Source organism: Caretta caretta, chromosome 9 (assembly GCF_965140235.1).
Source record: "Caretta caretta isolate rCarCar2 chromosome 9, rCarCar1.hap1, whole genome shotgun sequence".
NCBI classification, from domain to species: Eukaryota; Metazoa; Chordata; order Testudines; family Cheloniidae; genus Caretta; species Caretta caretta.
This window is the reverse complement of record NC_134214.1, coordinates 42,539,260-42,827,617: the sequence shown is the minus strand read 5'-3', so window position 1 is coordinate 42,827,617 and position 288,358 is coordinate 42,539,260. Positions and strand designations below refer to the sequence as shown.

At 42.2% G+C, this 288,358-nt stretch overlaps 6 protein-coding genes and 1 long non-coding RNA gene across 10 annotated transcripts in view; 4 read left to right on the top strand and 3 right to left on the bottom strand.

Moving 5' to 3' along the window:
• Window positions 1-11,353: 11,353 nt before the first annotated feature.
• On the top strand, window positions 11,354-12,614 carry LOC125642452 (G-protein coupled receptor 55-like). The gene has a single exon (XM_048863861.2). It carries the CDS (start codon window positions 11,354-11,356, stop codon window positions 12,248-12,250), a length of 897 nt encoding a protein of 298 aa, XP_048719818.1. The 3' UTR covers window positions 12,251-12,614.
• Window positions 12,615-48,897: 36,283 nt separating this feature from the next.
• On the bottom strand, window positions 48,898-92,339 carry ITM2C (integral membrane protein 2C). The gene is made up of 6 exons (XM_048863865.2): window positions 91,989-92,339; window positions 62,695-62,832; window positions 58,902-59,090; window positions 57,479-57,589; window positions 53,714-53,864; window positions 48,898-51,892 (listed from the first exon to the last, which is right to left on the bottom strand). Exons 1-6 carry the CDS (start codon window positions 92,088-92,090, stop codon window positions 51,801-51,803), a joined length of 783 nt encoding a protein of 260 aa, XP_048719822.1. The 5' UTR covers window positions 92,091-92,339; the 3' UTR covers window positions 48,898-51,800.
• Window positions 92,340-92,509: 170 nt separating this feature from the next.
• Window positions 92,510-94,844, top strand: LOC142073187 (myb/SANT-like DNA-binding domain-containing protein 7). The gene is made up of 2 exons (XM_075132237.1): window positions 92,510-93,718; window positions 94,307-94,844. The coding sequence occupies exons 1-2, from the start codon at window positions 93,157-93,159 to the stop codon at window positions 94,390-94,392; spliced, it is 648 nt and encodes a 215-aa protein (XP_074988338.1). The 5' UTR covers window positions 92,510-93,156; the 3' UTR covers window positions 94,393-94,844.
• Window positions 94,845-118,404: 23,560 nt separating this feature from the next.
• LOC125642460 (uncharacterized) lies at window positions 118,405-139,122 on the bottom strand. Its single transcript, XR_007358409.2, has 4 exons — window positions 139,021-139,122; window positions 134,965-135,043; window positions 122,092-122,250; window positions 118,405-119,946 (listed from the first exon to the last, which is right to left on the bottom strand). It is a non-coding gene; the product is annotated as an uncharacterized LOC125642460 (long non-coding RNA).
• Window positions 139,123-141,102: 1,980 nt separating this feature from the next.
• Window positions 141,103-208,438, bottom strand: CAB39 (calcium binding protein 39). 4 transcript variants are annotated; one of them, XM_048863856.2, is made up of 10 exons: window positions 208,174-208,438; window positions 206,389-206,535; window positions 174,337-174,494; window positions 157,905-158,069; window positions 153,390-153,508; window positions 150,440-150,608; window positions 149,604-149,663; window positions 148,851-148,916; window positions 145,540-145,683; window positions 141,103-143,687 (listed from the first exon to the last, which is right to left on the bottom strand). In XM_048863856.2, the coding sequence occupies exons 3-10, from the start codon at window positions 174,448-174,450 to the stop codon at window positions 143,499-143,501; spliced, it is 1,026 nt and encodes a 341-aa protein (XP_048719813.1). In that variant the 5' UTR covers window positions 174,451-174,494; window positions 206,389-206,535; window positions 208,174-208,438; the 3' UTR covers window positions 141,103-143,498. The 4 variants fall into 4 exon arrangements, with proteins under 4 accessions (XP_048719813.1, XP_048719815.1, XP_048719812.1 ...); XM_048863858.2 differs by lacking the exon at window positions 206,389-206,535 and adding an exon at window positions 198,444-198,698; XM_048863855.2 differs by lacking the exon at window positions 206,389-206,535 and having other exon boundaries at window positions 208,174-208,437.
• A 39,934-nt stretch (window positions 208,439-248,372) lies between these two features.
• Window positions 248,373-251,458, top strand: LOC125642455 (transcription factor HES-4-like). The gene is made up of 4 exons (XM_048863866.2): window positions 248,373-248,717; window positions 249,289-249,384; window positions 249,499-249,577; window positions 250,313-251,458. The coding sequence occupies exons 1-4, from the start codon at window positions 248,655-248,657 to the stop codon at window positions 250,756-250,758; spliced, it is 684 nt and encodes a 227-aa protein (XP_048719823.1). The 5' UTR covers window positions 248,373-248,654; the 3' UTR covers window positions 250,759-251,458.
• A 34,246-nt stretch (window positions 251,459-285,704) lies between these two features.
• LOC125642453 (transcription cofactor HES-6) overlaps window positions 285,705-288,358 on the top strand; it is a 2,882-nt gene continuing 228 nt past the window's right edge. The window contains exons 1-4 of the mRNA XM_048863864.2: window positions 285,705-285,947; window positions 286,132-286,218; window positions 286,324-286,405; window positions 286,625-288,358. The exon at window positions 286,625-288,358 is cut by the window's right edge and continues 228 nt beyond it. Of these exons, the coding sequence (XP_048719821.2) occupies window positions 285,864-285,947; window positions 286,132-286,218; window positions 286,324-286,405; window positions 286,625-287,070 (699 nt within the window). The 5' untranslated portion in view covers window positions 285,705-285,863 and the 3' untranslated portion in view covers window positions 287,071-288,358. The remainder of the gene's footprint in view (window positions 285,948-286,131; window positions 286,219-286,323; window positions 286,406-286,624) is intronic.

The window sequence follows — 288,358 nt, the reverse complement described above, 5'->3', positions numbered from 1 at the left end:
ACTACTGTGACAAAGCTCTGTCCTTGCCTCTGTGGGTCCCGCGTTTCCTGGCGGATTTTGCTAGCCTCAAAGGCTCACTGTGACCCTGCACGTAACACTTGTCTCTCTAGAGACAAGGGTCACAGTCTACTGAGCCATTTTCATCATAAGCCAGCGAGGGAGGTGAGGAGAAGTTATCCTTCCTTGCACAGTCTCTGTTGTCTCCCAGTCTCAGTGATTAATCAGGGGGCAAAAGAAGGGGGAAGCCCAGGCCCACCCTCCACTCCGGGCTCCAGCCCAGGGACCCTAATAGTATCAGCTATGGTAGCTGACCTTTTAGAAACATGACATGTACAAGCTCCACTTCACCCTTACCTGAGGGCCTCCTTCCTTGTGCCTGATATGGTGTGTACTACTCAGCCTCTCCAACAGCACAACTTCCTTCCACAGCTCCTGACACACACACCCACTGGGCTGACTGGGAGGCTTTTAACTAGTTTCAGCCAGCCCCTGATTGGCTTCAGGTGTCCCAATCAACCTAGCCTTCTCCCTGCCTTCTGGAAAGTTCTTAATTGGCCCCAGGTGTCTTAATTGACCTGGAGCAGCTGCCATTTCTCTTATCCTGGTACCAGGGATTTGTTTAGCCTGGAGCTAATATATCTATCTCCCACTACTTTTCTATAGCCATCTGGCCTTGCCCCGTCACACTACTGTTTAATTTATCAATTTGGTCCAAACTTCCTTTATGGACACCTCAATCTGGAACAGTACCTCAGATTTGTCATCTAGAAAGAATGGCTCAGGTATTGGAATCTCTCTCACATCCTGTGCAGTGAAGACCAATACAAAGAATTCATTTAGCTTCTCTGCAACATCCTAGTCTTCCTTGAGTGCTCCTTTAGCACCTTGATCATCCACTGATTTTTTGGCAGAGTTCCTGCTTCTAATGTAATTTTTAAAAAATTGATTGTTTTTGTGTGTCTTTTGCTACTTGTTCTTTATGAATAGGTCAGCTCACAGTTGGTGTCTCCTCATGACCGGGGCGGCATGGCAACTTACTCTCCACTGGGGTTTGCTTCCATTGGCTGTTCCTCCTCCAGGGTGGCCTGCCTCTTCCTGCGACTTGGTCCTCCACTCAGGTCACTTCGAAGTCTTTCCCCTTCCAGGGTAGCCCATAAACAAAAAGCAAGGAAAATTAACACAAACCAACTGAGTTAGTGAGAGAGCGCAGGGAATGCATCCCTCTCAGGGTATATCAGGATCAGGCCCTCCCGTCCCTCAGGGAGGGACCTTCACACAGTTGTTGGGGCAGTTCCTGTCTTCTCTCAGCCCTTTTCTCAGGAACTGAGGGTTGCAGGTCTCGTCTCTTCACCACTCTGCCCCACAAGTGAGCTGCTCTGTTTCCCTTGTAATACCTCCTTCAACCTGTGCATGTCTTCCAGGTGTGGCGGGACAGAGTTGGCTGAGCCCAGAGCAGCTCTTAACCTCTTGTTGTTCAGTGTGGAGTTTGCACACCCCATCACACTCTTTACATTCTTATTTGGCCTGCGTAATTATACTTTTACACTTGACCTCCTAGAGTTTATGCTCCTTTCTGTTTTCCTCCATAGGATTTGACTTGCAGTTTTTAAAGTGTGTCTTTTTGTCTCTAACAGCCTCCTTTACTCTGTGGTTTAGCCATGGTGGTCTTTCTTTGTTTTTGGTGAGTTTTTTTGGTCCTCTTACTTTTTTTTTTTTTTTTTTTTTAATTTGGGGCATACATTTAATTTGGGATATATATTCTCAAGGTCTAGATAAGGACATCAAACAAATACACATTGTACTTCTATTTTTGATTATGCCTCCTGTTTTGTATATTACCACACATCTTAGCTCAGTATTGACAAGTGCACGAACTAACTGGAAGCAGTCAATTTTCTGTATCAAATGGCAGGCTTACTGATCAGTTTGTGAAGAATATAAGCCTTCAAGACTGTCAGAAAAGCCTCCAAGTGTGACCTGATACAGTGCTGTCTCCCTTATGCTGCAGATAGGGAACCTGAAACCAACAGAGATATGAACTCCTGTTTATCCCAAAGGATAAGAGGTGATCCAGTGATCAGGTGATACAGCAGGACTTTGGAGACCTGAGCTGAAGCCCCAGCTTTACCAGACATCCTGTATGACCTTTGACAAGTCATTTAACTTCTCTGTGCCTCAGTTCCCCGTCTGTAAAATGGGGATAATACTTCCCTACCTCACAGGTATGTAGGAAGGATAAATACTTTTAAGAGATTATGAGGTGCTCTGATACTACAATACTGGGGTCCAAATAAGAACCTTTACTCATGTCTCCACTGGACCTAGAAAGTGTTAATTCCAGCTTAACTAGACATAACTGTGCTAGTTCTGATTAAACGAACATGCTAAAAATAGAAGTGTGGCAACAGCAATGGGAAGGGCTAGCTACCTGACTACAGTCCCACTGGAGACCATAGTTGGTTCACTCCTCATGCCACTTCAGCTACATTTCTATTTTCAGTGTGCTAGCTCAATCAGAGGAAATGACATACCCTAAGATATATAGAAAGGGAGGTTAACTCTGATGGCTGGCTCTTTTGCCTTTTAATATTGCTAAAACGTAATATGGTTTAAGGGGAATTTTCCAGAGGCTTCAGCCATCCCCTTCACCACAAGCCTCTTTGCGTGCCTCAAACACTGAGGTAGGTGCTCTCAATTAGATTGATCAAAAGATTATTAGCTCTTCACCCTATTTCTTTTTTCCACAACTTCAACCAAGTGTGAAGTTTTAAAAAACATGAACTAGCTGACAAGAGCTGATAAATGATCTGATATGCTTCAATTTCTGTTATTTATGGAGACTGAAAGCCACAGTTGATTTGATATTTTATTTGCTTCCTATTGTTAAGTAATATTTAATAGATAAAGTACCACTGTGTTATAGTTTCTCATTCAAAGTAAGTCCCTATCTGAAAGTGAAACCTGATTATGTGTTATATGTGTTAATGTGAGTTTATTTTAAATTGGGCCCACAAAATACAAATGAAATAAAAATAATGAACATGAATGAAAAATCTTGATATTATCAATATTAAAATATTCTAAATCTCTCCCAGATAATCATATTCTTACTTTTGTAAGACATCAGTGGAAAATAGACCTCCCACTATTTACTTTAAAAAACACAAAAGTGACCTTTTATCTTATTTTCTGTTTCTATTATGTTCCCTTCTCATTCTCACAATGCAACAGTGTTTCAATCCTACCCTCAAGATTCTGGTAGATGTGTCAAAGAGCTAGATAAAATTCACCCTTTTTGTTTCATAGTGTTACATGAGAACATTTTCTTTGTTTTTGATCAGTATGGGTTTGCATCCCCCACACTAAGTTTCACTCTGAATTGCATGGGAATCCAAAATGTCCAATAGGAACATAGCTGAAACCAGTGGAAGATCTACACGCAATAGTGATGGTGACCTCCTCTCTCACCCCTCAACCCCAAAGGCAGGCATTTAGGTTCAGTAGAAATTCAGCTTTCATTTTAAAAAGAGAACAATTCTAGTCTACAGCTGGTTGAAATTTTTTGTTGAAACCAAAACTTTTCATGGAAATATATCAGTTTCATCAGAAAGGTTTCTCAGGTCCAGGATGGATTTTCTGGTCAGAGAAATCCATCCCAGAATAGCCAATAACCCACTAGCTAGGGCACTCACCTAGGTGGTTGGAGATCTAGGTTCAAGTCATCACTCTGTGTGCTTCAGTGGAGAGACTTGAACCTGAGTCTTCAATATTGCTGGTGGGTGCCCTGTCCATCAGGCTATAGAGTCAGTCTCCTGTTCTGGCCCATTGAACATTTCATTATTTATACAAAGTGGAACGGCTTCAACAGAAGGAAGAGAGGGACTCTCTCTATTGGTTCAAGGGCGTGTCTTATTGTCTGTCAATTTTGAAAGGCTTCATTTTCATTCTGATATGAAATTAACACAAACCTCACATCTCAAAACAGAATTCTTGTCCAGCCAGTCCTATTCTAGCCTTTCTGATTGGGAAGAAAATCCAAATGTATCTCTGTGCGCTGCCACCTGCCTGAGCCTGCTGACAGAATAAAAAACAAATTGCAACCATTCATCTACATGTGCATTAACCTTTCTACCAGGTATCAACAGCAGCAACAAGGGCCAGGTTAAAAATATAAAGTAACCCTTTTTGGAAAGTAACTAAGACAATGGCTCAAGCCCCAGCCTAGAGTTATACTCAGACTCCCTCAGGGAACTGATGGGCAGGATCCCCTGGGGGAATAACATGAGGGGGAAAGGAGTCCAGGAGAGCTGGCTGTATTTTAAAGAATCCTTATTGAGGTTACAGGGACAAACCATCCCGATGTGTAGAAAGAGTAGTAAATATGGCAGGTGACCAGCTTGGCTTAACAGCGAATCCTTGCTGATCTTAAACACAAAAAAGAAGCTTACAAGAAGTGGAAGATTGGACAAATGACCAGGGAAGAGTATAACAATATTGCTCGGGCATGCAGGAGTGAAATCAGGAAGGCCAAATCACACCTGGAGTTGCAGCTAGCAAGAGATGTTAAGAGTAACAAGAAGGGTTTCTTCAGGTATGTTAGCAACAAGAAGGAAGTCAAGGAAAGTGTGGGCCTCTTACTGAATGAGGGAGGCGACTAGTGACAGAGGATGTGGAAAAAGCTAATTACTCAATCCTTTTTTGCCTCTGCCTTCACGAACAAGGTCAGCTCCCAGACTACTGCATTGGGCAGCACAGCACGGGGAGGAGGTGACCAGCCCTCTGTGGAGAAAGAAGTGGTTCGGGACTATTTAGAAAAGCTGGACGAGCACAAGTCCAGGGGGCCAGATGCGCTGCATCCAAGGGTGCTAAAGGAGTTGGCGGATGTGATTGCAGAGCCATTGGCCATTATCTTTGAAAACTCATGGCTATCGGGGGAAGTCCCAGACGACTGGAAAAAGGCTAATGTAGTGCCCATCTTTAAAAAAGGGAAGAAGGAGGATCCTGGGAACTACGGGCCAGTCAGCCTCACCTCAGTCCCTGAAAAAATCATGGAGCAGGTCCTCAAGGAATTAATTCTGAAGCACTTAGAGGAGAGGAAAGTGATCGGGAACAGTCAGCATGGATTCACCAAGGGCAAGTCATGTCTGACTAATCTAATTGCCTTCTGTGATGAGATAACTGGCTCTGTGAATGAGGGGAAAGCAATGGACGTGTTATTCCTTGACTTTAGCAAAGCTTTTGACAGAAGTATGGGCTGGATGAATGGACTGTAAGGTGGATAGAAAGTTGGCTAGACTGTTGGGCTCAACGGGTAAGTGATCAATGGCTCCATGTCTAGTTGGCAGCTGGTATCAAGTGGAGTGCCCCAAGGGTCGGTCCTAGGGCCGGTTTTGTTCAATATCTTCATAAATGATCGGGAGGATGGCGTGGACTGCACCCTCAGCAAGTTTGCAGATGACACTAAACTGGGAGGAGAGGCAGATATGCAGGAGGGTAGGGATAGGATGCAGAGGGATCTAAACAAATTAGAGGATTGGGCCAAAAGAAATCTGATAAGGTTCAACAAGGACAAGTGCAGAGTCCTGCACTTAGGACTGAAGAATTCCATGCACCGCTACAAACTAGGGACCGAATGGCTAGGCAGCAGTTCTGCAGAAAAGGACCTAGGGGTTACAGTGGACGAGAAGCTGGATATGAGTCAACAGTGTGCCCTTGTTGCCAAGAAGGCCAGTGGCATTTTGGGCTGTATAAGTAGGGGTATTGCCAGCAGATCAAGGGACGTGATCTTTCCCCTCTATTCGACATTGGTGATGCCTCATCTGGAGTTCTGTGTCCAGTTTTGGGCCCCACACTACAAGGAGGATGTGAAAAAATTGGAAAACGTCCAGCGGAGGGCAACAAAAATGATTAGGGGACTGGAACACATGACTTATGAGGAGAGGCTGAGGGAACTGGGATTGTTTAGTCTGCAGAAGAGAAGAATGAGGGGGGATTTGATAGCTGCTTTCAACTACCTGAAAGGGGATTCCAAAGAGGATGGATCTAGACTGTTCTCAGTCGTAGCAGATGACAGAACAAGGAGTAAGGGTCTCAAGTTGCAGTGGGGGAGGTTTAGGTTGGATATTAGGAAAAACTTTTTCACTAGGAAGGTAGTGAAACACTGGAATGTGTTACCTAGGGAGGTGGTGGAATCTCCTTCCTTAGAAGTTTTTAAGGTCAGGCTTGAGAAAGCCCTGGCTGGGATGATTTAGTTGGGGATTGGTCCTGCTTTGAGCAGGGGGTTGGACTAGATGACCTCTTGAGTTCCCTTTCAACCCTGATATTCTATGATTCTATGAGTTCATCTCTGGGAAAAATAAACCATTCTCTCCCAAAGATATTTTACTGAGGGGAAACAAAACACAGACAAAAAACATGTGTGTGTGTGTGAAAAGCAAGAAGCCTAAATCAACATACGCAGCCTTTATTCAATCCCACCAGTCTCAATAAAGGTCCTGTGGTCCAACATCCTGAACACCACAAATCCACCCACCTGAAACCCCACTTGCACTGAGGCCAATAGGAGCTAGGGGGGTGGTGCCTGCAGGCGAGAGCAGCGCACAGAGCCTGCTGACCACCCCCCCGCCCCCTCCCCCAGGAGCCAGACCTGATGGCTGCTTCCAGGGCATGGCACGGTGCCAGTACAGGCAGGGAGGCTGCTTTAGCTCCGCTGCACCACCGAACAGAAGCTGCCTGAGGTAAGCCCGTGCCCCAACCCCCAGTCCCAACCCCCCAGCCCTGAGCCCCCCCAGACTCAGACCCCCCTCCTGCACCTCAAACCCCGCACCCCCAGCCCAGAGCCCTCACCCACTGCTTCAACCTGCAGGCCCCTCCCACTCTGAATCCCTCAGCTCCACCCTCCAGCCTGGAGCCCCTCCTGCACCCCAAACCCCTCATCCCCAGCCCCACCTCAGAGCACGCATCCCCTCCCACACCCCAACCCCCTGCCTCAACCCAGAGCCTCCTCCCGCACTCTAAATCCCTCATCCCCATCCCCCAGCCTGCAGCCCCTCCTGCACCCCAAACCCCTCATCCCCAGCCCCACCTCAGAGCACGCATCCCCTCCCACACCCCAACCCAGAGCCTCCTCCCGCACTCTAAATCCCTCATCCCCATCCCCCAGCCTGGAGCCCCTCCTGTACCCCAAACCCCTCATCCCCAGTCCCTCACCAGAGCCTGCACCCCCAGCCGGAGCCCTCACCCCCTCTCACACCCTTAACCCCTCAATTATGGCCCCACCCTCGAGCCCTCACCCTGACCCAGCCCAGTGAAAGTGAGTGCGGGTGGGGGAGAGCGAGCCACCAAGGGAGGGGAAATGTAGTGAGAGGGGGAAGGACCTCAGGGAAGGGGCGGGGTAGGAGCAGTGCCTCAGGGAAGGGGCAGGGCTAGGGTGTTCCGTTTTGTGTGATTAGAAAGTGGCTAATTCACACCCCTGGGTGACATAATTTATGTCGACTTAAGCTGTAGTGCAGCCATAGTCTACAGCTGTTGCAAACTCCTTCTCAGCCAGCTGTCTGCAGTAAATCCCATTCCTACAATATGTTAAGCACCCAGTGTGACCTCTTGCCACCTGGTGGAGCAGCTCAATACAAGAAAGGCAGCATAGTCAACAGACTAATGGTCTCACATCTTCATTCTGCCTCTTGAGTACCCTTAGCCATGGACCGTACACTTTCTAGCAGTAACAATTTGCCTGGAACTGTCCCAAACTTCTGCTCATTAGTTCTAGATCCTAATTCACTGGCAAAATCAAAGGCAAAGAGAGATTAGAGAAACCCTAAGTATGTGGGTGAGAGTGGAGGGGAAGGAGAAGGGGTAAGACCCCTGCTCAAAGATGCCAGAGAGGACATGCCCCTTCAAAAGACCAGAGGGGGAAGCAAGCCAACCACCAGTCCCTGAACACACCCAAGGGAATCCGCAGCTGGTTGGGGTTTACCACAAGACAACGAAATAAGGGGAAACACAGCTGCATGTGGGGTTGAGGGTTGCGAGTAACAGAGTTATGTTCTGCTGTGTTGGTATACAGAAACGGCATAATGCCGAGGCCTTGATAAATGCTATTCACATAAAGACAAAGTAAAATTCACTGGAATATGCGTGTATTCTCTGGCTGCTCAGGGCCTGGATTATCAGAAGAGCAGCCCCTTCAGAAATGTTTGTAATGTTAGCAGCTATGGAAAAGTGTTTGCTTACCTGAGCCTTTGAGGTGGGGTTAGTAGGCACTCAAGGTACGGGGGCGGCTTTGGAGTTTGCTGAGAGGCTAGAATAATGCCCCTTTATGGGCCAGATCATTACTGAAAGGGGGAATTTTTAAAAAACTTTTTTAAAATTAAGTTCTCTCAAAAAAAAGGTCTTTGGCAATAGTTGCATTTTTTTAATTACAATCTTGGTTGTTGAAAGCATAATTTCCCTGCTCTCATGATGATGTTCACACCAATAAGATCTGCACATTAAACCATGAAGCAAGCCAGACATCTGAGTCCCATGTCCCAAATCCTAGCACTGCTACTGGTGAAGACACCAAGTTTCACCTGCATTTTATGTTGAAGCTGCATATTTTGCCATATTCTGATGCAAAACCATCCAAACCTAGTTTTGCTCAAAGCTAGGCTCAGGTTCATGAACCTTTTGACACACGTCTTCATTGGGAGTGAAGCCAGCTGTGTTTCATGTGTCTTTTGGCTTTATCAAAACCATCCAGAGCTCTAGACATATGTGAATTTTAGGCAGTCCAAGAGAATTTAAAAGCTACCAGCGAAGGAGGAAAATATGGGAAGGAGGGGGCTGGGGCTTTTGGCTTTTGTTTTTATTATTAAAAATAAGATTTTTCCTGTTTTGTTTTTAAATTCAAATTTCAGATCTTAATATCTACCCATGAAGAATCTGTGACTATTGGAGAAGGAGTGAGATTAGCAGATACAACCAACATAAAAACTGACTGAGAGCTGAAACATTGCGCATTCAGAGCTTCTAATACTGTTTTCCTGTTTGTTTGGGATGTTTTGTCAACACCTATTTACCTAGGACATTTTAGAGAAGAGTTCTCTTTGGTATCAGCATCCTTGCCCCTACCATCAAGGGATGGGAAAGCTCCCTGTGCACATTTCCGTGTCATCCAAGAAGTTCTCCAACCAAAAAAGGGAAATAGAAATTAAAAAATGCAAAACTGTAAGGGGGGGAAATATGCAAAACCGCCCTTTTTTTTTCCCCTAGGAGAGAATCTTTTAAACTAGCAAAAAAGAAGGGCCCATTCCTCCCCTTTTCTTTTCCCATGAAGGTCACCTTTAAGTTCTATCTGCCCATATTTTTATACCAAGCTCAGCATCGTGCTATGTGAATGCATTCATTTTATGTGGCCACAGAGGTTTAATCTCTTCAGTTCCACTTTTGACATTTCCATTACCCTACACAGAGATAGACACACACACTTAAAAGGTGAGCGGATAGAAAATAAGCTATTCGTCTGTGGAACCAAAACCAACAAATGACTCTTCATTTACGAACAAACTTCCTGTAACTCATGAGTGTGCTTTATAAATGGCTTTAATAATAGTCATTCAGAAATGCCAAATTTTCCACTTAGAAATAAATGCATGTAATAGTTCAAGATTTCTGTGAATATCCTACTCGTTTAAAATGTCATTTTTATCATCATCTTCGTAGTCTGCTTTGGGAATCTCTGATCATTAACTTCAAGCACATTATGACATGCCACTCTATACAGACAGATTTCAAACATAATGTTGAAATCCAGGCCATATTAAAGAAAATGGGCATTTTGCTATCGATTTCAGTGGGGCCAGGATTTCCCCCAATAATAATGGAATCTCATTTACTGTTAGAGACTCACAGAGAAGCTAACCCAGCAAGCATAAAGGAGTTAACTTTTTCAGTTTATACGTGAGTGTGTGTGTGTGTTCATGTGTGTAGGTAAAAGGCTATTACTAAAAGCAGTATTAAAACGGAAATACATAGTTAGAAGTGGAAAAGCAGAACACAAGTTCCTCTGGTTTACAGACTGGAAGTTATTCTGTATGCAGTTAACACCCCCTGCTTAAACCAGAGAGAAATCTACAAGTTCAAAGGAGACAAGCTAATGACCTCTTTGAGAGGTAACTAAGAGGTAAGGTGATAGAATGCAGTATATTATACCCTAAGCTTATTGTAACAACTGTTTTTATGTCTAATAATGTTTCTGCTACTACATCTGTAAATTAAATAGACCGTAGCTATTTTTGCTTTGATCATAGTGTAAAGGGGTATCTTTTCAGAAATGAATGGAGTTGTTCTTTTGCCATTTATTTTAACATATTTTCTTTCTGTGGAAACATATAACAGATTTTGGTGTAAAATCCCTTCCTAAAATAGCAGGATTTTCTCTGGGTAGATCTAGGGTAGTAACAAGAATCTTGTTTAGGATGACATGGACATAGAATCCAGGATTTCCCAGACACTATATCTAATGAAAAATATTCATTAGTTGTAGAGTCAGCTGGGTAAATGGCTCCATCAATGTTCATTAGCTAATGCTTTTCATCTCTGAGAATCCCAGTGTAAAGTTTCTTGCAAGTACTAAATAGATTCAAGTGCCTGCCTTGAAGAAACTAAGTATTAATGACTATGGACATTTTTCACTTGGAAGCAGTATTGAATATTGCATAGGACTGGCTTGTGATACCCTTATTCACACAAACTACTAATTTACTTCTCAAGTATTCAATAGCACAGTAAAGGACTTCTCAGTGTGAGTGAGGGTTCCACAAGCTATCCCACGATGATCTTACATTTCAATTAAATCAACCTGCTAGCACAAAAGCCAATATGCAGTCAATAAAATACATAATGGGAGATCATCAAATTGTCACAAAATATTTCAAGGATGTAAAAATGAGACAAACCAACCGTTGAAGAATGTCATAAAAATTCTATCATCTATTTTACCCAGCTCCATTTTCCATAGAGTCTATGGACCGGTTTTTCAAAAGAGCTCACAACCTAATATTCCCTTATATACAGCGTTCTTTTGAAAAGCTAGCCCAACAGGTCTTCTGCAAAACAATGGTTAATAATGGATAGTGTCTTTAAATGGCTTGGGTGAAATTCCCCTCTGTGCAGGGAGACAGTATAAGGTCTATGCATGTTTAAGTGGGACCAGTGGGATCTAGTGGTCCCCATATTTAAAACAAAATGATGTTCATTAAGGGAGTCTTTCCACTGACCTCAAGTGGCTTTCGATCAGGCTCTAAAATTTATATTCTGACTTCTTCAATGTGAACATGAGTATGTTTCCTTATTTTTCAGTAAAACTGGAGATATGGCAAATAGCTCCATCGAAAGTTATGTGCAGCTGTTCCAGATAACCGTGTACATTCCCACCTTTGTCCTGGGATTGCTGTTCAATGTGATGGCTTTGTGGTTTGTCTTTTGTAAGATCAGGAAGCTGACAGAATCAACAATCTACCTGGTGTCACTTATTACTCTGGATACCTTACTGCTGTTTACCCTTCCTTTTAAAATCATTTCCTATGGCTCCCAGAACAAATGGAACTTGGGGTTTGCATTCTGCTCATTCCTGGAAAGCCTCTACTTTGTGAACATGTATGGGAGCATTCTCATCTCTGCATGTATATGTGTGGACAGATATATCGCCATCCGACATCCATTCTTAGCCATTTCCCTGAGATCCACCAAGAAAGCTGCTATGGTCTGTTCCATCATCTGTGTGGGTGTCTGGGCCGGAACTTCTTTTACTTACCAATTCCATGATAGCACACCCACTACGTGCTTCTATGGCTTCTCTAATAAAATATGGCAAAACCCAGCTGTGCTTGTCACCTTGGAGACTGCATTTTTTGGCAGCCTGATAGCAATGATCTTCTGCACAGTTCAGATCATCATATGCTTGAAACGGAGCAGAAGGCCAGACAATCCCCTTACTGACACAAGTAAATCAGTGAAGATAGTCATGGCAAACCTAGCCACATTTGTCATCTGTTTCACCCCTTTCCACGTGATGTTCTTCTTGTATTATTTGGTAAAAAAAGGGGTCATCACAAGCAATCTTCAGCAAATCATACGCTCTTTTGTTCAGATCAGCCTCTGCTGGGCTAACCTCAACTGCTGCCTGGATGCAATTTGCTATTATTTTGTCCTTAAGGAGTTTTTGAAATCCCCACCTCAGGAGACCAAGATAACAACCAACGTTAGTTAATCAAAGTGCTGTGCGTCTCAATCATTCTGGGAGCAGAAGGGGAAAGCTTTTGAAAACTGACCACGTCTAGCTAATTTTGAAGATTGTTTTCATCTGATGCTCACTGAATTCTCTCTCTTAAGCCACAATCCAAAGGACCAGCAAAAATCAATTTCCAAATAAAAGTAGTTCTAACTAACTGTCAAACAAAACTGTATTTGAAAACCAAATGGTTACCTGAAAGTGTTGCCTACTAGAGAGCTACTTCAATAGGAACTGTGGGGGCTCAATTAATATAGGTGGAATTTTTTATTTGAAAATATAATTACAGTGAAACCTGTACTAAGAACCACCTCCTTAATTGTTCCTTTTGCATCTTGTTTTGTCTTGGTGTTGTAAAAAATAAGAATTGAAACTATTTCCTATAAATGGTAACACAAATCCCAACCATGAGTGGTGTCTCCTGTTTTCTTGAAAAGCGTTTGTGTGGGTTTAGTGTCAGCAAAGGTTCCAGACTGACTGCCCTGGAGCCAGAGATCCTCTGCCTATCCACATCGCAGGCACAAATTTAGGACTGCCTGCTTTACTCACATTGACTTATTTTGCAAATAATCACATTGACTTAAGTGGAACTCCTCAATGTGTAAAGTACTTCTCAGCATGAATGAGGGTTGCATAATCTGACCCTATATTTGCATCCAGAACTCCATATGAACTTTGTGGGTTGAGGTTGCTCTGAACTAGCATGTCTCGGGCGTGCCCCTTCCTTGCTTTACAATCACTCACTGTGGAGCAGGATTGTGGGCACCTTTTCCCCACCAAAGAGCTACACTGCTGGGGTATGCTAATAGAAACCTGTATACCCCTGGGCTGAATCAAGCCCACGCTTTTTGGGGATGTGCACATGTGTCCATTTGGAAATGAGACCACCAATTCCATTTCACATGGGCTGATGTTTGGGTAGCAATTTTCACCATCTCCTAAAGGTCTGCCTTTCAAATCCAGCCTGTGTTTTGTAACAGCTTTCCGTCTCTACAGACCCTGCTTATATTGAAATGGAGACCTAGCATATATGGTGCAAGGCTGCTAAAAGAGAATTTCAAAGCCACGCAGGGGATTTAGACACATGATCACAATTCAGATGAATGGGAGCTGTGTATCTAAAGCCCCTAGATAGCTCTGAAAATCCCAGACCCAATCTCTCTCTCAGTCAGGGCCCTGACTCATCAATTCCCCCTTAGCATCTCCTTTTCATATAGATCTCCACTGTTGTTTAACAGTTGGCTATAACCCATGTTTATTAATAAAATCAGAAACAAAAACAAGGGAATGAAATTTGAAAGTCAAGTTTAAAGTGGTGCAGTCACCAGCGTCTGAAAGGAACTTCCATACCATTCAGAGATGCGGGGCCAGAATACCCCTGGACCCAATGCTGTCAACTAGTAACATACACAGCCCACTGGGGGAAAAAATTCTTTAGGCTCCTGAGGGAGGTATAGTATTACCAAAGCCTAAACAAACAAGGCAATAAAAAAATCTTCCGTTCGCTAAATCTACCTTATCTATTGATTATTTGTCACACAAACTCATTTAATTGCCCTTTACCAAATTATAATCATCTTGAGACGATCCAACTCAGCTGTACAAGGTGAGACATATTCTGATTTCAGTAAATTCAGAGTAATTGGGCTAGACCCTCCTCTCGCCTACTCTAGTGAGTATAACAGAATTCCTGATTTACAGAGGTGTAAGTCAAAACAGAATCATGCCTGTTCAGGATTTACAACAACGTTGCTGAGATCACAATCTGGTGCGACAGGTGCAAGATAGACTTTTCTCACATTGCACAGTGCATGTCCCTCCCTCCCCCTCCATGTGGATTACATTCTGTAGGATAAAGTACCTTAATTCAGTTTCAGTTTTTTCTGTGTGCACTGGGTTTCTATTTAGCCCTATTAAACTGATAGCAAAAATATAAGAGCTAAATAACACAGAAAGGAAGGACTAAGGTTCACCAATGCCTGTGTTCATAAGAAATAGATTATCTCACTTTAAAAAGTTCATTGACTGAAGTAATTGATATCCATAGTCCTGTTGGGCTAGAATCTTAAAAATGTCATACATTCATGCATTATTGGCTGTTGTGTAAGGAAAGAAACCCAACCTTTCAACAGTCCGTTCACTGTACATGTATAAGGGGTAACAATGAACAAACATTACATCAATTTCTTCTATGAGCTAGTGACCTGTGTTATGAAATCTCCAGCCTGAAGAAATGAAATTCATTTGTGGTCATCCATTCTATTTATCAGATTTCAACTGAAAATTTCCTTAAATACGTTTATTGAAAAGGTGACTAAAAAATTACAAAGATTTCAATCCATGCTGCTGTTTAGATCTCAAAGGTCAGTTAAAGGTCACCAGTCTTTTAAATAGTGTTTCAACTGATGTAATGTTGTTCTTAAGGATTTGAATCTGAGTATTTAGGTGTGTACCATAAAAGTATCCAGCAGCCATGTTGGTAAATGAAGCAAAACCCAATCTGTACTTCATCTATATTTCATGTTTTTTTCATTTCCTGTTGCCACTTAGTTCCAACAGATTCATACACAACTCCCTGTAATTTTAATCCTGTTTAAAGTACATTTAGGTAGCAAGAAGATTACTACTGCTTATAGTAACCCTTTGGCTTCTCAGATACCTTCCACAGCAACAATATAATTGTTAAAATTAGCATAGGATGACAACCAAAGGATTAATATTTTCTAATTAACTGTAGTTAACATTTAATGTAGGACAATTTGAACATGCCTAAGAGACTGTTTTTGCTGGTCAGAGATCCATCCAACATATTTCTCTACTTTTCATGACCATTCTTGTTATTTCCCAAACAATATGATCTCTATTATAAACTATGAAACAGTCTAGATAGTTCTGAAGAACTAGAAACTCTGCTTCCTCTCTTTATAGAACTGTTGCAGCCTGGAGTTAGGTCAGTCAGTGTGATGTGATGCAATATAAGTGTGATGTGTGAATTTGACGTTCAGATGTGACTTGGATGAGTTATGTGCAGTTTCTAACAAGGAAAATCTTGTTGACATGTAGCATAAATTAATCTTTCTTTCTCAGAAAAACCCTGTCATGGGAAAATTCTGCTCACAGCTATACTGGTGTTAAACCAGACTAGCACAGTTGATTTAAACTGAAAGCAGGAGTTGGTCTATTTATTTCACCTTAACTCGTCAGGATTTCTGATTTATCCTTTGGGATTGAAAAAAGGTTTCATTCTACTTTGACAGAGAGAAATGGCCATACTTCAACGGAATTTATGGTTAGAACAAATGTGATATTACATCTGACTAATCATACTTTCTGAACTCTCTCTTTATGTGCCAGGGTACTTTGAATGGAAAGCTGCTATGTTAGAATTCTGTAACCCAAGTCAATATTTAGCTGCAGAGCAAGATTCTTACTGTTTCTCCCAAGAATTGTAAAGGGGCCTTATTAAAATAAGAGATAGACGTAATTACTATCTACCTTCTACTTGGTCTCTCTCACACACACCATTTTTCAGATTAAATCTTGTATGCTTAAAAGGCTCCTGGGATCTGATCCTGCAGCCCTTACTCACACGAATAATCCCATTGGAGAACTGGACTCCTAGATGTGAGAGAGCTTATTCAACAATTGATACTTTATATCTGAATAAATCATGCCTTTTCATACCTGCTGAAAGAGGATATGGTGTTTTTTGTGTTTAACTAGAGAATGCCAGTGGTATATAATACTAGGAAATAGCTGTAATAAAGAATTCACAAATAGCCTGTAATCTGAAAGTTAGTCAAGGAAACTTTCTGGCAAATATTTACCAGTAACGAACACAGTTGAAGAAAATCAGGATTGGTTTGGAAATGATTCACTGCCCAGAATTGAGACTTAAGTTATAACAAGTACTGTTCCTAACTAAGATTCTGTCTACATTACAGAGCTAGGTTGTTATAAAGCAGCTTACGTCTACCTAATTATGTCCATATACACACTACATCCTTGCTCCCACCAATGTAAATGCCCTACTACACTGACATAACTCCACCTCCATGAGAGGTGTAGGGCTTATGTCAGTGTAGTTAGAGCAATGCATGTAGACACTGTTACTTATATGGCTGTCCCATCATTCTTGTCAATTTCACAGCATAAAGCTGTGAAATTGACAAAAAGGTGGGCTGTCACCCCAGGGTGTGCGGGGCGGCTCCAGCTAAAGCCCGACTGCCTCCCCAGCTCCTGGATGGGCTGTGCTTGCCACTCTCCCCTGCACCCAGAGCCAGGCTGTCCCCCAGTCCCAGCTACCCCAGCCTGGCTGCTGTCTGGGCTCCCCACTCCTGGCTCCCAGTTCTGAGCCAGGCTACGCCTGCCCAGCTCCCCATTCCTGGCTCCTGGTGGCTGCCCCAAAGTTCCTGGCTCCACAAGGAGCAGAGATCCAAGAGCCCGGGGGAGTAGCTGGGCTCCCAGTGGCAGGGAGTGGGGAATCAAGAGCCAGGGGGGAAGCTGGGCTCTGGGCAGGGAGCTGCATGCACTCTGAGCCCCCAGCACTGTCCCTCTTAAGTCGGTGGAAGCGCTCCTGGTGAGGACATGCACCACCAATAGAAGGAGGGTAGTGTGGACAAGAACCACCATAGTAATTATTGCAGTGGCAGTAAGTTGACCTAACATAGGTCAACTTAAGTTTCTAGTGTAGACATGCCCTAAAGCTTGGCCAGCTCTAGTCTGAAAGATTTGGTTAACATTTATTCTTTATTGTTCACATTCACTCACTTCTATTCTTCAGGATTCTAGATGGACCTAAACCAGTGGTGATGAAATACAGTATCACAAGAAAAAGTGCATCGTGCTCAGAGAGTCTGCAAAAGATTCTGTTTCCATGAGATTTCTGGCAAATTCTGCAAATTCAAATGAATTCAGATCAGCATTAGATAAGTAACCAAAATTTTGGGTGTTGAAAGTGGTACCCTAACTATGAAACTTGAACTTTGCCCATCATCATTTGATATGACCCAGAGCCTGAGCAATTTACACCAGCCAAGATGTGGCCCTTCACGTACGATCTAGTTTGTTCTGCCACCGCAACAGGAGACCTCCAACATATGTCACTCAGCTTGAAGTTCCCTGTGATCATACAGCTTATTTCCCTACACATTATAGATAGATCCTTAAAGATCCAGTCATCCTTGTGACAAATAGGGCAATCTCCTGGATAAAACTTACCGAATTAAATTAAGCCTTATTGTCTTAAATGTAATACCTTTGGGATATATAGTATTAAAACTGTAATTGTTGATGTGCTATTGTGGAATTGTATGTAACTTCTCTAAGAGACATGACTATGGTAAACTTTGGGAAAAGTTAGGAATTTCAAAGGACTTTTTGAAACAGTGTGAACTTTTAAAATTAAGTTGGTTTCCCATTAAATCTCGAATCTGATTATTCAAGAACTCCTCATCCTCTCATTCTCTGCACTATCAGTACTTATCCTTCCAAACAACAGACCTTTTCTTCCAACACAACCATCAACTTGCACTCATCCACTTGCAACCATCAACTTGCACTACTGGTTTCTAGCAGTAAAGAAAACATGGTACTTCCACTGCAGGACACAACCACTGTTCCACCGCTGGCCATCATAGTATTGATCACAGAACTGTATCTAAGAAGAATGCCTTTTATACTCTTCCAAAATTCCCATTTGATTTTCATATTCACCTGCTCAGGAGTTAACCTAGCAGCTAACTAATATACTAACCCTTGCTGCTTAGTTCCATCCTGTTGCTAAAAGTGAGGGATTAACCATTCAGAGGCTTCAAACATGAGCTGATCAAAGACCCAAAAGGTCCCAGCCACCCAGTTCTCATCAAGACATAAAACAGACCTATCTCACCAAGCCTGTTCTTTAATCTATCAGAGAAAGACATAACAAGAACCAATGATGGAAAGCTAAAACCAGACAAACTCAAATTAGAAATTAGGCACCAATTTTAACCCTTTTTTTTTTTTAGGATGACTAACCATCAGAACGCTGGAAGTGGTGGATTCTCCAACTCTTGATGTCTTCAGATCTAGACTAGACACATTTCTGGAAGAGATGGTTAACACAAGTTATCCTTTAGTTAAACATAAGTTATTGGGTTCAATACAGGGGTAACTCTGTGAAATGTAATGGCCTGTGATATACAGGAGGTGAGACTTAACAATCTAATGGTTCCTTCTGACCTCCAACCTCTATGAATACAAATAATAATTTGGATAACTATTAGATATTCAGCATATTCTCAAACCTGCAAAGTTTAATGTATTTTAGCAAGAATTATTATTTGTCTGATATACTGGATTTGCATTATTTGTCATTCAGTACTCTTATTTGAAAAAGATTCAAATACCATCAGAAAACAGAAACAATAATGTATAGCTTGGGTGACCTACCACACAACACAAATCATGATACCAGCTCTAGTTAGGTTCTTGAAGTCCTGATTTGTAATCACTGTCACTGGCAGATCTCAATTCTAAGCTTTAACCACAGCTCTCATAGTTGATTGCCTCTTCCACTACAGAAGAATCCTGGTAGTTTGTTTCATTGCCTCTTGTATAAACACATATCACCAGCAGGCTTAGGACAGGTTACCTGGCAACTTTCAGCAGCAAAGTTTCCATGTGCCTCAATTTTCATGCCTTTGCCATTCTCACCCTGTCACTGGAGAGAAAATGAATGATGTTTCATACCTTTTAAGAACCTTCAAAAGAGGCAGTATCCGATACGGACAGTCTCATAAACCAAATAGCCAAATGGAAAAAGACAAAGAACAGTGGAATTAAAATAAAAGCCCAAAAATATAGATTGGCTACAATAAACAAAACTTCAACTGCAGACGCTTTCACAAGTACCAGTTTCTTAGAATATGTTGATCTTCTCTGTTTCCACAGAGGCCATTAGTCCATCTAGTCTGACCTCCTATATAACACAAGCCTTACAAGATGAACTTGTATTGATCTCAGTAACTTGTGTTTGACTAATGCATATATTCCATAAAGGCAACCAGTCTTGATGTGAAGACTTCAAGAGATGGAGAATCCTCCTGTCATAAATATAAAGGGAAGGGTAAACCCCTTTGAAATCCCTCCTGGCCAGGGGAAAGCTCCTCTCACCTTTAAAGGGTTAAGAAGCTAAAGGTAACTTCACTGGCACCTGACCAAAATGACCAATGAGGAGACAAGATACTTTCAAAAGCTGGGAGGAGGGAGAGAAACAAAGGGTCTGTGTGTCTGCCTATAGTCTGCCTTTGTCGGGGATAGACCAGGAATGGAGTCTTAGAACTTTTAGTAAGTAATCTAGCTAGGTATGTGTTAGATTATGATTTCTTTAAATGGCTGAGAAAAGAATTGTGCTGAATAGAATAACTATTTCTGTCTGTGTATCTTTTTTGTAACTTAAGGTTTTGCCTAGAGGGGTTCTCTATGTTTTTGAATCTAATTACCCTGTAAGATATCTACCATCCTGATTTTACAGGGGGGATTTCTTTTTCTATTTACTCCTATTTTTATTAAAAGTCTTCTTGTAAGAAAACTGAATGCTTTTTCATTGTTCTCAGATCCAAGGGTTTGGGTCTGTGGTCACCTATGCAAATTGGTGAGGCTTTTTATCCAACATTTCCCAGGAAAGGGGGGGTGCAAGTGTTGGGAGGATTGTTCATTGTTCTTAAGATCCAAGGGTCTGGGTCTGTAGTCACCTAGGCAAATTGGTGAGGCTTTTTACCAAACCTTGTCCAGGAAGTGAGGTGCAAGGTTTTGGGAAGTATTTTGGGGGGAAGGACGCGTCCAAACAGCTCTTCCCCAGTAACCAGTATTAGTTTGGTGGTGGTAGCGGCCAGTCCAAGGACAACGGGTGGAATATTTTGTACCTTGGGGGAAGTTTTGACCTAAGCTGGTAAAGATAAGCTTAGGAGGTTTTTCCATGCAGGTCCCCACATCTGTACCCTAGAGTTCAGAGTGGGGGAGGAACCTTGACACCTCCACTTTCCTTTGTATTTTATTTCAGTGGTTACTCACCCCAATCTAGTTGAAAACTGAGACAGAACAGCTGAGGTAGATAGTCCTCCAGCAGTGACCCATTCGACATTCTTATGGCCGCCTTTGCACATGTGGGCCCACCAGCTAATTTAAGGTAAGAAGAGCTGGCTGGGAAACAGGTTTGCAATCCCAGGAAAAATGTTCAAAACATTTTCCAGTCCTGAATTGGGACAAAGTTAAAATCTTGAAATTTTTCACACAATGAACATCTTTATATAATTTTTTTTTTTAAAAGGGTTAGGTTCATTCAAAATAATTTTATTTCATTCATTTTGAAAAGTTTAATTCAATTTTGACCATCGAAAATAATTTTTTTACTATAAGTTAACTGTTTTGAAATATAAGTTCTTTCAAACCAAAAAATTGAAATTTGCAATGTCAAAATAGGATGGTTTGAAAATTCTGAATTTTTTTTTCCAAACAAATTTGAAATTTGTTGGACTCAACCCTTTCCCGTGAGAAGTTTTGGTTATGATGAATAGATATGTTTCAGTGGAAAAACATTTTGTCAAAAAATTCCCAGCCAGCTATAAAGGTAAGCTGGGAGTCCCAGTCAAAAGTCCTTCAGATGAGGAGCAGTCTTCAAAAGACAAAAAGAAAAGGAGTACTTGTGGCACCTTAGAGATTAACCAATTTATTTGAGCATGAGCTTTCTTGAGCTACAGCTCACTTCATTGGATACATACCGTGGAAACTGCAGCAGACTTTATATACACACAGAGCCTGGATTTGTGCTGGACATGGCCCACCTTGATTACCATGCACACTGTAGGGAGAGTGGTCACTTTGGATGAGCTATTACCAGCAGGAGAGTGAGTTTGTGTGTGTACGGGGATGGGGGGGTGAGAAAACCTGGATTTGTGCTGGAAATGGCCCACCTTGATTATCATGCACATTGTAGGGAGAGTGGTCACTTTGGATGAGCTATTACCAGCAGGATAGTGAGTTTGTGTGTGTGTTTTCTGGAGGGGGGTGAGGGGCTGAGAGAACCTGGATTTGTGCAGGAAATGGCCCACCTTGATTATCATGCACATTGTGTAGAGAGTTGTCACTTTGGATGGGCTATTACCAGCAGGAGAGTGAGTTTGTGTGTGGGGGGGGTGGAGGGTGAGAAAACCTGGATTTGTGCTGGAAATGGCCCAACTTGATGATCACTTTAGATAAGCTATTACCAGCAGGACAGTGGGGTGGGAGGAGGTAGTGTGTATAAAGTCTGCTGCAGTTTCGACGGTATGCATCCGATGAAGTGAGCTGTAGCTCACGAAAGCTCATGCTCAAATAAATTGGTTAGTCTCCAAGGTGCCACAAGTACTCCTTTTCTTTTTGCGAATACAGACTAGCACGGCTGTTACTCTGAAACCTTCAAAAGACAGTAAACCAAGGGAAGTTTGCTTACAAACATGATTGTTTATTTTGATTATGAATAAACAAAAGAATACCCTAAGTACAGTTATTACCACAGCATTCACTGGAAACTTCACTATTGTGATTGATTTGACATGGAAAGTGCTCATATATGATGATTAGCTGTTACACCAATAAAATAAAAACCAGCAGGATCTTATTAAAGGGAAAAAGGCAAAATACCACATTTATTGTGAATACAGAAAGAAACATAGTAAGCAGTTAGTTATAGTTATAACATTCCATTCAATCTCATATTTATTCACATATTCATTCATACACACACACACACACACACAGGTTCTGCAAGGTTGTTATCATAGTTACCGGCCTTAGAGTTGCTCATGCCAAGCCACTGGCCAGGTGGCCTGGACATGAGGAGGGAGCAGGGCCTTGTCAGATGCTCATCTGATGCTCTTGGAAGTTGGTTTGCAGAATCAGACCCCAAAGTTCTCATTTTTTAGAGTCTATTTTTATAGGAATTTCTTCCTATGCCAGTCTATGGGAATTGCTGCTTCATGCTGTTGCTGAATCAATCAGCAGATAGCACATTCCTGACGGCTCCAAGATGTTATCTTGTTCTTTGGTTCTCCCATTCTTGAGGCTGTTGGGTGGATTCCAGTCTGCCCTCCGGGGGGGGGGGGGTGCAGGTGGGGGGGTCCTCTGGTTATTTCCACTTGACGCCTTCTTCAGTCGATGGACACTGGATTCTTAGGCTGGCACCTCCCTGATCATTCAGTTATTATCCACACCAAGCTTCCATCCACATACATCCTCTATTTTAATCACAATTGTTAATACAACAAAAGGGTGGGGAGTCTCTGGGTGCTGTTTCTGTTGTTAGAGTATTGCTTCAAGTCTCTCTCTCTGTGAATTGCTTTGAGAACAGACTCTGTCTTAGAATGTACTAACACAATTAGCAGCTTGCAAGTTTCACACATAGAGGGAGAGAAACAGTACCAAAAACCAAGAGACCTCTTAATTAGTAATACCCTGGAATTTAAACTATGGGGAATCAAACTCATTTGTGATTTTAATACAGAACTTCTTTAATATGATCCAACATAATCCCCCTTTTGACACTAAGATTTATAATTGTCAGTGTCACTTTCTATGTAGCCTATTCAAGAGAAAGTACTGTGAGGCAATTTGAGTTTGTGATTCCAATTCATGCCACATACATGATCCTAGTGATGTATCTTTACTACAAGGTTCTGGGGCAACAGGCAAGGTGAGGCACACCCACTTTTGAGGAGTCCATTCAGTACAACCTCTAGTGTCCAATAGCTTCCCTCCCTCCCCAGCCCACTGGCTCAAGGTCCAGGGTAGCCAGAAGGATCCCATGTGTAATATGGGGAGTGGGTTAACCTTCAATACCTTTGCCTCCAGGGACTGTTGGTGTGCAATTTTGACAACAATTTCTCCCATTAACAAGTCTGGTTTTACAATACTGGAAACGTATTGCATCCATTCATATTGATAAGTGTCAAACAATGATCTCTTTCTTTTTTAACAAATGCATCAAACCCTTAATATTTCCCAATATGACCCAGAACATTTTGTGTTCCAAAGTAGCTAGTGCAAGTATCTGCATTTCAGTGCATCCCATAGCTATGGCTGTGTAGTTTCCTATTCCTAATATTTTTTTTTTCTTATGGATAAGCCATATGGTAGTATTAAGCCATTACTAAAGATTCCATTGGCCTTTTAGGTTACCCAGACCAATTTGGACCAAGTCTACATTGGCATGTACTTGTTTTTCTATCAGGCCGTCCTGTAGCTGGGACAGAAAGCTTAATTTATTTTTAAGTTCCTGCAGGTCTTCAGTATTTTTTTTTTTAAACACACAACAGTGCTAGCAACAAGACAAAACACAAGACAAAACATAGAACACAGAACACAATCTCTATTGTGACAGTAGATTCATGGTATTGGGTTGCTTTTCAGCTGGCATCAGCTTTTCCTGATTTTCTGAAAGACAAAAAGAACATGTTTCTACCCCTTTTGGGGTGGCAGATTATTGCTTAAAATATTTCTTTTACAAATACCCTTGCTGATTGCAGGCAAAACAGAGGAATTGCCCCCCACATTTTCCTGTTTTTGTTCTATAGGCAGGCCAGGTTTCAATGGCTTTTATCTTTTAAGGGTTATGGGGAAATTATCCCACTGTTTAGTCATTAAATCCCTGAGTTTTCCTTCTTATACAGCAGACCAAGTTTATAATGTTTTTTCCTGCTGTGTTAAGCTTTAAGTTTTATTTACAGGTAAAAACTGAGAAGCATCATTACCATACAACCTTAAAGGGTTTTTCCAAAAATCATATACACTATACGTTGTTACAGGGATACTTATTATCATTAAATTAAAATTATCTTGTTATACCATGCCTTTTATTTAGACAATTTGTTTGCTGACCAGGTGTGTCCTTTATCTGCAGCTCCTTTGTGCTGCTCGTTCTTTCCTTCCTTTATCATTTAGGTCATTTGCATTTTCACAGAAGCTTCCTGCTTTTGGATTTAAAGCCATCAGCAGCTCAGAGACTCTATCTTAAAAGGGACACAATCAACTTTCACCAGAGTTTTGATTACTTTTAACTTCTGCTTTCAAAACACACAGCAATCTGAAAAAGAAAACGCAACTTATTGTGGCTCCCTTTGGAGCCCTAATAGCATTTTAATTAAGTAGCATGGTATGTTTGCATTTCTTTTACCCCTTCTACAATATACCCTGCACATGTTCTGGGGCAAAAGCACATTCCTTCCATAGTTTAACTTCTATAACATTATCCAGATCCATTTTTACATAAGATGTCACTATTTCTTTTTTTGCTTACAGAGTTTTCATGTACCTTTATCAAAGTGACAGTCTGATTACTCAGAGCCATTTTAAGACTCAGTGTTTCTAACATTGCTTCTTTTTGTTTTGTGCACCTCACCCCTGCTGTTGCTTCAGAGAGGCACTGTCTTTTTTTTATTTTATTTTTTTTCTACAACTCTCATCTGCTATTTTGTTACAAAAACAAAAACAAAAAGAATCCAGAATTTTTTTTTTATATTCTCCTGATTTTGACTGCCCTGCTACAGCCATAGCTTAAAAACATTTTAAATTTTGTAAAGCATTGAGTTACCTTTTAAGGGTTAAATGCCAAATCCCAAAGCCAAACAACACTAATTACCTGTGTCTAGCAAAAAGGTCTGTCAGTTTTGCAACTTTGAATTAAAGAGTCAAATGGATTTTTAGTGGCATTATTTAAAACAAAAACAAAACTAACTGGTCCTTAGAACTTTACATATTTACACACACACAGACAGATACATACACGTTTTCTTTTCCTTAACATCCCTTCCACACTGCTCTGTTTTTTACATCTTACATTCCCTTTATACATTTGAGGCAGTTAATTTCCAATAGAACCCTCTTATGTTCTTTTAGCAAATTTGACTAAATTGTCCAGTCAAATGATTTTAATCAGATAGTTTATTTTTGCCTGGCTAATTTACAGACATTCCTTTGGAAAAGGGCCCATTTTTCTTTCAGAATGGCTGCAAAGAAACCAAGAATGCTCTTTCTCTAACACTTTTCCTTTTTAACATTTTCGGTTAAAAGTTGTTTGGGTGAAATACAAAGTTTAACTGCTTAATTCCCTCCAGCCTCTGCAGAGGGAACTTTTTTTTTTTTTACTCTCTTTTCTCTTTGTAATTATGCCTGGGGGTGCAGTACATAGGACCTTCTCCCCCTTTACCTGCCTCCCTCCAGCCTCTGCAGAGTTAACTTTTTCACTCTTTTTGTATTCCTGGAGTGCCTCTTTCACTATTTTCAGCTGGCTTTGGGTATTTGTAGCCAGCACCTTCCAATTGTCTGCTCCCTTTTCCGTTTGTGCCTTTTCCTCTTTACATGAGGACAAGCGGAGGGAAGAATCCTTACATGCCTCCCACAACAACCAAATTGCTGTTGCATCTCTTTTGGCAGCACTAGAAGGTTTGTATATGAGGATATACTGAGCCAATCTATCCTCTAGGTCCGAAATAGTGCAGACATCAGCTAGGGCTTGTTTAGTCCAAGGACTGTGCCCACATTTTTGAAGGATTTGTTTAAAAGGTGTAATTTCTTTAACAAAAGGTGAGGTTGGAGTTCCTTCTGACTCCATTCCTCCCTCTGGTACTGGCTTACCCTGTTTTCTTTTAAACATCTTAACATGGATATTTCAATCTCTTTGTCACTGCTGGTATTACTTAGCAAGTGACACAGTCTAGATTCTGAAATCATAGCTTAATCTATGCGTTTTTCTCCTGCTACCTTCCAGGAGGCCAGCAGGTCCCCTGCTACCTTCCCAGAGGCCAGCAGGTCCAGTTAACCTATTTCTCCCTGCTACCTTCTTGGAGGCCAGCAGGTCCGGTTAACCTGTTCTTCCCTGCTACCTTCTCGGAGGCCAGCAGGTCCCCTGCTACCTTCTCAGAGGCCAGTAGGTCTGGTTTAATCTGTTTTCCCTACTACCTTCTCGGAGGCCAGCAGGTCTGGTTTAATCTGTTTTCCCTACGACCTTCTCGGAGGCCAGCAGGTCCCCTGCTACCTTCTCGGAGGCCAGCAGGTCTGGTTAACCTAATAGAAATGCCTAGCTCACTAGAGCTGGCGGTGTGCACACCAATATTTACAATAACTGAGGTCTTTTGCCAATATTCCCCCTTTCGCAATTCTCCACCAAAATGTTATACCAATAAAATAAAAACCAGCAGGATCTTATTAAAGGGAAAAAGGCAAAATACCACATTTATTGTGAATACAGAAAGAATCATAGTAAGCAGTTAGTTATAGCTATAACATTCCATTCAATCTCATATTTATTCACACATTCATTCATTCATACAAACACACACACACAGGTTCTGCAAGGTTGTTATCATAGTTACCGGCCTTAGAGTTCCTCATGCCAAGCCACTGGCCAGGTGGCCTGGACATGAGGAGGGAGCAGGGCCTTGTCAGATGCTCATCTGATGCTCCTGGAAGTTGGTTTGCAGAATCAGACCCCAAAGTTCTCATTTTTTAGAGTCTATTTTTATAGGAATTTCTTCCTATGCCAGTCTATGGGAATTGCTGCTTCATGCTGTTGCTGAATCAATCAGCAGATAGCACATTCCTGACGGCTCCAAGATGTTATCTTGTTCTTTGGTTCTCCCATTCTTGAGGCTGTTGGGTGGATTCCAGTCTGCCCTCCGGGGGGTGGGGGTGTGGGGGTCCTCTGGTTATTTCCACTTGACGCCTTCTTCAGTCGATGGACACTGGATTCTTAGGCTGGCACCTCCCTGATCATTCAGTTATTATCCACACCAAGCTTCCATCCACATACATCCTCTATTTTAATCACAATTGTTAATACAACAAAAGGGTGGGGAGTCTCTGGGTGCTGTTTCTGTTGTTAGAGTATTGCTTCAAGTCTCTCTCTCTGTGAATTGCTTTGAGAACAGACTCTGTCTTAGAATGTACTAACACAATTAGCAGCTTGCAAGTTTCACACATAGAGGGAGAGAAACAGTACCAAAAACCAAGAGACCTCTTAATTAGTAATACCCTGGAATTTAAACTCTGGGGAATCAAACTCATTTGTGATTTTAATACAGAACTTCTTTAATATGATCCAACATAATAGGTAATATGTAGACAGACAGATTCTATATTTACGTCCACCTTTAATGAGGATCATCAAGCTCAGAAGGAATCAAACCTCCCTTGACATATACTATGGGAACCTCTTCTAGGAAGGTTTCAGAGGAACAGCCGTGTTAGTCTGTATTTGCAAAAAGAAAAGGAGTACTTGTGGCACCTTAGAGACTAACCAATTTATTTGAGCATGAGCTTTCGTGAGCTACAGCTCACTTCATCGGATTCATACCGTGGAAACTGCAGCAGACTTTATATACACACAGAGAATATGAAACAATACCTCCTCCCACCCCACTGTCCTGCTGGTAGTAGCTTATCTAAAGTGATCATCAGGTTGGGCCATTTCCAGCACAAATCCAGGTTTTCTCACCCTCCACCCCCCCACACAAATTCACTCATAACATCAGCCAAACTATCAGAGGCTCGTTCACCTGCACATCCACCAATGTGATATATGCCATCATGTGCCAGCAATGCCCCTCTGCCATTTACATTGGTCAAACTGGACAGTCTCTACGTAAAAGAATAAATGGACACAAATCAGATGTCAAGAATTATAACATTCATAAACCAGTCGGAGAACACTTCAATCTCTCTGGTCACGCAATCACAGACATGAAGGTCGCTATCTTAAAACAAAAAAACTTCAAATCCAGACTCCAGCGAGAAACTGCTGAATTGGAATTCATTTGCAAATTGGATACTATTAATTTAGGCTTAAATAGAGACTGGGAGTGGCTAAGTCATTATGCAAGGTAGCCTATTTCCCCTTGTTTTTTCCTACCCCCCCCCCCAATGTTCTGGTTTAACTTGGATTTAAACTTGGAGAGTGGTCAGTTTGGATGAGCTATTACCAGCAGGAGAGTGAGTGAGTTTGTGTGTGTATGGGGGTGGGGGGGGGGTGTGAGAAAACCTGGATTTGTGCTGGAAATGGCCCACCTTGATTATCATGCACATTGTAGGGAGAGTGGTCACTTTGGATGAGCTATTACCAGCAGGATAGTGAGTTTGTGTGTGTGGTTTTTGGGAGGGGAATGAGGGGGTGAGAGAACCTGGATTTGTGCAGGAAATGGCCCAACTTGATTATCATGCACATTGTGTAAAGAGTTGTCACTTTGGATGGGCTATCACCAGCAGGAGAGTGAATTTGTGTGGGGTGGTGGAGGGTGAGAAAACCTGGATTTGTGCTGGAAATGGCCCAACCTGATGATCACTTTAGATAAGCTATTACCAGCAGGACAGTGGGTTGGGAGGAGGTATTGTTTCATATTCTCTGTGTGTATATAAAGTCTGCTGCAGTTTCCACGGTATGCATCCGATGAAGTGAGCTGTAGCTCACGAAAGCTCATGCTCAAATAAATTGGTTAGTCTCTAAGGTGCCACAAATACTCCTTTTCTTTTTCTTATTATATCACAATTGGTTGCTGTAGATTTCAGAGTAGCAGCCGTGTTAGTCTGTATTCGCAAAAAGAAAAAGAGTACTTGTGGCACCTTAGAGACTAACCAATTTATTTGAGCATAAGCTTTCGTGAGCTACAGCTCACTTCATCGGATGCATTCAGTGGAAAATACAGTGAGGAGATTTATATATACACAGAACATGAAAAAATGGGTGTTATCATACACATTGTAAGGAGAGTGATCACTTAACATGAGCTATTACCAGCAGAAGAGCGGGGGGGGGGAGGAGAGAAAACCTTTTGTAGTGATAATCAAGGTGGGCCATTGCCAGCAGTTCACAGGAACATCTGAGGAGCGGGGGGGGGGGGGGGGAATAAACATGGGGAAATAGTTTTACTTTGTGTAATGACACATCCACTCCCAGTCTCGATTCAAGCCTAAGTTAATTGTATCCAGTTTGCAAATTAATTCCAATTCAGCAGTCTCTCGTTGGAGTCTGTTTTTGAAGTCTTTTTGTTGTAATATTGCGACCTTTAGGTCTGTAATCAAGTGACCAGAGAGACTGAAGTGTTCTCCAACTGGTTTATGAATGTTATAATTCTTGACATCTGATTTGTGTCCATTTATTCTTTTACGTAGAGACTGTCCAGTTTGACCAATGTACATGGCAGAGGGGCATTGCTGGCACATGATGGCATATATCACATTGGTAGATGTGCAGGTGAATGAGCCTCTGATAGTGTGACTGATGTTATTAGGCCCTATGATGGTGTCCCCTGAATAGATATGTGGACACAGTTGGCAACGGGCTTTGTTGCAAGGATAGGTTCCTGGGTTAGTGGTTCTGTTGTGTGGTGTGTGGTTGCTGGTGAGTATTTGCTTCAGGTTGGGGGGCAGTCTACATAGCCAGACAATCCTGCTGTCAGGGTGCCAATGCCTGAGATGATGGGGCGTCCCGGATTTCCAGGTTTATGGATCTTGGGTAGCAGATAGAATGCCCAAGGTCGGGGTTCCAGGGGTGTGTCTGTGCGGATTTGTTCTTGTGCTTTTTCAGGGAGTCTCTTGAGCAAATGTTGTAGTTTCTTTTGGTAACCCTCAGTGGGATCAGAGGGTAATGGCTTGTAGAAAGTGGTGTTGGAGAGCTGCCGAGCAGCCTCTTGTTCATATTCAACCTATTCATGATGACAGCACCTCCTTTGTCAACCTTTTTGATTATGATGTCAGAGTTGTTTCTGAGGCTGTGGATGACATTGTGTTCTGCACGGCTGAGGTTATGGGGCAAGTGATGCTGCTTTTCCACAATTTCAGCCTGTGCATGTCGGCAGAAGCAATCTATGTAGAAGTCCAGTCTGTTGTTTCGACCCTTAGGAGGGGTCCACCTAGAATCCTTCTTTTTGTACGGTTGGTAGGAAGGTCTCTGTGGATTAGTATGTTGTTCAGAGGTGTGTTGGAAATATTCCTTGAGTCGGCGACATCGAAAATAGGATTCTAGGTTACCACAGAACTGTATCATGTTCGTGGAGGGGCAGAAGGAGAGGCCCCGAGATCGCCCAGCAGAAGAATCTGTCCTAAGAGTATAGTTGCATAGATTGACAATATTGCTGGGTGGGTTAAGGGAACCATTGCTGTGGCCTCTTGTGGCATGTAGTAGTTTAGATAGTTTAGTGTCCTTTTTCTTTTGTAGAGAAGCAAAGTGTGTGTGTTGTAAATGGCTTGTCTAGTTTTTGTAAAGTCCAGCCATGAGGAAGTTTGTGTGGAAGGTTGGTTTTTTATGAGAGTATCCAGTTTTGAGAGCTCATTCTTAATCTTTCCCTGTTTGCTGTAGAGGATGTTGATCAGGTGGTTCCGCAGTTTCTTTGAGAGCGTGAGGCACAAGCTGTCAGCATAGTCTGTGGGGTACGTAGATTGTAATGGATTTTTTACCTTCAGTCCTTTTGGTACGATGTCCATCTGTTTGCATTTGGAAAGGAAGATGATGTCTGTCTGTATCTGTACGAGTTTTTTCATGAAGTTGATAGATTTCCACTCCATACGGCAAAATGCAGTGCCTTGCATAATGACAGGTTTCAGAGTAGCAGCTGTGTTAGTCTGTCTTCGCAAAAAGAAAAGGAGTACTAGTGGCACCTGAGAGACTAACCAAATTATTTGAGCATAAGCTTTCGTGAGCTACAGCTCACTTCATCAGATGCATTCAGTGGAAAATACAGTGAGGAGATTGATATACAGAGATTATTCTAGTGTCACAGAGGCTTAAAGCTTCAAGGACCTGATTTAAAGCCAACTGCAATCAATAAAACGTCTCTGATTTACACGAATGGACTTTGGATCAGGCTCCAAATGAGGAACAAGCTGCAGGGGTGGATTAACTCTTAAGAAACAAAAGATCAGTGTTCATGCAAATGTAGTCAGTTAGGAAGAACAAGAGAAGAGAGAAAAAGACTATCTAGGGACAAAGAAGCAGGATTGTTTCTGAGCAGAATGTTTTTCATAAGGCATCAGCTGCTCTTTTAACTGTAAACAAAAATTTCAGGTGTTTTTAGATTCACTTTTGTATCCTTAGGTGCACGTTGGCAGATTTTACCAAAAACAGGTATCAGATATGCTTTAATTATCTTTTTGTCACTTGTCTCCTTTTCACACTCTTTCGAAGGGAGCAATTTTTAACATCTTTTAAAGGAGAAATCTTCAAAACAACCTAGAAACCATTTGAAATCAATAGGAAGACTCCACAACTTCAGTGTGCTTTCAGATCAGGCCCTTAAAATGGCTCTAAATGGAAATCTTTGAAAAAAGTTTTGTAGTTCTGCAGATGACCCTCATATTTGCTGTATATGTCTTCCTGCATTCTTTAATGAATAAGAGGATCTTTGCATGTGGACTTGCTTGTTGCTCATTTGCAGGCCTCTTGCTGGCATTATAATTCTTTCCATGTTAACCCACAGTGACATCACAAACAGAAATTTTCATTTTATTTTCTGTTAGCTACATTACAATATCAGTGTCATCCCCTACTCACAAGTATGTAGGGGGAGAATGAGTCCTCATTTAAGGGGAAAACTGTCAGGCTGACAAACTCAGGCTAAGAGTTTGTGGTTTCTTCCAGGCCACAGCAACACTACAAACTTTGATTAACTGCCAACGTTTGAGTGGGCATACTTGGCTGCTGGCTTCGGCGCTGCACATACTCACAAGCAGGGCGGGGCTCTATAAGGAGGTATCCCTGTGTGCCTCACACCACTGTCTGGTGCAAAACCTTTTGGGAATTTCTCACAATGTGTTGTGGGGTACACATGAGTCACTCAGAGCTCTCTGGGAGCTAGGGGTCAAGTTGACAGCACGCTACTTTCTCCATCCCATAATACCATCTATGTCCCACAATTTTTGCATTTGGTGTTCACAGAGCAGCTGCAGCTGGTGAAGAGTCACTTCTGGGCCCAAGAAACTAGCCCAGATGGGTGGGATCACATTGTAATGCAGGTTCACGATAAGAAATATGGCTGCGTAACTTTTGGATGCAAAAGGCCACATTCCTAGATCTGTGTGCTGAGCTTGCCCCAGCCTTGCTGAGCAGGGACACCAGAATGAGGGCTGCATTGACAGTGGAGAAGCGAGTGGCAATCGCGCTATGGGAAGCTGCAATACCAGATTGCTACTGGTCAGTGGGAAATCATTTTGGAGTTGGAAAATCCACGGTGGGGGCCATTGTCATGCAAGTGTGCAGGGCCATTAATCATCTCCTGCTACACAGGACTGACACGCTTGGCAATGTGCAGGACACAATGGATGGATCTGCATAAATGGAAACTTTGGGTGCTGCTAGGAACTGTGCAGTGCTTGCTGTACGTTTATAAATAGGAGTGTTTTCATAGGCACCAACTTTTCCCGGCGCCGGTGGGTGCTCAACCCTCCCGCCTTCTGCCCCTGCCCCAACTCCACCTTTGCCCCTCCCCCATTCCAACCCCTTTCCCAAAGTCCCCACCCCAACTCCGCCCCCTCCTTGCCCCTATTGGACTCCTTCCGCAAACCCCCGCCCTGGCCCCGCCTCTTCCCCAAGCGCTCCACATTCCCCCTCCTCCCCCATCCCTCCCAGTGCTTGTGGCACGCTCAGGGGAGGAGGTGGAGCAGAGGTGAGCTGAGGTGGCGGGGCGGGGCGGGGCAGGGAGCTGCCAGTGAGTGCAGAGCACCCACCAACTTTTCCCCATAGGTGCTCCAGCTCTGGAGCACCCACAGAGTTGGCGCCTATGTGTGCTTTCTCAAACCTAGAAGTTCTGTGGTGCTTGCTGTAAATTTACAAGTACTGTGTGCTCTGAGTAGTGCTAGGCATTATGCAATAAGTGTTGTGAAGTGAGAGACACACATTTCTATTTCTGGAGAATAAAATTATTAAGTGGCAAAAAAGTGCAGAAAAACAACGTGCAAAAACTGCAGGCAACGCAATACAAACTTTTAACATAAATGACTGGAGTGGAACTTTAAAATTGGAAAGGCAGCAATGAACCATTTCAGTGAACTAATGTCATCCTTTGTGACTATACAGATACCAACCATTGTTCTTACAGCTCACTGGACGTCCTGGAATGGTAGGGGTAAGGATGTGGCCCATGACACCACGTGGTATGTTGGGAAGCATAGGAAGCTGCTACCATGGCATTCTCTAGGGACTGAGTCTTGGATTTGGGGACCTGTAGGTCAACCATTTCTGTTTGCTGCATCAGAAGACCCATTATGTCCTGGTGCATCTCCCACTCCTTTTCCTGATGGGACTCCTGGGCCTCTCTCCTGTCTGCCCTTTCCTTCTCTATGCTGTCTGTCATGCTGGCCTTCCAGGCCCTTTGTTCATGGTCCAACGAAGCACTGGCTTGCAGGATCGCACTGAACCAGTCCTCCTTAGTCCTCGTCTTTCTCCTCCTCCTCAGAGTCAAGCATTCGGTGAGTGTGGACGGGTCAACCCTGAAGGCAACAAAACCAGAAGTTACTGATGAAAATAGAAGTATTGTGGGATTTACAGTCACAAGGGAAAGGGAAAAAAGATGCTTCCCTTATTCCCATGAAACTTTTAATAAGACATGCTTTGGAATGTCTCTGCCCAGCACTCCTGTCCCTGCCAGGGTGAGTATGGCCTGCCAGGGCAGGGTGGAGAAATTTCAATTGCATGAAACAACATAATTTCAGCCCCTATTCCATCAGCACAAGTATAGGCCGATGGTGCTGAACACTGGCACAAATTTTCACAGGTAGTGGTGGTTTTAGCTGAAGTCTCACTCCTTTCAGATCACAGAAAGCATAGCTGCTACTGGTGTCCTGAAGCTGCCCAAGGCTGTATGCGACTAGACTGTTTGTTGCAATGGTGCCAGCTGAATTCATTGCAGAGTGGCATGGGAAAGTCAGTCTCCTACCACAGAGGAAGAAATAAGGCTGCAGGGATGGATTGCAGAGTATCAGTGTGAAAGTTGCACCAAGATCTCTCAGGAGATTACAATGATAAACAAACTGCTCTTCATGCCCCACCTAAACCAACTAGGGGAATGAAAAGCAGCTGCCAAATCTACCTCTTTGTTATACTGCTACCTCTTTTCATACAAATAAAACAAAGTCGATGAAAAGTCTACGCCTGTGTCTTGTTAACTCAGGCACCATCTTTAAATTTAAACATTGCATACACACACCCGAAGTCCCTTCCCTTCACTGGGTTCGTTCATGCTCAGCTGGCAGGACTGGCTAGACTGTGGTGGAAGCCCTAGCTTGTGGCATGACTGGGTCCCGCCGCTGAATCTCTTCCCTCTTCCTCCTCATTGTTCATGGCAGAGGTTTCTGTCTCAGACTCCTCCAAAGTACCCATGGTAGTCTGTGGGGTACTTGTGGGGTCTCTGTCAAGTGAGGCATGCAGTTGATTGTAATAGTGGCAGGTCTGTGGCTCAGCACCAGATCCATTATTTATTGGCCTCCCTGGCTTTGTGATATGCCTGGCACAGTTCCTTTGCTTTCACACAGCACTGCTGTTGATCCCTGTCACACCTCTTTGCCTGCATTCCCTGTGCAATCGTTTCATAGAAGTCCACATTTCTACGACTGGCCCATAGTTGTGCTTGCACAGTTGCTTCATCCCACAGGCCCAGGAGATGCAATACCCTGTCTAGTCCAGGCAGAAGCGCACCTAGTACCTCTGAGTGTGGAGCTGGTGTGGTTGGTTGGGCAGTTGCACATAAAAAGGGAGAGCTGCTGGGCATGTTCACCAAGGTGGGCAATCAGGAAAAGACAGTTCAAAAATATGCTAAGGGGTGTAGTTCCCAGTCTCCATAACCCCGGGGCAGTGGAGTTTATAACTGTGACCAGATTGGTCACTGTCACAGGGAACAGTGCATTGTGGGAAACCTCTGGAGGACACTTAGGGTCGACATAGGTCATGCGATATCTACTCTTGCACTGTGTTGACCTCCGCTGATTGACAATAGCTCCATGCCGTTCGGGGCTGCGGTGTCACTGCACCGCAGTAACAGGGTGCTTACATCGTCTGGAGACAAATTTTATACATGCACCAATAGGTTGATGCAAGGCGACTTACGTCAGCCTCACTTTGTAGTGCACACCAGGCCTCCGTGCAGCATTTGCTTATTTTACATTGTGAAAAATTTGGCTCACTGGTGAAAATAGCAAAATGACGCCCTTCACTAGATCTGCATATCCTTGGGAAAACATGTACAATTCTCAGGTTTGCTGTGCAGCAGATGCCATAACGGAAGGTGCTTCACTGCAGCTTCGGTTACTCTGTGCTACATGGTATTTGATTTGCATTAGAGACATCTCCTTTGAGTTCTTATACTGCCACTGTGTGATAGTAAACAGTAATGCATATACAGATGGCCACAGCTGAACCATCTTCTCTGTCAGGTGAGAACTCAACCAGATGATGGTTAACTTATCACCATTATTATTTGTATTACCATAGTAATTAGGAGCCCCAGTCATGGACCAGGACTCCCATTCCATTAGCCTCTGTACAAACATTGAGCAATTCAGCTTTCAGACCCTGGGTTAGGAGGAGATAAGGAGAAATGAGGACTCCAAGGGGAGAGAGAGTATGGGGGGGGGGGGGTCACCCAATAGGGCAGCAGGAGAGAGAAAAAGGGAAAGACCCACAGGGTAGACCTAGAGAAGCCAGGGGAGAACAAAAGAACACCAGGATAAGGAGTTCCTACACAGTGTCCTTCCCATTGTGCAAGGACTGGGGTGAAAAGACCCAATGCTGTCCTCTCACCCATTGCTAACAGCAGATGGGTAACTAGTCTTTCCTGGGTGTCTCGAGAACCAGGCCCTCAAAAAGCCCAAGGTCATAATTGCATAAGTGTGAATGGCAACTCCTACCCTCATTGCCACAATGGCAAATGAAGCATGTTTTTATCTCTGTGTCCTCAGGGGCAGATGACAAACGTACTCCCTCCCCCACACACAGCAACCACAGGGCAGCTCATCCACTGTCTGTGAGGCTATGCAACTCCCTCACTCATCCTCTGGGTTTCTCTTCTCTCTCCTTCCTGAGTTCCCTCATCTTATTGTTAGTATCATTATTCATCATGTATTGAATGGTAGCATCCAAAGGCCTCTGTCAGGATCAGGGCCCTGTTGTGCTGGGAGCTGAACAAACATGAAGAGAGAGTCCCTTCACTGGAGGGCTTCTTCCTCTATTTCTCTGTTTCCCCCCCTCCCTTAAGTCTAAATCCCTGTTAATTACATCCATCCAGTATTGTCTCCTGTCCTTTCCCTTCTAGCTCGCTGCCTTAATGTTTCTGTTCCCTATAGGTCTCTTGTCTCTGTGTCCCCTCTTTGAGGACTAGAAACTGAAGTGTGAGATGGGGACCAGTGCTGTTGATCTTGTGTCCTCCTCATATGCATCCATTGCAGGCTGAGTGGCTGGCCAGGGAAGAGAGAGGGAAATTTCCTCCTTCCTGCCCATCCAGCAGCTAGAAAATCCTCTAATGACAGCCAGTAGGCAAAGCACTTTCAAGAAAATCTACAAGAGAGCCAGAAAAGCTGGAGTAGGAAGGGCTGTGGGCAGCCAGAGTTAAGATCAGAGAGCTGGAGCCTCTAGCCAGATGCAGAAGTTAAATAGCTCTCCATTCCCCCTTCTAACCTCCATCCTGTTACTCAAGGGGAATGAGAATGAAGAAAACCTTCAGCTCCCCTCACAACTCCCTTCCGATGCCCAGTGGACAACATGTGAAGAGAAGTTCCCAATCTCAAAGGACCCTGACCTGGTACCTCTCCTCCCACAGATGGTGACACCTACCTGAACCTCCACAGGGTCCTTATCCCAAAACATTGGCAGTCTCTTGCTGGGCCTGGAAGCCATTACGTCTTTTCAGGTATTGCCAGCTCTCATGATTTTATCAGGAGTCTCACTTTACTTGATGTTTTTCTTACGGCACCCAGCTCTTGGAGTCAAGGATTAACTGTAAATCTCAGCTTTCACTGAAAAACAAGTAACTTTCTATACCTCATGGTTGCAGAGAAAAGCCTGAAAATGTGGCCTCCAATGGTTCAAATCAAAGGAAATAAAAAGAATCCAACATGTATTTTTTAAAAATCTCATGATTTTTAAACCAATCTCCTATTTCTGGGGCCTAACCAATTGAATGTTTGAGGTTAGCAATAGAATCACAGAAATTATGACTGGAAAGGACCTCCATAGGTCATCTAGTCCAGTCCCTGCACTGAGGCAGGACAAAGTATTAGCAAGACCATCCCCTGACAAGCGTTTGTCTAACCTGGTCTTAAAAATCTCTAATGATGGAGATTCCACAACCTCCGTAGATAATTTATTCCAGTGCTTAACCACCTTTACACTGTTAGAGGAGCTTTATCTAGGGTGAAGGATTTAATTTCCTGGAAGTAGTAAGTTTTCACCCTATGCCCTTTTGTATTTCTGTTGTTTGGTTAGCATTCTTTGGATCTCACTCCCACTTCCTGGACCATCCTTGGAGCAGACCTGCTGATAGAAGAGGCAAACATACTCAGTCTTATTTTTACACTCATTCTTGCTTATTGTATTCTTGCACATTATCACTACACTATAGGGACTATTCCTCCTGCTGTCTCCAACAGATGATTAAACAACCCACTAAACTACGAGCTAGGGAGCTATGAAATCTGCTGTAGCCCTGCACTTTGTTGCAATGGTCCTGTACATTGTGGGATTATCTGTTAGCGAGCCACCCTTAAAAAAAATTGTGACGTACAGGGAAAGGTAAGAATCATAGAGTATCAGGGTTGGAAGGGACCTCAGAAGGTCATCTAGTCCAACGCCCTGCTCAAAGCAGGGCCAATCCCCAACTAAATCATCCCGGCCAGGGCTTTCTCAAGCCTACCTTAAAAACTTCTAAGGAAGGAGATTCCATCACCTCCCTAGGTAACACATTCCAGTGTTTCACCACCCTCCTAGTGAAAAAGTTTTTCCTAATATCCAACCTAAATCTCCCCCCACTGCAACTTGAATCCATTACTCCTCATTCTGTCATCTGCTACCACTAAGAACAGTCTAGATCTGTCCTCTTTGGAACCCCCTTTCAGGTAGTTGAAAGCAGCTATCAAATCCCCCCTCATTCTTCTCTTCTGCAGACTAAATAATCCCAGTTCCCTCAGCCTTTCCTCATAAGTCATGTGTTCCAGTCCCCTAATCATTTTTGTTGCCCTCCGCTGGACTCTTTCCAGTTTTTCCACATCCTTCTTGTAGTGTGGGGCCCAAAACTGGACACAGAACTCCAGATGAGGCCTCACCAATGTCGAATAGAGGGGAACGATCACATCCCTCGATCTGCTGGCAATGCCTCTACTTATACAGCCCAAAATGCCACTGGCCTTAGTAAAAAGGGCACACTGTTGACTCATATCCAGCTTCTTGTCCACTGTAACCCCTAGGTCCTTTTCTGCAGAACTGCTGCTTAGCCATTCGATCCCTAGTCTGTAGAGGTGCATGGGATTCTTCTGTCCTAAGTGCAGGACTCTGCACTTGTCCTTGTTGAATCTCATCAGATTTCTTTTGGCCCAATCCTCTAATTTGTCTAGGTCCCTCTGTATCCTATCCCTACCCTCCTGTGTATCTACCTCTCCTCCCAGTTTAGTGTCATCTGCAAACTTGCTGAGGGTGCAATCCACACCATTCTCCAGATCATTAATGAAGATATTGAACAAAACCGGCCCGAGGACGAAACCTTGGGGCACTCCACTTGATACCTGCTGCCAGCTAGACACGGAGCCATTGATCACTACCCGTTGAGCCCGACAATCTAGCCAGCTTTCTATCCACCTTATAGTCCATTCATCCAGCCCATACTACTTTAACTTGCTGGAAAGAATACTGTAGGAGACCGTGTCAAAAACTTTGCTAAAGTCAAAGTGAACAACACGTCCACTGCTTTCCCCTCATCCACAGAGCCAGTTATCTCATCATAGAAGGCAATTAGATTAGTCAGACATGACTTGCCCTTGGTGAATCCATGCTGACTGTTCCTGATCACTTTCCTCTAAGTGCTTCAGAATGGACTCCTTGAGGACCTGCTCCATGATTTTTTCAGGGACTGAGGTGAGGCTGACTGGCCTGTAGTTCCCAGGATCCTCCTCCTTCCCTTTTTCAAAGATAGGCACTACATTAGCCTTTTTCCAGTTGTCCGGGACCTCCCCCAATCACCATGAGTTTTCAGAGATAATGGCCAGTGGCTCTGCAATCACATCCGCCAACTCCTTTAGCACTCTCGGATGCAGCGCATCCAGCCCCATGGACTTGTGCTTGTCCAGCTTTTCTAAATAGTCCCGAACCACTTCTTTCTTCACAGAGGGCTGGTCACCTCCTCCCCATGCTGTGCTGCCCAGTGCAGTAGTCTGGAAGCTCACCTTGTTCGTGAAGACAGAGGCAAATAAAGCATTGAGTACATTAGCTTTTTCCACATCCTCTGTCACTAGTTGCCTCCCTCATTCAGTAAGAGGCCCACACTTTCCTTGACTTTCTCCTTGTTGCTAACATAACTGAAGAAACCCTTCTTGTTACTCTTAACATCTCTTGCTAGCTGCAACTCCAGGTGTGATTTGGCCTTCCCGATTTCACTCCTGCATGCCCGAGCAATATTTTTATACTCTTCCCAGGTCATTTATCAGCGTATGTGCATATGTTTGGCCACAGGAGGGCAGTGTTACCTACACTTGACAGGTGTAGTGCATGAGTGTAGCAGTGTGAAACATGCACCTTTATAATGAGAACCCCTATGCCTAGGACGAGTGGCTGTGTGAAAGGATTTAACATACTCCCATAGGGCACAGGCAAGTGGTATTCATGGGGTTCCAGTAACTGCCTGAAGCCTCTGTCTCTGAGGAAATGACTCCAACCCATTGGAAATCAGAAGAGACTTTCCTTTTATATGGAAATAGCCTCCTAGAGAGCAACAATAAAAGGTCAGTGCCTCTTTACAGTGAATTTCTGCTCAGAATGAACACTTATTTCCCATGTGAACACTTATTTCAGACATCCAGGAGCTCCAGAGACACCCAAAGTGACTGAGAATTTCTTCTAAAAACACCATCACAGGCTTCCTGAGAATGGCATCAGAGTTAGTGCTTGGACAACTCAGTGGTTCTCAATCTGCAGCCCATGGGCCACTTACAGCCCAATCAGCACAGAGGCCCATGTGACATCCCCAGGGCCATACCGGTAGTATTAGATGCCGCCCACATAAGTTAACACACTGTGGTCTGCATATGCAGCCCACAATAGTGAATAGGTTGAGAACAACTGGCTTGGAGCAAGTCAGTCAGGCATTACCAGAAGGGGGTCTCATGTTGTCACCAAGACAGAGTTCTGCTCTGATGATCTCCTACCTTTAAAGTGTCCACAGCTCCAAAATGATACAGGCCAACAGACAACTCTTGCAGCAAAGTCTGATTTAGATCATTGTTAAACATTTACCTGCTTATCTTTCACAGGCAACAAGTGAGACCAAACTAGATTTCCAAGGTAGTGTCTAAGCCCTGAAGCAACAGAAGGGACACAGAGGCCAGGGCCTCAGGACCATGGGAGCGGTCAGAGATAATAATGGAGAGGCTCAATTAGCGCTCTCCCCTAACTGTATCCCTATTTTTGGGAATACTCTTTATTTAATTATAATATTTTCAGGGTCATTGTAGCAGAAGTTGCCTTTCTAGTCATTTTTTAAATAAAAATCAAGATATCATCAAATTTAGAGATGGGGAACACATATTAAGCCCATGCTCGTGCCACTAGAGGATTGTTCAATACAGTACATTCTCTAGTTCCTTGTTTAGTCTAGTTGCCTCTTAAGCAATGAGATTTCACCACTTCCTTTAGAAAAGTCTGTTAAAAAAGCATCTCCTAAACAGCAGCCTAATTTATGTGTTCCTTAAATTCATCATATCACACCTAATTATAACCCCCTGGAGCAACCCTAAACAATTCCTATGCACATTTTAAATACCTTGTAGTTAGGGATGTTGTCACCTGAGATGTCATTTGGCAAAGATACATATCATTAGTGGTATATGGGTCAAACAGTAAGTATTCATAGTCAGAATATGGGTTTCAGCCTCAAGTATGTGAAATATTTGGGGACATTGAAGATTCAGATCAGGATAACAACATAAATAATGCTTCCCAATTGGTCAAAGAAAATCTGTGCGGGAAAATACGAAGATGAACTCCACCCCATCCAACCGTGTTTAGATCCCTGGACAGGGAAAGAGTATTGCCGATTCCCTAGACGGGGAAGTGGGAAGCAGAACATTATTATTTGTATTTTGTGTCCAAGGACAAGTAAATTCAACTTCAGGGGGGAAAAGCTACACTACATGACTGCGGTTTAACCTTGTGAGGATGCCACAACTCAACTACACTAAAAATCCTCTGAGTCACACTAACTGGGGAGGTGAGCGCCAGCATCAGTGTCAACCAAAACATGTGACATACAGCTTTTATCACAAGTGTTACCCTTCAGCCCAATGTGTAATTGGGCCCAGTGAAATAGCTGAGAATTCAGTAAGTTATGTCTCAGTACCATCCATGGAAATGTTTGAGTGTCCATCCAGTTCTCTCCTGTTTCTGCTCAGCGGGGGGGGGGGGGGGGGGGGAGGGGAATGGGGGGTTGGGGGGGCGAGGGGGGCCAAACTTTCTTCTGCCTAGCAGTCCCCATTGTAAGTACTCATTTCAATGGGGCATCAAGGCCATCACCACAAACAGCACATAGATCGGTATCATTTGTAACAGGAGTCCAAAGGGAAAAAGATGGGTTTGCAAGCAGTGCTTGGGAGAATACCACTAACTCTGTATACTCATACCACTAAAATGAGATGCTTCTCACAGTACCGTGTATAGATCTTCAAAATATGATTGGCCTTCTTATATCTTGGGAGTTTTGATCAGCAGGGCAATAGTTAACAATACTGACATTTAAAATATCATAATTACGCGTCAGAACCATTGAGATGAATTGGAACAGTTCAGGCCCCTCAATGTGCAAAATGAACACTTAGTGTGGAGAACAGGATTTCACTAGTTTTGCCTTGATGTGGAATATCAGATGGTGATTTGTCTCTCATGTAGAGTGGATAATATTAGATCTGATGATGGGAATTGTCTTGCATTTCGTCACTACATAATCTCTTCAACTGAATAGATCCTTTATACTTCCAAAGAAGAATAATTTTCAATTTCATAACCTAAAACATCACGGACTATTCAATTTTTACATGTGTGTGTATTAGGACAGCAGTTTCACAGGTTCATTATTTGCCACACAATAAACGTACATTCTTCAAACTGCCTGAAGGACCCACATCTTTCACCCTGAAAACAGATGGCAAAACTGGGGGAAACAAACATGCCAATACATGGAGAAATGCTACATTGATATCATCGTACATCAGACTTCTGACAATTAATTAAGGCCTTTTTCATATGCTAATTCTTTAGGATTGAATAGCACTTCTATATGATGGTAATTGGGTGCTTTATAAATATCTAGACAATCAAGAGAGATATCGCAATGGAGACCACATATTAGATTTAATGAAATCTAAGTCAGTATTGAACTGGACATGATTGACAGAATAAACCGGTGAAGGACTTGAAAGAAACACTGTGAGCTCACATTTTAAGAGACATTGCTGAAATTTCTTTGTCTTAAAATTAACCTTGCTGAACAGTTATCTAATTTTGCAGCTCTATATAAAGGCTTACAAACCAAGTTAGAGTTTTTAAGCTGATACTAATCGCAGTGCAAAACTTAAACCAAAGCTTTAAACTCACTTTGCATTGCACTGCAGGGGGAAGTGACAATCTCCAATTCTTATTGCAACATCTGGTGGATCTATTAATCAAAGGGCAAAACAAATTGGTTTTTAGCTGTGACCCTATTAACCCTTATTTTTAGTGTTTAAATTGGCCTGTTGAGTGCTTCAAAAGCAATCATGGTAGATTTGCTTCCTATCCTTTTCCATATTCCTGCTGTTAGTTCAGATAAAGCAGTTTCCATCAGGCAGAGACACAAATTAAAAAGTAAAACTGAGTTAGAGTCTAAAAGTAGCCAGGGGCTATTTACCATAATAGGGAACCAAGCTTGAATGTTCTAAAAAAAATCACTCAATGAAGATACACTTACGTATATTCAAGAAACACCAAATTAAAGTTATGTTGCATCAGCACATTCATATTTAAATGGACAAGGGAAAACTACTTACCCATGTAACTGTTTCTTTGAGAACAATATCCTCACAGGACTTCCACTCTCAGGTCCCAAGCCTTCTGTCAGGAAAGCCCAAAGTGAGATGGCTGCACCAGGCCCACTACACACACACATACCCACTCCAGTGGTGAGTGGAACAGCCCAAGTGCCTCCACCAGGCAGTTCCCTTATGGAGTAAAAGGTTGAGGTGCTGATCAGGGTCAACCTGTGTTGTTAGCCACGCATAGCAGCATGTCCCCAATCAGGATAAATACAAGGCAATAGATGATATCTGTGACACATCGCACTCCCTCACAGGGCAGAGCCCCCAAATGGAAGAGAGGGGGGTCGTTTCCCTTATTTTAGAGATACCATTACCCCAGGATTCTCACTCTTGGAGAGTAAGGTCTGCGAGATCCCACAGGAACAGAGTAAGTACAAGCACAACCCTGGGTGGTATGAGGAAGGCTGAAGTCAACATAAAATACTTCGTTTTGTTGGTTAGCTAGTTTATGCTCATCTACTTCAGCAAGAAAGAGGCCAAAGGAGGATTCTTTGCTAGAGGCTGAATCCAAGAAAAAGAGTTTGGTCAATTTTGGAGCACAGCCTTCTTGGCAGCCTGCAACTGAAATGTCTCAGTTGGAAGGCTGCTTTTCCTTGGATCGGATGAAACTCAAGATGGCCCATGGAGTTTAAAGGCAACCAACTCACAGCACTGGGTAATAGACAAAGTCAGTCATCCAGACGTGCTCATCTCAGTGACAGCACTGCTCTTGGAACTGGTGCCAAATGAAAAGAACAAAAAAACCAGAGTGAACTTTCTAATGGCTTTAGTCCATCCCAAGGACCCTTAACATTGAGGGTGGGTTTGGAGGGCTATACCACCTCCTCTCCATATGCCCTCCAGCACCTGCACATTCCCGTGGTGAGGGGTACAGCCTAACTGCCTCCAACTGTCAGGTCCCTTAGCAGGTGAAAGGTTCAAATGCTGATCCAGGCCAATTTTTGTTGTTAGCTATGGAGATTGGAAGCATAGCAGCAAGCATCTCCAGTTGTATATTTGTCCTCAGTGAGGCAGGTGTGGGGATGACATTGACAGGTCGAAAAGGTTGCCTTGGAGACAAATCCCAGCTGAGTCCACAGCTTCAACCTATCCTTGTCAAGCTGGTATAGGCTTCAGTAGGGCCTGGCTCACCCTGTCAGATGGCATCACTGCCCCCAAGAAAATGCCCCTCTTTGCTAGACACCCAGGCTCAGAGGAAGAGAGGTTCAAAGAAGCTTTCCTTAGCTCTGCAAGGACCACACATTAATACCCCACAACACAGGTCGGGGGCTTAATGGGGGTGGGGGTCCAAAAGCATCAAGCCTGCACAGGGTGAGGCAGACACACCTCTCCAGCCAGTTCCTGCTAAGGTGAAGTTGCTGCCAAGTTTAGCTGGCTGAGGGTAGCGTGGAAGACAGCCCCAGGGGGGAAAGGGGGCTTTGCATGGGGAACTGACAAGCAACCCACAATCTGCTAGAAATGCCACGGGAACCCTCAGGAGGGAACAGCCAGAAGGGCGACTGGCTGCAGCTGCTCCCAGGGGCAGCCAGAGGGAGCTCCTAACCATCAGTAATAGCATGGGACAGTTGGGCCATACCACTTGCATGGCAGTATTGGAATGTTCCAAGAGCTGTGGGCAGGGAGCAGCCACAACCCTCCCTGCCTTTGAAGCCCCAACCTTTACCCCTCTCCCAAAAACTGGAGATGCTGCCCTTCAAGTAACAGTCCACAACCTCAGTGAGACCTATTATTCATTCCCTTGGGGTGAAAATGGAGCCTCCAAGCAACTACTTGACCATTCCAGCTGCTCAACAGATCAGTCTAGGACCTCATTTCCCACTCCAGACACAGAAGCTACTCAGACCACAACTGACTTTTCACTTTGGAAAAGCTTCTGGAATGTGCATTGATAGCTTCCCTGCATAACCCCAATCAAAATCCCTGTGTTACACCATTCATCTGCTCACATTCCCAGATAAGCAGCTATTCTAAACTGGAGTTAAGGTTGAACATATGTGAGTAACACATTATAGGGATACTAGTGATCCCCAGATCAACCATTACAAATGCAGGAAACTCACAAGTAAGGTAACATTTAAAACAAAACCAAACATGTTATGGTAGGGAAATGCTCAGTTAAGGTGCCCAAACTGTAACACTTCACATTTGCTTTGTAAATCTCTCTTTTATTTGCTCCCTTCCCAATTTTCTGTCCTGCTTCTTTCCCTCCCCTCTCTGACATTAGAGCCTGCATCACTCCCAGCTCTCACAACCCATGGACCCCAGTCCAGAGTATATTGTTTTCCCGGATTCCCCTTATCCCATCTGCCCCATTCTTTTCACTTCATGCCCTTCAATGCCCCATGGTCCATCATCTGTCCTGCTATCTATATTTTCTCTCCCTCTATCTTCCATAATCTCTTACCTTCTGTCCTTACTGCTCATCTCTCTCTTGCCTTCTCCATTTCCCCACCCCCTCCACCCCCACTAACCTACCCCCAACCCTATCAGGCCATCCAGGACCCCCAGCCCCAATCCATCCACCTCTTGTCCTCCATCTATTCTCTGTCCCTCCAACCTCAGCAGTCTTCTGCCCCCGACTAATTTTGTCCTCAAATCCATTGTTTTCCCCACAAGCCTCTCCACTCACTTCCCCCAGCCGCATGCACACAATCTAGCTTCTGTCCTCGACTCTCCAATGTATTTTCTTTTCCTGCAGGCTTCCCAATCCCAGCTCTATGCCCATCATCCAGTTCACTCCTCCCACCCACCTGAATAGTTCTCAGCCTCCCCAGATCCTCCAGTCAAGTTCTGCCCAAGGCAAACCCCTATACTGTCCTCCCCCTCAGCCTCCAATCCACCCTCTAGATTTGGCCCACATTCTTTGCCTGCCCCCCAGCTCCACCATTCAACTGATGCTCTACTCCATCTCAAACCATTGCCTCCAATCAATCCCACCACCACCACCCTCCTCTTAGCATTTCTCTGGCATTCGGCATATCCTCCACCCTACCAGTCCCATCAGTCCATAGTCTGGTCCCCACTCAACCCATCCTTTTCTACCTCCAAATGCTCACTCAATCCATCCTCTGGACTCCCTGCCCCCACTCTGTGTGCATCTTCTCAGTCTCCTGCAAATTGATTCTTTCCTTCCTAGCTGCCTCCTCATCAAATTGATTTTTCCTTCTCAGACTCTGCAGGACTCCCCGCAACTGGATTTATCCCACCTTTCCATTCACCACTTGTTGCGAAGAGGGGGTTTCCCATAAATACATTTGATGATTTCATGAGATGGGAGCAATCCTGTGCTGGACCCTACATGTCTTAGGCTCAAGCAATGGAGCACCTCTTCCCCTGCCATGTATGGAATTGCACAGACCATCTCCACAAAGTAAAGAGCCTGGGCTAACCTCTGCTCACAGACCAAAGGGACAAATCAATGCTGTTTAAAAAAAAAAAAAACTATGGATATTCATCTGAGCATTCCCTTTGGCCATGTTCACACCTCCCTTCTGTGTTTGTTTTCTGGTCCAGTTCACAGGCACAAACGTTTGGATAAGAGTGAATACTGAAGCTCATCCTGTGCAACCATGTGACTCATCTGACCAATCGCAACTAAGCAACACAATTCAAATTTACAACATTCCTAACTTGTATAGAGAATTAAATTCAAAAATGCATTTGTGGAATAAATTCAGACATCAGGATTTGCTTGCTGATATTCTTTGAGCAAAACGATTGGTTGAATTTGTTAAAGTAGTTGTCTTTTGAATTATTTACTCTCACATATTCTTGACAGACTCATTAAAAGTCCATTGTAATAGGATTTTCCACAATTTCTTCCTTTATCCTTCAAATGTTATTCTGCCAGGCATAAGATTTAAGGAAGTAATGGCCACAGTGGAGAGATTTCCAGATGCTATGAAAACAATTAAAACATACTGATTTCTTATTTTGATTAATATTGAGATTTATTGTCACAAGAGATAAATATTGACCTCAGCTTCTCCTCAGTCAATATTCACGTTAGGGCAATAAATTGATATTTGCCGTAAAATCTCTCATTACAATGCATAGCCCAGATCTTCAACTTCCACTAATAGTTCTGTTTTTCAGAACTGTAGGAATTTCCTGTCATTTGACTGCAAAGGAATGCAGTAGAAAGCTTCATCCAGAGAAATGCCAGAAAGCTAACTTTGTAAACTATGGTGACAGGTTTCAGAGTGGTAGCTGTGTTAGTCTGTAGCAGCAAAAATAACGAGGAGTTAGTCTCTAAGGTGCCACAAGGAATCCACGTTATTTTTGTAAACTATAACATTTTAGCCTTTGATGATGTCTGGTCATGGTCAGTCACGAAGAGCAGCCAGTTTTGGAGACTGCAGTTGTTATAAGATACATCTTTTCTACTGAACTCTCATAGTTGTGGTGAATAGCCTGGTGAGGAGCAGAGTAAAAGAATCTAAATGGAAGAGAATAAAAAAAATCAACTACAGTACTTCAAAAATTGACCAGAATGTGGATTTAGAAAGAGAAACAGTATAGTAAAGTACAATCCTGGACACCTCACTTGGGAGATAAATTGGATAGAATTCAGAGAAGACCAGTAAGAATGATTAGAGAGCAAGAGGAGCAATGTCCAAACTTGAGGCAAAATATTACAGAAAGGTCAGTTGGCCACAATCAACACTTGAGGCAGATTCTCTGCTCTGTTGTTGTCCCTCTGCACTATGCAAGCAGGAAGAAGGGAGCCGAAAATACCTGCAAGTTCCCCTGTTGAGGATTCCCTTGGTATGGAGAAGTCCCCAGCAGGAGTACAGAGAGCCAGCACAGCCAACTTCTATGCCACTCACCTTCCAGCTCCAGGAGCTGAAGATGGGAAAGTAAGCTAGAGTAATGTTCTCCCCAGCTGGCATAAGTTAGAGTAGCTCCTAAGGCTGGGGCAGACTATCAGGGAGACATAATTGGTTGCCACTCCACGATTCTCAGATTCTCTTCTCTCCCCCATCTTCTGGGCCACCCTGGGTGATGGTGAAAGAGGAGTCATCCTTTGTCAGGTGCTCCCTAAATGTCAGACAGAGCCAACTGAGCTCCTACCTTCGCTCCTACTCCACTGGTGACTGCATTTCTCAGTCATCCCTAGAGGTGATCCCTCCAAACTAAGGATGATGGCACATTGGTATAGCAGTTTCCAGTGCTGCTATCTGTGCTTGATCTGTTCTGGGACAAAATAGGTGATTTCAGTTTCCATAGCTAATAATCTGGTACCTCTCAACAACCGCATCACAGAAAAACCTGACCCTTTAAATAAAGAAGAAACAACTAAAAAATCAGAGGTAAAAGATTTTATTAACAGGTCAGATTTCTCTAACAAACAAAATATATAAAGCATTTTAAGTTTTGTTACTAGGCAACTGCTGTTTTGATCCTATGAATTGTGATTACTTTAGTTCACGCTAAAGAACTAAGGCCTTATTCTTAAAGTTCAGGGATTGCACATAGTTAGCATATTTAATGACCAGCTAAAACATGCAGAATCAGAAAGAAGAGAAAAAAAAGTCTGTATTTCTACCTGAGTGCAGGTTGGCTGACATTCCTAAAAGCAAAAATAAATGCAGGGCTTAAATTTACCAATTTGCTGTATTTCCATCAAGCAAACTGATAGGTGCTCATTTCCCTCCCCCGCTCCCAGTACACGTTAGTGATCCACTTTGCAAAGCAGGGTTAGGACTAAACAGATTAAATTTTCAAAACACAAAATTCTATTCTACATAAAGCACACACCCTACTGCTGTTGGGGGAAACATACCTTACTAAGCTGTGTGAATTGTCCAGGACTTTTCCTTTTCCATAAGCGTAAACATTTGAGTAAGTCTAAAAAGTCTGCATTCTGATGGGTTAAAATTTAACCATTCCTTTTTATAAGTTTCTATAAATAACCCTCCATATCTCAGGACAGACAAATTACCGTTGTGCTGCATGCTTGCCTAAAACTTTTGCTTTTGGTTTCGTATAATTAATTCACAGCATTACTACTTTAAAGTTGTCTGTCACAAAACATCTTTTTTTTTGGTTCTGTGGAGTTAATGATTGTACTTGCTTTTACTTTATCTTTCCTCTTTCTAAAACATCATCAAACTCATTTCAACAGATGGGGAACAAGTCCAGATTTGGAAACCAATTAAAAAGACTGTGCCAATTTGAAATCCACCCCATTCACACAAGCAAAAAAAAAATGGCCTGCATTTCAAGGACCTACTTAATTTAACTGGATTTATAGAGCAGAGAGAAAAATACATAACTACCCTACAATTTTTTTCTTTTTGCCGATCAAGAGACATGCAGTTCAGCTCACACTATTTCTATGCAGTATATCGATCAACCAAATCTTGGTCTTGTTCCGATGTCTATACTGGGATTCCATCACATCTGTAGATCAGCATTTTTAAAAAAACTATATGGGTGTTGAGTGGTCTCTCTTAACAGGCCAGGTAGTTCTGCAAGACTGCACATGGCTAGACAATACTTATTGGCATAAAAATAGCCCACACCAGTGTTTGTGACGCTACAAAAAGAGGACTGTTTCACACTATGCAAGAGAAGTCTCTCAAAAACACAGACTGTTCATGCTGATGCTGCTACCTCTACAAGCTCTGCAGCTGGGGTCACTGGCTGTGCTTGCAAGATGGGCTAGGGACACATTACAGATCCTGGCAGGTTAAAGGAAGGAAAACGAATGTCAAAAAACTGAAAAAGCTGCTTAACTATTACATTAAGATCTTCAAAGTCCCCAAACAAGCAGACCCCCTTAACATGCCACTTGCATAGAAGTGGAGGCAGAGAACTCTGCTGAATTCCAATGAAGAGCTGGGTTGTTCCTTGCCCCTAGCATACAACCAATTAGCTGTTCTGCCTCCATGCCCCATGGAGAAGGGGAATACCCCATAGCTCAGACTGTGAGACAGAGAGGGGACATGTGAAATGGGTTAGGACCACGAGCCTCTGATAGTGTGAAACCAGTGGAAATATTCAGACAGAAAATAAGCATGGAATTTTTTTTTAAAATATGGATTATAGTAGTTAGACCTGTATGGGGCAGATTCTCAGCCAGTGTAAAGTTTCATCGCTCCATTGACTTCAACAACCAGTTAAAGGGACTGCAATGGAGCAATGACAATTTATACCAGTTGAGGCTCTGTCCCTTTATTTACTTCAGGAAAATATATGGAAAGAGAAGGCCTGTCTGCCCAGTATAAAAAGATAAATGTCTGTGCTCAGTATGTTGGGCTAAATGCTGAAGAACAGTGTCCTCCTGGTGAAAATATCACAATGTGCTATCAAAAGTTACCCAAAGATGGGCCCATTATTTGTGCTGGGGCATATATACTTGTGTACCATTCACTGCTTTGTGGTCATGAAGCAATGAAGCTTGAATCACTCTCCATTCAATTTAGTCACTCTTTTTCCTTTGGCTCCTTCTAGAATCCACGCTCCCCTCTCCCCACCCCCCTGCCTGCAGATCAGCTGAGGGGCGCAGATTGGTCAATGGGTACCGAATCAGATAGTCCTTGCTCAGAAAAGTACACTGTGATAATTTCAGAGCAATGTGCACAAGCAGTGTGTAAAGGCTCCATTTGTTGTTTGTGAAATAGGCTCTTAGCAGACACACTCACTGGATGACTTGGAACAAGAATTTACACTTTAGGGTTACTACTTCGTTTGGCAGAACTTCCCTAGATGCAGCATTTGCAAACCTCATACCTGTTTTCTTACTGCATCTAACAGCCTTCTGCTAGTTATTACATCCAAATGGTAACCTGCCTTTAATGGCATTATTTTACTTTGGCTTTTCTGTGCCGACATTACATCTGCATGAAACCATCCACTAATTCCGGCAGAATGAAACATTTCTATGCGGCATGCTATTTCTTACCCTCCGTTTCCATCCCCGCACTTCCCAGAGCACGTATCCTCCAGGATGGAATTCCTGTCCTGCTGTGTCTATTCTGAGTCGCATTTTGGATTACTGTGTAAATTTAAGCCCAACGAAGAGTCCCAAGTAAGTAGTACATACAGTACAGAGACAATAGAGTCCAATGTATAATCACAAGGGATCTGAGAAGTTAGTGCTGCCCAAGCAGGGGAGAGAGTAAAAAAGTAAGACAGATTATCACTTCTAAGGAGAGGATCCGTGTGTGCAAGCAAAGCAGAGGGTTACATTTGAAGAGCTGCTTCATGACTTTTTGCAGATAACAGTTTCAACCACAAAAGTGTTTTCAAAGTGCCGAATGTGATTACAGTTTCCAGCCTCACGTCGATTGATACCTAAAAGAGACCAAAAACAAAAGCCAAGTTAGAATTGTTGCATTATGTAGGTGTGTCTGGGATGAGGTGGGGGAAAAAAAAAATCAGATGACATGCAAACAACTCCAGCATGCTGAAATACGGCAAAGCTGTGCAAATTCACTTCCCGCAGAAAACAGATGTCATATCTAGGCCACAGTCCTGCAGTGAGAACCAAGTGGGTGGATCCCTGCACCAGAGTGAAGCCCTTACTGACCCAGTGCATTTGCTAGAATAGCAGGGGAAAGGGATAGGGAGTAGTGTGGAAAAGTTGGTTTCAGTGCACAGCTTCTTAATATTAGTTCAAAAATCAAGAGATAGAATCATAGAATATCAGGGTTGGAAGGGACCTCAGGAGGTCATCTAGTCCAACCACCTGCTCAAAGCACGGCTGATCCCCAATTAAATCATCCCAGATAGTCTTACTCAAGAGACAGTCCGACAGGGCACCCAGTGAAGCTAATGAGTGCTTAAATCCTTGCCACCTCAGGTTAAGTTTCCGTTTATTCAACTGTCCTGGAGTAAGTTTGAACCTCTTCAGAAAACAAGTATTGCACATGCCAGCATCCCTAATATCTTAACAGTTTTCTGCACTGCAGAACCTATTTTCCATTATAGCTTTGCATGGCAGCTATTCCACACAGCTGCAACAAAGCCTGTGATTACCTATTTTTGTATCTACATCTATCAGCATTTCTAGAATCATAGTATCATCACAGTACCCATTTACCTTTGTTGGTGCAGTAGGTTAATAGAGAAAGGAAGCAGGAAATGATGAGTATGTTTTGTTCCAAAAGAAGATGTAGAATAAATATTTTAACTGGTAGGTGAGGCAAGAACCAGGCTGAGACTCCCTGGGATAAATGGAGCCTCAAGCTATGGAGATTCTAACCAACATACTAAAAGGCTTGCAACCCTCCTCTTTCCCTGCCTCTCAAAAATCTAATCTGATCCAATCAATCTAACATATATTACAATTGTAGGAGAATAAGGACTTTGGATAGTGAGTAAGTTAAAAATGCTGGGGTTAAAAAGCTTTTGTGACTACATTAGCTTTGAATATAAGGCACTCACAGATGAATTTCATTGCATCACCTTAGGGACTAAAATAGTCTAAGGGCTTGTCTATACCTGAAAATAAATCCAGAATAAGGTCAGGTGTGACTTTAAAGCAGATTATCTATTTCTGGTTAATTTGGTGTGCGGATGCTTTTATTCTGGGATCAGTATGCCTTATTCCAAATTAGCCTAATCCACTTCCAAAGTGGAATAGTTAATCAGGAATACCTGAATATTCTGAAATAAATCCCGACATAGACAATGTCTAGTGCTCCCTATTCACCAGTTCTTCAGTCTCACTATTTTATTGGCGGTATAAGCCCCACAGTAGGGCTCAGTTAAAGTCTATTTGCAGATTTTATCTGCTCTCAATAGCTACCACTGAAATAGGTGTGTATATTAGGGATATTTTTGAAAAATTTCCCTGCATTCCTAATACTAGTTCAGTTCCAGAAGCTCTCATGTAAATGGCTCTTATGGGCATTTTATCAACCTTTCTATTAGGCTAATACACACACTGCTAAAAATTCCTGCAGCAGCCAGTACACAATTACACAGAAGCTTCCAATGTCACTAATAGGGGTGGATCTGAACTGGTGTTTGCAACGGTGGGAAAGTTTTGAAAAGCTTGTGGCTATTCAAAAGAGTCTGTACCGCTCATCACCATGAGTCAATTGCTGCTGTCAGCAGCTGTGACACAGTGGAAAACAGGGTTAATACAATCAAGTACCACAAGGATCTTACGTCTCCTAGCAGTCCTCCGCTTCAGCCTGTAAGTCTCTTTGCCGCTGCACAGGCGGTAGATAAAGGAGCCAAGCTGCTCCATGTCATTGACATGCTCTGTAACAATCATCTCCTCTTGGATTATGTACGTCTGAGGCAGGTATGTCCCCTTCTGAAATTACATTTTTTTTTTCAAAAATTAAATAAAATCAGTTTGATGATCCAATGTGAGGTCCTGTTGCCGGATTTTTAGCGGATTAATATTATTGTTTATGTAATAAAGATTATGGGCTCGCCAAATGATCTGATCAGAAAAGAATATGATTCTTGTCCCATAACACAGTTTTGCAAGGACCCTCAGGATGTATGACAAGGACACTGAGAACAAAATGCAGCCTTAAAGACTTTTACTAACATAAATGGAATAGTAATCAAATGGAAAACAAATCAACCAGAATGAAAAAGGAAATAGTACTGTTCTAGAGGTATGTGGTAATATTTACCATATGAACTTCCAAGATTAACATAGTCACAGCCTTCCTTGATAACCTGGGGGTAAGAGATAAAAGGACCAACCTCATATCCAGCATGCCAAAAGAGTCTGATGCTCCAGGTTCCTCAATTCTCAAGTGGAAGACGAAAAACTCAGAAGAAGCGAAAGAGCTGGAAAGCTACAGAAAACCTAAGAAAACCTAACCTAAAACTAACAACTCAACGTGATGGCTTGCCCCTCTTATAGATCCTGAGCACTCTGTGCCCCCCCCCCCATGTCCAAACTTAATTTCCTCACCCACGTAATATTGGGGGGCACTTACTCCATAGGCTAGCATATTCAAATGTATTAATGACAATTAGCTCATTCTCACATCTGTTATTTCTCGCCTGAACCAGTTTGGTGGTGGTTATTTCCGCATTCTTTCTGGTGGACCTGTTAAGTGCAATTGGCAGGTCACTTATCTATGCTAAAGGTCACAAACATATGTATGCTAACCTGATTTAGCTCATACAGGATGTGGCCGGTATGTTCCTTGCATTACTGCCAAAAATACTCTAATGCAAAGCTATACATCTATTATAATAAAACAAAAACAAACAAACCCATACGAAAGGATATAATAAAGCTACACCCCCTTTCAGGAAAACAAACAGAACTGCCTCCTCATAGCTCATCAGAAAGAGCTCACTCTTTTTGAAATCGATGTATCAAAATATTTTAGGTCTGAAGCTCCATTTGCTGGGATTTTATACATCCCATCTACCCAATCGTTGTTCCCACTTCATTGTGGGAAATTGATCAAAAGCATCAGAAACCAGATGGTTTGGGGTATACACAAGGCATCAGGGTGCAAAATGAATGGAGGGCTATAAATAAATGAGTGTTTGGGTGGAGGTAGTTATGATAAATACTGATATCATTAAAACATTAGGATACAGAAACTTAAGCCATTATTCAAGCACAATTTGGGGCCTAATTGCCCCCAAGCCTCAATACAGATCAAGGCCCATATTTTAAATTCATTTTAAAGGTCAAAAACACTGCTCAGACACTGAACACACCTCAAAAGCTTGATTGGCCTTCCATGTTTCTTCCCACTTCTTGATTTCTTTAGAATATCCAGGATTACTGTATCTATTCCCTGGTCTGACGGCTTTAGATAGTGACCATTTCAAATAATTTCTGACAGCTCACCCCATACACACCATCTTTATAAATTGCACTTTGCAGAATAAAGGTAGGCCTTCCAACTCCTAGAAAGGAGAAGGATCCATCTAGCATCTATCAATTTTTCTTCAAAACAGTCAGAGAATAATCATACACGTGTTTATATATATTTTCAGAGACAGCCGTGATTTCACATTGAGGAACGATCAGGTATTTGTGCCAGAGCTGTACTGGCAATGAAAGGGATCTGGAGGAAAATGATCTGTATTATAAATGCAGTTTGCTTGGGAGCTTTAGAATACAGACTCAAAGTTAGCTGTGCCTTTATTTGAAGACTCATTTTTTATTCATGGTGACCTTTAATTTAAGTCCTTCATGCATGGTAACCTTTAACTTAAGTCCTTCATCAAGTCTACATTAACTCTTCTTAACAAATCCTCTGCTCACCATCAACCCTTACTTCTACAAACTTGATAGTTGCCAATTTCAATGTGGTCAGAAAAAAAAATCAAGCAATGAGAGCAAGTTTTCAGATCCTAGGCCTTTAATTACCACTGGCCAAAAAACTGGTTATCTCCTTAGCTAATGAATGGGAAACAGGCCATCTTAACACAGTGTCTGCTGCTGGACAGGCACAGTCTACTGGATCAATAAAACTCTCTTGCAATACTTCAGTATCAATCAATTAGTGGAAGTTCTTATATGCTAACACATCAGTTCTATAAAAGTTAGGTTATTGATCCACCTGCGTTAGAGGAAGGGAAAGAGACTAAATGACGAGTTCAGTTACCAGCACAACCTATCATGTTAGTATTCAAGGATGGAGATCAGAATTCCTCTTGTCCCCAACGTGTGGGAAAGAGAGTCAGTCAGTCAATCTAGCTTCTTCAGTCTTTAGATTCAGTTATTTGTGGGAGCTAAAATGATCGAGCACCATTGTTCCTCAATCCCAGGACTTAGTTAGGAGGTCATGACATTGTTACCCAATTCTTTTCAAAGGGCTGCTTGTACTGACTTTCATGAAGACATCAGTCTAGGAACCAGACTGGGACCCTCAAACTCGTTTCACAGAGATCACAAAACAGTCATCAGATTATAAATTTTGGGCAATGGTGACTTGGGCTGGACTCAAATCAGCAGACCAGAGGTAAAAGGTTGTCAGTCCCAGGACCAACCTGAGACATCCAGTTCCCTCAGTAAGGATTCTGAAAAAAAAAAATCACTAGCTTGAGAGGAGCTCAGGCATGCTTACGACAGGGGGACCCAAAACACAGTGAGCTTCCCAGAAGGGAGGGGGTGTGCTAACATTTATCAATCCAATAGGTCACCAAGACGGGAGCTCACCCAAAAGGGAAGGGTTTAAAGCTGGGCAAAACTAGGTCTACACTTAAAACACATGTAGGGCATAATTTTAAAGATACACATGTGCAAATGCACATAAAAGTCGAGCATTCACCCAGGCAAATGACTGATTATTCAGCTAAACAGACATTTACAAACAGATACCCGATCTGCATATAGTTTCACTCACATCTTGAATGTCAGACCTTTAATCCCATGTAAGAAAAAGCATGTTATTGCCTCTGTTATTTAGCTATCAGCAAGGACAAGCTGGCATTTTCATTGACTAGATTTAATATTAGCTCTTCTGTTTCTCTATTGTTTTGTTATGCAGTCAGCAATCCTGGGTCCCTCTTTTCCTTAGACTCTGCTGTCAGCATACATAAACTGGTCTCTTCTGGTTTTTTCTATCCTTGGGATTGGTTACATTTAGCGATAAGAGAATATAACAGGGAAACAAACTAAACTGTCCTTGAAACCTGCTACAATTATATAATCTATAAAAAGGTATCAGAGCATTTCCTCTCTGTTCTTAACTGATACAAACCTAAGCAGGAAGGATAAAAATCATCCTGTACAAATTTATATATGTCCAAGTTACCACGCTGTTTGCAAAAAAATAAGGTTTCAGTTAAACTCTGAAACCTTAACTGTACACAGAAATATAGCTGTATCCGATGCCTGTTTTCACAGAGACAGCAGTTGCTTTTCAAGGGAAAATTCTAACTGACACACAGGAGCTAACTCAACAGAAGTCTATTAAAAATAGCACCCAGACATACCTTCATGTTAACCAGCAACTCCCAGAGATTGCGAGGTGGCATCACAATGGTGGTGTTCAGTTCAATGACATAGCATTTATCCAGGGCTATGTCATGATAGGCAGTCAACCCCTAGATCCAAAACAGAGAGATCTTTCTAATTCGTCCAAAGGGAGAGTGAACTAAAAATTACAAAACCCTATAAAATGGGGTAGAGCAGTGGCATCATCCACCAGTAGGATCGACTGAAGACTACATTATGCTATTACACACACTAATGGAATGCAGGGGAGCGTGTGAGCAACCTGGGTTTACACCAAGTCATTACACTTCAGATAGGTGACATCACTGCTTGTACAGCAACTGTGCCACCTGAGCTATTTGAGCAGTACTTACATAGAAACATCAGAGGGGTTCATTGGTCCCAGAACATCCCTGAGCCTGACTTCTCCCATTACTCCACAGAACACCTGTTTGGTCTCTGCACTGTGGTTTGATCTGCACACTCAAGCAGGGCACGGCGGAACCAAACACTTTCAAAGATTTAGCCTTATATACTGTATGTGGGAGGTCAGTAAGCTGGATCATTACTGAATTTATGGGATTTAAAGGAGATCCCATCTGTACAGTCTAGTCATCTGACTCGTTTAACAGTGGTGGCTTTGCACGGCCTTCTGAGAGATACAGGTTCAAAGTCCAGTTATGTGCTATCCCTGCTGCTGGGGCTGGGTGTAAAGCAGAAGCAACTCACTTAAACCTCAAGAAAGAAGCTATGCAATCCAGCACTTGACAGAAACCTCTCGTCAATTATGAACTGATGCCAATGGACTTGAAGGATTCCTGCCCAGTAACACTCAGCTGAAAGGATGGTCGTTGTGACCGTACCTTCAGCAGGTAAAGCATTGGAAATAGTGGGGGTCCTTGGAACTCCAACAGGAACCTGGAGGCACTTAGACAGGAGTCCAGAGTGTGCAACTCTTAGGAATATGGTCTCGATGTCATACTTAAGTCTTAAAGGTGCATTCAGAAACCAAAGCTGAGTTATGCACTCAAACTCATAACATCAAAAGTAAAAATCTGAGAGATAAGAAGTTACTTTGAGTACCAAATTAGTCCGTGGAACTCAGTGCTCAGGGATACTGAGGCAAACAGCCTGGGACATTTCACATAAGGTTATACGTGGAAACAAGATCACTTCTCATACTTCAGGGCATAACACGATTACCAACAGATGATTAGGAACATCAATGATCAGGAACAAATTTCCTACATGGTTTAGTATTACACAATTAGGTGATCAATACTTTCTGTGCCTCCCTCTAAACTCCTGCCATTTTCCACAGTCGGAGGCAGGATTCTGGTGGATGATCAGTCAGCGCTGGCATGGCAGCTCTTATGTTTTAACTATACTAACGAAAAACCATTGCCTACAGAAATTCCTCACCAGCTGGAAATCGTGGATTATATCTGCAGGGTCACTGCCCCCAAACTGGGGCACTGGGATGTTGATCTGCTCATAGTTCTCCTCAATGTAAATCTTTACATCCTCATGCAACTCCAACTTCCCCTTAAATGGCGAGTAGAGAGAGTCTTCAAAGAGGACCCCACAGTGGAACACGCTCTCCCGGGGAAGCTGTGGAAACGAGAACAAAGTGGAGATGGCACACACACACACTCCATTACAAATCTCACAGAGAAACAACACTTCACATGGCACTGAAGGAGGGCACAAAGAAATGCCACTAAGCTCGTTTCACAGAACATGTCCCTGTGAACATTTAGGAACAAGTCTGTCAATGTGTTTTATTAGTCGGGTCACTGCAGTGCAAAAACATCCCTCATTAGTAGCTGTTTTCTAGTCCGATAGAAGCAGCAGAACCCTCCCATCCACCGTACAAACCCAAATGGAACAGAGTTTACAGCAGTGTTATCTTCCTCCATAGAACAGCTACGGTTGCCATAAGCAGAGAGGTTCATTCTAACTGGACTTGCAGTTTGCACACTTCAATGCACTGAAACCATTTGGAATTTTCTACTTTACTGTAGATATGGTTTCACTCTACCCAAATTCATTACAAGCAGGCACCACTGGACCCTGTTTGTTCATTAACCCATGGATTACAACAACAAAAGTAGGATAAAAGGATGGAGTCTGATCTCCATGACCAGATGGGCAAACTGTAACCACCAGAGACCTTGCACACACAGCCTTGATGCCAGTAAGCTCCACAGTCAATGTTGAGTGGGCTTCTCTCTGTTATTGGATATAAACTATCCTTTGCTTTTGCATGCAGCACACAATTAAGATGTCCAATGTAAAACACTGAATGGGTCATCTTACACTTAGTGCTATTCAGCAAGCAGATCACCTCCTTTTGTTCAGATAGCAGGGATACTGGATGTTGTCCACCTCCCAGTCAACAGTCAGCTTAAATGTTATGTGACATCAGGCTTTTTGTAAACCAATCCCAACATAAAAATAACCCCAGCAATTGTGTCTACGAGTAAGATGCGAAAAAAATGTCAGAAATCTATCACGGGATTTAAAGCTCATTTATAAAGACAGATGGAGATAACCTATTTGTATATCTGAAAATGAAGATTAGAAATTAATTTTGCAGCAAGGCAATATATTGAGCAAGGGAACATATAAAAGACAAAATTGCTGAGTGAATAAAAGCTGGACACACAGATCCTGCAGTCCTCAGAGAATTAATTTGGTAACAGTTGTTCAATAGACAGCAGTCCTCATCACAAAGCCCCTATACAGCTATGACTCGGGGTATTTTTGGCTAGAAATTCAGCTAGCAAGAAAGTTATGCACTCTGCCTCTTAAAATGAGGGCAAGGGATTTTCCTTTTTTAAACAAAGTATGTGAATTCAGCGCTTATGAAAATGATTGGGGGAGGGGAAGTCCTCCTTTCTGCTTCAGCACAAGCACAGAATGTACAGAATTCCCCACAAGAGCTCCATCAATGTCCTTCAGTCGAGTCTCTTTTGAGCAGAAACCATCAATCATACACAGATCTGGCTTCTTATTTTATGTGGACAACTTCGATTGTGACCCGAGTGGGCATCTGAATCTGGGGCACTAATTTACTGCAACTTCCCCTCACCCTCCCTTATTGAGCTTCTCACCCTTATCCAGCCATTTCTCAGTCTCCTGGGCAATCACCTAGCTGTCCTTTCTTCCATGCCATCTCCTATGTGTGGTTTGACCCCACCTAAATTAACCACAAGCCTCTGCCCCCTAGATTTTTAAGATCTCTCTCTCAAAATCCCACTTTGAATATGCTGCCTACAATGACTAGATGATTTGTATAGAAAATCCCTTTGTTGTTCCTCTTCCCTGTCTTCCATTTACTTGTCTGTCTCATTCATTGACTGTGAGCATCTCAGGGCAGGGGCCATCCCTTCTTGTATGTTTGGAAAGTAATAGGGCACTACCACAAGCAGCAGCAACTGGCCACCAATGGGGTAGAAATTTTCAAGTCAAGATTGAAATAGCTGGCAGGTTTTGCCCTAGAACCGTGTCTACAAATAAGCTACGTTCCCTCCTTCCCGAAATCAACTGAATTTTGGTTGGCCCACCCAGCACACAGATCCTAATAGTCACCAAAAGCTATATTTTACAAGTCACCTTTTCAACAAAGAAGATGATTAATTCATTGTCCTCAAATGTTTCTAGGGACTCATTAGATAAAACCATTCTATTCAATTAGTGTTGTTTAAATTACCTCTGCCACGATAGAGAAGAGCTGAACATTCAAGAGGTTTCAAAAAAAAAAATCCCAGCTTTCACATTAAATAGCATTATATTGGGAAGCAGTGTGGCCAAGTGGCTAGAGCACTCAACTGAGACTCCGGAGGTCTGAGTTCTAATCCAAGTTCGGTCACTACCCTGCTGAGAGACCCTGACCAAGTCATTTCACGTGTCTATGCCTGGTTCCCTTGACTATTTAGATTTACGCTCTTTGAGGCAGCCGCTGTCTCTCTCACTATGTATTTATATAGTGCATGGCACAATGGGGCTCCTAGGCACTACTGTAATATAAATAATACACCAATCTCTTTCTGGAGTTGAGGGCAATCTGACCTACATAACAGAAAACAATTTCCACCCCACCCATGCATATTTAAAGGGGCCCTTACATGTATATTCTTTGCAGTGTATTGAACAGCTGCTGTTTAACTGCTGTGTACTTAGACTAGGAAGGAGGCACCTAACAGAAGGCACCTAATCTCTGCAGGCTTCATGGAAAACCCACACTGATTTGCCAATAACATTTCCTATTGTGCTTTAGTACTAGTATTTGCTATGTGTACTGCAGTAGGGCCAGAAGCCTGAGTCCCATTGTGCTAGGTGCTGTACATACAGATCACAGAGAGAGAGAGTCTCTTAAGCTCCCTGTTCTTTCCAACCTCTTCTGCTCCCTCCTGGCAAAACACTCTTTAAAAATGGCTTATGACTAAGACTAGTAAAGTTACGTTTGTGACATAGGAGTGATGGGACATTTACATTTACCCTGGAATAACAAAAGGCTTCTGGACTGTGTATTCCTGCTATTCCATATACAGGTGAGATTGTATCGAACCATGCCCATTTTGTGTCCACCCAAGTCAGTGCATTTGTAGGCGTGGACACACACATAGCCCAACAGGAATCGGCAAAAGCCATGTGCATTTGCATATAAGCGCAAACTAGCTACATATATTTGCCTATGCAACTACTCTGCACATGCACAATCAAATGTAGACAAATGCATGTGAATCTACTTGCTGGAAATCAGTCTCATAATTTTGAAAATCATCTTAAAGCAACTTCGTGTATAAAAGTCACATACAGCTCCTGCTTTGTGTGTACTGAATGATGGAATGGACTATATCAAATGTAACTGCTAATCGCAAGACAGGGCTATAGATAGCTTAAGCAAAGCCAGTTATGTTGTGACACAGTACAGAAAAATCAAAAAGAAATTGTCCTACTGTTTTATGCTGCAAGAAAAAGTTCTGTTGGTTTTGGAAAGTTTTCATGTACTCTTCAGAGCAGGGACTGTCTCTTATTGTGTGTCTGTGCAGTGCCTAGTGCAATGGGGCCCTGATCTAGGCTGGGACAGGTAGGTGCTACCAAAATAAAGTTTCTTTTTTAAAAAAATAAACGAGGCATGTGTTGTGGCTGCTTAAATTTATTTGGGGCGGCGAGGCAAGAGAACTGGAATTTTCAGATTGTATAGTACCTGGGTAATGAAGAAATATCTGTAGACATACATGGATGCAAACACAAGGCCCATGAGCAAAACAACGAGACCCATAGTCAAGTAGCATAACCCACTGAGAGACGACCTCCTGGTTTGCACTGGGGGAGGCAGCTCCTCCTGTGAAAAGGAAGAACAAAAACATTAGTCAGATGAGGTAGGAGGAGATCAGAAGAGAACAACATGTTGTTTAAAGCCCACACACGGTATTATGAAGCACAGCTAATAAATGCAGATCAGGGTCTTTCAAGGTAATCTCACATGGGTATCCTGCTTATTTTATGTGACAATATCATTCCAGTAGGGATGACAAGGACACATTTCATACCTTTTCTTATATACATATTATTCTGAGCAAGCTGGTCAGATTCCAGAGATTCACCATTTTTTATTTATTTGTGATAAGGATCAACAACAAAGCAAACAGGAAAATTATATAACTAGAAGTTATGGAATAAAATGCCTGATAAATGTAAGTGCATTGCGCCCATATTTGTGCACAACTTTCTTTTAAGAAGTCTGAAAATCATCAGAAGAGCTGAATTTTTCAGGGACAGTCCTTGGAGTAAATAAAAGAGAGGACAGGGATACAGTTGTTTTAAAGAGCTGCCTAATGATAGGGGTGCAATGATTTTATCAACCATCTGTGTTCAAAACATTACCCCAGCTCCCACAAATCATATTCCAATACACCTTTAACACACACTCAAGGTACATGGGGCTTGGAACAGAAGAGAAAAGAGTTTGAAAGAGAAATAAACTCATGCTTCAGGGCATTAGTCAATCTCTGACAGAGGTAGGAAGAAACTTTCCCTAAGTATAGGCGATTCAATAATTTCCCACTTCAGGGACTTTAGCACTTTCCTGTGAAGCAGCTGGCTCTGGCCACTGTTCCCTTTGTTCTGCTCAGGCAGACTATCTTCCTAGCTGGAAATTCCCTTGGTATAGCATAGGCCAGATGAGATGTAGAGACAGTGTTGCCAGTTCCTACACCGTCCTCTCCACAACCTCCAGTGCAGACGGGCATGTCAGGAAGGCAAGAAGGACAGTTACCATCTGGTGCATGTTAGAGCAGCCTCTAGGCTGTATTAACTTGTCTCCAGGAAAATGACTGGCTCTGATAGTCCCACCTCTACCATCCCAGCCAGCAAATAATCTGATCCTACACTGTTAACCTCATTTTTACACAACTTCACTGCACGATTACTTCCCAGCTGAAACGGGACAGATATTTTAATTATTATTACTCAGACAGGTATATCTGCAAAGACAAGAATGTGAGTGGTGTCAGAAGAACTGCAATCCCCAAGCACCTCTAGGAGAAGCTAACCTAAATTTGTTTCCCCCCCCTGGCTTCCACAACACATACAACTTCGCAATACATTGCCAACTCCCAAGGCTGTGGGATCAGTGCATAATCAATTCTTCACTCCTTCTTCATCGAGAGAGTAAGGAAGTTGAAGAAAACTTAAGCTCTCTCCCATCACAGAGAGAGCAGTTCAAAGCAGTGACTATTCAAACCCAAACAATCACATTCATAAAGGAAGTTAAGGGATCTCTACCAGCAATGCTGAGATGGGGAAAACATGCCACATGGCAACGGCCGTGAAAAAATAGACTTGGCTGAATATTAGTGATCACAGACATGACGCAGAGAGAGTGAGTGAGGGTGGATTTTAAAAAAATGGTGGTCATGCTACTCAAGCAACTACAGCCAAAAAAAAATATTAACGCTTATGAGTGAATTACTGAAAACGAGTGCCAGGTTCCTGTAACACAAAGTGCAGCCACAGCTCTCTCAGCAAGTTGCCTCATGTGGATGCTAACACTGCATGGAGAGGATGAGCTGGGGTATGAGCATTTGGAGAGGATTCAGAAATGTCAAAGCTCATAAAACTCTTAACTTAAAGATTGTTTTCACCTGAAAAATCAATTGAACTGGGCAAATTCCCCTCTCATTTGCCTTTTCACAGTGCAGCGAGAGCAGACTTGCTCTCTCTAGTACAAGGACACAACAGAAAATGGAATTCAGATCTCTGCAAAGCATCCTTGTGGCAAGATAAAAATGCTTGGAATTTTGCAGAAGAAAAAAAAACTTGCTTGAGCCAGGAGAAGCAAAGAAACCATGGAAGAGTAAAGCCAGAGAGTAAATGAAGAAAGTAAGGGTACGTGAGGAAAGAAACTGCCTCACCAGCCATCATGTTCTAGTAGAGCAAGGTTCAGCATGCAAAAGTTAAAGATGCTGCCTTTCAGTTAAAGGAGAACTATTAACCATCACAAAATACATTGTAAAGATCACTTGCCCCACGGATCATCTCAGCCCAGCAGATTAAATACATGTAAGATGAGAAGCAGCATTTGTCACCATGAACAAACTGACACTTATTTGTTTTTAAATTACAATCTGCATTTGAGCCTCTGGGCCAGAGGCAGTCACTTATGAGACAGACAGAAAGGAAGCTCTTGGAAAAACTGGTGTACAACCTGCTTTAACCACATCTTTACGCTTTAGAAAAGCATCCACAACTGCTATTGAGCTGTCACACTACTAGAGTCACAAAGTATGTATGTTCTCAGCAACAGAGCCACTTCCTGTATTACAAATGGAAATTGCTCATTAGACTCTCTTTAAAAAAAATTCATCACAATTGATTCATTAATAGCTTCTTGCCCTGAGAATGTTTGACTCCCTAACATGGAAGCTGTTTTTCCTTTAACTAATCTTAATAAGAAAGTCAGTCCATCTCAGAATTAGACATAGCATATATCTCAAAGAGAACCAGTACACCACAGGGAAGCCCAGTAACATATCATATTCACCTATTCTTTACTGCAAGTTTTGCAGGGCTAGCATCCTCCCCACCTTTCATAGTTCTAGCATTGGGAAGCATTTAAAAATAATAAAATATAAAAAGGTCTTCCACAAAAAGAACCACTCTCTTGGGAGGTCAATATTATAACTTGACAAGGTTAAAAATGTGTCTCAATATTTCGTGTGCAAATTTCTGTTCACCAAGATCTACTTTGCTGACTCCTACACGTCAGACCAGATGCTGCTCATTAGCTCAAGCCCAAGAGCAGTCTGAGAGGAAAGAGTGACCGAGGGGCAACAAGAGAAGGGCCTTGAGGGAGAATCCTTCTGAACAAGCCAAGCTCAGGAGAAAGCTGAGACAGTGTCAGCTTAATGGAAAGGCAAACCACAGCAAGGGGATAAGAGTTCAACACTAACACAGAGTGTGTGCTATGAGGGCTCTAACCAGTGTAAATCACAGGAGAAGCATCTGGTGTGTGACATTACATAATTGTCCCCTATGTCCCTGGGATTTCACTACATGCTGATAATGCTAATTTAACATTGTAACACAAGGCACACAATCTAGTAGTACAATGAAGGTCACTGTAGTGAGCAAACCACACATTTAAGTACTGACAAAGAATATTTAAACACAGCAGAGCCCAGGGCAGCCTTAGTGAAAAAAGAACCAGCTAATCTGGGATATGTCTGCATTATGGATTTAACAGTAAACTCGCACTACTCACTGTCTGGAGCAGAGAGGAGCACAAGCACATTTTCCCATGTGGGGGTAGGGAATAGTCCATTACTAAACAAGGGAGCTTGTGTCTATTGGCTTTTACCCAAGTATTCTAGTGAACACTCTGCACAGCACAGGGATAGAGCAAGGCAATCTAAGCTAGTGGACCTGAATAATCAACCTCGCTGACTTTGGTTTGATCTGCAGGCATGCATGCGCTGAAAATATTTCTAAATCCCTGCCAGCAGACAGGGCATTGAAATATACAAGAATTCCTGTTTTCTGATAAAACAGGCTCTTTGGTATGGTTCAGTGCTTTGCCTGCTCACAAGAACAGAGCAGAGGAGCAGCATGCGTGTACAGAATGGCAGATATCCTGAACGTCTCTGATTTACTGTCAGGGCGGTTCCGTGAACATGAAGTCACCTTACAGGTTGATTGGGAGAGTGCTTAAAATTACGGCAGATACAAAAATCCTCTCTGTTTGGGGTTATTCTTTTAATTTTAAATAAGCAGGCAGCAGGTTTAAGGGAGAAAAGATCAAGATCAACAGTGTCCTGTTCAACTATTTATGAATACATATAGCAGTTGCACCTATGGGCCAAAAAAGGCAGGGCTCGGTTGGGCTAGGCATTGGACAGAATCTGTGAACACTGTGAGTGACAGATCCAAGGTCTAAAGAGTATCAAAATGGGGAAACAATCAAGTAGAGCTGGTGCTAGGTTTTGTAGAGCCTGATACAACATGCAGGGCCTCAGGTAGACTTCCATAAACCACAGCACACATCTGGGATGGGAGGGTTAGACAGCAGAATAGGCTGAGTTTGCAGCACTTGGAAGAGTGGGGTCAGGGTGCTTCCTATTACTGAAGGGAAGAGGGGGGAACAGAGAGAATCAGCTGGATAGGGAAGCTTCCTGCAACTGGGATGGGTTGGACCTTATGGAGTTCTTTAAGGTGAGGGGTGGTGCCAAGCTATTTGAGAGGGGGAAGTCCTGGGAACAAGCTAGGGTGGGGTGCTGACAAAGTAAGGCAAGTGCAGCATGTACCTGGCCCAAAAAATAAATATCTAGCTACAATTATTTTTAAAATAATAAGCTCTTTGGGGCAGAGATTGTCCTTTTGTTCTGTGTTTGTACAGCACCTAGCACAACGGGATCCTGCTCCATGACCGGGCCTGCTAGGCACTACCACAATACCAATAAATAGTCATAACAATACTAATACACACATGCCACATGCACAAACTCACAGTGTGCACCAATCTGCGTGCTTGAAATGGAAACTGAAAATGGGGATGAAGCTCCCCATCAACACAGGAATAGCTGGCAAGTTGCAGGATGGTAAATAATATCCATTTCCTTACAAGTGCATCAAGGAGTCATACATGCTTCCCCTCTGAGCTCTAAGAGGGGGCATGCAGCAAATCTGTATTACCCCTTCTCGTTAGGCATACTTTCAAGTGAGTGGCTGTTTGCATCACAGAACGGGGGGGGGGAGGGGTTTGCATGTTTCCTGTACATTTGCACCACACACAAGGCTGCGGAAGGAAAGGACATCTGCAATACAGAATAGGGAAGGATGCATAAAGGGAAAGGAGGAACAGAATACAAAGTCCAACACAGGTTCCTGCTAACAGGGGATCAGCAGAGCATTGTAGAGACAGAACATTCATCAACTCACATTACAAGGCAGCTATGCACTCTAGGTTTCTGATGCCTGATGGAGAAGGGCTCTAACATGACTCAATCCTCCTTGGGTGGGAGAATGATGGAGCTGAAATTGGGCTTTGTGAAGGCAAAATGTTGGGATTGAGGTTGAAGTGAGAAAAAGCAGAACCAGGAGAGGAAACTTGTCAAAGCTCGGAATCACAAAGGGTAGTGAGGAACCTAACCCCTACTAACTTTCCATGGGAATTGTACACCTAGGTGTCCTTTGTGCCTTTGAACATCACCCCCTCAATGTGTGTAGCATTCTTTGCAATCCTTGGCCTAGAGGACTAGAGTATCATTAACAAAGCACAGTAATGGCAACCATTTAGCCTGGTCTTTAGCTTTGCTTGTGAATACTGCATCAGGGTTATGAAAAAAAAGATATCAGGTTCGATCTCTCCTTCCTAATGACCATATGATGGGGATGATAAATGAAAGTGAAGGAACGGAAGTTGTGCCATGTCACACTTTACACCTCTCATAAATCATACCCTACCAGAGTCCTCTAGCTGAGATGGATTTAACTCCTGCCCTTTTCTTGTACCTGTCTCTTTGGCTTTTAAAATAGGTCTATCTGCCTTATTTTGTCAGCTGCTGCCAAGAGATCAAAACATGGGACTGTAACAACATCCCCAGAAAAAGCATTAAGGGCATTCAGCCTTTCAAAGCATATTGTTTTTTAGTACAGCACTCTGTTTCCACCAGAATGGCATCAAATTACATAGAAGAATGTCATTATTTATCACTTTCCCCTGAAATCTTCTGCAGGGGATTCAAGACATTCCCCTTTCATTTTGGTGTGATCTGCAATTACTTTAAAATAAACACATATTCCTGTTGATAATGCAATACTAAAATTAGCTGTTTAATTGTATTCAGCTGTTTAATGGATTTGTCTAGTTCTATACCAACTATTTCCTTTGCTTTTTTACATTTGCGTGCTATTCAGATTTGGCATCCTTTGTCCTAGATTTATCAGGGTTTAATGGGTAAGAGAGACTGCCTGACAAATGTTCTAAATATGCATCCCAAAAGTGGGGCACATTTGGGGGATTCGAAATAATATAAGATATTTTGATATTCTAAACTGAATTGAAGGTAGAAACTTAGGAGTAGAACCTTGAAGTGGGATGAAGCTTTAAGAGAAAACTCTACAGTCAACAGATAATCTGTAAGACAGAGCAGCATCTACAATAATGCTGGCTATCTTCAGACAAAAAGAAAAGGAGTACTTGTGGCACCTTAGAGACTAACCAATTTATTTGAGCATGAGCTTTCGTGAGCTACAGCTCACTTCATCAGATGCATACCGTGGAAACTGCAGCAGAAAAGTCTGCTGCAGTTTCCACGGTATGCATCTGATGAAGTGAGCTGTAGCTCACGAAAGCTCATGCTCAAATAAATTGGTTAGTCTCTAAGGTGCCACAAGTACTCCTTTTCTTTTTGCGAATACAGACTAACACGGCTGTTCCTCTGAAACCTATCTTCAGACAGTTGTTTATTGTTTTAAAAGAACAGTCTGTATTCTGGAAGTGTAAGGTATGGTAACAGAACTATAAACACCAGACAGACTGCAAACCATGGGAGCACACAGCAAAATATGAAATTCTGGAAACAAATACAGATTTACACAATGGTGCAATTTTCTAATTCTGGCAACCAAAGTGTCAATTATGGGAAGAGATAAAAGGGTCAAGCTACCCATATCCAGGATTTGCAATCATCATTATGTGTCCAATTTCTCCAACATTAGCAACCACTTAATGGAGTTTTAAAAGGTCTGTATGAAAAACACCTTTGACTACTTTGGGAAGAAATAAAATATACTTAACTCTTGTGAGTCTTCTAGCCACGGTGCAGTGCATATAGTAGCTATGGTCAGACCTCAGGAAAGGTACAGAAAAGCTCTAGCATACTTACTAAAATCTTTTAGACCATCTTCCTAAGGAAAAAAAAATGTCCCAAAGCTCCCCACCCCCCCACCCCGAATCCCCTTCTTCCAACACCAAAGCATACTTCCCTTCCACCAATCCTCCAGTCCATTACCTTCATACCATGAGACTCTGGCAATGTCAATGTGCATTCAGTATCAGTGCTTTCCATATTTAGAGGCATTACAAAGTTCAGTTAAGTACCAAGGAGTCATCTACACCATAGAAGCTCAAACCAAGTACTTCTGGGGGGGAAGTTAACAGCTAACAGTGGAGTAGTTGTCCAAGGTTTGATGACAGAGATGGGTAGCAAATTACATACAGGGATCTTAAGGAAGAAAATCCAGTGGGGTGCAGATAAGGAATGGGCTGATGAATTAATGGGTGAGGAGGGGTAAACATTTTTAAAAGGCAAATTTAAGAAGGCTAAGATCTATAGTAGGTGAAATTTCTTCTGAACCACTTCAACAATTTCCCACACTAAGAAAAGGTTTCCTGATACATTAGGATAAGTGCTCCTGCTTTCTATAATCAGAAATGGTTATAAGCAGGTAGGAGAGGCCAGTGAAATAAACAGAAATGGGAAGTGACATATAAGCAGGAGACAGTGTCTTGAATATCGCCAGGGGTGCGAATCAGAGGTGCCATAGTACAGCAATACTATGAAGGGTCCACAACATCATTTCCTGTAGCAAAACAAAGAATCCAGGACATCATATGGACCGGGAAGCATTTTTAATGCTCTGATTTAGAAACGAAAAATACTGCATCATAGTTTCCAAGGCAACCAGTTCTTCCTGCGCAAAGTACTTATACAAGATGTTTGTACAGGGCCCCAAACGCAGCATTTCCACTGAGAACACAAACAGTGGTTTTTTGACACAGAGGTGCAGGAGACAAAAAGAAACTGCTATAATTAACAGACTACCACATTTAAAGGCAAAAAGGTCACACAATTAATCTCATCACATCTTTAAACAATACAACCACATGTGACTAGAAATAAAATTTAACTGCCTGTTTCTAGCCTTTTTGCAGCAATGTGAATTAGAATACCAACATTAACGGCTAATGAATTAAAACACGGCTTTGCTGCTAGATGACAAAGATAGAAGGATGTTAAATATGGAACTTAATGTGACATTCAGAGTTGTGTGATCATGTTTTCATTCTCTCCAATCAGTAAAAAGGGGTTGGGTATTCAACCCTCTCTTTTCCCCAACTTGTCCTTCCGTCAAAGATTCGGGGAACCAAGGGGCTGTTCTATTTTCCCCCTTAGTGAAGAGTAGGGGATACTTGTTTCATTAATATAAATATATCTCTTTGGCAGATGCATAATGGCTTTCAGATGAACTTCTTCCAGCTTCCCTAATGGTTTCCCAGGAGGAAAACCATGTAAGGTATTAGCAGCACTAACAAAGCCTATTCTGGTAGGACTCTTAGCAAGATTTCCAATCCCCAAGTAAAACAGAAGTGAAGACAGAAGAGAATAAATGGTTGAGGTACTTACAATAAGGCTCCGAAGGCCATATTAAAGCATTCAAATAAAAGTGGCCTGATTTTCATAAATCAACAGGACTGCAGGCACACAACAACGCTGAAAAATCAGGCCAGTTTTATTTAGATCCTTAGGTATGGATTTCAGAGCATGACTTTGCGCACCAAAGTTTGAGAAATCTGTCCTTAAAAAAGGTGAAAAAAAACCTTATCTAGTACATGTAAACAAGGAAACAAATGATTCAATGCCACAAAAGCAAGATAAATACAGATCAGGCAGCTCCCCGTATTTGCGGAGACCTTCCACTGAGAAAGCCTGCTAATCTCCTTTCAAATACATATGCCACAATGGATCATGTACAACTCCAACAGAGGGCTTGTCCACATTTAAAATACTACAGCAGCACAGCTGTAGTAGTGCTTCAGTATAGACACGATCTACATCATTGGATTTTTCACACCCCTGAGCGATGTAGCTGGGTCGACCTAATTTCCCAGCGTAGACCAACCCAGAGAAGACCAGCCATTTTTGGTCTGGCTGTCCAAGCAATGCCAAAACAAAAGTCAAGTAGATTATTGACTTACTATGATGCGCTAATGAATTTTGCAAAAGAAGAAAAGGATCTGCAGTCTTGACATGTTTGGAAACAGACAACATGCCAAAAAACCTCCCATCATCAAAAGGGTTTTGCATTTATAGATAAGAAGGTTCATAGAAGGTTGGGTTAGAAGGGACCTCAGGAGGTCATCTAGTCCAACCCCCTGCTTGAAGCAGGACCAATCCCCAATTTTTGGCCCAGATCCCTAGGTAGCCTCTTCAAGGATTGAACTCACAACCTTGGGTTTAGCAGGCCAATGCTCAAACCACTGAGCTATCCCTCCCCCTTCTGAAGTTATTCATCTCTACTAGTGTTTTTGAATCTTGGGGGAATTTTTTATTTTGTACATGAGCAATAGGGCATTTCACTGCTTTGTTGTATCAGTGAAGTTAGCAATGCTTTCCCCTTAGACTTCAAGTCCCATTAGTACACACTTCAGGTCCAAATAAATGTACAATTTAAGAACAAATTTGAGCTTCTGTAAAGATATAGGCTGAGATTTGCAAAAATGATTAGTAATTTAGGATGCCTCTGTTTTTCAACACTCAACCTGACACACACTAAAAAGGAGCCCAGCTGAGGCCACTCCTACCCCCAACACTGTACAAGGGAGACCCTCTCCCTAATACAATATGGGGGCAGTAGGTCTCAGAGCATCTCCCCTCCTCCCCACCATGTGGATTTAGGAGAAAGCGGCAAAGTGGAGCCAGCCAGAGGCTTCAGCTGCTAAAGGCAGAAGCAGCCAAAAGAGGGGCCTCTGGTCCTTTGGGGTTAGGGCTGCCAAACGTTCAGTTTTCGACCGGAATGCCTGGTCAAAAAGTGACTCTAGCGGCTCCAGTCAGCACCGCTGACCAGACTGTTAAAAGTCTGGTCGGCAGCACAGCAGGGCTATATCAGGCTCTCTGCCTGCCCTGTCTCCGCACAACTGCCAGAAGTGGCCGGCATGTCCAACTCCTAGGCACGGGGAGGCACCATGTGCTGGCCCCGCAGCTCCCATGGGCTGGGAACCGTGGCCAACGGGAGCTGAAGGGACAGTGCCTGCAGGTGTGGGCAGCATGCAGAGCCCTCTGTCCCCTGCGCCTAGGAGTTGGACATGCCAGCCACTTCCGGGAGCTGCGTGGAGGCAGGGCAGGCAGGGAGCCTGCCTTAGCCCCACTGCCCCGCTAACCGGGAGCCACCTGAGATAACTGCTGCCTGGCCGAAGCCTGCACCCCAAACCCCCTCCCGCACCCTAGCCCCCTGCCCCAGGTTGGAACCCCCTCCTGCACCCAAATTCCCTCCCAGAGCCTGCACCCCAACCCCCTGCCCCAGCCCTGAGCACCTTCCTGCACCCCAAGTTCTTCATCCCTGGCCCCACTCCCAACCCCACACCCCCCAGTCGGAGTTCCCTCCCACACACCAACCCCAGCCCTGAGCCCCCTCCTGCACCCTCAACCCCTAATCCCTGGCCCCCCTTGAGCCCACACCCCCAGCCAAAGCCCGCACCCACTCCTGCACCCCAACCTGGAGCTCCCTCCCACACCCTGAGCCCCTCATTTCTGGCCCCAGCCCAGAGCCCACATCCCTAGCTGGAACCATCATCCTCTCCCGCACCCCAAACCCCTGCCCCAGCCCAGTGTAAGTGAGTGAGGGTGGGGGAGAGAGAGCAACAGAGGGAAGGGGGACGGAGCGAGCGGGGATAGGCCTCAGAGAAGGGGCGGGACGGGTCCTCGGGAAAGGGGGCAGGGCAAGGGTGTTCGGTTTTGTGCGATTAGGAAGTTGGCAACCCTATTTGAGGTATATCTACACTGAACACTCACTAGGTCAGGCTCTGACTCAGGTTTGGGCCCAAGCTCCATTTCTGACCACACACAAATCAGTCTGATTCTACTCCTGGGGGAATTCTGCACCACTGCGCAACGCAGAATTTTGCAGAAATGAATGGGTTTCGTGCAGATTTTCCTTTCCCCCACAGAAATGGGCTGCAGTGCTGCTGGCTGCTACTAGGAGTCTCTGAACCTGGAAGAGCCCAGCTCGAACACAGAAGACACTGTGGGAGCGGTGGGAGGACTGTGAGAGAGAGTAGAGGGTTCCTAGCAGCTGCAGTTCCCCTCATGCCCTGAAGGAAGGAGACAGCGACGCACAGGAAACTCCACACAAGCCTGGGACCAAGCATCCAGATGTTTTTCCCTCTAGATCCCTGGGCTCTAAGGAGAAGGAGGTGTGGGTGTTTTTGTGTGGCTCTGTATTGTTACAGACATACTTGCTGACAAGTATTTTGAAATCAATTACCAAAATATTTGAAACTGGTGTGATTATGTAGTGTTATTTTGACAAATAAAACATGCAGAATTTAAAAATATTGTGTGCAGAATTTTAATTTTTTTGGCACAGAATTTTAAATCTTTTGGCACAGAATTCCCCCAAGAGTATGATTCGGGTCAGCAAGAACCCAGGACCCAGTCCTAGGATCCTGTTAGGAGGGTAGGTCAGAGCCCAAGTCCCAGTCCCAACCCTGTCAGTTTGCAGTGTGGACACAGGTCAAGGCACAGACCCGAAACAAGTGATCTATGTAGTGCAGTATGGATGCATTAGCACGGCTGAGACACCTGGGTCCAGCAATTGTAAGCCCAGGTTTACAACACAGAATGGACAATCAAGTACAGCCTTGGAAACACCGAGTCCACAAGCAGGTTTACAATGTAGCAGAAACAGGGCCTTGGAGAATGTTCTACCGTTTTGACTGGATTTCTGTGCCCTGTGCTGATTGTCTGTTTGCTCCAACCATCCCTCTCCCCGCACAGTCTCTTCACCTCAGTGTTACTCCTCTTACCATCTTCTCCTCTTCCCTGTGCCCCTCCACCCCCTATCCTTCAATGCCCTATTTCCCTTCTCGTAACTGATCCCCTCTTAACTAATTCCATCCAAAAAAACCCCACAAAATTATGGAACACAACAATTGCTGCCGTCACACTGTTCACTTTGCTTGTGTGTTTCTCCGCCCCACCCCAGTCTGTCTTGTCTACTTAGAGTGAAGGGTTCTGCATTTGTACAGTGCCAGCAAATGGGGTCCTGGCCCATGACTAGAGCTCCTAGGAGATAGGGTTATACAAATAATAAACGGAACAAGATTTTCAGACTATAATGAGCTCAGTGCTTTGTGAAAATTGGAAATCTTTAATATGTCTTCAGTTGGACACAAAAAACCATTATTCACTTCCAGAAATCTTTCCCATGATCCTGTCATAGGGCCATGCCACTTGGATCATGCTCCTGCGGCAGGCCACAGCATGACCAGCGTGACTGCCTCAGGTTCCCTTTTCAGTGTTCCCTGAAACAGTCCAGTCTCTTAGAGCCATCAGCCCTGGCTGGGTTAATTTATTACCAAAGAAAGCCCCCCGTGCACAACACTCCTCCCAGCTCCATAGTCCCAACACATTAAATACAGCCCCAGTGTTCCCCTACCATGCCCTGGCATCTCCCACCTCACCCCAGCTCTCCAGTGCAACCCTGGTGCCCACCACCAGGCACATCCCAGCTCTCCAGCACAGTTCTTGTACGAGGACATGCACTCCAGCCCTTCTGACTGGAGCAAAACCCCACTCTTCCCAGCAATAATCCCTACAGTCTCTCTGCTGGAAGCATCCTTGCCAGGGAAGCATCCTTCACTCCCCCGACCCTCTCATGGTTCCTCTGGGTCCAGCATTCTGGCCCTGAACATGTCAGCAGGTAAGCTCCTCCGCTACTACTCTTCTGCCCTCACCAGCCCCTAGCTCCACCTCAGACCCAGCAGGCAAATCCCTCTGTTGCTGCTCCTGCCTTCAGTCCTCTCCAGCTCTCTGGCCCAGGCTCCCTGGCTTAGGGACGGCGGCCAGCAAACCCCTCTCACTGCTTTCCTGACTTCTCTCAAGTCCCAAACATATAGTCTCCTATCCAATTCCTCCCTCCCAGGGAGAGCCTGCAGAGAGCTTTCAGCAGGCCCTCCATGGGGAGCTCTCTGCTCCAACCTCCTAACTGAACCCTGGTCTACACGACACAGTTAGGTCAGGATAAGGCAACTTACATCAACCTAATTATGTCAGTGTACACACTACAGCCTTGTCCCACAGATGTAAGTGCCCTACTACACTGAGACCTGGTCTAGACTGGGGGTGGGGGAGCGTGAATAACTTAGCTGAAGTCGACATACTTAGATCTACTTACTATGGTGTCTTCACTGTGGTAAGTTGACAGCTGACACTCTCCCATCAACTCCGCCTCCACCTCTCACCCTGGTGGAGTACCGGAGTCAACAGGAGAGAGCTTGGAAGTCAATTTATCTGCTACTGGATGAGAGTGGGAAGCCTGGGGGGCAACTGGGCTCCTGGCAGGAATCTGTGTGGAGCAGAGAGCCCTGGCTTTCAGACCCCCACACTGCCACTCTTCATTCAGTGGAAGTGCTCCTGGTGAGGACACGGACACGCCCCACTGACAGAAGGAGGGTAGTGTGGACATCAGCCACACTATGGCAGGTCAACTTAGGGCTGCAGTGTAGACATGCCCTGACTTTCACCAGGACTCTCCAACTCACTGGGACTCTCCCTAACCTTTTACAGCCCCCAGGTGCTGCCCTGCCCTCTTCATTGGCCAAACTGGGAGCATTTGTTCTGTCACAGAGGAGTTGGATGTGCTTCAGTTACAAGGGCCAGCTACCCTGTGACAGACCCTTTTTGTAATTCTCTGTGTAAGTTACACTGACTGCAACAGTATCTAAAAAAGCTTGACAAAATAAGTCTTGCACTAGAAAGTTTACCACACACAGGAATTGTTTTCGGTTTTTAAAAACCCAGTGAGACAAACTCAGTCTTCTCAGGTTTGTTAGTAAGAGTCTTCAGAGTTAGGGGATTAGGTGATAGCTCACTAATGATCTAGACAGCAAAGGAAATAAAATCAGGGACGGGGTTTTTTTGTTGTTTTTTTTTTTGTTTGTTTGTTTTTTTAAAGCTAGAACAGTATTTGCCAAAACTGATGACTCTGTGAGCTAGCATGCGTAGCACTAGAAAAAAAACACCAGTCTCACAAAGGAAAATAAATCTTTCCTGTAACCTCATGCCTGTCCAAACAAACAGCAAGCACAAGAACAGATCACTTGCAAAAATGCATCTAAGGACAATGCATCCTCCTTAGAAAGGACCCAGTTAGATTTTTTTCTGATCTACAATTAGTATTTTCTTAACTAGAAGAACTGCCCTCACTTGAGCAGCAGTGTATTATAATAATCAAAACACCGGACTTCTGAACAAGTCATTGCCATATGGATAGACAGAAAGATAGGTATACACCGTATATTTTTATGACAGAGGAAAAAGACTTAAAAAACAAATTGGGGAGTGCGGGGGGGAGAGCAGCAATAGCAGTGTTGCTATTATATGGCTCCCAGACCTCATGGAGAGGTGGCGATCCAATTAACACCTTTATGGGATTGAAAAGAAAAGGCTTGAATTGACTTCGGAGTTTAAAATTGGGTTGAACACAATCTGATTCACCTCCTCCATCCTAATATTCTACATGTCCCTTTTAAGAGATGGCTTCCTCTTCAGTGGGCATGGCCAATCAAACAGCCGTGTTCTACTGGAACCAAAATAACGCTGATCACTAGTGAGTGGCTCAGGAGCGCAAGAGGCAGATATGTCATGGGAGCTGGTCCCAGCCAAAGGAGAGAATTCATGTCCAGATGAGATCACTGAATAACCATTAACCTCATTGTGTTCAGAAAATATACACAATCCATCTCTTTCAATTAGCTTTCCTGCAACAATTCCTTCTCAAACAAGTAGACAGACACATACCCCACTCTCACACAAACCACGACAAAAAAACCCAACTACTTGTCAAACTATTTTGCCTACAGGTAGGGAAAGGAGAGACTGCTGTTATTTCTAAATACTTGGGAAGTGCTCAAATACCCCAATGACAGGAGCCATAAGTAGCTGAGATAGAAATCTCTAATAAGCATTTCTAGCTCAGCTACTTACTCCAGCTGTAACAATGCACGGTCATGAAGGTAATGGTCAGAGAAAATAACGACAGAGAAAGCGAGAAAGAGGTTTCAACAAGATACAACATGATAAATGTATTTTGATTATAGTTTGTAACATAGGCTTAGAGAACCACAGGACTTGTAGACCAGCAGAGACTACTCTGTGATATAGTACTTAGAAATCTTTGTAGGGTGGAAAACACCAAAGAAACCCACCACAACAGCATTTAAGTTCAAAAAGAACTAGTTAAATGGAAATTAAAAGGAAGAGTCACAAGAGCGAAATGCCTGCAAGCTGCCTGGAAACCTTTTTTAAAACATAACAATAGAGACTCAAACTATATGTATACCCAAAATAAAATAATAAAAACAGTAAGAGTACCCAAAAAAACCCACCATGGCTAAGCAACAGAATAAAAGAGGCAGTTAGAGACAAAAAAGAATCCTTTAAACGTTGGAAGGCAAATCAAACTGAGGAAAATAGAACAGATAAATAGAGCATAAACTCTGGCAAGTCAAGTGTAATTAGACAGTCCAACAAATTTGAAGAGCAACTAGCAAAAGACTCAAAACTAAGAGCAAATCTTTTTACGTACACCAGAAGCAGGAAGCCTGCCAAACAACCAGCGAGGCCATTGGACGACTGAGGTACTAAAGGAGCACTCAAGGAAGACAAGGCCATTGCAGAAGCGCTAAATAAATTCTTTGCCTTGGTCTTCACGGCACAGTATGTGAGGGAGATCCCCACACCTGTGTGATTCTTTTTAGATGACAAATCTGAGGAATTGTCCTAGATTGAGGTGTCAATAGAGGAGGTTCTGGAGCAAACTGATAAATTAAACAGTAATAAGTCACTGTAACGGGGTCACACTCACCTCTCGTGAGCGCTCCCTGGTGGAGTGTGTGTGCCTGCACACTCTCTCTGTTTGTGGCGGGTCTTCAGTGACTCAGCCCTCCGGCCGAGTCATACACAGTCAGTCTCACAGATAAAAGCAACACAAACCCCTTTTCGGGTACAAGTCCAACAGGGGCCTCTCTCAGTGCCCTCTGTAATGTCTCTCTCAGTTTGTCCCTGCTCCGGAATAGAGCAGTGCCCCAGGGCTCCTTCCCTGGAGGCAGCGTCTTTGCCCTCTCAGGGCCTTTCCGGCCCAAGCTCTTCAGCTGGGCCACTACAGTTCAGTTCCCCTTCTGGGCTGCCTCAAAGTCCAGGCCACTTTCCCAGTCTCACCCTCTATTCCAGGTCCCAGCCCAGGGACCCTATAGATAGCAGCTGTCCGCAACATCCCTTTAAATAAACTGTGTTACTGCTATAATTCCCTGGGCCACTGCCCCATGGCTCCTGCACATTCTTCACCTTTATCTCAGGACCTTGTCCTTGTGGAGTCCCAGCAGCCAGCCTGGAGCATCATCCACCCTCCTAGACCTCTAGCAAGGAACTGAACTTGTTCTGGCCCTGCAGCTCTTCTTATACTGACCTGCTGGGCCCTGATTGGCTGCTTCACACACAGCCGCTTTAGACATCTTGGAGGATCTCTCTACTGCCCTTTTCTGGGGCAGGGTGTGGCAGAGCCTCAAGGCTTAATCCATCCCATCACGGTCATCAAGACTAGATGGTATTCACCCAAGAGTTCTGAAGGAACTCACATATGAAATTGCAGACTACTAACTGTGGTATCACTATCGCTAAAATCAGCCTCTGTGTCAGATGAGTGGAGGATAACTAATGCTACACCAATTTTTTTAAAACGCTCCAGAGGCAATCCTGGCAATTGCAGACTGGTAACCCTCACTTCAGTACCAGACAAACTGGCTGAAACTATAATAAAGAACAGAATTATCAGACACACAGATGAACACCATCTGTTGTGGAACACTTTCAACATGACTTTTGTAAAGGGAAATCATGCCTCTCCAATCTATTAGAATTCTCTGAGGGGGGTCAAACAAATATGGACAAGGGGGATCCAGTGGATATAGTATATTTAGACTTTCAGAAAGCTTTTGACAAGGTCCCTCGCCAAAGGCTCTTAAGCAAAATAAGCAGTCATGAGATAAAACGGAAGGTCCTTTAATGGACTGGTTAAAAGATGGGGGGAATCACTTTGAAAGAGATCACTTTGATCATTACCTGTTAGGATCATTCCCTTTGGGGCACCTGGCATTGGCCACTGTCGGCAGACAGGATCCTGGGCTGGATGAACCTTTGGTCTGATCCAATATGGCCATTCTTATGAAACAGTAGGATTAAACATTTTTTACAGTGGAGAGAGGTAAACAGCCATGTCCCCCAAGGATCTATACTGGTACCTGTGCTGTTCAACATATTCATAAATGATCTGGAAAAGGGGGTAAACAGTGACGTAGCAAAGTTGGCAGATGATACCAACTTACTTTGGACAGTTAAATCCAAATCAGATGGTGAAGAGTTACAAAGGGATCTCACAACACTGAGTGACTGGCAGATGAAAACAAACCAAAACGGCAGATGAAATTCAATGTTGACAAATGCAAAGTAATACACATTGGAAAACATCATCCCAACTATAAATACAAAGTGACGGGGTCTAAAGTAGCTCTTACCACTCAAGAAAGCTCTTGAAAGTCATTGTGGATAGTTCTTTGCAAAACATCCACTCAACGTGCAGCTGCAGTCAAAAATAACTAAAGACAATGTTAGGGACCATTAGGAAATGGATAGGTAATAAGACAGAAAATATCATAATGCCACTATATAAATCCATGATATGCTATTAGCCAAGATGGTCAGGGACGCAACCTAATGCACTGGGTGTCCCTAAACCTCTGACTGCTAGAATCTGGAACTGGATGACAGAGGATGGCACACCTGAAAATTGCCCTGTTCTGTTCATTTCCTCTGAAGCATCTCACGCCAGCCACAGTTGGAAAACAGGATACTGGGCTAAATGGACCATTGGTCTAACCCAGTATGAACATTCTTATGTTCTTATAATACTGTCTTCAGACAGACTGGCAGAGAGCTTACTGCATCTCAGAAGGAATGTCTCAAACTTTAAAAAGAAAAAAACAAATCACTCTTAAGTGCCCGGGGAGGCAGCTGGATCACTACGTTCTACATAGAGATAAGCTTACTGCCTCTCTCTCACAGTCATTCCACTCATGCTTATTAAAATGACTATCCCTTTTTGAGACACTTAACTATATCCCCATGCTTTGCCACAGTGCTTATTGTACTACCAACTTTTCAAGGGGAAAGGTACAGTAAGGAAGGGAGGTAAATGGAAGATCCATTTTCATGCTAGAAACACACGTATTTACAATTTTGTATTGACTTGGAATCCTGTTCAGTTTTTAAAAGAGTGTACTCGGATTGAGGGTTCACTTTTAAGAAACCAAGATTCACAGGCTCAGAAATCCTCCAACACCTCAACCTACATCTCATTTGCTGAAAAAGATTCCCACATTTCTAAACCTCGTATTATTTAGCACTTCTGCTAGAAATAGCTTTTTTAACAACTTTTTTCTCCTCCAGTTTTAGCAGCAGCCTATATTATCCTTGATTAGAATATCCAGCAACAATGTCTAAAATCCAGTTAATATCCTATCATTCCACAAGAGCGGATCCTGCAGGAAATTGTTGCCATTTCTCAAACAATGCCTTCCCAATCCTCCCACCTCTGCCTGCCCTCCCTCCCCTCTCCCCAATACACTGGAAAACTGATAACCAGAGACCATGATTCTTTTAAAATATCAGATTCTGGTCTCATGACCAATGCAGCAAAATAAAGAGGAAGTTCTTTCAGCCCTACTGGATATGTAAGACTTGGGGATAAAGAAAAACAAAACATCTTCAAAGCAACATCTAATTTACTTTAACATGGTGAAAGTACAAACAACTTCAGAAGCTTGAACTCGACTCTAATGCTTGTAAATAAAATTAGATGAGTATATTCAAAATAAACCTACTTAGATGTCACATACTTGTGTTCCTGTCTCTACTATATGATGTTATTTACATCCCCTTCTCTTTGCTCCCCAGGTTGGGACTAAGAGATGTGCACTCGGTACACTTGCACTGGGTTCAATCTCAGAGGACCCCCTGACCACTCAGTCTGAGCGGGCGGCATTGCAACCTGGCATACAGGCTCATAGCGCTGCTCAGGTTTGGCCTAGCCATCCCTCTGCTACGATGGTGTGGCAGACAGGCCAAATTTGAGTGAGGGTGATCATGACCCGGCATACGGGGTCAGAATGTTGTTAAGATTTGGCTTGGCTGCACCTGCATCATGACAGCTGGATGCCAGCCCAAACTGAGTGAAGGGGTGGAAGACTGGGGGGAGGGCAATTTCTGTAGTGCACAGGGCCCCCGAATTCTTTAACCCCCGGCACTATTGCTCCACAAGCCATCCTGCATGGAAGTCACACACCAGAGCCTGACTCTCAGTATATGAGGGCTGAACCATCCTGGCAGAATGACTTTGGCTAAACACTGTGTAACTGCTAATTTAGACCTGGTGTTGAGCAGCTTTTACAAGTAGGCAAAGCATACCCTGTAGCCATCTAGGTTTTTATCATGTGCCCATCACCACAGAAAATGTTGTATTAATTTAGATGGAAAATATGAGCTAAAGGCATTAACATAACCCATTACCGAACATTAAAACAGTATTAAACAAGGTCTAGGGCTTGGTACGCAGAGACCTCAGCCTGTGTAGTACCATGGCAAACACTCCATTAAAATTCCTGTTAACCTTTTATTAAAGATACAGAAAAGGACAAACAGTTAAAGCATTTGAAATGTAAAGCATTAAGTAAGGTATGCATTTTAACAACATTTCTTGTTCCCTTTCCCTTCAGCTGCAGAGCATTTCAGAAGGAAAACAAACCCTTGTTTGACAGTCTCTTAGATGGCGTTAAAGATGGTAATAACTAGGTAAGAGAAGAAATCAGTTGAGATGGACTATAGCTGTTGTAGCTCTGCTGTTAAAATCCAATCCCGTTTTATCTTGGGTAGTAATTGTGAGTCAGCTGGATCCAGTAAGGGTGGCAATGTCATCTGGATCCCTCTCTCTGGCCTCGTCTCATTAAGATACCTTTCAGGATCAGGCTGACAAAGGCTCAGGGTTGCAGGAGACATGGGGGGGATGGCAGGCATGATGGCAAAGCTTGCTCCAGTAGCCTCCATCTGTTCTTTCCTTCTGGGTTGTTGTTTTTCTCACAAAAGCTCTTCGTTTTAAGAACCCAAAAAGGGAGTGATGGGCGGAACAATCTATCCCCTCATTATTTTGTCCAGTAGTTAGGCCTAATTCCAACATACGAATTTTGGCTCATTAATTTACAGCTCCACATCTCCTGTTTTTACCAAGCATAATTTCAATAGTCCTTGAATCATATCAACTTGGCCTTTTTGTTTTGACTAATACAGTTATTTTATCTCCCTTTTGTACCTTTTCACATCAACATTTGTTATTTAAGTTATTGAAACATCTTAAGAATTTTTACATACTTTTTTCAATACAGCTCACAATTCAGGTAAACTCATAGTCCCAATTTGCACAACATACCCTAGCACCTAGTGTCACCTGCACCAGAATCACTTCAACAAGCACTTCTGCCAACGTAGCTTGGACAGTGCTCTTCTGAGTCTCCACTGAAGGCTTAAACCAAAAGAGAAACCTCTTCCTGACATAGAAATAACTTCTATAACAACTGGAGAGGCCAAGAGAAGTGCAGGCTGAGAAAAACTTATGTTTAAACATATATCTTTGCCACCTCTACTCTACACAGATCACCAAGGAAACAAGGGATGTTGGCTAACTGGTCCCATGGCAGGTTTCAGAGTAACAGCCGTGTTAGTCTGTATTCGCAAAAAGAAAAGGAGTACTTGTGGCACCTTAGAGACTAACCAATTTATTTGAGCATGAGCTTTAGTGAGCTACAGCTCACTTCATCGGATGCATAGGAATCACAGCTCCTTGGGAACACATCATGTCACATATGAAACTTAGCCACCCTCAGAGCAGCAACTCTATAAACCTCAGGTGAACCCCTCAGCTGAAAGAGACAGAGTTATTAGTAAGTTCAGGGGCAGAGCCACATCCAACCCTCCCTGTCTGGAGCATGAGGGAAAAAAAGAAAGGAGAAGAAACCAGAGTGGATGTGTTGGCTTGATGCTCAGTCCCCACAACAGGAGACAATGCTCACCTCACACTGTGGCACAGAGGAGCTAACCTTCCACATTTCAAAGTGACCTTTTGTTTTTTATTGGGATATTGGATTATGGCAGGTTTCAGAGTGGTAGCCATGTTAGTCTGTATCAGCAAAAACAACGAGGAGTCCTTGTGGCACCTTAGAGACTAACCAATTTATTTGGGCATAAGCTTTCGTGGGCTAGAACCCATGAAAGCTTATGCCCAAATAAATTGGTTAGTCTCTAAGGTGCCACAAGGACTCCTCATTGTTTTTATTGGTTATGGCAGTCACTGAAGTGGGGGAGGGTCATTATTGTGGGAGTGAAGAAGTATAGTCACCCAGGAAGAAAATCCCCAAGACCCCATAATTGCCAGAAAAGGAATTTAGGCCTTTTTTCACTGTTAACGCCTTAATAGCCAGGTAACTCATGCTCACAGTAAGTACACCCTGTTACTCCAACAGCCAGAGCTATTCTTCTTGTGCTAGTTGTAATCATCATCAGAGCTGTTACAAGTAGGTGCTAGCAACTCTTCAGGGAGAAAATCGGGATGCCACAAAAGGAGGGTCCATCTGACATAAGGGAAGCCCAGAGGAAAGGATTTAGGCTCCAGCAAGGGGTTCAGGATAATCACAGGGCAGCAGACATGGCCGCACAATAAGCACTTCCAGCATCACACAGTGATGGACCGAACAGCCATGACTCAAAGCCCACTGAAGAAAACAAAGATTCCCATGGACTTCAATGGACTTTGGACCAGGCTCAAGATGAAAAGCATGAATACCAATTAAAAATGTTAGGTCCCAATCCTGTTCCCATTAAATCAATGGCAAAATTCCCATTTGATGTCAATAGGAAAGGGATGAGGTTGCTAGCTCTTCCAATGCTAGATAATTCCCCACACCCACACCAAGTTAGCATATTGCCCATTTTGCGTCAGGAAGAATTGTTTTTTTGTTTTTTTTTTTACATTTAAAAATTTCCCCTTCCTTAATTTCATCCAGTTACTCCCAGCTGTATCCCCCTCCTACATCCCCAGCTCCCTCAGTCCATGCTAGGTATTTCTGCTCCCTCTCTGTGTTTACAAATATTTGAAAGGTGTTGGCGAATATCTCACAGATCTAATCATTATTTAACAATGCTCTTCAATCTTTCATCTTAAATCAATCCCTCAAGCCCCTGATGATTTTATGACTCCTTTCTGCATTCCCTTCAATTGACATCTATCTCCCTGGAAAATTAAAAGCCAATAGTTGAACACAAGTATCAGAAGGGTAACCGTGTTAGTCTGGATCTGTAAAAGCGGCAAAGAGTCTCTTGGCACGTTATAGACTAACAGACGTATTGGAGCATAAGCTTTCATGGGTGAATATCCACTTCGTCAGATGCATGTAGTGGCTACTATATGCACTACATGCATCCAACAAAGTGGGTATTCACCCACGAAAGCTTATGCTCCAATACGTCTGTTAGTCTATAAGGTGCCACAGGACTCTTTGTCGCTTTTACAGTTGAACACAGTATTCAAAGTCTAGTCTTACCAGAGCCATACTGAGCCCTATTGCCGTCCCGCTGACCGGGCTGTTAAAAGTCCGGTCGGCGGCACAGCAGGACTACAGCAGGCTCCCTGACTGCTGTGGCTCCGCACGACTCCTGGAAGTAGCAGCACGCCCCCCTCCGGCTCCTACATGTAGCCTCTGGCTCCTCTCAGCCAATGGGAGCTGCAGGGGCACGCCTGTGAACAGGGCAGCACACACAGCCACCAGGCCATGCCTCTGCATAGGAGCTGGAGGGGGGCCATGCCGCTGCTTCCAGGAGCTGCTCGAGGTAATGCCACCCAGAGCCTGCACCCCTCACCCCCTCCTGCGCCCCAACCCCCTGCCCAGCCCTGATCCCCTGCCCGCCAAACCCCTCAATCTGAGTCCGGAGCACCCTCCTGCACCCCCAACCCCTCATCCCCAGCCCCACCCTAGAGCCCACACCCCCAGCGCCCCAACCTCCTGCCCCAGCCCTGATCCCCCTTCCACCCTCCAAACTCCTCAATCCCAGCCTGGAGCACCCTCCTACATCCCAAACCACTCATCTCCAGCCCCACCCCAAAGCCTCAGCCCAGAGTCCCCACCCATATTCCAAACCCCTCAGCTCCACCCTCCAGCCTGGAGCCCTCTCCCACACTCCCAGCTGGAGCCCTCACCCAGCCCGGTGAAAATGAGCAATTGAGGGAGGGTGGGAGAGCGAGTGGGGGGGGGGGCGGGCTCTCAGAGGAGGGGCGGGGCAGGGCAAGGGTGTGCGGTTTTGTGCGAGTCAAAAGTTGGCAACACTATCTTCCAAATCCCCTTATCCCACTTTCCTATAAGAGATTTTTAAGAAACCCGTTACTCCAGATCTTACACCATCCTTGTAGGATAGTTACCCACTACTACTGGGGTGGAGAGCTGTGGCCATCACGGTTTAGGTCTGTTAATCTTGAGTGCCTTTTTTAAAGTCCGACTAGACAAATCTTTTGACTTTACATGTGTGTCTGATCATACACAAACAAAAGACAATAAGCTGTTTTGTCATCAGTGTATTTGAAAATACCTGCATATATAACTGTACTTTTCCACTTCAAAAATCAATCTTGTAGTCTGACTAAAACTCACACTGAAAGCAGTTAAGTATCTTGAAATATTTTTGAATAAAAGAGAATATAAGTCATTCAGCTGACTACATAACCTCAAAGACTATTGCAGCCACACTCAGCAAGGCTACGTTAATGACAAGTAAACTGTTTTCACTATAAAATCATCAAATATTGTGATTGCCTCAAAATTATGTGGATTTTCTGATTGAGTTTGAATTACGTCTCTCCAAATGAAATCAATCACCTCAACTGTGCAGCAGGGAAGTACAATGCTGCATCACTTGGGCTTGCTGTCAGACTCCTCATTTACTAACATTTTGTAATTAGGGGTCTCCGAAATTCATGGCCATGAAAATTGCATCACAAACTATGAAATCTGGTCTCCCCCGTGAAATCTAGTATCCAGCCGCCCAGATCTGAAGACAGAGCGGACAGTGGCGACTACTGGCCCAGCACCCAGCTCTGAAGGCAACACCGCCAACAGCAGCAGTGCAGAAGAAAGGGTAGCCATACTGTGGCCCCCTTACTCCTTCCCCTACAAACTGGTTGGGGGGCCCAGCTTGAGAAACACTGAAGAGAAATCACACATTTTTCATGGGTCAATCACAGGATAAATACCAAAATTTGCATTACATATCCACAAAATTTGCTATCTATGCCATGACCAACCCACAAAAAATGTGTTATTTCTCCATAATTTAAGTAGACCCCTATTTATAATGTATTAGAATCTCAAGCGTCTGCTTTTCTCCCCATCACATCTTTGCATCTACAGTGCATCTGCCCAAATTCACAGACTAGTGATGTCCAAATTCCATCACTTTCCAGCCCCATCTCCTACAGATGGGATTGAAGTTCTTGGGGTCAAAAGAAAAAGAGCACACAGAACCTTGTTTCTACATCACCAATGTCATTTTAACACAAAGCAGCTGGAGCACAGAGGGTGAAAGAGCAGGAACTGTTGGCAGCAACAAGCATTGTGCCAAGAAAACCCAGCATTGAATGATAAACCCCACTGAGTACGTAAAAGTTGTTCTGTTATACAACATACGCACACAAAGAAATATGCCGCCTTTTGGTCCAGTTAGCATGTGTTACACACACAAGATAATATCAATAAGTATCTAATCCTTTAAAGTATGGTTCTAGTCTGGAAAGTGACATCATAAAAATACCACTCTCTCACACGTTCCCTATGTCCATTCATTAGCATTTCTGCTTACTTCACTGACTTGGTGCACCTAACTTTCAATTTGATCACAAATCTTGCAATATTTGGTGTTTTTCTTAAAGCCCTAACTGCTGGACTCCAGAGACTGCTCAAGAGTCCCGGCTTTCATTTTAAAAAATAGTATATTTCTTCGGGGCTGGAGGAAAAAATAAAGCTTGAAAACATGACTCAAGTGCATCCTAAAGGCTCAGAAACCAAAAGACAAAGAAGAATGACCTAGCATTTGTTTTTGTTTTAAATCTTGTAATTTAAGACAACCTCATGATTTTTGAATGCTTGGTGTTGGTAACACTGCTGATTGAAGTACGCTTTTGCTACTTTTTAACTCCTGTTTTCAAAGACCAGAGGAAGGAAAGATGAATCCTATTCTGACTCATGCAACATCAGCAAAACTACTAAGTTCCAGTTGTAGAAATCTTTATTGCAGATGACATGCGAGCCAAAAGAGACCCGCTTGATTTTTCAATTCTAGATTGAGTTTTCAGGGTTGAAATTTGGAGGGAGGAGGAGGAGAAAGAGAAATAACCCTTTTATTTGTGAACTGAGCAAACTGGATCTGGAAACCAGGGAGAGACCATAAATGGTCATGCTTTATATTAAGGTTCCATTTATACATAGCTTATAAAGGGTTAATAATTAATAGATGTTATAAGCATGTTACACAGACACTAGCAATATGTTTTATGTATAGTTATAAGCACATCAGTAGGTGGTGTTAGAGAAGATCATAGTTCTGATCAACGTATTGACCTGCTAGACTCTAAAAATTAAACAATTTACTAAATCACCTCTTAATAATCCTTTATAAATGGAACTTTCATAGAGAATTCCACAATCTTGTTTTGACAGAGACACTTTCCAGAGCCAGAATGCACTTCAGAACACCCAGTTTCATATTAACAGCATGGATACATCACAATTTCTCTCAACACGGTGGGATATCAGGATGTAATAAATAATCAAACTTTGCACACACTTTCAGTGATTTGTGAAGAGGTGTAAAATGTTGCTTAAATGCCACCATCTGTTTCACAAGCATTTTAAACCAGATGGTGTTGTCATTTACGCTGGTCCTGATCCTGTGAGTTGTTCAGTTCAGGCAGACCCTCCACACACACAACTGCATGGACCTTTATTAACTTCAAGTGGGGGTCCACCCGCAAGGAACACCTTGCAGGATGAGCCCATAATAGTTCATGTGATTTGAGGAGCACTTAAAGATTCCTTCCATATGTGACAATATTGACTTCTTCATGTAGGAATAATTCTTCATTCCAACTGAGAGGTACCATATACACAGCCACTAGCATGCAATAAGCACTGCCGATTACCACATTACCGCATTCTCTGGTTGGGACACATCAGCCTCAGTTAGATCCCAGGATCCCAAGAACAACCTTGTACTCCCAGGAGGTAATAATACCCCCATACACCTCTGTGCCTGGCAGGAAACAAATCTCCACAGGCGCGGCACAGCGCCCCCCTCCCCCACTTCCCTTTAGCTGGTGCCTCACTTTGTGTCCGTCCCAATAGTCGCCTCTGTGCAAGACCTTTCCTTTCTCAATCATCCATCACCAAAAGTAAATCAAAGCCAGCAAAGTAAATTCAAGGCGGGAACATCAACTCCTATTTTGGAAAAACTGAACAATCTGAACACAACTGTGCCATACTCTTAGTTACACTTTATCACTACTTCCTCCCCCTTGCTCCTAATCTTGCCAAGACCCCAGAATTTCCCCAAGACCCCAGATTTTCATTTCTTCCACTCTCTTCTCCACGCTAATGATAAACCTCAATCAAAAGATGTTTTAATTTGATCATCATCCAGGAACAATTAGCCCCAGATCACCTCCACCCAAGTGTATGCCTAGGGCCAAAAGGCATTATTTGCTGCAATGTTTGTATTTATTGGTCTCATCTTGTATTTTTATTGCCCAAGCAGGACCACTCCCTACAATAGGATGCACAGCTGCCTCTCAATGTGCCCATTTCTCACCCTAGGACAAATCAATGTCCACAATGCCATACAGCTTTGGCTCTTTTAGAGTGTCTGCTCATGCAAGAAAATCACAAGCATTAGCTACACTGAGCCCTCCCCCCCAAAAAAGCTTACAGAGTATTCACATCAGGTCAAACTTGGTGTGGGCAGGGAGGTGAAAAATGGGTATAATTAATATTAAAAGCTGCCCAGTGCCTCTGTTTTTCCCTTGCTACCATCAAGCAAACACCCAATGTCTCCCCCTCTCACATCCCAGCTTCTCCCTGATTGAGCAGTACAATTATAATCTTGTACCTATGTCATCACAATCTGTTGCCATGGAACTGGCTGATGTCACAAATTCAGCATTATATGACTTCAGGAACAGGTAAAAAAGAATGGGCCCTTGTTTCAATGGGCAGCCCTTTAATAGCAAACGTAAGTGAGGCCAGCTATGGGGGTGGGTGGAACACATGTTACTGGGACATCCGGACTCATTTACCTGACAAGTCAACGGTGTGCCAAGATCTGCTGATGTTTTTTTCATTCCAAGTCCATCTAACATCCAGACAAAGGGGGCTGCAGTTCACAAGAGTCAAGGGCAGTTTCCTAACTAACAGGGACAAAGACAGTGCCCACCCCAAGGACTCAGCAGGATATCTGGAGATGGGATGGGATGGGATGGGTTGGGTTGTGGGGAGTTGAAGGAGGAAGAGATCTCCCCATACAGACTCAACTATCTAGAAACAAACTAACAACAACAACAAAAAGCCCAAATGGTAAAGGGGGCTGTTTTATTTATGTTCCAGGCAGGCTTTGGAGTCAGGGCTATTTAAATCTCCAAGGGAAATGACAGCCATTCCTTCTAGGTAGGAGGGAAAACGTGCAAAGGAAAGATCAAACACAACTGAAACGCAGCAGGACTGCAGCAGAGGAGTGGGGTGGTATCAAGGAAGCCTAAAACGAAGCAAAAGCAGGGACCCGAGCCATCGTGAACATCATTTCCGGGCTCCCCGACTCTACCAGGCCACTACCGCCCAGGGGGGTGGAAGAGGTAAACCGCCTTCGCAAGCAGGATTTCACTTTAAAAGCTCTGTAGCAAAATAAGAGACCCAAACCAGGGCGGGAGGCAATGCACATTTTTTACCGAGCCAGCACGCGCTCTCTGTGCTCCAAGCTCGCTGCTCCGGCTCTGGGGCCTAAGATGACCCCACAAGCCCCCCGGCCACCAAGACTAGCAAAGCACAAGGGGGACGGGGAGCTGAAGGGGGAGGAACTCGGGGCTCCCCAGATTCACAATACACAGAGGAAGCAAGCACAGATACATTCTGTAGCACCTTCCCCCCCAAACAAGCTGGACTAGGGATGGGTTAGGAACCGGGTAGGCGATGGGAAAACGCATCTGGACACCCACCCCAGCTCATGGCAGGGTGGCGCTGCCCTGCCTGGAGCCCCCAGCGCCAGGCTCACCGTGCAGGGGGGGCGGGGGGGCGCTGCCCTGCCTGGAGCCCCCAGCGCCAGGCTCACCCTGCAGGGGGGGCGGGGGGGCGCTGCCCTGCCTGGAGCCCCCAGCGCCAGGCTCACCGTGCAGGGGGGGCGGGGGGGCGCTGCCCTGCCTGGAGCCCCCAGCGCCAGGCTCACCGTGCAGGGGGGGCGGGGGGGCGCTGCCCTGCCTGGAGCCCCCAGCGCCAGGCTCACCGTGCAGGGGGGGCGGGGGGGCGCTGCCCTGCCTGGAGCCCCCAGCGCCAGGCTCACCGTGCAGGGGGGGCGGGGGGGCGCTGCCCTGCCTGGAGCCCCCAGCGCCAGGCTCACCGTGCAGGGGGGTGGGGGGGCGCTGCCCTGCCTGGAGCCCCCAGCGCCAGGCTCACCATGCAGGGGGGAAGCCCCATAGCCCAAGGCACGGGCCGCCCACAGAGCGGCCAGCCCGGCTCCCCGGGCACCGCGGCGGCTGGCGGCGCACTGCGCCCTGCTGCTCCCCGGGCCCGGGGCAGAGAGCGCCCCGACTCACCGCGCACGGAGGCAGGAGAATTTCCGAATGGGCCCCATCGCCCTCCGCCACCTTCTCCGGCTTGAGCCCGGCCGCCGGCTGCGGGAAGCTGATCTTCACCATGGCTCGGCGCTGCGCCCCGGGACAGCCCGCTCGCGCCGCCGCCGCCGCTCACACCCGGCAGCACCGGCGCAGGCGCCGCAAGTCAGTCCCTGCAAGAGTTAAGGGCCGCTCCGTGCTTCCCCTCCGGGCACCCGCTCCGCGTTGTGAAACTGGCCTCTCTGGGTGGAAACGGCGCCCCTGGGTTTGTGGCTCCAGGGGATGGGGGGAGAAGAGGAGCTCCGTGCAACACACCAGTTACACACCCCTGCAGCCTTTCCCAGCGCGCTGCGTTTGCAGGGCGTCTTTTGCGCTGCAGGAGCTGATCAGACGCATGAAAAAGTTACAGCGTCTGCAACCGCTTAGCCAAGGAACGCTTTATCCCATTCCTCTTTGTGCCCTTTTCTTCCCTCCTACTTACACCCCCCTCCCCTCTGCGTACAAATGACAAATATTTGGATCAGTTACATGGATAAAGTCTTTCCCCTATCATGGCTAGAGTCACACTTGCCCTGAATTAGTCCTAATACAACACACAACAGTGGAAGCTGGGCTTTGTTTTCTCACTTCAGTATTCCAGTTTAAAAACAAAAATTGTCATGCATTTCTTAAACGTATCGGGAAAGCATCCATCACTAACCAGATCCTGGTACCTTTCCTGGCATTTACTAATGATTTGCCCCAAGAGTAGTTTAACAACTCCAATGAGACCACTCATGGAGTAGGATACTAGTCAATGTGAGCCCTGGTCTACACTAGGACTTTAGGTCGAATTTAGCAGCGTTAAATCGATGTAAACCTGCACCCGTCCACACAATGAAGCCCTTCATTTCGACTTAAAGGGCTCTTAAAATCGATTTCCTTACTCCACCCCTGACAAGTGGATTAGCGCTTAAATCGACGTTGCCGGCTCGAATTTGTGGACACAATTCGATGGTATTGGCCTCCGGGAGCTATCCCAGAGTGCTCCATTGTGACCGCTCTGGACAGCACTGTCAACTCAGATGCACTGGCCAGGTAGACAGGAAAAGAACCGCGAACTTTTGAATCTCATTTCCTGTTTGGCCAGCGTGGCAAGCTGCAGGTGACCATGCAGAGCTCATCAGCAGAGGTGACCATGATGGAGTCCCAGAATCACAAAAGAGCTCCAGCATGGACCGAACGGGAGGTACGGGATCTGATCGCTGTTTGGGGAGAGGAATCCGTGCTATCAGAACTCCGTTCCAGTTTTCGAAATGCCAAAACCTTTGTGAAAATCTCCCAGGGCATGAAGGACAGAGGCCATAACAGGGACCCGAAGCAGTGCCGCGTGAAACTGAAGGAGCTGAGGCAAGCCTACCAGAAAACCAGAGAGGCGAACAGCCGCTCTGGGTCAGAGCCCCAAACATGCCGCTTCTATGATGAGCTGCATGCCATTTTAGGGGGTTCAGCCACCACTACCCCAGCCGTGTTGTTTGACTCCTTCAATGGAGATGGAGGCAATACGGAAGCAGGTTTTGGGGACGAAGAAGATGATAGCTCACAGCAAGCAAGCGGAGAAACCGGTTTTCCCGACAGCCAGGAGCTGTTTCTCACCCTAGACCTGGAGCCAGTACCCCCCGAACCCATCCAAGGCTGCCTCCTGGACCCAGCAGGCGGAGAAGGGACCTCTGGTGAGTGTACCTTTTAAAATACTATACATGGTTTAAAAGCAAGCATGTGAAAGGATTACTTTGCCCTGGCATTTGCGGTTCTCCTAGATGTAGTCCTAAAGCCTTTGCAAAAGGTTTCTGGGGAGGGCAGCCTTATTGCGTCCTTCATGGTAGGACACTTTACCACTCCAGGCCAGTAACACGAACTCGGGAATCATTGTAGAACAAAGTATTGCAGTGTATGTTTGCTGGCATTCAAACAACATCCGTTCTTTATCTCTCTATGTTATCCTCAGGAGAGTGAGATATAATTCATGGTCACCTGGTTGAAATAGAGTGCTTTTCTTCAGGGGACACTCAGAGGAGCCCATTCCTGCTGGGCTGTTTGCCTGTGGCTAAACAGAAATGTTCCCCACTGTTAGCCACAGGGAGGGGGGAAGGTTGAGGGGGTAGTCACGCGGTGGGAGGAGGCAAAATGCGACCTTGTAACGAAAGCACATGTGCTATGTATGTAATGTTAACAGCAAGGTTTACCCTGAAAGAGTGTAGCCACTGTTTTATAAAATGTGTCTTTTTAAATACCGCTGTCCCTTTTTTTTTCTCCACCAGCTGCATGTGTTTCAATGATCACAGGATCTTCTCCTTCCCAGAGGCTAGTGAAGCTTAGAAAGAAAGAAAAAACGCACTCGCGATGAAATGTTCTCCGAGCTCATGCTGTCCTCCCACACTGACAGAGCACAGACGAATGCGTGGAGGCAAATAATGTCAGAGTGCAGGAAAGCACAAAATGACCGGGAGGAGAGGTGGCGGGCTGAAGAGAGTAAGTGGCGGGCTGAAGACAGGGCTGAAGCTCAAATGTGGCGGCAGCGTGATGAGAGGAGGCAGGATTCAATGCTGAGGCTGCTGCAGGACCAAACCAGTATGCTCCAGTGTATGGTTGAGCTGCAGCAAAGGCAGCTGGAGCACAGACTGCCACTGCTGCCCCTCTGTAACCAACCGCCCTCCTCCCCAAGTTCCATAGCCTCCACACCCAGACGCCCAAGAACGCGGTGGGGGGGCCTCCGGCCAACCAGCCACTCCACCACAGAGGATTGCCCAAAAAAAGAAGGCTGTCATTCAATAAATTTTAAAGTTGTAAACTTTTAAAGTGCTGTGTGGCATTTTCCTTCCCTCCTCCACCACCCCTCCTGGGGTACCTTAGTAGTCATCCCCCTATTTGTGTGATGAATGAATAAAGAATGCATGAATGTGAGGTAACAATGACTTTATTGCCTCTGCAAGCGGTGATTGAAGGGAGGAGGGGCGGGTGGTTAGCTTACAGGGAAGTAGAGTGAACCAAGGGGCGGGGGGTTTCATCAAGGAGAAACAAACAGAACTTTCACACCGTAGCCTGGCCAGTCATGAAACTGGTTTTCAAAGCTTCTCTGATGCGTACCGCGCCCTCCTGTGCTCTTCTAACCGCCCTGGTGTCTGGCTGCGCGTAACCAGCAGCCAGGCGATTTGCCTCAACCTCCCACCCCGCCATAAACGTCTCCCCCTTACTCTCACAGATATTGTGGAGCACACAGCAAGCAGTAATAACAGTGGGAATATTGGTTTCGCTGAGGTCTAAGCGAGTCAGTAAACTGCGCCAGCGCGCCTTTAAACGTCCAAATGCACATTCTACCACCATTCTGCACTTGCTCAGCCTGTAGTTGAACAGCTCCTGACTACTGTCCAGGCTGCCTGTATACGGCTTCATGAGCCATGGCATTAAGGGGTAGGCTGGGTCCCCAAGGATACATATAGGCATTTCAACATCCCCAACAGTTATTTTCTGGTCTGGGAATAAAGTCCCTTCCTGCAGCTTTTGAAACAGACCAGAGTTCCTGAAGATGCGAGCATCATGCACCTTTCCCGGCCATCCCACGTTGATGTTGGTGAAACGTCCCTTGTGATCCACCAGAGCTTGCAGCACTATCGAAAAGTACCCCTTGCGGTTTATGTACTCGGCGGCTTGGTGCTCCGGTGCCAAGATAGGGATATGGGTTCCGTCTATAGCCCCACCACAGTTAGGGAATCCCATTGCAGCAAAGCCATCCACTATGACCTGCACATTTCCCAGGGTCACTACCCTTGATATCAGCAGATCTTTGATTGCGTGGGCTACTTGCATCACAGCAGCCCCCACAGTAGATTTGCCCACTCCAAATTGATTCCCAACTGACCGGTAGCTGTCTGGCGTTGCAAGCTTCCACAGGGCTATCGCCACTCGCTTCTCAACTGTGAGGGCTGCTCTCATCTTGGTATTCATGCGCCTCAGGGCAGGGGAAAGCAAGTCACAAAGTTCCATGAAAGTGCCCTTACGCATGCGAAAATTTCGCAGCCACTGGGAATCGTCCCAGACCTGCAACACTATGCGGTCCCACCAGTCTGTGCTTGTTTCCCGAGCCCAGAATCGGCGTTCCACAGCATGAACCTGCCCCATTAGCACCATGATGCAGGCATTGGCAGGGCCCATGCTTTCAGAGAAATCTGTGTCCATGTCCTGATCACTCACGGGACCGCGCTGACGTCGCCTCCTCACCCGGTATCGCTTTGCCAGGTTCTGGTGCTGCATATACTGCTGGATAATGCGTGTGGTGTTTAAAGTGCTCCTAACTGCCAAAGTGAGCTGAGCGGCCTCCATGCTTGCCTTGGTATGGCGTCCGCACAGAAAAAAGGCGCGGAACGATTGTCTGCCGTTGCTCTGATGGAGGGAGGGGCGACTGACGACACGGCTTACAGGGTTGGCTTCAGGGAGCTAAAATCAACAAAGGGGGTGCCTGTACATCAAGGAGTATTTCAGGCAGGACTGCACGGAGGGTTCCAATAAGAAATGGTGCACCTAAGTTATCGTTGTTATTGGAACAAGGAGGTTAGCCTGGCCTCTGATTGATACATGGCTAGATTTACCTTGCTGCACCTTCTCTGTGAGTGACTGCAGTGTGATCTAGAGGAATGAGTCCCCTAGACAGGGGAGGAGGCAAATGAGTACAAAACAAATCTGGTCTATTTCTTGTTCTGAGCCACTCCATCTATCTTTTACATCTTTGGCTGGCAGCAGACGGTGCAGAAGGACTGCATGCCATCCACATCTCATGGCTGCTCGGCAGAAGATGGTACAGTACGACTGCTAGCCATCTTCATCTCTTGCCTGCCTGGCAGAAGATGGTACAATACGACTGGAAAAAGGCTAATGTAGTGCCAATCTTTAAAAAAGGGAAGAAGGAGGATCCTGGGAACTACAGGCCAGTCAGCCTCACTTCAGTCCCTGGAAAAATCATGGAGCAGGTCCTCAAAGAATCAATCCTGAAGCACTTGCATGAGAGGAAAGTGATCAGGAACAGCCAGCATGGATTCACCAAGGGAAGGTCATGCCTGACTAATCTAATCGCCTTTTATGATGAGATTACTGGTTCTGTGGATGAAGGGAAAGCAGTGGATGTATTGTTTCTTGACTTTAGCAAAGCTTTTGACACGGTCTCCCACAGTATTCTTGTCAGCAAGTTAAGGAAGTATGGGCTGGATGAATGCACTACAAGGTGGGTAGAAAGCTGGCTAGATTGTCGGGCTCAACGGGTAGTTATCAATGGCTCCATGTCTAGTTGGCAGCCGGTATCAAGTGGAGTGCCCCAAGGGTCGGTCCTGGGGCCGGTTTTGTTCAATATCTTCATAAATGATCTGGAGGATGGTGTGGATTGCACTCTCAGCAAATTTGCGGATGATACTAAACTGGGAGGAGTGGTAGATACGCTGGAGGGGAGGGATAGGATACAGAAGGACCTAGACAAATTGGAGGATTGGGCCAAAAGAAATCTGATGAGGTTCAATAAGGATAAGTGCAGGGTCCTGCACTTAGGACGGAAGAACCCAATGCACAGCTACAGACTAGGGACCGAATGGCTAGGCAGCAGTTCTGCGGAAAAGGACCTAGGGGTGACAGTGGACGAGAAGCTGGATATGAGTCAGCAGTGTGCCCTTGTTGCCAAGAAGGCCAGTGGCATTTTGGGATGTATAAGTAGGGGCATAGCGAGCAGATCGAGGGACGTGATCGTTCCCCTCTATTCGACATTGGTGAGGCCTCATCTGGAGTACTGTGTCCAGTTTTGGGCCCCACACTTCAAGAAGGATGTGGATAAATTGGAGAGAGTCCAGCGAAGGGCAACAAAAATGATTAGGGGTCTGGAACACATGAGTTATGAGGAGAGGCTGAGGGAGCTGGGATTGTTTAGCCTGCAGAAGAGAAGAATGAGGGGGGATTTGATAGCTGCTTTCAACTACCTGAAAGGGGGTTCCAAAGAGGATGGCTCTAGACTGTTCTCAATGGTATCAGATGACAGAACGAGGAGTAATGGTCTCAAGCTGCAGTGGGGGAGGTTTAGATTGGATATTAGGAAAAACTTTTTCACTAAGAGGGTGGTGAAACACTGGAATGCGTTACCTAGGGAGGTGGTAGAATCTCCTTCCTTAGAGGTTTTTAAGGTCAGGCTTGACAAAGCCCTGGCTGGGATGATTTAACTGGGAATTGGTCCTGCTTTGAGCAGGGGGTTGGACTAGATGACCTTCTGGGGTCCCTTCCAACCCTTATATTCTATGATTCTATGACTGCTAGCAATCCTCATCTCTTGCCTGCCTGGCAGAAGATGGTACAGTACGACTGCTAGCAGTCCGTATCGCCTGCCCGCTCACCATAAGACGGTTCAATAGGACTGACTGCAGGACTAAAGAGAATGACCTGGTCAAGTCACTCCAAATTTAGTCCCTGCGCCCATGTCTGCCCAGGCGCTCCCAGCCGACGTGGCCAGGAGCACCTCGGACACGACGAGGACGACTACCAGTCGTATTGCACCGTCTGCTGCCAGAACGCAATGGGTTGCTGCTACTGTGCAGCAAAGCCGTACCGCGTCTGCCAGCACCCAGGAGACATAGGGTGACGGTTACCTGAGCGGGCTCCATGCTTGCCGTGGTATGGCGTCTGCACAGGTAACTCAGGAAAAAAGGCGCGAAATGATTGTCTGCCCTTGCTTTCACGGAGGGAGGGAGGGAATGGGGGCCTGACGATATGTACCCAGAACCACCCGCGACAATGTTTTAGCCCCATCAGGCATTGGGATCTCAACCCAGAATTCCAATGGGCATCGGAGACTGCGGGAACTGTGGGATAGCTACCCACAGTGCAACGCTCCGGAAGTAGACTCTAGCCTCAGTACTGTGGAAGCGCTCCGCCGAGTTAATGCACTTAATGCACTTAGAGCATTTTCTGTGGGGACACACACACTCGAATATATAAAACCGATTTCTAAAAAAACGACTTCTATAAATTCGACCTTATTCCGTAGTGTAGACATACCCTAAGAATATCTAATCTAGCCCTAAATGTTAAAATAGTGTAGCAGCTGGCTTAAATTGGCAAACCCAACAGCTGAAAGTTAAGGCTGGAATTCATACTTGATCACCTCCATTGTTTAGGGATTGCAGAGACTTTTGCATACCAGATGTGCTACATTAATAATAAATAATAAAACTTAGCACTTCTATAACAAAACATCCTAGATTCAAGAGAGACAATGGGGGAGGACACAAAGTCTGCCTAACCTTGCTTTTCTCCATGTAAGAGAGAATGCTAGTTGTTCATGGTTTTATGCATTTATTTTACTCTCTTTTCAGGCTTGTAAGTTTAAGAAAAATATTTCTCATGGAGGCATTGTGATCTATGGTATAAATATGCATTAGATAACTCAAAGGTATATACAGACCAGATTCTTCAGATACAGGGTGCACCCCTATATGTGATGCCCCTGATCCCTGTTCCACATAACATCCTCTCCTCATGCGAATCCCCCCTAAAACCAAAAATCAATCCTGTATTGCCTTTGGCCTACAAGAAGTGAGTTAATTTACCATTAATAAATAAGTCTAATGGAACAAACATGATGTGCCCTTAGCATAAATGAGCAAACACTTGATTTTATCAGGGTAAACCTTATCTTTTCGTATTCCTTCCCCTCCATTACACTCACTACTTGTGTCATGTCTAAAATTAGGCCCTCATCCTGCAGTCACTTCACTTGGACCTTAGGTTGCATGGTCTTCAGGGCAGGGACCTCTGCCTTTGTGTGCCTAGGATGCCTTCAGGTGCTGTATAAAAAATACTAACAATGTGCAGCACATATCTTCCTATATTTTGGGGAAAGGGCTTGATTTGACAAGATGTTTAGTAATGTGCACCACTGAAGAGCATACTCAAGCTCTGAATGTTACAAGTTAAAAATCCATTCTTATACATATACAGATGATTACTGCACCAGCCAGTAGTCACATTTCAAACGTCAACTATCTATGAGATTTGTTTTCTAGAACACAACCGCTATTGGACCAGCTTTACTCGATATGTAGCACTTGAACCATATTCATACAGGTCTCTGCTCAGGTTTGATAAGATTAGACATCCTCAGAAGGATGATGTGGTATTGGCCTCAGGAAAAAATATGGCAATGTATGGCCCCAATCCTGCAAAGACTTATGCACTGCAAGTAACCACATAAAGTCAAGCCAGTAAAGTTAAACATGTGCATATGTCTTTAAAGGATCACAACTATTCATCTTTTCCTAAGGCAACCACTCAATCGGTTTCATCAGGATGTCTCTAAGAACAGCCATACTAGGTCAGACCAATGGTCCATCTAGCCCAGTATCCTGTTTTTCGAGAGTGGCCAATGCCAGGTGCTTCAGAGGGAATGAACAGAACAGGTAATCATTGAGTGAACCATCCCCTGTTGTCCATTCCCAGCTTCTGGCAAACAGAGGCTAGAGACACCCAGTATACAGGGTTACATCCCTGGCGATCTTGGCTTATAGCCATTGACGGACTTTTTCTCCATGAACTTCTGTAGTTCTTTTTTTAACCCAGTTATAGTTTTGGCCTTCAGAACATCCCCTGGCAATGAGTTTCATAGGTTGACTGTGTGTTGTGTAAAGTAGCACTTCCTTTTGTTTGTTTTAAATCTGCTGCCTATTAATTTCATTGGGTGACTTGGTTCTTGTGTTGTGTAAAGGAATAAACAACACTTCCTTTTTCACTTTCCCCGCACCACTCATGATTTTATAGACCTCTGTCATATCCCCCTTTAGTCGTCTCTTTTCCACGCTGAAACATCCCATTTTTAATCTCGCCTCATACAGAAGCTGTTCCATACCCCGAATCATTTTTGTTTCCCTTCTCTGTACCTTTTCCAATTTTAATATCTCTTTTTTGAGATGGGGTGACCAGAACTGCCATTATAGTGAAGGTACCCTTTGTTTTCTGTCTTTTAACCAGTTATTGTTCTCTGAGAGAACCTTCCCTCTTATCCCATTACTGCTTACTTTGCTTAAGAGCCTTTGGTGAGGGACCTTGTCAAAGGCCTTCTGAAAATCTAAGTACACTATATCCACTGGATCCCTCTTGTCAACATGCTTGCTGACCCCCTCAAAGAATTCTAATAGATTGGTGAGGCATGATTTCCCTTTACAAAAGCCATGTTGACTCTTCCCCCCAAAAATGGTGTTCATCTGTGTGTCTGATCATTCTGTTCTTTACTATAGTTTCAACCAATTTGCCTAGCACTGAAGTTAGGCTAATAAGGATCTTTGCAGGATCAACTCCTAAAACAACAGGTGCAGAGGGACAGGTGAATGCAATCATTATTTCTGCCAGTATCAAACTAACAAGTGAAAATGTCAAATACTTCAACCTTCATTTCGTCCATTTTATAAATGTCTTAAAGAGACACTCAACTTGAAACTAATCAATTTCACCAAACTTAAGACTTTCAGGGAAGTTAACTTGCCTGTATCTACCCCCCACCTCCCAATTTTTTTTTAAATAAAATTGTTGTTTCCTCCCATGTTGTGTCAGAGTTTCTCATTGGTATGCTGGTCCTCAGGAGCCAGTGGGGAAAGTCTCAGAAGGCCAGGCTACCCTGTTACAAGAACTCTGCAGTAGATGTAGACCTAGAGCATGGCAGAAGCAGACACAGAAAGAGAAAGTGGTTCTGGGGAAACAGGTGGTTTCTGGGAAAAACCCAGGTTACTGTTTGGACCCAGGGGGTTCGGCAGACTTGGACTCAGATTGCTAGCCTCAGCGGGTGCCGTACCACATTGCTATTTTTACCAGGAGTCTATCTATGCTGGGAATCACACCTCCCAGGTGCAGTGTAGACATATCTGGAATCAGGAGCCTCGTAATGTAGGGTAGAGCAGGGCTCCCCTCTCTGGAAGAAATGTATCTTATCATCCGCCTCTACCTTTAGAGTAGGAGAGATTCTGGTAGGAAGAGGAGGCACTGCTAGCCTTTCCTTGTGGTAGGGAAAAAGAGAGCAGCCTGCACTCCAGGCTGCAGAGGAGGGTTGGGAGAAAAACCCTCACCAGTTTTATTTCAGTTTTGTTTAACTGTCAGACTTTGTCACAAGGCAGGACCGGAGCTCATTTAAAGCCAGCTCTGGGCTGCAGCATGCTACAGGCCTACACAAACAACAGGGGGAAACTGATTCATTTCCTAGTGGCTATACTGAAACCATTTGTATACAAAGTTCTGAGTAAAGAACTGCAGATGCTGGCCAGTGTGCTAAATAAAGAAATCAGAAAAAATATACTTTCTAATCTCTTCAGTGGTAGTAACATTTGTTAGTTCAGGGGGGAGGGATAGCTCAGTGGTTTGAGCATTGGCCTGCTAAACCCAGGGTTGTGAGCTCAATCCTTGAGAGGGTCACTTTGGGATCTGGGGCAAAAAAAACATAATTGGGGATTGGTCCCGCTTTAAGCAGGGGGTTGGACTAGATGACCTCCTGAGGTCCCTTCCAACCCTGATATTCTAATGATTCTAACAATAGGCTCCCAGCATTTTCAGGTGGAAGTGAGCTTACCCTGCTGTCCCTTATGGGCTATGTCTACACTCTGAGCTAGGGTGTGAGTCCCCTGCTCATGTACACAATTGCACTAGCTCTCACTGAGCAAGGACGAGTCTAAATAATACAGTGGAGCTGGGGTAGCATGAGTAGGGGCAGCAGCAGCATGGCTTAGCCGGGCTGAGTACGTACCCACTGCTACTTATACTCATGTTAGCTCAATGAGAGTATGTGTACACGAGCAGGGGAATCACACTCCTAGCTTGTAGTGTAGACATAGCCTAAGTGTTACATTTATTTTATAATAAATGTGTTATGCACATTTAAAAAAATCTAATGTGATTAATTCTGTGGCTCTCTGGGGCTCCAGCTGATGACAGAGTGACTTTCTGGCTGTGAATAGCTGAATGCTGCTGCTTTAGATAATATTTTGGACTAACCCAGTGCTGAACTTCATTTGCAGAAGGAATTGTTGGCAGTGATTAAAACTTGAATCGTAACAATCATAATACTTAGCACTTAGCTACCATTTTACAATTCTGAAACATTATACAGACATTAACTAATGAAACCTCACAACACTCCGGGAGGCAGGTAAATGTATCAGGATCCCTGTTTTAATACACAAAAAGTTTAAGGCCACAGTTTTCCAAAGTAGCCTCCCATTTGGGAGCTCAATTTGAGATATCATGGACCTGGATTTTCAGAGATGCTGTGCACTTAAAGGCCCCAGGCATCTCAAGCTGGACACTCAAAAAAGTCGGCACTTGGGGGAGGGGGGGGCGGGAAAGGTGAAAATTTTGCCCTAAGTGACCTTGCTGATTCACCCGGGCTTAGAGTTCAGGAATTCCTCTCCCCAGCCCTATGTTCATTCCATTAGGCTGCGCAGTTTGAATAAAATTTCTGACCTTGCCAATAATTTAGCCTTTTGCAATTATTTTGGCCCTGCTGCCATACTAATAAATGCTCTTGTTGATAAAAGAACCCCCTGTAGTGGTAACAATGCTGTTTTACTTATCCCCACTCAAGTGATAAAGAAACTATCCAACATGTCTCCTTCTGCCACACAAGAAGTCAGAGATCAAACTCAAAACTCAGGGATCAAAACAAGAATAAAGCTAAATCTCACAAGAAATGCTGATAAATAACAGTGATCGTTCACACAATGCCCTCTGATTTATTTAAGGCCAGGCACTAAGAGAACAACCTTCTTATTCATATATTGTTATTAAATATGAATACCACCATTGCACCCAAAGACCCAAATCCAGATCAGGGCTCCACAGCCTAAGGCTCCATACAAACATATATGAAATTATGATTCTTGCCCCATAACACTTACAATCTAAAGCACCAGTCCTCCAATTTTATCCATACGGGGAGAATCTGCCGACATGGATCTGATTGCAGAACTGGGGAGAGAAGTAATGGAGGTTTTATAACATTCACATTTGAGAAGGATGGTGAAAGAATTAAGCATGAGGCTTCTGAAGCTAATTAATGAAGTCCTGATAGAATTAGTTTGTTGATTTGCTAGGGAGAAATGTAATGAAAAGTAGCATAATACAGTGTTTTGTTAGCACAAAAACTCCCTATAGTGATAACGTTTCTTTACTTCTTATGCAACCCAAATGCTATCGATAAAGAACAGAGCTACCCTGGCTGCCTCCTGTGTACAATAGTTCATGCTTTTTTTAAACTGACAGGAATGCTGAGCCAATGCATCAGATTGACCGCACTGAAGGGTCGAGTCCCCAGTTCACAGAACAGATACTGTGGCTGAAGCCAATGTTCCCAAACAATCTATCCATTCTCTCTTATGAATAGGGCCCTACCAAATGCACGGCCATGAAAAACACGTCACAGACCATGAAATCTGGTCTCCCCCCCGTGAAATCTGGTCTTTTGTGTGCTTTTACCCTACACTATACAGATTTCATGGGGGGAGACCATTGTTTCTCAAATTGGGGGTCCTGACCCAAAAGGGAGTTGCGGGGGGGGTCACAAGGTTATCTTAGGGGAGGGGTCACAGTATTGCCACCCTTACTTCTGCGCTGCCTTCAGAGCTGGGCGACTGGAGAGTGGCGGCTGTGGGCCAGGCACCCATCTCTCAAGGCAGTGCCCCCCGCCAGCAGCAGCGCAGAAGTTGGGGTGGCAATACCTTACCATACCATGCCACCCTGACTTCTGCGCTACTGCTGTCAGATCTGGGCGGCTGGAGAGTGGTGGCTGGTGACTGAGGGCTCAGCTCTGAAGGCAGCAGGGCAGAAGTAAGGGTAGCAGTACCACACCAGGCATCCTTACTTCTGCATTGCGGCTGCTGGCAGATCCGGGCTCCTGGCCAGCAGCCACCGCTTTCCAGCTGCCCAGCTCTGAAGACAGCATCGCTGCCAGCAGCAGCGCAGAAGTCAGGGTAGCAGTACTGCAACCCCCCTACAATAACCTTGTGACTCCCCTCCCACAACTCCTTTTGGGGTCAGGACCCCTGCAATTACAACACCGTGACATTTCAGATTTAAATAGCCAAAATCATGAAATTTATTATTTTTAAAATGCTATGACCGTGAATTTGGTAGGGCCCTAGTTATGAAGGACTCATGTCTAGGGCTGAGTGGGCAGTTCAGGCTCCTTGCCTCCCCTGCTGGCTCTGTGATAATGTCTGCAATTTGGAAAGACTGAAACCAACAAACTGTGTAAAAGTCCCAAGTTTCCAACACGACATGGGGGGGGAACCACTATGTTGGAAGTTATGGAGTCTGTATCCAGGTCTTAATTTGAGCCGGGGCTGAACCCCAGCACCTCTAGGTGTGGCAGTTCATAGCCCTGGGTTTGCTGCATCCGTTATGAATGTAAAAACATTGCTTAAGCCCCGGCAGCTAATTGCTTGAGCCCTCACACCTCTTTCATTACACATTATGCACTGTCTGCATTATCAGCCTTCTTTCCCCCTGGTTCCTGAATGGAGCCAAAGTCAGTCAGCACGGCTCCACTAGGTTTATTTCATCATTTGTGCGGGTGAGTCAATGGGAATACGCACAGACCCCAAACCAGTTTGCCAGTCAGAAGCTCTTGTGAAGACAGCAGGAACACATATATCATTTCCATCCCACACAGAAATGGTGGTCGAGCTGGAGGTGCTTTCTTCTCAGTTACAGTACAGTGAATTAAAAATAAAACAAAAAACAATCTTCATAGGTCACTGGATGTTTCCCTAGAACAGATTAGGTTCTAAAATCCTTAACTGCTTCAGTTATTTTAAATCAAAGCTTTTTCATTCAATACAATTGACACATGTCCTTCTGATAAACCTCCTCTTTTTTTGTTTATATACCTATATACCTAGCCAAGTAATTTATTTTAAATGTGTTAAGAAAAATCACTCTGGCCATCATATGCCAAGTTTCAGGGTACAGCAATTTTTCATTAAGAAACACACTCCAGCTACAAGCCCACTCGTCTGAGTTTTTTTAAATATAAATGCTGACACAAACTTAACCTAAAGTTGATCAGTAGCATAGTTAAAAAAAATGTTCCTTTTCTTGCATGGGAGACCTAGAGGTGTTTCATATAAAAGATCTAACTGAAACCTACCATCATTTCTATTATTCAGTGGCAGGTTTCAGTTTAAAATTGCCACCCCCTTCACTTTATTAAACACCCCCGATACTTTATTAGGCCACAAAACAAAGTTTCTAATCTCCTGTATGCAATTAAGTTGAATCCCAGGAACAATTAACTTGACCGATCTTTCATTAAATACACCAGCATGCTAGCACTTCTGAAGTAATGGATCAGTGGGGACTTTATAAACTTTTATCGAAGAAGCAACCCATTCTTTGGCACTTTTTTAAAATGCACTACCTAATGGAGAAACCAAGGAATCCATCTAAAGGATTAAAGCAGTACAGACAGCATCGGAAAGCAATCTTTAATATATCTTGAACCAGCTTGGGTTTTTTGTTTGGGTGGTTGGTTTTTATGGCGTTGTTTTCATAGAGCAACCATACGTATCACAAGGATGGAAGGAAGTGTGAATTTTAGAGCCATTAAATAATTCAGTTTTCCCATTGTATCTCCTACAGTGGCTTCTGCTAAATGCTGCACTGTAAAAATGTGCAGTGCTCAGTAATCAGCTGATTGTATTTATTCATTTTACCTTGCTGTGATATATTGATTACACATTAGCTGGGATAGAAAACCTCTGGGTTCCTGGTAAAGATCCATAATGCACTTTTTAAAGGAGTACACACAGAGATAGAAAGTGCACCCATATCTTTGCTTTGTTCTTTGCAACATACATACCTGTAATTAACTTGTTTAATTGGAAGAGACAGGGAAATTACCTGTAATTTAAGTATATCATCAAATATAGAATATAATTTCACTCCTAAATGACACCCTATTAGATTTCATAACCAATGAGCATACTCATAGTTTAATCGCCCTAGATTCATTAATTTGCCTCACCAGTGGGTGGCACAAGCCTGACCGTGCTGAGATAGTACGGTGACCCCAATAACTCCATTCTTTTGTGCTTCCTACCTTTGGTTCAGAAATGGAACTGATGGTTAGACACAGTAGAAGGCACAGAGTGGGGATCTATTAGCATTACATACTTAGGAGAAAATTACATACCTGTTATTCTTAAAGGGTAAGAATAAATAAAGTCTAACTCCTGGAGACTGAAAAGCTGGAGCCTGGTAGCATTGATCTTCTACACTGCTAGATACTGGTCTCCAAATGAATGTGCCCTTAATCATCATGGACTTTTGAATGCTAGGAACATCAAGGTTTGGAATATGACCACTTCAGCTGCCCATAAAAAGGGCTGGATAATTTTATGAGAATATGGAAGTTTGTACTGATATTTTATACACAAACATACATGTGCACTTGTAGTTAGTGAAGACAATGGCAATCATATCTCATACTACAGGTCGTAAGATTATCACCTGTATGGGATCAGAAAGAACTTTCTCCACTATGTACAACATTGTAGAGTTGACCAGATGCATTATATTGAGGCCAGGCCGTGAACTCAATTTTTTTGGAGCAGCATATACAAGACTTGCTACACAATGGTGTGATCCAATATAGCATTTCCTGATTTCCTTTTCTTTTTTGTTGTATTTGTTCTTTTATCAAGCTGGCTACTGGTGAGGGACAGCAGCATTGCAATTCTGCTTTAGGGCTGCTATGAGTGAAAGTGACTAAGCTCAGCATGGGTAAAATGCTTCCTTACAGAACACCTACCCTGAAGAGAGCAGGTGCACGAAACAGAATATCAACACCAACTCTCCAGCAATTTTTAGTTGGGGAGGAAAGATCAATCCCATCGAGCCTGCAGCAGGTGATGTGCTGATTTCCACAACCCTGGGATAGGTACTGTAGTGTTTTTACAACAGGGATGAACCCAAAAATGAGTTTGCTCCCCTTCACCGAATGGCAGATCTTGAGGAATGTCTCCAGATTTTGTACTGCACTCAGGAGGGCTCATTCTGACATGGCAGGAAGTGGACATTTAAGTCCTCATTACAGCTGTTAGTGGAAGTGAAGGACTATTATAGGACACCACACCAGTAGTTACTAACATACTGTAAGGGTGGAGCAGGAATCCCTAAAACCCCTCTAGCTACCTACAGCTGTAACTAGTGTCAATTCATTGATCAAACATTTATAGGATTTAGGACTGTTATTTCCCCACTCACCACAACTGGGGGTTTAAACACACAGGCCTTTTTGCCTTCCTTCAAGTGTTTCCCTATACTGCAACCTAATGCTGAAAACACACCCTACATGCGATTGTGATCATTGACATCCTGGCCAGCCTTTCGGAGATGTGATGTCTGTTTTACTAACAATGAGAGCTGAACAATCGTCTGAGCATCCTCTCACGCTGTCACCGTCCTGTGGGGTAAATGACTCAGTGAGCAATCTTTTCATTCAGACACTTGGAAAATTGCCTTTATCTTGTTTAAAGTACCGAAAGCTACTGAAAATTGGATCACTCAGGAATAATCATCAGTCCCTAAGTGCATTCTCCTAGCAATGTGCAGCATTCTCTCCATACTCCTCAGGCACCTAATTAATAGTCAATAAGATCTCTGTATTTCATGGTTGACACAAAGCTTCCAGGGCAAAGGAGAGTCACATTTATTTATATTGTGAGCACATATCACAAAAATTCAAAGAAGCTACAACCAGCAGTTAGCAGAAATCAATCTAGCCCCTATCCTTTAAGTGTCTCTTCACTGGCAGCCCAAATTGAATAAAATCCAGAGCACACAAATTCAACTGCATCCTAAAAATCACCAAATACTCATTTGGGTGGGCCACATGGAATAAATGCCAGAACCAAGGGACCTTCACCAAGAATACCTGTCACTCACCCTCTTAAGTAGTTCACTCCTGAAGACAGCCAGCAAGAGCATTCTCCAGGACGCAACTGCATCTACGAGCTGAAGAGGGAACAAGGGGCTCTGAAATTGTTGGTTCCCAAGTCACGGTAGATTATAACTACTTCCTCCACCAATAATGATGCTGTGCCATCTTTGAATGACCAGACATTCCCTTCGCTCTGCACTCTCTTTCATGCCACCATTAAGCATGGAACAGTCTTCCCCAAACAGGACTGCAAAAATCTCTGTGCTTCCCTCCTTCAAATCCCTTCTAGAGACCCAGTGATCCCCCTATGGGGAACTGGCCAACTGATAGGGTTCATAGGTGTAATTGCCAGGGGAGTCGGGGTGGGGGACGTGATAAAATGTATTGTGATAACTCACCATGCAGTTTTCCTATGTAGCTTCTTTCTTCAAAAAAAGGAAACTTACAAGACATGTACCTATCACAATGCTAACTATTTTTATGTAGGTTGTATCGTGATCCTTTTGTTTGTTTTTCTCCTTAGGTCTTTTTAGATTTCAGGCTCTTTGGGGCAGAAGCTGCCCTGTGGCATGTTCATAGAACACCTAATATAATGCATAGCGGGATTTGGGGTGAGGTCTGGAAAGAAACCATGGGTGGAGTGTAGATCATATGTGAAAAAAGCTTGAGAGCCACTGCACTAGAGTATGGTAGCTACAGGGAAAGTAGCTATGGCGGTATCTACTCCCACCAATACCACGTATGCAAGCTAATTGAACTGAATGAAGATTTAGACATTTGAGTCTATTGAAAGTTGTGGCACAGTGCAAGGCACATTAGAGACCTGCCAGCATACATTAATATTCAGATATACAGTGGTGTTTACAAACACTTTCACCTGGCACACCGATTAAAGCCAAATTGTCATCCAAAAACTCAAAGGGGCATTCCTCCAGGAGAGCTTTGTTGGGGGGAAAAAAGGTTTCAAGATTTTTTTTTTGTCTATAATGGTAATTACTTATCACTCTCCTTGTTCTCAAGCAGCTGAACTATTTGTTATACAAACTTTAAAAAAAAATCCTTGTAGGCAAATGCCAAATCTAGGAAACTTCTCCCTGATAAGTGAACATTTCGGAAAACTGAGAGAAACTCAAAAAGGGATTAAGAATAATGGAAACACTCATGCAACCTTAACTATGAGAGTCATTAACACTCCCCTTATTTCTGTTATTTAATATCAAAGATTGTATACAAATGAGAGGAGTGTTCTGAAACTAGGATCTGTAATTGCAAGATGGACTTATTTTCCAGAGGGAGAGAGGACAAATCTTGCAGACAGCCTCTTCAGGTCCTGATGCTCTGCAGAATTCAGTCTTCAGGGATAATCTTCTAGGGCTCCATCAGCAGCCAGAAGATCTTGTATACTAATAAAGACTCCTTTCAATGCAGCACAGTCTCCATCATAAATAGGCTTGGCAGAATCCAATGTTTATGTTTTTATCATTTTGACGGGTAATATCAATGTTTATTTTTAAGCTATTTTATTTTTATCTATTTAAATGGCCAGTTGTAGAAAATCATGCGAGGGATCAGACAATAATTATGTAATGACAGTAGCCTTTGAGATTCAAAAAGTTAAAGCTTGATAACCATTAAAATACAAATTGTCAGCATCACATATCAAAATATACAAAGTAAATATCCTTCAGTGAAACTCTACTAAGTTCTCAAGCAGCATTTTTCTTACTTTGTCTCCCTGAAATTTTTGATTATCATAGATGGAAATATTTTTTTGTTGGGGGTGGTGTGTATTTGGTGAAATTGACATTTACTGACAAAAATCTAATCTTTCCAAGCCTAATAATAAAGACAAGTTGTGGGAGGATGGGAGAGAACACTGGAATCCTTCTCGGCACAATCTGTTGCCAACCTGTGTTTTAAGCTGGCTGGCCCAAGCTCTATGACATATTGGTAATCCCCTATTGAACGGAAGGGATAGTTTCATAGTTAAATCATCAGGTCAAGTGGAATAATACCACAGTAATTAGTAGCCAGAAGTGCCAATATACAAGCACTGAAAAAGCAATTCAATATGCTCTGTTTCAGCTAATTGCATGAGTTCTAAGTGTCAGTGGATGAAACAAACAGCAATAGGCATCTGTGTTGCATTTCTGTGCAAAAGAAATGTATTTTACAGTTATTTTATTTAGCGTGTGCATCATCATCTAGCCAAGCAATGGCATCTTCAGTGGCGTGATGCAGTTCTTCTAGGCCACCGGTGAACATAGTCAGCAGCTGCACAAAGGGAGGTCACAAAGGCCTCAGAGATACCGGTTGGCTGCACAGAGACCGTATCCGGTCCGGAACCTGTTCAACAGGGACCATTGGCGACGGGGCAGGTCAAAACCAGGTGGGCAGATTGTGGGGTCGGCGACGAGGGACTGGTTGGGGATTATAATGGATTCCATTCCTCTCGCCAGAGGGTTTCCACCCTAACATCCTCGCGTGGTGGATGAGACCATAATGGGTGACAGCAAACGTGCAGCTGGTGGTTTTAAAAGGTCATTGTGCAGCGGCAGGCTTGAGTTGGCGCGTACTTTCTCCAGTAACTCGCCAGTGACAACCTCTCATCTGATATGAGGAGGAGCAATATTGGTCAGACCTGGGAGCCATGGGAGTAGAGTCGGATGCAGGGTGCCAGAGATGATGTGCATGGCAGCATGTAACTGCGTATGCACCAGTTTGCTGTGTGACGATTGGCTCCATGTTTTACAGTGCACAGTTTGAAATCAAATTGTCTGGAATAAAACCTTTCATTATGGGCTTATTTGACCTTTCCTGTAAATATTTTAAAAGTACGGTAGGTGGTTTAATTTGATTATACAGAGGAGATTTAAACACCTTTCTTGTAACTTCAATGCTTTCTGTTTCTTAAAATTCATATTTAATGAGTAATGCCATTTTCAGGTTACTATAGCAGCAAGTTCCATTGCCTAGGTGACAGAGCACTTATGATGTCAACTCTATCCCATCCCCGACAGTATGCACATTATTTAATTTAAATTTCATAATTGATTGTCTTCAGAAGCAGATGTGTAGTTACAGATCATGGACAATCTCAATCAAAAGTGAACTTTCCTGATATCACGCAGTTTAATATGTTTAGAAAGGATATTTTTAGTACAGTACCTATTAAAAGTCTGGACATTTTGGATATCTTTAGCCAATTTGGTACTAATCACAGCAGCAATTAGTAGTAAATTCAAATAGCAATGAGGCAAAGATCCCAATGACTAAAGAGAATGCTTTAAAGGGTGGAGATGTGTCTCAAGATATCTTATCTGGTTGTGGCACCTTCGGCTTCTTGTTATGCATCCCAAATCTGTTCCAAACACTGCAGACCTTCCTTTGGGAAAAGGCTTGGTTAGAGACTGAAGTCCCATGATCTCTCTCGAAACGGTACAATTTACAAAAGCTGCAGACTTTTCAGCATGCAGCTCCCACGGTCAACATGATAAACTTTTAAGTTACTATAGTGTGTCCCTGTGATATGGATTGTTGTACGGCGTGAACTAGTCCTAACTAAACCTTTGACTTTTACTAGCAGTATTTTCAGGGTTCTCAGTGACACATACTGTGCAGTTTATTATATAAGCTGTACCACTACTTTCACGTTTGTGTATCAGAATAAAGATGCCCATGCTGACCTATAAATCCTTTTACAATCTTGATCCAGGCAGCTCACCCTCTGATTTGGTTGTTTTTAATTCTCACCTACAAGAGCCAGTCAAGATCTGGTGCAGCTTGTTTAACATTTGCCAAAGGGAGCATCTTTTTGGTAATCTTCTCCTCCAACAATCTCACAGGAGTTGCCACTTACATGCTTTTAAAGTGCCCTGTAAATTAAAATTTAAAAATGTATTTGTACTCTTTCCTTTATTAAACGTGTTTACGGAAAGTTTTGGTTTTCTGAAGTTTTATTAAAATTAGAAATTCAGGCCTATTCTGCTTTCCCTGGAAGATTCTGTGGATGATCAAAGAACCTATAGTCTGATAACTGACAGGCCATCTAAATGAAACCTAAGTGATTTTAATAATGGTTTTAGCCAGACTCAGTATTTTAGTCAGACTAATATTTTTTGGACAGACTGTTTACAAATGTTTGTAATTTTTGCTAATGCCTATATAACTCAAATGTCTGAAAAGCACTTGGGAGAAAAGGTGTCTTTGTAAAAAAATATAACGTCCCACCTCTTAGATTAAAGGCTTATGTCTGAGATTCCCAACGAAGTCCTTCACCAAAAGCAAGGAAAACAGTAATGACTTTCCTGATATTTTCCATTGATTTGGGGTTGGGAGGCTTTTTGTTGTTTTTAAGGGCAGAAAAAAACATTTTGGTTAATGAAAAATATTCCAGCTGCTCTTTTATGCCATAAAGAAGCTAAAAAGAGCACAAATCCATTCCTCCTCATTAAAATAAAAAGCAATGGCTCATTTATTTTCCATTTTGCTTTAAACACCTAGCCAGCATTGCAGTTTTCACTCTTATTCTACCTCTTCTGTGCAGCACCTGATGAGGAGACATAGGAGCTGAAATTTCTCTGTTAAATGTTTCCTTTACCCTTTCAATACAGCCCTCTTATTCAGACTCAGGAGAGCACTCTGACCTTTAAACACCACTTCTTCCTCTTGCCATGCATGCATACTTGAAGTCCTAGTCTCTCCTTGATTATTCTCTTCTAAATGGTAAGGGATTTTTGACTTATATTATCTAGGCAGAAATGCAAAAATGCCTAGGTTCTCTTTGAGCAAACTCTCTACTCTTTGACTGTACACCCAGGTTACAGACTGGTCAAGATCCAGAGCCAGTGTAAATTGTCTTAGCTTCATTGACATCAATGGCTGTCTCTCCCATTTGCAAACGAAAGTGGTGTTTATTGCCAAGTCTTTGTTCTGAGATTTCCCACAAAGAGAAATAAATATATATATGACAGGTTTCAGAGTAGCAGCCGTGTTAGTCTGTATCCGTAAAAAGAAAAGGAGGACTTGTGGCACCTTGGAGACAAACAAATTTATTAGAGCATAAGCTTTCGTGAGTTACAGCTCACTTCATCGGATGCATACAGTGGCTGTATACTGTAGCTCACGAAAGCTTATGCTCTAATAAATTTGTTAGTCTCTAAGGTGCCATAAGTCCTCCTTTTCTTTTTACAAATATATATATATATTTCCCTTTGTGGGAAATATACACACACACAGCATAGCTTTGTCTATATACAGATCAATATATGGCAAATGGTCATTTTGAATTTTTCCAGTGGATTGAACCAAAGAGAACAGGATGTGTGTGTCTCTGTAATTAATAGGCCAAGGAACCCTCTGCATTTTGCGTGAAAGAATGTCTGTATCAGTAACTGTAACATTCCTCTTAAACCAGAAGATTTCATACCCAAGATCAGCATGTTCTTCTAGGGAACAGACTGACTTTAATAAACTTACCTGAATTTTAAACCACAAGTGTAATTAAAATGTGTAACTTTGTTAGGTGAAACATTCAGAACTTGTGAGGCTAAGCAATGCTGCACTCAGTGCAAAGATAAACAAGATAACACTTTGCACTTGGATCGCCCCCTGGATTAAAATTATTTTAATTCTCTGCTAGTTTTATTAAATATTTAGAAGTCAATCGAAACCTTGATTTACAGTTCATCTTAACCAGAAATTCAAGAATCTGTAAAAGCTGTAGCAATACAAATCTAGACATTTTGTTTTATTGGTATCATGTCTGGGGCCTTAACCCTTAGGTGCTACTGAAATATGATAGGAATATTCAACAGCAACAAAAATACTGCCAGCCAAGTTCTCAGCAAGTATTCCCGGAGGAACACTGCTGGACAAAACAGGCTCCCTGTATCCTATATCTAAGCTCTGTGGAAGCTTTAAAATTGAATTTGCAACAGAGGGCAGCATTTCAGAAACAAAATTGCATTAATTCCATTTGGTTTGTCTTCGATATGGCCCCTGCCTAACGACTCAATCTGCAAGGTACTGAGTGCTTTCAACGCCTGAACTATGGGAGTTGAGACTACTCAGCCCTTCACAGGATTGCACCCTAATCAAGTACATGTTGTTTCAACTTTCATTCTTATCATCCTCCACAGTAAGATTGGACAGCAGCTCATCTACTGAAAACTAAATGAATTGGAAGTATACCTTTAAGACAGAGTAAGCCAAGAAGAATCTATTTGTAGTCTGAAAGGTCAAGGTCCAGTCATGATAAAGTCCAATAGACAGGGATAGAACCTTCATATTTCATGGAATGACAAACAAGAGGAGGAATTTTATTCAGCTGCTATTTTGGTGCTGAAGAGTTGTAGCACAAAAAACTCCACAGAACATAACATAATTCCTCAAATACAGCATCAAAGGTGACCCATAAAGGAAGAGAAACAAAAACTTGGACTTGTGCCATTTTTGCTTCTTTGTGATTTATACAGCGGGCACAAAAGGTTTTTCTTTCCAAAAAGTCTCTTTCCCCCCATCTTCTTGTCTTTCATCTTCGAAATGCAAACAATGTCTACAACGGAAAACTCTAGCTAAGGCAAGAGTGTCAAACACACAGCAAAAGCTGAGATTGAGAATGTGTGCCACCACTCTGTATAGATCAAGGCTGCTGCATGTCGTTGTAGCAAATTGTATATTGTACTCGCAGGGCTGTCAATTTAAAATATTAGTACATTGGGACATTTTAATCCACAAAACACTGGGGAGCGGGTTATTGAAGACAAATGTGGCAAAAATGTAACATCTTTAGAGTAACGTGCTCTAATAAAAGAAATGATGCCCTCCAGAAATTCATATTCATCCTTTGGCAAAGGCTTGCAACCCTCTGGGTTTGGGATAAAGCTACAAATAAATAAAAATCTCCTTTCCATTGCCTCTTACAATGGCATTACACTAATTTACACTGGCTGATAGTCTGATCCATAGTCGGACATTCATTGTGGTCTGGCTTGTGAATAATACTTCCAGGCCTGCCTAGTGGAAATGGTCCGTCTCTCTCTCTCTCTCTCTCTCTCAAGGAAATAAAGAATTATTTTCTTATCCATTAGTAGCTCACAAATTGGAAAAAATTGAGGAAACAAAAAATTGAGGAAACAAAAAAATTGAGGAAACAAATTGGCCAGAGTGGGAGGACTGTTTACAGACAATCCAAAGTTAACATCATGGAAAAAATATCAAATATGTATGAAGCAAAATAAAGTAGAAACAGCGATAAGGTTTTCATGTGTATATTTATCTGCTGAAAACACTGCACTTGTAAAGTTTCTTTGAATACTAATAGGTATGACAGGTTTTTTAATGCGCTAATGTGGGTTAAGTCAGACTTGTCTGAGTTTTCAGTGGAAGATCTAGAAGCATGGAGCTCTAGGTTGCATAGGGAATTGCATCCTGTAATTATTGTTAGCCTGAAATATACCTGTAACTGGAGACTGTGCGCTGAATTATATGTTTCCCTAAATGAAAATGACAAGTTTATGTTTGTAGGGCCAGATCCTCAGCTGCAAAACTGCTGTAAAAGTCAATGAAACAACACTGATATACCCCATCTTCCACAGCAGCTGAGGGGATTGGGTCACAAGGGCCCAGCATGGGGCCCTGGGAAGAGCATTGTGTTAAAAACAGCTGTTGTACATGAAAGACTGATGTTTACATCATGGGCCTCTCTGCTCTTTCTGCACCTGCCTGCACTCTGAAATGGTGTCAGGACTGGCTGGTTCCCATTTGCAGAGAGTGGAGAGGGAAGGAAGAGAGAGAAAGGAAACTCCTTGTCCCTGAGAGAGGGCTTGTTTCCTCATTCCAAATGCTGGAGCAGGCCACAGGATAGTCTGGCCTGAGAGGGTATGTCTACACTGCAATTAGACACCCATGACTGGCCTATGCCAGCTGACTCGGGCTCACAGAGTGCAGGCTAAGGGGCTGTTTAATTGCGGCATAGACAGCTAAATTTCTGAATTGTTTTTACTTTTTCACTGCAAAAAAATAGCTATGTTAAAGGACTGTTAAAGTTGCACAAGCGAAACACTCAAAAGTTAGGAAATGCCAGAATCAAGGTTCCCTGTGCAACTTTAGCACCCACCCACACATCTATGCATGATGATGACAGATTTCACCCAACATAGGAAGCCTGTGGCAGAGCCAGGAATAGAACTGTGCTTCCCTGGGAGCCCAGGCAGTGCCTTAACATACGAGAACATCCTTTCTCTTCATGTATTGCTCTCCCTCACTGGCTGTCTGCGCTAGCCAGTCTGCGGAATGATGCAATGGAGGAAAAGCTAGGGGGACAGAAGGGAGGAACAGACTAAAAGAATAGTGGCTCAATGGAAGACTAATTGGGATGGGGAAAGAAGGGTGGACACTTATCTGTTGCCTTTTTATCCCCATTCTTTTCCCCCTAGATATCCTTTTCCTCCACGGAGATTGACAGGTCACAGGCCAGTTTCAATGTGATCAGACCGGTGGGAAAACTTAACACAGACTACACCCCCAAACATACTGCCATGGCTCTTGCCTCCAAGTGTTTTCCTCAGATTGTTAGGTGAGTCTCCCTGAGTAGATTTTTCTTTCTTAGTTTAATGAGATATTCAGTCTCAATTAATAATTACTTTTAGGCACTTTGGGCAAACCTTAGCTAGGAAGATACAAACAAGAAATTCACAGACATAACTGAAGGACATACTTTTTGAGTATTTAAATTAATATAACCTAGTTGTCACTGTGACAGGATGGAAATACACATATAAGAGAGCTCTTGTTACTTTACAATGAAAGCTGATGTCGAGGTGGATGCTTTCAATTCTTTTTAACAATTTGCAATGACTTCCCTACCCTAGTCTAGATAGAAAAAAAAAAGGTGTTTTTTAAAATCAAGTTAATTAGCAGGACATGAAACATTGCTTTGCATCTAATCCATCTTAATACACTTTAAAATGAAATTAAGCAAAATCACAAAACAGATGAGAAGTGGGGCAGTCCTCAGAGCTTCAGTTATTATTCGTGGCTGCTTGTTGGGTCTCCCACCCCACCCCCCACACTGTTGGGTAAAGCCCAATCCTTACTCACCCAAGCCACACTCACAAATTGTTTGACCTGGTAGTGGTCAAGTGGGTGCAGATGAGGCCTCTCAGCTCGACTGCTGTTGACAGTTCTGATGTGTTTCTGCCAAATCTGTTCTGGCCTGCCAATTACTGTTGCGGACTGCTCTGTCCACTGATGTTAGCTGTATCTGATCTGTTACTATCTGACTAGGTCTTCCCTGGCCCACAGCGGAAGCTTATACAGGGTAAACTCAAATTCTTCACCCTCTATAACACTGATAGAGAGATATGCACAGCTGTGTGCCCACCCTGCCCCCCGGTATTAATACATACTCTGGGTATAAGTAAAAAGTGATTTTATTAAACACAGAAATTAGGATTTAAGTGGTTCCAAGTAGTAACAGAACAAAGCGAATTACCAAGCAAAATAAAATGAAACACACAAGTTTAAGTCTTGTACAGTAAGAAAACTGAATACAGATAAAATCTCACCCTCAGATGTTTCAATAAGCTTCCTTTTAGAGACTAGTCTCCTTCTAGTCTGGGTCCAGCAATCACTCACACCCCATGTAATTATTGTCCTTTGTTCCAGTTTCTTTCAGGTATACATGGGGGTGAAGAGGCTCTCTCTTGAGCCAGCTGATGACAAAATGGAGGGGTCTCCCAGGGGTTTAAATAGACTTTCTCTTGTGGGTGGAGAACCCCTCCTCTCTCCTATGCAAAGTCCAGCTCCAAGATGGAGTTTTGGAGTCACATGGGCAAGTCACATGTTCATGCATGACTCAGTTTTTATAGGCAGCAGCCATTGTCCACATGCTACCTTGAATGTCCTCATGTAGACTTCTTATGTGGATTGGAGCTTTCCAATATCCATTGTGCATTAATTGCTTCTTGATTGGGCACTTAACTTGCAAATTCCATTCTAAAGAAGCTGATCAAATGCCTTACTAAGGTTATTTAAAAGCAAGCAACTATACAGCCAATATTCATAACTTTGACTACAACAATGACACATGCATACAAATAGGATGAATATATTCAGTAGATCATAACCTTTACATAGATGTGTTACATGGCATATGTAGCATCAAACATATTCCAGTTATGTCACATATACATTCATAAGCATATTTCCATAAAGCCTTATGGGGTGCACCGTCACAACCCCATTCTCCCCAACCTAAATGTGAGCCCTGTACTCCCCCTGCCTCAACACTTCCCACCTTATTGAGTCATACCCCCCACCTGCAGAAAACACTGAAGTGGAGGCTGTTGGGTTGGCTTCAAGGGGCTCTTGACCCTCTTCTGCTCCTTCCCAGGCACAGGAAGAGTGGAAAGGAGCGAAACTGCTCCCTCTCCACTTATGAGCAGCTAGGCTCATTAGCGCCCTCTGAGTCCCACCCTCTAATTGACAGAAGGGGGTCAGAGAGCTGGAGGAGCATGACCTGGGGCAGGGAACTCCATCCATCCCTTCGGGGGATGAGGCAGGGGCTCCATGCCTGGGCCTGGGGCCAGGATAGCCCTGTGCAGAGGTGTGAGGGCGGAGCTGACCCTGGCCACCACATCTCTTCCTGCACGGAACCAGGCCATCCCCTGCTGTCCCAGCATAGCCACCCACCCCACCTCTTCCTTCAGGACTAGGCCATCCCATGCTAGCCCAGCCCGCCTCTACTTTCAAGGGCCGGGCCATCACCCATTGTGCCCCAACACTGAGCCCATCCTGCATCTTCCTTCAGGGCCATGCCATCCCCTGCTGTGCCCCACTGCTTCCTTAATTGCAGTCCTTGATTCGTCTGGACAATGATGATCATGATGGATTCTGGAGATTGTCCTTTGCTGGCTGTCCTTGGGGGTCAAGCGTTACAGCTGTTGTAACTGTGCCCTGAAAAATCAAAAAGCTAAGTGCTGTAGCCAAGGATAAAAGGTATCAAGTGTAGTTAGGGTATAGAGATAAAATATAAGAATTAATGTTTTAACACAGGGCCTACAGGGCTCAGGCTTGTAAAATATTTACCATAGCCAAATTAGCATTTCCAATAAATTAGCTTTATTGCAAAGATAAATTAACATAAGTAGTTAATAATTAAACCTGCTGAGCTGGTGTCTATGTCCGTGATATGCTGATGTTTTGAAAATATCAGCTAAGTTTGGATAATAATGTCTATTAGAGATCAGTAGACACCACAACATGACTAGCTGCGGTGAACTGTCAGAGACTTCCTTATCTGTTACTGTGGTGATAAGGTGACATAATCGTTAATGAGTAGAAGAGAAATAACAAGTTAGCCTATGAAAAATGGGGCACCCAAAAAGGAGTGAGGTGTGGAGGTTCAAATAAGGAAAAGAAGTTAAAACTTCATAAATATGGATGAGCCCCAGCTAGTGTCAGTGTAACACATTATAAAAGCTGTATCCTGGCCCGCATGCCTTGGTGGGGGAGACACCATGATGATGACCACTGGCGGTGCTGACCATGGTGAGGATAATGATGAACACATCAGGTTTTTCCACAAGGCATGCAGTAAATAATGCAAACACAGGGGAACTCGGTTTATCTCATGCAACTGGGACCGGGGCCAGATTGGATAATCAAAAATTCAGATAATCAGCAGAATGGGCAGAGAGGTTATTTTAAGTTGCGGAGTTGCTTTGAAACTAGCTGACCCTCCCAGGCAGCAGGGCTCGGGCTGCAGCTTGTAACTTCGCTTCACGGCTCCCTGTGGCTTGGGGTCCTGGGCAATTGCAACAAAAAGGATGAGAAACACTGTTCCTGTTTGTGCACTGGTGGTTCGGTTACTACAGAGAGCGGAATAACGGAGGCTCGGATAAGCGGGGTTCTACTGTACTAAAATAAAAGGGATAACTGGTGCAAACACACAGGTGGGGCTACAATTACACATCACAGATGAAATCATAATTACACTTTCACCACAAATTTCAAGTAAGGGCATGGAAAAGGGGTCTTTTCCCTTCTCCTCTCCAAATATACATTATGGGCTAAATTTTGTCTTGGCCTCCATCAATAAAGAGAAGAAAGTTGCTCCAGAATTAGCACATCTCCAGAAACACGGGCCAGTGGAAACTCGTTTCTATTTACAATAGTATAGGACACAGCTGAAGCCCATCTGCACCTGTTCTTTACCAGTGCTGAGCAGCAGAGAGAGAAAGGGAAAGCCCTGGCAAAAATATATATATTACCCCTACCAGGCTCCTTCAGCACAAACCCTGCACAACTTAATCCATCTAGAAGGTCGAATATGTCAGTCCAGAAAACCAAAGCTGCTTCTTTTCCTCTCCATCCTCCCTGCCAACTTGTAAGATCCTGGCTAATTTGGAGCAGTTTATTGAACTAAGCATCCCATCATGCCGATAGGGGCTGATCCAGCTCTTCTTGAAGTCAATGGAAAGACCTGGATCTTACCTTCAAATTGTGTTACAAGAATGTGAAGCACTTCCAGGAATTAACATTATACCTTAAAACTTAATGGTATTTCTGCTGTATTTGTATGAGAGAGGATTTTCAAATGTTCACTGGTTTGTCACCGCAGTACTATTTTTCTTAAAATGTACCAGAACAGATACTGCACGTTAAGTACTAGTCACATGCCAAATTCCATGTTTCAAGATTCAGTTGTTTTGAGAAAAGGAGGACTTGTGGCACCTTAGAGACTAACCCATTTATCTGAGCATGAGCTTTCATGAGCTACAGCTCACTTCATCGGATGCATTCAGTTGTTTGGAGTTATTCCAAACATATACAAGTCACAATAATGAACAGGAAATGTATTTTCTCCTTTTCATAACTAAAAGGTCAAAATGTCTTTTTGCTCAAACTTTCCAAAATATTCACCTCTGTACAAAGATCAAATATCGAAAATGTATGCCCCAAAGGTAAATATTTTAGTAAGTTATGGCCTTTGAAAATGCTGTGTTAGCAAGGAAATGGTTTGCAACCTTAACTATGACATTTACTTGCTTTTGTGTTTTAAAAAGAAATATGCACCCCAGTTCTTAGGAACACTCATACCTGTATCTGTTTAGGGATGGGCCTGGGCCACAAAGTTTAGATCTGGATCTGAACTTGTTTGGGTTGTTCCAATTCAGGATTTTGGGTCAGTATCCATCTCTAATTTCAGTATGCGAATGAGTCTGTTCTCTTTCAGGAAGTGATGCCATTTTGATGATACTGCAAAGAAAGGATTCTATGTAACTGAAAGTAAAGTAGGATTGAGATACCACAGCGCCATTAGAAAGCAATTTAAATCAATTCTAAATCATTTGTTTCAGTTAGCATTTGATTTAATCATTATCAAATCATCCATTTTCCCTTCCATTATAGATCTTCACTTATAACTCTGAAGCTTCCTAATGTCCAGTGTCTTCACAGTTTTCTTTACATTTGTATATTTATACTGTTTGCAAGGTAGCATGACAAGCATCAGACAGGACATAACATTTTCAAAAGTTGAAGCCAATTCTTTCAATTCAACTGTGTAGGAAACAGACACCTTCCAAACTGATTGGTAATGATTCATTTTTATTTTATTTGGACACCTTTAAAAGCATTTTTAATGATTTACTCTTCTCTGTAGTTAGACACAGAAATTAGGAACCTGTTTCTGCTGCTATTGCCTTCAATGGGAGCAGGATGTGGATCCTAGAATATTTTTGATATTACACTAGAGATTTCATTTATTCTGAAATTGTTAGTTATCATGGAAGTAACTTCCTTTCTTTCTGCTTTACTATTACTACTTAGGTATTTTAACGTTCTTACAAAAGGACTCATCCCTTGCAAACTGGTGGAAACAGTAAGACTCGGGTAACCTGAGAAAGCTCTTAATGGGAAATCTGAGAAGGTGCATAGCCACAGTTCATCAGGAAGTAGCCACCACACTGAGTGGTCCATCTCACCTTTATGATCCTAAAAACAAATCAAAGCAACATGCAATTATAAGGAATGCTTACCAAATACAATGCAGTCTCTAGTGGACAGCTAATTCCTGTCCATGCCAAACAGTAAAATAAATAAATCAGATTCAGGTAAGAACATTTTTTTTTGTTTGTTTCACTGGCAGGCAAATTGAGAAGAGACTTTAATGCAAGGGGACAGTCTATTTCTCCTCTTCTATTTCTAATATGAGAAATCAGAATCAGGTATTTCTTAATTTTAACCACCTAGATTTTGGGTTAGTTAGCCACAAGATCTGGGGCTTAGCCTGCTGGTCAGAAGGAATGATGATCTAGCATTCTGATCAGCCACACCCTTACTAGTCGGCCTCACTTTATCCAGTCCAACTCTCAGAACAATAACAATAACAATAATTCCAGATCTGAAATATTTTGATTCTACTGAGCTCTCCAAGATGGAAGCACAGCCCTGAACACACTGAAGCCACTTTTGGGACACATGAAGAAAGTGACCAACTACCCCTAATTTTTTTAAGTGCTTCCTATGGTTTGCAGACATAAGACTAGATTGTCCTCTACACTGGAAAAGTACAGGAGACAGGAAAACTCAGAGAATGAAATCTTATGACATTTGCACAGCTTTGCCCTGTATGGGAAGAAATTTGGCTCCACACACCTACAAATCCCCTGCACAACAATGCTTTCTGGTATCACAGCTTTATGAATGACACAGTGCCCGAAGAACAAGTTTTTCCCTTAGAAATGTGCTAGACTTCACTGTGTTACTTATATTTTATAAAGCTTCCTCAGAGTTGTCATTCAAGATATCCATAGATAGGCCTCATTCCCTGTTTCTTCTACAAATTTCTGTCTAAAGACTAATAAGAATAAGTTCTTTTGTGTGCATAATAGAGTGTTTTTTCATTACCTATCAACTTAATTTTTAAAATAATCTCATAAGAGCTCTCTGTGACGTTGCACTTCATATGATTTATGAAAATATGCTAATAAGTGTGAATATAATGTAACTGGAATATGCTTCATGCAAAAGGTCTCTTGTAAGGTATCATTACAAAGCTTATAATCTACTGAGTGTGTTCATCCTATTTGTATGAATGTATCATTCTTGTATCTGAAACTAGAAATATGAAATATAACTCTGAGGTCCTATTGTAATTATGCAAAGTGTGGGCCATTAATGGTGGTTTGGAATCTTGATGGCTCCGATTAACCAGGACAATTAACTGTAGATGGCTCTGTTTACTTGCAAGCCTTCCTGTGCGTCAGGCCAGGAAGAATGGAGGCTTGGGATCTCACAAGACATGTCACCTGGTACTGAAATCCATTTTAAACCTGGTGCTTTTCCATTTAGAAGGAGGGGTGGGGATCCAGAGAGACAAAAGATTCCTGCCTTGTGCCAAAGCTATACAATGGGGTGGAACAGAACAAAGGGGCTGCAGCCATAAGACTATCCTAGTTACCACCTGAGTTGGAACAAGGACTTTAACAGGGGAAAGGACTGGGCCCAGACTAGGAAGGAGTCTAGTCTGTGAAAGAAGCTTAGTGGAACATCTCTGAGGGTGAGATTTTATCTGTATTCAGTTTCTTAATGTATTAGGCTTACACTTATGTGTTTTTGTTTTATTTTGCTTGGTGACTTACTTTGTTCTGTCTGTTATTACTTGGAACCACTTAAATCCTACTTTTTATATTTAATAAAATCACTTTTGCTTATTATTGAACCCAGAGTTAGTGACTAATACCTGGGGGAGCAAACAGCTGTGCATCTCTCTCTACCAGTGTTATAGAGGGCGGACAATTTATGAGTTCGCCCTGTATAAGCTTTATACAGAGTAAAACGGATTTATATGGGGTTTAGATCCCACTGGGAACTGGGTATCTGGGTGCTGGAGACAGGAATACCTGCTAAGTGGTTTTCAGTTAAAGCCTGAAGTTTTGGGGGAAGTGGTTCAGACCTGAATCTGTGTTGGTAGCAGGCTAGCGTGTCTGGCTCAACAAGGCAGGGTTCTGGAGTCACAAGCTGGCAGGGAAAACAGGCTCAGAGGTAGTCTCAGCATATCAGGTGACAGTCCCAAGGGGGTTTCTGTGACCCAACCCATCACACTCCCCAGGTCTCTCTCTTCATAGAAATTTTTCATAAAAATATAGATATGAAAGTATCGTTTTGCTATTCATATGGCAGATACATCAATAGAAAATGTTTTCAAATTAGAAAATAGAGATTCAAATGACCAGATTGAAGTACTACAAACTTTACTAAAAAAGTAAATAAACACATAGAGCAATTATTGCCTTGATGAATTTGATTAAATATTTTGCGCTGACAAGATCCTTTATTTATAAAGACTGGATCTGTGGTCAGTATAAAAAGAGATTTCAAATTTCTGCAACACCAGCATATTTAATATGCAGCTAAGTAGCTGATGCAGTCACTTACCCAATTTACTGTTTCCTCAAAACCTTATGTTGTTGGAGTCAAACTCTGAGTGAGAGAGAGATTATTCTGGAATGCCAGAGCTACATAAAAGTCTGTTTGTTTGGTAGTAGAGAGAAATATATGAGGAAAAAAATGAAGCAACATTTCCATTTGGCCAAACTATTAATAATCAGAATTACAGAAATTAGAGACGACAAAGAGCTGTTAATGTGTTTAGTTTACCTCTGGCCAGGGCAGGATTCTTCCCAATTGCCTTTAATGTAAAACACACACACACAAGCAGCAGTAGCATACAGAAAAATGTATTTGGGGGTTCTAGGTATCAGTATCTTGTGATAGTGCCAGATTTGCAAAAGCTGGTCTCCCTTTTTTATGATGGCAAATATGGGGGCACTGGGTTGCAGACCTAATTTGTACCATAATTGTGTGTGTGTGCGTGCGTGTAATTATTTGGGCACAATCATTGTCCCATGGATGGCTGGCTACCTGACCTGCAGGAGCAATTAGATATTTACACCTGCATTTACATTAGTTGGATGTCTAAATAACTATGCCGACAATTTTACAGGTTAAAAAAAAAAAAAAGAGAGAGGCTGGTAAAAGCCAGGAAGAAAATGCTGGTGCTTACTCTTTAAAACTAATTTAAATGCAGCACTAGAAAATAATAGCCCCGTATTAGTAGGAGGATAGATTACATGGCTTTAACAGGTCTTTTCCATCTCTAATATATCAGACACTCCAGCTGAACAGCATCATTGTGGCAAATACTCATTCAAATTGTATTCTGTCTTGGTCAGGGGTGCAATTATTAGTTGAATTATATTCCTTTTTTTCTGTCACTACAGCTGCTAACAGACCAACTGAATTATACTTACTGTACATTTAAAAAAAAATAATCAAACATTTGTCAGTCCAAGGGCCACACACGAGAAAGCCTTTAAAACTCTGAAATGTCAGACACCATCCTAAATACATTGTCAGTTCTTTTGGAAAATGAAAAATGCCAACTTTCTAATGCCACTGCTGGAACAGACACACATTTACCTTTGTACATGGAAGACAATATCGTCAGATAGAGATTCAGATGGACCATAATTTCAAGTACTCATTACAGGAGAATATTAAGAGTGCAAGTGTCCACTATATTTCCATTATAGACACAAATTATGTAAGCAGTTATGTAATCAACCAACATATAAATAGCAGTGTGTCCTAGCTCCTAGGGAGCACCTTAATTCCAGGCACTGATGCTCAATCGTGAGTTGCAAGACAGAGCTGTATCGATCACATCTACACTAATTGAGCATGCACATGACACTGAATACATTCCCAAACTCTTGTCCCATCATTCACTGGGCTCAATGTAACTCCTGGAATAGATTTTTCTGAGGGCAGACTCTTCTTTGGCTGGTCAGGAACTGGAAGGAGCTACCCCCAAGGCATTATGAGTAGACAAAACAGATTTGATTTATTCAGATGTTCTCATCTGGCTGAAAATCAAACTAAAATACTTCACTAAAACCAGTCCTTATAATCATCTGCACCAATTATTGCTGTTTGGAGAATAATGCTCATAGCAGAAAGAACAGTCACCAAAACATGCCATTTTCTCTGCTACTTTGGATGAGCACAGGAAACTCTTACTTTCAAATTTTTCAATCAGAATCTGTGGAACCAGAAATATCCCCAGCATATTTCTGTTAAGTTTGCATGTAACTTACCCTTGTATAGTTTTATGGATCTCTTGACTGACCTATTTACATTTCACTGGCCTTCAATTGAGGTCCACAGAAAAACATTTTAATATTTATTCTAATGTTTTTTTTAAAAAAACATTTTAAAAGATGTTTATTAAAGCCACTGTCTTGGAATAGGTCTCTGAAGAGTGACCACTTATTTTTAAAGAAAGGTGACCTGTTTCTCCACAGCAAGACATTGATTTCTACCTTGAATTTCAAAAATTGTTTTGTTCATTTAGGATTGATCTTGTTAGATCTTACATGGTAGAGTCAGGGCTGTCAATATTTATTGGAGGCCTCCAAGGAAAGCCAAAGTTGTTCCAGGACATGGTAATGGCAATTTAGAAAGTGTCATTCCCCTTCTAAATCAGGACTGTCCCAATGTCCAAGCACACTATAAAGAAGCATTGTGATGCTAGAAGTGATGTCTTGCAGATGAGATGCAAACCCACAGTCCTGACTATTTCTGGTCTTTAAAGAGTTTAGCATTTTCATGAGAGGGCCTACAATGAGAATCAAGGGCTCCCAGCACCTCTCTAAAGTTGTTTGGTACCTTCCAGAATCAGTCCTCACACTAGATTTTATCAGAGAAAATACCCATATTCCATAAGACAAACGAAAACTGAGGAAGTAATGGGCTTAGAAATAACATTTGGTTTTATTTTTAAGTTTGTTTTTATCTTTCTGTTCTTCCCTACTGTTGTCTGAATTTATATTATCTTCAGATTCTCTAATCTGTATTGTTATAGTTTATTGATACTTCAGGCTACTGTTTCTTTTTAACTCTCAGGTCAGCATCTGTTGATTATCACTCAATTTTAGTTCCCAGGACAGAGAAAGCACATGGAAAATGCAAAAAAGAAGGTAGGTAAATGGGAAGGAAGCTCAAGTGATTAATAGGAACATACTGAGTAAGTAAAAATAAAAATACACAAAAAACGTGTACATGATTCCTATTGCATATCCTAATAAAAACGCTATGGACTATTAATATGCTTAACACATGTGCGCACAGATTTTTACATACAAGCATTAGTGGTTTTCACAAAAGTTACTGATGTGGCTTGATAATTAGGTGGCTTCTGCTGAGCTTTTGCAGATGTGGTAGGTTTGGGGTGAGGATGTGCTTTCATCTGTCTGGAATTGACACAGCCGACAGAGAGAAGGAAGTTTTGATAATATTATGGAAGTTAGAGGTATAAATTAACTATTAGATCATCAAATCCACCATCTTACAGCTGATGCTACAGCTACAGGGCAAAATTCTCTGGTGGAACTCCCTGCGATAGATATGGCAATTTCCTGCAATATCCTTGAAAAACCTTATTGAATTAAGTTTAAGTATCTTTGGAGTCTATTGTATTAAATGCAAAGGTTATGTGTTAGTGTGGTACTGGATCAAAGGACTATACTGTACAATGTGGTATAAAAGATCTTTTGGGACAATACATGTAAAGTGGATTTCCCGGGAAAAATCTAGGAGGTGGTGAATGCAAATTCTCCACCCCAGGTTATGCAAAAACCCAGCCTTTTAAAGCTATGCTCTGAGGAGTGGGCCTTTGTCTGCTGATGACCTGTCACATGAGGTCAAGATCAAAGGCTCAAACTGCATAAAGAAAAGACTGATCTATTAATGTGTGTGTGTGTGCTTGTTCTCAGCTAAGACTGTATGAATGGGTAACCACAGAAAAAACCCCTATATGAGGTTTGAAGGACTGACTCCCACCAGAGCCTTTGTGATCTCTGGTAAGTTGTAGGTTCTTTATTGTTTCAACGTTTTTGCTGTAATGCTTTCACCTTAAGAATAAATGTGCTTGCTTTTAACAAGCCGTGTGGTAACTCATAACCATTGGCAACTACATTGTTTGTAGCCTTCTGAAGAGAAAGCAAAGTGAAGACCTGGCCTGTTTAGGCAGTCTGACTTGCTGAGAATATCACAGTACAGGCAGGGATCTGTGCAGAAGGGAAAGAGACATGGGTCTCTGCCCCAGAGAGATGACAGCTGAGGAGCTGGGAACCTTGGGGGGAAAACAGTTGCAGTTGTCCTGAACTGTGACACTCCCTACCACCAGAAATGAGGATGAGCCCATGTCTCAATTCCCTTAGACCAGGGGTTCTGATACTTCATTGCACCGTGATCCCCTTCTGACAAAAATTACTACACAACCCCAGGAGTGAGGACCAAAGCCCGAGTCTGCCCGAGCCCCGCTGCCCTAGGTGGGGGGACCAAAACCCAAGCCGAAGAGCTTCGGCCCCGGGTGGGGGGCCTGTAACCTGAGCCCCATCAGTCACAGCTGAAGCCCTTGGGCTTTGGCCCTGGATAGTTGGACTTAGGTTCTGGATTTGGCTTCAGCCCCAGGCCTCAGCAAGTCTAATGCCAGCCCTGGCCACCCCATTAAAACAGGGTTGCAACCCACTTTGCGACCCACAGTTTGAGAACCACTATGTTGGACCTTAATTAAGCAAGGTACTTAAACACATGCCTAATTTTAAGGAAACAAGTAGTCCTACTGAATTGAACCACACTGACTAAAGACCTTACATCACAATGCAAAGCGCACCTCTTTACACAGACCATCCCCCATTAAAATAGCCTCAACGTGGCCAGAGAACTTTCTTCACCCAAAGATCCCTTCCCCTAAAGCATTCAAAAAGATGCAAACTAATGGAAGGAGCGGAGACAAATAATCAGCTATGCTTTCTCTCCCCAACTAGGTTCTCAGTTGTACCCATCCTCATAGTGTCTGAGTGCCTGACTAGAGAGTAACTGTCTCTAGTCTTTGCTCACATACTTCAGCAGGTTAAAAATATCTAGGTGATAGGCACAGTAGAAATACATAGCTAGACAGCTACTAAAAATAGGATGTGGGGAAATGGCAAACAAATATGAGACCTTTGGATCCCAAACTTGTCAACTTACTCGTCTTTCACCTTAACTAAATGAGAGAGTTATTAATACATTGTACATTTTAGGATTAGGATTTGCTAGGAAAGGAAGAAGCCAAATTTAAAGATCAGCCGCAAGAAATATATGTTAAGAATAGCACCACATGAAACCATATACTACAGCCAAAAACAACATCGAGGAACTAGGAGAAATACAGTGAAATGTTAGGTCTCAGAAAATCTGTAAGTTCCTTACAGAAAGGAACACTGCTGTAGTTCTTTATGAAACTGCTATTACTGAATCACTCTATGATGAGCTAAATAAGGCAAGATTGCAACTGATTGCATTTCTTGAGCATTCATCCTGTAATGACCCTGCAACATTTCTACTAGGGACATATTCAGAGTAAACACAGAGGTCTATTGAGAAATGGGCTGGGTGAGCAATTTTAGCATATCGCTAGCATATTTGCATTGTTAACGTGGGATGGATTTCTGGCACCATACCAGGTTATGTACTTATCTAAAGTGAAAGTCTAATTTGTGCGCTCATCATTAGGCTATGCACTCTGTGTCCAAAAGCAAACTTTATGCAGGTGTCTACTGATAGGAACATGTCTATCATAATCAGCTTTCTTGCAGACCAAAAGCCAAGCAAGCAGAACAACAGGAAAGAAGTTTAACATGTAAATCCGGACATTATTATCTTAGTGAAGTCTTTCACTGAGTTATTGAGAAAACAAGAATTGATAGAAGGCTCGTGACTGGAGGAATGCTAATGTGCCAATATTTAAAAAGGGAAAATGAGCTGACCTGGGTTATAGGCCTGTCATTCTGACATCAATCTGGGCAAGATAATAGAACAGCTGATACAGGACTCGATAATTGATTAATGCCAATCAACATGGGTTGATGGAAACCAGATCCTGTCAAACTAATGATATCTTTTTTTTGATGGCAGTACAAGTTTGTGCGATAAAGGGAATTTTGTTGATGTAATATATTTAGACTTCTGTAAAGCATTTGACTTGGTACTGCATTACACTTTGATTAAAAAAAACTAGAAAGATATAAAATTAACATTGCACATTAACTGGATTAAAAGCTGGCTAACTGATAGGCCACAAACTGTAATTGTAAACAAGGACTCCTCATCTATCAGATTTGTTTCCAATGGGGTCCTGCAAGGATCAGTTCTTGACCCTAACATTTTTATTAATGATCTGGAAGAAACCATAAAAAAAATTATGGCTAAAGGTTGCAGATGACTCAATAACTGGGGAAGTGATAAATCATGAAAGGGACAGGTCACCTATAAAAGTGATCTGGAACGCTTGGTACGCTGAGTGCAAACAAACAATATGCATTTTAATAGGGCTAAATGTAAACGTATACATCTAGGAAGAAAGAACATAGGCCATACTTACAGGATGGGGGACTCTATTCTGGGAAGCAAGATCTCTGAAAAAGATTTGGAGGTGTGGTAGATAATCAGCTGAGCATGAGCTCCCAGTACGATTCTGTGGCCAAAAGGGCTAATGTGACCTTTGGATGCATTAGCAGGCGAACCTTGAATAGGAGAGAGGTTATTTTACCTCTGTACTTGGCACTGGTGCAACAACCGCTGGAATACTATGTCTAGTTCTGGTGTCCACAATTCAAGAAGGATATTGATAAATTGGAAAGGATTCAGAGAACACCACCACAAAGACTAAATGATTAGAAAACATGCCTTATAGTGACAAACTCAGGGAGCTCAATCTATTTAGCTTAATAAAGAGAAGGTTAGGGAGTTAACTTCATTACAGTTTATAAGTACCTACACGGGGAACAAACGTTTAATAACGGGCTATTCAATCTAGCAGAGAAACATGTAACAGTCAAATGGCTGGCCATTGAAGCTAGACAAATTCAGATTGGAAATAAGGTGTACACTTTTAAGAGAGAGAGTAATTAACTATTAGAACAATTTACCAGGGGTAGTGATGGATTCTCCATCACTGACCATTTTTAGATAAAGATCGGATATTTTTTGAAAAGATCTGCTTTAGGAATTATCGTGGGTAAGTTCTATCGCCTATATTGTACAGGCGATCAGACTAGATGATCACAATAGTCCCTCTTCTGGCCTTGCGATATATGAACCTAAGAAAGAGCAGGAAGCAGCTGGAAGAAGTTGGGGGAGAGGAGCACTGTCTTGCTGACCAGAAGAGTGTGTGTGGGGGGGTATTAATACCCCATCCAGCCCCAAAAAACCCTCTCTTACCTTGACTGGGCTTGCACCTGTCAAATATAAAGGGAAGGGTAACAACCTTCCTGTATACAGTACTATAAAATCCCTCCTGGCCAGAGGCACAATATCCTTTTACCTGTAAAGGGTTAAGAAGCTCAGGTAACCTGGCTGGCACCTGACCAAAAGGACCAATAAGGGGACAAGATACTTTCAAATCTAGTGGGGGGGGGGGGGCGGAGAAAGGGTTTTGTCTGTCTGTTCTGTGTTCTTGCCGGAGAGAGATCAAGAAAGCAAGCAATCCAACTCCATTAGAATTATTAAGTACTAGCAAGGAAATGCATTAGTTTACTTTTGTTTCGGCTTGTGATTTTCTCTGTGCTGAGAGGAAGGTGTATTCCAGGTTTTCTTTTTGTAACTTTAAAGTTTTTGCCCAGAGGGAAATCCTCTGTGTTTTAAATCTGATTGCCCTGTGAGATTAGCTTCCCTTTCTTTTACCATTTTTCTTTCTAAAAAAGTTCTGTTTCTTTTAAGAGCCTGACTGATTTCTCTATTGTCCTAAGACCCAGGGGTTTGGGACTGTGATTGCTTTGTAACCAATTGGTTAGGATATTATTCTCAAGCCTCCCCAGGAAAGGGGGTGTAAGGGCTTGGGGGGATATTTTGGGGGAATAGGAACTCCAAGCAGTCCTTTCCCTAATTCTTTGTTAAATCACTTGGTGATGGCAGCGTACCCTCCAAGGGCAAAGAGTTTGTGCCTTGGGGAAGTTTTACCCTAGGCTGGCAGAAATAAGCTTAGGGGGTCTTTCATGCAGGTCCCCACATCTGTACCCTAGAGTTCAGAATGGGGAGGGAACTCTGTCAGCACTCATGAAATTTTCAAAAGGACCAGTTTTCCTCATGACCCACTGTGGGCATTACCCTAGTCACCCTTTTTTCCTGAGGGTCCAGTAAGGATATTTTCCCCTTACAGATTGGTGGAGGCCAGTGTGGATAGGAAGGTTCACTTTCCCCACAGAACATCTGGGACTCAGGAGTTAGGTTCTAACATTGTAACTTAGTATTTAAAACCCATGGCAGATGTCCAGTACAGGTACTCCTTACGGAAGGGATACAGTTATCAGAGAAAATGGATCAAAAGAGGATTTGAATGAAAGCATCTTTTACGGGAGCTGAGGGAGTTTCAGGGCCCTACATCTGGTACAGTGGAAAGCTGACTGCCTCCTTTTAGAGCCCCCTTTTAGCTCAGACAAAGGAAGGGCAGCGGAGCACCAGCATTGGGATGGCTGGGACCAGGTTGCAGATTATGTAGAAATGATTAAGGAATGATGATGCCCTGCACTGTTAAATTCATTGCCAGGTTCTTCCAGATATTTTAAGAGAATAAACTTGCAGCCTAATTAAACCACATCCTACTCTCTTTCTTCCAGAGTGGTCAGACAAGGCTCTAGTTTTTCTTCTTTGTTCATTTGTGCTCGTCTCAGTGATGCACAGGGATAAAATCCTTGCGCTGAGTGATCTCGCTGAAATAGGGATAAGAATAATAATTTTGTTATGTGAAATCTACAAACCAAAAAGCATAAACAAATCATAGCTCATTCATGATAGGGCCTTTAGCAAGATAATATGGTATATACCAATGCAGGTGTCTCCAAGAAGATGGACGAGGTGCGGAAGGGGGGAGAATGAATGCATAGATGACACACAAGGTAGTAAATAAGTTATCCATATTTTTAATTGCCTCCAAAATTTTCTTCTAAGGTAAAACTCCCCACACCTAGTGTGGGGCCATGGAAAGCCCTGTGTGAGTGATCCCAAAAGAAAAAATAAGCAGTTGGGTTCTACATATGGTCATGGATATATCAAAACTGCTCAAAATATCCAGAATCTGCAAGCCCCCTGCATACCATGGAGCCAAGCTCCGTGGTAGCTCACCCTATAGACATGTAGAGGGTAAATTATTGTAGGGCAATTGGGTAAGTGGTAGGGGTCAGTGGATCCATTAACTCTGCAGACCCACTGACCACAAATCCTGCACAGTGCGTGTGTAGAAAGCTATGTCTGCTACTAGACCACAGGATATAGTAATGGACACAGGCTGGCTAGGCAAGTGCTTCAAGTCCAGCCTCTGGGTGGGAGAAAGGAGGATTCCATCTTTCTCAGTCCCAATATTTGTCCTCCCTGTGCAAAGCCTGTTTACCTGGGCTTTGGGGAGAGTCGTGATGGGTACCAGAATTTCAGCCCTATTGACTATTATCCATCTAACACATCACTTTTCTCACAAGGAAGAGGAGAAGATGACAAAGAAAAAGGAAATGGCAGGGGAGCTCATTAAATCCCCATAATAGCAGCCCATTTCTCCTTTTATTAAAGTCACACTTTTCATCTCTGTTTTTAATTAAAATATACAAAATTCGAAATAGATTTGATCCCTTAGAATAGTTACATAGGCTATTTCAGAAGAAAGTTCAGATTCTGGAGTCTAGCTAAACTTCGCCTCCCATTCCACTATCAAAAGTTACATGCTATACATGCATCAAACTGATAGTACATATTTTCATGATATTTAAAATATTTATTTACTTGGCATATCGTAGATCTATCTTCCCTGTAGAATCTGCAGTACATTTAGTCTGAGAGATACAGTCATTTTCTTTATTGGTTATTGATTCATACCTGAAGCTGAATACTTTGAGATATCTAGACCATCTTCTTGCCCACATCAGCTGAGATTGGTCTTTGTACACAGTGTGATCTAGATCAGGCAAACAAAAATTGTTGGAATAGTATATTTCTTTATTTCCACTTACCCATACTCAGAGGCTAATAATATGTGTTTTAATACTATGGACTGACAAATGTAGTGCACAGGTTTGTCGTTACAGCACCCGGTAAATGGAAGACAAACATGTAACCGAAATCATACCAATGATGTTTTATTAAACTTTTTAGACATTTATTTAAATATATAATGTACTATATATTTGGAGACAATAGACATTCGATGAGCTGCAGAGCCATATCAAAGAACATTGAACCATGGTGATAGCCCTGTGATAAATGTTATGAACCAATTAAAAAGTTTGCAAAGCCTATTACATATATACAAGGAAGATTCTAAAACATTCTTTCAGTTAGCTTCTCTGGGTTTAGAAATTTTGTAGTGGCTTTTAAAAAGAACTGTACACAGATTCCTCCCACTAAAGTATTATTAGGAGAATATCTGAATTGTGTCATGTGTGGAATCATCCCTTTCATTATCAGACATTTACATTGCAAATTATTAGTCAGATCACTTCCAACAACAACACTTTCCTTTGGGTAATTTGGCAAATGAAGGCAGACAGCTTGATTCCGATGTTCACACCTCCTGTGTGTGCATGTAAACTCAGATAACAGCCTTATTTCAAGAGGAGACTATTATTTCTCATTACATTACTGTAGAGCAAATTAACACATATACATGGAATTATACTACAAGTGTTTATTGAATCTTTATTCCTTCAATGTTAGTATAAATTATTACTGCTTGTCCCTGTTAATGAACTGGGGAAAAATACAGAGAGCCACACTATATAAATAGATTTGTTTTAAAGCATCAATATTCATTTAGAAGTCAATTAGGAAATTGAAACACACATATTAAAATGCAGATTTTAATAAAGCATTTGATATACTCTCTCATGAGAGGTTATACACAAAGTTCATTCAAATTTGGGATTAGAGAACAGTTACATGGAATGAAAAGAGACTGAAGGAACAAAAACAAAGGGTAAAGATAAACACCAAACTATTGAATGGAGGAATGCATCAAGTGGGATACAGCAGGGATGCAGTACTTTGTCCTGTCATATTTAAAATGTTCTCTAATGATCCAGAAAGGGGAGTAAACTGACATTAGTAAAATTCGTAGGTAAGATTACATTTGGAGACATTGGCAACATCAGTTAGGACAGAGGAATAATACCTAGTTCTCATGAAGGTTTAAAATGTGCCAAAAAATAATAATAAATAAATACAAAAAGATTCAACTTAGAAGGATTCGTATCATTTTACCCAGTATATTAATTTGTAACATATGTTGAATGGGAGAGAGCAATATCAAAGAAAGTAATGCGCAGTAATATAGGATTTCGAATTTTTTTGTTTTAAGTCTTGTGACAAGATGGCCTATGTACATATGGTGGGTGCTGAGCTTTTCTTGGGGGTGGGGGGGAGGGAGGGGAGAGGGAGGTAAGACATCACCCCTTACCCCTGCTCTTGAGCGCCAAGAGCCCCGCTAGTGGCCCGGGAAGGTGGTGGAGGGAAATGGGGAGGGGTCTAGGTTTGCTCCTTGCTCTGAATCCCAGTCCCTCTCAACCCTTGTGGGTTTCTTACCCTCAGTCCTTAAACGCTGGGGGAGGGAGTCTCCATGCCCTGCCGGGGCAGGATCTCTGTTACTTCGGTTCTCTGGTCTTTCAAATCTCACAACACACCTCCAAGCTCCAGTCCTCTCTCCCTCCTCCTACCCTGACTGCCTGAAGCAGGGGGATTTATTAGGTTCCTGACAGGGCCTTAATTGACTACAGATGCTCCAATTAACCTGTAGCAACCCTCCCTAGTCTACAGGGAACCACGCCTTAATTATGCTAGGGCTTATATATTTCCCCTCTATCGCTGCTCCCTCACCCTCCTGTATCACAGTCTGCAATATGACATGGCAGCACAAAAAGATCAAGGCAATTTTGAGCTGCCTACACAGAGGCAGAGTATGAAAACAGAACCAACTCTCTCTCAGTATTATTCTGGCAAGACCACACCTGGAGCTCACACTTGGTATCACGATACCAGAAAGATATAGAATTCAAAGACTGCATGGTAGGAAATTCAGAAAAGATTAACCAGAATTAATGGGGCCAGGAGGTGCTGATTTATAAGTAAGGCTGGATTTTAAAAGTCACTATCAACCAAACAATCCTTTATAAGGTACTAGACATATTTTCATTGCACACTTGAAGAGACAAAGAACTTCTACTCACAATATTAGCTTGTAGGAACTTTACTTTGAACTATTTCAAAAGGCTACGTATAATTTGTGAATAACTTGCTTTTATTAAAATTGGTTGTATTTTGGAACCAGTTAAATGTTCTGGAATGGCTTCTTCAGGGAAGTTTTTGTTCACTTGGAAGTTCATTCAGTTCTAGCAATCTTCATAGACACAAATTGCCTGGTTTTACATTCCTGCAGTTATCATTTAGCAATGCAGAACAACATGAGAAGAATATTCTTGCACTATGGACTACCTATGCATAGACACACTTATATGCAATACATTTCCAATCTGGACAATATTGAGCAAGAACCTGAGAAAATAATGTTTCTCTTTTCACTGAGTCCAGCTGAGCCATTTCTTGAATTTCTTGCATATAGATTCTAAGGTATGCTTTCCACTGGCATTGTCCTGAAAGGTTGACATACTAGAAAAGATCTGATCCTCCAACTTTAAGTATATGCAGCCTGGGCAGGGTTAAAATCTCACTGCTTCAAAGAACTTTGCAGTTGGCAGATAAAAACAACCATTCTGCTCCTGACCAAAGCTTCTGGGCACAAATTACGAGGGTATTTTCTGGCTCTCTACTTAGAAGCCTTCCCTGCAATGGTTAGTAAAGCAGCAAAACTCAGTATCCTGTCATTCACAAGCTGAGCTTTACCTTGGTTTTCCTCATACTTCAGATGTACACTGTGCTAACTTATTAATGATGTTTGATGTTTTATGAAAGGAACAATGTCACGTTGTTAGATGCAGGTCTCTTGGCAAGAGATGTAGTCAACATTGGGGGTACGGAGAAACGTTCAGAGGGGTGCAGTGGGGCCCAAGCCAGCCCCCACTAAGGCAGGAAGCACCGGCCAGCCTGACTCTTCCCCCAGCCACAGTGCCGGCCCCGGATCCCAGCCCCAGCTGTGCTCCCTCTTCCCGCTGCAGCTCTGCTCTCAGCCCAGGCTCCGGCCCCGGCTCCTGACCACGTCTCCGCTCCCAGCTGCCGACCCTGGCTCCTAGGGGGGCATGAACAGATTCCATTAAGGGAAAGGAGAGACCAGACTGCAGCTGGAAGCTGAGCCATGGCTGGGAGCAGAGCCGGGCCCGGAAGCAGAGCCGGGGCAGAGCTGGGAGCATAGCAGGACTGGGTGATGCTCCTTCTCCGCCACCTGTGGGGGCTGCCCTGGGCCCTGTCACGCCCTCCCCCCACCCCCCGGATGTTCCTCTGCACTCCCTGTGGGGGGCGCACCCCCAGTTTGGGTTCCACTCATCTACAATAAAGGACAACCCAGAGAAAACAGAATGTGGCCTTGGCTGTGAGTCAGAATAGCAGCAGGAGAAAGTCCAGATGAATCTCCATGCTGGAGCTCTTTCACAGGCTGCGATTCAGAACAAATGTACATAATGAAAAGGCTTTGGTCACTGAGGCAGTGGGAGTCGGTGGCACATACTGACCACTGAGGGAGAGAAGACTTGCCATTTGGCTACCACTACTACTGCTATAGAACTTTAATAAAAATAATGAACAGCTAAGGACCGGAAAGCAGGAGACTAGAACAAAAATCCTGAGTCTAACTAGGCCTTCGTTGAAAGGGCCTTTGTTCCCCAATGAAGTAGTAAATACTGAAGTTTGGCTGAGGCTATGTATGACAAATGCACAAAACCATAATGTATCCAAAAGCTTGGGTGACATCCATAATAGAAAGTTTCTTACCTATGAAAGAATCAGAAACAAGCTTCACATTTGTGATGTGTTCCATGCAACTTTTATTCTGATTCTTAGCAATTCCAATCCATAAGGCAATTCATTCAGTAAAAATCTGTGGAGAACACACATTTTAAAGTTAATACAAAAACCTCAATCTCCCGTCCTCTCCCACCCCCCCTTAGCTATCTCATCCAAATACTTACATGGAAATTTTCATCCAGGCACCTAAGAGGACACCTGTCCATTTTTAAATGTCATTCCTTTAATTTGTGATCTTAGTCTATAAAGTATTATAATATACTGCATTTTAAGGGAAAAGATCTATCCTAAAATTGAACCAATATAACCTAAAAGGATCAAGTGTGTGTAGATTATTGATCGAGAGTTATAACATGTTGAATAATTCTTTTAATGTGATATGAATATGCTGCACATGGAAAAAAACAAACAATGTAAAAATAGATTTTCCAATAATTAAAGAGAATAGCTATATATATCTGCATCAAAAACCCTGCAGTTTTTATTTGTATTGCATTGATTTAGTAGACTGGCAAGTCAGCCTCCTCTAGCTGGTAGTGGTAGGCATGAAAAATGGACATAATCAAAGGCAAAAAATGTTTAAGTATAGAGACTACAAAAACCAAAGAACCAACTAGGAATAAGAAGTGATGAGGTCAGTGGAAATAAACCCTAAATTGTCACAAGGCAATCCCCAAATATGTCGTATAATTGTTAACTCAATGCTGAAAGAAACACTAAAGGCCTGGTTCAAAGCCTGAGACCCCCATTGACTTCAGTGGGCTTTAGATCAGGCCCTAAAATTGAAACAAACAAACAATCAAAGTATCAGAGAAACCAGGCCACCATTTGCTAATGCGAAGCAGTTATTGTGTTTTTTGTGCAGCACTCCTTTGCACCTTTCTCAAGAGTGGCTTTGAAAGTGCCATTTAGGATCATTCTTTTATAAGAACGGATCATAAAAACGGCCATATTGGGTCAGACCAATGGTCTAACTAGCCCAGTATCTTGTCTTTAGACAGTGCAAACTGCCAGATGCTTCAAAGGGATTGCGCAAAACAGGGCAATTTTCAAGTGATCCATCCTCTCTCTCTCTGTCCAGCCCCAGCATCTGGCAATCAGAGGCTCAGGGGCACCCAGATCATGGGGTTACCTCCCTGACCATCTTAGGTAACAGCCTTTGATGGACCTATCCTCCATGAACTTAACTTGGATTCAAAAGGATTAGAGACAGTTTTAGCCTTCACAACATCCCCTGGTAACGAGTTCAACTCGTTGTCTGTGCATTTTGTGAAGTATACTTCCTTCTGTTTGTTTTAAGTTTATTAATTTCATTGGGTGATGCCTGGTTCTTGTGCTATGAGAAGGATTAAATAACACTTCCTTATTCACTTTTTCCACACCAGTCATGATTTTGTAGACCTCTGTCATATCCTCCCTTAGTTGTCTCTTTTCCAAGCTGAATTGTACCAGTCTTTTTAATCTCTCCTCATACGGAAGCTGTTCCATACCCCCTTCTCTGTACCTTTTACATTTCTTATATATATATATATATATATATATTTTGAGATGGGGTAACCAACATGGCAGACAGTAATCAAGGTGTGGGCGTACCATAGCTTTATATTGTGACATTAGATATCTTCTGTCTTATTATCTCTTTCCTAATGGTTCATAACATTTTGTTAGCTTTTTTGACTGACACTGCACAGAGAGAGCACATTTTCAGAGAACTATCCACGACTCCAAAATCTTTCTTGAGTGGTAATAGCTAATTTAGACCCCCTCATTTTGTATGTATAGTTGAGATGATGTTTTTCAATGTGCATTACTTTGCATGTATCAACACTGAATTTCATCTGCCATTTTGTTGCCCAGTCATCTAGTTTTTTGAGATCTGTTTGCAACTCTTCACAGTCTGCTTTGGATTTAACTACCTTCAGTAATTCTATTTCATTTGCAAACTTATGATTCAGAAGTGATGCAGCATGTACTCCTTTAAGGCACTACAGAGGTGAGTATTCAGATCCACATGAAACTTGACATTTTCAAACACAATAAAGCACATAATGGATTTTCTTCAAAATTTTATTTCAATTTAAATTATGGGGCCAGCCAGATTTTCTGGTAAGAAATGCATTTTTTCCTCAGGAGAAATGAAATACTTTCATGGAAGTAGAATTACAACTGTATACATCAATATTTAAAAAAAACAACAACCTCACATTAAATAACTTTTAGTAATATCTTTAAGCCTTCACGCAGATGAGAAGAAATTACTTCCAGTACAGTAGAATTTAATATGAATAGCATGTCAAAATGATCTTAAATTTAAATACAACTTTTTCTTGAACGCCAACATTCAAATGCTTTCATATGTTAAAAAACTTATCATATCCACTGTTCCCCAGTCAGAGAGAGAAAAATCAATACCCCAATCCAAATTTCTTCACTTCTTTACATATATAAATTTTAGCATTTCTATATTTTTCTAAAGTGGAAGCCTTGTGTGTTATGGAGAATAATTTGGCAAATAATGTTTTCTTCCACTCAACTACGATAAACCAAAATATAAGACTGTTAGTGCTGAACTATACCACCATCTAATGGCCAATTTTGCCTGCCTACAGAAATGATTTTAAAAATAGAGATCTCTCATTTTCAGTAAGATTAATTTGCTATTTTCCAAGAGACAATATGAATCAGTTTTCTATGGACAGATTAAGAACCTTAAATAGATCAATGACAATGTTAAGAGCCATTTTATATTACGAGAGTGAAAACACCCAATTTTCTGGAGCTATTATCTGATTTCCCTCACAATGGCTTCAAAATTAGCTAAAATGTCAATCAGGGTTTTCATCTTGCTAATTGAAAATAATTGTAATTAGTAAGAGGAAAGGAAGCAATGAGAAGTTTTATGGCATTCTCAATCAGGTTCAGCCATGCAGAATTTGAACATTCAAACTCCAACTCATACGTTGGTTGTGATTTTAGCATAATTATAAGATGAATAGATATAATTTTAATAACATTGTTTAGATATATTTAGTAGATGTTTTTTGTTATGGTCACAGTAACAAAAGACAACATGGTGCAAAATCAGTTTGTTTGTTTTTTTTATAAATACTGACAGTTTGCAGCATTAAAGAACAGGATTTGACAAAATTAAATCATTTTGTTACAAGTAGGCCACCTATGAAATTATTTTTCTTGAAGTCAAGGGGAAATTATTCACTTTCACAACTATTGTACTGAGATATCTACTCCAAGAAAGGAAAGGTGGTCTCTATAGACTCCCCAGAAGAAAAAGGAATCAATATTAGTTTATCATAATCTTGACCATTTGCAGAACACAGCGCTAATTTAAGTGAATAAGGCCAATATTAACCAGTAAGAATACAGATTAAAGGATTCCAGTTCTATATTTTAGCCTAACCTAATTGATGGCACCCCATTAGATAAGTGAATACAAATAAATTGTTTTTTTCCTTTTGATGCTGCAGTATTTAAGAAATGTTAAATCAGCATTCTCAGATGATCTGAAGTATTCAGCTACATATGAGCATTCATTTTGCAGAACTCAATATTAAGTAATAGTTACAGACTAATACAATAACATTCCTCTGCTGTACAAATTAAATCATATTTTTAAAGAAATGAGCAGCCTAGGAGTTATATACAAAAGAAACCAGCAAGCATTGTTGAAATGAAATGCGAAGTGTCACTGCTAGCTCTACTGTTTGAAATATCTTCAAAGTAAAATTAACAAAACCCTTAGAACATATTTCCAAGTTTACAACTCAATTCTCAGAAAATCATGTCAAAAAAAAAAAATCTATAAAGCAGTGAAAGGCATATTATATACATTTTCCTTATGAACCTTAAGATTTCACTCTTTTAAAAGTTGCTAAGTTGAGTTTATTTGCAAGACAACTGTTTATCCCAATAAGCTCACATCTTAGATACATTTCCCCTTTGATTACAAGTAAAGCACTGCACTTTTTTTTTTTTTTTAATCAAGGCATACAATTTTATACTATGGTGCCATGTATGCACAGGTCACATTGTGCTCATATCTCAAACAAGGTAAGTGCAAACATACGATTTAATCAGATTTGCAAGCATGCAACCTGTTGCTTAACTACATTAATACCTTCTTTCCTAAACCAAACTATCATCTATGTTTGCTTTCATGAATCTAGTATCTCTTTCTCTAGGACTCCTAAACCAAGCAGTGTCTTTGAATTCTGAAATGACACAAATATCAAGAAAGTCCACATTGTGCAAGAAAGCAGCAGCTATGTTTTTCAACTTGGACTAAAAAAGGAGAGAAAAAACAAAAACCGTTCACTGAACAGCAGATTAGCAGTAATGTTCCTCATGAATTGATAAGAGTGCCTGATGCTGAATATCTAACCGCAAATGCTGAATTTGGGTTTAATATTTTAGGGGTTTGTTGGAGATTAAGCTTCTTGCTGTGCTGGTCTCTTCAAATCCCTGATCTGTTTAACTAAATAGGTCTTCTCATCATTAAATTGTTCATCCTCGGTCCTGTCATTCTGAAACTTGCTGAGGAACTCAATAAGTTTGGTCTGGTTCTTTAAGAGGATATCTAATATAGGCTGTGTCTTGTTAGGATTGGCTACAAACACCTGCAACAAAAGAAGAGGGATTTTAGCATAGGTACAGGAAACAGAAGGCTCAGTTAAAATTACACTTAGCTAATAAAAAGTGAGATGATAATGGTTTAAAATAGGGCTGTCAAACGACTAAAAAACTAATTGCAATTAGTCACGAGATTAAAAAAATAGTCACAATTAATCACAGTTTTAATCTCACTGTTAAACAATAATAGAATACCAATTTAAATTTATTATAAATATTTTTGAATATTTTTCTACATTTTCAAATATATTGATTTCAATTACAACACAAAATACAAAGTGTACAGCACTCACTTTATATTATTTTTATTACAAATATTTGTACTGTAAAAAGATAGTTATTTTTGAATTTACCTCAGACAAGTACTGTAGTACAATCTTTATTGTGAAGGTGCAACTTACAAATGTAAAATTATTATTGTTTACATAACAATACATAATATAATTATATAATAATTAATATAATATTATTGTTTACATAACTGCACTCAAAAACAAAACTTTAGAGCCTACAAGTCAAAGCATGAAGGAGCGTGTGAATGTTTAGCATATCTGGAACATAAATGCCTTGCAATGCCAGCTACAACAATGCCATGCAAACGGCTGTTTTCACTTTCAGGTGACATTGTAAATAAGTAGGCAGCAGTATCTCCCATAAACAAACAAACTTGTTTGTCTTAGCGATTGGCTGAACAAGAAGTAGGACTGAGTGGACTTGTAGGCTGTAAAGCTTTATATAGTTTTACTTTTTAATGCAATTATGTAAAAAAAAGTCTACATTTTTAAGTTGCACCTTCATGATAAAACGATTGTACTACAGTACTTATACGAGTTGAACTGAAAAATACTAGACTTTGTTCACCTTTTTTACAGTGCAAATGTAATAAAAACAAAGGGAGCACAGTTCACTTTGTATTTGTGTTGTAATTGAAATCAATATGTTTAAAATGTAGAACATCCAAAAATATTTATAATAAATTTAAATTGTTATTCTATTATTGTTTAACAGTGCGATTAAAACTGATTGTGACTTTTTAAAATCTAGTTAATTTGTTTTGCACTAATCACTTGAGTTAACTGCGATTGACAGCCCAAGTTTAAAATTATGAATGTTTTCTCTCCTAAATATCTGCACATGAAAAAACAAATGGAATATTTGAGAAGATTAATCTGAAATGAAAACCAGTTTTATATGTTATTGAGGTAGACTCTGAGGGCCCAATTCTGATGTCAATGGGAGCTGCCTGGACATCCTGCTGCAGGCACTCAGTACCTCATAGGATTGAGTTCTGTAGCAAGTGCATGATTTTATATATCTAGCATCATAGTTAGAGAGACTAGAGATGGTTTAAAACCTTTCTGCAGGGTTACTCCTGAATGGAGCTAACTCCTCAACCCATTACTAATCATTAGTTTATGTCTACTATTAATCAAAAAGGCAACTTGTTTTAACAGACAACCCGTGATTTAGATTTTTCAAAACTGATTAGTTGATTAGAAATACTACATGTACCCTCCATAGTATCATGTAGCAGGACACAGACCTGTTTAAAATCCTCAGAATGATGCTGAGTTATGCTCACAAATCATAGCACGCATTCATCCCCTTCATCATGCTCAATTCATACAGAATTTAAGAGGAAGGTTATGCTAACAATAACCATACAAAACCATTTAGCATTTCCTGAATAAGTACTTTTCAGCAAAAGAAACAATCGAGTAATTTTTCAGAGCAGACAGATCTGAGGTTTGCCATCATTATTGACTAACCTTACTACCTGTGTAAATGAGGCATACTACAGAAGCTATTCAATGAGTTTTATGATTTTTGATACCATACCTTAAAGACATGAAAGGCCTCAAACTGAATGTTGCGACTCTTGTCTCGTAGAAGATTCATCATTAGTTTCAGATTTTCAGGTTTACTGATGTATTTTGTCATAATTGTAAAGTTGTGTCTGTCCAATAGCAATTCACCAAGCAACTAAGGGTGGAAAAATGTGACAGAACAATGAAGTATTACTGAAATCTTATGAGTTCAAATACAATTTTTTCATAGGGGTTGTGAAGAACATTGAGTAATTGACGTCTGTCAAAAAAAGAGGTGTAACCAACTCTTGGGTCTCCTGATTCCCAGTCCAGGGTATTTTGATGTGGTGTTTTTTCCATTCTCTCTCTCTCAGCATGGCTGAAAAACTGCCTACTTTTCTGTCTCCCCTTAGCCTGTGACTACACTACCACTTTTGTCGGTAAAACCTTTGTAGGTCAGAGGAATGAAAAAACACACCCTCTGGCCGGCATAAATTTCACTGACAATTGCTGATGTGGACAGTGCTATGTCAGCAGAAGGGGCTCTCAGTACCCCTGTAACAAATGTCATTGCTAGGTGATAACTAGCTACTGTACCATATCTATGCTCAGCAGTCTGGTATCTGAAATGGATAATTCGATGTCATAAGTCAGCTATCCACAGTCAAGGTGGCATCCTTCCTCCCAATTTTATAGATGAGGTAAAAGAGGATCTGAGAGGTTGCACAAGATCATTTCTACCAGAGCTGGTAATAAAAGCTCGGTCTCTACTATAACTATAGTTATAGTAACTATCTCTACTATAACAGCTATAAAGAAGAGTCATCCATGTAGCCATGCTGCTTTGCATAAATATCAGGCCAAATCTGTGTTCCTGGCTCTGGCATCTGTAAAACAGGATTATCCTTACATGGCCATCTCTACAAAGCACTGACACAGACATAACAGTCTTTAATTATAAAATCTGATACAGTACAACACGGTTTTGTGGTTAAGGTACTGAGACTGGTATATAGGAGGAACCAGGCTCTATCCATGGCTCTACCATTCCTGCATGATGTTGGGTAGGTACTTTTCAGGTGGTGGTCACTAATGATTACAGTCTTTGCTTATTTTTGCATCATCTTAATTTAAAAAGTTACATTTTCTTTTTAAAAAAGCAAACTTTAACCTGAAATAAAAAGAAAATTAAACAATATAAACAGTAATTAGCACTATGACAATTATATTAGTTTGTGGTTAAATGGACCAACTCCGCTTTTTAGTCCTTTGTTGCACTTTTGAGGTTCCCAATGAATACTTAATCTTCGGAAATTGATCTTTTCTACTACATCTGTTTTTTTTACCACTCTGAAAAATGTTAAAAATTGTCTAGTAAATGATTACAAAATGAAAACACTGACTTGACCTTCTATACATGTTCCAAGTCTGAAATTACCACCCAACCATGCAAACATACATAACATTATTGTGGGGGAAAAGGAACCTGTCTCTTATAATCTACTAACACCATACACAGTTAAAAAATAACAAAAGAAAAGAAAATTCCAAAAGAGAAAAAATAAACAGTTATGGTTGCTTAACAGGAAACCACCCTAATCACAATGGTACTGGAACACATAATAGTTGGGGTGCTGAAAGAAGTTTTTACTTTTTACCTCATGCCCCCACTTATCCCTGTCCATGACGCCCCACCCTCCAGAATTGAGGCTGGGAGCAGGGACGTGTCTCCAGGAACAGGGGACCTGGGCAGGACTAAGGGGCCAAGGCTGGGGCCACCAGGGAGCAGCCGGGACCCTGCGTCTAGGACCAGAAGCGGAGCCCTGGGCGCGGGCTGGCAGCTGGGGCCCCAAGACCAGAGCCCAAGCCACAGGGCCGGGAGCAGGAGCCTGGGAGTGGAGCCACCAGATGGGGCCCCAGGAACAGAGACAGGGATTCAAGCCCCGGGCGCAGGGCCCCAGGAGGGTGGCCAGGGAGTAAAGTCCCGGGTGCAGGGCCAGCAGCTGGGGCCCCACATAAAACTTGCAGCACACCCGGCACTCCTAGTTCCTGCGCCTATGCTGACTCAAACACTTAGAAGCAAGCATGTGTGTCCAGTTAATGTGTCCTTCTTTAACATATCAATGCCCACACACTGCACTCGCCCATCTATAAATAAGTCCCATACACCTTCAACATGCACTGTAACTGATTCCTGACAACTGTGTAATACCTTCACTCCAACCTCATACTTCCCTATGGAAGATTAACATATCACACAGCTGACCAGCACGGATGTTCAATAGATATCTATGCTGATGTTGCTGTGGTTAGTGATTATATCTATTTAAGTGTATTTTTGCAGAAATAAGTCTAAAACTAATCAGTGCTTATGCTGGTAAAGCTATTCTCTCACAGAAAAGGGGATAAACTGTACCAGTATAAGGAACGTTCACATCAGTGTAATGGCATCACATTGCTTTACTTGTACTACTTTATCTATATCTTATAAAATCACATCCCTGATGATATATATTATACCAGTGTAAAAACTGTGTGCAGACCAGTCTAAATCATTCCTTGGACAGTTCCACCCAAAAGCCTGACCGTAAGCTCTTTGGTGAATGTGCTGTCTTCATGTGTGTTTGTACAGTGTTTTATCACAATGGGCCCTCATCTCATTTAGGCCTGTGGGAGTTTCTACAATATAAGAAGATTGAATAATAGCCAGGCTTCATAAAAAACAATGAAAGATCTCTCTTGCATCCTCAAACTGGAGAACTGTGGTTGAAGACACCTGGCTGACAGTCAACATCAAGTAGTCTCTAGCTACAAAATTTTCAGTCAAGAAATATCACTCACACAGATACATTCATCCCTATTTGTGGGGTAAGTACTGGGGGAGCCCTGCTGCTATCAAATCTGTGCCTCTGGGATAGGTAAGGGAGCCCCAACTGACACATCTGTGGGGAAATGGGGGCCCCTACCGCTGCTCCAGAGTCTTTGGTTCTGCCTGCTGTCCATGCTTCCCTTGGGCTCCACCCCTGCAGCCCTAACCCTGCCGCCATCACTCCAAGTGGAAGATAGGGCTATGCTGCAAGGATGTGGCCACAGGGGCCCCTGTGTTGTTGTGCACCTCAGATTGCTTTGATTCAACCATGCTAACAAGTGATGAAAATAAACTCTTTGGCAAGTCCACAAATAAAATCTTATTAAAACAGCTATTTAAATCAACTATTTTTACTCTTTTAAATTGGGATTCAAACCAGTTATTTAAGCCATTGTGATTTAAATCGATTCACCATGAAACTGAAGTAACTGTCCTGGGGAAAAAAAAGGGCACTCAAAGTAAAACTACCTTACCTTAAGTGACTGCCTTTTTGTCACATAATTTTCTGAATGAAGTAACTTCTCATACTCACTGAAGAACTAAATGGAGAGAAAAATCAGGAACTTTACAAGTGGCACAAGCCCTGCTTCTGAATGAATTTATTAAACTGGGGGGAACCCTAATAGGTATGTAAATAAAAACTTAGAATTCTACTGAAACCAGGTTTGCAATATTACATTACAGGTGTTTAAAATTCTAACAAGCTTTTTTGAAGCTTAATTTCTTTGCTCTTTTGGGAACTTTAAACATTCGGACTACCATATAATGAAGGTATAATAAATTGCTTCTTTAAGCAATACAATTTTGTAGACTATGAAACGATTTAAGCTTTTATTAATATCAGAATTGGCCAGCAGATGGAGCAAAACTATCACATACCTTTGTGAAAAAAGCTTTCATACAGACAACAGAGAAAATGGGAAAGGGCTCCCTCTAGTGGAAAACACAGTTTCACAAAGCGAGATCTATTCAAAATCTGAGTTTAAGTTTTTGATGTTGAAATGCTGAGAATTTTAAAACAAATTTCTATTTTAAAAACACTATGGCACAAAAAAATGCAAACCGAATTTGATGAATGCAATATGTAAACTGTCATTGGTAATTCTTAACTAAGAACCCAAGCAATACGACACAAAAAATGAAAAAGTATCAACTTTTTCAGTCAAATGAAAATTATTCTGTATCAAACATCAAAAAGTTATGAGGAATTAAATATATGTACTCACCCTATCATAATGCTGTTCCAAAAATTCTGCACTCAGCAACTTGTGTCTCGTAAGTAAATCCTGAAAAAGTATGTTATGTTTAAGCAATATTTTCGGATTTTAAAAAAAATATTTATTCAAATAATAAATATTCATTCTGGATGCCTCTGAAGAGTTTGTCTTAATTAATCCAATGAAGGATTTTGATATACTATGGAAATAAAGAAAAAAAGTTGGAATATAGGTGTAGATCCTTGGTTGGGTTGTGAAAACTCATAGCACAACTTAGGAAGGGGTCGGCTATATGCTGTTCTGGTTCTCATAGAGAAATCAGAGCAACTTGAAGGCTCTTAACTTGTGCTGGCTTCCAACAGCTCCAAGGGCTGATACAGCTGCTTGGATCACTGGGGCACAGGGAAACCCAGGCCTACTCCTGCAACAGGGATGACACATAAGCCACTATACTACCAGAGGAGCTCTACAACACCAAAGGGTCCACTTATGCTATTCATTATTTGTATAGTGTTAGCACCTAGAGGTCCCAAATCATGCAAGGACCCTATACAATAAGACAGTCCCTCCCCGCCCTGAAGAGTTTACAATCTAAGTAAAATGATTAAATTTTAATTCTGGAATAAATGTTACCCTGAACATTGCACATGTATCTGAAGCAATATCTTATCGCCATGTGCTTAGAAGGAAGAAATGTTCAATTGATCCAGCCCCTTTACAGAGAATGTCACAAACTTTGTTCTCTCTCTCCATATGTGACTTATACCTGACATTTGGGATTATATATTTGAGATGCTGGAGAAATGTATGCTATTGTAACTATTTAGATATGGTATGCAAGTTACCTTGAACGTGGCGAACGCATCTGAAGCAATGTCAAATGTTGACATTTCCACATATCTGAAGAAATCATAGAATTGTTCTGACCACAAGATTATTTTAGCAAGTGGTTCATGTCTAATGCATTCTCTTAACATTATTCCACAATTTAGAGCAATTTCTGGAGATTCGTACCTGCAGAATGAGAAGTCTATATAAATACCTTTAAAATGTGGTACTGTAGTACTGCAACTTTATATATAATTAACAATATGCTATATGATGTTATCAAGTCAACTTAAACATTTCAATATTAAATTCCACTTTCAGATGTTCTACAAAACACTACCAAAATCAGATGATCAATCCATTGCTCGTATGAATCACTTGTATAAAATGGGACAGCATAACAAACATAACTTTATGTTCAGACTCAAAATCAACACCCTCGTCTCATAACTGCAGGTGGAACTTGACTCATAGCAGGCTTTTCTAAGTGTGCAGTAGGTGCTCTGCAGGTTGGGACAGCAGAAGTTTGCCCTCTAGTGGTATGGACAATTCACAACTCCCAGTATACTGCCAAACTTCATTTTATATGGAATACCAAGTATGACTTTTTAAGAGGTGAACTTCATAAGTGAACAAACAGACCGTTCCACGTGGTCAAAAGAATAAGCATTTGCACTGCAAGTACAATCTGTCAAAATTTGAAAGTAAAGTCACCTGAAATCTATGGGTCTCTTGTACCTCCACATATTTAAATCAACAGGATTCTGGCAGATCATATACCTTTCACACTTTTCAAAGCCTAGTTCCTTCTGCTAATGGTTGGTTCACATTCATCATAATATCTTAAAATTATGTAAATTTGGCTATACCAGATGCATCATATGCAAGACTTACAAGAGATCAGTAAGTACCTCTATAAATCATAAACAAACACCTGTTTCAAACATTTTTACTCATGCACACATAAAAATGTTTCATGGTTGCTGTTCTAGGTTATGCTGTCCTAAAAATCAGCAGTGTGGTCCACTGAACACAATTCTGGACTTGAAGTTAGGAGAAGATTCTGCAACTGAACAGTCTGACAGTTTGGGCAAGTCATTTCACCTCTCCGTGCCTCAGTTTCTATGCCTTCCTTTGTAAAGCGCTTTGAGAAAGCATGTATAAGAATTTAATATAATTAATTTGTTCTTACTATTATACTACAGTTAACAATACTAATCTTGCCCTTTGATTCTTTAAGATATCTTGGGTTCTGTCAAAAGGAGACTGAAGCATAGGAAAAGTTAAAAGTTCACTGTGGAACACTGGATTTCTTTACAATTGCAAAGATACAAAAGCACACATTTTGTTGCTCCTCTAAACTGTTAGGGGGTTCTTAGTGTTCATAAGGAAGACAGGGATTAAAATGTGCAAAGTTCCTGCTCTCGTTGTAAAACAATTATTTTGTACGTATCGATACTCTGCTGGCTCAGACAAGTAGCACAGATAAAGAGAATGAAGAGACAATGTGACAAACATGACATCACACATTTCGTAGGTTTCAGACTTGGCAGCATCTCTAATTACTATGTAATGCAAAAACTTTAAGGAAAAACTAAAGAGCAGATTTTTTGTTTAAGCATCCAGAAAACAAAACCTGTTATTTTAACATCTCATTGCTGTCAACATGATGTGGCAAACTACTATTCCAAGGGATTAACTATTTAATCTAATTCTTTATCTTTTCTATAGATTCTTATACCATGCCAATCACTGTAGTATTTGAGTACAGCTACAGTATACCCCCATTTACCCAAACCTCCATGTTATCCAAATCCCTTTCTTGTCCCCCGAGCATGCTAGGGGACAAGGAAGGGATCCAGATAACGTGGAGGTTTGTAAAATAGAGCAGTACTGTGAAGAGCAAGACAAGCCCCCAGTTGTGGAGGAGCTCCCAGTTGTAGGGGAGGGCACCCCACTGCTCAATGGCTGAATGGGTCCTGCTCTCCTGATTATCCGAACTCCCAATTATCCAAATAAAATCAGTGTCCCTCAGTCTATCTGGATAATCAGGAGTATACTGTACATCATGATGTACGAGAGCTTACTTGAACAATATCCATCAGTGTACATGCTACAGCTACCAATACAAAATTAGTGTTTGAAATGTTAACATTTTAAAAATGGTTTTATTTAAGTCATTAGTGAACTTTCCTACCCCAAAATGATAAAATGGGATTGCAACCTCTAATATTTTCTGTTATTCATGCCACAGAATAATAGAAATGTAAATAGTCCATTTTGAGGTGGGGGGGATGTTTGTTCCCTAATTTAAGAAACAAGCCTTTCACTTAAATTTCTGTTTTCAAGAGCACCTCTATTTTGGTATGCAGCTGCAGACTTGCTAGAGCATAGCTGATGTGGCACGATTCTATGATGTAACAATGCAGGTAATACAAGAATAGAGGTGGAAACAGCAATCTGGCATATAGTAATCTAGACAAGTTGGAGCTGGTTGATATCTCTGTAGTTGTTTTACCCACTAGCTATGAAGCAGGAGCCACACAGTAACTCAGAGGATGGGACAGCAAGTTCATTTAGCCAGAGGTTAGAACAATCATTCAAACAATTGGTAAATAACTAAGATCAGGAATAACAGCTTAAACTTTGGACAATGAAGTAATTTCAGTGAAGAGGAACAGATTTTATTGTTACATTACCCCAACAAGAATGTTTTTAGCGCAGTTTTAGTTCTCAATTCTCACCCTGCCACCCTTCACATTAAAGGATTCATATTTTGATATTCTATTGCTTAAATTAGCCATTTAACTTAAGTTACTTCAAGGGAAGTTACAGGCCCTGTGGCAAAATTATTTAAATAAATTGCAAAGGAAGAAGGGACATTTCACCACTCACTATCCTACTTTTACCTGAAAAAAACACTCCAATACTTCGTATAAAACTATTTACACCGAATACTGTACATACCCTTTTAATAACATGAACAATATATTTTGCTGAGTGCAGATGTATTCCACTGTGGGAGTTCTTGTACCAATTTGCCTTCTGAGAATGTTGTTGAAAATTTGAGCAACATCTTTTTTGCCCTGTCAAAAAAGTAACCAATTAAGCATATAACATTTAGTACAAGAATGTATCGCAAGAGTTAATACATACATTAATATACATAAACATAAACATGACCATTTAACAAAAAAGTTCCCCAAATTCTTCGTTTTTCTACACCTATTTCAAATGTGTCACAGCATTCAATACATCATTGTATCAACTTACATTCGGATAGCTTGAATAACCTACTGATAATATTTAAAACAATAAAAACCCTTTTATATTTCATCTGATATTCCTTGAGTTTTTCTGGATTCATTTTGTACCAAAATTTTGTGAATACTATGGCCATTTTTAACAATGCCATAGCCCTGAGTAAGATGGAATTCTTCCATGTTCCACTCTGTCACCTCTGATTTTCAATGTGCATGTGTGCAGGTCCTTCTACTAGGGAAGACTGAGACACATCTTGGGCTGCAATACCAACAACATGCAGACTGCACTATAATGTACAATTTTTTTATTGTGTGTTTTCATTTTATGATGGAAAACAATAACAATCATTATTAAAGTCAAAGGTAAGCATAACATAAAGGCATATTCCTCATATCGTACGATCTAGGATACCACAGGGTTCCCCCACCCCCCACAGTTTTCTCAATACTTGATAAACGTTTGGATATGGGTAAGAGCAAAATGCTCAAATTCAACCTAGATTAGATTAAATGAAGCTGGTTGGTAGCAGCAAGCACTGGAAAGAATGACAGGAGCTCTGCATGCAACCTATATTGGATCCACATATCACCCATTTGCCAGTATTGTTTGTATCTTTGGAATCATATTCAGTTCATCGTTACTTTGGGCCAGTTAGCAGGAGTGCCTAACAGTGTGTGTAAACACTACTTCGAATTACCCTTGAAGAGGACTTGGAGTTATTTGTTTCTATATGCCGCTCAAGGAGCTGGTTACCATCTTGGGCAGAACAGGATCTAGCTACAGGTCCTGACCGGGCAGTAAAGATCTGTTAAGTAACTCTTAATCATGGTTACTTGAATTTTATAATCTGAGACCAGAAGCAAACCATTATTGATGATCTTTGTTTGCAGAATGAACTTATCCTGGCAACATCTGAATCAGTGTGTAGCAAGCTTTAAGCTAAAGAAACACACCTTACACTTTATGGAGGCTTCCGACAGATATGACAGAACTATAGCTTATTATTTTAGATTTGTTTTAATTATAGTATTGGACTCCTGATAGCTGTGGCCATGGATGCTCCATGAGTAGAAAATAAATCCATTTTTTAGAAAAACCCAGAAAGATCACAGTCTTTAAAAGATGACATTTTTGTTTGTTAATTAGCCTGGAGAGTTTGCTGCAGTATTGTTGTCAGGATATAAGTGTTAGTTTGTTTTGTAAATGCTTGTTTTCTGATTTATAATTCTATTGAAAGCCTGCCCAAAGCAGCATCAGAACCCTTTGTTCTGGTAATGAGTAGAGCAGTGTTTTGAGAAATATAGCCATCAAGTCTCATCCACTAACACTGACAATTTTGCCCAGAATCTCATTATTCCCCCTATTTACCGCCAGCAACAGCTCCCCCTCTTTATTCATATAATTGAGCTGGTGACGGTACACAGTAAATCCAAATTGAGTTATTGTTAGAAGCATCTATTACGTCCAAGTGATGTAAGGGTCTATTTAACAAGGACACATACGAATTCTCATGCCAACAGTCATGATTCCTAGAGGTGAAGAGTAAAAGTGTGCCAGGACTGTTGGATTCTATCCCCCTGATGCCAAAAGGTTTTGTTTTGTTTTTCTGTCTTTTTAAAAAAACTTTTCAAAGGATGCAATTACTCCCACCGACAGATACTTTAATACAAGTCAGCAGGAAACTGACTGACATATTATTGCTCTTTGAACAGTTTTGTTGATTGCCTTACGTGAAAAAACATTTCTACATATAGACATAATTCCAAACAAATGTTAATATTAGAATAAGGATTGGATGTTTCAGGGGAATTTCTTAATGAGGACCTAAAATAATTTTATTTACGTTAGGGGTCCCACCACCGTGGTATTTAGAGTCAAATACAGTGTAGACAGAGCGCAACAGTCAAAAAAAAAATCCCTCTCTATCATCCCAATTTATAAAGATAACTCTCCCAGGAACAAGCCACAGTCAAACAAATACTTAGTCAAAAATGTGCACTAATCCATGCACAAACGACTTCAGGTTCTGTCATACCACCAGAAGGAGCAAAGAAACATCAGCAAAAAATTTCTCATCTGTTTTCAGCTCTGGATATAGTTGTCTCAAAAAATAGTAAGGTCCAAGCCGCGCACAGCTTAAGAGACTAAAACCAAGACCTTGAATTGTGCTCAGTAATTGATGGAAAGTTAGTGCAGGTGGTGAAGCACAGGTGTGCTGACATCAGCCCACAACATTAGGTAAGCATATTGCCACATTCTGCATTAAAGAGCATTGCTATAGTCCAGGGATTCTCAAACTGGGGGTCGGGACCTCTCAGGGGGTCGCAAGGTTATTACATGGGGGGTTGTGAGCTGTCAGCCTCCACCCCAAACTCCACTTTGCCTCCTGCATTTATAATGGTGTTAAATATATTTTAAAGTGTTTTAATTGAAAGGGAGGTCACACTCAGGGGTTTGCTATGTGGAAGGGGTCACCAATACAAAAGTTTGAGAACCACAGCTGTAGACCAACATGAGTGGCTCTTAACATGACCTGAAAAAGAGCTCTGGAAAGCTTGTGTCTCTCTCACCAACAAAAGTTGGTCCAATAAAAAAATATCATTTCACCCACCTTGTCTCTCTAATATTTATCTCAGCAAGGAAAAGCTGCATCCTTCTCAAGTAACAGAACAGTTGGGAGTCCAAAAATAGGAGGCTATTACCAACAATCAGCAGCCCCCGCAGACTGAAACATATAGCTACCTCTAATACAGAACAATCCTACGCAATCCCATGCCATTACAGATCTAATAAAAACAATTTGTACACAACCATTGTCCATCACCAGAAGACTGCTTTCCGAATAACCAGAAAGACTAAAAACTGGACTGGTAAAGATCTTAAAAGTCAGCAGAATCTAGATGGGATTTCTCAAGATCTTTCCCTCAATAACCAGGGACCACCTCAATTGCTTTCACTCTGAATTTCCTTGGGTTTTTGTTATCTAGAGACATGTATGGATGAATCTACTCTGGAATGTACTTTATAGGAAATTCAGCGTATGTCAGATTTAAAGGACCAAACGGTAACAGAATCAAACAATATTCTGGGGTTTGGGGAAGAAAGTTAACTTAATTCTGGAATGTAACACAACAACATCGCTTTAGACTGTTGTGTTTGCTTCCTGGCCAACTTTTTTTCTGAACAGTACAATTTTATAGCAACTTTAATGAGCAGGATAGCATAGTCAAGACACTAGAGTTCTGGGCTCTGTTGCTAGCTCTGCCATAGACGTCTTATGCAACTTGAAGGAAAGTTACTATGAGCTTGTCTACATAGTAGAGGGGTGTCGGTGTGTCGCCAGAATGCTCTACACGGAGCAGTCAGAGCACAACAAATTAGTGCACTCTACAATTCAGATCCCATAGTCCACACTGCGCTACCACATAGACAAGCCCTAAATTGGACTGTGCCTCAGTTCCCCAGCCATAAAATGAGGATGATGATACTACTTCCACACCTCAGAGTGGTGTTGTGAAGGGACATTAATTATTGTGTATGAAGTGCTCAAATATATAGTGCTGAGCAACAAATAAAAACTTACAAAAAGATAAAATTAATGTTTATATTTTGGAGTGATCAATAAAATCTGACTTTCCTGTCTGAACAGAAAAATGATTAGGGAGAATGTAAAAAAAATATGCTTTTGTTTCCTATAGGGAGAGGAGTATTAAAGATTTTAAAAATGGCTAATTAGTGACAGCATTAATGGAAACTTTTTAATGAAAGGATAAAGAAGAATAGTCATGTGACTCGGTATTATACTGTAATAACTCAAAAGAGATTTAAATAAGACTATGGGCATTATGGCATTAATACTATCTAGGATTTTAATCTCTCTCTCACACAGCAATTAAATTACATTAAAGATTAAGAAACACCTCTATTAGAGTTTTGAGATAAAGATTTGAGCTATTCATCTACTTTTCATTTTTATGTGATCTATCCTTCCAAACTCATAGAAAGTTAATCTCATGCATCTGGTTAATTTACCAAGTAGTTCATAGCAATGTTTCCTAATTAAATCTTAAAATACAATTGCGATCATTAGCAGCATTGAAAAAATAAAATTGCGTAGATAGGAAGTGAACCTCTTACTCAAATTAAATAGGAATTCCGATGGTCAGAATGCAGCTTACCATGTGTGTGGCTCATGAAGTTTTGTAACTAATTTCTTACCTCAAAATCAATGAGTTGTAAGTCAGCTACTAGGGTGCTAAGAAGACCACTGTTGTACAGTTCTTGAGCAAGCTGTGCCACAGCTTCTGTTTGTGGCTCTTTTTCATTTGTGCCATATAATATTTCCTTCATGGCAACCAGATTTTTCGAAACCTCTTCAGTGGCCTGAAGAAACAAAATAAAGAGTAGATACAGTGACTTTCAAAGCTAAAAGAATTCTGCTTGTCTTTGTAAACCTCACAGTGTTTTGTTCTGATCAACTGCAAACTTTCATTTAAAAGAAAAAAATCACAACATCACCTGTAAAAAATCCTGAGACTCTGGGGATTAAAACTATTATTTGGTACATATATAACTAATCTGACCTAGAGGCAAGATGCAAGAGACTCAGTTGACAATACAGTAAATTATGAAAACATCTTCCCTTTTCTCATCCTCTCAATCTTGCACTTACAGAAACCATTTCAGTAATAATAAAGAGAAGATAAAGAGCCGCCAAATTGTTCCCAATCTGTAAAATGGATTCGTGCATGTGATCAACCCAGAAAACATTACCTGGAAACACTCCCATCACTAACAAATTGCTCAGGTAAATATATTTCTACAAACTGTGTGCCTATCGAGTCTCTTTTATGCTGTTAGGCTTCCATATCAGTCAATATGAAAAGAACTTTTCCATTTCAGTTGATACAAGTCTGAAGAAGCAGAGTGTGCTTTCCTTCCAGTAGATTTCTTGCACTAGCAAATCTCATCACTAATATTCAGGTAACAGAGATGTCTTCAATTGCCGGGACATATGTCAGCTTGTGTCTTTGTAGTGCAACATGCCAGATTACATCTCCAAGGTCTACAGGGATGGTTTTGAATGGTTTACAAACCAAGCAAAAGTAGGATAGGCAGGTTACTGTCTGTTCTACAGTGGGTTATACAGTCACTCAAGTGGTGGACGGACCTGACCAAAATGCATCAGGTATTGTTCAAGAAGGGTTCTCGACCCCAATCCCTAGAAGTTGCTTTTCTCATCTCCTGGATGAAGGGTCTTTTGTATGTGTATCCACTGACACCATTACTGTTAAAGGTTCTCAACAAGATCAAGAGTTGGACAGAGTACTATTGATTGCACCAACATGGCCGAGACGAGTTTGGTATCCCTATCTAATCAGATTCTCTTCTTGCCCTCTGTGGTGTCTTCTGATCAGTCCTCTTTTACTGATTCAAGATGCCAGTCGAACAGGTCACCCCAACCTACATATTCTAAGGCTCCAAGCGTGGTTCCTCAACAGTTGTCAGGACTATAGATATCTTGTTTGTCAGAGGTACAACACATTTTATGAAATAATAGAAAAGAATCTACAAGAAATATCTCCAGAAATGGAAACAATATTATCTTTGGTGTAGCAGTCATCAGATTTCGCTGACTCACTCTCCTCTTCCTATGGTACTGGATTACTTGTTGGAATTGAAAACATTGGGTCTTTCTACGAATTTCATTAGGGTTCACTTAGTGGCCATAACAGCTCTTCACACACCCATACGAGGTTTTTCCACTCTTCCTTCACACAACTATGGCAAGATTCCGAAGAGGTTTGTCAAATCGCTTCCCACAGATCAGAGATCCTACTCCTAGCTGGGACATGAACCTAGTCCTTAATTGCCTTATGATACTTCCTTTTGAGCCACTAGCTACATGGCCTTTAATAGATTTATCAGTGCAGACAGCCTTCTGGATAGGTATCACTTCTACCCAAAGGGTTTGAGAATTGGAGGCTAGAAGTGGAGAACTGGGGACTTTAATGTCAGACCCCTGCATTTGTAGTATTCACCACAGAGTAAGTGTGGCTGTGGGCCTATCCAAGGTTTTTAGCTAAGGTGTCCTGAGAATTTCATGTAAATCAAACCATTCATCTCTTCTTTGCCACCCTCTCCAAAAAAACCACAATGTACTAGTCAAGAAGCCATATTCCATTTCCTAGGTGTCAAGAGGGCATTAGCCTTTTGCCTAGATCGGAACAACCAATTTAGAAGCTCTCCTACACTATTTGTATCCATTGCAGACAGAAACAAGGGTTCAGTAATTTTGAAACAAAAATTAGAGGACATCTCCAGTTGTATTTAGATCTGTTACAACGGAACTCGGGTTTTGAGAGTAACAGCATTCTACAATAGCACTGTCTGCATCTATAACCTTACTTAAGGGTATATCAATAGCACACATCTGTAGAGTGCCAATTTGGTTCTCTGTTCATGCTTTTGCTAGTTATGTATTGGTAGCTGTGGCAAGATCAGATGCTGCTGCAAGAAATGCAGTTCTCTCTTCCATATTGAACGCTGCTCCGAATCTTCCGCCTTCTGAGGTGGGTACTGTTCAGGAGTCACCTAATGTGAAGCACCCACAGTGACACTACTCAAAGGAGTGGTTACTCACCTCTGCAGTAACTTGACTTCTTTGATATTCATGTCTTTGTGGGTGCTCCACTGCCTGCCCTCCTGCTGTGCTTCAATGTGTCCCTTATGGGACTTTGCAGTGGAGAAGGAGCTAAGGCCAGTTCACCTGCGCAGCCCTATATAGCCTTGGTGCAGTGCATAAAGATGTGTGGAGCACATGTGTGGGCCGAACAGACGCTGCTACCAAAAATCTCTGATCAAAGGTGCAGGCGCATCTGAAGTGGAGCATGCACAGGGGGACACATCTTGAACTCCAGTTACTGCACAAGGTAAGTTACCTCTTCATCAATGTACTACAGTCAATTGTAGTTCTCAGTGTTCTAAGGAGAGCCTTCTCTAGGTTACAGCATATTTAATGATGATCTTGAGTCAAACAGTCAGACCAACAAATTCCAGACCTTGCTGCTCACCAGTCAGAGGGAAAACACGATTGCATTTGCTTGCAGACTGGAGCTGTTTTAGGGAGTGAGGGAAAATTCGGGACAGTCTTACACACAGCTCTTGTATCACCAGAATTATATCTATAGAGAAATAGACATATTTAAAGCAGTACAACTCTCTAGTAAACTGATCTTTTCAGACATAGGAAATGCAGTAGATATAATCTACCTGGATTTCAATAAGGCATCTGATACAGATCCACATGGGAAATTATTAGTTAAATTGGAGAAGATGGGGATTAATATAAGAACTGAAAGGTGCATAAAAAAGTGGTTAGAAGGGTGTCATAAATATAAAGGGAAGGGTAAACCCCTTTAAAATCCCTCCTGGCCAGAGGAAAAATCCTCTCACCTGTAAAGGGTTAAGAAGCTAAAGGTAACCTCACTGGCACCTGACCAAAACGACCAATGAGGAGACAAGATACTTTCAAAAGCTGGGAGGAGGGAGAGAAACAAAGGGTCTGTGTCTGTCGGTATGCTGCTTTTGCCGGGGATAGACCAGGAATGGAGTCTTAGAACTTTTAGTAAGTAATCTAGCTAGGTATGTGTTAGATTATGATTTCTTTAAATGGCTGAGAAAGGAACTGTGCTGAATAGAATGACTATTCCTGTCTGTGTGTCTTTTTTGTAACTTAAGGTTCTGCCTAGAGGGATTCTCTACGTTTTGAATCTAATTACCCTGTAAGGTATCTTCCATCCTGATTTTACAGAGGGGATTTCTTTACTTCTATTAAAAAAGTCTTCTTGTAAGAAAACTGAACGCTTTTTCATTGTTCTCAGATCCAAGGGTTTGGGTCTGTGGTCACCTATGCAAATTGGTGAGGATTTTTACCAAACCTTTCCCAGGAAGTGAGGTGCAAGAGTTGGGAGGATTTTGGGGGGAAAGACGTGTACAAACTACATTTCCCAGTAAACCCAGTTAGAGTTTGGTGGTGGCAGTGGAGATCCAGGGACAAAGGATAAAATTAATTTGTACCTTGGGGAAGTTTTAACCTAAGCTGGTGAAAGTAAGCTTAGGAGGTTTTCATGCATGTCCCCACATCTGTACCCTAGAGTTCAGAGTGGGGGAGGAACCTTGACAAGGGGAGACTACAACAGGTCATACTGAGAGGTGAACTGTAGGCTGCAGGGCAGTTACTAGTGGAGTTACTCAGGGATCAGTCTTGAGACCAATCTTATTTAACGTTTTTATTACTGAACTTGGCACAAAATTTGGGAGCATGCTAATAAAATTTGTGGATGACACAAAGTTGGGAAGTATTGCCAATATGGAGGAGGACTAGAATATCATACAAGATGATCTGCAAGACCTTCTAAACTGGAGTAATAGAAATGGGATGAAATTTAATAGTCTCTACCCTGCATGACCTTTCTATTTTCACTAATAAGAATTTCTGCTATAAGCTTGGGACTCGTCCGCTAGAAGTGACAGTGCACGTGAAAGACCTGGGTATATTGGTGTTCATCACAGGATGACTGAATTGCCATATGATGTGGCTATGAAAAAAGCTAATGCAGTCCGAGGATGCATTAGGGGAGGTATTTCCAGTAGAGACAGAAAAGTGTTAGTACCATTATACAAGGCACTGGTGAGACCCCATCTAGAATATAGTGAGCAGTTCTGGTCTCCCACGTTTAAGAAAGATGAACTCAAACTGGAACAGGTGCAGAGAAGGGCTACTTGGAAAAACCTACCTTATGGGAGACGACTTCGAGCTTGTCTTGTTCTAACTAACTAAAGTTCTAACTAAAAGAAGGCTGAGGGAGATATGATTGCTCTCTATAAATACATCAGAGGGATAAATACCAGGGAGGGACAGGAGTTATTTAAGTTAAGTGCCAATTTGGACACAAGAACAAATGATGGCCAGTTTATATCCAACAAGTTTTGGCTTGAAATTAGGTGAAAGTTTCTAACCATCAGATGAGTGAAGTTCTGGAACAGCTTTCCAAAGGGAACAGTGAGGGCAAAAAACCTAACTGGCTTCAAGACTGAGCTTGATAAATTTATGAAGGGGATGGTATGATGAGACTGCCTACAATGGCATGTAGTCAATCTGTGACTGCTAGCAGTGTGTATCTCGAATGGCTGGTGATGGGACACTAGATGGGGAAGTCTCTAAGTTACTACAGAGAATTTTTGCATAGGTGTGTGGCTGGTGGGACTTGACCACATGCTCAGGGTCACTCTAACTGATCTCTATATTTGCGGTCAAGAAGGAATTTCCCCCGGATCAGATTGGCAGAGATCCTGGGTGTTTTTCACCTTCCTCTGCTGCATGGGGCACAAGTCACTTGTAGGTTTAAACTAGTGTAAATGGTGGATTCTCTGTAACTTGAAGCATTTAAACCGTGATTTGAGGACTTCAGTAACTCAGCCAGAGGTTAGGGGTCTATTACAGGAGTGGATAGGTGAAGTTCTGTGGCCTGCAATTTGCAGGTGGTCCGACTAGATCAGCGGTTCCCAAACTGTGGGTCAGGACCCCAGAGTGGGTCACGACTCTGTTGTAATAAGGTCGCCAGGGCTGGCATTAGACTTGCTGGGACCCGGGGCTAAAGCTGAAGCCCAAGCCCCACCACCTGGGGCTGAAGCCTAAGGACTTCAGCTCTGGGTTGTGTAGCTCAGGTTACAGGACCGCCCCACCCACCCGCTGCCTGGGGCTGAAGCCCTTGGGCTTCAGCTTTGGCCTCCTCGCCTAGGGCAGCAGGGCTTGGGCAAGCTCAGGCTTCGGTCCCCCCTCCTGGGGTTGTGTAGTAATTTTTATTGTCAGAAGGGGGTCACACAGTGCAATGATGTTTGAGAGCCCCTAGACTAGATGATCATGATGGTCCCTTCTGACCTTAAAGTCTATTTAGACTAATGTGGATGCAGTTATGCTGGTATAAAGGTGATTATATTGATATACCTTATTTTGCTAAGGGTAATTAACGTTTCTAAACTAGAGCTGCTAGTATGGTTGTACCAAAACTGTGCAGTGTAGACAAGCCCTTAAAAGTTGATGTCTTTACTCTGTCTATGGGATGTCTAAAAGTTGTAGTGGAGTCAAATAGACTTTTCAAGATTGATATGAAGGCCCAGGTTGTGAAACAGACCACACACCACCATTACTGACATCAACACTTCCTGATACGATCTACCCCAATCAACCAATTATACAGATATGGGCAACTGATTATATCCAAAAGACCTAGGAGGGCAGCAACTACCGCCAGAATCGATGAGAATACCCTCGGGCAGAATGATAGTGTTCATCGTTCATTAGAAAACTAAGAAACCTCTTGAGTGAAGGGTGAATAGTGACATAAAAATATGCATCTTGTAGCTTGAGGGTCGTACACCAACCTCCTAATTCTAAAGAGGAAATTATCGCTGCATGGGTCACCATCCTGAATTTCCTCTATTTTACATACCTGTTTAGAGACTTGAGGTCCAAAATTGTCCTCCACCCTCTATTCTTTCTGAGGGAGAATGGGCAGAAGGGACAGATTTGAAATAGACAGCATAACCAGATGTTATGCCTTCCCAAACCTATTTGTCCAATGTTATGTTCTTCCATGCAGCCTAAAAATAGGAGAGGTGGCATCCAAAAGGTGGAAGGGAGGTAAGGTAAGGTGTTGCAGCTGTAAAATCTTATTGACTGGATGATTGAGACTCTTTACCAAGCCATCAAAACTGTGGCTTGGAGGACACAGATGGCTGAGAAGATGTAGATGTAGCTGAAGGGTTTTTTTGTTTTGAGTATTTTGTGCCATTTGTGTTAGGGCTCCTATGTTAATCTATCTGCCTGCTGCAGACACAAACCTTTAGCATAGTCTATCACAAGCCCAAGACATAGCAACTCAAGTTTGATACAGCTTGCTCAGGATCATATCAGTATGCACTATTGGTGTTTGTGACAAATTAGCAAAACAGAAACTGAACACTGGGACTGACTAAAGTCTGGATAAAGGATACTAAAGGATCCCTGAATAGAAGCTGTCACGCTGTCTGGAGTGGCTCACTACTATGAGTGCCTATCTCAGGGCTGACTGTCAGAAGAAAAAAAAGAGTAGACACCATAAACTGATGGGTTTCAGAGGAACAGCCGTGTTAGTCTGTATTCGCAAAAAGAAAAGGAGTACTTGTGGCACCTTAGAGACTAACCAATTTATTTGAGCATGAGCTTTCGTGAGCTACAGCTCACTTCATCAGATGTTACTGATGGTATGTTCTGTAATTAAATTTCACCAAGCCAGTAACCAATGTGAACTCCTAAATCACTATACCACTCTTACCACAAAGTCACAGACAGTCCTCCAGTCCCTTTTGCCACCCAGACAAACTGAACTTTGTGATAAAAGGTTATTAAAACAAAAAAAGCACACCACATCAGATTTCTCCCAGTCCCAAGGGATTAGTCATTTATCCCAGATTTTACACCAAAGACAATGCTGGCAACCAAATCTATAATAGACTAATTTAAAATTTATTAGCAAAGAAAAGAGAGTTAACGAGAGGTTAAAGCAGCTAAAATATAACAGATAAATCACAGTTTGTAACTCCATATGATGGCGCAGATGTAAAACTGCCACCCAGAATAATTCTGGGAATCTCCATCTTCTCGTTCCGTTATTCGGCCCTGTTAGAATCCAAACAGTCCAGATACAAAGGATCTTTCTTTGAATCCATATTTACAGTATCTTCACACAGAAAGCAAACTGACAGTGTCTCTACCCACATGGGCTTTTCTTTGATGAGTGTGGAATGCACTTTGAGTCTTTGACCTCAGGTCCCCACCACAATGCCCACTTATTCTGAAATTTGCACCTTTTCTGATAAAGTCCTTCATTAGCGTTCCCCAATGCTTCTTTGATGTCTATTGATGACTTATTTAGTTACAGGGGTATTTACAATATAAATGTTTGCTATTACATTATGAGAAGAACAGATAAGTGAAAACAATGCAAAGAATGTTCCAATAGTTTTCATTAAGTTTAAACACCCAAACTTTTTGCACTGGCGACCCACTTCACACAGCAAGCCTCTGAGTTCAATCACCCTCCCGACCCTCAGTTTGAAAACCCCTGCCCAATACACTCTTATAATCTAACCATTACTTTGATCTACACAAGTGAATTGACCTGAATATACTTTAGCATGAGCTGGTCAGCCAGCGTCACAGAAGCTACAACCAACAACACTGTGTCAATCAGAATCATTAGATAGCTCCTTTGCTGACTGTGAACAGAAAATAATTAGCTGGAATGTTCTAGTACCCGAGGCTGGCACATGCTTAATAAGACAGTCTTTGAATCAAGGTACAAATGCCACAAAAATCACTACACTCAGAGACACAATGGACACTCCTGCTTTCCAGGCGACCTCTGAAGATGGCAGTTGCAGAGTGGATTTGTTTTCATTCATCATTATCTTTTCAGGATATGCTTGCTCTCCAGAGTATTATGCTGGTAATAGCTCATCTTAAGTGATCACTCTCCTTACAATGTATATTTTTTCATGGTCTGTGTGTATATATAAAATCTCCTCACTGTACTTTCCACTTCATGCATCCGATGAAGTGAGCTGTAGCTCACGAAAGTGTATGCTCAAATAAATTGGTTAGTCTCTAAGGTGCCACAAGTACTCCTTTTCTTTTTGCGAATACAGACTAACATGGCTGCTACTCTGAAACTTGACTACTAAGAGACTCTTACCTCTCCATAAGTTCCTCTTGATCTAACTCTATAGACAATAGAACCAGAAGGCAAGCTCATTCTAGAATCCAGCTCTGTCCCCCTACATATCATATGCTAGAGGAATTGATCATTCACGATTATCAGTGCCACTTTTAGATGGATTATGGTCAGAGTGAAACCTAGGCAAAACACTATCTGGAGAAAAAAAAAAAAGACATAAGCAACTTTCAGCCTAAAGCGACTACGTTCCCACACATAGTAAGTACAATTTTGCTTCACCTTTACTAGAAAGCAGTAAGATCGTCTTAACCTTAACTATACTCGCGCTACTATCTAACTAATTTTTGCAGGTAATTTGTGTGGTCATTGAAGATCAGTTTCATTGTATTTAAAGCCAATACTAAGGAAGACTGATTCAACTACAGGGATCAAGGAAGAGCTCTATTATAGTATTGTCGAATTTCTCTTAATAGACATTAAGACAGGTTTATAGTGTAAGCTAAATATCTACACTAGGGTGCTAAGTGAAAATAAAATTAACTAAGATATTAGTACAAAGAAAAGGAATTGCCACCTACAAAAGTACTGACAAGATTTTCCTATGTAACAGAAAGGGCTATACAAATGTTCAACATTCATGGCTCCCTCCTTTGGGTAAGGAGTCCCTAGTGTAAATTGAAAGATACAAAGCAACTGATCTGAAAATTGAAGAAAGTCAAGTGAAAGGTAAGGTTAACATTCAGCCATCAGAAAATCTGTCATTTTTCTCAGAATAAGCCAGGTAAACTTTTCTAACTAAATGCTGGCAAAGAGTGAGCACAGAGCATTGTTTGACAAAAAAAAAGTTGGGAAAAACTGACCAAATTTGGGAATCAGTGGAGTAAATGTCCGAAACTAAAATATAAATAAAGGAAAAGAGGTTTAAGAAACAAATAACATGTTCACTTCAGTAAACTAAGGCATCAATTAAAATACAAGGTATGAAATCATTTATTATACCAGAACAGGTTGTATGTCTTTCAATATCCACAAACATCCCTATGGTTTACTCTCAAAATAGCAGTGGAGACACATGAGCCTATTTTACATAGACACATGCAGCCCTTCAGGTTTCCCCCACAGTTAAGCCATGCAAATCCCAAATATTTTGTTTAGAGGGTTCATATAGCTACAGTTCTTGAACTGCAAAATCTTTCATGAAGAAAGAGGGCTTAGAAGCACCATCTTAATAGAAATGATAGAAAAAAGTTAAGGGTGAAAATTCATATGTTAAATATCTAAGCTAAGGACAGAATACATTGTCTTTGCACTTTTATGCTATAAAATCATCACAAATGCTAACGAGCTATAGCTCTGCATCTGCATTTACTATATGTTATCTCAAAAGAATGAATTCTACAGAGCAGCAACTGGTGGAAAATACTGAGGTTACAGAATATTTTATTTTAGGTTCTTATTATAGTATTATAAACGTGTGTTTTGGAAATACCACTAAAATGTATGCATTTCTGCACAATCTCTCATTACGACCACCAATTTGGATCAGCATTATTAATCTATACTTTAAGGTAAAAATTACACCAATTTTTCAGTAGAGACCCATTTGTAAAAGCAACATTAAAGAACCGGATTCCTTAGTGTAGGTGCATACTCTCTAACTTATTACTTCTGACAACTTGTATAACTGACTTCTCCCTCTGATCAACAGCTCCATGAAACATACAAGGCAGAGAACCAGTTAAGATGTTAATCTTTAACTTTTCCTTCAGCTGTGAACAGACTTTATATATCTGCATTTCACAGTGACTCAGTGTAAAGTAAGACGTTAGCTCACTGAATGAAACTAGGATAAAAGCTTTATTTATGACTTGTAGTCAATATGACATTATATTTCACTTTGAAAATTAGGATCCCATACAACAGCATCCTGTATTGTACATATATACAGTACTGGCCATTTTAAGGAGTCATTACCTAAAGAAGAAGGGAAGGTTTTGATTTCAAGGTCTTAGATAGGAAGTTACAGAAGAGGGAGGGGGAATGTGATATGGACTACATATGCAGTGTTGTAGCGGTGTTGGTTCCAGGATATTGGAGACAGAAGGTGGGTGAGGTAATACCTTTTATTGGACCAACTTCGGTTGGTGGGGGAAACAAGCTTTCGAACTCTGAATCAAAAGAGCTCTGTGTAAGACGGAAAGCTTGTCTCTCTCACCAACAGAAGTTGGTAAAATAAAATATATTACCTCACCTATCTTGATCAACAATCTAGACAAACAGTTCCCAAATGACGAGTCAAGGCAAGGGGGAGGGCCAAGACTGGAGCCATAGAGTAGATTGATACAAAGTCAGAAAGTAGGGAAGAGCAACTCTAACAAGTTTATTACATGAATAAATATTTACCTTCACAACAGCAATCACGTCTGTCACAAACCAAATAAATTGGCAGTATAAAAATAAATGCTGAGGCAAACCAAAGAGGGGGAAAAGATGAAAATAAAATACATATTAATGTTCTAGTTCAGAGCTAAGTCCAATTTATATTAAAGGAAATGTTTGAACACGGAACCAAGCATATGGAAAAAGTTCTCTCCTCATCCAAACGGTAACAAAAGTAAAATCCTCTGTCACTGTTCTGAACATACATGGTCAAGGGGAAACTATTAATAGCACATTGTGATGTACAAGGATTAGTCTAAAGTTTATAGTCATGAGTTAACAATTTTCTATCTTCTGAAGAGACTCTTCCTCCCCGCTCTTCTCACCCCCTCCAATAACTATCTACGTCAGCAGGCTGCTCCCTCTGACTGAAAGAAGTGAATGGATTGCATTTCAGCAAAGTGGCACAAGCATATGTAATCAGAGTAGACGAAAACCAAAGAAAGTGTCAAGAGAGGTAGTGTCAGCTTCCTTTTCAAAAGATTTAGTGTCTAACTAGCCAATTTTGAGTCTTCTAGTATGTACTGCAAATCTATAAAACATTCAGAAATAAATTGTGGAGAATAAATTGTTACCCTAAAAAAAAATCCTTGAACTCTGAGCTATAATGAAACACATTTTGTTCAGATACTAGGAAGACTACTCTTGTATTGAAAAAGATGTGACACTATCTCTAATGTCTCATGTATTTGTATCTCTCACAATTTCTTCCATGCTGATCATGTAGCACATGCTTTGTGTGAACGTGTGCATACACTGTCCAGCATCTTATAATCGGCCTCTTTCCATCTTCTGAGAATGAAAGAAAGGCAAAATGTGTAATAAAGATAAATCATCCTCCTAATGGAATGTCAGGGTTATCATTTAAAGTTGAAAAAACTTCTATTCAAATTTTCTCTTTACAATCCTACATTCCAAGAGCATCAATTTATAAAATGGTGTATCAGAATAGTAACAGGACTATATGATGTCATAGTAACAGTAATATTTCCTGCTACTGCTCCATGGGAAATATTATAAGCTACATATTAAATACAAAAACTATGCTAATGCAGTGCAATAGCAGAAATATTCAAACTTTGTGTTTGGAGTCTCAGCCATAAGAGCTGAAGAGAATAAGTACATTTACAGTGGAATTCTTTTGTACTGCAAAAACTTTTCTTCCACAGAATTTCCCTATAAACATAGGTTCGTTTTAACCAGAACTGAAATTTTCATATTGCAATCCATTAAAAAGGCAGGGCTTCCCTTTGTCTTCACTATAAACCAGTTCTATTGCACTGCATTGTGTAATCTTTAGATCACATATTTTAAATTTCACATGGCCAAGTGTAGGGAAAATATGAAATTGCATGTATTTGTTTACCTGTCTTAAAATTAAGTGAAGAAAAAGTAAGTATTAAAAAAAAACAAAAATTCACTTATCCTAGAGGGATAAGGATATCCTTTACACCACAGGTAATCAACACTAATACAATGGACATACACCTGTGTTCATTATGGCTATTTGGCAGGTCCCTGAAAGGAGCAAGAAGAGTGAAAAGTGGAGCAGAAGAAGAGATAAAGACAGAGAAAGAGGGTAAAAGTAGTACTAGCTTGGAAATCTGGGAGAGAGATGTGATTTTGCTACCCCTTTGGTAGCACAGAATTATGAGCTATGATATGGTGAACTACCTTCCAGAAATAACTAAGGGGGGAAAAATAAGCCTTTTTTTCCTCCTGATAGGCCAATCTTCCATGATACGTGTTGAGATAACCAGCTTCCATTCATCTTGAGGTAAGGGTGTTGATCTTTTAAAAGAGTAACTGGAAGATTATATTGCAGAGAGGATGAAAACTGCAGTCTAGGCCTTAAAAATGAAGATGAATAAGTATTAAGATGTAGATGTGCACAAACATTTTTTTCAATATGGGCTGACTTAGGCCAACACAAAAAATAAGCATATTGTCCATATGTAGGGCTGGGTCAAAAGTTTTCCACCAAACGATTTTTTTTCTACAAAAAGTAACTGCTTTCTCAAAAAAATTCAATTTTTCATTGAAAACCAAAATATTTCCATTTGGAAATGCTGCTGTGGTGCCTCATGTCCCCAGTTCTCAATAAGCACGATTCCCTAGCCAGATTACATCTCTTATGATGCATCATTGGAGTCCTTGGCCATGGTACACTCCAGGAGGACAGAGGAAACAGCTCTACAACTGTTTCCTATTTGGGGATACAATTATTTGGGTAGTATAATCTAACAAAACACAAATCCACAGGGATCTGACTCTTTAGATTTTCAAATGTCCTGTTTTCAAACCAAGCATGATTAGTCTCAGATTCAGAGGCAAGAGAGTGGGCTTTCAAGATCATCAGCCTGTATGTTTGTCCCAGGTGGGCCCACAGGATAAAGCTAGCCTATTCTGAGAAGTCTCTTGGTGAATGCTCTTGTCCCAGACATTTCAGATAGTAAATGTACATTCATCAACTTTTTTCCACTGGGCAGGAGGCATAATGCTTGATTACATAGGCATCTACAAGAAATCAACCGAACAGTGATGTTTGGGTTGTGCAACAAAATACCGATATGTTTATATGACAGGAAAAAAAATCTGATCATTTGGAACTATCAGCTTGTGCAACAACTCACCTATGTAACTTTAAAATATGCCCTCTGCAGTTTCCTCCTATGTTTGTTACCTGCCTTGTCTTACCTTACTTTCAAATTAGATTGGAAGGTCTTTGAGTTTCAGTTGTGATCCACAATGTTTCAGATCCATAAGCTAAACCATGATGATACTCAGGTAAACTACACAGTTACACTAAGCAGATTGCCAATAAAATATTTTTGTTAAAAATAGTAAAACTAAATCATTAAAAAATTAAGCTAAAACTACCAACAGGGAAAAGGAATAGTGATGAGAGAATAAGGAAAGGAATTAAGTGTGCTTGTGGCCTTGAGCCCTTTTATATCCTCACTTTGAGTATTTAGATGTGAGTGACCTCAAGAACTATAGCAATATGTTGCAGGAGATAAGTGTCTCTTGGTGTCACTGAGTCCAGAGAAGGAGTTTTGCAGAGGAAGGACAATTATCATTTTAGTATAGCGTGGATTTGAAAGTCAGTATTTTATATCCTGAAACACATACCAAGTTTAAAATAATCTGAGTGATGAATACCCCTTTGGTTTGTATCCGCAGATAACATGTACAGCTTATTTTTCAAACAATTTTTTCCCCTCCAAATTCAGTGCACTACACATTCTATGTTCAGGATACAGTATGTACGCATCAAGGCTTTGATTCTGTGAGCACTTAATGCAGCATATACATAATTTCAAACATAAATATCTTTACATAGTCTTATTGAAGAGGCCTCAAATTTAGAGTTTCACATCCAAACAATTTGTTGTTTCTACCTGAAAACGTTTACACTCTGGCTACAGAAAATTTAAATAAGCCCAGAGTACTAATCACTGAAGTAAATTGTAATCACTTTCTTTTCTTTAGGTTACCGTTGATCTATTTTCAGAAATTACCCTACATCCATTATACAAGTTTAAAGGCTCTCTATGAATCATTCTAATGAAAGATCAGTCACCATTTATCTCTACTATGTGCTTGAGGGACTTCCCCTACCCGGAATACTATTTGTACAGAGAACAAATTTACTTTTTTTTTTATTATTATTATTTATTAAAAGATCTGGAGTTTGAAAGTATATTCTGAGATCTCTTAATCAAAAAAGAATATCCAATCACTACATCCTCTGTGTAAAAATTTCCAGATTTACTTCACACTTCCCATCAATAATGGGCAACAATATCCCATATTAGCCAAGATATCAGATGTTTATTTTGATGTACAGAGCAATAAAAATTGCATGCTGATTTACAACTTTGCTTGCAAGCTGGCTTGCAGAACATTTTAAATTTCATCTTTAGTTATGGCTTTGGGATTTGTGAGTTTTATTGTTTTTAAATACTGGTTCCCTTTGTAGAATATTACCCACTCACTTACTGCCTCTTTCAAGTTAAGGTCTTTCCAGATGAACTTCTTGCACCAGCATTGTACAGGGAAGGCCAAATGGTTCTTGTACCTTACTTGAGAGTACTTCCTTAAGCAGTTATTTAGGTGGCTGATGGCTTGTTCATATTTTCCTAGATAGCCTTGTCCTTTGGCAGTTGTTTTGGAAAAAAGAAAATTATCTAACAATGCAGGTTGAACACTAATTAGGAAAACACACTAATCCTTCTCTTACACGATAATGAAATTTTTAATTAACACTTAAGTCCATCCACTATTGATCTGTATGTGCCTCCCATGCTATTCATCTCACCAGGAGACCTTCAGATACTTTTTACCGTTGTTTATTAACAACTTATTGGCACTGAAGTAGCACCCCAAAGGCTCCAAAAATAAGGGTTAGAAACCCACTGTGTTTGGTGTTGTACAAACACATGATTCCTGTACCAAAATGTTCACAATATAATCTGAAACAAGATGTAATAGGTAATAAGAGAAACAGGGAAAGAGGACAAGAGTAATGATTAAGATCAGGTTGCTACATGGGTCAGAGTTAGTCCGTAACTTCCTCAGTCATGACAGTTCCAAATCATAACAAACTTTATTTGAAACAAATAAAATACACTACTTCAGACACTGATACACAACATAACCATTACTTATTAGCTGATTTCTTGTAGGAGACAGGGGTCTTAGGGAGGACCTTCCACAGGTGTCATTTAATAAAGAAGATGCAGTGTGACTTGTCTTATGTCATCAGCTCAAACAACTGACAACAACTGGTTGCTTAACAAAGGCGATCTTCTTATACAATTGTAGAATTGTATTGCATATGTTGGGGGCTATTTTGGAACAGTTTCTTAACACAGAAGGTTGCCTAACAAAGATTCTCATGTAGAGGTATTGGTGTACTTTTAGACTAAACATTCACAACTTCAACTGAAGTTTTCTTTAATATCCAGGCCATTATTATTTGTATTCTGGTACCATATGTGTATTCCTTGCGTGGCTTCAGGGTAATGGTCGTTGCTCAATGTCAGCGGGCGTGAGGTCACTAATATGGAATTTTCCCCTTATGTGCAAGGGTTGCTATTGATAGTCAACAACTGTATATCTTTTTTCCATTAAAATTAGATCCATAGAGAATTAACTCCTTCTAAGTTGGTTGCTTAGAGAGAAGTTAATTCTAAACGTATCAGTGGCCAAAGACAGAAGGATCCAAGGTCAACAAAGATCGAAGTACCAGTTTAACAAAATACACAACTTTTCTTCATCTTTAGTGTGTGAAGGGAAATCAAAATATTTCTATTTAGTTCACATACGTTAATTTATAAATCTTGTAAATTCTGTTTTCCCTCCCCCAATTAAAGTTTAATATTTCACTAGCAAAAGATTAAACCCCATAAAAAGTACCATAAATATACCTTTTCTGCCTTTTTGTCAGAGATATCTTGCTTTTCTAGAACTGCCATACTCTCCTTCAGATTCTTCACTATGTCTGCAGGAGACTTGTGGGACTTGCCAAAGGGGAATGGCATTATTGCAAACTGTACAGGTCTTCCTTCTGCAGCTCCTACTTCACCTGGAAACAGAAAACAAAAGGACTATCAAAAGGTGGAAACAGTGGGTCAACAGTGATAGCATATATGAAGAGCTAGAAAGCATTATAAAGGCATCAGTATAGTCTGCAGTGTAATTCGGTTAAACTAGAACACAAAACCATCACTAAATTGTACACTATTTGAGTTTCTAATTTTTTAGAAAATGGAACGAAGAATCCAAGAGATCAAACCAAAATGACTATCCAGTGTTTCAGACAGATATTAAGAATTATATTCAGGACCACGGGACTGTACAAATAGCACAGTTCAAAGTCACATGCTAGCAAGATAAAAATATACAGGTTATTCCAAATTATGCTGGCAAGAAAAATCAAATCACTAACAATAGGATTTGTCCTAGCTTATTATTGCTGCGTACTGAAACTTATTTTCAAGTGAATGCATAGGTGGCTGCTGGCAACAGAATTTTATTACCAGTACCAAGGATTAAACAAAAGCATTTAGGGTCATACTCTGTCATACTGAAGATCACATTAACAGAGACAGTTCTTTCAAAGATGAGGAATGCCCTCTGCCCTAAGTTACCAGACTTTTCCAAGGGATAGTTAGCACTTGCATTAAATATATTCATACCTTTGTATAAATTAAATAGGAAGCAGAAAGATTTTCTAGTGCAAAAGTAAACAACTTTTCAGAGAATAAATGCTCCAATACCAGAGCTTTAGTTCCTAAACTTGTTTATCTTCATTCACACCACAATAGCTTCCCCTGAAATGATTTCACAAATTGTACTTCCAGAACTCTAGACCAGCTACAAGTGAACAGAAAATCCCACACTGAAAAATGCTGATGGGTTACTTCTATAGAAGACAAAAGACATTTGAAGCTGACAAAGCAGAGGTTACAATGTCATTACAAAAAAAGGATGTCACCCTGAACATCAGTTATTTTCTATCTCCACCTGCCAATGAGAACGATAACCAGCCAGCATGGATCAGTATAAAAAAACAACTAGCATCTAATTTACAACAAAGCTTCTCATCTAATATAATACAAACACTTGTTACATGTCACTTAAATAAAAGTTCCTCCCATAGGCCATAGAGCTAGAATACTGAAATTTGGTACATTCACTCATTACGGACTCCATATGTTTTAGTTTAATCTTTCCATCACAGGTCACTAAAAGCTTTTCAGTTGTAAGATTTCAACCATTCAAGTACCTTTACTTGTAAATTAGAAGTATAAATTTGCAAAAGTTTAGTTTTTTACATGAGCCAGTTATGTCAGGTATGAGGCCAACCATTTGAAGAACTGAATGTCACAGGATACCAGATCTATTTAAGATTTTAGCCAAGAAAATTCCCATAAATATGTAAACTAGGTATGTGATTATAAAACTTACTATAACAGTTGCATGCTGCTGGGTAAGAAATAATACAGCTGCTCATGAGGAGATGCATTCCTGCAGTAAGTAGTATTTAAATCAGTCTACTCTTGAAGAGAAAGTAGCAAAACATCAGTATAATGGAAGTGATCAGACCTCACACACTTCCAAATACAGTATTTTCACTTTTTTAACTTATGCAAGCAATATGGCCAATATTTAGATGTGGTGAAATTACTCTTTTTCCACCATATCTCAAAACATCTTAATCAGCACCGATAAAAGGCTGAAAAATTGAGTATCTATGAATAGAGAATTGATAACTTAAGAGATAATAGCATCCCCGTTATTGATGAAAAATTACTTTAAGACAATAAAATTAAATAATGTCTCAATATTTTGCCAAATGTGAGTGCAATACAGTACCATCTTCAGTGAAAACATGACTATCAACTATTATTTAATAAAAATGATGCTATTTTCAAACATTAGGGATTTACAGGTTTTCCAGGATTTTTATTTGGCAAGAGAGGGGGCAGGATGACACTCCTTTTATAAACTGCATGCAGCATTTAAAGTATGCCCTTAAAGTATGATTTCACTCTGAAAACTGCTTCTGTACAAGTGGCATCATAGCTTTCCATATCTGTCTCAATCACTTCCAGACAGATTCTGCTCAGTTTACCAGTTTAAAAGATTCCTCCCCCAATCACTAGCTCGGTCAACACAAACTGGGATCTAAAAGTCAAGCTGAATTTTTTATGGGTTGTGTATCACTATTGGTAATAAATACAAAAAAAGCCAAATTATCCACCAGTTACACCTGTATAACCCCTTTATCTTCAATTAAGGTTGGACAGGTGTAAATGAAGGTAGAATTTGGTCCAAACTGTTTTGCTGAAGATGTGAGAGAAAGAGTTGAAATCAAGCTCCAGAACCAAGACAGCTATGGGAAATAAGTGTTACTAAATGTAGAATTAAAAAAAAAAATTATCATGAAATAAGCAGTTATGACAGAACACAATGTAGGAAGAAGCTCTATTGAATCAAAAGATAATATTGTTATATACTTATTTTTCTGCCCACAATTACACTGCTTTCAGAATAAAAACTCTCACAAAGAATTACACTAACTCATTTAACTATAGGCAAACAGTCAGATAAATCCAATTTCTAGGTTTACAGAATGAGTGGGTTTTATAAACTTCCCTCTAGAGGATAGTGCCTTCACCTTTTTATTTAAAATGGTCTAGCCCCTACATTTGCAGGAAGGCCTGCAATTTGACTTACCTGTCATTGTTTTACGAGCTCCATATCAGTAATACGGTACATGGACATATACATGAGTTTGGGGTATATTTGCAAGAATTTCAATTTGAAAATTTGAGGATAAAAAATTAGGACAACTCAATAAATTCCCCAAATGTAGCTTATTTGTATTTGAATATACTCTATCCATAAATAGAGAAGTTTCATTATGAGTTTTTGATAAGCAATTTATAAAAATAAGCCAACTGGCAATAGCAAGCAAATCCAAGCCCTCCGTCACAGCAGGTGCTGGGAGAGATCATTGCTGCAAGGTGTTTTATGTATTATATAAAACTAAATAAATGAGTTATTTGTGCTATTTCTGTTGCAGGAATAGAGTGACACTAGTGGGAACCTCACTTGTGTCTCCTGAGAGTGGAAAAAGCCAGTGCTGCATCTTGCTAAAGAAGCCGGGGTATCCCTCTATATTCTAGAAACATAACAGATACAGTTGTGAAGTTGTGAAAAACATATGAACTGTGACAGACTGACAATATCCTAAAATACCCTGAACAAACCTTATGGAATTAAGATAAACTTCACTGAATAAGGTTAGTACCTTTGTGATAAACTGTATTAAAAATGAAATTGTGTATGTGTTGCTGTGGAATTATATGTACCTCCTCTAGCAGGGAGGGGATGCTCATGTATTCCTCTGTTATCAGCCTTTGAAGCCACACCTTTGGGGAGATATGCATATACTAGTTCAAACTTCATTCTCCAGAGACCAACAGACAAAGAAAAGACTTTTGGATAAAAGCTTGGGGTTTAAACTGACTCAGGGCCTTTTTCCTGATCCAGCAAATGGACAGGACCTCTGGTTCACGGAGGGCCCCAATCCTTAGAGAATTGGAAGTATTTGGCCTACTAAGGCTTCATAAGACTGTGTACCTGTTCTGAGCTGAAGCTCTCATGAACTTGTAACCACAAAGAACCCTTACGGTGGGCTGATGCCTAGTAAGCTTATTAGCATGCATGCAGGTTCTTTTATTGTTTTTAATGTTTTCTCTGTAATGTTTTTTACCTTAAAAATAAAATAAGCTTGCTTAGAAAGAACAGTGTGGTAGCTTCCAATTATAGTAATCACTGTGTTATCAGTCTCTGAAGATTCAAATATTAAGGCCAGAAGGGACCATTACAATCATCTAGTCTGACCTTCTGAAAATTGCAGGCCACAAAACCTCACCTCAAGCTGGTATGTTTAGGCACTGTCTTCACTGGGAAATTGTCTCCACCCAAGAGAGGCAACAGCCAGGAAGCTGGAAGCCTGAAAGTGGGTGTCCTTGCTGGACCACGGAGGAGAAATACAAGTCCAGGTGCCTTCAACTGTAACATGAAGCACTTAGGATCTCTCTCTCTTGCTAACCTGGTGAAAGTTCTCTAAAAGGCAAGCTACAATATTCGACAACAGTGTGCATGTGAGGCTGGGAAAAATTGCAACATACCACATCTGCCTAATAAAAAAAGGAAAAGTCCAAAGGAACTGCCATGTGATATTCATCCACAATCAGCCACTTGAACCATATCAAATTATAACAATTTTCCCAGTATCAGCATCTGGGTTGTGGTTTTTTTGTTTGTTTTTGCAGACTACTTAAACAGATTTGTTTGCCACTTTAAAAACTACCTTCAGACCTTTTCCAAAAAGTTAGTCTCCTAATAAGCACCTGGACAGCTTTATCTTTTGAATTAGCATGTTGCTTTGCTTCATCCCCCATTCTCAGTAATCCGGACATATTTATTCATTTGTGAATTGAGGCCACGAGTAACCTTCCACTGAGCACTTACCACAATATCATAAGCACACTTTACTGTCTGCACTCACCTAACAGGATCTGGTAGAAAGAGAAAAGTTTGACCCAGCCAAATGAAAAACAAGATGTTTAAAAGTATCGATATTGGGTTCAAATTTAGAAAATATAGAATGTAACCTTTTTTTGTGTAGTACAAGCAGATATCAAAAACAGGGCATAGTCAATTCTCCAAAAGCTAAACATCGCACTAAGAATGTGATATAGTATCTTTTCCCTCTAAGTCAGTGTTTCCCAAACTTGGGATGCCGCTTGTTCAGGGAAAGCCGCTGGCGGGCCGGGCCGGTTTGTTTACCTGCCGCGTCTGCAGGTTCGGCCAATTGCAGCTCCCACTGGCCACGGTTCGCCGCTCCAGGCCAATGGGGGCTGCGGGAAGCGGCAGCCAGTACATCCCTCGGCCCACACCGCTTTCCGCAGCCCCCATTGGCCTGGAGCGGCAAACTGCGGCCAGTGGGAGGCACAATCGGCCGAACCTGCGAACGCAGTAGGTAAACAAACCAGCCCGGCCCACCAGGGGCTTTCCCTGAACAAGTGGCGTCCCAAGTTTGGGAAACACTGCTCTAAGTCATTGGTTTGAAATTAACACACAAGTAATGTCTATAAACGGTTGCCACAGAATGGCTACATATGAAATGCATTGGTGTTTTTGGCCCAGTTCCTACTGGACATGATAAAGCTGGATCCCCACCACCACCCGGGCTCGAATTCCCCCTCCCCTCCACTGGGAGACAACCCAGGCTCCCTTCCCCTTTCCTTCTCCTCCTACCCCTGCAGTCCCTCACCTGGAGGTTGCAGAGCTCTGGCTGTCAGTCCCCAGGATGACAGCAGCAGTGCCAAAGTAAAGGCTGCAATGGGGCACTAAGTCTGCTTTGAAAAGTGATATTGATGAACATCAGTTTTCACATTGCCACCCTTACTTCTGTGCTGCTGCTCTACACTCTGTCTTTAGAGCTGAGTAGCAGGGTGCATAAACAACTACAGACACAAAGGGGGGGGGGGGCCTGATCAAATAAGTTTGAGAACCACTGCTTTAAATCATAAATAGTTTGTAACAGCTTTATGGAATACACGTTAAATAGTAGCCAATTTTAAACTACTATGGTTAACAAATTATATTCTGAAAGGTTTAAGATTGCCTTGCTGCTTTAAAAAAAAAAAAAATAGATGCTTGAAAAAGTCCATCTACAGGGACACTTGTCTCTCTTTCTGAAGAAAAACTAGAACAAATGCAAGAACACTGACATGCAGTTCTTTTCCTTGTTCTTTGGTATATTAAATTGATCACAAGACTTCTACTTTGGACTATATTCCCTAATTTTAAACATTTTTTCTTCTCATTTGAAATATGCATTTTCCTACAGGCTAATTCAAATACGGGTTAGAAAGAGCTACACTGAAACAGTGTAATCACCCAATAAGGGAAGTTATTTAAGCAAGGAGTGACTAAATTAAAAATAAGTTGATTACATGACGATTACTAAGAAAAACATTCTGAGAACAAAGTACAAATAGTAGTACAGTACATCTTCACTTACTGGCATCTCTATTAAATTACTCCTTAGAAAGCTGGATTACAGACACTCAAACTTTTCTAGTGTGGACCTCAACAACTCTCTTGACACTAGAATGAAGTTCAAGGAACACTGGAGAACAGAGGAAGGCAGAAAAAAATCGTCTTGCTGTGACAGACTGTACCCTTATGTTCACCATTGTTACAAAACTATGAAAAAATCTGTACAAAGTATCCATTTGTGAGGTATTTCAAAACTCATAATTCACTGATCATTATTGTCCTTACAATGTTGCCATGCATACTTTACATGTAAAGTTACGAGATTCTACCGTACGATGTTACTAAAGCATATTCTAAATCTGGGGAAGTAGCCCAAACCAGTTCCTCAGAGACAAAAGGCTAGTCAGCACCTCAGCCAGGTTTCAGCATAATCAAATAGTCTATCACCTGATTAAGGGGACATTTTTGGCAGGAAGAAAGGTATAAATGAGAAATGTACATATTGGCAAATTGTACAAAATATTGGCATTTTGGGTTCCCACTCAAAACAGACTTGCTGCGACCTGAACTCAAGCTGGAGGGGATTCTCAAAGAAGAGAAATGGTATAAGACCCCTCATTTTTATTCACTGCATCACCAATGTTTGAAAGATAAACTGAGTGAATGGTCCTGATTGAAGGAGTTCAGCCAGTAAAAGCATGTGATGAGAAAAACCTTTGCTTTGAATTCAATTAGCTTGTTCAGTTAGGTATTAGTTTACATTTTACCTTTTATTTCTTTGTAGCCAATTCAGACTTTTATACCTCATTACTGGTAATCACTTAAAATCTATCTTTCTGTGGTCAATAAATTTGTTTTATTATTTTATCTAAACCAATGCATGTTTGGATTGAAGTATCTCTAGCCTCCATTTGAGATAACAGGGTTTGTGCATATCATTTTCTATTTATGAAATGACAGAGCTTGTACTTCACAGAAGGAAAGAATTGGGCAGTACAAGATGCACATTTCTGGAGACAAGACTGGAACTGGGAATTTGCTGGAAATTATATCTGCAATCCAATTTAGAAGTGGCTGGCTAGAAACACTCATATCATTTAGCTGTGAGTGATTTTGCATGTGATAGGCTGTGTGTGACTAGGCCATGTGTGAACAGGACAGGAGCGGCTGCTCTCACTGCTAAGCAGTGTGAAAGTTGGAGAATTGAAGGGACATAGCTGTTCAACTGTCCAGATTGTACTCTGGGGAATGTCACACTTGCATTTTTGGTTATGTGTCAGATCAGAAATCCCGGACTGCCATGCTCTAGGGGAAAAAAAGCTCTCTCAAACTTGTCAAGTTTCCCCATGACTTCTACAAGTCAATTACATTAAGTAAGATATAGTTGTACAAAATTCCTACTTTCACAAATTTGGAAAGTAATCAGCTACAGTAGTCTAAAATTCTAATGCCACCTACAACTTTATTCTTTCAATCGTAGGGCTTCTAATTTAACAATGTCTTTTGTCTGTCACTTTTTAAAAACGTACCATAGACCAAAACAGTGTCAAATACTCAAATAGATTTATGTTGACTCATTTAGAGGTGAAGAGGTTGAAGTGAAATGGTAATATTCCATTTAATATGTAATTACTGAGGGAAGCAGGCCAAGAAAAATAAGTTATCTCTTGGTAGCCATAATGAAAAAGCACCTTTTGATAACAATTGCACAGATACGTTAAGACCTAACGCCCAATGAGTAAGCACAGAAAATGTTCTGCTATTGTGTGAGCGGATAAGAGGTAGCAACTTGTTAAAAATTAAACAAAATCAGCATAATTTAAATAAGGCAGAACTACAAATATCAAGTCAATTATTTAGAAACAATGTTAAAAATATATAGATTACTTAAACACAAGAAAAGATGACAATAATGAGTCTAAAAGGATAAAATACACGTGCACAACAATTTTTGGACTTTTCAATAAGACGCTGTATCTGCTGCCAGTGATAGGCTGATAAATTCTCATACTAAAATCTGTACTATGTGATATTAATTAAGAGAAGGGATATTAATTTATTACCAACATGGGATTGTAATGTAAATTAGTTTCTATCCTCTATAAAATTGATTTACCTAAAGTACCTATTACTTTATATATGTATATATTAATTTTGATTTATGGTTAAGCCAATATTAAAAACAGAAAAACGATTTACAATCTTGCATCAGGCGCCAGTGTCAAGTATCACTTTTTTATCTGTGTATCCACAGCCAACAAGAAGGTCAGAAATATTGGTCAGAACAGAATAGCATATGCACTATGAAATACAGTCAGCATGTTACAGCTACTACTACCCATACACATTTTTGCAGAAATACAGAAGGTTGGGGGGCCTTTTCTTTTATCCCCAGAATCAATCTTTTATACAACAGGTTTTTTATTTTTTTTTCACGAAATAAGAATTCATGTCCACAGCCTACTCCTGGGAGAATTCTGCACCAAAAAATTAAAAATTCTGTGCATTTTATTTGCCGAAATAACACTATCTAATCACACCAGTTTCAATTATTTTGGGAATTTATTTCAAAATACCTGTCAGCAAGTATGTCTGTAGCAATACAGACACACACAAAAACTTCCCTAGAAGAAGAGAGTTGAAGAAATCCCTACAATAAACCAGTTCCTATTTCTCTACCCCCTCTCCCCCAAAGCTCAGCTGCAGGGGCACCCCCCCAGTCCAGACACTCACTCCCCCAAGAGCCCAGTTATGGTCCCCTGCCAGCCCAGACACTCTCATCCTCTTCCCCACAGAGCCAAGGAATCCAGAGGGAGAAACAGCCTGATGTTTGTGAGGAGTTTCCTGCACACCATCTTCTTTCTTCAAGGTATGCTGGGAAATGGAACCCATCCATCTCCCTCCCCCCAGCAGTGTCTTCTGTTTGCAATCTGGGCTCTGCTGGGTCCAGCATCCCCTAGTGGCAACCAGCAGCCCATTTCTGGACGGGAAAAAGGAAATTCTGCATACAACACTAATTTCTGAACAAATTCTGCATTGTGCAGTGGCACAGAATTCCCCCAGGAGTAACAGATCTTATGGCCAGAAGGGACCATTAGATCATCTAGTCTGACCTGTGTAAGACGAGATGTGCATTTCACCCAATTACTCCTGTATGGAGCCCAATAACTTATGTTTGACTAAACCATATCTACCAGAAAGGCATCCAGCCTTGATATGAAGATATCAAGAGATGGAGGATCAACCACATCGTTTGGTACGTGATCTCAATAATTAACCACCTACACTATTAAAAATTTGTGCTGGATGTTTAATTTGACTTTGGCTTTAACTTGTAGCCAGTGGTTCTTGTTACATCTTTCTCCACTAGAGTAAAGAGCCCTTTGGTACGCAGTATTTTCTCCCCTGGAACATCTTATAAACAATATTCAAGTCACCTCTCAATCTTTAGACACGTCAAATTCATTTAACTCTTTTAAAGCTCTCACTGTAATACAACACGAGGATTTTGTCAGTACAGTTATATTTGTAAACTCCTATAGTGTGGAGTATAAGTACAGTTATATTGGTATAACTGCATCCACATTAGGGTTTTTATCAGCATTGCTATGTCAGTAACAAGAAAGTCACACACACACCCCCCAAATAGATATTATCTACGCCAGTGTAACTTGTGTGTTTAGACCAGGGGTGGGCAAATTTTGGCCTGAGGGCCACATTGGGTTTCCAAAATTGTATGGAGGGCCGGTGAGGGGAGGCTGTGTCTCCCCATACAGCCAGGCGTGACCCAGTCCCCGCCTCCTATCCACCCCCCCGCTTCTTGCCCCGACGGCTCCCCCGGGACTCCTACCCCATCCACCACCCCCTGCTCCCTGTCTCCTGAACTCCCCCGAACCCCCCACCCCTAACTGCTCCATGCCGCCCCATCCAAACCCCCCTGACACCCTCTATCCAACTCCTCTGCCCTCTATCCAACCACCCCGCTCCCTGCCCCCTTACCGCACTGCCTAGAGCACTAGTGGCTGGCGGTGCTACAGCCGCGTTGCCCAGAGCACTGAGTCAGGCTGCAGCTCTGCAACTGCACTGCCAGGCTGCCCACAGTGTTGTGCAGTCTCAGCACACTGCTAGCGAGGGAGGGGGGACAGAGGTGAGCCTCCCGGGCCAGGAGCTCAGGGGCTGGGCAGGAGGGGCCCGCAGGCCATATAGTTTACCCACCTCTAGTCTAGACCATGCCAAGGGCATTTTTTCTAAACCTCAAATAATTTTTGTGGCTTTTCTCTGTACCCTCTCCAGTCTTTCAAGTCTTTAAATATTGTCACCAGACTATACACAGTATTTCAGAATGTGTCTTGCCAATGTCTTATGGAGATAAAATCACCTCCTTCCCCAGCCTTTATTGTCCCCGTCTATACTTCCAAATACTGTATTGACCCTTTTTGCCACAGCATCACACTGGGCGTTCATGTTAAGTTACTATGACCCCATAAATCTTTTTCAGAATTACTGACCTGAAGAGCTCTGTGTAAGCTCAACAGCTTGTCTCTCACAAACAGAAGTTAACCAATAATACTACCTCACTCACCTTTTCTCTCTGCTATCCAGGATATAGTCTCCAATTCTGTAATTAAGGACTACGTTCTTTTTTCCCAGATGTACAACCTTGCATTTAGCTACATTAAAATGCATTTTTGAACGAGCCCAGTTAAGAAGCAATCCAGATCACTGTGTATGAAACTGCCCTATCCTTATCATTTGTATTATGCCAATCTTTGGCATCCAAAAATTTTATCAGCAGTGATTTTATATTTACTTCCAGATCACAGATAAAAATATTGAACAGCATCAGACATAGAGCCAATCCATGCAGAATAACACCAGAAACACTAGCATGTAAAAGTAAACAACATTAAAATCAGAAAATACTCAACTATAATGCTCGGCATGAATTAACTGCATACAGCTTATAAATGATACTTCTTATAAGTCACTAAAAATCTTTTAATCTATATCAGTCAAGAAAGGCATGTACAGTGGCTGTTAGGGCTGGAAGTGCCTACTTTCCTCATCAAGATTATTGTACTCCATCCAATGCATAATATTAGCATCCTGCTTGTAAAGTAGAAACACTAATATCAATTATTATTGTGCAGTAGAACCCAAACGCCTCAATCAGGACTTTTTTTTTAAAACTGTTCCAAATACTATTGTTTACCACTTTGCTTCATGCAGCAATGAATTATTTGCAGTGTTACCAATTAAAAGGTGGTAAATTTAAAAAAAAATCCTCTTTTAATCAAAGAACAGAATTTTAAATGAAAAATGGTAAGTGACAGCTATTAAGGGTTTTTCTACACAACAAAATTAGGTTGACTTAATTTAGGTCGACCTACAGACACTACAGTAATTCCATCGGCTGTTGGTGTCCACACTATCCTCCTTCTGACAGTGCAGTGTGTCCTCACCAGGAGCGCTTGCAACAACTGAAGTGGGGCATTGACAGCTCAGTGTGGGGCACTGATAGCCACGCAGGGCTCACAACTGGAGCTCCCCACCCGCCCCAGGGTGGCAGCCCCAGCTGTGAGCCCCACGAAAGCTCAATTTCACAGCACAGAGCCTACCAGCAGAGAAATTGACATTCTTTTCATTTTCACACTGCTATTGTCTCTGTTCAGGGGAGGTCAGTGGGGAGCTGGGGCTCTCAATGCCAGCAGCCAGGCTTGGAGAGGGGAGCCCAGGCAGCAGCCTGCTGGGAGCTGGGAGCCTGTGGGGCAGCAGGGTTCCCAGCAAGGAGAGGGCAGCCGCAGCCTTCTGGGAGCAGGTAGCCAAGAGCCTGAGGGCAGCTGGGCTCTTGCAGGAGCCTCCCACTCACCCCAGGGGTGACAGCGCTAGCTCTGAGCCAGACACAGGGTTCACAGTAGGAAACCTACCAGCCTTTCTTGTCAATTTCATGGCTCCACCAGGGAGTCGTGAAATTGACAAGAATTTTAGCCAATAGCCAATGTAAGTAAGGCAATGTCTATAGGGATACTGCATCACCCTAACTACACCAACATAAGCCCTATGCCCCTCATGGAGATGGAGTTATGATGTCAGTGTAGTACGGCACTTACATCAGCAGGAGCAAGATTGTAGTGTAGACAGCTGCCCTACTTTGACCTAACTCTGTAGTGTAGACCAAGCCTAAGAAAGCCATTGTACTGGTCAGAACTTGAAGTGGAGCTGAAGAGATGGGTTCAAAGCGATCGTAATGTTTTAATAACTAAGTAGAGTGTCCAGGGTAACAGAAGACTTACAGGGAGGTAGGGGATACAAAGGCAAGTGATGGCTTTCAGGAATCTGCTACTATTAGATTGCAAACATAAACCCTGTTTGCGAACAGAATGTCAAATTAGTAACTGAGTTTTGATTTGACTGCTCAGACTTGTTTTATTATTTGCTGTTAACATATTATGACCTAAGTTTTGTTTGTAACAATGTTCACATCCAGCCAGTTTCTGGTCCACAGCAGAAATTTAATTAAGAGCCGGTGAAAGCTGATGTAGTTTATAAAGGTTAGCTCATCAACAAGGAAGCAGAAAGACTATTATGTAACTCAGGTGATAGTCAGTGTTAGTTCCACATATTGACTATTGCAATACTGAACAACCAACCAAATAATCCATACGAATAATCTGTTAACCTTCCATAGCTCAAATATGTTCTGAAAAATTATTGATTCCAACACAATCTTTCATGATTTTCTTCAATTAGAAAGCATACTTTTTAGTTAAAAAAACAACGAAAGTTTTAGATTTTTAAATGAAACAATATATACAATATAATTCAGTTAATAAGTATATTAATTCCTCAAACACAAATGTGCATTGTCAAAATAATTAGCTTGCTGCGCTATATGTAAATCCCAAATACTTCAGTCACTCCAGTCTACTAATTACTTAGACCTATCTTTTTTCATATTCTCTCAAATACCAATACACTTATCAACATTTATACTTTTATTTATTTATTTATAAACACCTACACTAGAAAGATGTTTCAAACAAAACAATAAGAATGGGCTAAAACACTGATTCTGAGCTGGATGGACCAGAGTTCAGGTCTTTTAAAAATTAATTAAATTCTCAATTCAATTTTGCACCTTCCATGATTATTACTTGCACAATATTCTAGCAGTGAACCATTTTCTTAAAGTGCTCATCTTGTGCTACATTTAAGATAATGTAATTTTGTCAAATTTCAGTCTTTGCTATTCAGCTGATTGAACAACAATCACAACTTATTTTTGCCAGTTTTGGGATAACAGGGATTGCTCCTGCATGAAATTCATGTTGAAGAGTATAATCACAAGTACATTTTGGTGCTAATCACAGGAAACGTCTCACAGGATCAAATTCACCAATGTTCTTCTATTCTACTTTTACAGTAAAAGTTTTGTTCAGTGGCATATTTGATCTCTCAGAACCAAATTAAATGTTTTCTGCACTTATTGAGATGGACACAAATCCTTTTTCTCATACCAACTTGCTTGATAATTTTTACATTTCATTTTAGAACAATCTGTTTTCATTACTTTAATCTAGTCTATAGTTTCCTACCTCTTCCATCTGTTTTAGACATGTTGAGCAAGATGAATTCATACTCAGATGTTTGACAACCACTAATCACGTACTTGCATTATTTACAAACATATTTCACATTTACTACAGTGAGTCTGAAAAAAAACTTAGTAAATTCAACACAAGACTGAAAAATCAGATTAGCAATGCAGCTCACAACCATACCTACACTTCCCACTAGCCACACTCCTCTCTCCAGTCACCAAAGACTAAGATTCTACTTGTTTGACAGATGAGGAACAAGATCACCTATACCATGACGCAGAAAATTCACAGATTTTTTATTAGGCTTCATTAGCTCAGTGTCAGAGGTTCCCCTACCTAACAAATATAACCCACATTTTGCCCATGGCAACTGAATACACACACGAGCACATTTTCATAGACACTTAGATCAGTAAAAAGATAGATCACAACTTTTGAGGGATTTTATGGATGAATTTCACACTCGAATGCCACTATTATTCTTAATATTTAAAACCCAAATCCCAAATCTTTGTAAATATTCAAGGAAAATATCACAGATTTATGACTTAGCTTCTCTTCCTGATATGCAGTTTAAAGTCACTCCACCCATTCATTTGCCCAAAAACCTTTATGCTGTATTACATATGGTACACAGACAGGCACATAAAGTCCTCACCCATTCCCTTGTAAATATGAAAAGCAAACAGGCAATTCAAAAATCTTAACATGAAAGATGACCAACACCTACAATACATCGTGCAATTTGAAAAGTTTACTTCAAACCTTTAATACTGTAATGCAAGTCACAGTAAAAGAAACTGGAAATTAGCCTTTGCAGGCAATTTATAACTTTGAAGATCGTTTATTTAGAAAATGTATCTGATTGTATCAGGAGAAAGCTTTGAGAATCAAAGGTCCCAATCTAAGAAAAAGTATTAAGGCTAAAACCTTCCTCAAATGTGTTCTGTTTTTTATGATGTTTGGGAGCTTATAAACCAGGTAAGAGCAGCTTCTTTTGGCTACAGTAACCAAAGGCTAGTCCTAGAAGCCTTCACAATTCCCTTAAGATGGGAGTCATAAAATCAGTGACATTAGAAATGGAAAAAATGTATTAGACCACTTAGCCCATCCCATTGCCGCATACAGGTATCTACCTACAGTTAGGGGTTCCATTTTTTGCTATTCTTTTTCTGGAATTGTGTGTTTATTTTATGCACATTTTCAAGATGCGTATTATTGGTTAATTTTCTTTTTAAGAATTCCACAGCATTTCAATCAACATTTTCCTTTCAGATATAATTTTAATTTCAAAGACTGCTCTTTCACCAATACAGGAAAAGCTACACGCAACAGAACATTTTCAGTTCCTGTCTTTAAGTGTATTTAATTTTACAACAAATATGGAGACATAATACCATAGCCAAAGTTGAAAAAAGGAAATTTCAAAATAGCTAAAATACTTATTTTAAAAAAATGTAACTGTGAAAACTGACTTTGTGGTTGTTTATTGATTAAATCCTAAACCCAGAAACTCTATACATAGTATTTTCTAGTGCTTTGTCCATTCTAGTTGTCCACCACTTCCTTCAAGACAGGGGTTCTCAACGCACAGCCATATCAGCACACAGCTGCAGCCCATGTGACATCCTCATGGCCATACAGGTAGTATATATTGTGGGGATGCAACCCACAAAACATACAGAGCTGCATATGCAGCCAACAATGGTAAATAGGTTGAGAACCAGCGCTTCAGGGAGACTATTTGACAGCCTGTAGCTCTCACAGTAAAGGAATTTTTCCCAATATTCAACCTAAATTTCCTTAAGTTCATTGCAATATAGTTCTCCGCACAGCTCATCTGAAAAATGACAGGATCATTACTAGTATTTGAGAGAACGTAGGGTCACTTCAAGGGACAAACCAGATTAAGGCATGAGGCTGCATGAAGCCTGAAAACCAACACTCTGGAGTGCTTAGTCTTTGCAAGTTCGCAACTATAAAAACAGTCTAAAAGAAAAAATATTGCATAATAAGAGTGTCAAGGTTCCTTCCCCCCTCTGAACTCTAGGGTACAGATGTGGGGACCTGCATGAAAACCTCCTAAGCTTACTTTTACCAGCTTAGGTTAAAACTTCCCCAAGGTACAAACTATTTTACCTTTTGCCCTTGGACTTTATCGCTGCCACCACCAAACGTCTAACAAGTATATAATTGGGAAAGAGCCTGTTTGGAAACGTCTTTCTGCCCAAAATCCTCCCAACCCTTACATCCCCTTTCCTGGGGAAGGTTTGATAAAAATCCTCACCAGTTTGCGTAGGTGAACAAGACCCAAAACCCTTGGATCTTAAGAACAATGGAAAAGCATTCAGATTCTTAAAAGAAGAGTTTTAATAGAAGAAAAAGTAAAAAGAATCACCTCTGTAAAATCAGGATGGTAAATACCTTACAGGGTAATCAGATTCAAAACATAGAGAATCCCTCTAGGCAAAACCTTAAGTTACAAAGAGACACAAAAACAGGAATCTACATTCCATTCAGCACAGCTTATTTTCTCAGCCATTTAAAGAAATCAGAATCTAATGCATATCTAGCTAGATTACCTACTAAGTTCTAAGACTCCATTGCTGTTCTGTCCCCAGCAAAAGCATCACACAGACAGAGAGAGAGGCTTTGTTTCTCCCTCCCCCCAGCTTTTGAAAGTATCTTGTCTCCTCATTGGTCATTTTGGTCAGGTGCCAGCGAGGTTATCCTAGCTTCTTAACCCTTTACAGGTGAAAGGGTTTTTCCTCTGGCCAGGAGGGATTTTAAAGGTGTTTACCCTTCCCTACCCTTCCCTTTATATTTATGACAGGGCTTTTCTACACTTACAACAGTGCAACTATGTCGCTGTAGCACTTAGTGAAGACGCTACCTACGCCAACAGGAGACCTTCTCCTGTCGGCTTAGGTACTCCACCTCCCTGAGAGGTAGTAGCTATGTCGATAGGAGAAGCCCTCCCATCAACACAGTGCTGTCTACACTGATGCTCAGAGCTGTGGGTTTTCCACACCCCTGAGCGACACAGTTATACCAACATAAGTTTGTAGTATAGACCAGGGCTTAGTGTCAACAATGTAAGTGAGACAACTCTGTGGCAAACCAGTCATGAAAAAACTTAACACTAGAGAGCTGAAGATGCTGCTACTACATGACTAACACTGAACTAAGACCAGCTGAGACAGCAGATATGTTACAGTTGATATGTTAAAGCATAGTTTAATGCCTCCTGTTCTGACTACTTTTCTGCTTTTGCAAGAAAACCTCGTCCCAAGGTATGTCTATGCTACAGTGGCATAGACAGACATGTGAAAACAATGTAAAAATTAAAATAGCCATTCTGAAATTAACTTGTTCTCATCAACCCAAGATGTAGTTGACACTTGTAAAATGAAACTCACAAACTGATTGAACGAGGTACATAATTTAAGGAGGACATATTTCCACATATTTCCTCTAAAAGAAACGTCTCATTGGAAGTTATATACTGATTAATGTAGGAAGCAAGAGACAGCAGTTAACGTACAAGTTTCTATTTTCAGACTTGGAGTCATGGCCCTGTTAATATCATGAAATCCTTCTATCTACTTTGTCGTGGCCCTTGCTCAGTGAAGAGAACAGAAATGGCAAATTGGTCAATTAAATTTTAGGTTGTTTTTAAGCAGAGTTCCTTATCCAAAATTAGGAGCAGCTGTACAAGCATTACTTGTTGAATCTACCGTTGGCAACATCTCTCAGGTAGCAGCTTTGCTTTTCTGCAAATCTTGTATTTTTGCCTCACGCCCTAGATCCAAAAACACAGTATTCCGCATATTCCATAAACTAGTTACTAGCGGATCCATTTTTATATTAAAAAATGGAGTTATCCATCTCGCTTGCCCTCCTCAAATAGAAATACCAATTCCTCAGCCAATCCTAGAGAAAGGATGCAAGAACGATGAAGGAGGCTGGAGGAAAATTTCCAACAGGTGAGAAGACATGATAAGATCAACTTTCTGCTCAGATCAGCAGAGCTCAGACACTGGTAAGGGGTAACTGTTCCTCTGCCCTGAGACTTCTTACAGATAAGGTCCTAAAAGATACAACTTTATGTCTCCCTATTCATCAGCATCTACACAAGCCCACTTAATGAGAGAGTATGTACTCACAAGAGCCACTGCCAACAATATGCCTATGACACTTGGTTCTGTATCTCATTTTCCAAAGATGTAACTAATGCCATTAAAGAGTTAATATACTTACAAGAAATCAGCTCCTGGATGAAAAGCAGCTGCTTCAAGTTGAATCCAAACAAGACTGAAGTGATACTGGTCAGATGGAAGAACACACACCAAACAACCAGCCAGGAGGCTACCCCACTTCTTCCATTAAAGCTCTGTGCCTGGCTTGCCTCATCACTGAGCCTAGACCCCAAGACAATTAGCAGGGTAAGAATTCAATTTTTTTTTTCTAATTCAGATTATTTTAATCTATTTTTATTTTTAAGATTTTATTTTTTTAACAATTTTGGTGGGTAGGGTTTGGGTTAGGATGGATGCAGTGTTGACTGCGGGAGGCTCCCTGTACAGCTGAGGGACCCAAGACAACACGGAGGATGAACCCCTGATTGGGGGCATGAGGGGGGGCATCCCACTGCTGAACAGTTCCTGCCCAGGGATGGCTCCCACACTTCTGGCTAATGATTGAGAGAGAGAGAGAGAGAGAGAGGGGCCATGACAGCAAAGCTCCAGAGAGCTACTTACATAGCTGCAGGGCCAATGATGCCCAATCCCTGCAGATGAAACATGTGAGAAGGTTGCAGACATCATGGGACAAAGCAGAGATCTCTGGCACCCCTCACTGGTGAGTGACAGAGTGGGGTCTGCGACAGTGGGGCTGGAAAGGGCTCTCTACAGATCCAGTGACACCTCATCCCTGCAGGAAGGACAACTATTACCAAATGATTTTTTTTCCTGGAGATTTCAGTGTGTCAGCTGAAATCTATGTTTACAGGCAGTTACTGATTAAACTCAAATCCTGCCAAGCCTACTTATCAGTTAGAGTGCCAATGACCAAAAACAATGCCTTCTTTCACCTCCATTTTGCTAAGAAACTTTGCTCTTTTTTTCCCTATTCGGACCTGGACCCCGTGATCCATATATTTGTCACCTGCAGACTAGATTACTGCAATTCTCTGTATCTAAAAGTGATATGAAAACAAAACAATGCAAAAACACCAACTTGTACAGAATGTACTCTATATTCTAGTCCCTCAGCTGGCCCCCAGTCTGCTTCCACTGTCAAATCCTTCTCTTGAAAGTCATTGCAACATGTTCCAATTGCCTCGGTCCGGGTACCCTGCCTCGGTCCGGGTACCCTGCCTTGGTTTCCTCTCTTCAATTCAAACACTCACAAAAGGCTTTCAAGAGTTCAAAATAATTCAAGCAGCTGCTCCTAGGCCTCTCCTAGCTGGAATACTTCCACAGGCATCTTGTCCAACTCTCTCTCTGACTGAGAGGTCAGTAAGAAAATCTCCTCTGCTGTTCCCCTGCTTTCTCAGGGTCCCTTGCAGGAGCTTTATACTAGTTTCCAACTGGTCTCAACACCCTTTTTCCCCACAAGGTCTTGTCTTTGCTCCAGCTCTCTGCCTGTCTCTCACTGGCCTTTTAAAGAAATCACCTAGCTTATCAGGATGGGGGGAGGAGGTCAAAAGCTAATTCATCAAATGTGTGGCTGAATCCCATTACCCTTAAAAGGCCAGCCAAACTCTGACAGTCATAAATGGATTAAGTACCAGGTACATAAGAAACTACATTGCCAGCTCTAAACTGCCAAGACAATTGTGCTCCTCTGGGGCAATACAGGTCATATAGGCCAGATGAGACATGTTGGGGCAAGGGGATCCAGCTGTGGAACAAGCTTTCAGAAGATAATAGACTAATCTAGAATTAGACCACCTTTAAAGGTCATTCTGCAAGATCTACCTTTTGTAGTAAATGTTCTGATCATGGTAAAAAAAAAAAAAAAAAAAGCTTAATCAATCACCATCTGCCCCCCCCCCAAAAAATATCCCTCTCAAAGCAGAGCTTCCTGTAACCGGGGACAGGAAAAAAACTGAAGACTTCACAAAGCAAAGTCCACTATGGACCTTGTCATGCCAATCAATCTGGAAGTCACTCAGATTATTCACTGATGGGACCACTACAAAGACTTGAAATGGACTGATAGCTAACTTTTAGTGTAAATTTTCTGGAATGCCAGATATTCTACTAAAACCACAAAAGAAAAATTTCCTTTTCTTCTGACAAAATCTGCAGGAGACTGAATCTCTTCCTCAAAGAGTCTTTTACTGGAGAAAGCTCCCTCTCATATTCCTCTGAGCACTATAGCTCCAGTCCAGTTGAGAAATGGTTGTATTACAATTTAGTAGGCAGAGTTTGTTAAATTGCCATATTGGATGAAGTGTGGATCCACACCAACCACCTAGTCACCAACATGTCACTGCTCAGGAAAGATTACAGTTCCTCCACTGGGATTCAGAAGAGAGAGTTTCACAAGTTACATTATCTGACCTTCTAGAATAGTGAATAGCATCAAAGTCAGAACTGAAATGAATCTCACAAGTCTATGGTGGAAGGGGAGAGAAAATATTATTTGATTCTATTGTAAATTCTCAGGGTAAGTGAAATGGAAGCAGGAAGGGCATAGCAGAGGTAGAGATCACTATGGTGGGCTGTATACGCATCAGTAATCTTAACTCTGTTCTACCCTTACACCACTCTTTTCTCTTCTGAGACCAACAGACTTTCTTGCTATGAACCACCATCACTGTAACAGATGCTGCTTTGTCTCTGATGAAGACAGAAACAATCAGGAAAGACCAAAAGAGTGGATCTTAGAAGAAGTGTCACAAACCAAAAGTTGAGAACTCCAACTTCATGTCAGATCACCCGAGAGTTCCCAAAAAGTTCACCGTACCCAAGTATTTACTGCAAAATAACTGCACACCTTGTATCTTAAAGAACATTCCACTCTATGTAGAATGGTAGTTTGAAGGAAAGACTGACATCAACAGATAATGTAAAAAAATTGCCTTTCAACTGATTACTTATATATACACACATCAGGCATCATAAAGGACTTCAGCAACTCTGTCTTGCCAATCCCTTAGTTTTCTTAGGGCCACATTTCTTTCTTCAAATCCTTTAAGCAGAATTACCTGAGACACCAGCTTTTAAAACAATAATAATAATAATAAATTGTAAAGTTGTGGCATTTTAAAGTATTTACTTTTTTATATGCTGTACTACACTATTCTACAGCAATGCAATAGTAACATTTTCTACAACACCAGGAGGCAGATTGACTGGTACTAAAAGTCAGATTTATACACATACTGTACTCTCAAAAAACCTGCCTTTGGTAAACTTTAAAATTGCTTATGAAGTCCAATTTATTTTTCTGTTGAACTGTATATTGTTTCCAATGCTGAAAAAAGTACTTCTATATATGGAGGCAAGTCAGCAAAAAATCATAACTCTCTGCCAAGCATTTATTTAATTTTAGTTTGTATTTCCAACAATAATTATATGGCAGAAATTTTAAATTTAGAAGGACTTATAATAATTATATTTGGAGACAGTGGTAGAAGCCTACAGCCAAGGTCATAAAGTCGAAGTGTGCTTTTGGACATAATTAGTGTAAAAGAAACTATAAGATGTTCTATGTTTTCAACACTTCTGATATTGCCAAAATAGGTAGAGATGGTGATGGTTGTTTTTGCAAATTGAATACCTTTCTGCTAGATACCGAACTGAAACAATCCATTTCACACAATCCAGCTAGCTATTACATGTCAAAAACTTTTGTTAATGAATTACTACAGGATTAATTAAATTAATTAAAGGTGAAAGTCACTGTATTTTTATCAGCTCTCTCTTCACCCATCTATAACTTCCTAGCTAACCCCTGAATGTAACTTATTCCTTTTATTTTCAGGCTTCATATTAAGTAAAAAGTTCCTTCAAAGTTGTCTTCAGCTGAATTACATAGTATCTATTTCTACAGTTTGGATAAAAAGGCAGAATTTCTCAGCTTTATTAGGGCTTGTCTATATGGGAACATCGATGAAAATTAAAGTGAATTAAGTAAAGGTGTGAATTTGAAATAAGTTAGTTAAGCTGCATTAAACTCCTATGTGAACACCATCACTCAGAATTCAAGTATCCTTAATTCGACTTAGCGTAATTCAGTTCCAAAGTGAAACTACCAGAGTAAACAGACATGTCAAATAGTAGAAGCATTTTTTGTACATACTAACATTATTTAATCCTTGTAAATATTCTTGAAAGTAACAAATAACCCATATGACAATTAAAGATGCAACATTTCTCACCAAAAATCTTTCCCCATTTTCATTAAAGAGCTGGAGAATGAACTAATTCTGAAATGTAGACTTATATCTGAACTTGCAATCTTCTCCCAACCTCTTGCTCCATAAAAATAGGCTACATCAGGGGTGGCCAAACTCTCTGGCCCTCCGAGCCACATACAATGATCTTCAGAAGTTTGAGAGCCGAGCTGAAGCCCCTAGACCTCCCTCCTCACTGGGAAGAAGCCCCTACCCCACCACCCTACTGCAAGGCAGAGGTCCTGAGTTCCCCCCTCCAGTCTGGTGAAATGGGGGCAGCATAGGAGACTTGTGAGCTGCACTTTAATGGTAAAAGAGCCACATGTGGCTCATGAGCCACAGTTTGGCCACCCCTGGGCTAGATGATCCTTCCAATACCAAGCTACAGAGTTGGACTAGAATCATTCTAGAGAGGCTATGCCAACCAATTGACTGCAATAGCCTCCATTGTTTATTCAACTCACATCCCTTCCCGAACAGCAAGAGAAGACCAAACACACAAGACTCAGAAAAAATAATCCTCCTTTTGTTGGTTGACATACTATAAAATCCATGCTCGGAAGCCCACTATTAGATATTTTTATATCTTCCCAAATAAAGACTGAAATCTCACTAAACAGACAATTCATTTTTCTAACGGACATGATAAACACGTCTCTTATACAAGCAAGAGGTAAGTATTACTGAAGAATATATAATTACAACCAGAGAATTTGACATGTGCTGCCAAAATACTGATTTAGAAACAGAAACTTTAAGGCCAAATCCTGCCATCCAATACAAGTGTACATGTATGTTGACTTAACTGAAAAGAGAGGGGGGCTAAACATGTATATCTAAAGGTAGAATTTAGCTTTTGAAAAGTAATTTTCTCAGTTATGATTCTTTAATTATCACCTTTTTGATGACAATGTATGCCTCAAAATATGATAAATGTAAATACTGCAGAATTGAATACAGAAATACAAATACAATATGAATGATGCTTGGTCACAGGTGGGAAAGAAGTGCCTATGTTTGTCTAACAATGAAGTCAAATTAATTTTTTTTAAAGGAACTGTATTCCTAACTAGGTGTAATACACACATCTGAGCTCCCATCTTGCACATTATATCAATAAGGGAAGCACACAAAGGATGATCACAAAAGCAAGAGACACTGAATGAATTACATCCTACTTTAGGAATTAGAAATTATTCAGAATCCTGCCTACTAAATGTCCCCCCCCCCCAAACATTTAAATTGAGTTTCACCCACAGGCTTCTCTGGGTAGGTATACTAAACATAATGGGGTGGAGGGGGGGAATCTTTTACCTTTGTGTTGAAGCTCTTAGGAAAATAGAATTTTTTCAATGTTACAACATTAAAAGAGAGTTAGCAGTTTTTACAAATAGCACTTGTAAAAGCACTACTAGAAGTAAAAGATTTAGAGAAAGCTTCTATTTTTTCAGTTTGTTACTTATGCATTTGATCAGTGTAGTGGGGTCGTTTGGTTGGTCAGTAGGCCTACAGGTCTGGGCCTTCAACTTCAGTCTTTCTATCAGTTCAGGGTGTCCCAGTCTTCTAGATGAGGTCCTGCTGGAATGTTCTCTTTGCCGATAACCCCTAGATCTACTCTTCTGGGCGCCAGGAGTCATAGTTCTGGGCCAGGTAAGGGGACCCTGATGATCTCTCTTTACCAGGTTCCAGCCCAGGGCCCTGAAAATGCAGCAGCTTGCTTGCTCTCCTTCCCCAGGCCACTTCCTACCAGACACTGCATCTCAGTTTGGGATGTGGTTGTAGCTGACAAAGTATTTACTTCAAAACTCCAAGTCTAGGGCAAATGCCTGCAGCCCTCTTGTGCCCCTTGCCTGTGGTTCTCCCTGCCTCTTGGGGAGCATCTTGGGATATGGGGAGGGGAATGGGACTCATAGCTGGATCCCCTTGGTAGAAGCTTCTTCACCTGTTGCTGCAGAATGGTGCTCCTCCAGGGAATGCCCTCTCTCCTTCTTCCATTGTCTGGAGCTGTTGAAGCACGCTTTACACGGATCTTCTCCACCGGTGCATAGTTGGCATTATCCAACAGGCAGTCTTTCCAAGCCCAGTACTGCTCCAGCCCTTCCCCTGCCTCAGCCTCAGCATGGGGGTTTGTAAATCCCATCAGTCAGTACTGTGTATTAAGAAAGTTTTCCCCATTTTGTATGGAGCTTTTACTCAGCTACACAGAAGAGAAAAATATTAAAGCAGGAAAATGATGTGAAACAACAAAAGTTGGGGGACTGGGACAGATATAGAAAAACTATTAACTCATTTTTTAAAGCCTAATGGTCTCCCTCTAACGAGATGATTTATTTAACATCAACATTCAAAAAGGAAAAGAAGTAGAGAGTATTACATATGTGCAATGTAATTAGTTAACTTTTTTTGCATTAGCATTGGCTTTGTTTGGGGGAGTAAGGAGATTATATTGCTTTTACTGATATGAGAACTATCACCAGTGCCTTTTTAGAAAGCTTGTCAGTCCCCCGGAGCAAGGACCTTTCTTGGAGCCACAGCCATGGATGCTTCAACAATACCACAATCTACAGTATGGTAAGAGGTGTTCAGCTTCCCCCTCTATGGCCAAGTCAGTACTATGCCACTAGTGGAGCGCTCTGCTGGTATAGCTACACCAGTAACTGCACTTTACCAGTATAATGGCAACTACTAAGAGCTTTTGCCAGCACAGCTATCTCAGTAACAAATCACATCTATCATATGCCTGACTGACATAGGCATGCTGGCAAGTTCGCAGTGTAGATATGACCTGCATCAGAGACAAGAAGTTAGCAGTGGCAGATTCACAGACAGGGACCGCGGCCAATTTGGGGGCCCTTGCAGGAGTGCTGGAACTCTGTCCCCGAGGCCTGCCACCCTGGCTGCTCCTCTTCCCCCAGGGTCCTCCCACTCTGCTCCTGCGCTGCATGGGGCAGGGCTGGCCCAAGCCCCACCACTTGCCCTTCCAAGCCCCTTTTTGGCAAAACTGGCCTTTAGTCCTGTTAGCTCTTGCAAACTTGGCAAGAGCAAATCGTATAAATTCCCAGTTTGCCAAAAAAGTTGGGACATCCAGGGAAGGGCTTAAAAACGGGACATATGGTCATCCTAGGCTGTTACAAGAGCTGCCCAGCGAGCCCAGGCCGCTGTCCGGAGCCCTGGACCCTCCAACTGCCCTGGGCAGGGGGCGTGGTGCTGGACAGCAGCCCTCAGTCCATGTTCCTGCCACTCCCAGGGCACCCTGCACTGGGCAGGTGGAGGCTCCAGGACTCCTCACAGCAGCCCGGGCTCCCTGGGCAGCTCTTACCACAACTCCACAATAGTGGATATTGATGTTTCAATGTAGTGCTTTTCTAAGAGATTATAAATCTGAATAATTTTTAGAGCAACAGCTGTTTACAAAGTTCTATCATATTTTTAAGAAGGTACTTCAAGTTTTAGGTCAGTAGGAGCGATAGATCAGTCCTGTGTTTGAAAGGTACAAATTTAGGATCTTGAGTCCAACAATCGCTATCATTCTTCACTCGCCACCATCTCTGTCCCTGAAGGCTTACCTCAGTTCTCTCAAGTCACTAAAAGAGCTTTCATCTGACAATTTGCACAGTATGCCTCAAAATACATTCTAGAAATCTCTTCTCAAAACCCATTTTTAAAGAATTTCACAAGCCTTATTCTATTCTTCTTACAGATTTCATGATGGAATTGTATCTATGCAAATACTTACGTAGTATGCAATTAATAGTTTATTCTTCCTACAGTTATAAAAAATTCCATATCTGACTGACAGTTTCCATTGTAATTTGAGGAAAAGGTAACTCATGAAAAGGAAGATAAATACAATGGTAGCCATTAGTTTTATTAAACATATCTTGTTTAGAATGGAACCTGCAGATAATTGTGTGATAGGTCAAGTTATTTAAATAGTTAGGACTAAATGTAAGACAGACATGTATTGCCTATACATTTAGAAAGGTGTCTACGCATTTAAAAATCATCAGGAAACAGAAGCATGGAGCTTTAATTTCAGTTTGGTCCATCAATTTCTTGTTTGACTGTAAATTTCATTCTGTTTCTGCCTCTAAAAATAAGCTTGGGTAAGAGCAGAGACAATATTGCACTAATGAGGATTTTGCATGACGCTCTTGCTAAGGCGAGGCAGCACGTGTGGAATGCCACATGAAAGTGCAAGTTTAGAGGAATCTTACACCTTATTTGAACGCTCGCAAAACTGAGGAGAATTGACAGAACCAGAAAGTTACATCCACTGCCTAATCTATAAACCTTCAATCTAAAATATTAATCTCAGCCTTCATTTCCAGCAACCACCCTACCACAGAAAGATATTTTGATCAGCTCCAACGTTCCAGACAGATCAACATGAAAAACTAGCAGCATTTTTGTTAGCTGCATCTCCAAACGTCTTCTGTTCTATCACGTCATTTGAACTCTGCTATTGCAATTATTGGATAGGCAATTTTCAACACTGGAAACCAAGTTTTATTACATTATAGTGAAGGTTAGCTGTAAGACTTTGTTTTCACTAGAGACTGTTTCAGGCTGAATAAGCACATGGGGGTTTGAATTAAGACTGTACAGGCAACACCACTTCTGCCATTTGCTAACTTCTGAGTGCTTGCCTTGGCATCCCTAATATTCTTTTAATGCATCTGTGTGTGTCAAGAACGAAATGTGTTAGTCTTGATCATATCCCCTATGGGTATTACCTATAGTTCCCCATAAACAATTCTGAATTATTGCCAAGCTTTGCTAAAGAAAAGTTTAGGACTGGAATGGCAGGTGTTGCAGGTTCAGAGTGCAATTCATTCGTATGGTGTGTTGAAAAGCTTCTCAGTGCCAGTTTGTGTTGTACTCAGTTTAAGACAATGTTAATTCCTTACTTAAAAGCAGAGGCGATGCCTGTGGTGTGGGGGGAAATGCAGGGTCACGTGCTCCACCCCGCCCCAGATTCGCTGCTTGGCTTGTACTGAGCATGCTCAGTAACACTGCTGAAGCTGGCTGCCCTCACGCTGCCCTGCCCCACCCCCCACACACACTATCAAAAGACATGGGTCATCTCTGCTTGAGAGAGAAAGAAAATCATCCACATTTTAGAAACAAAACTGAATTATACTCTAAGTGAAGCATATTTTATTAAAGATGATATTCCATACAGCACAGATATTAAATACAGGTATATTTTATAAGCTATAACAGGTTATAAGCTTTTCCTTACTGTAGGCTTTGACACCTTCCTTTAAAAGGGAAGAACTAGTATGTGGAGGGGTGCATGTTGTTTTCATCGGATTATGTCATTGCATTTTAGTTCCTATATACAATTGCAGCATCAACTACATAGAAACTGCTTAGTCACATCTACAGTCAGAGATTCCATCGTAGCAGGATGTATTGAAGTATTGTCAGCACTCATATCTGCATACTAATCACTGTATGAAATCTTACTAATAGTTCCATTTCAGGGGGTTTTGGCGGGGGGATGGTGAGTGGGAGGGAGGGGATTTTTGTGTCTCCTCTGCACTTCCAAACACGAATACTAGAAAGAACCTATTAGCCGGAGGACCAAGGCTTGAAAAATCCATTCATCAATAGAAAGTAGCAAGCATTCTCAGGTGAGCTATTGGATCAAATTAGTAAAGAAAAAAGCTATACTGAAGATGACTGAAGACTCAGGAAAACAGAAAACTATCCTTTTATATTTGAAAGGTTCTCCATAGTTATAAAGACTAAAATACTTTTTTCTTTTGAAAAGTGTAAACAAGTTCTGCAGAAATGTATTTTGTTAGATTTAAATTGATTGTGTAGGCCCCACTACAAGCCAGAAAAAGATTTCTACTCACCAACGGCAATTGGAGATTTCATGCTCTACATTTCCAAGAATATTTATCTTCATAATTATCACTTTTGATAATTTGCCTTAATATAGGTATCAACAGAGAATTACATTTCTGCTCATTAAACAAATCTGTGAAGATGTGAAACTGGATGAACTTGTATGGAAATAAATGTATTATTCCCCCACAAATATTCATCCTCTCAACACACCGGAAAAGTAGACATTTTAAGCCCTTTACTGAGTCTCCGTTCTACTCTTTCCTAACTGCGCTCCTTTATTACGAGTTTGAAATCTGTTTTTCCATTAGTTAACTAACAAACTGCTAGTCACACTTCCTTTAATAACAAAATGAACTACTGTAGTATTTGTTAGCAATGCTGATAAAAAGTGATATACAACAGGGCGGTAACCAAAAGCACTAAAGTTACACTTTATTTCACATATGGAGTAATTTGTGTACAGAACACGTAAAAAAAAATATGCACAAACACATTTTAAGATTTTAAGAATTCAATCTAGCCAAAAAAGGTAGTTTTTTTACACTTAGAAAAATATCTTACTACTGTGTTCCCAGAGTTCCACTGCTCTCAACTGATATGTTTAAATATCTTTGCATCAATTATAACTTTTCAGTTTTCCGAATCAGTTAAAAATGCTAAATTAAACTTTTCAGCGGAGACTTTTATGGGGGGAAAAACAGCATAACACAATGTGCTTTAAAAAATAACTCACCATCAAAGCTGACATTTTATTGGAAGCATTATAACGTTACCATTACATGAACAGGTGAGCTAGTGTTAGCTATTTCCCCCAAAAAATTGTCATTCCCCTTTTTACAGGTTTTCAAGAGGGCACTAAGTTTGAATTATATCCAAAAAACACACCCTTTTTTACATGTTTAAAATCTATAGCTCAGGACACTTTTATAATGCTCTGTGAACACATAGGGTACTAGCTAAAACACTCAAAACTATGGAGTCTGAATGAAGGTTAAAGTAGTTATTTAAAATAAGAAACTTACTTCCTGAATTGATGTTTCTTTAAAAAAAAAAAAAGTCACAATCATTTCTGAGGAATGAACATGGTTATTCCTGTACACACTGAATGTGAATCTGCTTCCTGTTTGGTTCATTCCTAAATTCATCTCTTTATAGAAGGTATCTGAATAAGTGATAAGTTAATACATTATTTCATTATGAGGTAATATAACGAGTGCAAATTTGTTTAGATACAAAGGGACCCAACTCAAATGACTCCAATTTAAGTTACTGGATTCTCAGTAACTTTTTAAATTTAGGCCATTTATTTAGGTATCTATATACAGATTTAGCAAGCTAACTTTACGCACCCATTTTTTAAACAATTGGCCAAGGTTGTTAAGGCAAGCCAATACTGCATCACCTTACTCACCTTTATTTTTGGTGTGTTTCTTATTATGCTCTCCTCCTTCCTATTAGAGTAGAACTTAGTTTCATTAACATACAGACAACTCTTACTATGCAATAGGTACAACGTAAGTGTTACTATGAGGTTTGAAGAGAGAGTGGGGGCAATTAAAACATGTAAAGAAAAAGTCATAATATTGTGCACAGAGAGTTAGGTGCCTAACCAAATAGGTAATTTGCAAAAATAATTCTCTTACTCAAATAGTGCATGCTCTGGAGCATCTAAGAAAAATATCAAGCTTTGCATGCATATATATGTTTTAGCCACAGCAATGTATGGTGGAAGATAATACAGCAGGGGAAAATTAGGGGTTTTTATGGATTCAAGTTAGATACAAAGGACACCCACACTAAAATCAAACCAAGCTTTCACTCCTGGATAGCAAATCCCGTAGTCAGGATTGCTATTATATCTGGTATTAAAATGTAAATTACTGAGAAGTGTGATTAAACATGACATCACATGTTTTGCAATTTCCTTATAGACATTTGCAAGATTTTTTTTAACTACTTTATATTTGAAAGTCAAGATGTGATTCTCCTTTGTACATATACCATGCAAAATAAAAGTTTTGGAATCTGAGCACAGCTGACAATGTTATTGGCTTCTCTACAACTATTACTATAAATGTTGTAGTGCAGACAATGATAAAACCTTATTTTTGTTTGTAGAAACAGCAGAGAAGTCTTGGAAAAGACCCTCAGAATAAATATGTTCAATCACATAATCACTCTTTTAACCTTAATCACATTAAAATGTCATTACCAGAATTCTACTTATGGCAGAAAATTCTCTAAATTTACCTACAATTTATGAAACCCAGAAGTGTACTACAGTGATTACTAAGTTTTAAAGAGAGGATCCTAAATAAAAGTTTAGCTCTCAATATGTTTAAAACATAAGTTATTCAGCTCTGCATCTAATTCTATTATACATAAATAGTCATCTCTTTCTCCTCCCCCACCCCCAAAAACTCTCATGATCCAGAATGAACTGTGGGGAGGGGTTACAGCCTAGTAATTCTAGCCTTCAAAAAGAACTTGAAGAACCAAACAGACAGTGCACAATACACAGCACCATAAAACTAAGGTCTAGTTTGACTAGCACCAGTTAACTAATGAGAAGCTACAGAATAACTTTGATGACAATGTGAAAGATCAGTGTCATTCCCCTCCTGAATAAACATTTTACAATAGCAATCACGGAATTCCAAGAGGTGGAGTTTTCTTGACATATTTACACCCCATTGGGAATACACCGTTGTCTGTGCCTAGTTTATAATGTTACCAGAAATTTAAGATAAAATACAATCTCATCTTATGCTGGGGTACTTATCTTCTATGAGAGAAATCCTAAACTATCATAATGCAACCAACAAGATTACAGTATAATTCACAAAAAATCTTAAAACAACTATGTGCTGGCTGACAGGCTCAATTACTTCTCATGTCACAAGACTATTGCTGAACTAAATGTAACAAACAATTCTCTTACAATAGCAAGTCAATGACAGACAATCTTACAAGCTCAAGTAGGGCTGTGGACATCTTTTTGTGATTTTTATTTTTAAAGATCAGATAAGTTTTGTACCATTACACAGGAAGACTGAATAAACTGTCAAATGGTACTTCTGATACGAATAACTATTTTGCTTATTCTAATTTACACAATATTATTTTGTTTAACCCCTTTAACTAGAAAAGCCATGCATAAATACGCATCACTATGTATTATAATGAAAATATACATTGTTTTGATCCCATCTGTTAAATGAGAAACTCTCTGTATTTAAAAGAGAACTCAAGAATATTTTTGGCTGTGAATAGCTCAGAATATTGCATTTCCTCTGTAACAGTTTAGGACCTCATAAACACCTAAACACTATAAAGAGATGCATTTCCTGATGATACCCTAAACTGCTGTAAGGGAAACATAGGACCCTGCACTGGAGTTTTTGACAAGTAAAAATAATAATAATTTTCACATATTTTGTTGTAAACGGAATAGTTCCTTTTCAGATCCACATTTTACGTAATTATTTTTTAAAAGATGTCTCTTGCCTTAAAGAAATTGAAAAGTGGCCAAGTCACAGTTTAATCTTTTCCCTTACACTGGCTGTGCTAATTAATTCATGTCATTTTCTTAAGGTAAAATACAGGTTTTAAATAAATTTGCAAGTAGGTTACCATTTTTTCATAGAAATAAAAATTAGTTAAAAAAGGCAAAAACGTACCCTTAGACAAAACTAGAGAAAAAAAATTCCCTTTCACAAAAATGTTAGGTCACATTAGATTTTAGGGGAGCCCTTTGCAAAGTAAAGGCTCAGTCCTGCCAAGTTACTCTCATACCCAGAGTTATTCCTGCATAGAATCCTACTACGACTATGTAGGATCAGGACCTAGTGCTGGAAACTGTGTCACATCGGAATATTTTTATACATATACACATATACACACAAACACACACGCAAAAGTCAGTCTCCTGTAATATAAAGATATAAATAAAGTATGTAACTGAAGTAGAGATGAATACTGTGGTGTCCTAACCAAATTCTAACTTAGGTAATTAGTTTGCCTACCTAAAATTCTCCCTGGGGTTTCATTTGGAAACAGTATTCTTCTTCAGTTCCATCCTAAAATGTTGTGCAGTGTTGCTGTGCGTTGTTAAACAGTAGCCGTTTTACATCCCAGAAGTGGCTCCATTTCAGTGATGGATGAAGTGGTCCCTGTTACAGTTTGTATATCAATTTGTTAAGTTTGTAAAGCATTTGGGGAACCTTCAGGATGAAAGGCACTATACAAATTAAATATAAACAACATTAGTGCCCATTCATCCTCTTCAGAATAGGCCTAAAACCAATCCACACATACAAAGCAATTCAAGATTTACACAGAGCTATATCACCAGTAAAAGCTAAAAACCTCTCATTAATGACTGGTAAAAACTAAAACAAATTTGTAATGAAATGTCCTAGATTCAAATCTGTTAATTTGAAAGGGACTGAGCATTCTAAGCAAAGGTGATTATCAGCCTCAATCATGGATTCCACTTGAGGATGAACTCTTAAAAAAAAAAACTACCACACATTTCCCTAAATTTTACTGAATAATATCAGCTTTGCAAGCTAACCAAAACAGCAATTCTGCAGCATACAACAGTGATATACAACTACAAAGTGATAAAACAAGCAAGTAAGAATTAAATGTATTGACTGAAACTGTTAATGGAAATTTGCTGTCATTTCATGGCAGTTAATTTTTCATTTATTTTCTCAGTGTCCAAGAAGTCAACTAAGAGTTTCACAAGCAGGAAGGAGCAAACAGTCCTATCAAATCAGGGAAAAAATTTTACCGAATGTGTCAAGATGCAAGGGGGCTTTGCCCCTTCCTATCACCTGCCCTTGCAGCATTCCCGAGCTCAGCCTCACTATTTACTATTTCAGTACAAAGCAACTAAAAAAAAAAAAGGCACTGAGCTTGTTAGCTGTACATATTAGAACAGCCCAACTACTGAAAGGCCTCATTTATCTTTTGTATATTGGCATACTCTGGGCCTCCGTGTGGTGCACTTTTGCAAAGGTGAAAGTCACTTATACTATTCTTTTTCCTCATCATTACTGCGCTGGGAGATCAACTCACGAACAAGACCACTAATTTATCTTCATTTCGACAAGAATTCATACTCCTAATTAATTCATACTCCGCAGCTAAAAACGTGAAGCATATCCTGGTCTCATTAAGACAGATCATTTTCTCACAAGACACTGACAAGCAGATTTTTGTCTCCACTGGTTTTGTAACAGGAAGTTTGTTCAAACCCCAGATCTGAAGAGGAAACAATGCGTGTCAACATCAAGCCAAGACAGCAGCAGCTAGTGAGGCATGGAGACCCTCCCCCCAGTTTTTGTCCTCAAACTGAAGACACGGAACTGGCTCACTGGGCCTGTCCCTATAGAGGAGAGGACCCACGCGGAGTTGGGGGAAGCGAGAGGAGAGCCCGTGCCCAAACCACCTGGCTCTGCCCACAGGGGAAGTTCCTCACTCAGATACTCAGGAAGGAAAAGGCCACAGAGACCTTCACACCAGCCTCCCCCTCGCCCCACCACGGGGCCTAGGGCGGGGAGGAGCAGAGCTCGACAGGAGCCTCCCCCTTTCCCCAACCCCCGCGGGGCCTAAGCCGGGGAGGGCTCCACACCAGCCTCCCCGCTCCGTGGGGCCTAAGGGGTGGGGGAGAGGCGCCAGACAGTCCTGCCCTCAGGGCCTCCAACAGCCCCAATCCGCCGCCTCTCCCGGGCCGGGCCCGCGCTCGGCGGCAGAGCCCAGCCGGGGCGGAGGAGCTAGAGGCGGTGGCGGCGTGTCGGTACCTTCGCTCGGCTGCGCGGACTGGGCCTGGCGGCAGCTGCCTCCCTCCTCTCGGGGTCGGGTCCGCGGCCGGGCGGCGGGTCTGTAGCGTCTCCGGCTCTGCCCGCTCCCACCCTGGCGGCTCTGGAGGAGGCGGACGACGCGAGGCGCTGCCTGACGGTCTCTCGCTCGCCCCGCGGTGCTGCGCTGCGCAGCGGCCCTTCCCCGCCCTGCAGCTGCGGCGGCGGCGGCCTGCGCCCAGCTCCCCGCCTCGGCCGCTCTGCTGCCCCTGGCGGCGCGGCGGGATGAGCGTCGCCACCGCCCGCTGGGCTCCTGCGGCCGCTCCCAGCTTCCCCGCCCCGCGGCTGCTCGGCTGCTCGCCCCGGCCCGCGGCTACCGGAACGGGCCGTGCCAGCCCAGCTGGGAGCGGCCTGGCCCTGCCCTGCCCGCCCCGCCCCGCCCCGCCCCGCCCAGAGCGACCCTTGGACCCGCGAATTTCCTTAGGCACAGGAGACTCACTACCCCCCCCAGCCCCGCCCCCACCACACACTAACCCCCCCACACCACGCCCCCCAGCACCGCCCCACCACACACTAACCCCCCCACAGCCCCGCCCCCACACACCCTCGCCCCACCACACATTAACCGCCCCCCCAGCACCGCCCCCACGCCCCACCACACACTAATCCCCCCTCCAGCACCGCCCCCACGCCCCAACACACACTAACCCCCCCCCGCACTGCCCCCACATTACCTCGCCCCAACACACACTCACCCCCCCAGCACCGCCCCCAGATACCCTCGCCCCAACACCCACTAACCCCCCCTGCACCGCCCCCACGCCCCCCCAGGCCCAACACACACTAACCCCTCCCCTGCACCACCCCCACGCCCCCCCAGGCCCAACACACACTAACCGCCCCCCCAGCACCGCCCCCACGCCCCCCCAGGCCCAACACACACTAAACCCCCTCCAGCACCGCCCCCACGCCCCCCAGGCCCAACGCACACTAACCACCCCACAGCACCGCCCCCATGCCCCCCCAGGCCCAACACACACTAACACCCCCCTGCACCGCCCCCATGCCCCCCCAGGCCCAACACACACTAACCCCCCCCCTGCACCACCCCCACGCCCCCCCAGGCCCAACACACACTAACCGCCCCCCCAGCACCGCCCCCACGCCCCCCCAGGCCCAACACACACTAAACCCCCTCCAGCACCGCCCCCACGCCCCCCCAGGCCCAACACATACTAAACCCCCTCCAGCACCGCCCCCACGCCCCCCAGGCCCAACACACACTAACCGCCCCCCCCAGCACCGCCCCCACGCCCCCCAGGCCCAACACACACTAACCCCCCCCCTGCACCGCCGCCACGCCCCCCCAGGCCCAACACACACTAACCCCTCCCCTGCACCACCCCCACGCCCCCCCAGGCCCAACACACACTAACCGCCCCCCCAGCACCGCCCCCACGCCCCCCCAGGCCCAACACACACTAAACCCCCTCCAGCACCGCCCCCACGCCCCCCAGGCCCAACGCACACTAACCACCCCACAGCACCGCCCCCACGCCCCCCCAGGCCCAACACACACTAACACCCCCCTGCACCGCCCCCACGCCCCCCCAGGCCCAACACACACTAACCCCCCCCCTGCACCACCCCCACGCCCCCCCAGGCCCAACACACACTAACCGCCCCCCCAGCACCGCCCCCACGCCCCCCCAGGCCCAACACACACTAAACCCCCTCCAGCACCGCCCCCACGCCCCCCCAGGCCCAACACACACTAAACCCCCTCCAGCACCGCCCCCACGCCCCCCCAGGCCCAACACACACTAACCGCCCCCCCCAGCACCGCCCCCACGCCCCCCAGGCCCAACACACACTAACCCCCCCCCTGCACCGCCGCCACGCCCCCCCAGGCCCAACACACACTAACCCCTCCCCTGCACCACCCCCACGCCCCCCCAGGCCCAACACACACTAACCGCCCCCCCAGCACCGCCCCCACGCCCCCCCAGGCCCAACACACACTAAACCCCCTCCAGCACCGCCCCCACGCCCCCCAGGCCCAACGCACACTAACCACCCCACAGCACCGCCCCCACGCCCCCCCAGGCCCAACACACACTAACACCCCCCTGCACCGCCCCCACGCCCCCCCAGGCCCAACACACACTAACCCCCCCCCTGCACCACCCCCACGCCCCCCCAGGCCCAACACACACTAACCGCCCCCCCAGCACCGCCCCCACGCCCCCCCAGGCCCAACACACACTAAACCCCCTCCAGCACCGCCCCCACGCCCCCCCAGGCCCAACACACACTAAACCCCCTCCAGCACCGCCCCCACGCCCCCCAGGCCCAACACACACTAACCGCCCCCCCCAGCACCGCCCCCACGCCCCCCAGGCCCAACACACACTAACCGCCCCCCCCAGCACCGCCCCCACGCCCCCCAGGCCCAACACACACTAACCCCCCCCCTGCACCGCCGCCACGCCCCCCCAGGCCCAACACACACTAACCCCTCCACAGCACTGCCCCCACGCCCCTCCAGGCCCAACACACACTAACCCCTCCCACAGCACCACCCCCAGCCCCAACACACACTAACCCCCCCCCACAGCACCGCCCCCATGCCCCAACACACACTAGCCTCCCCACTGCACCCCCCACGCCCCTCCAGGCCCAACACACGCTAACCCCCCCCACAGCACCGCCCCATACCCCCCAGCCACAACACACACTAACCCCCACAGCACTGCCCCCATGCCTCCCCGGCCCCACCACATACTAACCCCCCCACAGCACCTCTCCCGGCCCCACCACACACTAACCCCCCCTCCAGCACCACCCCCCAGCCCCAACACACACTAAACCCCCTCCAGCACCGCCCCCCGGCCCCAACACACACTAAACCCCCTCCAGCACCGCCCCCCGGCCCCAACACACACTAAACCCCCCTCCAGCACCGCCCCCACACCCCCCAGCCCCAACACACACTAAACCCCCTCCAGCATCGCCCCCCCCCGGCCCCAACACACACTAAACCCCCTCCAGCATCGCCCCCCCCCGGCCCCAACACACACTAAACCCCCCTCCAGCACCGCCCCCACACCCCCCAGCCCCAACACACAATAACCCCCCCAGCACCGCCCCCACACCCCCCCAGGCCCAACACCCACTAACCCCCCCCACAGCACCGCCCCCACACCCCCCATCCCCAACACACTAACCCCCAGCACCACCCCCACGCCCCTCATCCCCAACACACACTAACCCCCCCCAGCACCGCCCCCCCGGCCCCAACACACACTAATGCCCCCCAGCACTGCCCCCATGCCTCCTGGCACCAACCCCATACCCCCCAGCCACAACACACACTAACCCCCAAGCACCACCCCCAGCCACAGCACACACTAATCCCCCACAGCACCGCCCCATACCCCCCAGCCACAACTCACACTAACCCCCCCAGCAGCAACCCCATACCCGTCAGCCACAACACACACTAACCCCCACAGCACCACTCCCATGCCCCGCAGCCACAACGCACGCTAACCCAACTCTGTACCCATTTTCCCCATAGCCACAGCACCACCCCCATGCTCTCCCAAGCCACAGCACCACCCCCATGCCACAGCCACAGCATAGACTTCCTCCTCAGCCACAGCACTTCCTCTTACCCCCCACAGCCACAGCACCACCCCCATGCTCTCCCAAGCCACAGCACCACCCCCATGCCACAGCCACAGCATAGACTTCCTCCTCAGCCACAGCACTTCCTCTTACCCCCCACAGCCACAGCACCACCCCCATGTCTCCCAGAACACATTGCCCCCTCACACCCATGCCCCAGTACACATTCCCCCTATGACCCCCTGCCCCCCACAGCACCACCCCCATGCCCCCATTTCCCTCCTCACTGCCACAGCACCATGTCCTCCACAGCATCACCCCCCTACTCCTGCCAGCCACAGCACACACCATCTCCCCCCCGCCCCACCCCCCAGTCTCCAAACAGCTACAGGTGCAACAGAGATAGCAAGGCTTCACAGAGGTTTGGGGGCGCTTAATGCAAAATCTGAAACAGAAGCCACCCACCCTTTTTTTAAAAAAAAGTGCAAAAACACAGAGGGGAGGCCCGGGGTGGGGTGGGGTGGGGTGGAGGGGAAGCAGCAGGAACAGGGGTTGGAGAGCCCAGGGCAAATTATCCCTTTGGCCCCCCTCCATCTTTTGGGGTGGTCCTGGTTAGTAGCAACATCAGCAAACTATTTTGTAGCATCCTCAGTATGTCCATAATATACTATCTGATCAGCAGTAATGTAACCCATTAAAGTAAAATTTGATTCCTGTCTTAGAAATGAACTGTGAACCACACCATTACCTTATAGTTTCTTGGTAACAAGCATATAAAAACAAACCACAGGGCAAGATAGCATCCTGCTTTATGGATTTTTTTAAAAAGATCCCACAAACCTTTTGAATTTATTTGGCAGCCAGAACTTACCTTTAGATTGCTACAAAATGGAATTGGGGAGAAAACATTTGATTTATTTGAACCCATGTACTAATCCATGAATGCACAGTAAAAATAAACAACATACAAACCAAAATCTTCAGGCAAGAAAGGGGAGTAAAACAAAGATCTAACCTCAGTTGACTCTTATCATACATCAATAACCTGCTGTATCAACCCTTTTGGAGTACTCTCCAACCCCAGGATTCTCACTAAACTACTTTGAGATAAAGTGCATACTGCATATTGATAAGCTGGTCATATCACTTACATACAATAATTTTGATAGGAACTTACACCTGTTAGAGTACATGGGCCTCAGGTGAAGCCTGAAAACCCCCAAACCATGATATTTAAAAAAAAACGCCCTTGAACACTAAAATCTTATTGCAGAGATATAGAAATGGAATATGACCTAAATTATACATACCTGAGCCTCAAGATAAATGCATCAGGAAGATTCAGATTGAAGAAAAAGCTCTGTGAACCTTCTGTGCCATAAATAAACCATAGATTCCAAGGCCAGAAGATACCATTGTGATCATCTAGTCTGACCTGTATAACATAGGCCATAGAACTTCCGCAAAATAATTGCTAGAGCACATCTTTTACCAAAACATCCAATCTTGATCTGAAAATTGTCAGTGATAGAGATACCACTAGATAGATACAATCCTCCAATTAAAGTGAGCTGTAGCTCACGAAAGCTCATGCTCAAATAAATTGGTTAGTCTCTAAGGTGCCATAAGTACTCCTTTTCTTTTTGCGAATACAGACTAACACGGCTGTTCCTCTGAAAGTTATTCAAGTTATCCCATTCCGCTATGTGGGAGGGAAGTCTGGCCCAAACATAAAAGCCAGTTTTAACATTTGGAATAAAATCTCACATCTGGAGTTCTGCAAACAAACACTCCATGTACCCAAAACTCCAGCAATAATGGAAGGGCAGAACTGTGGCATTTCCTCCTATTCAACCCATAGAAACTCCACTATCATCCCACTAAACTCCTGGGGCCATCTCACCCAATGCAGCTAACACACCCTCCACTGTAATGCATTAAGGGATCAAAAATTAAATCCAACTGAAAGCCTGATTCACTCCTATTTATCAGCACTCCTTGAATTCAGCAACACTAACCTTCTGACCCATGCAGCAAGTAATTTTCCTAAAGGGGTTCAGCTTTCAGAGGTTTTGAAAATGCTGCTCTAGGCTAATACCTAAAACACCCAATGTATGAATCGCTGGGATGAACAATTGAAAAACAACAACCTGGACTGCTACAGAACCCCATACAGAAGTATCACACTAACAGATTACTTCACTACCATGAAACGGTACAAAGCTAAGGCAGACTTTCACCCAATGTAGCATCAACAATGACCACAAACTAGAGGTGGAGACTAAAGACAGACCAAGTGGAGTTCAAGCCTTGAAAGAAGAATCTGGAAAAAAAAGAAAGACTTTCTATTTTAATGTCCAAACCACACAAGAAAACGTAACAAAGATATTTCCTTAGATTATCAGGAATGATACGAGACTTTTCATCAAAAAGCAATGAATGCCTAACCCACACAAAATTGTATCTGTGAACTAAAGTTGATATCTGATTATATCCCAACTACCCCACTCATTGTATTTTTAGATTGTAAGGTCTTTGGGCTAGATAGAGACTGCCTTAGTTTACATTTGAACAGGATCAAGCATAAGGGGATCCTGACCATGATTGGAGCCACTTGGCATTTCTGTAATAAAAAGTAATAATCATAACGAGGAAAGGAGAGATGCCAGTGATGGCATCACACTACTTCGCAATCTGCTGTCTGATCAGGAAGGGATGTTGATGACAGTTGAACATGGCATAAGACCTAGGTCACAGGGTGAAGAATTGTCTTGTCCTTTTGATTACACTAGTACAGGTTGCCATATCAGTAAGTATAGAACCTAACTGATACACATCCCACAAACTGCATCACACATGCATGCCATATACACAAAGTGCTTGGGTGTTCGGCTCGGGAGCTGGTTCAGGTTCATCTCTGCTTCTTAAATATGAGCTGTGTCTAAACTAGCTTTTTTTTTTCACTGAAATTTCCCACCTTGGATACAAGTGCAGTTCTGCTGGCCATCAGCAGTTTAATCACTGAAGTCACCTTATGCTTTTCAATGCAAGTCAGGATAACATAGTGGTTAAAATGTCACAACCCCAAGGGCCTTACCTACATTGGGATTACTACCACAGTTGGACCTGCACTGAGGGTGACAATACACTTTTCAGCCAACATATGCAAAGCTCTTATCAATCAATCAACATTTCCCCCTGGTTTTTGAATTCTTTGGTGAAAACATGCTCTTTCATAAACCACATTTCTCTGTAATATAAAGTATGCATTAAACATAGCCAGAACCCTTTCATAGTCACCTTTGTGACTGTCTTCAGTAAAGTCAAAGAATTTAAAGATATGTTCTGCTTGCTGTCCCCATACCATAAATTAAAGAAGGTCTCTGTATAATGTCAGTTTTCTTGGAGAGCTTAGAAGCAATGTGAAATCTTACAAAATATTATTCCAGTCTATCCACTGTGAAGCTTTGTCAAATCTGAAGTTCGCTGGGGCATTGAAGAGTGACATGTTGATGAGATCCTGCAGCCTTTGTTGCTTTGTTTCTTCTGTTTGCAACCTTTGTTGCTGTTTCCCTTCTATTTTTATTCTTTGTTTTCTCATGACACCATGTGCTTTTCCTGTACCAAATAGGGACTGGCTACAGAGCTTGCTTATACGCAGCAGATCCTTTAATGCTCTGCCAGGTATGTCTGAGGTTTGTTCCAATAAAGTATTTTTCACACAGTGTCACCTAGTGGCTGAACAGTATAATACAGTTTAACAGTCCACTACAGAGTCAAGCTGAGCTCTTGGGGAACCAAATGGAAAAGTTCTCAGGGAAACCCCAAAAGTTCATGAAAATTGCATGTTAGCATGCTGACATAATCTCCACAACTGCTGTATTTGTATAGCCCCCTTGAGAATCAGGACACCATAGTCAGATCTCTGGTGGCTCTCCCCTCTTCTCTCCACCACATAAATCTTGGTGAAGGAAAGAATCTGGCCCTCAAAATCAGGGTCCACTTAAGATAATACCCCACAAACATTGGCAAGAATGGAAATGCAGAATTATAGTAACCTGAACAACCATAATTCTGCCCGTAGCACTGCTTGGTAAATAACCAAAAGTTCTGAGACAAATCTATCCATTCATTGAATGGGTTCAGTGGAGTTTTGCTGTCTGACACCAGCTGAGGGTCTGATGAGCCATTGTATTCTACTACATTCTACTCATGTTATATTTTCAGTTCTGTTTGCTATCACTTATGTTCTAACTGTACCTCTATCTGTCTACCAACTCTATTATTTCACAGTCAGAGTTGTATCTTTTGAACCCTTAAATAGTTATTTATGCTCTGATCCCTTTATGTATTATTTGGATACAATCTTTTCTTTTGACCACCTACCTCTCTTCATTCCTCAAACCCTCATTCTCTTCATTGATTCCCAATGTTAAATTTCCCTGGGTTTTATTGGTATATGTTGAGAGAAATAAAAAAAGTATTCTTAACAATGGAAATTGACACCGAGGAAAACATTAATGTGGGTCAAGAAGTGGGAAAATAAAGATAAGTAACTATTTCAACCTCCCTTCGGCTTTCTCAACAGCAGCAATGGTGTTTCCTATTAACTGAGCTAATTAAGACAAGAGATTTCTGACACTGGTTTTGATGTTGAAAGATCTCATACAATATGTGTGAGGTGCTTGGCAAAGCAGTCTTTTCCACGTGTTTCATCCTACTTGAGGATCAACCTGATTGAAGAGTCATGCATTCTGTCTCTGATTCAGGAAAACAGTTCAGATCATCCCTATTTAGGACAGCACTTTAGCACGTGCTTAATGTTTTAATCCCATTTACTTTAAAGTTAAGCACATGTCCTGGCTAGAGATGCTTTCCTGCACCATAGCCTGAGCTCCATTTCAAATGGAAAGGTCAGATCCTGTCAGGTGCTGGGTGCCACCTGTGAGGTTGTTCCCTCTCACTTCAGTAGGTGCTGAGTATACTGGGCACCTCTCAGGACTGGATCATCAGTGGTGAGTTTAGTATGAATGTCATAGTGGAAATAAAGCTGGAGCAAAGAGCAGACAAGCACGTAATTCACTTTGGTTTTTCCGCTTCCATACACAAGAGAATCCAACAAATGGGGTGAAGAGAAGCAGTACAGTGACATTGTGGGCCAGCACGGCTTCACTTTAGAGACAGTCTGCAAAGCTTTTCCAGCCCCATATGTCACAGAACTAAAGCTGTGGCTCCATGCTAGCAGTTTTTATGCCCTACTTGTGAGATGGAAGTAATTGCTTTCAAATCATAAGTGGAAAGGGCGTGTATGTTTGATTTAAACTTGCTAGCTTATAATTATGCTAAAACATTCAAGTTTAAACAGATAATATACATAGTACTAAGAAATAAGTATTAGAGACAGGCACAAGGCAGCACCACGGCCTTCATTTTACCCAGGTAATATTTATCTTTTGTTTCATCCTGCTCTTGCGAATTGTTTTATTTAGTTATAACATAGGGTATAAATGAGGACTAAGGAGCCAAAATTCTTTGATTCATCTCAGAATCATTCTGTGATTAAACACAGTGTTTTGATTCCATCCTGAACAGCTACAAACTATGGGCCTGATTCAGATGTCCTTACTGAAGCAGAACTCCTGTTGAAATGATTATGGATGGATGGATTTCTCTCCCTGTCCTACACCCACATAAAGCCTAATTACTTTGGTTTTATGCAGGTGATATGAATGTCACCACTTGGAACCTCTCAGCTTGGTGCCATCTCCCCTTACCACAATGCAAAATCAAATCCTAAATGAATTTGATCATCTGGCTCGTTGGTTTATCTTATTGTTCTATAGTCAGCCATGTGGTTTTGGAGAAACAAGGTGGGTGAGGTAATATCTTTTTTGGGGCCAACTTCTGTTGGTGAGAGAGACAATCTATCCAGCCACACAAAGCTCTTCTTCAGGTCTGGGAAAGGTACTCCCAGCATCACAGCAAAATACAAGGTGGAACAGATTGTTTAGCACAAGCAGTTAGCACAGTTAGTAAGCAGTTAGTAAGGGACCATTGAAGGTAGAGTGGCCGGTTTAATGTATTTATTTCTGCCTGTGTGGCCCTATTCCTGTATTCTTTTCATGCCTTGGTGTCAGGACTGGGACGAGGGTGGTCAGAGGACGAGTCAGGTACCAGAAGGTCAGAGTCTGAGACAGGCCAGAGGGCAAACCAAGAGTTAGGCATCAGGCAGGGTCAGACGCCAGATTCTGTGATTGCATACATACAAGGGCTGAAGCAGAGGCAGACAGTCTATACTGTTGCTCAGACAGCTCCCCATCATGGCTTCCTGGCTTAAATACTGGAGCCAGCCAATCAGTGGGCTTCAAGGAGCTGCCACTCAGCTCCTTGTGAGAGATATTTCCTGCCAAGCCCAGCCTCACAATGTCCTTCCACAGAAACCTAACACAAGCCTCCTAGGGTGATGTAGAGATCAGCAGGTCCCCAGGTCCCAGGTTCTAGCACTGCAGGTTCCTACATTTGGGGCTCAGCTTTGTAAACTTTATTCATGTGAATAATCCCCATGACATTAATGAAACTATCTGCATGAGTAAATGTTCATCACCATGAGTGCAGTTTGTGTAATCAAGCTCCTTAGTAGGAATCTGTTGTACCAACCAGGCAAGGTACTAACAAGCTTCAAAAGGACTTTATTTTCAAAGTGGAAACCTCTTTACCAAGCTGCTGCTGCACCCTCTGTAGCTCTCTCCCAGCCTCTCAACTCCTCCCCCCTCCTTCCTGTTTCCTGTCCTTTCAGACTCCCAGCAGCCAGTGTAATTCTAATAATTACAAGCAACATCTAAACACCACATTCCCTCCTCTCTTAAGAAACTCTCCCAATTAAAATAAACATTATTGTTCTAACCACAGGAACAAATATGAAACAAGACACTATACTGTTGGCAGAAATATTTCACTGAAAACACTGGAGATACTACATAACATAGTCTCTAGTCCAGACAGGTGGTCGTCTGGGTCTGACAGGCCGTCTCTCAAGCCCTGGTTCCAGAGCAATGTCTTGTTGTGTTGGTACTACGGTGAAGTCATCCAATGCAGACTGGGTGTTGGCATAATCTCCTTTTGGTGCATAGGCAGGTGCAAGATAAGAAGCATTCCATACCCGCCTATCAGAAAGTCGATAGGTGTAAGGTCCCTTCTCTATGATTTTAAGAGGAGCTGTGAATTTATGGTCCCCTTTGTGTAAAATTCCAGGTTTTTGTATTCTAACGAAGGAACCACACTGAAACTTTGGTTCCTTAGCACCCCATCGCTTGTCTGTGAAAGCCTTAGACTTTGCTTGGTTCTGTTCAACTCTTTTTCTCACATCATCCTAATTTGGGGCATCAGGTAGTGCCTTTAACAATCCAGCAATGTTCAGTTTAGTATTCATCTGTTTCCCATGCAGTAACTCTGCAGGTGATCTTTGCGTTGTGGCATGTCATGTAGCCCGGTATGCTTGCAAGAAATCAGTAGTGAAGGATATCCACAATCGCCCTTCCAGTTTAGCCATTTGCAAACTCTTTCAAACTTCTGTTAAATTGTTCGATTTCCCCATTGGCTTGACGGTAATATAGGGATGACCTTCCGTGTAAAATGTTCCTCTGTGCTAGAAAAGTTTCAAACTCCAGGGAAGTAAATTGACTACCATTATCTGAAACCAGTTCTTTGGGGTTACCTTCCCTGCTAAAAACTGAAGAGAGGAACTTAATTACTGTACCAGAAGAGATTTGCAATGTAAACGCTACCTCAGGCCATTTACTGAAATAGTCTATTAAAGTGATGGCATAACGACAGTCAATTGGAGCAGTATCAAAGGGTCCTACAATGTCAATTGCCACTTTTTCCCATGCAGATTCAGGAAGAGGAACAGGCTGTAATGGAGGGGTACATGTCACTGCTGTCTTATCATGCATTTGGCAAGTGACACAGAATTTTATGAGTGCTTCAGTTTGAGAATCCATCCCTGGCCACCAATACAGATCCCGTAGTTGTTGTTTGGTTTGGACAATTCCTTGATGAGTATTGTGTGCCAGGTGTATGAGTTTTGACTGTAATTCTTCTGGTACAAGGTGCCGGTGTGTACCTCATAGCACACAGCCATCAAACAAAGAAAGTTAATTCCGAAGTCTAAAATAAGGCAGCAAAACTGGGTCAAGGTTTTTAGGGTGACTGGGCCATCTCTTGGTCAGAAAATCCCATAGTTTTTGTTGAATTGGACACACTGAACAAGCAGCTTGAAATTGTTCTCTTGTAACTGCAGTAAGAGTGCTTGTAATAAGCACAACCATTACATCCTCATCCTCTGGTGGACCATCCGGTGAAGGCAAAGGCAGGCAAGAAAGGCAATCTTGGTTTCCAAGCTTATATTCCAGTTCATAATTGAAAGAGTAGTCTTGCAGGTCATCGAGCAATACGGTATCCTGCTCTTCCCAGTCCTTTCATGGTGAGCAACGTCAAAGGGCTGTGGTTTGTGCGCAACTTGAACATGCGGCCACACAGGTAAGTTCTCCATTTTTTCAGTAGCCCAGTCACAAGCAAGTGCTGCTTTTTCGACTGTAGAATATTTTCTCTCAACATTACTTAGTGTCCTTGAAGCAAATGCAACAGCCCTCTCTGTGTTGTCCTCATGAAGTTGTGTGAGGACAGCCCCAAGTTCATAATCAGAAGCATCAATAGTTACAATTGTGGGCAATGCAGGACTGAATAGTGCAAGTACTGGACTATGTACAATCAAGTCTTTCACCATTTCAAAACTAGCTTGTATATCTGTTGTCCACACTAAGGTTGAAATTCCCCATAGTAATTCCCGTAACGGTTCAATGACAGAAGCATAATTGGGAATGAATTTTGCATACTAGGAGGTAAGACCCACGAAGGAATGTAAGGTTTGCAAATCTGTTGGAGGAGGAGCATTTTAAATTGCCAGGATATGATCTGGATCAGGTTTTAGTCCAGCCTGTGACATTGTATGCCCCAGAAAGGAGAGTTCAGTTTGCCTAAATTTGTATTTGGACCTATTGAGCTGGAGGCCTGCTGTGCTGATGTAGTTTAGTACAGACTGCAGGTTATTGTCATGCTCCTCAGAAGTATTTCCAAACACAATAATATCATCCAGATAGCACTGAACTCCATGTTGATTCTTCAGAATCAATGACATCATTTTTTGGAAGGCACTTGGGACTGATGCGAGACCTGTATGGAACATGTTTAAAATGAAATAGTCCCTCATATGTCATAAATGCTGTGAGGTCTCTGCTATCTTCATGCAACATAACCTGGTGGTATGCGCTCTGCAAATCAAGAGTAGAAAACATCTTTGCTCCACAGAGTTCTGCAAATGCTTCTTCTATGTGAGGTAGAGGATGGCTGTCAATCACAATAGCTTTATTTGGCTCCCTTAAGTCCACACAAAGGCGAATGCATCCACCCTTCTTCTGCGTCACTACTATAGGTGAAACCCATTCCGAGGGGTCAATCTCTTCAATAATGTCCTTTTGAACAAGTTTTCTAAGTTCCTCTGAAACAGCTTCCCAGACTGAAAATGGTAAGCGCTGTAACTTCTGTAATAAGCACAGCCGAGTTTCTCCTCAACCTGGTTTTGGGTCCCAGCTGAAATTGGTGTGTGTACTGCAAGAGTGCTTTGCTGAGGAAGAGCAATTTGTCCATTAACTACCCTGATATTTAAAGCAGCCAATAAATCTCTGCCAAGGATAGGAGTGCCTTTGTGGACAATAAAAAAAAAAGGAGGACTTGTGGCACCTTAGAGACTAACAATGTAGAACTCTGCAGTTACACAGCAATCACCAAAAGTAACTATTACTGGCAGGCAGCCATGTAGTGGAATATGGTTTTTCAAATAGCACAGCAAGTGAAGCTTGGGTTCAGTAAGAGGCACATCTTTAAAGTACTGCAGATAGATGGAATCAGGTAGTATAGATACTGCTGAGCCAGTGTCCAACATCAGCTGAATAGAGTGTGGTTTGCCTGCAGGTATGTTGGAAACATTTACCGTGCACTTTATCTGTTCTGGAATATGTGCAGTTGTGATTTTGTCCATGCTCAGCATAGTAACATCTGTTAATTGAACTGGCTACTGCAACATACTTTAGCAAAATGTCCAATCTTTTTGCAATGATTGCACTGAGCTACTTTTGTCGGACATCCTGTGTAGCTTGCAAGGTGTTGTGGGGATCCACAGCGAAAGCATGTTTTTACTGTATTTTGAATTTGCTGATTTGGTGGTTTTTCATTGGTTTTCCTCTTGCGATTGTGTGTCTGCAGAGGTAGTGAACTTTTCTGCAAAGGAGTCACAGCCTGGACTGTGCCTCCTGTATCCACGCTCATTATTTTGGCTTCAGCTGTAGCTGACTCAATCTGAGTAGCAATGGTTATTGCTTTTTCTAGTGTAAATTGTGGTTCTAGAAGTAAGTGTTCTCTTACATGAAGCATTTGTGCTGGAAATGGCCCACCTTGATTATCATACACATTTTAAAGAGAGTGGTCACTTTGGATGGGCTATTACCAGCAGGAGAGTGAGTTTGTGTGTGGGGGGGCGGAGGGTGAGAAAACCTGGATTTGTGCTGGAAATGGCCCAACTTGATGATCACTTTAGATAAGCTATTACCAGCAGGAGAGTGGGGTGGGAGGAGGCATTGTTTCATGGTCTCTGTGTATATAATGTCTTCTGCAGTTTCCACAGTATGCATCCGATGAAGTGAGCTGTAGCTCACGAAAGCTCATGCTCAAATAAATTGGTTAGTCTCTAAGGTGCCACAAGTAGAATATCATAAGATTCAATATTATAGTTTAATTCAAAAACGCATGAGCCCCAGCAAGCTTCAGTTACTGAAATCAATTTGGGTCAGCGACTGTCTTTTTATTCTGGGTTTGTTCAGTGCCTAGCACTATGGTCCATAACTAAGAATCCTACGTGCTACAGTAATACAAATAAATAAATAAATAAATAAATATCACACAGAGACCAAAATTCACCCTGGTATTTCCTGATGGCTATACTAGGGGAAAACAATTTGGTGAAAAATTTTTGGACTATGAAATTCTTCACTGGTGCTGAAGATCCTCTACTATCTGACCAGGAATAAAAAGAAGCTTGGAGTCTTTCTATTGTCTTCATTGGGCTTTGGATCAGGCCCTGACTGAAACAACTAAACAGAATTGCCAGGGCTCTGCAAGTGGTCATGAATCTGATTGATTCTTCCCTTTCGTACTCCAGGCTGCTGCTGAGGTTATTCTTATTTCTTTTCAATGTCAGCACCAGCCAGGGAATTTTTTCTTGAAGACACCTCTATTGTCACACTTCATGCTATCTTTCCATTCATTGGAAAGGGGAAAACAACTATTTACAGTATAACAACATAAATAAACATCATTGTTGCCAGTAAGAGGAAAACCTTGCTCCCTGGAGTACTATAACTTATTCCATTCTACTTTAGATTTCAAATCAGAATTAAATAAAATTGAAATACTGTTGGAAGTACACGCAGCACATAAAACTGGCCAACAAAAGAAAAGTAACTGGTAACAGAATTATAGCTGAAATTCTGTTATAAATTAATTCACTGCAAAGCAACAAGAACAGTTTTTCATCCTAGTGGCACTTGCCATTTTAATGAACCTTATATTGTAGAAAATGGCTTTTAAAAAAAATTAGTGTAGAACCCATTTCCGTGAGAATCTATTATACTGTTAGAAGAGTTCTCTATCAAATCCTTAGGCATGAAATAATGGAACTCTCTTTGAAAAATAACACTCTTTAAACCCTCTTATCAGAATACAGTTTCTGGGCAACAGAAGGCAAAATAATTAAGTGTTGCACCATTAATTCAATCAAATGGTCAAAGCATACATATCTCCAGATCCCAAAAGTGCAAAATATGCAGGGACGTAATGGAACCATTAATACTGATGAAAGAGTTAGAAAATATGTTCATTACATTGGAATCTGGCTTTTATTTTCATTGCTGTTTAAACATCTGCATAATATTTTGGCATTGTGTAGAAAGTTTTGTTTTGATCAAATCCCTCAGTATGAATATATACCCATTTATATCAATCAAGAGATGTCACAATGATCCTTTTCAGTTCTCCTGTGTACACATAGCGGATAAGATGAAGTAAAGTCAACATTACTGGCCATGAACCATATGACTGGATTTCCTGTGTGTAAGCAGAGCACATATTTGAGAAGCAGTTAGTTTCTGCTGATCATGCAACATGTCTGAGTGCTTGCAATCTCGGTAGGTCCATCATGGAATTCAAAGGTACATTTAAAAATGAACTGTACAAGAACTGAAATGTCAAATATTAACACAAGTTAATACACCAAAAGAAGAAACATTTTTTAATTACTTACAAGTTGGAACATGCAAGCGGAAAAGGAACTAAGTCTGATCAGAAAACTCATCACAAAATTCACCCAAGCACAGAGGGCCAAGCCCTCTGTCTATGTCTAGCCCAAGTCTATGCTAGAGCTGAATGAATAAGGAGTTTTTCACTTTGGAGACCAAACTGAAAAATGCCCCAAAAATCCAGTTTACTTTGAACCAAAATCAATTTTTTCCATTTTTTTTTTTTGGTCAAATGGAAAAACTTGGGGTGAAAATCATTAACTGGCCAAATTTGAATTTGAAACACTTTTTCAGAATCAAAAAGTCAAAGTAAGATGTTTTAAATGAAACATTTTTACTTTTAAAAATCAATTTTTCTCATCATCAAATGCAGCCTGAATTCACAAATAGTTTTGAAGCACCAAAAAAAAAAAAAAATCATTTTTCAACAAAAAAAATCTACTTGTCAAAAAAAAATTGCCCCTCTCTAGTCTGGGGCAAACTCTCAAAATAGGTCTTAAGTGGTGAACAGGCTTTGTGCTGGTCATGCTGAAGTTCTTTTACCATACTTTAGGAGAGAACACCTCATTTTTAATTTTTATTTTCAGTGACTTGTAATTTTTCCCCTTTATTCTCTCTCTTTATCATTTCTTCTTAACAATAAAAACTAAGAAGGGTTTTTCTTGCATAAGATATCAGTGAAACTTTAAATTTGAAAATCCAGGCAATGCAGAGTTAAGGCTGATTGGTCATGTTCTTGAAAGCTGACTGAAATGTATATTGCAAATGTGGCTTCGTCATACTGAAAAGATTGTAGAAAAGCTCATTAAAAAGCAGAAATGAGATGATGAGCCAATGTACCTTATCAGCTCTGAAAATGCACGTCAGTAGATCTTACGTTGCCATTGGCCATGGTAGGAGCGAAAGCATGATGAAAGAACATGTGAAGAAATATGCGAATGCCATGAGAGAGTCTGTGGAACTTCCATATCTTTGTAAAGACAGTGGAATGTCAGTGTGAACAAAACCTCACAACACCCGCAATTACTGGCTGATAGATGTTCCCTGCTGTTTGACAGAATGCAATTAAGTCTAATTTATTTATTCCTTTGGTTGATTTGTTAAGGGAACAAAATTTAGGCATGAGATTAAATGCCTTGTCTTTTGACCAAAGGCATAAAAGCTGAGCCCTGGCACCTTTAGGCTTCGCAGTTCATAGCCTCGGCAACACTGGATTTGCCACATCCGTTATGAAAGTAAAAAAATCACTTGCGCCTCGGCACCTCTTTCATTACAAATTAAGCACTGCCTGAAAGGTTTGCTGATTTGGTCAAATGCTCAAAAGAAATGGCTATTTGATCAAATGACTGAGGTCTTGATTCAACAAAGCACATATGCACATAGCTAACTTGATTTCAGGGGGAGCTAGGTGCCTAGGCACTTTTGAAAATCCTTCTAGAGGCCTGTCTGCATTTTCAGGCACCTAAACACTGTTTTCAAAATCTGCCCCTTCAGTTCTTTTGAAATTTTTGCCCTGGCCTCTACCCTACATAGAGTTTACAATCTAAATATCATATAGCACAATACGCATGATAGCAACCAAAAATGGGGTGGGAATGGGGCTCAAAGGAGGACAAGGGTACAAAGGGAATGTAATGTAGTTCCTTCGGTTTTATGTGCACATCTTGGTGGCATTAGCTAGACTGTTTGAATTCTGCTGTCAGTTACACTGGTGTAAAGGCCTTGTTTTGAGAAGCAGCCTCACGCTTTGCATTCACACATATTTTACAGGTGCAAATGAAGTTTATCAATGATTTCTGTTTGCACAAAAGTGCACCTACATTTATCTGAACCTGCAGAACTGAGGCTGCAAAATGGTTGAGGTTGAGGTTCCTGTCAAAAGTAGGCCCTAAATCAAGAGTGAGTCCATTTACTTCAGTGTCATTACACCAATATAATTGGACTAAATGAAAGAAGAATTAAACCCAGTATACGTAGTAGACAAGAGTTAATACAACTATAAGAACTCTAGTCTTTTTTATTTCCTGTCATCTGAGCTCTACGTTTACACTATAATGCAGATGTGGCATTAACTTTTTTTGTTCATTAAAAAATAAATAAGGAAAATAGGAACTGCTTGAGATTTATAATTTTCCTATTTAAATCGTTCTAATTAAGCTTTGAAATCCACACCCATTTGATAACAATACTCTGTCTGCATGGCTGAGTTAAAAGGCCAGCAGCCCGCTAGTTGTAACTTTGGGACGACTGGGTCTTTGGAAGGGGGAAGAGGGGGAACCCAAAAGCTTTTCTTTGAAACATTTTCAAAATATTGGGGAATACAGCAAAATAATGGTAGGGATGACCTATTTTAAGGTCTCTTCACAATTTTTTTGCACCCCTGATTTTCTCTTGTTGCTATTGTTAAAGAAAACTACCAAGGAAAAAGAACAAATTGCACTTGTGCTCTTTTCTTTTTTTAAATGCATAAAGATCACCCCCGACTTCAAATTTAGGCACATAAATAAACGGCCTGTTTTTGAAAAGTGTTGAACCTTCAGCTGCTCCCAGTGAATTCAGTTCAGTATGGTGTAACAACATATGTGTTACAACTGTAAACCATCATTTTAAATTTCAGGAGTTTTTTTCCTCCCCTCAGTCCACTTGCAGGGAAGGGGGCTCCCTGGTAGACTGGCCATTCATCTGGTTTTAAGCCATTCATCTGGTTTTAATATTTTTCTATGTTTTGTCCCTTGTCTGGTACTGAGTCAAAACTGGACGTAGTATGAACAGGGAACGCCATTTTGAAGGGCGCACTGCTCCACCTCCACCAGTGTGACCTCGCATACACCATGCATGTGAGATCACAGCGGCAGAGGCAGGCTGACCCATTCCCAGAAGTGGCTGACCCATTCCCAGAAGTACAGGAATGTGCGATATTCTGGGGATATGGCAGCGGCCACTCTATAAAGAAACATGTAAGCTGGGCCTAGCAAAAGTCAGGCTGCAGCCAGGCAGCCTATAGTAAAGGGGAGTGAATTGTGCCTCTCTATATTAGGAAAGAGCAGCTTTATCTCTCTGTTTACTGTGTGTTATTGTTCTGGATTCTAAGAAATAAAGTAGTGTTACATTGCAACCTTCCAGCAAAAGTGTTTTTATTATTTTTGTCTAGCTTTTCTATGTGTACACCATCAACGTAACCCGCAGCACTTCTGGAAATCAGGCCACCTAATTACGAGACAATCTGATTTGAGAAGTCTAAATTTAGAAAATTTTGGACATGTATACATGTGAAAGCGTATGGGTTTGTGCATGTGCTTGGTCTTAGAAATGCAAGGAATGCCAATCTGATCTTGGCTAGTTTTGCTGGCAGTCTCTTTGGAGGGTTCAAACATGTGTTGGGAGCTCTCTCAGCTCTTAATGGAAGAGGCATCTTCCAATTATCCATAGAATCCGGCCAGACAGGACCAGAATTTCGAATTTTAAAAATAAGCTGGGGGAAAATCCTTTACATTAAGGGTTTTTAATAACTTTTTTATAATGAAGCTTTAATAAAAATAAATAAATAAACTCTCTAAATCTTTTTCCTTTACAGACAGTCTTTGAAAAGGTTGTGCAAATTGTCCATTAGCCTGAGACCATCTCATCATCACTTTATGCCACCCTAAGAAGTTATGTGTAATTCCCTCAAGTCAGCATCATGATGCCCTGAAGGGTTGGGATTTCATTAAACTCTGCTCTGTAAGTATCAGTAGAGAATTTAGCAATTTTAATTCCCTCTCGCCCCCCCCCCCCTTGCAACCTGATGACAAGTCTTGCAGCTAAATTTGGGAGAAGTGAGCAAATTTTAAAAATAAATAAACTGGAAGCATATTGGGAGGCATGAAGAGAGAGAAATAACTAAAAGCCAGACAGTATTTGTATAACACAACAAAAGCAGATGGGTATGAAGTTCCAGTATGTCAAACTTTGTGCTTTTACCTTTCTTCCATCCATAAAATATGGACATAAAACTACTATGAAGAGCAGAATGTGAACCTATTGTTGAGATCTTTTATGTACAATCCAATCTGTATCTGGATTTCAAAGGTCACCTTGTTTCTTTCCAGGAAAGACACTGGGCTAAATTAATTCCTGGTGTAATTCCACTGAAGTTAATTGTGAGAAAATGAGCTAAGGACTTCTATTTCTTTAGTTTTTCTGGGGCTCCACCATTCTAAGCTCTATAGAAGAGGAAAAACAAGGTTCTAATTTGCACTGCTTTTTAAACATATTGCACTGCTGGCCCCCTTCTATGCACAGCTGATGAATCCTCTGTAGAGAGGCTGAGGACAGGGCCTTCATCTGTATGCAGTTAGAGGCACTCCCCCACAAAACACAGAATTCATGATGACCAATGCATCGCGTATTTCATGCAGACAACGTATTCTGTTTCTGGGATCAGGCAGTGCACCAACACACACACACACATACATTTAAAAAAGGAAAACAGTACTGGCATGTGCCCAAGCCAGGATACATTTGTCTCACGTAATGTATAATCTGTACAGTGTCTTACTCACACACTTTAAAAGGCATCACTCATCCTCCGAAACTATTTTCCCAAGACCTTGAGAAACCAAGAATGAATTGGAAATTTAGCATGTGCCCAAGGCCTTGGGAATGTTGATTACATTCTCCTGGCTGCACTGATGAAGGTAGAGTCATAGGACAGGTGCATAGGACTCACTGGAAAAGTGAAGCTAAATGTATAAAACCATTAGTATTAGTTGCAGGATGTGTGAGGTACATTACTAGATGGCACCTGGCAATAGTGCACACATGGGATGCGTGAGAAGGTTTAGAGCTGCCAAGTTAGGATAAGTAAATGCTGTGTTACCATATGAAGAAACATCCAAGAAGTGCTTTAAATACTCCCCCTAAACCTCCAATATACAATATTCTCTTACTCTGTGTGCTTAGCACACAAGGGTCTCTTCAGTTCACTCAACCACTTCACATGGCCTTTCCCCCTACCTCCTGACTGGGAAAACACACCATGACTCCACTTACAAAGTGTTTACTTTAACTCAGTCACTAGACCCCCATGTTGCAACCACCATCTTTCTGGGTGAGAAGGATGGGATGGGACTTCCTCCAGGGCCTGTGAGCTCTGCCATACAACTGGATAGACAGGTCACTGTTGAGCAATGTCAGCAAAGGCAGATGTTCCTCAATCCGAAGGGCTGAGGGTGGTAGGCGTGTGATTCTCTCTCTCTCTCTCTCGCTCGCTCTCTCTCTCTCACACACACACACACACACACACACACACACACACCCCAAGTACTTCAGGATTTTTAAAAGCTGAAAATTATACTACAAATGCATAGGTATTACAATTATTTTTAACCGGAGTCCATTCCTGAAATTGGTGTAACCAACTGATGCTAAGTGGCTTTGGATCCTGAGAACTGAAGAAATTGAAGGATCTGCTAAAACAGCAGCTACTTTCCATCAAACAGTGCAATATAGGTGTGCTGAGCTATTAGTCTGTCTAGCCTCATCTTCAGGGAATTGCATTTCCAGGAGTACCATAGTAGAAGACTTTCTGATGCTTCTCCTTCTTAATGTTGAAAGTACTGCTCCTTTGAATGGTGTGAGGTTCCCTTTCTTTAGTAGCCAGAGCCCCCAGTTATGAATTATGAGACTCTTACTCGATTTAGTTGCACCTTTTCCCACAAATGCCTCACTAATTTCAAGGGGACTATGCATGGAGTACAGTACTGTTCAGTGCAAATTAAGCTATCACAATCTGGCCCCAGGTTAGGTTGTACATTCTAAAATTGCACTTTGTTCTACCAGAGTATGAACAGCTGTCCCAAAACATACACTGGGCCACATCCTCAGATGCCATAAATCAGCACAGCTACAATTATACTGATTTACACCAGCTGAAAATCTGGCCCATGGTCGCTATACAGAATTCCTCTGCTTTTGGACACACACTGCCAAGCGCCTCTGTGTGGAGGGATCTTTAGAGCTTATTGAACATTATTGGTTATCGCTTGTGAACATACAATAGCTTCAGAAACTCACCAAACACCACTCTGCAGGGCTTCTGGGAGTTAGCAACATAGACACAATCCGTGAGTGTTTGTGAATTCCCCCATACCCAGTTCTGAGCACTATTTCATGAGCTGTTCAACCCTTTCTCTGTTCCCAAAACTGTCACAATTGTGCTTCTCTCTGAAGATGCAGTGATGTACAATTCCAAGTCTGCTTCTCTTCTAATTTGTGACAAGTTTTAGTGCCTTGCTTGGTGCAGGTGGTACCTTTACCTTTTCATTTGTATAGACAATGTTAGACTAGGGTATGACAGAGACGGCATTTTCCTGGACAAACCTTATTGACTGTATGTACCATTGGGGGCCATGGATTGTATGTAATTCCATGGGGGAGAGGGATCACAGCCTTCCAGGAACTAAGAGCAGTGTGTGGCGGAGGGGGAGGGTAGGCAAATTCAATCAGGTTGTAACACCCCCAGAGAGCTACCCACCCCTGGAGAAAGGCTCATATATGTACTGAGTCAATCTGGATTCTCCAAGGACTAACAGACAAAGAAAGGATGCTGTTTAAACAGTCTGTGTTAAATCTGACTCAGAGCCTTCTTTCTGATCCAGCAGACAGACAGGTCCTTCTGTCTAAGGGAAGGGGTGGAAGGACATGGCCCAGTCTGTGTTCTGGTTCTGAGCAAAAGAAGTTATGAAAAACCTTTGCGTGGGGCTTGAAGGACTGTTCACTGGCTCGAACCCCCATTGGAGTCAAGGGGACAATCTCTAGCAAGCTTGTTAGAATTTGCGTAGGTTCTTTGATTGTTTTTAATCTCTGTTCTCTGTAACGCTTTTTACCTTAAGAATAAATGTGCTTGCTTAGAAAGAGCTGTGTGGTAGCTTTACTGTGACAATTACACCGTTATCCATCTCTGAGGATGTAGGTAGGAAGCTGTGCAGCCTGGAAAAAACCCAGTCAGGAGGGAAAGAATGTTGGAGTCACCACCCAAGCAAGATGACAGCTAAGGAACCAGAAGCCCAGAGGTGGTACACTTGGTCGATCATGGAGCGGGAACTACAGGTGCAGCAGCCCTGAACTGTGACAAAGGGAAGCCACATTTTTAAACTTGGATGCTAATAAGACACCCAGTTCCGCATTTGGATGCTCTGATCAGCACATGGGCACCTGACAGGGTATTTGGATACGCAAGTGACCATTTGAACACCCAACTGCAGATATGGGTGTCCTAAATTAGGCCCACACTTTTGAAAACTAGGACCTCAGTACCTGCCTCCTATACTGACATACCTACAGATGTGGAATACTAGCAAAATACTGTACGTGCACCTCTCTGTTTTGGAAAAAAAACTATTTAAGAATAAAGTTACAAAATGCCATTTTGCAATTAACAAATACAGTGGCATAGGTAGCAAGTGACTCACCCTCTGTGTAAACTACTGGGCTACCTGGTTTCCTGTGTAATACCACACATTTTAGAAGTGGAACACGCTCTACAGCTCTTTTTAAGATACAGATCTTCTACTGTAGGCATCAATTATTTTAATTGTAACAGGTGAAGCTCTCTCCTGCCCTCTCCCTTCCTCAGTCTTTCCAATTACATAGTTCCTTCAAAAACACCCAAAGGATTTAAATAAAACAAATGAAAATTGTGGTCCTAGCATGACGTTTGCAAACCATCACTCTGCTAATATGTTCTCTTTCTCCTACCCTTTGTTTGTCTTGTCTATAAGTTATCAGGGGTAGGGCGAGACTGTCTTTTATTCTGTGTTCTTACAGTGGCCAGCACAATGGGGCCCCATTCTCAAGCTGGCTGCAGGTACCACCATAATAAACATTATTAATCATAATGTTTTTGTTAATAACAACAGACTACAAATCTAATTATTTTCACCAAGTATACTTAGACCATTCCTGGCAGGTGATTATCGAGCCTATTCTTAAAAAGATCCAGTGACAGGGATTCCACAACCTCCCTTAGAAGCAAGTTGCACAGCTAATAGCTAGGAAGTTTTTCCTAATATCTAACCTAAATCTCCCTTGCTGTAGATTAAGCCCATTACTTCTTGTCCTACCTTTACTGGACATGAGGAACAACTGATCACCATCCTCTTTATAACAGCCCTTAACATATTTGAAAGCTTATCAGGTCCCTCCTCAGTCTTCTTTTTTCAAGACTAAACAGGCCCAGGTTTTTTTAACCTTTCCTCATAGGTCAGGTTTGCTAAACCTTTCATCATTTTTGTTGCTGTCTATGAACCCTCCAATTTGTCCACATCTTTCTTAAAGTGTGGCGCCCAGAACTGGACACAGTACTCCAGCTGAGGCTTCACCAGTGCCATGTAGAGCAGGAAAATTACCTCCTGTGTTTTACATAGCACACTCCTGTTGATATACCCCAGAATGATATTAGCCTTTTTACCAACTGCTTCCCATTGTTGACTCGCGTTCAATTTATGATCTACCATAACCCCCAGATCCTCTTCAGCAGTACTACTGTCTGGCCAATTATTCCCCATTTTGTATTTGTCCATTTGATTTGTTTATTCTTACGTGTAGTCTTTATTGAATTTCATCTTGTTGATTTCAGACCAATTTTCCAATTTGTCAAGATTGGTTTGAATTCCAGTCCTGTCCTCCTAAGTCCTTGCAACTCCTCCCAGTTTGGTGTCACCCACAAACTTTATAAGCATACTCTCCATGCCATTATCTAAGTCATTAATTAAAATATTTACTAGTACTGGACCGAGGACAGACCCCTGCAAGACAACACTAGATACATCCTCCTTGCCCCTCCCCACCCAGTAGGGCTGCGTCAAAAGCCTTACTAAAATAAAGTTCTATCACATCTACTACTTACCCCCATCCACTAGGTCAGTAATCCTGTCAAAGAAGGAAATTATATTGGTTTGGCATGCTTTGTTCTTGACAAATTCATGTTGGCTATTCCTTATACCCCTATTAATCTCTAGGTGCTTACAAATTGATTAATAATTTGCTCCAGTATGTTTCCAGGTATGAAAGTTAGGCTGACTGGTCTATAATTCCTTGGGTCCTCTTTATTTCCTTTTTAAAAGATAGGTGATACGTTTGCCCTTCTCCAGTCCACTGTGACCAGACCCGTCTTCCAGAGTTCTCAAAGATAAACAGGGGCAGTTCAGAGATTGTTTCAACTAGTTCCTAGGTACTAGGGTGCCTTTCATTGGGACCTGCCACCTGAAGACATCTAACTTAATCTATCTAATTATCCTTTAACTTGTTCTTTCCCTATTTTGTCTTGTGTTTCTTTCCTGTGTTATTAATTATGTTCAGTATGTGGTCACAATATTAATTATGTTCAGTATGTGGTCACAATTTACCTTTTTAGGGAAAACTGAAGCAAAATACGCATTGAACACCTCAGCCTTCTTCATGTCAACTTTTATTAACTCCCCTCCCTGCTAAGGAGAGGATCTACACTTTCCTTCATCTTTCTCTTGCTCCTAACATAGTTATAGACGCTCTTCTTATAGCCTTTTATGCCCCTTGCTAGGTGTTAGTCATTTCATGCCTTAGCCTTCCTGATTTTGTCCCTGCGTGTTTGTGATATTCTTTTGTACTCATCCTTAGCAATTTGTCCATTTTTCTATTTTTGTAGGATTTATTTTTGATTTTCAAATCATGAAAGAGCTCCTGATGGTGCCATATTGGCCTCTTACTACTCTTCCTACCTTTCCTTCTGTGACGTTTTGGGGAACACTCTAACCAGAAAGAGGTTCCGTCACTGCCTGCCTTGTAACTTTGGGTACTTTAATGCTATGCCGCTATGGGTTAGAACTCTGAAACTAGTAGCCAGCCTACAAGTATAAAGGTCTCACCCTGGCATCCACCCACTTAGTTACTCCTTGCAGGGTGACCCCAGTATCTCCTCTGCCCCCAGGTCGCCCCAATCCAATGCCCTAATTCTCAACTACCAGACACACAGACTTTTCCCTTCTGGTTCGCCACCCCCACAGGAGTGAAACCTGCCCCCAGTTACCTGTTCACTTGGGGTCACACACTCCATCCAGTTTGCACAAAAAAGACCTGCTAAGGGTAAAAGTAAGAAGTTTATTTGAAAGAAAAATCACAGATTCAGAGGTGAAATAGTAAGAAAAAACAAGTTACACAGAAAATAAATATAAAGAGGCAACCTCTGGCTCTACACTTCTATATTAGCTAAATTCCCTTTTCTAATACAAGTTAACTATTGCCTCTGAACAGTTTCCCAGTATGCCTCCTGTCATAGAAGAGATCCAGTGCTGCAGGGACAGCACCCCGCTTAGATGCTGGCTTTCCATTTCTAGATAGCTTTCACTTCAAACCCATGCCCTTTTAACAGGCTTTGCAGTAGGTTTTTTTTCTCTCTCTCCAGGCTGGTCTACACTGAAACGTTACATTGGCATAGCTAGGTTTCTCAGGGGTGTGAAAAATCCACATGCTTGAGAGCCATAGTTAAGATGACCTGTAGATAGCAGTAGGTCAACAGAAGAATTCTTCTGTCAACCTAGCTACCACCTCTTGGGGAGCTGGAGTACCTACGCCAATGGGAGAAGCCCTCCCGTTACCGCAGTAAGTGTCTACATTGAAGAGCTCCAGTGGTGCAGCTGTAGGAGTGCCCCTGTAGCGTTTTGAGTGGCCATCTCACCACCACAAAATTAGATCTGCCCAACTTATGTTAGCACACAGCCAGTGCAGTTATTAAATTGCTTGTGTGCATGCACATTTGGCTCCTTGTGTTGGCAGTGCACATGTTCACAAGGAGCTCTTGTGTTGATTGTACTGTCAGCGTGTGGCACTGTGGGACAGCTCCTGAAAGCCAGTAAGAGTCGATGTAAGCAATGCAGTGTCTACACTGACACTGTATCAACCTAATTACATCGACTTTGGCTCGACACCGCCCGGGGAAGTGGTGTTATTAAATCGGTGTAGAGAGGTACTTACATCAGCGAGAGCAAAATTTAAGTGAAGACACTTCCGCAGGTAGGTCAACACAAGGCAGCTTACATCGCCCTAACCACGTAGTATAGACCAGGCCTTAGACTATGATAATTCATGATTACAAAAAGTGGGGAAATGCCCTTTTCCCTTAGCTTTCCAATACCTGGGTTTTCTTTTCAATTTCAATGTCTTTCCATTAACTGTATTTAATTGTCCACCATTGTCTTTCCCTGGACATAGTGAAGCCGACCTAACCCACAGTGTAGACAGCGGTCGGTCAACAGAAGAATTCTTCTGTCAGCCTAGCTACCACCTTTTGGGGAGGAAGAGTACCTACACCAATGGGAGATGCTAGGTGTTTGGAGTTAGTTTCATGTGAACAACTGTCTTGCGAGGTGCCCCTCCCTGTCTGATTGTTTCCCTACGCTGCTGGTAGGTGATGCTGTAGTTACACCCTAGTTACAATTACAATGTTCTACACATATACACAAGCATGCATTGGTAACCATAACCTATACACATATCTCCTAATGACCATCAAGTTCAGAACGTTACATGCTTTCATAAAAGATCTTACTTGACATATAGACATTCAGTGGATTCAACTGCTTATTTGGGGTTCAGATGACTTATTCTCCCCTGGAGATGTCTGCACCCTGATTGTCACACCTTCGTATCAGGACAGTTTGCTGTTGCACTTGTAATACTGTCTCTCTGAGAAAGTGCCAGGACTCCTGAAACCCTAGCTATAATAGTCATAACCTGCAATTCTATATCTGTTTTCTTTAATGATAATGTGAATGATAACAGCCTAGTATGGAGAACATAGTCTATCGTATGCAAGGGATACAGTTTACAAATAGGCAGCCCAGTGTCATTTTACAAGGCAATTTCCTCCACTAGAAGAAATCAGCAGAGACGATCATAGCATTCCTCTACAGATATGTAGTATCAATGTAAGCCCACAAGAGGGCAGGCTCTGCATATGTCAAGTATTGGGAGTAAGATTTCCCTCCAGTAAAAAGAAAAGGAGTACTTGTGGCACCTTAGAGACTAACCAATTTATTTGAGCATGAGCTTTCGTGAGCTACAGCTCACTTCAATTACTCACATAGAAAAGGAGTACTTGTGGCACCTTAGAGACTAACCAATTTATTTGAGCATAAGCTTTCGTGAGCTACAGCTCACTTCATCGGATGCATACTGTGGAAACTGCAGAAGACATTATATAATGGTATTATATAATGGTATATAATGTCTTCTGCAGTTTCCACAGTATGCATCTGATGAAGTGAGCTGTAGCTCACGAAAGCTCATGCTCAAATAAATTGGTTAGTCTCTAAGGTGCCACAAGTACTCCTTTTCTTTTTGCGAATACAGACTAACACGGCTGTTACTCTGAAACCTGTCATTACTCACATAGGTTTGTGAGGCCTAGAAGAGAAGCAAATCACAGGGAGTGGCCCAAATGCATCAGAACAAAGGCTGGATGAAATACAAATACAAAAAACCCAGAAGGGTTTGCTTTGGTCCTTTTTTCTTAGGCTGTTTGTGGCTGAATTTCCTGCTCATGGAAATGAGGGACAGCATGGTGCCCTTTCCCATCCTGTACCGCCAATCTCAGGCTCTGTCCCTTTCCTGAGGCTCTATCGCTTAGAAACTGGCAGCTGTGCTGAACTCTAGCACACTGCCTCCTATTTTCAGAATCTGGACAAACGGTGAATGGGATAAAGCCACCCAGCTCATTTGAATGTGAGATGCCTGATCCAACACCCACTGAAGTCAAAGGATCTGTGGAGCTTGGGGGCTTCACACACTGCTATGTCTGGAGGGTACAGAAGAGGGCCAAACCCCAACACTCAGCAGAGGAGGTTGGAGGAAACTCCATGAGGAAAACCTTCCAGGGTCCCCGCCCACAGATACGATCATGGAAGGGTATGATTTGACCCATACATTTTCCCTACAGCCAAAGATACACATGTAGTATCTTTCTTGTTCACCCTAATTTCACAGTGATAAATAATCCAGTTCATCTTTATGGACCATACTATTTATATACATTCACTTCTTTGAGTGGTCTACAAGCATGTGGACAAGAGTGATCCAGTGGATATACTTGGATTTTCAGAAAGCCTTTGACAAGGTCCCACACTCAAGACTCTTATGCAAAGTAAGCGGTCATGGGATAAGAGGGAAGGTCCTCTCACAAATCAGTAACTGACTGAAAAAATAGGGGGGAAAGGTAGGTATCGATGGCCAGTTTACACAATGGGGAGAGGTGAATAGCAGGGTCCCCCAAAGATCTGTCCTAGGACCAATGCTGCTCAACACATTCAAAAATGATCTGAAAAAGAGGGTGAACAGTATAGTGACAAAATGTGCAGATGATACAAAGTTATTCAAGATAGTTAAGTCCAAAGCAGACTGCAAAGAGGGATTTTGCAAAACTGGGTGACTGGGCAACAAAATGGCCAATGAAATTCAACATTGATAAGTGCAAAGTAATGCACATTGGAAAAAATAACTTGAACTATATGTATATAACGATTGGGTCTAATTTAGCTGTTACCACTCAAGAAAGTGATTTTGGAGTCACCATGGATAGTTCTATGAAAATTTCTGCTCAATGCACAGCAGCGGTAAAAAAAATCATCATAAGAGGAGAAACTAAAAAGATTAGAGCTGTCTAGCTTAGAAAAGAGATGGCTAGAGGGGGATATAATAGAGGTCTATAAAATCATGAATGGTGTGGTAAAAGTGAATAGAGAAGTGTTATTTGCCCTTTTCCACGGTACAAAAACCAGTTGTCACCCAGTGAAATTAGGAGCAGCAGATTCAATACAAACAAAAGGAAGTACTTTTTGACATAACGCACAACTAATCTGTGGAACTCCTTGCCAGAAGATGTTATGAAGGTCAAAACTATAACTGGGTTCAAAAAGATAAGTTCATGGAGGACTGGTCCATCAGTGGCTATTAGACAAGATGATCAGGGATGCAACCTTATGCTCGGGGCTACTCTAAACCTCTTACTACCAGAAGCTGGGAGTAGAAGATGGGCTCATGGACACTTCCATAATTGTCCTGTTTTATTACCTCCCCCTGAAACTTTGGTACAGGCCACAGACAGGGCTAGACGGACCATGGTCTGACCAGTATGGCAGCTCTTATGTTCTCTCTAAGATAAACATTTTTAATAATTTTGTCAGCACTCACATATTATATACATAACAGGTCAGAGTTTGTTCGAAGAGAGATACATCTCCGAACAGTATTTTAGGTCTTGTCTACACAGGGAGGTTAGTGTGTGAATGTAACTACTCCGCCCTAACTCCCTGTTTGGACACTTACCGTGCACTGAGAGCGCTCTAAGTCAGTTTAGCGAAATATACTTCCAAAGTGCATTAAGCTAATTCATACAAAGGCACTTTCAGTACCCAGTAGGAGTGTCCACACAGGGAGTTAGTGCAGAGGAGCGAGTGCATACCAGCTACTGCTGGCTTTTTCCACAAGCCTCTAGTGAGTATTGTGAATCGCAAGTAGATTCATAAACAAACCTGTGGGGCAGACCCTTGAGTGCATCGAAGCAGCACTCAGAACTGGGGTGCGGGGCAAAGGAGGCTTTACACCATCTTTTGCCCCTAGACTCAATTAAGTGAAACTCAGAGCGGCCTCAAGGTTGTCTTGGAATGGTCTGGAGCTTATGCCCTCCCTCACCCAGGGGCAAACAGAAAGGGGTGGATTATTTTTGGCCGGGGGTAGGGGGGGTTTCAGCCCCATCTATCAAAACTCTAATCTGTTGCAGAACCCCAGGTGAGCAAAGAGTGAATCTGGCTGTTGACATATCTCCCCTCTCAGTGCACTTGGCAAAATGAAACACACACACACACACCCCAAAACTGTGGGAAAAGGACAGGAAAGGGCAAGGGCAGCATCACTTTCCCAATGCCCACATGCAGACAATGGCGTGTTCCGACAGGGAGTTTGCACACAGGCAGTGGCACAAGGACACATTCTGATGAAGACAATGAGGAGTCTGAGGGCACCTTAAAGACGAACAGATTTATTTGGGCATGAGCTTTCGTGGGTAAAAAACTTCTTCAGAAGTGGGTTCTTTACCCACGAAAGCTTATGCCCAAATAAATCTGTTCGTCTTTAAGGTGCCACAGGACTCCTCATTGTTTTTGTGGATAAAGACTAACACGGCTACCCCTGTGATACTTGATGGGCATGTTCTGACAAAACACTGGCTTTACATCACTCTGGGCTTCCTCTACATAAGGGGAATTCTCAGCTGTCTACTTAAGGCGCCTTTGTGCAGCTGGAATGGGCACTGTGTTCTGAGCGTGTGTCCAAAGCTGGGGTAAAATACCAAGTATTTTTTGCAGGGAATTTTCTTCCCATTTTCATCTAAATTTCCCACTTTTTTTTCATATTTTCAACAACAAAAATCCAAACCCAAAACATTCTCAGGTATTTGGTAAAAGAGTAATAACAACAACAACAACATTTGGGTTCTGTGGTTTGTTTTTGTTTGTTTGTTAACAGAAAGTAGAAAAGGTTTATTATTAAAAATTAGTTTTCCATTGAAAGTCATTAAAATTATTTGTTCTGTGAATTTTTTGTTTCCCCTAAAAAGCTATTTTTACTTAACCAATTTACTTATTCATTTTTAAACTAGAAAATTTGGACCAGCTCTAATTTACAGTGTACATTTTTATGATTTCTTTGACAGTCTCTCTTATTGAGTAGTATCTAACTTGTAGATACTAACCCCGCCCGCAGCAGGAGGAACAAGCAGTCTCCTCTTGGTTCCTGAGCTGTGCCCAGCACCAGTGCATGAATAAATCCTTCAGTTAAGGCCTTGTCTTCATTAGGCTTTTAGCATGTGTTAGCTACCACAAGGTCAAAGCACACCCTTTTTTCCTCCAGTGGGGAGACACCCTGACAAGAAGAAGTAGGAAGAAGTCTTCAAACTTCCAGTTGCTCAAACCAAACTTTCCCTCCTCTCTAAAGGCTCATAGCTTAGGAAAGATCCTCTTATTACTTCTCTTCTCACATGATTTTGCTTTGAGGGGGCCTAGTGTTCTTGTTTGTCCAGATATTATCATACCTCCTATAGTTCAGATCTTCCTGCTCTGCCTGCTTGATCACCCTTTAAATCTGCTTAGTGCTGCACAGAAGCCCTTTCACTTTGTGCAAACACATCCCCTGAGGATCCACTTGGAAGTACCGTGCTAGGGCTCTGTTAAGAATTTTGATTTACGGGTGTGTTTACTACCCTGACAGATTTCATGCATTCAAACAGAATAAGCCTTGTGCAAAGACAGCCTGCCACCTGCCTCAGTCCTCATCAGCTTCCCAGGGTTTAACCCTTCACTGCTTTGTAGCAAGGCATGGCAGTTCAAGCTAGCTTATGGATGCACATTGGAACAGTGAGATACCTGCTAAAACAGCCTAGTTTTGAACCTCTCGTCTCCTCCCAAAAGGGTTAAATTAAATGTAACACACCATGACACCAGTCCCAGTTCAGTCTGTTAGTATGTTTGGGCAACTAATCAGTTAAGCATGATGATACTAAGATTGTAAGATCTATTCCTATGGAAGAAGTCTGTACTAAATGAAACTTCTCAGTAATCAATCCCTGCTCTAATTAATACAACATAATTTATCAATGTTATCTATGCAAATCCCTCTTTGAATACAGTAGTTGCTACACTGAGATGGGCACACGTGTAACTTCAGATACAGAAAGAGAAAAGGAGTGCACAGAGAAAGTAATTGAGTCTAACTGTAAGCCCTTAATAGCTGGATATGTTTGAGAATTTCATTCATGCTCAGAAATAAGAGGGAACTGGATCAAGTACTTTTGAAATAGATGTACATTGGTATGTTTTAATAATACTTAGCACTTAAACATGATCCCTTATATCTTTCCTGTTAATTATCCTCATTTTACAGATGGGAATACAGAGACTGCGAAATTAAGGCCGATGTTTTCAAACTTGTCTAAAGTTAGTCTCCTAAATTCATATTTAAATACCAAAATAAGCAGCCCGATTTTTTAGGCAAGTGGTAAACATCTAGTACCTGTGGAAATAAGGCCTCTTTGCTTAGGTACCTTGCTTCGGAACTGGAGACTGAAAACGTTGGCCTATGTGATTTGTCCAAGGCCATAGTGAGAGTCTTATCAGAGCCAGAATTAGAACTCACACCTTCCTGTTTCCAACTGGGGTGCTCAGATCTCTGGATCATGTCCCTCTGCGATTGTCAAATGCAAAGAAACTCCATTCCTATCACTTTATAAATGCTATAACGAGATCACTGGGTCTCATACTGTTTGACAACTGTTTCCCTCCCCCCGCCACCCGCTGCCAAATGTCACCAGCAGATCTTTGGGGGAAAATTACCAGCCTGCGCCCAGTCCCTGCCTTCAGACTTCCACTGATATTACTTTGCTCAGGTATCAAGAAGTAGTCCTTGCCAGGTGCCAGGAGCATCCCATACACCACAGAACTGATTCCAGCTGAAACACCCTGAGACTCTGCAGACAGATTCTGGAGAACATAGAAGGAGTGGTTGAATGTGTGGTGACATGGATCAGACATGTACTGAATTGTATAGTGTCTGTGATTAGTCTGACAAGCAAAGTGTCATGTCTGTATGAGACGTCAGATGTGGAATAGTGTCGCTATCGAGCAGCAGAAATACAGCACTCTGTGACTACACACTCCCATGCTGCAGTCTTGCACAGTCTTTCCTTAAAATAAACATTGCCACTGGGTTGCACTATGCTCCAGAGATTACAGCAAAGGGCTGTGAATGAGAAGGGTTCGAATCCACACCAAACCAACCACTCACCATATCGCCTTGGGTAAGTCATACAACCCAGCTAAGTAGAGAAAAGCGCACCTAAGCAGCTGATACAACATTCAAATAGAACTATTCTGGAGAAATAAAAGTTCTTCATCACCAATAGCTTCATCTCGAACACCACACTATGAAAAGCAAGCCCTCCACAGTGACCACTTTTGAACGAGCTGTTGTTCTAATAGGAAATTAAGACTATTACTTAAGTATAACCACCAGGCTTCTCCATCTGGACACTGACATCATTGATTATCGCACATCCAATGACCTATGGAAGCAACAAGAATGCTTGGATTTCCTCATGGCTTGGACTCCTCCAGCCCACCCTGCAATCTGATAGGTGGGTGGCCCAGGCAGCCTATTGGACACAGTGATCACAAGGTATTTAATTTACACTTACAGCCTCTGACATATCAGTGTACCATAAAGGGAAACACACTCTTTCCTGAGATCTGTCCCTGCTCGTGTCTGTGTATCTACAGTTCCAATCGCAAACTAAACCCACTCTGTGAAATGTCTTCTAGAAGACAACTTCTTGCTCAGCACCAAGTTCTCAATAGCTGGTGATGACTCAGAACATGGACCAGCAGAGAGTCATATATGGCAGCTGAATGATACCAGAAATGGAAGAGAAAGAAAGAACACCTTACTGAGCCATGATTCTCTCATTTGGCTACACATTACAACATCTCACATCATGCAAGGGAGCTGTTGCTGGAATTCATTTCTCAGTTAGCACCTGATCCATAGCCCATAGAAGTCAGTGGGAGTCTTTCCACTGATTTCAACGAGCTTTGGATCAGGCCCTTGTTTTATCCCAGGAAAGCAGAAAGGGTTAAAAACCTTCCCCTTGTGCCATTATAGACTTGCTGTCCATTTCTCTGCTGCTTATTAGATTGTTCATGGCTATTAGGTTTGTTTGAATAAGCTCTTTTGTTCTATAGAGTTTTCCCACGTCCCTTCATTCGCTAGGCAGTCGCGTGTCCTAAGTCAAAGAGGGGCTGTGGCCATGAATTCTTAAAGAAACTTTTTTCAGAGCAAGACATCTGCCTTGGAGGGAACCTGCCAACATCTGCCACACTTTTTCCATTTTCAAGACCCTTTCTTTCTGTCTTAAAAAATGCGGGAACAGATGTTAAAAGTTGTTTTCTTGTGAAAGAGTGTGAAATTTAGACAAATAGCAAAAAAAGAGCAGTCAAAGCTGAGCTGCCCCTTGCTTTTCGGGAAAGCGAGGTGGAAAGACAGGCTTTGCCTAGTCTGGAGAATCTACCTTTTCAGTCAGATCTGGCAGCGTGCAATGTAAAAGTAAAAAAGAAAATTGCAAAATACTTCCTTTAATACTATAGCAACATTTGCATTTGCCTGCATATTTCCCAGACAATCCCAGGCACAGATGTCCCTGAATGAAGGGTTACTTTTTAGCCATCACAGCTCTTTGATTCTAAAATAAAGACCTGAGCCCTGAATGAGAAATGCCAAAGAACTGCTTACAGCTAAAGCTGCCCTTATTGACATTTTGAATGCTGTCTTACAAACCAATTTTGAAATGCTCCTACCAAAAACATAAGTCATTTGCAAAGGCTGTGGTATATGAGATTAAAATATTAGATCTCACTCTTCAGAGCACACTGCACAAAACAATGGGTCAAACTCACTCCAACAGAAAAACATATACATCATAGGAGTTACAAGAGGAACAGATATGGCCCCAAATGGTCAGATAACATTTAGGGTGACCTTTTCCTTGGGCCTCATTTACTGCATCTGCAGTATGTGTGGGCTAATCCATTTCCATATTCAAAACCCATCATTTGGATCTAAAAGCAGCCTGGTAAAACTCACATGGACTTCAACAGGAGCAGAGTCAGGCCAATGCTAAGTGTTGTTGAAAATCCCACATTAGTCTCTGACCCAAACTTGGGTACGAGCACATGATTAAGCATGTTTTACCTTTGGATAGCACCACTGATTACGTGTGTTGCCTATCATAGTCTAACTGTCCTTTTATAAGCATCTCTTTCCTGCTTGCAAGGAAGCAGTATATCAGTTTTCAAGACTTTGCCTTCCTGACTGGTACCACTGTTGGAAAGATTTTCAAATTGAGATATTGAGGAAGAGATATACTGAAATATAGCTAGTGATGATAGCAATATACAGAAACATGTAGGTAAGAAGTTACAGCTGAGTGTGCAAATATTCATATTCTCATGCCCCGTTGTGGCTGCAGCTGCAAAAATTATGGCCACCATTAAAGGTTAAAAGATTATATTTTTCTGGGACAGTCCCAGTTTTTCATAAGATGTCCCATATCCAAGGAACTTTCTTAAGGATGCCTGAAATGCCTCCCCCACCCCATTTTCCTCCTATTTCATTAATCAAAATGTTTAGGGTTTTTGTGTAACTTATAACTATAAGGTTCCAGACTTATTGCTATAACGAACAGTAAACACTTCTTGCATCCATTTCACTCCCATCACGTAAAACGTGTGCATTTCACATCAGCCATTATTCGAGGTCAAAATTTGGCATAATATGTCAGGCAATGACATTGTACAAGGAGTCTGATGAGTCCATAATGCACCTAGTCAACACAACTCCATGCTCTGACCCCTCAGGAATGGGAGGGAAAATACAGGGAGCTGATGGGGCACAGGAGACTGTGGGGAGGTTGTAAGGGGCACAGGAACTTGTGCAGGACAGGCAGTGGGATGAGACAGTGCTAAGAGGGAGGGGGATGGAGCTGGATACAATGGCAGCTCCCCAGGGGACAGGAGAGGGTGAGGGAATCCCCTCCAAGCAGCCAGCAGGGAGGCATGCATTTCTGTGTGTGCATTTGAGATCTAGCTCTGCACCTGAAATGATCCCACGTAGATCAGGAGGGGGAGACTTCCCCCTAAAGGCTCCAATATCAAGAGGCAGGTGAAAAACAAGGAGACAGATCATTGTTAGGCCAATTTTGGGATTTTGTGGAGTCCGACCCCAGAGGTTTGAATGCCAGGGGTTGACAGTATTGGGTATGATGACCCATGCCATGGAGAAGAGGGCAGCAAAGGGCAGGGGTGCGAAGGGAGAAGAGGCAGAATTCCGCCTCTTTCAGATCTGTTTTGTCACTGTCCGTGAGCACTCTGCAACCCTGCTGTGACAGCATCAGGTTTTGATTTTGAAAATAAATGGCCCCCCTTAATCGCTTCCTTGGGAGATTGGTCCTGGGGATGTAATTAAAGGCCACAGAAACGAGTAGATTCAAAGTGACAGCACTGAAAGCACAGGTGCAATCACAGTGGGTGTGGGACACTGGAGGGGAACAGGGGACAGACATGTCCTACAGCTTTTCACTCTCCTGTTAATGTTCCACATGAGGCAACCCTAACCCTCACTCCTGATCCTCCTCACTGAGCCTGGATTCCCACAGGAAATCTCTGGGGAGATCCTCTTCTAGTTTCCCCCTTGTTGTGCCATAGGGCCCCTCCTCAAACCTGACAGATCGCAGGAGATGCATGGGAGGCCAGGGCTATTTATACAAGAGCCCTGTGCTTCTGCACTGGCAATGGCATGAAAGTGACGGGGGAAGGATGAGGGAATTGTTGATGCACTGTCAGCAACTGGAAGTGTGTTTATGATTAGAAAGGCACTTAAGTTGCAAGAGCCAGAAACAGGTCTGGACTGGAAACACCCCTGAGTTCTGGGGGTTTGGATCCAGCACAGGAGGACAACACTGGGAAAGGGATGGAGCAAGGAACGAGTCTGATGGTCAGACAGGGAAAAGACTTACAGGGACCACAAGGCCAAAGATCAATGGAGCTCATTTAAATCACCAGATAAAGAGCTCATCCAGGAAAAGATGACAAGAGACCCACTGGATTGCAGAGAACCCCTCCAAAGGCAGTCAGGTTGAGGACAGGGGAGAGGCAGCAGCCCTCTCTCATCCTCCCAATCTGATGCAGTTGGTTATATCTTTAATAAAAATATCAGGAGAGTCCAGCCCCTTCTGCTCTCCCTGCTGGAATCAGGTAAGGCATTACAGGGTGAGGTCAATGTTAACTCCCACTCCCTGTATGGGTGAGGGGGTTGGAATAGGAGCTGAGCAGCCTGATGTCCTTCAACTTCATTTACACGAGTTCCCCACCTCCACACCCTGAGCAGCTCTGCAATGCTTCCCCATCCAGCACAGGAGCAGGACGGGAGGGGAGGCGGGGCAGGGCAGATCACTTCCCTTCCCCAGACACTGGGCCAGGCTTTCCTAGGAGACATACACTCTGTTGCAAGAGGGTACATGACCTTCTGGGACTTAATCATATTAAAAAACTGTAACTGATGGTCAAGAATGAACCTTATAGCGGCTATCCATCCACCAGACTCCAGTGCTGCCAGCTCTTATGGTTTCATTGCAAGTAGGGTGACCAAACAGCAAGTGTGAAAAATCGGGATGGGCGATAATAGGAGCCTATATAAGAAAAAGACCCAAAAATCAGGGCTGTCCCTATAAAATTGGGACATCTGGTCACCCTAATTGCAAGTCTCATGACATATGTTGTTCTTCTTAAAGCCCCAGCTCCTGGAGTTATGTAGTTATGTCAGAATCTCAGCTCTTTTTTTTTTTTTTTTTTTGGTTAGGTAAGTTTTTAGTTTTCCTGACCATGGAGAAAAGCTTGAAAATGTGAGCCCTGAAAGCCCTCAAATCAGAAAGACATGCTCATGGTTTGGGGGACCTGGCTCATGATTTTGAATACTTGGGAATGGCAGTACTGAGGACCTAACAGGAGTATCTCATCAGGGGGCAGTGTAACACCCTTTCATTTTCTATTGATAGGGATTACCTGATATAATCCACCTTTCACTGCTACCCTTGCAGAGTTAGGTGGTCACCCTTATTTGGTATTAAAAAATGCATCCTGGTGCCCATCTCAACACACACCCTCTGTTGTATATCAGAGAAAATGCATAACAATGTCCCACTTTCCCACAGAGTGATGTCACCACAGTCCTTTACGAAGCAGGGCACTCCTTTCCTCAAGAAATACTCTGAGAGCCTCGCTGTATTTTGATAAACTGAGAGCCTCCACGGGTAGCATAACACTTATGTAGATACAGCTCCAATACATACACAACGAGCAGAGCTGTAAACAGAGTATCTAGATAGACGGTACAGTATGTATATGTACATCTATAAATTCATACACACATGTATTGTTTAGGAGAGAGAGAAGAAGCGTGTATTTTGTTCTCACGGGTCTGTGACCCCCCACCCACCCTTGGGGGAGCCTGGCGCTCAGTGTCATCATTTTGTAGATGTGTGGTTGGGGAGGTATGGGAAGACCTTACAGTGGAAGGGGGAGAGGCTTTTAGTTCTTCTGAAGCTACCCAAGACTTTCCTGTCTGCTAAAATAAAGTGATACATTCAACACCTCTTTAAAAGAGATAATCTATCAGACTCGACAGGATACTAGCAAATCCTGCTTATTAGCAAAACAATCAGAAAAGAAGAGCTTGTTCATGAAAACCCCCTGAGATTTTCCTTTAAAAAAAAGTATAAAGGTAAAATATAAACACATAGTAAGGAGATATGTCTGTGTTCCTTAAACAGAAATATGCTTTTGCATTAGTATTTCAGAAGATGAAATAACACTTTCAATAGCGTAGTCAATAAAGTTACCCTTATGGAAAAATCCTGTGGAATTTAATAGGCATGAAACCCAAACTGTTCTGTAGAAAAGCAACAAAGGTCTATAGATAGTTGAAATATTAAATTCTAGGATGATTAAAAAATAGAAAGGGTTATTTTCTGTTTTATAAACTTTTTAGAGTACTTTTATACAGCTGGATTACACTTCTATTGAATGCTATTGGTTTCACCCATATTACATAATGCAGGACTATTCCATGAGGGATTTTCATATATGTAAATGCATAGTTTCCATAAAGGCAATTGTCTATTGACTTTAAGGTAATGATGCCTTGTTAGGATATTTGTCAGAGACATAAAATAACCACTGGATGCATTATTATTTCTAACAGTGGAGATTGTTTTGTGTTTCAAAGCCTCCGTTTGGATATACGGTAGGAGAGGTTCATATCTTGCAAGTAAAAAGTGCAATCAATTCAATATGATAATAAAATAGATTAAAAAGCCCAGAAATTTAGAAGAAATTCTCCCAGGTGTAACAATAGGCTGTAACCAGTTGAGTTGCTCCCTGGGAATCTGTGTAAATTGAGCAAGGAGCCATGTGATCTGCTCAGTGCTCCCATTTTGAATCTCTTCTTCTTAACAAAAGCTTTCTGCAAAGCAAAGCTTTTGTAGGCAGGACATCTGTCGCTGTTTGTGGGGGCAAGTTGGCCATTGAAAAGAAGCAGTGACCTGTCAGCCTTGATTGATGGCCACAAGCCTCTGGTCTCGACCCCTCATGTGGGAAAAGAAGTCCAGCCAAGGAATGCCCTTATTCACATGTTAATTCTGGGCTATAAATACAGGCAGCCTTACAGAGGAGAGGCAAGAGAAGCAAAGAACCCTTCTGAAAAAGGAACAGCCGGCTACCCAAGTGCTTTCTTTCCCCCTTGCTTCCCAGCATTTAGGGCCAGACAAGCTGGATTATAATGACTGCCACGGCTATGGCCAGCAATGTGCAGAAACTTTCCAACACCAAAGAGGAAAGGAAGGTAGGTCATTTTATATACAGATTTACACCTACCCTGACATGTGTGGTGTATGGATACTGCACATAAGCATGTGGACTATTATTTAGACAACACTCACTGTAGATGGTGCTTCACAACTGCAAAAATGATAGACCAAAAATAATTCCTTTCATTATAAAGATGTTTACAGGGTGTTTTTAACACTCTGGGCTGCATTTTCTTCTCACTTTACACTGATTTTACATTGGTATATCTCTGCTGACTTCAGTTGAATTACTTCTAATGTACACCAGTTTAAGGAGAGCAGACTCAAGCTTAATATGCATAAGAAAGCGTTAAACTGGCAGAGTGGTAATGAGATTATAGAGCATACAATGTCTCTCCTACTTCGTACCACATCACCCTTGGATCCTCTGATGCCACTTGTAGAATGTGGCTCTTAAGGATTAAAAATGAGGGGCCCAATCTGTCCCCGACACTGTCCCCAATGGGAGTTCTGCCAGTGAGTGCAGTGGGAGCAGATTTTATTGTGATAAAACCTTGACATTCCACCTCATAAATCCTATTTTCTTTTTTAATATCTTCCTTTCAGTTAAGAAAGCCTCTGATTGAGCGAAAGCGAAGGGAAAGGATTAACAACTGCTTGGAGCAACTGAAGGAAGCAGTCGTTGGTGCATTTTGTTTGGACGTAAGTGTTGAGTTTGTCATGTCTTCCCCCCCACCCCCCTTTATTTTCTAAAAAAACAAGCCCAGCATCATACAAAACAGTTCTTCTTTACTGACCTACTTTTTTTTTAAATAGCAATCTAAACTTGAAAAAGCAGATATCCTTGAAATGACAGTAAAGCATCTCCAGAATATCCAAAACAACAAGATCATGGGTGAGTTTCTTGTTTTTGCATTTTTCTTTTATTCACTGCATCTTTCAGATGTGGAATTTATTTCCAACCCTGGGCGGGGGCTGCATTTTTAATCAAGTAATGTTTTTTGCAAAAACTTCTTTCAAACCTGATGACACAGAATGTCTATTACTGGCATATCTTCTAGTTTCTACTCTTTGCCACTAGAGGGGAATCTAAAGCCAATGCCTTTCAGTAGATGGGTTAAGTTTGTTTTTTTTCCATCAATGATATTCTCTTTCGTTTTAGCCTTGTGCCACAATTTATAACAGCAATGAAATCAGAATTGTGGTACCCTGCTTTTTGGAATGAAGTTGTGACCAACTTTTTACTGCTTGATTTTATTTTTCCAACCACAATGATCCTTATGGAAAAGCCCTAAAGAACTGATTAGGGGTTAAATCAATAGGGGCTTTATAGCAATTTAATTTAAAACCTATAGAATTCAAGAGAGAGTTATATTCTTTCTGTAGAATTTTTAAACTATCCTATAGAATCCAGACTAGAATGCTAACCCTGTTATGGAATCACACAGGATGGTTTCAAGCCCATAGCTGTTATATAGTAACCAAGGCTATCATTCTCAGTTAAGTTCTATAGGAATTTTCCAGAAGAGGCAATATATTATGAACTTGTTGAATGCTTGTTTAGTCAAACGTAATGTACTGCTAGCCCTGTGCACTTAAATGACTTGAATTGTCTCCTGTTCTAATGCAGCAGATTCCAAAGTGAGTCTCGAAGCTCAGCAGAGGTACAGCACTGGATATATTCAGTGTATGCATGAGGTTCACAACCTCCTCCTGACCTGTGAATGGATGGACAAGACTCTTGGGGCACGATTATTAAATCATCTCCTGAAATCCTTACCCAGATCCAGCGAGGAGACCTGCAAAGCAGCCTTAAGGTCCTCGCCTCCAGCTCACCAGGCCCACACAGTGCAGAAATCCCCTATCTGCAAGAAGGGGAATACCTCAGGGTCAAGTCCATCTCAGGACCAGTTCTATTCTGTGGAGGAAAAACAAGCTTTGAAAAATTCATTTCAACCACAACCACTATCTCTCTTTAGTCAGCCTGATGTGTCACCTTCCAGCCAGATCCTACGGCCAAATTTTTCTCATAATAACCCTAGTATGGGATCATTAGATATGTGGAGACCATGGTAAAATGTATTTTATATTTTCCCTTCTAATCTTAGACACTTCTATATGTATCTTATAGATATGCCTCTTTAAAACACCTGTGGAGCAAATCTGTTCCAGTAGGTGTACTAAAGACCAGGGTACTTCAAGCCGAAGTAAACCTAAACGTAGCCTGCATTATAGAAGGCTGCTATTATTTTGTATTTATTTAATACATATAAGTTATTGTATAGAACCTCTTTTGGGCTTTTAGTGTACATTAATTATATAACTTTCTTATTTTCTTATGTTATTAAAATAATTAACATCTAATTAATAAAACAGAACTAAGGAAATACTGTCTTTTGCATTTTGGTTTCTGCCCACATTTCTTTCAGATCTCACTTAAACTACTGAGATCATGTCCTTGAAGGAAAGAGGACAGGCTACACCCATTACTTCAGTGCAGTGGAAGTAACAAAAAGGAGAATTTAGCGCTAGCCTTCTGGAAATGCAACATTCATTCTAAAAGCTTGGTCTTCAAATTTTTAATATTAATATACATTTAATCAGCGTTCTCTGTATTACCTGTTAAAACTAGGCTATAACATGTTCACTTGAAGAGACAGTGTTTTATAAAGAGCCAAGTAGATAGTGGCTTCTGTTTATTAACAAAAATATATTGTCTGGTGCTTTGTATCTAAATTTTTTTAAAAAAAGTATAAATAAGTATTTGAAAGTTCAACACTGAAGTTTCCCTGTCTACTTTTCTTCTCTCCATTGGGCATGCACAATGATCTGTTCTTGTAAGGTTGTTCCTAGGTGCTTGGCTGTTAGTTTTTGTTGTTCAGAAAAAGCAGCTCGCTGCACACATGTGCAAATCTGAAGAATTAAATGAATCTTGTTAACATATGAGATTGTAAAAAGGTCAGATGTTGAGCCCATCAACCTTGACAAATTCTTTAGGTTATACTAGTGAGCAAATTCCAGACAGGATATAAAGACCAGAAGGTAAGATTCCCTGCAAATCCTACCAATAAGTCTGGGAGGAATCTGCTCAACTTGTAGACAACATTTGGTCACAGTTTTTCAAGTCAAAGGCAGTTAAAACTTCTTTACAGTTAAAAGAGCAAGGGATCTCTTAAACAAACACTCTGCATACTAATTAATGACACCCCCTCCCCAACAGGGGACTAATTATGCAGACTGATCTGTTTGATGATGTGTTGAAAGAGTGAAAGTCATCACCTTGGGTTTTAGCATCTCTGTGAAGCTCTCCCCTTTTATCCAGCCCTCTTGAAAAGCCATTAGAAATGGTAGCACAGGGATGGCAGGAGTAACAACTGGCTTACATGAAAAGAGGGTCCATTATAGAATGCAGGCACAATGCTGAAACTGTGGTTTCTGAAGCAACTCCTTTAGAAACATTGAATTGTACAAATCTATCAGTGGCCTAAATTTCTTCCTAAATTGATCACTTGTCATTGCTTCTCCATTCTGGAACAAGCCTTCCAGATGAAAGGTAACCTCACCAATGGCTCGGAATATAGATAACATGGCCCAGTCCAGCTCCTACTGAAGTCAATGGAAAGACTCCGACTGAGTAGAATGGAAATTAGAGCAGATCCATTCATCCAGTGGAGACAATATCAATATAAAATAAACATAGGCAATGAAAATTCCTTACTATTATTACTAATACCACCCCAAGTTATTAGAAGTGAAAGAATATTAAGCATCTGTACAGCTTATTGTTTATATTTGTACACTTCAGAGAGTTTGGAATAAGGCCCCAATCCTGCATCAAGCTCCACTACTGCAGTCCCTTGGTGTCAAGTCCCAGGGGCTCCATGTGGTGTAGGCATCCAGGGTAGCAGATGCATATACAGGATCAGGGTCAAAGCTGGTCAGTTTCCCTTTTGTTTCTAGTCAGTTTCACTTTCCCATGTAGTAGTTTGGGTTCACAACATCACAGGGGGATATTTAACTAAAAATATTATTTAAACTGAATATTCTAATGTCATGAAAATATTGATAATAGGTTTTGATACCATCAATTTAAAAAAAAAAACTTTTATCTGAAAACTGTATATCCACTACTGTTATGAGTAACACCTAAAGTTATTGTAACTGAAAAAGATTAGCAACAGAAGAGAGAAACTTTTTTTTTTAAATAGGAAGTAGGAGTGGAAAACTTGGCATACTGAAACCCAATGAGAACTGGAGCTAGAAGAATCTCTTGCAGGATACTCATTTGAAATAAAGGGGATGTTCCTTAAAGGAAGGCAAATGATTTGCAATAGTTTGCCCACATACAGGTGTATATTATTTGTGTGTAGCAAAATGATTCTACATTTATTTCAAATCATTTAACTTTATAAAGCTTAATATATTACAACAACAGTATTAATCATCTACTTTGTACATAACTAGCCCTTTCAGCTGAGGATCCCAAAGTGTATTGCATACTCTTATCTAAGGTGATCAGATAGCAACTGTGAAAAAACAGGACAGGGGCTGGCGGGTAATAGGCACCTACATAAGAAAAAGTCCCCAAAAAGGGGACATCTGGTCACCCTACTCTTATCCCCATTTTACACATGGGGAACTAAGGCTCAGAGAGGTTAAGTGACTTGTCCCAAATCACACAGTGGGTGTGCCTATGCTAGAAAAATTAGTGCCCATATTACAGCAGCAGCCATCAACAGTGCAGCTCCACTGATGCTAAACCATCAGTATCAATGTTTCCATCTACCTCCTATTTCGATGGAGACGCCCTATTTTGACACATATATCCCACATCCTGTAAGATACTGATTAAGCTTGTCAGATAAAGTACAGTCACAAGCTGACTTAGGTTAGTAAAGAATCCCCTGAGTGCATTGCAGAGCTCTGATGGCATGTCGTGGATTTATGCTGCTTGTTGTGCCCTAACATGGTGCTATTTCATTACAGCAATAGTGAGGTTACATTGCAATGTTGTGTTTCAAGATGAGACTGAGCCACAGTTGGATCCAAAATTTCCCTAAAGTTTGGGAGTTTTCAGAGCCAAGGTTTTAGTTTGGCTCATTTTAGGACAGTACTAAGACATGTGCTTAAATTTAGGCATGAGCTTATGTCCCACTGATTTAAATGAGATCTAAATATGTGTTGATGTGCTGTCCTGAATAGGAGAGTTTTTGTGAACTGGACCTTAAAAGATAGGCACCAGCTGCTAAGTTTGGGTCTGGATTCAGACTTTCCTATGCAGCTGTTCTTGCAGGTGTTCGGAGCTGGGGTTTGGTCCAGACAATAGCTGTAAGGCAATATCATGTAGCTGTAAGGCAATATCATCACATATTTATGCAATGCTTTGGGTGCAGCAGGACAAATCCAAACAGGTAGCAATTCTATGTGTATGATTGTGACAGGTTGATCCACTCATCACACGGATAGCACATCCTCCTGGCCGCATTATCTGGATCTGCAGACCCTCCAGCTAAGCCATTATTCCGAGGGAAAAAGTCTTGTCTCCCAGATAGTCTTCCTATTCACTACCCCACCAGTGCCACTTCCACAATGGCTGGTTGGGGAACCAGGGCCCACCCTGTACTCCGGATTCCAGCTCAGGGACCCCCTAATCAACAGCCAAGGCCTCTTCCACCCTTGCTGCATGTCCCTGAGCCCTTTCCTAGTCCTCTGGCTCTCCCTTCCTTCTCTGGGTCTGCCAGCTTCACTGCTCCTTCCTCCCAGGGAGTGTCTGCAGCCTTTCCCAGAAGCCCCCTCTTTTGTTAGCTTCCTAGCTTATATAAGCCCCGCCTATTCCTGCACAGGTGAGCTTCTTCTAATTAAGACTTCTTTCATAGTCTCAATTCCCCGCAACTTGCTGCCTAATAAGCTAATCAGCCCCTCTGGCCTGCCTTAACACTTTTAGGGTAAGTGTGGGGAGGACATCCCATCAAAGTGATCAGTGGGCCCAGTCCAGCTTGCACTGAAGTCAATTGCATTGCCTTCAAAGGGAACAAGATCAGATCCTTTAACAGGTACCCAGGAGGTACATGTATCGCACTGAACCCATGACCCTGTATGCTTCCTACTATATGGTCTTGTCTCAAAACATACACATACTCAACCCTCTGGGAGGCCTGACGATCCCTATATTTTCCTTCACTTCATACTCTCAAGGCTTCACATGGGAACAGCCATCTTTCTGGCCAGGAATGGCCAGATGGTATCGCCAGTGCAACCAGTCCAAGCTCCACTTCAATGGGCTGGAACAGGTGAGGCTGAAAGACACTACAAGATTCTATCTCCTGCTGGGCTCTGCTTTGGCCAAAAACATAAAATGAACAAACTAGTTAAAAGCCAAATTTTCATCCTCCATATTTTGCACCTACAATTTTGCATATGCAAATTCTTACAAAGAATAGAACATAGACACACACCAACCTGACCACTTCTACAAGACAAGTTGTGAGACATCTAAATCCTCGGCAGTCACAAGTGATTGGACTTGTAAAACAATAACTACTGGTGCACAAATGAAGGGGCCGATTTTGAACATTTAACCATCATGCCTAATTTGGGGGAAGGAGGCTAAAATTTAAAAAAATAGCTTTTGTTCATTGTATAGCTGCACACATACATATGTCTCCCATTATACCATGTATATGTTCATAGTCATTTCATTTTTAGTCTTTTGGTTTAATAGAAACAATGCTGCTTCGGGGACCTAAATCAAAGTTTGTTCCTGCATTCTGAGCTATCCCATAAACACTGATAATATATAAGCATAGGCTAGTCCTGCATCTGTAGCCTCTCCACATTTCACTTATGTTGTTGGTCTACCCATGGTGAGAGCCAGGCTCAGCCTTAAACCATCTCCTAGTGAAACACATGACATTTTGTCTGTGAAATTTGGTCATGGATGTATCAGAACATGACTGTTCATCATGATGTGATGTCTCCAGTGGTTTGTGTGAGACCTGGAGTTGGGTATAATGAATCCCACTATATATCCCATAGCGTGAAAAAATGTCTGGGACAATTAGAATGGCTTAGCCAAATGTGGCATGACAAACATGACCCAACAAAATGTCCTGCACTGGAATTCCACCATGACCAGGTGGCCAGACTTCAAAGCCCACAGCAACAGAGCCACAGAAATTTGAGTGTCTGAAAATGTTGTGGGAGCTTGGAGTGACCTTACAAGATTGGGAAACTTTCCTGGTCTATACTTGATGAACTGCCCAAATACCTGTAAGAGACAGCTGGGGGTAGTGCCCATTGTGCCCGTTCCTCCCTCCTCTTGGTAGTCTCTGGAATGGAACCCCCCACACCAGGGGTCAGAGCTCCATGATTCTGGGGACTCAAGACACTAGTGAGCAGCTGTTACCAATATCATGCTCTCCTCACTGCCAAGTGGATGCTCATACAGGAGCTATTCCTAGTAACAACTCCCATGTGGTGAGGGGAGCAAGTGACAGCCCAGCTCTTAATGGAGAGATGGTTTGGGGGAGGGGAATGGGCAATACCAAGGAGAAGCAACTCTACTGCACAGTTAGCTCTGCCTTTCCCAGTGGATCCCTGAGAGCCTTGCATTTTGGAGGCCATACCCTCCACCTCCTTGAGTCCCTTAACCCCGAGATGAACATTAGTCAGAAAGAACTCTGAGGGGACCCACCTCAGAGATCTACGCTTGATATTTTAATTGTAGCATAATTTTACTTTTCCTGTGGTTTGTCAGGACAGCACTCTGTTATACCATCCCCATTCCACATGCGTGCGCACATGTAAGCGGGGGAATAGTCCCGCTATTGTGGGGAACTTTCCTGGCTTCTGCACTACCCCGGTGAAGTGGGCTAGTGAAAGGATTTGAGTCCTCGCTCCCACTTCCTTTACCCAGTGGTCTCCCTGCCCTTGAGGACTCCCCTTCCACTCTCCTGTCTGGCAGAGTCCTCATAACCCCAACAAGGCTGGGCCCAGGATTCATGGGGGGCTCGACCCCCAACCCTGCTGGGGTCACCTAGGACAGGGGCTAGGGTGTCCCCACTCAGGGGTACTCTCTGCACTGCGCACTTCTCTGACTCACTGACCATTACATACAAGTTAAAGCAAATGCAAGTTATTTAATCAACAATTAATTTTAAAAAGAATAAGGAAAAATGGGAAAGGTTAAAGGAAACATCACCCCGCTCTGTGGCAGGGAACATCACAAACAGTGTCTCTGGAACGTCAGGGCAGTTCACAGTTTGTTCCTTGTAAGTCCCAGGCCTTCTTCTCAGGCCCTGGCTGTGCTACAGGGATGCTGGGGGTTGGACACTGGCTCTGGTGGTGGCCACACGCTCTCAGGCCCTAGGTGGCAGGGCCCTTCTTCCCACTGTCGCCCCTGCCCTGTCGGGATTACGATCCAAGCCTGGCCTGCAGAGCCTCTTGGCTGAGGCCTCTCCCTGTGCTGGGCCCGCTGCCCAGGGTCCCTCTCGGTCTCCCCAGCTGCTCACCACACCCAGCTCCGGACTGCTCCAGCCCCAGCTCCACCACTCTGTCTCTGCACTGCTGCTGCTGCTCTGCCTCCAGCTCCCTGGGCTGCTTCTTTGGCCCCTCTGCCTCTGGTTGCTACAGCTCTGCTCCCAGGACTGGTCTGCTCTGCAGGCTGCTTCTGTGACTCTGCTCCCAGCACTGACCTGCTTCCTGGGCTGCCTTTCTGGCCCCTCTGGCTCTGGTTGCTGCAGCTCTCCTCCCAGGGCAAGTCTGCTCCCTCTGGGCTGTGCCTCTGGCATTGGGGCTGCAGCTCTGCTCCCAGGACAGGGTCTGCTCTCTCTGGGCTGCTTTTCTGGTCCCTCTGGGTCTGGCACAGCTCTGCTCCCCAGCTCAGCTTGGGCCCCTACTTTCTGCTTAGCTCAGCCCCACTCTGTCTGACCCAGGCAATTCCAGCTCACACAGAGGACGGGACCTCCCTGGCCTCCTGACTCTCTGATTAGCCTGCCCGCCCTGTCATTCAGGCTGACCTGGAGCATTGGCCTCTCCCCATTGTTCCTGGGGTCTATCAGTCTCAGGGTCCTGGTTTCCCATAGAGCCTTCCCCTTTTAGTACTGAGAGCTAGCCAACCAAAACACCCCCACTGAATGTTAGTAAGGGGGCAACAGTCCCCTTACACACACATACATCCTCTCCCTGCACTACAGGGCTAAATGATACAGTTGTAAAATTCTTTACAGTGGGGGAACGCCAGGAACTCAGCTTGTTACCTCTTCATAAATGCTATAATATGGCATTTTAGTGACTTAGTAGCAACCTAGTAAAGTGCTAACCCTTTCCCTTTTACTATAAATTTATACAGACTTTCACAGCAGTCTCACAAGTTCTCCATACCCTATATGTATTTAAAAGTATAGAATTTAGTCTATTAAATAAAGCTTTAAACAAGCCTTCTCAGACCCAGACTTTCCCACAATCCCAGCATGACTTCCATTTTGCCTTCCCTTACAGAATCAACCAGGACCCTCTTTTATCTCACAGTCTCCTCACCAGCAGGAAAAGCCAAAGTACTTTGCAGCATTTAAAGGAATCAAACCTGGGTTCTGGTGAACAAAGGTGGGAAGCAAGTTCCAGAACCACGGACCTCTCACAGAGATCCGGGTGCCACCTACCCCCTCAAGTTTTATTAACGGGTCTTAGCTCATGTGCCTCAACTGGCTGCTAGTGTCACAGTATCCACAAAGATAGAGAGAGTCTCTCAGGCAGGTGGAACTCAAATCATTTAGGGCCCCAGGGTTACTCATGGGAATGAAGTATGTCCTGCTGAAAGTAAGTCACTGCACCTGGGTTCCCCTAGCAAGCTGCTATAGGGGAAGGTGGTTTTCACCTGGTAAAACTGAAATAAGCCCCACAGAAGCCGAGAAATACAAAAGAAAAAACACTAATGGTCCACTAAAGCTCATCCCCTTTTGTTCCCAGGAATTTGGTTCGATGGAATACAGAGCCATGGCCCTGAAAATGCCTCTGAGGTGGTAACCCTTCCTAGAATGATTCATTCACAACTGGTACAGGGCAAAAATTTTCAGACAACTCATATATTTGTCAAAAAATGCAGTTTCAGGTCAACAAACTGTTTGTGAATTCGGGTTGAATTTGGCAAATAGTTCCCGCCAAAAAATAATGATTTTTGTTTTAAGTTAAAACGTTTTATGTTGACATTTTCAAAATAAAATGTTTCAGCTTTTCATATTGAAACATTTGTTTGGAAATTTAGCTAGATGTCTTTTAAACCAAGAAAAAGATTACAAAACAACCCAAAAAATGGTTTGGGATCAACCTGAAACAAAAATTTTTGATTTTTCATTTTTCTGTTCTGCTATGGAATCAAAAAAAACTCCAAACCAATTTTGCTCAGCTCTACTCACAACTGCATACAGAAATCAGTTCTTTGGCTTAGCCTTCCCTCAACAGACACATAACACAGCCCGTTACATACCCTAAACTAATCAAGATATTTCTCTCTCTCTCTCTCTCTCTTATGGGCTGGAAAGGAAGAAGGAGAGAAACTTGTTTCTATTTTTAAATACTTGGGAGGTGCTCAAATATTTCAGGGATGGGAGACATATAAACACCTAAAACAAAAAGGCAGAACTCACCCATTCCAGAATGCCATGAAGGAAAGCGGAAATACATTTTTTAAATTTAACAATCAGTTCAGCTCTGTGCATGTGAGCCTAAAACACTATGGTTACATTTATGAGATCCTCATTACAATCCAAATAATTGTCTTCTATCCTTGAACTTCAGCAACATGGATTTATTTGGGGCAGAGAATTGCAAATGCTAGGAAATTGTTCCTCAGTATATATCTTTCCTATAGGTACTTAGTTTAAACACCACTGTCCCCTAATCATTGTACTCCATGATAGGCACTTATACAGTGCAAAGACTCCCAACCATAGAATCAAGTTTTATTTTCTACAGGGTCTTTCATGAACAATACATCCCCAATCATTTGACCTTACTATGTATAAGACAGTTACAGAATTAAATCATTTCATTTCATTCAAAATTTCATTCTGTCTCCTTCTGGCAGCAGAAGGAGACAGAATGAAAAGGGCATAGATAAGAGTGGAACAGAAAATGTGAAATCATACATGAGGTGGAGAATTGACGAGGCAAAGAGAGGAAAGCGGATTTAGACTGAAGGCATAGCAGTGAGGGCTCTTACAGCACCAATGGTAAGCATCATGGAGCGACTGAGAGGAAGCCATTGCTAGAGGAGAAAAGGGGGAGTAGAGATGATTCAGAGTAGGCTAAAACTGGTCAATGAAGATTTTTTAAGACCTACCTAACCCCTTTCTTTAGTCCTATCCACATTAATAATACTTTGCACTTGTCTAGTTTCAGCTGTAGATTTCAAAGATGAATAAAACCGTCATCCTCATCTCAAGGACAGGGAAACTGAGGCACAGAGAAAGGTAATGATTCACCCAAGGTCTTCTGGAAAGTCAGGGATAGAGTTGGGACCAGAACTAGGTCTCCTATCTCTCAATGCTCTTTACTACTAGACCACACTACTTCCCCACAGCTACATGAGCTCTGCAAACGGTTTAATGGTTATGTGCCACCAACTCTTGAGAAGATGGAGGGACACGAGATACACCATAAAAATCTGGGCTTTTTCTCTGGGCCTTTTGGATGAGACATGATGCCCCAGAACCAAGACAGCGGCAGGCTCGGAATCTAAACAGCACAGGAACTACCTCAGCTAAATAAAGTTTGAAACCAGACCGAAAGTTTAACAGGGAGTGTTTAATCACAAACCAGAAAAAGCTCTCGGGGTATGGAGTGTAGGTCCTTCGGCCCACAGCCAGCAGACTAGAAAAGATGGAAGCTTCACGGGAGCTGTGGCTGCTTCTCCACTGTGAAAGTTCAGTGCCATGATGGACCTGTCACGCAGTCCCTGTGAGCATAGTTCCACACTCTGTGAGAAGGGGGGTGACTCCACAAGCATGAATACACAGAGGCCACTCGGAAGAACCATTTTTACTTCACAGCACCTTTAATAGATGTGTGCTCTTGTGCAATGTGTTGAAAGACTGGCTTAGCCCAGACATTTTTTTCACCTCCCAGAACTGCACTGCATTTGATTTATGGTAATTTCCCAATCCACCTCCCATTGCCAATTTGTCCAGGGGCTCATGAGGTGTAACCTATATCAGAGCACCATGTTTTGCTACACACAAGTGCTCTCTTCCCCCTTTCCTTCTTCCCTGGCAGCCCCAGCCTTCCTGCCTCTTCAGCCTAGGATAGTAATCACTTAATTCTTTAATATAGCCCTTTCCAGCAAGCACCCACAGTATGCAGGTCTTTGCTGTAACGTGGTGACTTTCTGTTGCCTTTTAACTATTGCCATCTTGGGTTATAGTGACTAAAAATGTTGCTCAATTCTGTGAGCTTTTTGGGAATTAAATCCAAACAGGAGGCTGGGATGGCGGGATGATTCTCTCTCATTTGATTTTGGGTTGTTGGTTTTTTTCTTTGTTTGTTTGCTGTTCCACCCTTGACAGCTGCAGCAAGGCTGTTAGAACTTTGAATCCTGCCTCCCTGGGGCTTACACTAATTTCCCATAAGATAGCAGCTTATCAAAACTAATGTCAGCTAGCAAGTGAGACAGACACACAAAACTGCTTTCGCCATGTGTGATCTCAGAGCTGAAAAATGACCCTCATTCACAAACAGGCCCTATACAGAGAAAGGCGCTCTTCCAATAGACAGGAATTACTTTGTTACTGGCAGAGGCTTGGAATATGGCTGCAGGATGGGCTGAGCAAGCCTCCCTTGTGCTAGATGCAGGGTACAAAGTGTGACCAAGATCCATGTCTCAGTGTCTCTGATAACTATATTATGTTTACTACATATTCCTCACTGTTGGGCTCAGCTCACTGACAAAGGGCTCAGGGTCAGAGAGACACACTGGCTTCAGTGGGAAATACAGGCACTCAGTCCCTCTCAGGATTAAAGTACTTCCATAGACCTTCCGCTTCACAACCATGGAGCTTTAACCCCAATCCCTCTGGGAGAAATTAACAAGTCTCGCACCTTTCATCCAGCACAGAGTCTGGAACTGCACCCAGCTTACGGTGACCAGATAGCAACTGTGAAAAATCGGGATGCGGGTGGGGGAGTAATAGGAGCCAATATTTTAAAAAGCCACAAATTTCGGGACTGTCCCTATAAAATCGGGACATTTGGTCACCTTAACCCAGCTCCTGGCAGGTATAATGGAGGGCTTCACTCAGCCAGTTCCCCAGAATTCCTCAGGAGGGACTGACGTTTCTCCAGACAGCCGATAGGTCCTTTAGCCCATTGTACCAGGGGGTATCAGAAGCAAGGCTCAAATACAGTGCCACACACACACACACACGCTGTAGTAGGGTTGCTATTTGAAAAATATTCATTTGTGACACAGTAGCACCCAGAGCTGGATGCAACATTGCTCAAGATGCTCTACAAACAATGAGGAAGGGACTGTTTCTACTCTGAAGAGTGTACAATTTGCAAGCTTTTTGGAAAATAGAATACATGGGCTGACTGAATCCTGCTCTCTGTGCTGCTGCGTAAGGCAGGGAGAGAGCCTAGGGAAGCTGTGACAGTTAATACAGGATAGTTTAGAAAGCCAACTACTTTCTAGTCTGAAGAGGGCTGGGTGCTAAGAATCTGGAGGAGCTCTAGTCCTTAAAAACTGGATTATAAGATGGGCTGCTTGTTTTCTAGGTATTACGAACCTGCTATCATTGGTCTCTCTTATTGTAATCAATGCACCTCAAGAATAAAGCCCATCACTGAGCAAAGGACTGCTCGTCTGGTGCTGATCTACCTCACCAGCTTGTAACTGCTTCTCCCCCAAAACACCAGTCCATACTGCTGAATGAGTCAGCCAGTCAATGTGCTGCCGCTTTTCTACAGGGACATGTCTAGCTCTCCATCTGGTTCTCAGTAAACACTAGCCAAGCTTGGACTTTGCTCCTGCTCAGAGGTGCTGCAAAGTACATTACATACATGTTCCTGCCAGCCATGATGCCGGAAACCTGCCCTGGTCAGGAGGGCAGCTTTGCAGAGGACACTTGGGGCCCTGGTTGTGCAGTCAGAAGCAATGACATGACAGCCGAGTGCAAGCCAGGACATAGGGGGACTCTGCGTGGGGACGGCAAGCAGCACTGGCTGTGTCATTCAGTTTGGGAGTCAGAGCTCCAGCATCTCAGTCCGCATCCAGAGAGATTGAGCTTCACATTCGTTCCAGCAAAATCATGTAAAAGCACTAAAGCAACAACATGTCTGCTCCCCGTAGATGGCCAGGGAAGGATTTTACCCATAATGCCAGAGACAGGCCAGAAGAGGGGTGAGCAGGAGCATGCAGGCTCCCATAAACATCCAAGTTTTAGCGACTGCTACTACCTGACAGCGGGGGTAGTCTAACCTTGTCCGAAAGGAGTGACATTAGGAACGGACAAGTCTGTCAGCCAAGGAAGGGCTTTGAAGGAGAAAGCAGAAGAAAAGTTGAATGGTCAGAAAAGATATGAAACCTTTTGATGGATGGGGGAATGGCTTCAGGCAGTAAAGTTGGGCAGGCAAAGCCCAGTCACCAGCTAGTACAGATAAGCATAGCTCCATTGACTTCAGCAGTGCTACGCCAGTTTCTACCAGCTGAGATTCTGACCTGCATTTTTTAAAACAATCTGAATGTTTTGGAATACAGGCTGAAAAGCCTACCATGCCCATGCCCATGCAGCAACTGGGGTCGCTGCAGAGACCATATGATTGCAGATGGAAGTTAAATAATTCCATAGAAATCTGTGAACAAAAAGAGGAGTTCATTCGTGCACTTCCTCAGCATCTGTTGCCCATGCAGCTTTCCAAAGCTTGGTGGTGCAGCATAAAACTTTAATTGCTTTAAATTAGTTTTCTCAGTACTGCAGAGTCCTTGCTGAATCAGCAGGCTATAAGTAAACCCAGATCTGATTACCTTCCCTACCACAAAGGCTCAGAACATCTGCAAATGAATCAAGCCCTTAGAAGTCAGCATCCATATCTCTGTACCTGACTTTGCACAAAGCAAGTTAACTGCCTCATAGCTGATCCTCCACCCACACTCCCTACTCTGCTGCTGTTTCATGTACATTTCAAGGAATGTTAATGGGATGCCCAAGGCTGATGCCTATACTCTTAAATTCAACAAATATCTCAGGCAATATTCAGTAGCTTCAAGGGACATTGCAAGAGCGGATGGTCAGGTGAGGGAGGAGATTAATATATGAATTCTCTTGTTTGCTTTTTTGAAAGCTTTACTGTACTTTTAATATAAACAGTAATGAGGCAAAAACATACAAAAAGAGATAGCTAGACACATGGCAATAAAACATGAAAACAGCCACATTGTAAGAGAAAAAAATAGAGCATAAGAAAATACATGAATCAATCACACATCACCCTTTAAAGGCCTAATCCTGCATTCTTTGTACACACCAGATTTGACTGGGATAACAATTCTAGCAACCCAGCACTGCTGGGAACCCTTGAATAATAAGCCAGCATACACACGTGCAATAGAGAAAAATATTGTTTAGTTAGGAGAGATTTTGTTTCAAGCTTATGGATATTATTAGAATTACCTGTGGAAAAATAAAACTATTCTTAAGATTCTGAAACTTGTTTCCTGGAAGTTCCCCTTCCCCTCTTTCCCCAGTAGCTCATGCTGTTTAGACTGGGAGGGCTTGAATTTTCAGAAAATAGTCAAATGGATTATCATGGAAAATCCACCACTTTTCCCTCCTCCAATGCTCTTTGAACCATCAATTCTTATTTATGTTCCTCCCCAGCTCTAAAATTAGACCAGAATGGCAGTGGTTTTCTGCATCTGGCACCTCCACATGGTAAAGTGTGGTATGTACACATTGTAAAGGAAGGGGAGACATTGCATTCCTTTGAGCAGAGATAGCAAAGAAGCAATCCCTTCGTTAGCATGTCTGTACATGACCCAAACCAAACTAGAATCAGCAGGCAACTAGCAGCTTCACACCAGATGAATCTCAGAAAGAGTTTGAATGTGAATCAAGCTGGCAAAAACCACCACCAAAATGCTTGTTCGTCCTCAGTCAATAGTGACTGCACAGCTCTCCAGGTCACAGCTAAGGTGCAATGTCATAGCAGCGTCTAGATGGCGGCATTTGTTCCCAGCCCTTCTGGGCATGCTCTAAGGGACAGATTTTCAAAAGAGATAATGTTATTGGAGGAAAAGGGGAACAACAGAATGGACTTGGGAAAGCTAGCAGTTAATAAGATTCCCATCCCTTTACAGTCACAACCTCAGTCCTCCTCAGGCTGATATGTTCTAGCCACTTCCCTCTCCCCAGCTCCTCAGTCACAGTTTGTAGTCCTGGGTGGGTGGAGGCCCAAGGATTCTGGTAGGTAGGTCAGTGCTGCCTAGGATGTGCTGGGGGCTCTACCTCCTGAGCCAGCTGCAGTGATTTCAGCTTTGATAGCTGGCTGGGGAGGCCCACGCCCAAGGTCCTTAGATGGGCTGCTGCTCTCTTTGGCTTTAGCCCTCGTCACCTCAGCTCTGGGGCTGTCCATAAATTACATAACACATTTGTTGGAGATTTTCAAGACTCACCGCCTCTTGTAACAATGAAACAAACATGCAAAATTAAGGACCCACCCACTCCCTCATACATTACATAATTTATGGACAGCCCCTCTGCACTACCCATCCCCTCGAAGCCCCTTCAGCTTTGCACCACCCACACATTGTTTTGTAGATTCTCAGCTCTTTAGAGAGGGGTCAGTGGTACCTAGGACCCTAACAGAGTCTTTACCCCAAAAGACGTTCCTGGCAGTAGGTAGGAGCATCTCCCCCGTCTTATCTAATTGTGCCTGATTGTGGTCTCGGTCAGAGCAACACCGGCACATTTGGTGTCAATCTCTTGTCCCAACAGGGACAATAGCACTTGATTTCCCCCACACTCAAAAACTGAACTATATGTTAACCAAGATGCCCCAAGCTCACATAACTGAAATACACACGAGCCTGGCCTATACTAAGCAACAGAGGCTCTATATGGCCCTCAGCCTCACACCAACTACTTTTGTGCCCCAGCCCCAAATAACAGCTCTGCAACCTCCCCCCACACAGCCTTAAATCAATTCTGTGTTCCATCCCCAAACCAATTACTGTTCTGCTTCCCCCAGCCTCATATCATTCCCGCCCCACAGCTTGCCCCCAGGGCATCTCTGGTCCTCCTGCAATCATGGAGGTTCTTCATTCCCTCATGCCCAGGCCTGGGGGGGAGGGGCATTTCCAGGGGGGGAGGGGCATTTCCTTTCATCCACCCCCATCTTCCAGGTGTAGGTGGAGGGCTGGTCTAGGGGCTATTCCCGCTCTCCCAGGCCTTGAAGGGCGGGGGCAAGGAAAGAGGGAGAGAAGAGACAAACCATTATTTCCCCACAGAGAGGCAGAAGGGAAAAAAACCCTCTCAGCTTCTGAGCTTTCTCCACTCTCTCCTCCCCCCCACGTAAAAATATGGTATGAGCTGCACCCCCTACTGAAGCCAAAAACTCCTCTTGGCTCCTGAAGGGAGGGATGTGGAGGGGAGAACAGCTCTTATTGTCACCTCTCTGCAGCTCTGGGGATCTGTGGGTGAGGAGAGGGTGGGTTGACAAGGCCTGGGTAGTCCAGGACTAGGGCAACATGCTTTATCCCAGCTCTTCTATCCCCAAGGAGTTCAAGGAGGGGACATAATATGGCCAGGACCTGTATTTAGATTCCATGGTCTCCCTTCTACAGGAAGGTCCCTGAAGTAGATAGCGACTGCAGAAATCCTATCAGTGTAACCCTATGGAAGGGGAAGAGACTGCAGCATGCAGACATGGGGCCTCTGTACAGATGGCCCTGGAGATCTATGGAATTTAACGGCTGGCACCTGTTCTGCAGGGCTATAAAACCACAGCTAATGGAGCAACTGGGGAGAAGTTTTCACAAGCAGCCCATTCCTTTTCCTCTTGAAGCTTTGCCTTCAGTTTTTACCTATGCCTGACTCAGCCAGCGCTGTGTCACGTCTGGGTAAAATGGTACTGGATAAATGAGACTTTACCCAAGTGAGGAAGGACTAAGGAATGAGTAAGTAACTGAAGGTTTGGCCCTACCTAAACCAGAGATGAGCCCAACCTGTGGAGTTTGGATTTAGATAGGAACTTAGCACACGCTCCCTCACAGGTCAGGGGGTTCTGATGCGAGTTTTTGGCTCAGTCCATGATAGACAAGGCCAGATCCCCAAAGGCTCAGTGTCCACAAGTGAGGCCAATTTCCAGTGCTCAGAACACAGTAGATCCCACTGTGACACTTATGGCCAATTTTTTCATAAGAGTTTAGCTTCTCCACTGTGAAAGTTCAGTGCCATGATGGACCTGTCATGTAGTCCCTGTGGGCATGGCTTCTCTGGATAGTGCCACACTCCGTGAGAAGGGGGGTGACTCCACAAGCATGAATACACAGAGGCCACTCAGAAAAACCATCTTTACTTCACAACACCTTTGATAGATGTGTGCTCTTGTGAAATGTGTTGAAAGACTGGCTTAGCCCAGACATTTTTTTCACCTCCCAGAACTGCACTGCATTTGATTTATGGTAATTTCCCAATCCACCTCCCATTGCCAATTTGTCCAGGGGCTCATGAGGTGTAACCTGTATCAGAGCACCATGTTTTGTTACACACAAGTGCTCTCTTCCCCCTTTCCTTCTTCCCCGGCACCCCCAGCCTTCCTGCTGCTTCAGCCTAGGATAGTAATCACTTAACTCTTAATATAGCCCTTTCCAGCAAGCACCCACAGTATGCAGGTCTTTGCTGTAACGTGGTGACTTTCTGTTGCCTTTTAACTATTGCTATCTTGGGTTATGTGCCATCTCCCACAGCCTGCTGAGCTTCTCTAAAAATCTGGCCAACAGTGACCACTAGCAAAATTGAGTTCCGGAGCTGCTTTGAATTTTTAACACTCCCCACCCTCAAAATTCAAGGGATTTGGGATTTCGATCTGGTAATCAGTGCAGATTCATTCTTCACAAAACCCTACTCTCTTTCAAATGGATTTATTAACTGCTCTTAAATACATGGAATTTTGCACCAAGATGTCAGAGACAAAGTGTGTCTTAGTGAGAATGGCAGCATAGCGAGTTATGGGAGGTAGGAGCACAGGATTGTTTCCATTTACGGTCACCATCTTTCTCAGCCACATTTGTTTACTGATATGTTTCAGTGGTTGACCAATCAATGTATGTGTTAGGATCAGTGAGGACAGAAGATCAAAATATTACCATGAACTAGGTAAGGTTCCTACGGTTTGTGCTCAATTTACAGATCAGCCTGATCGAAACAACTCCAAATAACCCAGGTAGAGAGTTTCAAAGCAACCCAGGGGATTTATAGTTTGTTAGATTCCAAGGCCAGAAGGGACCATTATGATCACGTAGTCTGATCTCCTGCATAACACCAGCCATAGAACTTCCCCAAAGACATCTTAAAGTTAATGGCAGATGTGTCCAAAGTTCCTAGATTGCTTTAAAACCTTAACCTCAGATGTTTAAAGTCTGGATGCAGATCCCAGTTTTTTTCAGGTTGGGCTCATCTGTAGTTCTGAGAATGACTTGCAGGAAAACATCACTGTATGGCAATGTAAATTTATATGAACATAATATCTGCAAAAATACATTGTGGCCTGGCCTAAGTCACTGAATAACAGTATTATATTATACTGTTATTATAACTATATAACTTATATTTGACATATGCGATACAGGATGCTAGTTAACACCTGCTTTATATTTATATTATGTCACACTGCAACAGCTGCAGTATGCTTCACGCATCTGAAATGGCTTGGAAGGTAAATATAGCAAGTATAATAAACCATATGATGTCTGGGCTGCTAGGACAAACATTTGATACATCCGCTATACTTCAAGGGGAAAGTGCCATGTGCAGAAGAATCTGACATGCTGGGATTTTAATAAATAGTAGCTGCCTACACGAGCTTCATTGTGGGGACACAAAACCATTTCCTCTGATACATGCTTTCTTCCAAAGGGCTGCATCTAATTTTCTCTTAAAGACTAATACATTTTATTTGCTAGAGCATAACAAAGTCCTGAAATCATGTCAAGATTATCTCCTGGACACGCCAACAAACAAAACTCCAGCCAACTTTATTTTAATGAAATGATTGCAACACCAACAAAACAGCTGAGTGAAGCCAAATTTTAGCCCGAAGAAAAATTTTGTAGACAACTTCTGTACACATGCTGGTAGGTGGTGTTTCTTTATGGATTGTGAGTTATGACTAATTGTCAGAGTACACAGAGCTTGTGTACAGGCTTTTTGTATTTTAAAATCTAAAGAAGGGAGGGACTCACAGGCATGGAGAACACAACTGTAGTTTTACTGTTTCATTTAGTATTCTCAAGAAAAGCAGTGTAATCTCTAGATAGTGAACTTGATTGGGACCCAGAAGACCTAGATTCTATTCCTAGCTCTGCTACTCACCTGCTCTATGACCTTGGACATATCACTTCACTTCTCTGCACCTCTTTTCTCTCTCCCGCCTTTCATCTGTCTTATTCATTGTAAACTCTTTGGACCAAGGACTGTCTCTCACTATGTGTTTGTTCGGTGTCCAGCACATTGTGGCAATCTTTAATAGAAATAATAATTAATTATTCAATACATGTTATAGATGGAAAATACCTATAATTTCATTCATTCTGCCTCCCTGCCAGGGCAGAATAGAGAAGACTATTTGATATAATCTTAGATTTAAAAAAACGCACAATTTTTAATGACTGTGTTTTTATCGTTTGACTGGTAATTTTCTCTCTCTCCTTCATAATGTTTAATTCAGTGTAAGGTAAAAATCACCAGGATAATTCCTGTGCTTAGAAATCATCATCACAAGAGTTATTTTCAATATGTATATATTTCAAGACAATTACGAGCTACTGTGAATAGAGGTAAGGACCCAATCCTGTTCCTATGTGGTCTGATTCTGCCACTCACCCTTAATCACACTGAATGGTATTTGAGTCCATATGTAATCCCACTGAATTCAGTAGGACTGATCATGTGGTAAAATATTATTCATTGTAAACAAGGGTGTCATAATCTGGGCCATTGGCACTAATGGCGAATCTTCCATTGATTTCCAGGGGAAAAGAAACAGACCCTTCCAATGGAACAGGCTCTTACCCTTAAGTGTAGCAGCAACAGTGGTGATGGTTGAAGGTACAAGTATATAATTTTAATTGACAGATGATGGTACAGGAGAAAGGAAGATGAAAAATTAAAAAGGAGAATGTGAGAACTGAACAAAGACACCCAAAAATCAGCTGCTAGATCTACAGCCTTAATGTAAGAATGGCTGAGCCTCGACGAGAGTATGGCCAAGTGCCAAATGCTCCCATGTCAAAGCTTAGTAATGCAACCATATTGTCTGTTGGCTTTTATTATGGTGCTGTTGCTTGTATGATGAATTACAGGCAGCAAATGTAATGATAGAAAGTATTTGACTACCTCGAAAATGACAAAATGCAGGTATAGTGGTCATATGAACAAACTTCCTAAAATCTAAAATAGCTGTAGTTTTAGTGCTTGTCTACATGGGGACATTCAGGAAAATTAATCCAAATTAACTAAAGGCGTGACTTTAAAGTCGATTAATTAAACTTGCATTAAACTTGAGTGTATCCTCTCATTCAGAAGTAAAATGGCCTTAATTCATTTTAGCTTAAATCTGTACAAATATAGACAAATTAATTACATTATTTCCAAGTATTTGATAGACGATGGATTTTCATTCCCGAGTATAGGTGACTACCATTGGACAAAAAAACATTTGTACAAAAAACCTTTTTTCCACCAAAAATTCAGATTTGGATTAGTCAAAACATTACGAGAATTTCTATTAAAATTGCCAAATTGTTTCAGTAAGAACAAACAACAAAATTCTGAGTCAAGATACTTCATTTTGACATTTGGTAAATTAAACATTTCAGCTTTTCAACTGAAAGTTATTTTTTGTTGTAAAATGTAAATTAAACAAAATTTTGGGTAAACAAAACATTTCATTTGACCTCCAAACTAATTTGTTACAATTTATTCATTTCACAAAACAACCACCAAAAAACCCCAAACAAACCTGTTATGTTTTAATTTCAGGTCAACTGCAAACAAATGTATGCCACCAAACCAGAAAAATGGGTTATTTGTACAACTCTACCAGTGACTGTATAAACCATGAACATAAAACTCAAGTTATTTGTACCAATTCCCAATATTAAAATAACATCTTTATAAAGGAAGCTTGGATTTTATTTATCTTTTAGTCTCTCAAAAATGCGTATTGAATGTACTACTCATGTATGTTGGCTTGAAAGCCCGAGGAACAGAATTCCTTTTTAATCTACAGAACAGGCACAACCCAGATATGGAAGGACCACTTAGAAAGGTTAGAGGGTAAAATCAGCCTCAATGCCTTATTCAATACTTGTCTGTCTGCTGAGACTTCCGACAAGGGCACCATCTGGGGTTACAGTGGTCTTGTGACGTGGAACCTTGTCTTTTGGACTAAGAGCGCCAACTCATTTTGTAGGCTGTGTAATCCAATGCATGGTGTCAGGGGAACTGTGTTTTGTTCCAGCCTCTACCACTGGTCTTCTGCCTCAGTTGCCTGTCTGTAGAATGATCTCCCGACAACACGCTAAGCATTTACCCGGGCTACTGAAGAGCATTCAGTAACAACTTTCACTCACTGCTATTCTCAGCCAGGTTTAGAACTGGATCTGGTGCTCCTCTCATACCAGGGATGCGCCATTGACTTCAGTGAAGTTACTCCGGATTTACCCTGATTTTAGGAGAATCGATCTCAGAATTCAACTTTTCTTTCATGAGTTAAACTTCACAATAATTGGTACAGATTCTGTGAAGCAGACATCTAGGGCCAGATTCTGCTCTGATTTACACCAGAATAAATCCAGAAAAACTCCATTTGAATTAACGACATAATTCTAGATTTACACTGGTATCAATGAGATAAAAATCTGGTCCCTTTTGGATAATATACAGTTTCAATGAATGTTTTTATCACTTACTGTCTTTTCTAGTGTATTTGTTTGTACTTCAGATTTCTACATCTTTTCTTCTGATTACAGTTTCTTTAAGAGCTATTAAACTGCAGTTGCTGAATGGAAATTAAAAATCTAACTCCCCTCTGCGTCAGCTGTTACATATGAACCTGAAGCCCATTAGAGTTCTAATGAGCTTCCTTTTTATTTATATATTGCACTGCTACTATTTGTAGCACTATACTGTTAAAATACACTGTGACAGGGTATACTTGTCATTCATGTACTATGGAGAACCATCATTTTGCTAACAGTATATTAATACACAGATGAGTGTACAATCATAAAGTCTTCTGGTTTAATAATTGGGTATGGCATTTCTATATCAGACAGTGGAGCATGGGCCAAAGTTTAGTGATTTTTTCAGATCATAAAAGAAGGGTTTGGCTAATGTAAACTTTCAAATCAGAGAACTGGATCAAGATACTACCCACATTTTTAATGCAGTCTCAGAAATAAATGGGACTGCTGTACAACCTAACAGCTAGAAAGGCAACTCCACAGATAAGCAAAGGGAGCTAATGAAAACTGAGTCTCTTAGCAAGAATTTACACTCCGAAAATTATTTGATGATCAGCACTGAACTTCAGTAAGATAGTACAATAGTACCAATATAGTCTGTATTTTATAGTTATAAAGGATAGGATCTGAATTCGGGGAAGGGGAGGATCTGAATTCAGGTCCTGAGCTCAGTCCCTTATTTCTCCTTGGTGTGGCAGGAGCTTGGAATACCATGCATCAATCATCACCAAATCCTTCAAGATAATCACTGGGGACTTTGCTGCACCACAGAGGTATCCATGAACAGAGGTATCTATTCAGCTTGGAAAAGAGACGACTAAGTGGTGGTATGACAGCGGTCTATAAAATCATGAATGTGGAGAAAGTGAATAAGGAAGTGTTATTTATCCCTTCACATAACACAAGAGCCAGGGGTCACCCAATGAAATGAATAGGCATCAAGTTTAAAATAAACAAAAGGAAGTACTTCTTCATGCAACACACAGTCAACCTGTAGAACTCATTGCTAGGGGATGTTGTGAAGGTCAAAACTATGATGGATTCAAAAAAGAATTAGGTAAGTTCATGGAAGATAGGTCCATCAATGGCTACTGGCCAAGATGGTCAGAGATGTGACCCCATGCTCTGGGTATCCCCAAAACTCTGACTGCCAGATGCTGAGACTGGGCGACATGGGATGGATCACTTGATAATTTTCCTGTTCTGTTCATTCCCTTTGAAGCATCTGGCATCAGCCACTGTTGGAAGACAGGACACTGAGCTAGATGGACCATAGGTCTGATCCAATATGGCCATTTTTATGTTCTTATGTCCAATCTCCTCCTTGGCTGGAGACACTGTTTCTGAGGTGGAAAGTGGAAAATGTACAACAGGAGACAGAGAAACCTTCCAGAAAAGCTAGAGGTGAGTGTCATCAGCTTAGCAATGATAAATCAGTCCATACCAGCAAATTATTGAAGCAAGATGGAGTATATGGTCACTAAAATGCAAGGCTCCCATAACAGAGTCCTGCGGCAGACAGAAAAGTGTTTAGAGGAATGGAATGTGTAGCTAGCAAATTAGCAGCTATGATTTGAATCAAGCTAGACCAACTCCAGACAGCCACACCATCTGCTCTAAATATTGCAAAAAGACACCATGGTCTATGGTGTCAAAACCAGCAGACAGATTAAGGAGCATTAATATAGAACATATGCCGGAGCCCGCCTGCATCAAGAGATCATTGCAAATCTTCAAAAGGGTTCCTTCTTGAAGCCAGACTGGAATTCATCAATTACATCATATGTGTGGAGGTGTGACTGAAGTTGTAATGCAATGACCCTTTCCAGAAATGTGGAAAGAACTGATGGGATGGATATCAGACAAAGGCTGACAAATCAACTTACAAAAGAGAAAGAACTGCTTCAGGACTGGAGCAGAGGCATCCAAGTTTAGTGCTGCAATAACATCATCAAATAGCAAACACTAATAAGGGCCATGTGTTCATAACCACCAAGTTGCCATGGATCCAGAGAACAGCCCCCCCAGTATACACAACATGGCAATATGTCTGAATGCTAAAGAAAGTTTTCCTATTTGGTATGATCGGCTGACGGCTCTGCTTATAGGGCAGGATGTGGCCGTGAGAGATGGAGAGCACCTGAGATCTAACATTCCAGATGTAATGTGGGATATTTTTCAAGTCTCTGCATTCAGAACATTTCTGACACCCAGAGGCATTCTCCCCACCTCCATACAGCAACTAATTATATGCATTATATTTCTTCCCCCAGCCCCCTGAAATAACAGATGTAGGCTACTTTCAAGGCAGGTTGTCAGATTCAAGGAGACCCAGTGGAAAATCCTTTGTTCCCATCTCCTCTGTAGCTGACAACCACCACCACACATTAGAGCTGTGATAATATCAAATTATGGTATGCAACAGTCATAAATCAGCTGATATTCTTCATCATCTCACATTACATATGAGGTAGTTTTTTACTCGAATTGCAGTATGTCCATTTGAAAAATTGTGAGCAGGCCTCAGAGATGAATCTATGCAAACTAGAATTCATAATTTACCTCATTCCCAACTCCTCCTCCCCAACATGTTACATGCACCCCAACAGGTATGATACACATACATCCCTCTCTCTGGACTCCCTTAGGCTGGCTTGCATAGAGACTCATCCATTTACCAACATCTAATTTACACACCACTTGTGAACTTAGATCTCTGAATCCTCATCTAACAGGCAAAGCTGGTGTGACTCACATGCCAAGGGGTAAAAAAAAAAAAAAGGAGGATAACAAGAAAAGCAACCAGCAGGAAGGTGGGGTTTAATTAAAATAGGCCATTCCCTAATCTATTTTATACCTTCTAGCTCTTCAGCATGCTTAGCCTCCAGCTTAACACCAACTTAGCCTCCCTTACATTCAATCACTGTGTGAGCATAAGTAGATCTAAATGATTTGATAAACATCAATCATATTGTAAAGCTCATCTTTTTCTCAGGCACTGAGAGTGGGGGCAGTTATTAGTACAGGATGAAAGTTGTTCTTTAATATTTAGGGAATATTAATTGGCAGTCTATATTGGCAACAGTGGTATTTTAAATTAGCATCTCAGTGTTCTGGCTGGGCACATTTTTCTACTGTGAAAAGTGAAATAAGGGAATGTGTACATGTAAGGAAATCTAAGGGAGTCTTAACAAATGAGTATAAGAGAATCTAACTTAGCCACTTAAATGCTGAATCTGCCACAGTTTGCAGAGGACAAGCCTCTTCCCTATCAATTTGAATACTATAAATTCAATGCAGAACTTTATAGATCTACCCAGGGGCGGGGGAGAGAAGGATTTTTTCCTATTGTTTGTGAGGTGATTAAAAACAAGTGCGGTATTGAACAGTGATATTTCATTAGCATTGTGCCATTAGACATGGATATTATTTTGTACAATTTGCATGCATTACCATCAAGCTTGGCTTGTTTAGTAGATCTCATTAAGATTTAAAATCAAGCCAAATCTGAAGACTAAATATACTATATGTAAGGGTTTATTTTAAAAATACAGTTTGTTCATAAACACTGTCAAGTTATTCAATTTATAATATATTTCAAAGACCATATTTTAAGTCACAGGCAGAAAAAGAACAGAGTTACAGTAATTTAACTCACAGTATTATAGCAAACCTTAATTATGACCTCAGCAATGATAACATCTGTGCACTAAGTATGTGATCTGGCATGTATTGGTAGGCCAAGTATGAGGTCATAGGGTTTAGCATAACAGTGTGAGGTAAATTATGGTGCTGTTTGTAGTGTTTCTTTATCTGTTAGAGATGGAAGGGGACTTCCTCATAGAAGTTCAGAGTCTATCAGTAACAGATATTAATCATTGTTACAGGTTACCCGTTAACTTTATTATTTATTTGTATTGCGGTAATGCCAGGTGACCCCAATCATGAAGCAGGACCACATTGTGGTTGGCACTGTAGAAACATAACAAAAAAGTCTCTGATGGAGACTTTTTTTATTTTTTGGTGCCCTTACAGGTTTGTGTGACTGGGTTGTGCCTTAACTGGGTATTAAAGTTTTCATTTGGGAGAATTAATTGTTATTACAGACAGAGACCTATCCATACTTCACATATTTTACCCCAGAAGACATGTTTCCCCAACCAAAATGAGAGGACCTCCTCCATTTCCTCCATAGTATCAAGAGCACTACCTCCAAGACTAATTCCCAAGGGAAATGTAAATAGCTACTGTTAATGGAAAGCCTGAACTATAGGTATATTTTCTGTAATTAGGCCAGGTTTGGGCTCAAATGAATTTCCAATCTCTACAATCCGAGGCTGTCCAGAGTTCCTCAATTTCAACTCCTTTACAGAGGACTTAAATGCCCTTCTCACAATCACACCCCATTGCCCTAACTAAACTGCAGCATTGGTTTCTCTCCAAACCTGGATTACTGTGTCCCGTAGACATCTCCAAATATCTAGGCCTCAAGGCAAACTTTGACAATATACTGGCAGACATAACAGGGTAAATAGTTGCCATTAATTCATACCCTGCTAGCTCAGAAAGAATCTGGCACTTCACACATGCAAAACCCTGAAGTAATCAATTGCCAGGTAATCTGTATTTCTATCGGATAGTACACTGGAATAGGGGTTAAACTGACATCTTGGATGATCCACAGAAAGAAAAAATAAATCTTAGCTGATTATTTACCCTCCCCAAAGTGGAAATAATTTACAGATCACCCACCAATTTAACAATAAGTGAGCTCAAAAATGAATAGACGGATTTGATTAACTAGCTGTTGCAGACAGAGTCCTACCTTTGTCTTTGTTAACCAGCTAGGTTAAGTGCTGCTATAGTGAAATACCTGCAGGGTTGTGTAACAGCTTGCATTAGTGAAAGCAAAATCCTATTCTGATCTGCTTTTGCAGGGATATGGGGCCAACTGCCATATTGTGAACAGGAGTGAGGAGACATTGAGCCAGATTTTCGAGTGCTCAGCACCCACAACTGGAATCAGATTGTCGGAAGAGCTAAAACTCCTATTAAGGCACCAAAGGACCAAATTTTCCAAAGTGCTCAGCACCCAGCAGCTCCCATTGTGACACTTACAGTCAATTTTTAAAAAAATAAAATAAAAGCTCAGTAGTCACATACCGAGCTCTTTTCAAAAGCTACTTGAGCCCTTCTGAACATAGTACCCATAGTGAACTTTTCAATCACAGATCCTGCAAGTGGGTCAGAATAACTCATGGGTGAGGGGTAGCTCAGTGTTTTGAGCATTGGCCTGCTAAACCCAGGGTTGTGAGTTCAATCCTTGAGGGGGCCATTTAGGGATCGGGGGCAAAAACTGGGGATTGGCCCTGCTTTGAGCAGGGGGTTGGACTAGATGACCTCCTGAGGTCCCTTCCAACCCTGAGATTCTATGATTCCCAGCCTGTCATTTCATAAATGGTATTGAGATGTCAGCCCTTACCAAACTTGCTCTACCTTTGATGTCAGCCTTCATTGCTCCTGACGGCATCTTATTGCTTTCTCCCATGCCACCCCCTAGGGAGGTGGTGGAATCTCCTTCCTTAGAGATCAGGCTTGACAAAGCTCTGGCTGGGATGATTTTGTGGGTGGATTAGTCCTGCTTTGAGCAGGGGGTTGGACTAGATGGCCTCCTGAGGTCCCTTCCAATGCTGATATTCTATGATTCTAACTGTCTGGTATGAGTGCTTGAGGGATATTGATCCCTTGTCTCATCTGCCAAAACAGCAGCCTCTGGGTGCTGGTGAGTCTCAGTTGACTGGGTCAGTTTGGATAAGGAACAGGAGAATCTAGCTCCGCACAAAAGTTTTTTAAACCACTTCCTCCTTAATTCATTGAATTGAACTTGTTTAGCATGATAAGGAGCCAAGAGTTGCTGGAATTAAGTAAAGGGTAATCAAATATTTCACCAATCTAGGCAAATATTGTAAATATTGTGAAGCCTTATACTGGGAAGACATTTGATCGCACAAACAGAATAAACTGTTCCTACAACTGAATGTCACTCACAAGTGCCTTGGAACATTTGGCCTCAGCATTCCAGCCAGCAGCTTCCTAAACACCCTCATTATCTTCCCAACTCCTCAGGTGCTGCTCAAGCACATCATCCCCCTTCCTTCTGCTTTCCACTTTTCCCCCTTACTCACTCCCTGTTTTGTGCACTCTGGCAAACAAGACAACCAATGGAACATGACTGGCTTAACAAAGATTTCTGCAGGATTCCGAGATCCCAAACAGGCACTTTTTGATGAGGGTTAGAACTTAAAACATAGTTGTAGTACGCTAAGTCAGTGGGTCTGAACAAGGGGTCCGGGGCCCCCTGCGGGTCCGCGAGCAGGTTTCAGTGGGTCCACCAAGCATGGCTGGTATTAGACTCGCTAGGGCCCAGGGCAGAAAGCCAAAGTCCCACCATGTGGGGGGAAACTGAAGCCTGAGCTACTTAGCTTTGTGTTGCTCCCTATGGCGTGGGGCCCTGGACAATTGCCCTCCTTGATACCCCCTAACTCCACCCCTAGCTTTTATATGCAGAAAACAGTTATTGTGGCACAGCTGGGCCGTGGAATTTTTATAGCATGTTGGGGGGCCTCAGAAAGAAAAAGGTTGAGAACCCCTGTGCTAAGTTACTTTCCCCGAGTGCTCAGGCACTATCATTTCCTGCTGTATTTAAGGCTTTTGCTGTTTTTTTATAACATCAGGTGTCCCTTTGAAATGCCAGAGAATAAGGATTGTTGGTAAAACTAATCTCTGATCAACGATAAAAAAAAAAATGAACACAATCTCAGGACTTCCTGTCAATGGACAGGACAGTCTTTTGAATGCCACTCATTATTGAGACTTCTGTGTACCATCTGGTGAACACCGTGATTGCTGCTAAAACTGTATCCAAGCAAATGAGATGGGTGGGGCAACCTTTGTGGCTTTGAAAAGCTCAGAGGACCCCACAGCCCACACCAAAAACACTCAGCCAATCCGGTTTGTAAAAACAAATGGAAAAAACTTAAAGAGTAGCTGAATGGAAAGCAGAGAAATTTATTCTGATTATATCAGTTAGGGTTAATGTTCACACTGCTGAAAGTGGAGAGACTGATAGCACTAGAAAGACCCAGTATCAGCCTGGCAGGGACCGCAAGCTTCTCCATACAGCTCTTCTAATGCACATTTTTCATACCCTACAACCCTCTGTTATTCCATGTTCTTAGGCTGCTCCACACTAGATGGTTTAGTGATTTGGACTAATCTTCCGTGGAAATGAGGCTGAGGCCATATTGCTCATTTCATTTGTGTTGGGAGCCATCTTTTAAACACCAAATGCCGGAGGTGAAAGGTCTGGAATCTCTACCACCTGCACAGTTTTTACTTGTTAGCATAAAGGTCCACTGAGTGACAGTAAAATGATGTCTAGGGAGCAACTGAGCATCAACTTAACATTTACCACAATTTACACTATCCACCATGAATGTTACTAACCTGTGCTAATCATATTCACAACGGTGACATGTCTTAACGCCTATATGACTGCACAATACTCACTTCCAAAAACCACTGGATTTTGCAGTGTTGCAACCTATTAAAAAAAACTACCTCCTGAGGAGTTTACAGTTTACATGCATCATTGTTTTGCCCTGTGCTATGCTGATATTATTAATGAAGAATTTTGGTTACCCCCTGAAGGTTCAGACTGTGCCCCATCCATGCCTCAACAGGTGCATTAATATCAGGCATACATTTTTCCAGTGGTTAGAGCCCCTTCAACTGCACTTCATGCCTAAAAATGTACATGAGACATGTGGGTATCCAATGGAATCATGTACTTCTCCATGAGCTATCGCTTATCCTTACCCCTTAGTCTGTAGTATTAATACCATTGGCTCCATGACAGTGGCAGTAGGATGAGCCTTACATAAAGGTGTCTTGATGCCAGGGTTCATTGACTACAATACATTATTTTAAAATAATTGAAAACAATAATTATATATTTTATATTCAAGTATATTCTGTATAAGTAGTCGTGTTTGAATTTGTATAAAAATGCACATGCCGCTAAAAATGCTCCCAAATCACAGCCTGTCTCGCTTAGCTACAAGGAGCTTCTCTCTTAACTGCAGTAGTATTAAGGTTTACATCTTTGTGGGCTACAACCTCTAGTAGGTGATAATTCCATGCTTTTGGGAAGATCTGACATTCCATATGGGAGAGAGAAGTGGTAAGCTTGTAAACTTAGCCATCCATCCATCAGCTGTAATATCTGGTGTATTAAACAGCCTGCAAAGAATTTCGATAGATAATAAATGGACTGTGTACTACAACTTCATCCAGAATTTCCCACCTACGAGAAAGGAGTTAGAAGTGGTGTTGAGGAAGTCTTCTTCCATTTGATTCAAGTCGATGCTCACATTCAAATGTATGAGGTTATCTTGAATTGTTCTACCTGATTTGAATTGTTCTACCATTTAAAGTGGCACAAGAATGTCACATTTTTCCTATAGAAGAAGCAGGTATCCTGCAAAAACGTCCATATAGTGCCAACTGACAAACACAGTAATACTCTTGTATTTCTCTCTATATATTTAAGGTACAGCAAAATCAGCTCCAGCATTTGACAACTGGTACAGCTTTTGTCTTACCTGTAACTTTTCTTAGAGGTTACAGAAGGCCCCACTCCAGAAAAGGTGCCACTTCAGTGCAATGTTATCAGTTCAAGTCAACTGTAAAATTAAATTAAAATGTAAGGTAATATTAAACTATTATCGATTGTACTGAGGGTTCTTAATAGATTTCAGATTGGCTCATTTATTTGTTTTATTGCTAATTCACTAAAGAGCATATACTTTACAATCATTCCAAGCATGGAATCTCCATTGATATCATTAGGATTTCCACGCCGACTGGATGTAGATAAATGGATGTCACTAAGGGCCTGCTCTAAAGCCCACTGAAGTCAATGTAATACCCCCACCAACTTCAATGGGCTCTGAACCAGGCCGTAAATCAGAAATAGATTAAACAAATCTCTCTCCATGTTTTTTGGTTTGTCTCATATCTTCTTTTCAGATTTTGCTAGTATCTCCTCTCCTTTTCTCCACAGCTTCTCTGGTCCTCTGGGGTGCAACTTCCAATTAGTTGGACATGCAAAACTTTTGTGCTGCTGCAATTGTGGAAAGCGTGACAGAGCTATTAAAAAAAAAAGAATAAAAAAAGCTGTCTCACTTGTCTATCTTAGGTTTCTTGATTTCTCAAGCACCCTGGAAATCAGACTTTTCACTCTGAACTTGCTATTTCTCATTGCTCCTAAATGTGCAGATGTGAGAAAGAATGAGAAATTATACTCAGCACTTTTTCAGTGTTTTTCATTATAAAAATCATTTCCAAATTAGTTGAGTATCACAGCAGCCCTACAAGTAAGGTTAGTGCTATCCCATCCCCATTTCACAGAAGGCAAAACTGAGAGGTAAAGTGGTTTGCCAAAGGTAGAAGCAAAAGTCTGTGTCAGAATCAAGAGTAGAATTCAGGAGTTTCTTTGGTGATCCTTCAGACACGCTGCATCCCATTAGCTAGGAATTTTTCAGATTAGTTTAATAGATCAGCACTAAGGGCCTGATTTTGGTTTTATGCTGGTTTTATGTCAGTGCAACTTCGTTGACTTCACTGGAGTGATTTCTGAATTATACCAGTTTAAGCGATAGTAGAAACAGACCATAAATTATTTGTACTGACAAAGTTGGGGACTGAGACTGCTCTCACAATGATGTAAATCAGGTATAACGTCACTGAAATAAGTGATAGGTGAAAAAGTCACTCAATATTTTAATATAGCAGATTACAAATGTTAAGAAAAGCTAAATGTTGTTGAAAGAAAAACCTGCTTGTAGTGTCCTTTTGGATTCCTTATTTGTTACAAATCAAATGCTTTAGATTATATGATTTATACATTTCTTCTACTTACTACACCTTGCTCACTTTGTATCAAAATTAAAATCTACCCAGGGAAACTGTAGTAATTAATTACTTTACCGTATTTCGTATCCATGGTTATTTTGTACCATTCCTCCCTGCAGACTACCTTTTTTTCCTATTATCTTAAATATGACTAAAATGAGAAGTACTATAAAATTGCCGGTCAGATGTGTTTATAAGCATAAACTGTGTCTGTCCTGGCCCAAAATGACATTTGTGAACACTCTGCACTAATTGTGTCAAAATCAGACTAATCCTGTTTGAACTCAATGCATGTGTGCACACGGTAGAGTGGAACTACAGCAAGGATTGATTTAGCCTGATGTGCACCAAAGTTCTCATAGATGATTCAGATGAGATTTTCCCAAGTGCTCAGAACTGGCCTAATTCTGCTCCACCTGGAGTCAATTAGGCCAATACTGAGCACTTTGGCAAAGCCTGATTTTCACTGGTAGAGGAAGAGGAGAGTTGAGCAGAAGTAGAACAACAAAAATAAATATACTCATGAAAATACACGCATTAAAAAAAATCTATTGTGAACCACAACTTGAGAAAAAGAGTAGCCTAACTGTACATCTGGAACCAGAAGCTCTTAAATTGATACTGACTTCTGCTTATGGCCATGAGCAGATTACTTAACCTTATAGCCCCAACTTTCATATGTGTGAAATGTGGATAATTCCTATGTTATATGGCTATTGTGAGCATTAATGTTTGTAAAGCATTTTGAAGATGAAAAGTGGTCTTTAAGTATCATTGTCATTAAATGTAATAATGAATCTGACTAAGGGCAATCACAGAGACAAGGTGCGTGACGTTTTATTGGACCAACTTCTGTTGGTGAGAGAGATGAACTTTGGAGATTACACCGAGCTCTTCTTCATGTCTGTGAAACTTCCTTAGAGCATCACCACTAAATACAAGATGGAACAGATTTATATAAGCATGAAAATTTGTCTCTCTCACAATATAGGTTGGTCCAATAAAAGATATTACCTTACTCACCTTATTTAATACCCTGGGACCAACACAGCTACAACAACACTGCGTAGGAGCTATCGTGTTCTTTTTCAATGAGTAGGACAGTATGCAATAGACTATATGGAACAAGTCAACTGTGCCAAACTGTGAATGATGACCAATACAAGGAAGAGCCATATGCACACACTAACACACACAAGTATGAACATATGTCTCCCTGTAGGAAACAAGTGAGTGCTTATAATAAATACAGCCACAAAGAAAAAGTGATCAGGGATGTAAGTGAGAAACGTTAGTGGGTATTTACAGCATTATCTTCAATTATGCCTTTCTCAAAGGGAGTGTATATGCCATGCATTGTATGAGCACTCCTTCCCCTATTGGCATGCTTACAAAAATAGCATGTGCTAGCAGCATTCATGAACTCAACAATGAAAGTAGCATGAAAACCCTAAAAATGCACTGTGGGGGTGGTTTATGGCAAGATAACACTAGTAGTACAGAGCAGAAATGAAGAGAGTTATGCAGAACACGTACACAGAGGCAGGCAGATACATATACTTGCATATATCTATGCATTTGTCTATCTGTGCCTGGCTCTGATGTTGATTACACACACAGGAGATGCGTCTCATTATCTTGGCGAGTCAAAATATGACATACATTACCAACAAGGGAAAAAAAGAAGGAAACAAAGAAGGGAGAGCGAACACCTGTCGCTCTCCTTGGGGACAAGACCTAATGCTTTTATTTGATTCAGTCTGTTGAGGGGACTGCAGCTGCCAACTGTCATCAGCATCAAGTTACATTCACAAAGCCAGACTATTTCATTCTTTAGGTTAAGGAACAGAAGAGGCAACAAAATCCAACAAGGAAGGGAGGAAGTTTTCATCGTGTTGCAAATACATTGGATCGTGATTCTTTATAGGGTTTCAACTTTTATCTTGATGATCAGTCTGATTTTTGAAGCACACACACAGTGGTTCATGCTAATTGCTAAATAATTCAAGTATTTAAAAGAACAACATCGCCTTTGGGTATGTAGCATGAATTCTAGAAAATGATAACTGTTAGACGTTCATGGTATATCCTGGAAGATTTGCTGATAACAGTGGCAAGTCTTTTATGGGATTCTGATACTCTATGTTAGTGCCAAGGATTGTAAAAAACCCCTATAAATAATAGACCAATAATCTGCAGTAACAGTAGATCTGTGTTTCGGTCTTTCACAGGGATTGTACTGTGGTATTTTATTGACCACTCCTTGTTTCCCCAATAAACACTATAAAAGAATGAAAGATTTCGAGAATTATTTTATTACTTTCTTAATTTTCCCAAAATGAAGAGGAAATTAGAATTTCAGAACATATTTCCATGTTCCTCAGAATTTGCTGAATGCATATTTGACACTATATATACAAAAAAAAAAAAAGTTTTCCTTTCTATTTACTTTGTCTCCTCCATAACTCATGCAGGCTGCCCCTTCTCCAGAGAGATACCTCAAAGGAAAGAAATGTAATAAGGGGGTCCTTTGAAATCTCATCTTTCCTCTTGTGAAGTTATTCAACTTCTCCTATTTAAATAGGAAGGCTTGAATTCTGCCCTTAGACTGATTTATTTGGGCATTACATACAATTACCTCAAGACAGAAGTTAGTCCTCCAAAGAAACAAAAAAATATGTTTCACTTTTATTTAGACTGGAGTATCAGGTATTAGCCCTACATATGTGAAGCAGTGAGTGTAACGTATATCATAGATACTACACTGTCCAAAAGGTATACATTGGAAAGTGGTGCACATAAACTTTTCACTGTCCTACTTTCTACATTTCTCAGCTAATGGTTCCAATTACTGGACATGGGGGAGTAATGCTTCCCCCCCCCCCCCAATGTTTTTGCATTTGCTCAAAGTTCCATAGACTTCAGACCTGGGAAGGCCCCCAAAGGCCCATTTTTAAACAGTGGTCCCATACTAAATCAGTACAGCTGCTACTGGTCTGGTCTGGAGCATCGCTGGAGCTGCATGGTGCCAATCCCATTAAGTTGACTGGGTCACCTTTCTGGCCAGATGGAATGGTGGGTGGGGCAAATTTCAGGGAGTGGGATTGCAACCTGGGGCACGAAGTCACATCATCACTCAAACGTGGCCCGGTCACCCTCTGCTCTGTCCAGACAGACGTGCATCGGGGCCAAAGGGTGTTGCATCAGGAGTCTATTCCAGTTGGGTGGAGCACAGAGGAGTCTACCAAGAACTTGACTCCTGGCAGCACCAGATCATGCAGTGTTCAGGTAAGAGAGGGACGAATCCCTGGCCCAGGGAGACCCGAGGTCCATGTAGATGGGGTGGGAACTGGAAATTGCCCCCTCCCCCACGAAACATGTGAATTGGTGCCAGTGTTTCTATCCCTTATCACACGTCTGAGCCTCCCTTAGAGCCCTGGGCGGGGATTACAGCCCAGCACCACTCCCCTAGAGTTGAGATTGAACCCTGGGTACAGCTGGACTCTCTGTGTGTTCCCAATATACCGAGACAAACACGCCTAAGTGAGTCCCAGTACACAGGAGAAAAAAAAAAAAAAAAAAAAAACAGGCAGGGAAGGACCCCAACCAACACCATCCAGCCTGGGGCATCGTGCCCTACCCCAGCCCTCTCGCCCCCCTCCCGCTGCACTGGCGGAGGCTCAGAGCGCCCCTGGATAGACAAAGCGCCCGTCTCTCATTGGTCAGTTTGCCTAACGCTGGGGCTTCTCCCGGCTCGGCGTGACCAATGGGCTCATTGACATGCAAATCAGAGGCTATAAGTAGGGCCGGGGAGTGGCGGCGCCAGGAGGGGGCGGGGGAGAGGGCAGTGGGGACGCTAGCGGGCCGCCCGGTGCAGAAGGCCGCCCCTGTGCACCGCTTGCCAGCTGCTGCCTCCTGCGCCCCTCCCCCATCCTCCCCCCAGCCCGCGGTGTCTGCGCCGCGCTCTGCCATGGCCCCGTCCTCTCGGCCCAGCAAGAGCCGGCCCAGCCGGGAGGAGGAGGATTTCTGTGACGCGAGAGGGGGGGACAGGAAGGTGAGCCGGACCCGAAGGGGTCCCAGGCAGGACCCCCGGCGGGGGGGAGGGGGGTAGAGGCGGCAGGACCCCCGGCGGGGGGTAGGGGCTGCAGGACCCCCGGCGGGGGCACTGGAGCCGCGGCCTGGCCTCAGGGGGCATGCGGCAGTCGGTGCAATGTGTGTTTCCCCTTCTCCTTCCCCAGGCCAGGAAGCCGCTGGTGGAGAAGAAGCGGCGAGCGCGGATTAACGAGAGCCTGCAGGAGCTGCGGCTCATCCTGGCCGACACGGAGGTAGGGCTGCGGCAAGGGCGCGGGAGCGGGGGCGCCGCGCCGGGAGCCGGGGGGCCCTGGCGCGGGGCTGATCGCTGTCCTCTCTCGCCGCGCCCCGGCGGGCAGTTTCAGGCGAAGATGGAGAACGCCGAGGTGCTGGAGCTGACCGTGAAGCGGGTGCAGGGCGTGCTGCAGAGCCGGTCTCTCGGTGAGTCCCCCTCGGGCACGGGAGATGCGGGGGGGAGAGGGGAAGCCGCTTCCCTCTAACGAGGGGGCTGCAGCATCCCGAGAAGTGACGTGCCAGCCGTGCTGTGAAGGGGGAGGGGTTGGCATGGCCAGAGATCGCGGGTGCTGGGGGGAGGGAAGGGGCTCCCCCCCTTTGACTCCAGCTATGTGTGTTTCCCTATGGGTGTTGCTGCTGCTGCAGAAAGTGACAAGCTGCACCGGGAGGCTAGCGAGCGGTTTGCAGCCGGGTACATTCAGTGCATGCATGAAGTTCATACCTTCGTCTCCAACTGCCCGGGGATTGATTCCACCGTCGCTGCCGAGCTGCTGAACCACCTGCTGGAGTCCATGCCACTCAACGAAGGCAGTTTCCAGGACTTGATCGCGGATGTTTTGTCAGAACCCTCCGTCAGTCCCTGGCCTGGCAGTGAGGGGCTCTCCCAGCCAACGGGGGTGTCCCCTGCTGCTCTGAGCCTGGCCAGCCCCCCTTCAGTTCTTCTTTCCCCTTCCTCCAGTGAAGAGACCTGCTCGGATCTGGAAGAGACAGAGGCTGAGCAAAGCCCGGCCTCTCCAGCTGGACTGGACAGCTCCAGGACACACAACGTGCCTTCACCTAGCTTTTCCAAATCTATGTGGAGACCTTGGTAAATAAAGAAACTGTACAGGAATCAACAAAGATCTACCTAATAATGGGAGAATACTTGAGCACTGTGTTCTCCTTACAGCCATTGGAATGGACAGGGGCTTTCAGAGGGTGCATTTGTGTGTCTAACGTTACTGTATATTGGGACTGCATAGATGGCACTCTTACACTGTCAGACCCTGACAGGTTAATTGTTAAACGTGTTAACATTTCATCTATTTGTGTGTGAGATGTTTTGTAACAATTGGATTGTTTAGGAGAGTTTGGGGTGTGAGGGTGGGGAGGGAGGAAGAGAGATTTTTTTTGTAGCAAAGCTCTTTGGTGGATGCACAGCAGTATTTCACAGCCTTGTCTCTTTCTCTGGGCCCTTATAAATGGCCCAAATATCACTCCCTTTTTCTATTAAGAAAAAGCCCTTGTACATTTTATATCTTGGTGGCTCACTCAATGAGAGGTATAGGAGTTAAATGTGCATGCACAATTTTAAGAGTTATAGTGATAGTAAAGATCCCTGAAAGGGATTGGTGTGGTTAGAATTTTTATTATTTAGTGATCTAGAATCTTGCCTTCAGTGAAGGAAGAGTAAACTAGAGATCAGTTGGAATTAGACAAACATTGAAAATATTGGTGGCAGGGTGCCTTTTAGAAATCAGTGTTTTATGCACATTTTGCTTTTAGCACATCTGAGTTTGTGACTTTATGTATATTAGGGTGTCAAATGTTTTATTTTTAATCTTTTTAATAAAAAATATTGAATTCACAAAGGATTGCATGTATTTTGGAGTGTGATACACTTCTAACCACTTTAAAATTAAAAATCCAGTTCCATACTGTTTGCTGTTAAATTTGTATCTGTTGTGGACACACTGCTGGTAATTTAGCACTTAGTTCTTGTACTAAGCATTGTTAGCTCAAGTATTGGAATTTGAATGTTTCTTTTGTTTAATACTGAAAGATGCTTAGGATATTATTGAAGGGAGCAATGTAGTTGTGTTGTTGTTTGACTTTAGGACACTAAAATTCCTAGGCATGGTTACATGAATGCCATTCTAAAGAAACTGCTCTTAACTTGATTTCCCCAAGTAAGTCTCTTTTTGTAAAGCTGTAATTATAACTTAAGTACTAGGCAGATGCTTTACTTGTGGCTTGACTTTACCTGTACATTTTTTCTGCTGAGGAATGACAGGTGTTGAAAAGAAGTGTGTGAAATAGAATTGAAAATTTTCTTCAAAAAGGAAATACTTCCAGTGACTTCTGGAGCATCAACATTCCTGTATACAAGGTCATACACCT

What these genes read in the sequence shown, in the direction of transcription:
- LOC125642452 (XM_048863861.2), top strand. Translation starts at nt 11,354, where the DNA reads ATGGCAAATAGCTCCATCGAAAGTTATGTGCAGCTGTTCCAGATAACC.
- ITM2C (XM_048863865.2), bottom strand. Translation starts at nt 92,090, where the DNA reads ATGGTGAAGATCAGCTTCCCGCAGCCGGCGGCCGGGCTCAAGCCGGAG. An exon ending in TAATCCACGATTTCCAGCTG is followed by an intron (nt 57,590 to 58,901) that starts GTGAGGAATTTC and finishes TTTTGGATCTAG; the next exon opens with GGGTTGACTGCCTATCATGA. An exon ending in GCGGAGGACTGCTAGGAGAC is followed by an intron (nt 51,893 to 53,713) that starts GTAAGATCCTTG and finishes GGTCTCTTTTAG; the next exon opens with GTATCAATCGACGTGAGGCT.
- LOC125642455 (XM_048863866.2), top strand. Translation starts at nt 248,655, where the DNA reads ATGACTGCCACGGCTATGGCCAGCAATGTGCAGAAACTTTCCAACACC. An exon ending in ACACCAAAGAGGAAAGGAAG is followed by an intron (nt 248,718 to 249,288) that starts GTAGGTCATTTT and finishes TCTTCCTTTCAG; the next exon opens with TTAAGAAAGCCTCTGATTGA. An exon ending in CCAAAACAACAAGATCATGG is followed by an intron (nt 249,578 to 250,312) that starts GTGAGTTTCTTG and finishes GTTCTAATGCAG; the next exon opens with CAGATTCCAAAGTGAGTCTC.
- CAB39 (XM_048863856.2), bottom strand. Translation starts at nt 174,450, where the DNA reads ATGCCATTCCCCTTTGGCAAGTCCCACAAGTCTCCTGCAGACATAGTG. An exon ending in CTGACAAAAAGGCAGAAAAG is followed by an intron (nt 158,070 to 174,336) that starts GTATATTTATGG and finishes TTGTTTCTTCAG; the next exon opens with GCCACTGAAGAGGTTTCGAA. An exon ending in TGGAACAGCATTATGATAGG is followed by an intron (nt 148,917 to 149,603) that starts GTGAGTACATAT and finishes CTCTCCATTTAG; the next exon opens with TTCTTCAGTGAGTATGAGAA.
- LOC142073187 (XM_075132237.1), top strand. Translation starts at nt 93,157, where the DNA reads ATGCAGAGCTCATCAGCAGAGGTGACCATGATGGAGTCCCAGAATCAC. An exon ending in AGGCGGAGAAGGGACCTCTG is followed by an intron (nt 93,719 to 94,306) that starts GTGAGTGTACCT and finishes TTTCTCCACCAG; the next exon opens with CTGCATGTGTTTCAATGATC.